At 43.0% G+C, this 234,811-nt stretch overlaps 4 protein-coding genes and 1 long non-coding RNA gene across 10 annotated transcripts in view; 3 read left to right on the top strand and 2 right to left on the bottom strand.

Moving 5' to 3' along the window:
- Window positions 1–40,920: 40,920 nt before the first annotated feature.
- Window positions 40,921–63,323, top strand: TSEN2 (tRNA splicing endonuclease subunit 2). 4 transcript variants are annotated; one of them, XM_045023127.1, is made up of 12 exons: window positions 40,921–40,973; window positions 43,324–43,547; window positions 44,634–44,715; window positions 44,854–44,890; window positions 55,959–56,508; window positions 56,759–56,836; window positions 57,431–57,481; window positions 58,269–58,407; window positions 59,552–59,588; window positions 60,905–61,016; window positions 61,749–61,838; window positions 63,036–63,323. In XM_045023127.1, the coding sequence occupies exons 2-12, from the start codon at window positions 43,359–43,361 to the stop codon at window positions 63,093–63,095; spliced, it is 1,425 nt and encodes a 474-aa protein (XP_044879062.1). In that variant the 5' UTR covers window positions 40,921–40,973; window positions 43,324–43,358; the 3' UTR covers window positions 63,096–63,323. The 4 variants fall into 4 exon arrangements, with proteins under 4 accessions (XP_044879062.1, XP_044879063.1, XP_044879061.1 ...); XM_045023128.1 differs by lacking the exon at window positions 40,921–40,973 and adding an exon at window positions 41,841–41,951; XM_045023126.1 differs by lacking the exon at window positions 40,921–40,973 and adding an exon at window positions 41,998–42,135.
- A 2,286-nt stretch (window positions 63,324–65,609) lies between these two features.
- MKRN2OS (MKRN2 opposite strand) lies at window positions 65,610–88,326 on the bottom strand. The gene is made up of 4 exons (XM_045023132.1): window positions 86,638–88,326; window positions 74,700–74,749; window positions 73,088–73,250; window positions 65,610–66,533 (listed from the first exon to the last, which is right to left on the bottom strand). Exons 1-4 carry the CDS (start codon window positions 86,853–86,855, stop codon window positions 66,290–66,292), a joined length of 675 nt encoding a protein of 224 aa, XP_044879067.1. The 5' UTR covers window positions 86,856–88,326; the 3' UTR covers window positions 65,610–66,289.
- A 512-nt stretch (window positions 88,327–88,838) lies between these two features.
- MKRN2 (makorin ring finger protein 2) lies at window positions 88,839–111,740 on the top strand. Of its 2 annotated transcripts, none has more exons than XM_045023131.1 (8): window positions 88,839–88,973; window positions 90,777–90,905; window positions 94,873–95,051; window positions 97,145–97,452; window positions 100,036–100,250; window positions 102,798–102,908; window positions 109,950–110,094; window positions 111,198–111,740. In XM_045023131.1, exons 2-8 carry the CDS (start codon window positions 90,784–90,786, stop codon window positions 111,336–111,338), a joined length of 1,221 nt encoding a protein of 406 aa, XP_044879066.1. In that variant the 5' UTR covers window positions 88,839–88,973; window positions 90,777–90,783; the 3' UTR covers window positions 111,339–111,740. The 2 variants fall into 2 exon arrangements, with proteins under 2 accessions (XP_044879066.1, XP_044879065.1); XM_045023130.1 differs by lacking the exon at window positions 88,839–88,973 and adding an exon at window positions 89,250–89,460.
- A 5,140-nt stretch (window positions 111,741–116,880) lies between these two features.
- On the bottom strand, window positions 116,881–225,263 carry RAF1 (Raf-1 proto-oncogene, serine/threonine kinase). Of its 2 annotated transcripts, XM_045023306.1 has the most exons (18): window positions 225,151–225,244; window positions 189,115–189,167; window positions 187,521–187,753; window positions 183,642–183,754; window positions 181,655–181,757; window positions 179,254–179,411; window positions 177,513–177,611; window positions 175,698–175,851; window positions 171,738–171,765; window positions 171,513–171,640; window positions 162,464–162,581; window positions 140,444–140,528; window positions 139,156–139,332; window positions 136,916–136,962; window positions 134,024–134,142; window positions 124,573–124,704; window positions 122,388–122,522; window positions 116,881–118,021 (listed from the first exon to the last, which is right to left on the bottom strand). In XM_045023306.1, exons 3-18 carry the CDS (start codon window positions 187,725–187,727, stop codon window positions 117,881–117,883), a joined length of 1,944 nt encoding a protein of 647 aa, XP_044879241.1. In that variant the 5' UTR covers window positions 187,728–187,753; window positions 189,115–189,167; window positions 225,151–225,244; the 3' UTR covers window positions 116,881–117,880. The 2 variants fall into 2 exon arrangements, with proteins under 2 accessions (XP_044879241.1, XP_044879242.1); XM_045023307.1 differs by lacking the exon at window positions 189,115–189,167 and having other exon boundaries at window positions 225,151–225,263.
- Window positions 225,264–229,879: 4,616 nt separating this feature from the next.
- LOC123373770 overlaps window positions 229,880–234,811 on the top strand; it is an 18,604-nt gene continuing 13,672 nt past the window's right edge. Inside the window, exon 1 of the long non-coding RNA XR_006580854.1 lies at window positions 229,880–231,066. This is a non-coding gene — a long non-coding RNA (uncharacterized LOC123373770). The remainder of the gene's footprint in view (window positions 231,067–234,811) is intronic.

The raw sequence follows: 234,811 nt of genomic DNA, 5'->3' as shown, positions 1-234,811 counted from the left end.
TAAAGGCTTGTGTAATCTCACTCTGGAAAAGTTATTCATCGCAAAGTTGTCTGGCCACTTTATAATCCTTCATAAGGTTCCTCCTGGGCCCCCAGAATTAGAAATATATTGCAATTACCACATTCAAGGCAGAAGTCTGGTGTCTGCTATCACTTATCCCAAAGTAAGTCTGGAATAATTCCATTTAGGGCAATTGTCTGACACTAATGTAAAACCAGTGTGGGTGAGACCAGATCAGACACAGAAAATGGATGATCTAAACAAGATGGAAGGCCCTATGAGGGTGTCACAGGGAGGCTGGCCTTTTAAAGGCACACAACCAACTCTCTTCCCTGAGTGTGGAAAATGAAGGAGCTCATGTGACTGGTTGATCCAGTGACACAGTCAGGCCTCCTGGCTAGATAAGGATGAGGCCTGGGGACAGACTTCAGGCAGGGAGGCCTGGGAGTAGGAATGAGAGAGGCAGAGGCAGTCACTAGCGGAGAAAAGACTCCAGCTAGGTTTGGGCTGGGAGTGGCCTGCCATTGCAGGAAGGGCTCCAAACAGGAAGGCTGAAGAGTGGCTTGGCAATGAGTGGGGAAGGATGAATATATAAACCTTAATATAAGAACTTTTTATTTGGATTTTGAGAAGTCTATTTTGGAACTGTGTATGATGATAGACCAGCCCAATAGGAGTGTTATTGGCTATGAGAAAGCTTGGTAAAATTATTGAGAAGCCCTGTGAAAAGGGAAACTTAGGCAGGGATGTTGCAGGGCCATTCCACAAGGAGGTGCTGTGGAGGTGCCCACCCAGGTAAAGAGGCAACATCAGCATAGCTGGCACAGCAACACTTAAGAAGAGAGTCTTGCTGGTGCCCAGTAGTAAGAATTTTTTATTCAGAATAAATAGTTCCCCGTTCTTCCCCGGCACAAGATGCTCTCTGCAGGAGCTGTGGAGCCAGCTCTATAAGCATCATTCTGTATGTAGGAATCCCCAGGACAGATGCATTCTGCAGCAGGCAGGGAACACATGAGGGTGGCTGTTGGAGTGACCCAACCAATCCTGTGCCCCAACAATTCTGCACTGTTACAGTGACCTATGGGCTATTGTAAGAGTAATGAGTTAGGATAGGCTGTGCCGCAACTAATTTAGAAGCCAGCAATTTCTGCCTATGGAAGTGCAGGCTCCTCCCCTTTGTCCCTGTGCTAGTGCAGGGATGACTTTGGCCCAGTATGAACGAATGGTTCACCTTCGTATGAAGTTCTCTGCTTTAGATGGGATACCAGACTTGATAGACAACATGGTTCCAAATCAAGCCTGCAACTCTAGCAACCCCTGTGCACTGGATTCAGAGCCAAACTTCATGATCGAGTCCCTGTTACCATAATGGATTGAACCAAAAGCTAGTACCATGACTTAAAAAACACATATCCAGGGTAGCATGATTTAAAGAGACACACATTTAGCTTACATATTAAGCTATTACAAAACCTTTGAGCAGCTGTCACATACTGGAGCAGGTCTGCTTAGAAAAAGTAAAAACCCCTCTGAAAGACACTCAGACAAAGTTAGATTTGCTGTTCATTTTCCCTCGCATAGGAAATTGGAAAACACTCTCCCCCCCTGCAGCCCATATATTTTCAGAGACAAAGGAAAAAGAGCTTCAGAATAGATCAAATGCAGGAAGGCAGGAATTAACAGGACTTCAGAATGGACAGGAAAGGAGAACAGTGTCCCAGAATCAGTGCTTGAGTCACCCTACCCAAAAGCAGCTCCCCTGGTTCAGAGGATGGGGAAGAGCTTTTTAATCTTTCCTTAAAAGTAAACAAAACACATAGATAAAGAGGTGAAGAAGCTTTAAATAAGATTTCCAGGGCACCCACCTTCCACACATTTATTGCTGTTCTGAGCATAAACAGCTGAATAATGGTAACAGCTCATCCCTAATTTGTCTTATAGTGCGGCTTTGCCGCGGTTCGTCCCTCAGTGGGGCTGTGGGGTATCCCACCGCCTCGCTCTAGTTCGCCGGCCATCGACTCTGCGGTCGTGGGGAATAACACACACTCGATTAGGGGCTCAGGCCCTTGGAGCGGGGCTGAGCCAATAGTCAAATGGCGGCTCAGGCCCTAGGTCAGAGCGGGGCAGCCAGCAAACAGTCCGAGACTCAGGCCCTTAGGCAGGGACGGAGTCAGTAGTTCAAATAGCAGCCCAGGCCCTGGATCAGGGCGGGGCAACAAGCAAACAGTCAGAGACTCAGGCCCTTAGGCAGGGGCTGAGTCAGCAGTTCAATAGCAGCCCAGGCCCTAGGTCAGGGCGGGGCAGCAAGCAAATAGTCAAGGACTCAGGCCTTTAAGCAGGGACTGAGTCAATAGTTCAATCGCAGGAGGTCCTAGCCTCTCCAGGCCAGGAGGAAGGGGGAGTCTGCCACCCAAAGACTCGCTGCTGTCAGTGGGGATCCTGGCCATAACACACTGACGTAGGTTCAGGCAGTGCTGCAGCCAGACTGGTGCCGGCTGCCCCCGGGCTACTTCCACACTCCCCCTTGTAGGGTACCTGGGTCGTGCTAGCGTCCTCGGCTGTCTCGAACACCATCGGTTCCTCGGGGTACGCAGCGAAGGGCAGGCTCGGCTCCTCCTCGGGGTAGCTGGCACGGGGCAGGCTCGGCTCCTCCTCAGGGTAGCTGGCACGGGGCAGGCTCGGCTCCTCCTCGGGGTAGCTGGCACGGGGCAGGCTCGGCCAGTCCTCCCCGGGGTAGTGAGCGAGGGGTAGTCGTGGCCAGTCCTCCTTGGGGTAGCGAGCAAGGGGTAGGCTTGGCTGGCCGGGTGCGTGCTCAGGCCGGCTGCGGCCTGCTGCTGTCTCCCAAGAGGGAGCTCGGTCGCAGACGTCTGGTCTCTGCAGCGGCTGGTCCTCCACTGAGCTCTGCAGGTGAGCTTTTATACTTCCGGGTCTGCGCTGTGACCTCTGAGGGGCAGGCACAGGACCCAGTGGCTCTGCCCACGTTGGTGTTAGGGGAGGCTCATCCCTCAGCAGAGCTGTGGGGTCTCCCACCGCCTCGCTACAGTCTAAAGAGAGGAAAGGTTATCCAGTGGCTAGGGCAGGGGTGGGCAAACTTTTTGGGGTGAGGGCCACATCTGGGTGAGGAAATTGTATGCAGGGCCGGGGCAGGGCGGGTGGAGTGCAGGATGTGGAGGAAGGGGCTCAGGACAAGGGATTGGGGCAGAGAAGGGGTGCAGAGTGTAAGAGGGGGCTCAGGGAAGGGGGTTGGGGTACAGGAGGGGTGCAGAGTGCAGGATGGGGCTCAGGGCAGGGAGTTGGGGTGCACGGGGTGCAGGGTGCAGCAGGGAGCTCAGGGCAGGTGGTTGGAAAGCACAGGAGTGCAGAAAGGGGCTCAGGGCAGGGAGTTGGGTGCAGGAGGGGTGCGAGGTACAGGCAGAGGGCTTAGGGCAGGAAGTTGGGGGGGCGGGGGGCAGGAGGGGTTTGAGCTCCAGCCCGGTGCCGCTTACCTAAAGTGGCTCCGGGGTGGCAGTGGCGCACACCAGGGCCAGGGCAGGCTCCCTGCATGCCTGCCCTGTCCCCACACCACTCCAGGAAGTGCTGCGGCCCCTGGGGGGGGGGGGCAGAGGGCTCTGCATGCGCACATGGAGCCCTTTGCCTCCCGGCCCGGGGGCTGCTTCTGAGAGCAGCGCCGGGCCCGCAGCACCACCAGGGGTAATCCCGCGGGCCGGATCCAAAGCCCTGAAGGGCTGGATCCGACCTGCGGGCCATAGTTTGCCCATCCCTGGGCTAGGGCATGGGCGGCGCATAGCATAGGCTGGGGAAGGCTGTGCCTCCCCAAACAGCCCCACGTGGCTCTGCCCATGTTCCACCCCAAGGCCCCACCTTGCTTGCCGCTAGTCACCCCAGCCCAGGCAGGCTGCCTCCTCTTCTGGGAAACCTGCTGGGAGGGGCTGTGGCTAGGGCAGCCGGCCTGTGGCCAGGACTTGACGGCCTGTGGCCAGGACTTGGGCTGCTGCTGTGGGGCCCCTGATGCTGGGGCCATGCCACCCAGCGCTCCGGGATTGGGGGCCACATGGGAGGCCTGGGGCAATAGAGAGCTGGGAGCCACAGGGGGGTGGGGTGCTCTGGGCTTTGGCAGGGGAAGAGGAGGGAAACGGGCTCAGGTGGAAGGGCCAGGCCGAGGACTAGCCTCCCCATGCCACTGGTTCATTCACCGCCCATGGGCTAGGGGGTCAGGAGACCTGAGTTTAAATCCCTGTTCTGCCACAGACTTCCTCTGTGACTTTGGGCAAGTCACTTTGTCTCTCTGTAGCTCAGTTCCCATCTGCTAAATGGGTATAAATGAACACCAATTTTTGTAAAACATTTACTCTGCATGAAAGGTGCTATATAAGTTCAAAGCATTGCTATTTTATGCTACCATAACAAACCTTCATCATTGACTAGTACTTACGACTTATCTCACAGGAAGGTTGTGTGGATAAATCCATTAAAGAAACTGAGTCACTCGGTTACAATGATAATGAGGCAATATAAGTACCTTAGATAGGCAGGTAAAATAAAAGATATATACACTCTTCCCATACACACTCACTGTATACACAGATAGATTGTATATTTCAACATCAGTACTAAAAGTGACGTTTAGTTAGCTTAGTCATATAGGGCCTGATCCAAAACCCCCTGAAGTCCATGGAAAAAATTCAACACTTTGGATCAAACCTGAAATTTTAAGGTTGACATTTTTGTGTATTGTATGTGAAATGAGTTAAGAGTTCCCCAGTTTTAGATCTAGCTCTGAAGTCCTTATTTAGAGAAAAAAGGCCCTGATGTGGCATTAAATAAAAAATCAGAATTGGACCCTCAATCTTCTGTAGATGTTTCCTTATTGCAAAACCCACTATGCAGTTTACTACACGTTAACACTTCTGGCTGTCAGGAAAAGTCCAGTAATTGAACAGTAGGGTTGTGCAGATCAGTATTACTTGGAAGAGCTGTGTGTGTGAAAGCTTTCCCAGCACTACTCACTCTGTGCTCAGTTCTGCCGCCCCATGTTGAGAGAAGTGCTTTTCTCCATGAGTAAGCCCACTGAAATCAATGAGGACTCCTTGTGGAATAAGGCACTGCTCAGTATGCAGGTGACTGAATCAGGAGCACTATGAACAATGGAGTGAGTCTCATTTTCTTGACCAATACCACTCACCCCTAAGTATTTTTTTTTAAAGAAACAGTTCCCAGGTTAGTCTTCTTGTGCATAATGTGGAATAAGTTTGGAGTGAAAATCTAGACTCCTGTTTTAGCAGAAGCATTATTTGATTTTCATGGTTGATTCTCTTGCATTCATGTGTAACAATGCCAAAACTACATTAGTGGCCAAAATCCTAATCCGGTTTTTACTCATGTAAAAGGCCTCATGGCAGGCAGTGGAACTACTCGCAGACAGCCACATTCTGCCATCCTAACTCACAGTGAGTAGTACCCAAAATGAGCAGGATTTAGCCTTAAGAGTAAGTTATTTTGTGCAACTGGTGCCAAATAGCCCAGACCCTTTGCAATAATAATCATCATCACGACAAGTATGAGACAATTTTCTTTATAAATCAGAAAACATTTTAAAAAGCTAATATTTGTGCAAAATCCAAACACAGCGCTATCAGAGCCACTGCAAAGTAGTCAGCCGCAACACATGAGTTCCATAATTAGACGAATGTGAAAACTCTTCCACCACTGGGTTGGGCTGATTCCTGCCCAGGTTTCACTGACTGACAGGCTTCTTACCCCCTCAGGGAGCAGCCACTCAACCTCCACATACAGGAAGCTGAAGCTGTGTTACAGGGTATAGCTCAAAGTAAAGGAGAAGAGAGGCAGCTCCCCTAGAGCAGTGGCTAGATTGTTTTTGTTGTAAGGGATGTGTTTGTCTGTCTGGTGTCCCCATATCAACTGTAATTATCTGATGCCAGAAAGGAGTAGCTAAATAAGGTGCCAGCTCCTGGTGCAAACTGGAGGACAGCTGGTTCCTGCTACTGCATCCCAGTTTCTTTTTCATTGTCCCCCAGTTCCTGCATCCTGCCTGCACCCTGGCTGGGTGTTTCTGTCTTGCTCGTAGTCATGATAATTTGGTGGGCAGCCAAAAAGCTGAGGATACAAGTTATAATAGCATTTCCTTCCCCCAGAAGCCTTTGTGGCAGGGGAAGGGAGCAGAACAGACCTAGATGTTCCTGCCCTCTGGTGCTATCCTGAGGTCAGTGGGGATCACAGGACTTTTGTGGGATAAGGGACAAAAGGCCCAAAAGCTATGATTTGGAAGAAACTAAGTGGTAACTTCATGGGACTTCCTAGCCCCTATAAAGGTTTCTCTCACTACGAGTGTGAGCAGATGGCCAACATTTTCAAAGACGGGTAACTACATTTAGGCTCATAAGTCCATATTTAGAAAACTAAATGGGAGGGCTGATTTTCAGAAGGTCTGAGCATCCAGCAGCTCCCACTGACTTGATACAGATCGGCTCCTAAATCTATATTTAGGTGCCTATCTTTAGTTTTTGAAAATCTTGTGCAATCTGTGTCTGAGATAGCATTGTGACGGCAGTGTGTCTAGGAGACACTTTGAACAAATATTCTCCTCTATGTTCTAAACAAGCCTTAAATAAATAAGTAGAGGACAGAGCTATTACCCAATCTGTACAAAAAAGAAATTCCTAAGTACCCTACAGATTTTTGGAAAACAATCTTGCACACACTTTTTTTTTCCAGAAAAATTACAACAACAACAAAATGAATAAGTCCCAAGTTACAGATCAGACAGAGTTTCTTAAGAGGGTTTTAGTGCTTGTTATTACACAAATGCAATTCCCACTGCCAAGAGTAATCTAATGTATTCTTGGCATGCTCAGTAAGTCTTAAATCATGCTACACTAGGTACATTCTGCTTGAAGTACAGAAGAAGCAAATTTCACTTTAAGATCTGAATGTTAAAGGTTTTCTTACACACCGTGAGTCTACTCCCAGTCATTTGATAAAGAAGGCCTCTCTTGAGCTGAACAGGTTTTTGCCTGTACAGGAACTGCAAGAGTGGCCATAGTGTCTGTTGTATAATTGGTATCTTCTGATTTTCTTAGAAACTGCCCACCTGCATTTTGGTACAGTTGCTGTAATTTTACATGACTAATTGCCCAACAGATTAAGACTCCAACATGTTTTATGGGACATATTAATCTCTCTTTCAAATGTGGTTTCAATGATAAAATCTCAAACTTTTAATTGCCCTTTTATAAAAGGAAACAGGCACTGGCCTCTTTCCAGTCTCTCCCTTGTCGGAACCATGGCTTTATGACTACATTGATGATCCAGTCAATAATGAAGGTTTGTTTTATGAGGTAGCAATGCTTTGCATGCATATAACACCTTGCATGCAAGGACCTCACTTTCAACAGTCGGTATCAGTTATAACCATTTTACAGATAGGGAAACTGAGCCCGAGAGATATTAAGAAACCTGCATAAAATCACAGTCAGTGGCATAGTAAAAATCCAGTTCTTTTGTCTTCTAGTCCCCTGTTCTAACCCTAAGACCATGCCACAGCATTACCACCCTACGAATCATTTATTTTGGCCATCGGATCAATGGAACTTCGGTACAGCCTGTTGCTTTAAAAAATGAAATTCTACTATATGGCAAAAATCCGTGGTTAACAACAACAACAAAAATCCACAGATGTGTCCTCTGACCACTTCAGTGCTGCCTAATGTACTAAGTACAGGGGGCAAAACACACCTTCGGTACTTCCTTATATAGCAGGTACTTTTCTACTGAACACTAGCACTTTGCTTTGCTGCAACTAATGAAGCAGAATGACTAAAGCAGAATGCAGCAATGAAATGGGTAATGTCTTTCAATAATCGTATTTTTATAGTAGTGCTTACAGGGCATTGTACTGGTTACATCCCACCTGAGCCCTATTTTGAGGGTTGATGGCAGGGCTTAAACTCTCATAGAGTATTTCCCGGCAGCCCCCGACACCCTCCCCCAACATGCTATGAAAACTCCAGGGAGGGGGGCTCCACTCTGGACAGCTCCTGCTGAATTTAAGCTCTGCTTGATGGGGTGCATAGCCCTTGCACTGAACCTGTGCACTAAGGTGACTTGCACTGTTTTTGACTAAAAAGGCTGAACAGACAAAGCTTTACAGTGGAATCTTGAGCAGTTATGTCCGAGTACGGCACACATTCAAAGGAGGCATTCTCCAAAGATTCGGGTGTATCTTTTCCTCCCTGACAGCCATTAATGGGAATTACTTATGTGTGCTGAGGAGAGATGATGGCCCTTACTGAATGGGTTTATACCTTTAGCGCAGCATACAGGTTATATAGATGAGTATGATCCATATATATAAATCAGTGGAGTTTGCAGATATGTCTCCAGTATGTCTGTTTGAACTTGCTTCCCCAGTTGTGTATGCAAGGTCACTGAGTTTCCCTGACTCAGAAAGTAGCAAAGTATGTTTTTCATTGGGTTAGTGATCCAACTGTTTCCCTAAAGTCTTTCTTCAATAAAGATCAGAGAACCCCTCTGCAGGGTATTACCTGATCTTGGGCCAAATCCTGATCCTAGCAGCACCAACTGCACTGAGCTCTCAGTAACTATGTGGCCATGGATACAACTGTGGACTTTGAGAGAGACCCCTGAGGTGGCCGTAGGGCATCTGTGCAGCTGCCATAGTTGTGCTCCTGCCCCATATGACCATCACACATGGCGATCATGCTCTTTGGGATGCTGTCACAAATCTCTGATGTCTCAGTAAATTGAGGGTAGAGGGAAAGGGTTGCCTTGTTCCCTTTCCCCTGTGCAGCTCCAGGATTCCTGTTTTCAGGAAAACCCTCTTTCCCCACCATTTGCATTCCAGGCTGACAGTAAAGCAGGGCTAGGATCTGGGTCCTTGTACTGATACTGTTGTACTCCTCTGCTGGTGACATCTTAGGCAAGTCTATTTCAACTCTGGCTGGCAATGCATATTCCAAATCCAGGGAATACGTCAGAGACTGCAGTGCTCCTTTGAAAGACATTTTGAAACCAGACAATTGTATAAGTCTGTCTCTCCCACTCCAATAGGCTCTGACACTAACCAGTCTCTAGTGCATACAGAGTCTGCTGTTCCCAAGAAGTACTGGGGAGCGAGGACGCAATGTTCTCCAGTTTCTGAAAATGCTGGAGGAAATTATAACAAGTCCTCAAAAGCCACAGATTGTTTTTATAACATTATTTGCCTCCTACAAAAGTAATAGATATTAGAGAGAATGTTGTTTTTTATATTTCAGGAATTAAGGGTTAAAATGAATACTGAAAGTTTAACGATTGCAGAAAGAATAGCACTGGATGATTGTAAAGTAACAAGACAGCTTGCTTATCCGTGAATATTTAAGTGATCTTAGAAAGAGGAATGCCCACATTAGAGCAGTAAGTCATGGCATTTTTAGATAGTCTCCCTTGGCTTGTGATGGACTGTTAGATTGGCCACTTTGCCCTGTTCACACTAGGCCCTACCAGTCTTTTTTTTTTTTTAAATGGATGAGTTGGCAAGAATATGCATGTACGTAACCTAAGCTAACATATTGTTGCTATTTGTCCACCACTACTGATTAGACCCCATATAGAGGCAGGCAGGGGTTACATGTATCTATGTTTCCCCAGTAATGTATCTAAATCTAAGCAAGGGTCCCACTGTAGGTAGAAAATAATATTAAATAGATACAAAAGCCTTGGCATATCTGGTGCCATTTCTTTCCCCTCCTCTCTACTTCTCCTAGCTTCTTCTGTTTTCCTTTTCACCTGTTGCATGTACAAGGTTTCTTAAAAAAACAAAGAACAAAAAACAGGCCCTAAGTGTTTTATATTCTGCAGTGAAAAAAAGAGGCAACCCAAACTAGATGCCTCTTTTGAAAACTGAAAATCTGGCCTTAAAAAATTCTGTCTCAAGTTCCCCAGAGATATTGCAGGATTTTCTCCTCCCAGTAATGGTTGGGTATCCTCTGTATCCTACCCCTCACTGGCTTGAGAATCTTCCCCAACCTCAAGGCCCAGCCCAAGATCTGTGATAATTTCACAGGGCTAAAGACATAAATCATTGACTGTTCATAGTGACATTGACACAAAGTGTTTCTGAAGAGTTTGGAGGTTTGCCTTAATGGGCAATAGGAATGTATGCTCAGTTCTGCAAAATGCTGAACACCTCCTGGCAAGTGTCAAGTGCCATCAAGTTGCATTGAAGTCACTTGGTGTTAGAAAGCATATGGCATATTTCAGAAAATACTCGATCATAGGATCAGGCTCTGAGAGACAATCTTAGGTTGATAGTTCATAGAAGTCTATGGAAATCATCAGAGAAAAATTCAACTCATGTTTTTAATGCACATATGATCTGATGAGATTTTTATGTTGTATTTAGATCATGAGTCAAGTGCTGCATTCAAAGTCCGGATGCCTATTGGAAGTGAATCTGAAATTCTTTGGTCTGGGACTCTGCAAGATCAGGTTTTCTTCTGAGATTTCCAGTACTTCCTGGCTCCAGCAAAGTTAGAAATACATAAGAACAGACTTTCCAATAGTATCTTGATACTACCGCAAAGGCAAGCAAAGAAAAGGAAAAAAGCAAAACTCTTCTTAAGATTAAATTCAGATTTGAAAGTAGGTCCAGCATTTGCCATTCCAGAACACAGATCTGTGGTCCATCTAGTCTGGGAACCTGTCTCTCAAAGTACCACGTGCTTTATTGCCATTGTTCCCAAACTGGGTGCCTCCAAGAGCTGGCTGGTCACATGGTGCTGGCTCACCTCCTTGTTTCCAGCTGATAGCTATATTTTAAAATTAAATATAACACCACGTTAAATACTTTCCTAATATTTCTTTTCCATATAAGCAACTGTTGTGGTTGTTCTAGGGATAATATGCAATCAGGGCTGGAAGAAGAAGAGGTGATTGCAAATCATGAGTCGGTAAGGAGGTGATTGGTATGATTGAGAATGATAGGGTGTGTGTCCACAAAGCAGTATCTCTGTTAAGGTGTGGGCCACATTATTAAAAAGTTTGGGAAATCCTGCTTGAGCAGAAGGCACAAAACACTCTCAGTACACTCACCCAATTGTGCAACCAAGATGTATCTCAGAAGGCCTGATCCCATCATGTAATCAGCTGCAACCCTGATGCATGACGACTGGTAGCCTTTGTAATTTTATCCTAGTTAAAGTAACTAAAAGTGCTATACTTATTCTTATAATTTAATTAGTTAATTACTGTAAAGTACCTTGGAAAGGCAAAGTGATATTTTATATGTGGTAGGTGTTAATATCAAAAGACTGTTTAAAAAAACATACTAAGCGGTTTTCCTCACCAATGTACTGCAACGATGAGAGCCACAAGTGACTTATGTTTCATTAAAGTGTTTCCTTTTATCTAGTTTAAATGTGTTGGCGTTTTTCCCAGTTAACTGGCAATAACATTTTCAGACCTGGGACTGCTCCTGAAGCCTGCAAAACCCAACTTTTGAGCCAACACACTAACTGCATGTTTAACTGCCCATTTGGATGTGAAAGTCACTGATTTTCTCAGGGTATGTCTACACTATGGGATTATTCTGAATTTACATAAACCGGTTTAGCAAAACAGATTGTATAAAATCGAGTGCGCACGGCCATACTAAACACATTAAATCGGTGGTGTGCGTCCACGGTCCGAGGCTAGCGTCGATTTCTGGAGCGTTGCACTGTGGGTAGCTATTCCGTAGCTATCCCATAGTTCCCGCAGCCTCCCCCGCCCCTTGGAATTTCCGGGTTGAGATCCCAGTGCCTGATGGGGCAAAAATCATTGTCGCGGGTGGTTCTGGGTAAATGTCGTCAGTCACTCCTTCCTCTGGGAAAGCAACGGCAGACAAGCATTTCGTGCCTTTTTTCCCTGGATTGCCCTGGCAGATGCCATAGCATGGCAATCATAAAGCCTGTTTTGCCTTTTGTGACTGTCACCGTATGTGTACTAGATGCCGCTCACAGAGGCGATTCAGCAGCGCTACACAGCAGCATGCTTTTGCATGACAGCAGAGATGGTTACCAGCCATACTGTACCATCTACCATACCATAAATTGGTAATAAGATGATCATGGTTACCAGTCCTTTTGCACTGCACCATTTGCTGCTGTCATAAGTGCCCCTGGCTGAGATCAGCCAGGGGTGCAAAAGCCAAAATTGGGAATGACTCCCTGAGTCAATCCCTCCTTTTTGATATCTAAAAATAGAATCAGTCCTGCCTAGAATATGGGCAAGTGTACTAGAGAACCACTGTATCAGAGAACCAGAGAGCACAGCTGCTCTGTGTCAGATCCCGCAGAAATTATGAGCTGTATGCTATTCACAGGGGGTGCTCCTGCAACAACCCCACCTGTTGATTCCGTTCTTCCCCCAGTCTTCCTGGGCTACCGTAGCATTGTCCCCCCACTTGTGTGATGAAGTAATAAAGAATGCAGGAATAAGACACAGTGACTTGTTAGTGAGAAATGAGTGGAAGGCAGCCTCCAGCTGCTATGATAGTCCAGACAGGACATTAAGCAGTGTGGAGGAGAGGAGCCCAGCATCCCGCTGCTAGTCCAGGGGCAACTGAATCTTTTCTTTACACATGAAGGGTGGGGGCTGATGGAGCTCAGCCCCCTGTTGCTATGATGAGGACGGTTACCAGCCATACTGCACCATCTACCAGGAAAAATTAGGGCCAGGCGCCCTTGATCGACCTCACGAATGCTAGTCGGCATGGTTACCAGTCCTTTTGCACTGCCCCATGTGCCAATAGGCTGATGATGACAATGGATATCAGTCTTATTGCACCATCAGCCACCCATGGCAGGGGGGGGGAGCAAGGATGTTGGTGTTGAGTGCTGCAGCATCATGTCTATCTGCAGCATTCATTAAAGATAGGGTGACATGTAAAAGAGTCAAGAGAGGATTGTTTTCCCTTTCACTTCTGGGGGTGGATGGGGGGGTGCGTAAATTGCCGAGCTATGCCCTGACCCACCGCGGACATTGTGTTTGACCCTAGAAGCATTTGGAGCTCAGCCAAGAATGCAAATGCTTTTCGGAGACTGCAAGAACTGTGGGATAGCTTGAGTCCTCCAGTCCATGAGTGTCCATTTGATTCTTTGGCTTTCCGTTACGCTTGTCACGCAGCAGTGTGCTGAGTCCCTGCTATGGCGTCTATCTGGAGATTTTTTTTAAATGATTTTGAATTTCGTCTTCTGTAACGGAGCGCTGATAGAACAGATTTGCCTGCCCTTACAGCAATCACATCCGCATGGTCCATGCTGGAGCTCTTTCTTTATTTTGATTTTTAACTGCCTCGCCACACGTGCTGATCGGAGCTCCACGCTGGGCAAACAGGAAATATTCAAAAGTTCGCGGGGCTTTTCCTGTCTACCTGGCCACTGCATCCGAGTTCAGATTGCTGTCCAGAGCGGTCAGTGGTGCACTGTGGGATACCACCCGGAGGCCAATACCGTCGATCTGTGGCCACACTAACCCTAATCCGATATGGTAATACCGATACTAGCGCTACTCCTCTCGTTAGGGAGGAGTACAGAAACCGGTTTAAAGAGCCTTTTATATCGATATAAAGGGCCTCTTAGTGTGGACGGGTGTGGCGTTAAATCGGTTTTACGCTCCTTAAACCGGTTTAAACACGTAGTGAGAGAGGCTTTGCAGGTGCAAGGGTGCACTCACATTTTTGCAGCAGAATCTGTTGGCCTCCGGTTTGAACGTTTAGCCCCAAATATCCCCTTTTTCTTGTATTATAGGTCAGGGGAAATAGGACCATCCAAATGCTCTCTTCTACAGGATTAATTGTTTTATGTACTACTTTCCAGCTTTCTCCTTATTTCCCCTTCACTCTTTTATTTCCAAATTGAAAGAGTTAACATCCTTTTGATCTCTCTTTACATGGAAGCCTCTGACCGCTATACCTCTAATCACTTCCAGTGCCTTCTTCAACCTTTTCTATTTCTGCTCTGTCTTTCTATATTTTTAGAAGTTGAACACAAATATTAATTTTGGACATCAGATTATATACATCCTCACCTTGAATCCTGTGTTTTACCAGATTTTCTGCCTCTCTTTCATGTCTGTTACAGTTACAGAGCATGTGACTAAAACATAAAATGGATTCATTTAGCAGAGGCTAAAGACTTGAACCTGCTGCTCAACTATAGGTTTTCTTTGATTGTTAGACAAAGGGCCTGATGAAATTCAACCCTTCATAAGAAAAGAGAGAAAACAGTAGTAAAAGAAAAAAAATCAATGTTCTGAATATGTGCAATTTGAAATCTCACCATGAAGCAAATCAAGGAGGTGTGTGATTGTCTGTTTTTCAGTTGAGTCAAATTATTTCCCTCCACACTATGCTAGTACAAACATATATGAATAGCCTATGGCTGATGTTAGTCACCTATCTAATAGTCAGTCCCATGCGATCACTCTCAGAAAATAGTGATGTTTCATTAATGGTCCCACATTGCCCCGGGGTCTGTCATGGAATTTACTAAGACTACACACCATTTGCCAAACAGTAATAGAAAAAAGCAGAAAGAAATAAAATATGATGTTAATTTCCTGCCATAGACTAACCTTTTAATATACCCAAAGCAAAGAAGGATTATAAACAACATTTTAATCTGTTCTGTCACTTGATTGATGAACTGTTTAAATAATTTTCACTAAATGTATTTAAAACATATTTTTCCCTGCTGCAATGTGTTCTTGAATGTCTTCTCTGGGAACTTATGTTCGAAGAGCTTTGCAAAGCATGAGTGCTGTAGCTGAGTTAGCAAAATTCCTTGGCTTGCTTGTGTAGGATTGGGCATATAGACAAAATACTGGAGTGACAAACAGTAAGCACAATAGCACTGTTTGAGTTCCTGCCAAATTGATACCCGTATTTCGCCGCAAGATGATAATGAAATTATGGACTTATCAGCAAGAGAACTTTGCACCTCACATGCTGTACTAGTGCCTGATTATTACTCCAGCTGCCGCTGAGGAGTATAGAATTGGGTAAATGTGTAACTCTGGCTGCATCAAACCAGGCAATTTGGCACTACATTGAAGAAGCTGGACATAAGGATTCAGAAACTGATTAACTGAGTGAATGCAGCATTGAAATAAATAGTAAGGAATTAGCAGAATGGCCTCTTCTGTGCTTCTGACTGCATGACACCGGTATATATTTAACTAAGGTCAGCAATGGTCCAGTGTCTAACCTAGGGTAGGCCATATAGCAGTGTGAGGAGTAGGCTTTACACAGCAATAATATACAAAAGTGATGGCAGTTTCCAAATGGTGGAATATAAACTCCCATCCATTATGTGCAAGATTATGCCACCTGCACTCGTGTTGAGTAGTATCTTGCTCCATGAATAGTTCTATTGAAAGCAATGAGACTACTTGCAGAGTAAGGTACTGCCCAGAAGTTATGTTTACGTGTGGGTATTTTCCCACTGGTTAATTAACCTGAGGTAGTTATTCCCTCTATAAAGGCTAGTCTGGACACACCCCAAGTATTTGTTCCAGACTACACATATTTGTTGTTTCTTCCCACTGTCTTGAAATCAGATTATCATCCACAGCATGTCTAATGCATTGAACCTCCACCCTTAACTTTTTAGCTTCATGCAGCAATTCCAAGTCTTACATGTGGCTCTTGCAGGCACCCCATTTGATCTGTCTGGTCTGAGACATGGGAACAGGGGTGCTGGAACTAGGGATGCTGGGAGCACTCCCTAACTTGAAGTGATTTCCATCATGTACAGGGTTTACTGTTTTGTTCAGTGGCTTTCAGCACCCCATGTATAAATGCCACTGCATAGCAAAGACAGAACTATTCACAGATCTGCTCCCCAGTCTACCTGATACTAGAGCTAAGCAAAAGTCATAGTGAACATTTTTTTTCATCAACATGTGGCTGTTTTTAGAGCCAGGAAAATGGAGGTGAAATAGAAGCAATTTTACGAAAATGCAATGTTACCTTTTTATTTGCCATTGGAACTTTTTTACTCTTAGCAGGATGGAACATCTTGTGACAAATTTTCACATTCCTCTCTTGAATTTTGAGCCAAGTTCTCTGGTTGTGATTGGTCACAAGTCAAATGGTATTTGTTCTTTATCTCATGGGGTATGTCTACATTGGAATTAAACATTCACGGCTGGCCTGTGTCAGCTGACTCAGACTCACAGGGCTTGGGCTGTGGGGCTATAAAACTGCAGTGTAAATGTCTTGGATCGGGGTGGAGCCTGACCTCTGGGACCCTCCCCCCAGCAATGTTTTTTTAGAGGGAGTGGCTGCATTGTGTGTTCTGTCTCTAAACCAGTCATAGGGGGGAAAGCAGTCAGAGGCAGTAGTAGGGAGTGGTTTTGTGCTGTTCCTTGCTGCAGTGGGTGAAGGGAATGGGTGGATGGGAATATTTTTCACATCTCCTTTCCCCACACATCAATCATCCAGGATGTCAGTGGGGGCAGTGGTCCTGCTTGTTTTCAGGTAGCAACCAATTAAGGCAACAGCTGTACTGACACCAGAGGAGGGGATAGCATGCTACTAGTGTGAACAGTGGAGGGTCAATGTGCCAGCCACCAGTGAGAGTTAAGAGGAGCTGCACAGATAATCTAGGAGAGCCAGATCTGTGAAAAGACAGGGTTGCAGTTGCCATCTTTTCATTTCTGAGCTCTTTATATGGTGGATTAAAAAATATAGTATGAATGGAGATATGGGCACAAAATGTTGCTGAGTGAGTGCTCATTGGGTTGATCCAGCACTATATCAAATTGTTTTGTGGCTGCACCAGATCATGAAATGCCTTTCCAGCTATCAAAGGCTGAGTACGATTGGTCAAAGGCTCTTGCCACCTGTCACAGGGTGTACAGATCCCATGCTGTCCCATCTGCTAATGGGTTAAAGGGAGATGAGCTACCTCCTTATCTGGGGCTGATTGGTGACCCTGCAACAACTGGGGAGATTAAAAAAAAAGGGAGTGATGGCTTCCAGAGAGTCTGAGGAGCCACTGTGGACAGGAGCCTTCAGCAATGAACTAGTGGAAAGCTGCCCAGGTTCTGCCTCTACCTCCGGAATAAGAGGCTCAACGAGCATGAGTCTGGTAAACAGCCTACAAGAGAGGCATGGTAGGATGCAGCCCAGGGAAGCAGTAAGGGATTGGAAGAAACTTGTTCCAACTGTTTCCCACAGGATCCTTGGACTGGAACCCGGAGGAGTGGGTGGGTCTGGGTTCCCTTACCAATCCTAGCAGAGGGGTTATGAAAGCCTGAAGAATAAAGGGATCTGAACTGCAAGAAGTTCCTTTGTTAGGGTTTCTGGCCTCCTGACTCACCAGACTCTTTTCTGCCCTGAAGTGGGAAAAGACTATTAACAATCCAGCTGGAGTCACAGCAAGGAACTACTAGCCATTGGACTAAATAGTGACTACCCTAACAAAGGGGAAACTGAGGCAGACTGTCCCTAAACCCCAATCAACCACAACCGGGTGCCAGTGTCTGAAAATAACCCTAAACAGTTGCTGCTTTTCCTTATGCAGCAATGTCCCCACTCATCTGATGCCTCTCATATAATTCCTGACACATTGGAACCAGCAGCCTTTCCCATACCTGCTTCTCAGTCAGACCAGAGATTTCAGGGACCTCCTCAGCCTTGTACTTAGGTGTGCTCAGCTGCACTCATCAGTATGCTCAGCACAATCTCTCGCTGCAGGTGGGGAACTGGCAGTGGTGAGCTGGAGCCGGTTCCCACCGGTTCACGCGAACCGGTTGTTAAATTTTGAAGCAGTTTTAGAACCGGTTGTTAACTCACTTCCCTGCGAGGGAGTGCTGAGGCTTTGATGGGCTCCAGCCGGGAAGTGATGTAATTCCTCCTCTGGCCGCCGGGAGCGCTGCGCTGCGGGAGCCATGTGGTCCGCTGCCTGGCCCTGGGCACGGGCCCTGTTGCTGCTGCTGCTCCCCCAACCCCTGGCCCTGGGGCTCCCGCTGCTGCCTGGTGGGTCCCCAGCTGCTCTGCTGGGCCTGGGCTGCGTCCTGCTGCTCGGGCTGCTCCCAGATGCTCTCCCCATGAGTACCCGCCACCCTGCCCACAGCCAGCCCCTGCTGCACCCCCTGCCCTGCCCGCAGGCAGCCCCTGTCTCCAGCCAGCCCCGCACCCCCTGCCCGCAGCCAGCTCCTGCCACACCCCATGCCCTGCCCACACCAGCCCCGCACCCCTTGCCCGCAGCCAGGCCCTGCTGCACCCCCCTGGCTGAAGCCAGCCCCACACGCCCTGCCCTGCCCGCAGCCAGCTCCTGCCACACCCTCTGCCCTGCCTGCAGCCAGCCCCACACCCCTGCCCTGTCTCCAGCCAGCCCCTGCCCTGTCTCCAGCCAATCCCTGCCACATCCCCTGCCCTGTCTCCAGCCAACCCCTGCAGCATGCCCTGCCCTGTCTCCAGCCAACCCCTGCCGCACCCCCCTGCGGCCCTGCCTGAAGCCAGCCAGCCCCACACACCCCTGCCCTGCCTGCAGCCAGCCCCTACCTCCAGTCAGCCCCCAGCCCTGCCTCCAGCCTGCCCCACAGCCCCCGTCTCCAGCCAACCCCGCACCCCCTTGCCTCCAGCCAACCTCGCACCCTCCTGTCTCCAGCCAGCTCCACACCCCCTGCCCTGCCTGCAGCCAGACCCGCACCCCCTGCCTCCAGCTAGCCCTGCCCCATGCCCCTGTCTGCAGCTGACCCCACATCCACTGGTGCCCTGCAGTTCCCAGGGCAGTAACCCTGCACACCTGCTTCAATGAGGGGGGCAGGGAGCAGCTGGGACCCACACATGTGCACACACCCCCAGGGAGTGGCGGGGACCCACACATGTGAAACAGAGCTCATTTCTAGTTCAGGCCCATCTTTTTAAAAAAGAACTTTAGGTAGGGTTAACGTACATCTGTATTTTCCCAGACATGTCAGGCTTTTTGGTTCTTAAATCGCCGTCTGGGATTTAAAAATTCCTCCTGGGAAAATACGGATGTATGGTAACCCTATTGGTACAAAAAATACATATTGTGGCACAGCCCTTAAATCAGAACTTTTTATAGGGAACCGGTTGTTAAGATTTTGGCAGCTCATCACTGGGAACTGGGATATATTTTCAGGCTGGGTGTCTGGGAAACTGCTGTGCAATTCCCATTAAAATATGCAGGAATTGTATTCCTTATTCCCTGTGCCCTATACAGAAAGTAAAATCTTCTACACAGTGACGAATATTCTGGGTATCTGACAAATGGGCTTTATTACAGACTCTGAATGTATGACTTAAAGTCAGGGGATATTAAGTAACCTCCTGCATTTTTATTTATTTATTCTTAAATGGCACCCCTACAAGTTTTAATAGGTGTGTTCAACAGGCTGTGTCATGGGTTTCTTGTGGCACATTTCTCTTCAGATACTTTCTGAAAAGAATGGCTGGATTTCTGGCATATTAGGGTTCTTAAATCGCCGGTATCTGACAAATAAAACTTTTGTTTTATTTATTTTTTCCTTTTTAATATGTACAAAGAGAATTTTTTGTTAGTGAAAGGAGACAAATTAACATCTCTGGAGACTGAAGACTGTTTATAGGTAGGGCCCTACCAAATTCATGGCCGTGAAAAATGTGGATTTCCTGGATCGTGAAATCTGGTCTCCCCCATGAAATCTGGCTATTCTAGGGAGGTCGAGGTGTTGCCACCCTTACTTCTATGCTGCCTTCAGAGCTGAGTGGCCAGACAGTGGCAGCTGCTGGCCGGGTGCCCAGCTCTGAATGCAGTGCTGCCACCAGCAGCAGCGCAGAAGTAAGGGTGGCAATACCCGACCTCCCTATAATAGCCTTGCAACGCCCCCACAACCTCCCTTTGGAGTGGGACCCCCCCACGGTTACAACGCTATGAAATTTCAGATTTAAATAGCTGAAACTGTGAAATTTAAGATTTTTTAAATCCTCTGATCATGAAATTTACCAAAATGAACCATGAATTTGGTAGGGCCTGATATATAGGATGTATCAGCCTGGGCAGCAAGACTGCAAGTTTCCATCCAGAAAGTCACCAATGGCCCCTAACCCTAATGTGGGCAGCCCACCTCTAGAGGTGTGCAATAATTTAGTGCCTGTATCTACTCAGTCCTCAGTCACTCTACTGGGCTCATAAATATGGATGCTACTAATTCCACTTGGATCAGGAATCTTTCCGTTAGGTGCAGGACTGAGACCAACTCATTCCACATAGGCCACTGAACAGTGTGAGAAACCTCCTGCCGCACTTCAGTGCCTTTGTGCTACTTAATAACCTTTGTCAATATATATTGACGTTTACTGCAAAGTGGAATGCAAAATATTTTTCAGGGCCACGTAACAGTCATATACTATAAAAGCAGGAAGAATGCCTGATTGATGATGCAGTGTTCCATAGTGTTAATGCTAGAGTGTTTTCCATTGTTAAGATTTAAATTATTCTTGGATTATTGTAATTTAATACTGTCTTATTTATTGGGTGAAATTCAGCCTTGGTATAAATGGACATGACTCCAGTTGACTTCAGTAGGCCCATCTGACTTTGATGGGAATTGTGTCCCTTTATACTAGGGCTGAACTGGGTCCCTTGTCATTAAGTATACTAGAAGTTATGGGTGGAGGTAGTGATTAGCACATGAGCTGGCGCTAACTAAACGGCAATTTTATATTATGCAGATAATTTTTCTGGAAAATTTTAAACTTTCACAAGAGGAGAAATGGAATAATTTACTTGTTTGCACAATCAGCTGTTTGTACTCAATTGTCTATGCTGCCAAATAAAGTAACTTGAACCCAACCCAAGATATGTGGCAATGTGTGCAGATGGCAGAATATGAATTTCATTCAAAATAAGTGAGCGAACAAAATGGCATCTCTCTCTCCTTTACATTTCACTGAGAGGTTAAACTCAATCACACTTTCATAGGGAGGCTGTAACTTCCACATTTATACACATACACAGGAGTCACTGACCTCAACCCCAGACAGGGCTATATCCTGTTGTAATATGACCCATGTCATGTAGCTGGGACCCAGAAATAAAGACAGAAAACAAAAGTTTGTGTGTGCATGTGGCTTGTAGGGGAACATTCCTTGTGCTCCCCTCTCTCATTTCTGTCAATGCCATCGTTTAGTCTTAACTAAGATGGAGAATCTGTACTGATGCAAAAGCAAATAAAAATGGGAGGTGCGGGGGGAGGGGCACATCCCTGGAAAACTTTGAAATACCCAATGCCATTTTAGAAGACTAAAATGTTTCAAAAACAGATTTTGCATTAAAATATGCATTGTGCATTTATAGCTCTCTACCAAGAGAGGGAGAAGAAAATGGAGCAGGGTGGGTCTCTTTTTTTCCTGTCTCCCTTGGGAGGAGAGGGGAAGCTGTATTGAGGGACAGATTCATATGTAGAGAAAGGGAGGTGGACTGGCTACTCCTGGTTGGAATGCTTCTCCCATCAGCTGCTACAGCTCTGTCTATGGGCAGGATGGCTGGAAGCCCCAGATTTGCCTGAGAATCTCCACAACCAGGCTCAAGAAGCTTCATCTTCAGAGTCCTCTTCCATGTGAATCTTGCCTGGGGGGAACAGGGCCGCCCAGAGGGAGGGGCAAAGGGGGCAATTTGCCCCGGGCCCCGGACTCCGCAGGGGCCCCCAAGAGAACAGCGGAGGCTCCCGCCTCCGCCCCTCTCCTGGAGCCTCAGCGCTTGATGTCTCCGGCAGAGCCCCTGAGCCCCGCCCTGCTCAGAGCCGTGTGGTGAGGGGGCGGGGCTGGGAGCTCCGCTCCCTCCGCTCGGCGGGGAGCTCCCAGCCCCACCCCCTCTCCACGCGGCTCTGAGCGGGACGGAGCTCAGGCCCCGCCGGCCACACGCTGCGGCTGGTCCGGCGAGGCGCTGAGACTCCGGGCGAGGAGGGAGCCGGGGGTAAGAGGCTGGGGCCGGGGCCGGGGCCGGGGCCGGGGGGAAGCGGGACCCGCCACCGAAGCGCAGCCCGGTCTTCGGCGGCGGGGGGCCCCTTCCCTTCCGGGACCCGCCACCAAAGTGCCCCGAAGACCCGCGGCGGGGACACCCCCCCCGCCGCGCTTTGGCGGTAATTCGGCGGCGGGGGGTCCCCGCCGCGGGTCTTCGGGGCACTTCGGCGGCGGGTCCCGGAATGGAAGGGACCCCCGCCGCCGAAGACCCCGGGCCCCCGGAATCCTCTTGGCGGCCCTGGGGGGGAATACTCTGTGGATGCAGTGCTCCCCCAGGCCAAGTAGATGAAGTAGAAGGTTTGTGACAGTGCTGTCACTTTACTTTAACCCCTGGTTTCCAAGATATGTAGGTCGTTAATGACAGGAAAAGAAGCCCCCAAATACTTTAACATCTTTGTATTACAGTTACATTATTCCCACAATAATTAGACTGCTATTTAACTTACACACACACTCACTCACATGATGTAGGATTAATTTAGCTGCAAAAATATGAAGCCTGTCCACATTCCCACCCACCCTCAGCCCACAAACCCCAGTGGCAATTAAAATATGCAGATTTTACTGATTATTTCCCTGAGGTCAGGGGAAAGCTGGAGACAGATGTTTCAGACCATCTTGCTGCTAAGAATGCTGCTGCCCTCTTAGACTCTGACAAAATAAAATATCATCCAAGGGCCAAGTCGGTTTTGCTATGTTTTGAAACTCAATGTTGAGGCAACATGACCCTGCAGTACTGCAATAGGGCTGAATTTGAAAAAGTCAACAGAAGTTTAACCTCATCTCAGGGCCAGACAAACCAGACTATGCTCAGTGGTTAGTAGATGAGTGAGGGTAACTCCAAACCTGTTTGGGATAAATTTGCCCTGTGTGTTCCACTTATTGCATTCCAGATTATGGGGAGTGAAATATGATTATCAGATGGACCAGACAAAGATGTCACTTCCTGATGACTCAGCTGAATGAACCACACCGTTTATAGGATGGCGATGTTACGTTTTGGAGATATAACTTGGACTAATGCACTCAAATTAAGAAAAGGAAAGTGTAGGCTAAATATTAAGGAAAACTAAGTGACCAAGGACCATGACTAAGAAACAGTATCCCAAGGGAAGTTCCATTTCTTGGGACTTTTAAAGTGAGATGAAGCAAAACACTAGAAAATGTATTGTAGGGAACAATCCTGCATGGACCAGATGCTCTAACAGCTCTTTTCCACGTCCCTCTTCTATGAGTAATGAATCAGTGTTAGGGGGAACTGTGCTGCTAACTCTTGGTTTAGGTGTAAAACAAAGACTGGCCTCTGTTGTTCACTGAAAGAAATCCTGGCATTTTGCATAAGAATAGGGGTATTAACCTATTGCCTTGGCCAATTTCAACGTATGTAATTATATTCTGCTTACTTCAATGTTCTTTCCAATTAGTGAAGCTATGCTTCCTTCCCCCTGGAAAACTTGTTGTGTACTGTTGGCAGTATGGATTGCCTACTGCAAAAAGTCGCCTATGTTGATTGCAGTTAAATAGTGGGTTACCGATCCCACTGACTTCCATGGAATTGCACGGGTGTAACTGGGAGCAGAATATGGACTGATTGTTGCATCACCAAAATACTGTATATCATAGTAATGCATAAATTACATTGTATCCTTTTGTTCAATGGCATTAGGCAGATAGCAGTAATGTATCTTTAAAGACAGCTAGCTAGTACTTGGTCATCTCCTTTTTGTTTTGGCTATAGAGTGATAAGATACAGAAGTCTGTTGTTTTACTTATGAAATATGTCTACATCTGTTACCTCCTCTCTTTCATGAGACATCCAATGCTGAAAATGCTAAGCCTTGTACAAATGAAAGATAAATTATACCCGTCAAGAACTTCCTGCAAATCACATTCAGCATCTTGAATGTTAGGTGTCCTGTTGTTCAAGTAGCTAGTTATTTTATATCTTAGCTGGCAGGGTATGTACATTTAAATTATTTAACATTGATGCGAGGTGACAAAGACTAAACAGTTGAGCTTTCCTTGAATTGCTGATATGCAGAATAAACACTGGGGAGATTATTTACATGGATATTTTGGCAGGAGTCTAAATTACAATGATTAACTCTGGATTCCTCCTGAACCTGAAATTAATCTTAAAAAACATGACATACGTGTATGCAACAGTAACAATGTTGCACCTGGTTTGTGAGTGTCAGTCTAAGTCTGTTTTATACTTTATAGTAGCTTCCATTACAGATACTTAAGGGGGGTTACTCTGTACATCAGTTTAAAGGCTGCATTCATTTAAGAGTGGGTAGCAGAGGAGCAGGGCTTGGGCTGCTGGATCTGTAACTGCAATCCAATGGCTAGCCCACTTCGCAGGCAGTAATGCAACAGTGGCTAAAGATCATGTCAACAGCCTGGGGGTGAAGATTTCCTTCCCGTGGACCTAGTATATATCTCAAACACACAGCCTGTCAGTGGCTACTCGAGCTGGTGCTAGAATAAGAATTAGCTCCTTAAGAGTGAGTTCAAACTCACTAAAATCCTGGTCCCACCTCAGCATACATAATATTTGATCATTTCAGTACCTGTGTGTATTGGGAGGGAAGAATAATGGGCTTTGTAATAACATAGTGTAATTCTTACACCTTCCTCTGAAGCATCTGGCATTGACCACTATTGAAGATAGGATACTGGATTAGACGGACCTCAGATCCAATCCACTTGGGCAATTCCTATGTTCCTTTTGCATATTAGTGGATATTTATACTTAAATAAGTCATACATTAACTATAATTTACAGTTTTTATGTGTGAAGATTTTGATTAACAGAAGATATACTTCTTTCATCTTTTCGCTTGGTCTCATCTGGCTCAATATCAGTTCAGCTTTTAAGATCAGAAATGCTGGCAGATGGAAGGCACACGCATGGAATTAGTTTTGAATGAACACCTCACATATTTCAGTTGCTGTGATGATTAGCCAGATGTGTAAACAAGTAAAGGTCAGTAGCCTCTCTTGTGCTGATGTGCACTAGCAGATGTATTTGTATTCTTTAAAAACAAAACAAAACAAAAAACAAACAAAAACAAAACCATGGCTCCTGTCTTAGCATGTGTCACAAAGTGAGCAATCTGTAAGGCCCATGTACTGGACATCAGTTACTAATGCTGTACTGGATTTATGGAGGTGAGTGAACAGTTAAAGTCTGTTCTTACAAACAGTTCTCCCTAATTCAACATTTCCTGGCTCTTTTCAGTTTATTGTAACCTGAATATTGAAAAGTCTGGGGCTGGGGATTGTTTTATTTCCTTGTGAGTATGTGTTAGGAAACAAAAGAAAAATAATCTTTCATGCACATTTCTAAAAGGCAGATCATTTACCAAAACGACCACACCAGTTCTTTCTCAAGTGAACACATAATTTGGAAATATTTTCAAAAGCCTGTTGTTTACCTGAGAGATCAGAATATCCCATATGAAGTAAAATGAGTCTTATGAAGCTATTAAAATGTGCATAATATATATTTAATGGGCTGGAAAAGTGCATTTGCATTTCAACAGATGCTGTTCTTCTTATGAATCCATATTTTTCCTATTATTCCACAATTGTCCTCAAAACTCATATTAGGAAATAATGATCCTTCAGTAACTGTGCTTTTCCTATAGAGCTTCCAAAGCACTTTGCAAAGGTGGATAAATAACATTTTCCACATCTGTAAAATGGGGATAGTGAGGCACAAAATTGCAGTTACTTAGCCAAGGTTATACACTGAGTGAGTGGGAGAGCACAAAGAGAATTTATATGTTTTTATTCCTAGTCCAGCACCCTGTCTGTTAGATTATGGTGCCTATAAATAATAAACTGGAAAGGTGTCAAGCATGTGGCATCCTTGAGAAAGTCCATGGGGGAAAGTGTGTTGACCTTGCATAACAGCCAGTTGCTGTTTTACTTATTCCAAGCATCCAAATCCAACCACAAATCATTTTTTTAAAAATATACAACTTTGGCTCAAGAGAATCATGCACCCACTGCAAGAATTGATGCAATCTGTCTGAAATCTTGCAAAGGGTTGTGTTAATAGTTTGTAATCCCAGGACTTCCCATTAATACACATTACTGACATCGGTTATCATGTGATAACCATGCCATTATTATGTGTTGTAACAGCTCATTTCCCAAACTCTAAGGTCTGCCAATCGGTACCAGGTTATTTAAGGTCATGCTACCAACCCATACATTAACACACAGGAATGCTCCCTTCTTTTGGACAATATTTTATTTTAGTCCCACCTGATTTATATCTGGCCATTTCAAATTAGCTGCTGATTGCTAAATAGCTGAATCATAGTTTTATGAATTCATTTTAATACTTCAGTCACAGAACAATACTACAGCTTTCAGAGTGCACTTTTATTAGCTGATCATACACAGAGGGCATAACCCTGTTTCTAGCAGCTCCTGAAAGCTGTTTCCCATATTAACCCTTTCTTGGGTGTCACATACAATCAGTAACACTGGACTTTATGTTATTTAAGAATCCATGCTTAACATGTGCACATTCAATAGATAAAGCAACATCAGTTAGAAATTTAGTGAAGAAATAGTCTGAAACTCCTAACGGACTGAATAATATATTGAACAGCAACATTTCCAACTATTTGGAATGGCTCATTAGGTGATCTTTTCTATGCTCTCATCTTTGTAAGGGGAAGCCACATTCCAGCTTTTCCTAAATAATAATTATAACATTCATTTATAAGCAAGAACTTGCTTTTGTCTTGATAATAGCATTTAATCAATTTTAATAGCATCTGAATGCCACTGTGCATTCTACTTCTATTATTCATCTTTTTTATCTTTAAGCAAAAACCTAGGCAGTGCATGTTGTATAATTTCCTGTATTCAGCAGACATCCCAACTTCTGAAGGGCATGATTTAAAACTGCATGGACATCTCTTCCTTCTGCCTGCATGGGACTTTATAGAAAATAAAGAATTAAATTCTTTAACTGTCTGCATATTTTTTAATGTTTGCAATTACAATAGGTGCCTATTGTTTAAATATATTGAGCTAACTCTTCCTCTCAGTTACCTCAGTGCAACACCATTATACTCAGTGGGGCTGTATTATTACCAGAGGATTGAATTTGATCTAATGATCACAGAGACTTGGCCAGACTCTCAGCTGATGTATATCAGCCATCACTAGCGCTATGGCAAAATATAGTAGCTGAGGATCTGGCCTTTTGAATTTAAATGGAATTTTTCTAAGAGTATTTATATTAGCTAAACCAAGGTTCTTCAGCTCTTCCTGTACGTGTGTGCTCTAGTTTAAACCCAAGAACAAACCAGGGCCACCTGGGGGGGAGGCAAGTGGGGCAATTTGCCCTAGGCCCCACAGGGGCCCCCATGAGTTTTTGGGGGCCCTGGAGCGGGGTCCTTCACTCACTCTGGGGGCCCTGGAAAACTCTCACGGGGCCCAGGCCCCCGGGCACTTCTTCCGTTCTGGGTCTTTGGCGGCAGGGGGTCCTTCCGCTCCGGGACCCGCCACCAAAGTGCTGGATCTTTGGTGGGAATTAAGCAGCAAGGGGTCCTTCCGCCCCAGGACCCACCGCCGAAGTGCTGGGTCTTTGGCGGGAATTCGGCAGCAGGGGCCTGCCGCCACCGAAGACCCCAGGCCCCCTGAATCCTCTGGGCGGCCCTGGAACAAACTGTTACTTAGAAATGCATTTCACTAAGCTTTACAGCTTACCATCATGAAAATAGTGAGCACATGGTATGAAGTTGTTCTTGGTGGCATAGATAGCATTTTAATGGACATTAACCATGTTGAGAGCCAGAGTGTAATAGTTTACTATTTAATAATAAAGGAAAATACAGAAGGAATACTGTACAGGAACTCTTTGATGCAAGAATATTGATGTGCATAAGTTCAAGTGTATCTTAACATTTTTATTCTTCTTACATCAGGTTGTATAAGATGCATTTACACCAAACCTTCGTGCCTCACGGTTTGTTTTGTAGCCATCAAACTATTTTCACTTAAAAGCCTGCAGGAAGGATGCAAACAATGATCCTCCAAAATGTGCACAGATTTTTTATATACTTTCAATCAACTCTGAAAAGTAACAATGCAAAAAAAGGGAAAAAAAGCATTCTGAGGCTCCATGTTTATTGTCTCTGAGTGATTGTCATAATGAGGGCCCAACTCTGCAAACATTTATGCAGATGCATAACCTTAGTCACATATTTAGTAAGAATGAGTTGGGTGGGACTTCTTGTAAGAAGTGCATTAGTATTTGCAGGATCAGTGCCTAAAAATGCTCCATTTACAATAATAATAATAATTAAAAAAATTCTAATTGGCATCCCAGCAGATTCAATCTGTGTTCTGAATACCAAGGTAGGATCTTTCCATCTTACACATTATCACAAGTACTAAAGGTTCTGGAGGCCAAATTAATTCCTTAAGTACACCCACACAACACCATTATCTTTAGGATATGCCTTCAATGACCCTGTGAAAACCTGTTGCTTTCAGTGGGTTTGTGCAGATGTAGCTAATTGGAACTTAGTAAACAACTCTGTTTGTTGCACAGAATGGAATGGAATCTGTACATGTGTTGGCTCTACAGGGAGAGCAGGAGTGAAAGGTAATAAACATTCTGACTACCATCGTAGATATGACTCTGAATATTCACAAGGGAGAGAATCTGTTGGGTAAGAAGGTGCCACTTTTGCACCACCATTTTCCAGAGTACAGCTGTGGCTTAAGATCTATAGATCTGGACTAAAAATAATACGTCATGGGATCAGCCAGGGATCTCCAGGTACTTCTCAAAAAGTAATTTAGCCTCCCAACATTCCTGTGAGATGGCCAGTGTGATAGACGTGTAGCTGCTCTGTAGTAATTTATGAATAGTGTGTGTTGTCCTGGTTATTGGGAATGTTCACTGCATGAATATGTGGGTTTAGTACTAGAGGGTTTGTCAGGAAAAATGAGCAAGAAGGAAAATAATGACTCAAAATACGCCACCCCTCAGTAAAAACTATGGGGGCGATACAAGTCAGTGCTAGACAAGAAAAGACATGGAAATGCAAGAAGATCAAAAGGACTATTGCAGTTTACAAAATGACTCTCTCAAGAGAGCAAGAGATAATTGTTAAACGTGTTCAGAGAAAACCTGACTGACACAGACCCCCTCTGGGATGTCTAAAGAAGATAATCCTGCCTAGGTTATTATCAGGGAATGGTAGGCCTTAGGTAAGAGAGACATGCCTGTAGGTTATTTGTTGTTTTAAAAACCTTTTCCTCTTATGCTTTGCTCCTACTGTGAGAATAAAAAATACTTTGATTTTAAGAAAGGTGTCTGCTCTCTATATACACCACTGATCACAGACTCCCACAGACACAGAACCGCAGGGGCCAAACCCAATTGTTCCTGCTGGGTAAACACAGTTGACACAAGGGTACTGTCTAAGGGTGGGAGAGCTGCAGAATTCCACTCTGGGAGAGGTAAAGCACAAAGCCTGTCAGCTGAGGGGGTCCATTCAAAGAGATCGGGAAGGCGAGAGAAGTGCAGCTAGGCCTGTGACTGTGACAGACAGCTATTATTAGGCTCATTTACAAATGAGTAAACTAAGGCATAAAGAAATTAATCGATTTCTCCCCTCCGCCCTCCTCCAAAAGGTTCTGAGCAAGTAAGTGGCAGTCAGGATTAACATGCAGAAGTCCTGACTTTCAGTCCCCTGTTCTAACCAATATTATTCCTCCAGTAACTGCAACTCAACTCCTAACCACTGTAATTAAAATCATATACTGACATTTGGGCTTTGAGTTAAGAATTTAAAAAATAAAATGTTTAGTTCTATTTGAAGCGCTTAATCAGTAAACAAGAGCTCCCTTAAATCCTCAGTGTATTTAGCCCTCCCTCCTTCTTTGGAGCTGCCTTTTCCTTTAAGCCTCAGTAAATTGTTTCCCAGCATATAAAACAGAAAGAGTTTTACAATAGCATATACTAATGTTTACTGTTGCGTATCATGCATATAAAAATGGTTTTAATGTGTAACCATTTAATTCCTTTTGGCAAGATAAATTTGTGGTGATAGAGATATTTTGTAAATAATATACTTATTCAGCACTTGAGTCAGAACAGATTATAAAAGAAAATGGCATGTGAAGTAAACTTGTTTGTGCTGTACGGTAAGGTGCGCTGAGTGTAAATAGATTTTTTTTATTCTGAATTTAAAGGTGAATTCAAAGACTTTTTACTTGAGTTCAGTGTTCTGTGTTTCTTCCACAGTAGCAAATGACAACTGCATGTCCTGCATGTCATTAGGTGTTTGTGAGGTCCTTAGGTGTTACATGGGGGAAATGAGTAAGTGATTTCAACTTTTGTTTTAATTATTTTATAAATTGCATGGATTTGTCATATAAATCTACAATTATATCCTGTTAGTTTGGGATCTCCTACAGTTTCTACAATATACCTTTACCTTTAAATAAATTGATTACTATCATGTTATTATGTATTTGCAGTACTTAATGCCCAAAGACTTAAGAAGGATTGAGGCTCCATTACACATTTGAAAACATGGTCCCTTCCCTGACAAGCATATAATCTAAACTAAAGCCATGTTTATGTTAGGCATGCTTTACATATATACTATTACTGGCAAAGCACTCCTAGTGTGGATGTAGTTACACTGACAAAGCTGTGCTTTGTAGCAGGATAGCAAAATGACTCCACAATGACTGAAACTGTCAAAAGCACAATTTTACTGATATAACTGTCTCGGGGTTTCTCTCAGCTTGGTTATGTCAGTCAGGGATCGTCCCACATAGCTACGCCAACAGGAGTCTATAGTGTAGACTAGCCTGATGCAACAAACGGGTGGTATCCTCATTCACCCCTTCCAATTGTTTTGTAACAGTGGGAGGAATGCATTTTAGCTATATAACAATAAGCATATTTCAAGTCAGAAGAAGTTTTTAAAAAATAAACCAGAAATTAGTTATATCAGTAATCGTTGCTGGTCATCAACCCAGCCATTCTCAATTGTCAATTTATCACAAGAATCCTGCTAGAAGTGAGTTTTGGGGAGAGATTTGAAGAAACAAGGGGTAGGAGCCCTATTTATTCATTTGGGGAGGGTGTTCCATGCATAAAGGGTGGCATGGAAAAGAGAACAAAGATGCTTGTGGGAGACATGGGCAAGCGGATGATGGAGGCCAGCACTGCTGGTGGAATAGAAGGCAATGCAATAGGATCTAGATTTTGGTAAATAAAGGGTGGGCTAAATTGTGGAGGGCCTTAATTTTAAGGACAAGAAATTTGTATCTGATCAGTGGAGAAGGAGAAGCAGGGTGATATGGTCATTACAATGGGTCAGGAAAACAATCTTACCAGCTGCGTTTTGATTGGACCTGAGGATGACAAGATGGGTGTCAGGAAGGCCACAGGAGGGCTTGTAGTGGTGAAGACTGGAGATGACAAAGGTGTGATGTCCTTGCATGATTGTGATCCACTAACTGTAATGGAAACCCTCATATATAAGAGTAGAGTTTTGCTCTAGGGTCGCAATTATGTCCTGAAAGCCACATGCACAAGCAACTGAAAGTGGAATAAATGTGCTGTGGAGACTTTTGTTCTACCAGGATATTATCATCCCCTACACAGTTAATCAGGTGGGGCAGGGTAGGGGGGGGAAAGAGAGACAGACATTAGATTACATGTAAATCTGTCCATGCTATCCAAAATAGGCATGATTTGACAGGAAGTTTTATCCCACTGTTCCAGTTATTCTAATACACTTATCAGAAACAAGTATATCTGGAGCAAATTTAGCAAGTGTAAGTGTTCCAGAATTTTCCGCTCTAAACAACATATCCATGAGCCTCCTCAGAGGCATATTTATCAGAAAGCTACATAATTCTATGTGATTTTTTACAAACCTTTCAGCTAAGCTCCAGATGCGTAAACCAGCACCTCGAAACATTTTGTAGATTTGAGAGCAGATTTGTGGGACTTGGTGTGTATGAACCAATGAATGGAGTACATTGATTCACAGATGTAGTTTTTCCATCTGTGACATGGTGATCTTCATTTAAGAAGCAATCCAAGCTGTGAATGTTTCAGAATAAAACAGAATAGAAATCATTTATACAAAATATGTTAGATATTGAAAAAAATGATTGAATCTATTTTAGATCAGTAAATTATACAGTTAGGGCTGGGTGATTTTTGTTGTTTCTTGCTATTATCAGTAAAAGGGTGGTATGGGTAGCAAGCATTATGCACTATACACATATGTATAATTAGATGTGGCAGAATTTGATTTTTTTTATAACCTCAACAGCTAATATTCATGTTAATTTTAACTATTTTTTTTTGTTTTTACTGATTTTTTTCAATGTTCGTAGTTGAGGGAAATTATGAGGGATCAGATACTTGGGGGGTCGGACAATAACTATTTAACGACAGTAGACAGAGACAGAGATCCAAAAAATTAAAACTTTATAACTTAAAACACAAATTGTCAACATCACTGTCAAAATATACAAAGTAAATATCCTTAAATCAAATTATAATAAGTTCTTAAGTAGCATTTTTCTTACTTTGCCTATCTGTAAATTTGGACTATTATTGTCAGTTTGTGTGTATATGGTGAAATCGACATTAAGAACATAAGAACATAAGAACAGCCGTACCGGGTCAGACCAAAGGTCCATCTAGCCCAGTATCTGTCAACCGACAGTGGCCAATGCCAGGTGCCCCAGAGGGAGTGAACCTAACAGGCAATGATCAAGTGATCTCTCTCCTGCCATCCATCTTCATCCTCTGACAAACAGAGGCTAGGGACACCATTCCTTACCCATCCTGGCTAATAGCCATTTATGGACTTAATCACCATGAATTTATCCAGTTCTCTTTTAAACACAGTTATAGTCCTAGCCTTCACAACCTCCTCAGGTAAGGAGTTCCACAAGTTGACTGTGCGCTGCACGAAGAAGAACTTCCTTTTATTTGTTTTAAACCTGCTGCCTATTAATTTCATATGGTGACCCCTAGTTCTTGTATTATGGGAATAAGTAAATAACTTTTCCTTATCCACTTTCTCCACATCACTCATGATTTTATATACCTCTATCAGATCCCCCCTTAGCCTTCTCTTTTCCAAGCTGAAGAGTCCTAGCCTCTTTAATCTTTCCTCGTATGGGACCCTCTCCAAACCCCTAATCATTTTAGTTGCCCTTTTCTGAACCTTTTCTAGTGCCAGTATATCTTTTTTGAGGTGAGGAGACCACATCTGTACACAGTATTCGAGATGTGGGCGTACCATGGATTTATATAAGGGCAATAATATATTCTCAGTCTTATTCTCTATCCCCTTTTTAATGATTCCTAACATCCTGTTTGCTTTTTTGACCGCCTCTGCACACTGCGTGGACATCTTCAGAGAACTATCCACGATGACTCCAAGATCTTTTTCCTGACTCGTTGTAGCTAAATTAGCCCCCATCATATTGTATGTTTAATTGGGGTTATTTTTTCCAATGTGCATTACTTTACATTTATCCACATTAAATTTCATTTGCCATTTTGTTGCCCAATCACTTAGTTTTGTGAGATCTTTTTGAAGTTCTTCACAGTCTGCTTTGGTCTTAACTATCTTGAGCAGTTTAGTATCATCTGCAAACTTTGCCACCTCACTGTTTACCCCTTTCTCCAGATCATTTATGAATAAATTGAATAGGATTGGTCCTAGGACTGACCCTTGGGGAACACCACTGGTTACCCCTCTCCATTCTGAGAATTTACCATTAATTCCTACCCATTGGTCCCTGTCTTTTAATCAGTTCTCAGTCCATGAAAAGACCTTCCCTTTTATCCCATGACAGCTTAATTTACGTAACAGCCTTTGGTGAGGGACCTTGTCAAAGGCTTTCTGGAAATCTAAGTACACTATGTCCACTGGATTCCCCTTGTCCACATGTTTGTTGACCCCTTCAAAGAACTCTAATAGATTAGTAAGACATGATTTCCCTTTACAGAAACCATGTTGACTATTGCTCAACAGTTTATGTTTTTCTATGTGTCTGACTATTTTATTCTTAACTATTGTTTCGACTAATTTGCCTGGTACCGACGTTAGACTTATCAATAAAAATCTAGTTCTTCCAAGCCTATGTATAATCTTGCAGGGACATGCTAATTCTTGTAGGGACATTCTGTTTATATTCACTTTGAACATTTGTATTTACTCTAATACAGATCTGAAAGACAGTACAAATAACCAGCAGTCACGTGGCTGTTAATCAGATTCTTCCTTTGTGACATGACATCTAATCAGATCATTAATCAGCACAGTAGATTTCATAACACAGTGTATTGCAGTGACTGGACTGTCAGCATTCAAATACAGCTACACACACTGTTTGACTGAATGCCTCTGTTTTAAATGTATGCAGGAAGGGTCTGAGCAAGAGAACTGTAGCTTGGTGTAATTTAATCCTGTGTGAGAATGAGCTTGCAAAAACACAATCTCAGAATAACACAGCCTTCAGGAATGCAGCAGCATTTACCAGACAGGTGCACTGAGGTATGCCAGTCTTGGAAAGGGTTAACAGTTTGGAAAGCTATCATTTTCAAATTGAAATACATCCTCTGAGATTTGGAGCACCTCTGAATGACTGTGCTGCTTAAAAAAGGCCTTGGACTATAGATTTACAAATTCCCCCTAAGTCCTATCTCTATTACCTTCTTTGGATTCCAGTGCAAGGGTCTCTTCCATGGCTTCAGAAAGGAGGAGGGGCAGGATTTGCCCCATAGTTCAGATATAAACCTACTTTTATGAGTTTTTTTTTTAAACAAAGAGCACAAAATCTAAACATTCTAAAGTCTTGTCTGGACTACAGTTACAACTACGTTAGGAAACCCAGTTACCTCCTATTTGTGTCCTAATCATGTTAAAACAAGATCAAAGCATGTTATAACCATATTAAGAGAATCAGGCTACTTATCATGACTTGGTCTGGCCTTCAGTGGCAAAACCATCCCATTTTTTAAACATGGTTAGGACAAAACCATGCTGTAACTTGATCCTCTAACATGGCTGTCATTGTACAGAGACAAGGCCTAAATGGATGTAAGTACTACTGAGACAAGATGAGTGAGGTCATATCATTTATTGAACCAACTTCTGGTGGTAAGAGAGACATGCTTTCAAGCTTACACGGAGCTCTTCTTCAGACCTGAAGTTGGTCCAATAAAAGATATTACCTCACCTACCCTGCCTCACTAATATACTGGGACCGACATGGCTACCACAACACTGTATATAACAATGTAATGGATTGCTGTAAGAAGTGTAAAGCTCTTTGAAAGCCACTTGCCTTCCCTCCCTGCTCCCCTAGAGGACTCTAGTGCAGCTGGCCACAACAGCTAGAAGAAGACCATGTGTATAGAGACACAGAATCAGAAAGAAGCCCACCAGCCCCAAGCTTTACTTCTCTGCTTTTGTGACATTCAGCTCAGTCGTAAAAACACACCAAGCCTAGTCCTGTGGATCCACCAATGGGCACTCCCCAGGCATGAGCAACATCTAACTATCTGCTGAGTAGAGCTGAGCCACCAGGGGAGGGAAATGCCCAGCAGGTAAGGGTGGGGACAAAAAAGGATTTAAAAATGAAAAATCTTAGTTTAAAAAAAGACCAGAGAGGTAATGAAATCATTGGAGAGAAAGTAGCAATGATGAAGAAGCAGGAGTGGGTAGGAGGCCCAGCCACCAATCCGTTATAAGGGTACTTCCACTGGTTTATGAGAGGCAATTGTTTGCCTTTGTCTGCTCATAAATTTATTTAACATAAAGAATATTTCCTAGTATAGGCCATGGTGTATGGGTTTTTTTCTGATAAAATTAAATTTTGAAAAAAACAAGAGGAATCTTAAGCTGCTGACATGTAAAACTCAACAAAGGAGCTGCAAACCTTTTCCTGTTATTAAATAAACGGAAAGTAAATATTACAAATTGGACATATTTCATAAAAGGATGTTTTTTTAAGGGAATATACTTTTGGCAGCAAATTAATTTCTTTGCTTTATTTCAGTTTAAAAAATGTGATGATTTAGGGATTTATCCTGATCTGGTTATTATTCTGTCCTTTAGAAAGTTAAGGTGCATGATCCCAGAGCAATATTTAGGATAAATCTTAAATCCACACATATTTCAGAATATATGGACCCTGATTCAGGAGTCCCATTGAAGTCAACAGAATTATTCATGTGCTTAAAGTTTAAGTGCCTTGCTGAATCAGGCCATGATGAGGTTATGTGGGGTAACATCCACTTGTCATTTTGTATGGTGAAAACACACAGACAAGCTTTATGATTTTAAAAAAGTCCTCATTCTGACCCTCTATTATAAACCAGGCAAAAGGTAAGGGGGCAATTCAACCCTGGAGTAAGTGAGTACAACTTCAGTGGGAGTTATAGCCACTATGCCAGGGCTGAATTTGGTCCCAGCAGCTCAGTCTTACAATGCTCAGGTGCATATCATCCTCTGACACCTATTTTACCTTTACATTTAATAAAACGGCAAATGCCAAGCAAACCAGAAGGGGAACAGTAATTGAAAATGAAGTTTTCAGTTCTAGGTCAAGCCTATGAATGCAGCCCAGGATGGATTATAATCTGAAATCATTACTACACTTCAAATCTTTGGAATTGGCCAGTATTCAAAGTAAATTGGTGGCCTCAGTCAAGTTCTGAGGTTTCCCTGTGATGGGGTATACTAGCCCCGCATTGGTGAGGCAAGGGTTAAAGAGCTGCTGTGGACCCAAGAGGCCATGCCCCCTCGCCTCTGCTGGGCATGCTTGCAGTGGAGGGAGAATTTAAAAGGGAAGGACTCCACTCAGTCTGGACTGACTGAGGAGAGCAGTCATATGCAGCTGCCTCCTGCCGGGAAGTCGCCAGGACCAAGGCTCATAGCCAAGGTGCTGGAAGCCTGTTGAGTGAGAGCTAAGGGTGACAACTCACTGTGGCCAGCAGAAGAAACTGGAGATGGATCAGAGGGGAACACAGGAGGGACCCCAAGTCCAACCAAGGTTGACATTGGAGGGACTGGAACAAAGATAGGAAGTAACCCAGGGAGTGCGCTCGAGGGTATCAGGCCCTGAGACCTGTGCAAGGGTTACTGTTTCGAAGAGCCCTGGGTTGAAACCCAGTGGAGTAAGGTGGACCCAGTTTCCCTTACCCCCCTTCACCAGTATGCGACACGACCCCCAAACTATAGCCACTAGGCCAAGCGGCCTTTGGACTCTTGCAGTGGGCAGCATTACCTGAAGCATAGCTACTGAGCAAGGCATCCTCTGGACTCTCAACACGAGGCCATACTACCCTGAACTGTAACTGCCAGGGAAATTGACCCTTGGACTCTTGCCATTAGGCAGTACTGCCAGCCTGGAGAACACAGCCAACCCCCAACAGTCCCAATCACAAAAACATCACCACAGAGGACATTGATTGGTATCCAGGTTAGCAGTATCACCAGATAGGCCTAGGACTTAATGGGAGTATTACTAACTTGTCAAATCCTGATCTATGATGAGGCAAATCAGCAGTTTTGGAGAAACTTTGCTGCCAGAAAGGTCACATTAGATGATCACAATGGTCCCTTCTGGCCTTGAAATCTATTAATCTATGCCTGTTCTGCAGATAAATAGAAGATCTGTCACCTTTCATGAGCTCTAAATACATTATTTTGGCAGGAGACAGGAACATGCTTTAAAAGGGAGTGTAAATGTTGTAATTTTCACTCCCCTTAAGGCCCCTTTTCACTGCTAGAACAATGAAAAGGGGCCTCAGTGGAAATGAGAATCAGACCCAGAAACTTGTGCATGCAGGCCCAATTTTAGAATTGTGAGTGCAAAAGCATGTGTGCTCAATTACCATGATTACGTGCATGCTAGTATAATTGTTCTTCCCATTACCAATCAAACAGTCAAATGACCAGCCAAATGTTACACACCAATATTAGAAGCTAGCTGCGATGACTGAAGTATGTGCTTAACCATTGTGCATGACAATTCTAAAAATGTGTGCCAGAGTTGTGGAAATGGGCTCATTAAAATGAATGCAAACAGAACTATATTTGGAAAAATTAAAGGCCAAACTGAAGCCATTTTGTAAATTGAGCACCAAAACTATAATTTCCGATTTCCCACTATTTTTTTCTTGCTGTTTAATACTGTATGTGTGCCACCTGATGGAGAATCATAAGAAGTGTGTATATAATCAGTGAGTTAGTATTCGGCAGTAGCTCTCAACCTTTCCAGACTACTGTATTCAGGAGTCTGATTTGTCTTGCGTACCCCTAAGTTTCACCTCACTTAAAGTACTTGCTTACAAAATCAAACATAAAAATACAGAAGTGTCATAGCACACACTTACTGAAAAATTGCTTACTTTCTTATTTTTACCATATAATTGTAAAATAAATCCATTGGAATATAAATATTGTACTTACATTTCAGTGTATAATATATAGAGCAGTATAAACAAGTCATTGTCTATATGAAATTTTAGTTTGTATTGACTTTGGTAGTGCTTTTTATGCAGCTTGTAGTAAAACTAGGCAAATATCTAGATGAGTTGATGTACCCCCGAAAGACCTCTGCGTACCTCCCAGGGGTATGCGTACCCCTAGTTGAGAACCACTGATATTAGGTACTTGAAGAGTCTGTCAGTCGAAAAGTTTCATTTTATGATGCCAAATTTATAAATATAATAAAAATGGAGTGATTTTTTTGGCTGTGTCGAATCATGTGCAGTTTTACACCAAATGTCTGACAAACCCATTTGTGAAAAAACAACCCAGTAAGCTGAAAAATTTTGTTTACTTTTGTCAATAGACTATAGTTCTACATGCTCTGCAGGAGACTGCTGTGTTCTTTTAAGGTGTTACAGCTGAAATTTGCTGAAATGTGGACATCTAGTGGATGCAACTAATTATTACAAGCTCCCTTGTAGGAGAGAGGATAAAAAAATTAAATGGAAATGTATGGGTTGCCTTGCTGGTGACCTGGATTTGTTTGATGGTCCTGGTCTCCTACTCACTGGACCAGCAGCAAATTGGATGATTGAAGGCAACACATCCCATTTGGGGGACTAATGAAGAAGAAACACTAAATGATCTACAAAGGGATGAGTTTACTCCTCTGTCAAAAAGAGAGTGGATCTGACACTGGGCCTCTAGTGCAGGCCATCCTCTGCGGTGGCAAGTGCCCTCAACTCCTTTTGATGTAAAAGGCCTTGAAGTCATTTAGAAACTTGTGGGATTGTGCCTTAAGTGTGTTTGAATGAGGAGAAGGGGAATGGGAACTCAGTGCTCTAACCGGGATACTGGTGAAAATTAAATCTTACACATTTGTATAATGTATAAGGCTATGTAATGTATAATGGCTAGTATATAGGGTGAAAACATAATTGTGTATGCATCATAATGGTTATGTTAATATGAGGTGCCAATGAGAGTTCTGCCTGTAGATGGGAGGCAGTGAATGATCCTTAAGAGTTCCTCACCTATGTGCTTGCAATATCTGGGAACACAAGGCTATTGCCAAGTCTGAAATAAATTCTGTAATTACACATTCATTTTTGATGCACCCTATTCTAATACTATTCACCTCACGTTCCTTCATTTTTGAGGACTCCAGGATTTCTCATATTGTGGGATTTCTCACAAGGTTGACACTTGGCCGATATATGACTGGCTTCTCTCCTTGTTTTTTTCTTTTTTTTTTTTTCTCTTGTGAAAACCAGTTGAAGCTAAGCAGCAGCCAACTTTGATTTATGTCTTTAATAAACTAAATTCAGATACCACATATTAATAAAAGTTAAAAGTATTCCCTAGATGTTATTTAAAGTTTCCAAAAACAGTCCCATATCTCAGTCAAAGTTAATGTAACCAGAATTTCCATGGGAATTTCTGTCAGTTCAGGGTAGTTGGAACTGGCTAATGTAAATAACCACAACCCAGCCTCCACCCACTGACTATATTGCCTGATAATAGAGGCCTAGTTTTTATTTTGGAAAGGTGTGTTAAAGAAATATGACGTTTTGGTGTGGACTAGAGCTAGTATTTGATAAGAGAACTTTATGAGATGAGTTTGTAGAAGCTAGAGACGAAACTAAACTTCAATTTGTTATTAAACTAAATGTTGTGGAATCTTAGAAGTTTTTCTTTTGTATGCAATCCAAAATGAACTAAAAGCTCTACTGGAATACATTGTTAGCGTATAATGTTATGACTCACATCCTTGAGAAAAAGGAAATGCTACATGTGCAAATAGTTTTACAGAAGTTTATACCAGACTGAGTTTCTATTCCTTCTAATAAGCCCTAAGAATGTGAAATAGTTACCCAAGGGTATATGCTTCTCCTGGTTTAAAGGTAACTTGTAGCAGAGTTGCAAGTGGGAATTCTGAAGCCAATGCTTATTTTCATATTACTGCAGATATGCCAAACCCACAAAAAAAAACAAAACCAAACCGCAGAAATTGGGCTTGTTTTGGGCTTAATTGGCTTGTGAGTTGCTTGTTGACCAGTTTTGGGGTTGTAGCTTGTTGGGCTTGTAACTTGTTGCTTCTTTTTTTTCCATTGGCTCCCGGCAAGGGCGGGCAAGCAGGGGCAAGGGGTGGGGGAGTCAGGGGTGCACAGCGGGCCCACCAGTCCCAGACTGCACGGCAGGATGATCTAGTCACAGAGTGTTTGGGTTCTTAGGGATTGGCTTGTTTTGGCCTCATTTTGAAATGGGATTAGCTTGATTGTTGGCTTATTGCAAAAGTCTGGGTGCTTATTTACCATGTGAAAGTTGGCAACTGTATATTGCTACCCAGAATGCTGTAGTTCACAGATGAGGCTATTGGGTGAGATTGGAAAATGAACTAAAAGGTTTGACAGGTTTCAGAGTAGCAGCCGTGTTAGTCTGTATCCGCAAAAAAAAAAAACAACAAAAAAAAAACAGGAGTACTTGTGGCACCTTAAAGACTAACAAATTTATTTTAGCATGACATGCTAAAAAGGTTTGACATGTTTCTGGGAACAATTGCTTTCTATGTACTGTGGAAGAAATGAGCAAAGTATTTTTTGGTTTTAGCCTATCTGATAAGTGAATCAGTGTTCATAGTAGCTTAACTGAACTCTGTGCAGAAGGGTATGTAAAAGTGGGTCTCCACAGAAAGAAATGGTTGTATAGCAAATGTAACTGGGTGAGATCTTTGTTTGGTTTTATCCTCAAGTTATTTCTCTGAAAAAAGCAACTGGTCAATAAATGCTGTTCCAGCTCTTTACCCAGGCCGGCTTGTGCCAGCGCCGTAGGTGTTATTGCAACAGCGCTGATCATCACGCGGGCAGGAGGCTAGGAGCGGCGCTACCCTACCCTGCCGCCTCGCCTTTCCTACGCCAACGCGGGTCTGGCGGGGCTCCAGGCCCAGGCCCAGCCCCGCGCGCGCGGGGTGACCGCCAGGGGGCACCCCCCGCTCACAGCCAGGCTCTGTGGGAGCGGGGCAGGGCGGCGCAGAAGGGGGGCGAGGGATGTGGGGGTCCCACCATAGCCCCCCCCACGCCGTGAGATGGGGTGATAAGGCCCCTGCCCCTGAACTATGGGGCGGACCGACGAAGACTCCCCCTCACTTTGCAGCGCGCGGCCCGCTCGGCGCCGCCCATTTGTAATGTGGGGACGGTCCATCGGCCTGCCCTTCAGCGTCCCAAAGCCAGCCATGTGCGCATGCGCAGAAGCTAGCGCTAACTACTTCCAGGCTCGGCCCCCCCCCGCTCCCCAGCGGAAGTGCGCGCGAGAAGAAGCCGAGGCTTGAGAGAGGCTTGGGCTTAAGCCTAAGAGGTCGCGTGGCTCCCTCGCGCCGCTAGCCGGTTTGTTTTGCGACGCCGTCGCTGTTTTACGGCCCCGTGGTTGCTATGGTAACGGAAGGGCGCCTAGTCTGGAAGAACTGGCTGTTGTGGAGTCTGGGGCCCTCACTGGGCAGCCCGTGACCCGGCTCAGCCTCAGCCACCGGCATAGGGGCGCCGGCGAGAGTCGCCCCGCGCCTCAGAGTAGGTGCGTGGCCTGTACGCATGGCAGAACATCACGCCTCGGGCCTGCCTTGGTCGCGCCCCGCTCGGGGGGGGGGGGGAGCCCCCGCCCCCGCCCCCGCCCCTCCCCTCCGCTGTGCCCCGCTCCGTGGAGAGGAGAGCCCTGCCAGGGCCTCCTGACTGGACAGGGCCTGGCTGTCCCCTCTGCCCTCGTTATTTGCGTGCTGCCGTAAGCATACCCTGTGATAGGTGGGGAAAGGCAATGCCTGATTCCCACAGCCCGGCGCAGGGTGTTGCTGCTTACAGCTGTGCAAAGATGTTAACAGTCTGGTGGGAGTGGAGCAGTCTGACCTGGTTGTGATTTTTACATCCACTTTGCCCAGGCCTAAGTTATACGGGGTGCCCAACAGTAGAGAATAAGTCAGCGTGTGTTACAAATGTTAGCTAGCTGGTTATTTGGTTTACTGGTCTCCCACAGGACAAATACAGCACTCTTAAAAATGTTTGGCTATTCCTTCCCATCTTTTCGTTCATGTGTGCTATATTGTTGATGGGTTTGTGGCAGTAGGCATATTTTAATAATAATAGTCAACATAGAAATGCTCTCCCTTTTACCTTCTCTACACTATTGAGATATAGACAACAGCCTCTGATTTGCCACCAATGACGCTGTTGATTGCCCATTTTGTTAAATTGTTGAAGAGTACTATAGTGCTATTTCCTACACCACTACTTATGCATGGAAGGAGCTTCCAGTAAAAACAAAAATCTACAAAACACCACATTGTTCTTTTTTAAAGCTCTTTAAAATCCTTCCACCCTGTCATGATGCCTACAGAACAGTTAACAATAGTTAGGCAGTATGCTGGGATTGGTTCTTATTGTAACTGTCTTACTGTTACTTTGTGCTACCCTGTCTGTCGTATCCATCTGTTGTCTCTCCTCTTAGATTGTAAACTTTTTTAGACAGGGACTGTTTCTTTGCTATATGTTTGTACAATGCATAGCATCAAATGCCTTTAGATGCAATACAAAAAATGAGAATAACTTGTTAAAGAAATATTTCTTGGTGTATAGTCTAGTGATTAGAGAATGGGAGTTGGGAGACCTGGGTTTTATTGGTGATTTGCAATGCTGGGAATGATGTCCAAGTATGTAAAATAAACCAGCTTCTAAAATATTAAAAATGTCTTTTTCTGCTCTTTGTCTTTAGCTTATCATTGTTTAGGGAAAGGTTACTATTGGAAAATGGTAGAAGCAGTTTTCCATGCCCCAAGAAGGAAAAGAAGAGTGTTTGAGTCATATGATTCTCCATTCCCTATTCCTGCCTCACAGGAAGACATCTGTGGAAAGTATTTCAAGATATACCAGGCTGAAATTATTAACAACAATGTAATTGTGAGGAACCCCAAAGATATAGAACAGCTGTACAGCAAGGTAACATTCCATGTTTGAATTCTCTATGTTCAATGCATGCTATTTGTGGTATCGCTAACCTCTGTAAACAACATTCTCTAGCATAATTTGATCTGTGTTACATATGAAATTTATAAGCATTTTATTCCTAACATGAAAAAAATATATATTTTAGAGTAAAATGGTAATACAGCATCAGAAGTCATAAAACTAGCAATAAAGATAATTCTTTATTCCTAATGCCCAATGATAAGGTCAGTAATAAGGCAATAGAATAATAAGGTCAATAGGATTTATAGTAATTAGTACTGTATTTTACTGAATATCATGCAAGTACTTGCCTGTTCTTGGAACCTCACTTAATCATCAGTATAAAAATAATATATTCTAAAAATTATTAATAGTGCCTTGATTTAAAAAAAATGAAGTTTTATGCTTATGCAATTGTTTAGGATTAATAAAGAAAACATTTTTTAATCTCTAAACTCTATATGTCTAATGTTGGATTAATTGTTAGATGTTAAGTAACAAACCTTAGATCAGTCAGGAAACTTAAGCTGGTGCAGAATGCAATGGCCTGGCCATTAAGTGGCCGCACATGTCACTGGTACTCCGTGATATGCTGTGAATACCTTTTGGTTTCTGAATTGAATTTAAGGTGCTGGGTTTGATTCATAAAGCCACAAATAATTTGGTACCTCACTACTTGAAAGATCGCCTCTATCCTTGTGTCATACTACCACAGATGAAATTGGCAGTGGCACTTAAGCTGACTACCTCTCAATTTAAAAGAGAGAGGGCTGTTGATAGTACATTCTCTGTGAAGAGACCCTAAGCTTTGCAACAGACTTTCACTCCTGTTCTAAAATAGCCCATATCTATTCACCTTCGCAGCATTCTGCAAGAAATTTATTTACGTGGACTACTGCAGAGGTGGTTCTTTGAGAAAATTCACGTTTTGGGGTGGGTGAGTTTGGTGTTCGGTGGTTGATTTAATTGTGGTTTTGTAATTTTATGATAGGGGCATCTAGATCTTTGGATAGGTATTCCTTTTTATTTTTTGTATCAATAATTCTGATCAACTTTTTTTTTCCCCTGCACCTGCAGGGCTATTTTGGAAAAGGTATTCTTTCGAGAAGCAGACCAGAATACAATATTTCAGACCCTTTATTGGTTGCTAAGTGGCAAGGTAAATCATACTACTTTCCACTCTCTTGACAGTTTAGTAATATCCACTTGGTTTGTCCTAATTATTAATTGCAGATACATGCATGTAGATCATTGCATTGCAAAACACTTGTAAATAACATTTTCTCTTTTAATGCAGATGCCAAGATAAACATGCCCATACTCTCATCAAAAAAGTAAGTGCAACTTTCTTACTGTATCCTAAGTTAGTAAAGAAACAGTTCATTTGGCTTCATGTTTTAGCCCAATGGTTCCCAAACTGGCTTGTAAAAAGGCCGATTCACATAGTTTTGTTTCTCTTCCTTGTTTCCAGTTCCTAAATCCCAAAGACAGATAAAATATTAGATAACATTCCTAGCATTGTTTTTTCCATGTAAGCTTTGGGAGCTTTGCTTGAGTAAGCAGTGCGAATTAGAGCCAAGAGTGTATTCACTATAATATGAGCAAACGAGTCATGATTGTATGAACATAGAAGGAAACCTTTATACTTCTGCAACAAAAAAGGGGGTTATTCTGGGGCAGGCTGTTTTTAATAGTTTTCCTATTTGCTTACTAGGTTCATTCAGAATGGGCAGAAATAGTCTTTAACGCTTAAATACAATTTTAATGTTTTACATAAAATTTTAATCTGACAGAGTGTGATCTTTTTCCTGAGTTTGCCTGCATGATGACTTCAGATTTAGCACTTTTGTTTTATTATGCAGAAAATAAGTTAGGGAATTGGTGGGGGTTTTTTGTTTTTAATTCAACCAACTAGTTTAAGAAACAACCAGTGAGGGGCGTAAATTAGTTGCTGTATTATTTTTCATACCCATAGGATTACAAAATGTAGTCTTTTATGATTACCAGTTCAAGTTAAACACATGCCAAATGGTTCTTTCATCCCCCCTCCCCCAATAATCAGATGTATGCTACTGCAGAAATACATATTACCAATATTAATTTTATTTTGTGATAGTGCAATTAACCACTTCAGATTTCAGTAGGCATCGTGACAGCCCCATTATTGCAGGGTATACAGCATGCTTCATAGCATTTTATTCAGATGAATAAAATGCTATGTACTGTAAGTGCTATTGTATGGTAATCAAGTACAGTACAATAAAAGTTTGTCTATTTTATTTGGTGATGAAAGATATGGAACCAGAGCCATCCCTTGGGTAGGGCGAATCGGGGCGGCCGCTCTGGGCCCCGCGTTTGGGCGGTGCAATTAGCCGGCGTGGTCAGTCCCGGAAGAGATGAATTTGTCACCTCCACCTGAGCCCCACACACGCACACTTGCTCCAGGCCCTGCACTTTGGGGCGCCCTGCAGGCCAGTGCGACTGGCTGGCGCAGTCGATCCCGGAAGGGAGGAATCCATCACTTTCACCCTGGGCCCCGCTCCCCTCTAGGGACAGCCCTGTATGGAACCACCTTCTATAATATGACAGTAACATTATATATGCTGATCAAAATTTTTAATAGTTTAAAACCAGTCTGTAGTAAATAGCGTTGGATGATTCATGGCTTTCCTTTTGAAGAAATTTTGAAGGGAAGGATTTGAATTTGAATGTTCATCTGCATAACTTGTTTTGATTTTAACTGTTCTTATAATGCTTTTGTTTCCTACTTAATTGCCATCTCTAAATTTCAGTTGGGGAAGTAAAGTATTTTACTACTACTACTACTTGCACTGTTAGTTTTAAAACTATGTAGCTGACTGTAATGGTCTTTATAACAGTAGTTTGGGACTTTTGTCTTAAATTAGGTATCAAAATAATTTCCTATAGAAATAACATTTGTCAGTTTAAAAATTTCACTTCTCTCTGAAAATTCTATGCCTACTGTTACAAGTAACAACTAGAATTATGATAATTGAAAAAGATTTAGAATTGATTTTTAACACTTTTTATACTTATTTCCCCTATATAGTCAATCCGTTTCTTCCTGCTTGTGTGCATCTCTTACACAGCAAGAGAGAGAAAAAGTGTTAAAAATAAGAAACTGTGATTGCATAGTCACATAATTGGCAGAGAGACACATTCTCATGTTGATAAATGCAAAGAAATGTACATTGGAAAACATAATCCCAACTATACATATAAAATGATGGGGTCTAAATTAGCTGTTACCACTCAAGAAAGAGATCTTGGAGTCATTGTGGATAGTTCTCTGAAAACATCCACTCAATGTGCAGCGGCAGTCAAAAAAGCGAACAGAATGTTGGGAATCATTAAGAAAGGGATAAATAATAAGACAGAAGATATCATATTGCCTCTATATAAATCCATGGTACACCCACATCTTGAATACTGCATGCAGATGTGGTCGTCCCACCTCAAAAAAGATATTTTGGAAAAGGTTCAGAAAGGGCAACAAAAATGATTAATGGTATGGAATGGCTTCCATATGAGGAGAGAGTAATAAGATTGGGACTTTTCAACATGGAAAAGAAACAATGAAGGCGGCCAGGGGGGTGGGGTGGATATGATAGAGGTCTATAAAATATGACTAGTGTGGAGAAAGTAAATAAGGGAGTGTTATTTACTCCTTCTCATTACACAATAACTAGGGGTCACCAAATGAAATTCATAGGTAGCAGGCTTAATACAAACAAAAGGAAGTATTTCTTCACACAATGCACAGTCAACCTGTGGAGCTCTTTGCCAGAGGATGTTGTGAAGGCCAAGACTATAACAAGGTCCAAAAAAAACCTAGATAAATTAATAGAGGATAGGTCTATCAATGGCTATTAGCCAGGATGGGCAGGGATGGTGTCCCTAGTCTCTGTTTGCCAGAAGCTGGGAATGAGCGACAGAGAATGGATCACTTGATTACCTGTTCATTCCCTCTTGGGTACCTGGCATTGGCCACTGTCAGAAGACAGGATACTGGGCTAGATGGACCTTTAGTCTGACCCTGTATGGCCGTTCTTATGCAGTGCCTGAAATGATTTCAAACTATTAAAAAAAACCCTAGATTTCAAGTTGATGTCCTTTTAGTTTAGGTTTATCTTAAAGATTAGTAAGCATTTTTTTTAATATTATAGTCCCGTATTCACTTTTGTACCCTAGACCTTCAATTTTTACTTGCGCTGGTATATCTGACCAAGATATTTTCAAATTTCAAATAGTTGTCTTTAACTAATGTTTGGCCTCAGAGGATCATATGGCCTGGCTGGCGTGTTAAAAGGAAAAAAGAAGCAGAAATCCCACTCCTGTGGCTGCCAAATAGCTGGAGTTGGAGTTCTCCCTACAGCTAACTTTTCTTTGTTATTGGAGGATTTCATGGTTGATTTGGAAATGTGTACTGGAACCCTTTTCCCAGTCATTATTTGAAGAATTGAGGTGACTTCTATCTGAAGTGTCTTAGTTTTTCACAAAAACAACCGTTCTAAACAGTCTAAATAAAAATCATGTATCCTTTCATCAATTTTTTTCTTCCTTGTTATCTGTGATGTCATAATCCTACCAGTTTTCCATTTGCAATAGTGTCTTCCATGATAGACAAAACCTGAGTATCTAATGTAAGGGTACGTCTACACTACGGGACTATTCCGAATTTGCATAAACCGGTTTTGTAAAACAGATTTTATAAAATCGATTGCGCGCGGCCACACTAAACACATTAAATCGGTGGTGTGCGTCCATGGTCCGAGGCTAGCGTCGATTTCTGGAGCGTTGCACTGTGGGTAGCTATCCCGTAGCTATCCCATAGTTCCCGCAGCCTCCCCCGCCCCTTGGCATTTCCGGGTTGAGATCCCAGTGCCTGATGGGGCAAAAATCATTGTCGCGGGTGGTTCTGGGTACAGCCTCACCCCTCCCTCCCTGAGCAGCAGACAACCGTTTCGCGCCTTTTTTTATGCTTGGTGAACTGTGCAGACGCCATAGCACAGCAAGCATGGACCCTGCTCAGCTCCATACCGCAATCGTGAATGTTTTAAACACCTCGCGCACTCTAGTGCAGTCTATGGTGAACCAGGACCTTCAATCCGAGGCGAGGAGGAGGCGGATACGGCAGCGTGGCGATGACAGTGATGAGGACGTAGACACAGAATTCTCTCAAACCGCGGGCCCCTGCGCTTTGGAGATCCTGATGGTAATGGGGCAGATTCTATCCATTGAACGCCGATTTTGGGCCCAGGAAACAAGCACTGACTGGTGGGACCGCATTGTGTTGCAGGTGTGGGACGATTCCCAGTGGCTGCGAAACTTTCGCATGCGTAAGGGCACTTTCATGGAACTTTGTGACTTGCTTGCCCCTGCCCTGAAACGCCGTAATACCAAGATGAGAGCAGCCCTCACAGTAGAGAAGCGAGTGGCGATAGCCCTGTGGAAGCTTGCAACGCCAGACAGCTACCGGTCAGTCGGGAATCAATTTGGAGTTGGAAAATCTACTGTGGGGGCTGCTGTGATGCAAGTAGCCAAAGCAATCACTAAGCTGCTGCTACGAAAGGTTGTGACTCTGGGAAACGTGCAGGCCATAGTGGATGGCTTTGCTGCAATGGGATTCCCTAACTGTGGGGGGGCGATAGATGGAACCCATATCCCTATCTTGGCACCGCAGCGCCAGGGCACCCAGTACGTAAACCGCAAGGGGTACTTTTCAATGGTGCTGCAAGCACTGGTAGATCACAAGGGACGTTTCACAAACATCCACGTGGGATGGCCAGGGAGGGTTCATGACGCTCGCGTCTTCAGAAGCACTACTCTGTTTAAACGGCTGCAGCAAGGGAATTACTTCCCAGACCAGAAAATAACAGTTGGGGATGTTGAAATGCCTGTCGTTATCCTGGGGGACCCAGCCTACCCCTTGATGCCATGGCTCATGAAGCCATACACAGGCAGCCTGGACAGTGGTCAGGATCTGTTCAATTACAGGCTGAGCAAGTGCAGAATGGTGGTGGAATGTGCATTTGGCCGTTTAAAGGCGCGCTGGCGGACATTACTCACTCGCTCAGACCTCAGCCAAACCAATGTCCCCTATGTTATTACTGCTTGCTGTATTCTCCACAATCTCTGTGAGAGTAAGGGGGAGACCTTTATGGCGTGGTGGGAGGCTGAGGCAAATCACCTGGCCGCTGATTACGCGCAGCCAGACACCAGGGAGATTAGAAGAGCACACCAGGAAGCGGTGCGCATCAGAGAAGCTTTGAAAACGAGCTTCATCAATGGCCAGGGTACAGTGTGACTGCTGTGTTTGTTGATGAACACCCAACCCCCTTGATTGACTCAGTCCCTGTAAGCAACTCCCCCACCCCCTTCAAGTACAGCTTACTTATGCAAATAAAGTCACTCTCATTTAAAAAGCATGCATTCTTTATTGATTCCTTATAAAAAGAGGGAGAGAAGTAAGGGTGTGGTTTGGGAGGAGGATAGGAGGGATGGAGAAGGCCATTTAAAAAAAAAAATTCACAGTAACGACAGCCTTCTGGTTGGGCTGTCCACGGGGGTGGAGTGGGCGGGTGCACGGAGCCTCCCCCCACGCGTTCTTACACGTCTGGGTGAGGAGGATGTGGAACAAGGTGAGGGTTGAGGGTGGTTATACAGGGGCTGCAGCGGCACTCTGTGATCATGCTGCCTTTCCTGAAGCTCCACAAGACGCCGGAGCATGTCAGTTTGATCACGCAGCAGCCCCAGAGTTGCATCCCGCCACCGCTGATCTTCCTGCCGCCACCGCTGATTTTCCTGCCGGTCTTCCTGCCGCCACCTCTCATCTCGGTTGTCCCTCCTGTCCTCACGTTCATCCCTCCTGTCCTCACGTTCACTGGCCTCTTTCCTGTAATTTGAAACCACGTCCTTCCACTCATTCAGATGAGCTCTTTCATTGCGTGTAACTTCCATAATATCCGAGAACATCTCATCTCGCGTCTTCTTTTTCCTCCGCCTTATCTGTGCTAGCCTTTGGGATGGAGGAGGGATGGTTGAAAAATTTGCAGCTGCATGAGGGAGATAAATATTTAGAAAGATACATTTTACAGAACAATGATTATACTCTTTCACAGTGAAAAGAAGTATTCACCTAGCACATGTGATTTCCCTACAAGGTCGCATTTTTAATCTTAATAGTGAGTGCCTGCAGCTCTGGAGTTACAGATCTCACAGACACAGGTCCAGGCATCAGAATTCAGCTTGCATGCGGCCATGGTAAGCCACTGTCTTTCTGCTTCTGTAGTGATGTACCCCTCCCCCCCAACGCATGGCTAATACCACGCTAGCTCCCTGCTAATCAACAACCTTCCCCCCCCCCCACCCACTGCGTGTCTGGGACCTTGGGGAAGATCGCCGGTGACCAAACACAGAAAAGATCATAGGCATTTCACTCCTCCCCTCCCCCCGCTTCGCTACGTGCAGGAAAGTTTTTTTTTAAGCTGATGCAGTCCACGAACCCAGTAGAAAAATGGCCACCCCCCTTACTTAAATTCCTGATTTTTAACCAGGTTATCCTGAACGATATCACTTTGCTGAGGATAACAGAACAAGATAAAGAACGGATGCTTCTTGAATGCCAGCAGTCACCGGGACCATACGCTGCTATGCTTTGCCACGCAATGATACCTGATTACTTGCTACATGCATGGCGTGGTAAAGTGTCCTACCACGGTGGGCGGAACAAGGCTGCCTTGCCCAGAAACCTTCTGCAAAGGCTTCTGGAGTACCTACAGGAGCGCTTCATCGAGATGTCCCTGGAGGATTTCCTCTCAATCCCTGGACATGTTAACAAACTTTTCTAAGTAACTATACTGTCTGCGAATGCATCCCAAGTCCTCAGGGCAAATCAATCATTAAAAAAGGCTTGCTTAAAAAACAATGTTTGCTATTTGCAAAGGTACACTCACCAGAGCTCCCTTCCATGGCGTCATTGTCTGGGATAGTGGCTTGTGAGGGCTGGGAGGACGGTAATTCCGTCAGGGTGATAAAAAGCTCCTGGATGCTGGGGCTCACGGAGTGCTGTGTGCTCTCTGCTATGTCTTCCTCCTCTTCTTCATCTTCATCTTCCCCGTCTGCATAATCCTCAGCCATGGCAGAGATTACAACCCCCACCTCGGAATCCACCATCAGGGGTGGGGTACTTGTGGCGCAGCCCCCTAAAATTGCATGCAGCTCAGCATAGAAGCGGCATGTTTTTCGACCTGCCCCGGACCTTCCGTTTGCTTCTTTGGTTTTCTGGTAGCCTTGTCTGAGCTCCTTAACTTTCACTCTGCACTGCACTGAGTCCCGGCTGTGGCCTTTATCCGTCATAGCCTTAGAAATTCTTTCAAATACTTTTTCATTTCGTCTTTTGGAACGCAGTTCTGTTAGCACTGAATCCTCTCCCCAGATAGCGATCAGATCCAGTACCTCCCGTGCAGTCCATGCTGGGGCTCTTTTACGATTCTCAGGAGACTGCATTGTTAACTGTGCTGATGAGCTGTGCGTGGTCACCTGTGCTGATGAGATGAGATCTCCACGCTGGGGAAGCAGGAAATGAATTTCAAAAGTTCGCGGGGCTTTTCCTGTCTACCTGGCCAGTGCATCCGAGTTCAGAATGCTGTCCAGAGTGGTCACTGGTGCACTGTGGGATAGCTCCCGGAGGCCAATGCCGTCGATCAGCGTCCACACTAACCCTAATCCGATATTTTAATACCGATACTAGCGTTACTCCTCTCGTTAGGGAGGAGTACAGAAACCGGTTTAAAGAGCCATTAAAATCGATATATGGTGCCTCCTAGTGTGGACGGTTGTGGCGTTAAATCGGTTTTACGCTCCTAAAACCGGTTTAAATGCGTAGTGTAGACCAGGCTTAAGAAAGAAAGCAGAATTTTTTTATTTTGGGAGGCTTGGGGGTGGAACAGCAAGGATTTCAGATCTTCTTTATACATCATAAAGGAGCAAAGAGAACATGTCCAGTTTTTTTGCCATTTGCACTTTAAGGCTTGCTATTTAGTAGACCTTCTTAAAGTACCTTCAAATTACCAAATACCTATAATTTTAGAGTTTGAAGACTGAAATATGTCACAGTCTTAGGAGATATAAATGTATAGAGTTAAAAACATTTCCTAAATGAGTTAAATATCTTGCTGATCTTCCTTGTGTTCCGATCTCCTATTTTAGAACTGCAAAAAGAAATAAAACAAACATTTATTTTTTAATTTGGAAAGACCTTTCCAGATCTTTATCATATTACTGTTTGACAGCCTGTTCAAATCACATTTACAAGACCGCTCTTCTTCAACCATAAACTATTTACAATAGTATCACTTAGTTTACTTTAGAATGACCTTTCCAAGGGCATTTCTGAATAAGTTGGGCCTAAATATATCCAAGGCACAGCACCCTCAGATACTGATGCATTGATTTGAAACTGTAATTCTGCAAAGATTTGTTTGTAGCTGAGAACTAGTTCGGGACATATTTTGGCATTGGTCTTCAGTGTTCTATTGCCAGCTGTTTAAATCAGCATCCTTAAATTCTACTTTTAGCTACCAGTATAACATATGATGAATGTGAACACTGTTTATATAAAGTCTTCACTGCAGTAGTTGGTAATCATATAGGGCCTGATCCTGAAGTCCCTTCACAGGCAATACTTCCTTTAAGATTTGGTTGAGAATTTTACTGCAGAATTGGGCCTTTAAGCTTTATAGTGTGCTTAGCTTTCATATAGCAGCCATTAGGAAGTGTCTTCTCTTCAGACTTCATTTGTTCCAGATTCTCTGCTGATGTAAATCAGCTTGGCTCCATTAAAGTAAGTTGATCTCCACTGCTTTACACCAGCTGAGGATTTGTCTCTAAATCTCATGCCAAAGTCAGCCTGTTTCATTAGCCTTCAGTGGATTTAAACCCACTTATACTTGAGCTGAAACACTGTTAAGTCTTTTCCTTTAAATACATTCAGAATTTAAGATTTAAAAGGTGAATTAGTCCAGTATAATTTTTTTGTAGGCTTCATGTTTAGATAAGTTTGTGTTGTTCAGCTGCTTGTTAAGAAGTGCCATCTGTTTTTCACTCAATCCTCACTATAACATTCTCTTTGGGATCCCAGCATGTAGCTACAAGTAAATATGTAATTATTTTTAAAATATATAGAAAGCTTAATGTTATGGTGATCTTGAGTTGTGTTTATTTTCTACAGTATCACAGCACTATAGAATACCAAAGAGTCTTATAAATTGGTTACTCTCCATTTTAACTAGTGTGTTGGATCAGTTTAAAAAACATCCCTTAGTTGATATATAAAACATACTTCCATAATTCATTTTTAATTTTAAAATATTAACATTCATTTCTATATTGTATTGTTGGTTTTAATTAGAGCTGTCGATTAATTGCAGTTAACTCATGTGATTAAAAAAATCACGATTAATTGCACTGTTAAACAATAGAATACCAATTGAAATTTATTAAACATTTTGGATGTTTTTCTACATTTTCAAATATATTGATTTCTGTTACAACGCAGAATACCAGGTGTACAGTGCTCACTTTATATTATTTTTATTACAAATATTTGCACTGTAAAATGATAAACAAAAGATAGTATTTTTCAGTTCACCTTATACAAATACTGAAGTGCAATCTCTTTATCGTGAAAGTGTAACTTACAAATGTAGACTTTTTTTTGGTTACATAACTGCATTCAAAAACAAAACAATGTAAAACTTTAGAGCCTATAAGTCCACTCAGTCCTCCTTGTTCAGCCAGTTGTTAAGACAAACAAGTTTGTTTACATATATGGGTAATACTGCTGCCTCCTTATTATTTACAACAGGGGTAGGCAACCTATGGCAAGCGTGCCAAAGGCGGCATGCAAGCTGATTTTCAGTGGCACTCACGTTGCCCAGGTCCTGGCCACCGGTTTGGGGGAGCTCTGCATTTTAATTTAATTTTAAATGAAGCTTCTTAAACATTTTTTAAAAATCTTATTTACTTTACATACAACAATAGTTTAGTTACATATTATAGACTTATAGAAAGAGACCTTCTAAAAATGTTTAAATGTATTACTGGCACGCGAAACCTTAAATTAGAGTGAATAAATGAAAACTCGGCACACCACTTCTGAAAGGTTGCCAACCCCTGATTTACAATGTCACCTGAAAGTGAAAACAGGCATTTGCATGGCACTTTTGTTGCCGGCGTTGCAAGGTATATTAGTGCTAGATATGCTAAACATTCGTATGTCCCTTCATGCTTCAGCCACCATTCCAGAGGACAAGTGTCCATGCTGATGGTTTCTGCAGAGCGGACCGACACATGTTCATTTTCGTCATCTGAGTCAGATGCCACCAGCAGAAGGTTGATTTTCTTTGTTGGTGATTCGGGTCTGTAGTTTGGAGTGTTGCTCTTTTAAGACTTCTGAAAGGATGCTCCACACCAAGTCCCTCTCAGATTTTGGGCAGCACTTCAGATTCTTAAACCTTGGGTCCAGTGTTGTAGCTATTTTTAGAAATCTTACATTGGTACCTTCTTTGCATTTTGTCAAATCGGCTGTGAAAGTGTTCTTAAAACAAACATGTGCTAGGTCATCATCCAAGACAGCTAGAACGTGAAATATATGGCAGAATGTGGGTAAAACAGAACAGGAGACATACAATTCTCCCCCAAGGAGTTCAGTCACAAATTTAATTAACACGTAATTTTTTAACGAGCATCATCAGCATGGAAGCGTGTCCCTTGGAATGGTGGCTGAGGCATGAAGGGGCATACAAAAATTTAGCATATCTGGCACGAAAATACCTTGCAACACCGGCTACAAAACTGCCATGCGAACGTGTCATGTGTCAACTTTCAGGTGACGTAAATAATAAGGAGGCAGCATTATCTCCTGCAAATTGTAACCAAACTTATTTGTCTGAGCGATTGGCTGAACAAGAAGTAGGACTGAGTGGACTTGTAGGCGCTAAGGTTTTACATTGTTTTATTTTTTAATGCAGTTATTTTTTACAAATGTAGCATTATGTAAAGTTCAACTTTCATGATAAAGAGATTGCACTACAGTACTTGTATGAGGTGATTTGAAAAATACTATTGGTTTTTACAGTGCATATTTATTTTATTAAGTGAGCACTGTACACTTGGTATTCTGTGTTGTAATTGAAATCAATGTATTTGAAAACGTAGAAAACATCCACAAATATTTAAATGGTATTCTATTATTAAGAGCAATTAATTTTTTAATCATGTGATTAATTGTTTTAATTGCTTGACAGCCCTAGTTTTAACATATTAGTTGAACAATACTCTGTCCTAGAATCTTCCACTTCTTGTTTTTCCATTATCCAGGTACCAGTGTCATCTAGAATGGGCTAAAAGCCTTATGCAAGAACAGGGACTTGATGACTGCTCCGTTAACAAAATTATTGAAAATTATACTAAGCCATTTGATCTGCCTTTTATGAAAGGGGAAGGAGAAGTTGCACAAAATGATGACTCTTACTGCAGAATGGCTGCAGAAATGGAAAACGTAGAAGACGGAATGAAACTTTCAAGAGATTCTGCCATAAATAATGGAGATTCAGCAGCACCGAATGTTAAATGTCATAACATAAGTACAGACTGCAAGAAAGCTTGTTTGGAAGGTGATTCAGCTTACGATGATCCATTAGCCAACTATGGCTCTGAGGAACTGTATCCATTGGACACTAAAACTATAGTTAAAGTACATTGCCAAAAACACGATGATTTTATTGTGCACTGTGGCTGCAAAGCCGAAGACTATAGCAACCAAGTATTTCATAACTTGGCCAAAGGGAAAGAATATGCTTATGAGTATGTATTGGTGCAGGAAGAAGAAAGCAAATTGTGTCATGAAGCAGCAAATGATAAATCAAATGTAAGCCAAGCAAGTTGTCTTTTTCAGGGGTAACTTATTTTATTTTACTAAATATAGTCAGTGTGTTCTTTTCACAATTCAGTATTGTTGTTGATTTAAATGTTCATCTGTATAGTAAATAAATCACTAATGTTTAATGAAAAGTTAAGGTGGAATCTAAGATGTTTGAAAAATGTCATTTGAATGCAACACATTTCCTTTTTCTTTGGTTGCTTCTTTATAATTTTATTTTTATACTTTTATCTTTTAGTTAATCAAAAGGGAAAAATTGGTATGTAGAAGAAATCCATTTAGGATTTTTGAATATTTGCAACTCAGTCTGGAGGAGGTATGTTTAAATATTGTGAAACTTCTTTTTCTTCTAACATCAGAACAAAGCACTAATCTATGCAATAAATACCTCTTTCTTAAAGAGTGATTTTATTTTGGATTAAAAAAAAAAGTTTTGCACTGTTTTTGGTAAATTTACTAATAATTTTAATGATCTGTAGATTACATGGACATAGTGAAAGACATTCAAGGGACCAGTCCTGCAGATTTTATGCATATGAATAATTCCGTTTATCTCAGAGTGGCTAGTCACATGAGTAAGGACTACAGGAACAGACCTATAATTTTCACATACAATCCTGTATCCCGTCTTTCTTCCAAAAATATCTATACACACTGCTTTAATTAGAATACAGGGTCTACATATGCTGTATGACATATGTGAGTAAAATTCCGATAATGCTGGTTTATCTTTAAAGTCACAATGACATACTTCAGAGGTGATTCTCTGGGAATGTCTCTTTCGGTGGCTTTCAAACTTTTCTTATGCGATAATTCTAGAGTTTGTTGTAACAACAACATGTAAATTTTATACAGGTCTCCATGTGATACAGACAGAATATTTTAACTTACTCTTTTTTTACGTTTTTAGGCATTTTTCTTGGTCTATGCTCTAGGATGTTTGAGTATTTATTATAATGAGGTAAGATGTTACATTTAGTTATCTGTAACTTTTACTCTGAAAGATGCAAAATACTATTGACTTGGATATAGATCACTGTCTCAAACTTCCAACTACTATGACAGAATCACAAACTGCTAATCTCAAAGGCAGCAACTACCAACTAGAGGGATTTGGAAATTTTCTCTTTAGTTGTCTATTTGTATAGATATAAGAATATTGTCCATAAACCTTGTGCAATGCTTTTTATTTAGCAACAAAATACAGATAAACAGGTACCTTCTGTGGAAGAAAGTTTGTGTGTGGAGTTGGTGGGAGAAATACAAGAGAAAAGAGGTAGGGGTGTGAGAGTGAGAGAAGAAGTATGTATAGGAATGTCCCTCCCTTTCATGAAAAAGTTTGCAGTTTGAATTGTAACCACTGTCTTTCATAACAAACAATAGCTTTTATTTTTCTTTACATATATCATCAGTGTAGGGTTCTCACTCTTGAGTCCTGAGCTACCAACATGCAACCTAGCAGAATTCTGCTAGCTCAAAGTTTTTTTTTTTTTGTTTGTTTTTGTTTTTTGTTTTTGGTATTGATTGGTAAACTCCTATTGAAGCAGACTTCTGTTGCAGACAATGGACTTCAATAGTGCTAGCGTCTCAAGTGTAGTCTTTTTGCAATGGGATTATGATGTTTGGTACTTGAATAGAATATTCTACTAAAGATACTGTTTTATGTGCAACATTTCCTGGGTATTTCCCTGTAAGTAAGAGCAGCAGGTTAGTGTAATAATACTAATGTATTTGGTTATGATTTTTAGGAACCTTTAACTATTTTGAAGCTATGGGAAGTTTTTAGTGAAGTGCAACCTAATTTTAGAACTACATACATGGCGTATCACTACTTCCGAAGTAAGGGATGGGTCCCCAAAGTAGGACTGAAGTATGGAACCGATCTCTGTGAGTAGTTTCCTTTAAAAAATGGAATAGCTTTTAACTAAATCTTTAATAGCCAATGCACCACTTAAACTTGACAATGGGGCTGTAAAAGCAGAGCAGATCTCCATAGCTCCTGTGTGGAAGATGACTCAATGCTGCTTAGGCTATAGGCTAGCAGATAAGGTATTAATACAGGCAGAGGCTATGATCTGCACCTGTGCAGATTCATTGGTACCAAAACAGGCTGTAAGTGACTTTGGAGACCTGTAGCTTTGGCCTATAGGCTTGATATTAGCTGTGAAACTGCACTGGAATTCCCCTCATGAGCCAGTCCACCCACTCTGCAGAGAAGCCCAAGTGGAATTAATGAGTGTTTTGGAGTAGTAAGCTTTCTCTGTTTTCACAGCCTGATCCAATTCCTGTTGAATTCTATGGAAATCTTTCCACCAACAGTGGGAGTTGGATTGGAGCATATACTGAAGTTGTAATTCAAATCACTTATTTTTGTTTTGTTATGCTTTCTTCCCAAATGGACATATTCAGTAGTGTCCATACTTCCATAGTAAATAGCTTAAGAATTGTTAAGTAATAATTTCTTGATTACAGTTTTGTAGTTTGAAATGAGTGATAGTATAATTTATCCTCTAATAGAAAATTGTTAAATGATGGCAAACCATGAAGAAAAGCATGTCTGTATAAACTAACAGAATGCTTCTTTTCATTCAGATGAAACTACTATAAGACTCTTAAGGAATGTTTTTGTGTGTGCACTGGGAGTTAACACACAATCCTTATGGTATAGAAGTTGTACCTGAATGCAATTTCTTCACTGTCCACTAAAATACCAACATTTCACCTATTATAATGGTTATCGGTTGCCTGACATCTACATGAGTTTATTTGAGCTTTGTTCTTCGGTGGTTTGCTTTCTGGTCTGAATTTTGTTTCCTATCCACTTTATACAGCACTGGCTTTTGACATGTGCCATGAAATTAAATAGGATCAGCTGAAGCTGGTTGAAAGGGTTCAGCCTCACTCCTCTGATTCTGCAATAGCTTGTTTATGTAATGGGTATGATAGTTATTTAAGGGTTCTGATCTCTGATACTGAGATCCAAAATTGGGAATTCATGATTCTCTGACTAATACAGTATTTCTTTTTGCAGTGCTATATCGAAAGGGTCCCCCCTTTTACCATGCAAGGTTTGGCGTTCACTTTATATTCTGAATATAAAACACTTACTCTGCATTTGACTAGTGTGATTTAACTTCTATTTTTGTTTCAAATGAATGAATACAATTTTCTCTCTTTTCTCCCCACCCCCTTTTTACTGGGATATATTTATCCTAATTAAAAGTATGATTTTCCTGCCTTGTATCTTCTACACCTAAAACAAATTTTTCTAACCAGGAAGGTTAAGCATGCATGATAAGCAAATATTTTGAATCAACATGTCATTTTACTAGAAGCACAAAACAAGAAGTTTGAGAGTGAGTTCATATACAGATATTTAAGAATATAATTGAAGACTACAGAATGCCTCCCTAGGCATCTCTAGATGTCGTATGTGCTGATTGGAATCAGAAAAATGATCTGATTTTCGTAACAGTGTATCTTTTTTATTATGGATGATTTAGGTAATGTTGAGGATAACCTAGGAAAAAAGCCCATAACTCATTATAAGTGATCTCCATTCCTCTGCCAATCAATTTGCATGCCTAATTAGTTATGGGGAGTGAATTAAAGATGGACACATTCAAGAAAACACTGTTGAAAGAAGAGAACCAGGATGGTGGGGTGAGGTGAGGTAGGAGCAGTGGGGAGAGGAACCATCATTCACTGCATCCACCATTTACCTCCTCCCTTGAATGCTTAATTTGTAATGAAAGAGGTAACGGGATTCGAGCTAGGGCCAGCTCCAGGCCCCAGCACGCCAAGCGCGTCCTTGGGGTGGCATGCCGTGGGGGGGGCGCTCCGCTGGTCGGTGGGAGGGTGGCAGGCGGCTCCGGTGGACCTCCCACAGGCGTGCCTGCGGAGGGTCCGCTGGTCCCGCGGCTCCGGTGGACCCCCCGCAGGCATGTCTGCAGGAGGTCCACCGGAGCCGTGGGACTGGCGACCGCCAGAGCGCCCCCCGCGGAGTGCCACCGAGCTTGGGGCGGCGAAATTGCTAGAGCCGCCCCTGATTCGAGCAATTAGGTGCCAGGGCTCAAGCAATTTTTTTACTTTCATAACTGACATGGCAAGCCCAGAGGTGCCAGTGCTATGAACTGCCAAGCCTAGAGGTACCAGACTCAGCCCTGGCAAGGCCTGGCACAAATTAAGTATTGCATCCACCACTTCCTCTTTGTCTAGTAGAAACAGATGCAGGTCTTATGGCTTGTCTGCAGCCTACAGGTTTGTTGTTTGGCTATGACAGTCACAATAGCCAAATATTCTCAGGCTGAAGTTTTTAAATTACAGGATTTTTAAGTGACCATAATTTTCTCTTTGTAATCTATTCTTTGGGTTTATTTTCCAGTTACTCAGTCATTGCTGAACTGGTTAATGACAACTTTGTAGGGTTACTGCGCAGACCGCTCAACTGGATGTCTTTGTCTGGCTTGAACAGAACAACAATGAATGTTTCTAAGGTAACAACATAAGATACTGATTCTGCATCTAGAAATAGTTTTAACTGGTAAATGTAATAGTTTAGCTTGGAGATGTTTTGAGGAAAAGCAACACTGGACTTGGATCAGAGTTTGGGTTCTGAGCATGATTGCTTCATATTTAGGCTGGGGGGCACCACACACTAGTAGTGTTTGAATACATCCTTTCCTGGCCAGTATTTGTAGCAGTGTTGATAGGTTCTAAGGGATCCACATCCAGGTCTCCTTGGTTGGAGTGGGAGGGTCACATCTGTGCAGGCTCTTTGAAAGTTATTGGGGGAAATAAAGGGGTGCAGAATGGGGAAGTCCTGGAGTGACATTCCTTTCTAACTCAGCACTCCAAACTTCCTTCCACCTCATCTCACCTACCCAAATAGGAAAGTATTTTGGATGTGCAAACTTCTAAAAGGTTACCAGTACTATATGACCTGTCTATATAGATAATTCTACTATGCCAGTTACCAGGGTATCCAGGTGTCACATGAGTGGTAATGTCTGACTCAAGGCAGATACACAAATGGATGTGTTCTCTCCTCAGTTTGTATAATGCTTGTTAATGGGAACTTGTATATACCTCTTAATTTGCCGAAGAGATGAGATCAGTTGTTCAAACTAAAAACCTGAGATTCTAATTTAAAACCTGTTTCAAAAAATCAGTTGAAGCTTGTACATTTGTCTCACATAAAGAATATTTGTGTATTTATTTGTCAACAGGAACTTATGTTATGCTATTTGATTAGACCGTGTGATATGACTGAGAAAGAAATGTCATCACCAGACTGTCTAAAAAGAATTAAAGTTCAAGTAAGTTGTGCTCCGAATTATTTCTTCATCTTTGCTAGCTGAGCAATCCTTTGGGCTTGGCTATACTGGAGAGTTGCAGCGCTGGTGGAGGCTTTACAGTGCTGCAACTTAGTAACTGTCCACACCTGCAAGGCACATCCAGTGCTGCAACTCCCTGGCTGCAGCGCTGGCTGTACACCTGGTCTGCTTGGGGTATAATGAGTGCAGCGCTGGTGATGACGAGCAGCGCTGCAAGTGTGGCCACGCACCAGTGCTGTTATCGGCCTCCAGGGTATTAGGACATATCCCAGAATGCTTTTAACTAAATTACTCTCTTTGTTTTGTTGTGAACTCGGGGCTCCGGGAGCTGCTTATCTAAAAAACAAACACAGCTCTTGTTTGCTGTGATCAATCTGTAACTGACTGTGAACAATCAATTGAGATAACCCACTGCCTTGCTGTGAATGAGGCAGGCAGGGGGGATGAGTGTTTGCTTGAGGAGAGAAATGGGGGAGAAGAGGGGAAAAAGGGAGTCCGTTGGAGCAGCTGCTTATCTGGTCTGCAGGCTATTTGCAGTTAAGAGTAAATGAGGGGTCGAGGAAATTTTCAGATTTTGCAAGGCAGGAAGCCTGACACACAGTGTTGGCTCCAAAAATCCACTCTCTCCCCCCCCACTCCCTGTCACACTCCACCCCACCCCCCTCTTTTGAAAAGCATGTTGCTGCCACTTGAACGCTGGGATAGCTGCCCATAATGCACCACTCCCAACAGCGCTGCAAATGTGGCCACACTGCAGCGCTGGTAGCTGTCAGTGTGGCCACACACCAGCGCTTTCCCTACACAGCTGTACGAACACAGCTGTAACTCCCAGCGCTGCACATCTGCAAGTGTAGCCAAGCCCTTTGAGGCAGTTGAAGACTCCAGATCCCTAGCATAGCAGCACACTTTAATTTTTGCTTTCTCTCTGGCATGTTTCAAATTCTGGAGAGCACAAGACCGTAATGTTGAGCATCCTAGATTCTGTTGCACCCCAGAGTTGGTAGAAATTCATTGAAGGGCAGGCCTGGCACAGAGATAGCTGGTCCCAAAGTTAATCCTTTTAAATGTAGGTTGGAGGCATCAAGAATTGCTGCTACCGAGTTATGACTGGCATGACAGGAGGGAGTGGGGGAAGCTTTTTATTTTTTGCTCTTGTAATAGTCCATGTTTCTATTTCAGGAACTGATTGTAAATCGTTGGGTCTCTTCCCGAGAGCGCAGTGAACAAGATGAACTATAATAAGATGGACTAAGAAATCCAGTGTTAAAGAAGCAAATATTATAAACAAATTTAGGTTGAGAAAAGTCTAATCTTTACATGGCAGAGCTGTGCCATATTCCTGTTTAAAATTGTACAGAACATGGAGTATGCTGTGTACTATCAGAGAAAGTTGTACTGAAAAAACATAATGGATAACTGTATTTGTCCATGTGAAAAAAAATTAAAGAAATCTCTTCCCAGTCGAACTTCTAAACATATTGCTATCAAAACTAACTGCACTGCATTGTCTGCTAACAGTATAATATGTAACAAATCCACACACACTTAGGACTTCACACTGGTCACTAGACTGCATGCTATGGCCATTTGGTGCCTCACAGCCACTACATAAACTCTATCTTCCTGCTCCGAAAGCACAAGCCTTTGCTGATTGAACACAGTGTTACCAGGGACAGGAAGGATTGCCCCCTAGTTAAGGCACTAGTTTAAGATTTGGGAGACCAGGATTCAGGCCCCAGACTTCCTGTGTGATCTTAAGCATGTCATGTAGTCTCACTGTGCACAGGGCTGGCTCCAGCTTTTTTGCCGCCCCAAGCAGCGAGGGGGGAAAAAAAAGAGAAAAAAGAAAAACCCGATTGAGCGGCCGCCGAAGACGAAGAGAGGGAGTGAAGGACCCGCCGCTGAATTGCCGCCGAAGACCTGGCCATGCCGCCCCAATAACGGATGGAGTGCTACCCCTTTCTATTGGCCGCCCAGGCACCTGCTTCCTTCGCTGGTGCCTGGAGCTGGCCCTGACTGTGCCTCAGTAAAATGGGGATAACACTTTCCTACTCCACAGGGGTGTTGTGGGGATAACTACAGTGAAGACTGAGATACTTGGATACCATTGTAATAGGGCAGCCACCTTGCATAGCAAGCCATTCTGATTACACACAATAGAGGGAAGGGGAGAGATATTATACCCAAGTTCATTGGTGTGGTTGGTAATCTAAAAATCTAGTTTAACTTTGACTTAGCTTGAAATTTCTCAAAGCACAGCTAAAATTCAGATTATTGCTGTATTTAGCATAGCTAAAACAATACTGGGCAGCTTGCTACTTGTATGCTTGTCACTGTGATTTGGCATTAAAAATATTCCATAATATAAAATGTTATCAAGGTAAGTTATCACCACAAGTGTCCCCTTTGGTAGCACTGCAGGTGTCATTAGTCATAGAAGATAACCTGGTTAGCCAATTAAACTGGTTTTAGTGGATGTTGCTTTATACACTGTGACCTATTGTTTTCTACACTGTTTCCACTCAGCACAAGCAGAGGGGCTCCCTCATTTTTTGGCCAGTTCTACCCTGACCTCTGCAGAAGCAAGAGTTGCTCTAAACTCTGCCAGCTGGTAATGGTCCTCAAGGAATTATCTGCCAGCAGGGGATAGTCAACACATTGCAATCCAGCTGTATCCTGTTTCAGCAATGCAGCAATATAAAGCACCATTTCATTGTAGATTACACTGTGTGTAAAATTGGGGAAAAAAAGGGGGAAATATTCTAATTTTTGTGTTTTTCCCTCTTTAGCATCTGTACTGTAATTGGAAATGTTGTGTCTGGATAATTGCCTCTCTTGGAGCTGAATGTCAAGGTATTTATAGAAAGTAGATATCAAGGTATTTATTTTCAAAGAGCAGACCATACTTAATATTTTCAATGCGATTGCACCAAATTATTTACTTTAGAAGTACATAACCAGAGAGACTAAAACTTGCCCTATATTTATTTTCATTCACAAAGTGCATGCCGATTGGTAAAAGCACAGAAGGTCCTTGTTCTGAGCCAATCAGAAATTCACCCTTAATCAGAAACACATCTCAAGGCCCCTGCACTATTTAAATTCCATCTGAACTCTCAAAATAGGGATTGAGTAGTACAGTGGGTTTGTGCTTACCCTCTGAACAGGAGTGAATTTCACCCTAATGAGAACTTCTCTTGCAGTGTTATGATTTTTCATTTTTGGAGTGCTTGATGTTAAATACAATTTTAAAATATAGCAAACAATGGCAGAAGGCATTTTATGGCATTAAGAAATAAATGGAAATGTGTGGTGTAAGAAGTTAAAGAATGCTCTTGGTTTTTATACTTACTATAACATTTAAGCAAAGGTATAAATTAGAGGTGGGATAAAATTAAGAACCATTTATTAGAACTCTGGAGAAAACAGAACTTGGATTCATGCTAACTCTGGCTGAACTTTTGCAAAAATTACTAGGAGAAATAGGACCTGACTCTGCTCTGTTACACTGATGTCTATCTGGATTAACTCCAGTGAAGTTATTCAGGGTTTAGAACAGTGAAAACTAGCAGAAGTTGGCCCATAACAGGTCTGTTTCTGCAATCATGCTCTATTTGTAAAACTGCTGTTCAGTCTTTTCAAATCCTTTAATTTCTTGTTGGGGGACATTCTGACATACTTGCAGATACTTTACTGGAAAATAGCCCTTCTAGAGAGAGAGAGAGAGAGAGAGGAGTATAGTTTTACTCAAGCTATTTATTTTTGCAACGGTAGTAAAAATATGGAGGTACAATGTAGCATTTATTATGATAGTACTATAGTTCTACAAGGAACTGAAGGAACAGTGCCACTTGCTGGTAAAGTTAAAACTTATTCAAATGCCTGACATAAGGTACAAAGTGAATATTGCAAGTGAGGAAGATAGTGCATGTGACCAGTAATTGCAGTGCTTTCTTAATTCAAGTAGTGTTTTAGTGGAGAATAGTGAACAAGTGTCACCGTTGGTTTTGTTTGTTTTTTTTTGTCACAAACTTCGTTTTTCTGACCCTGGTCAAAAGGTTATCTACATTTGTTATTTTAATTTAGAACACTTACGTTGTCTACTACAAAACATGACTGCACTCATACAACTTTTAGTATGATATAGCAAACAGGAATGCATATAATTTCCCATGTGATAGTGCTCAAGAAAGTTAGCTAGTTGCAGACTGCAAAATTTTAAAACTCCCAGAAAACTCTCATACAAGTCTTTTCTTTCTTGTGTCATGTTAATGTCTCGTAAGAAATATATGTGTGTCTCAGACACATCAGAGTTCTACTGTTAGTTTTCAAATATTGCAGGAAGGCATGTCCAGTATATAGAAGGAGAACTGAAGCTTGGACCCAAAGATTTCCTATTTAGGGATTTGTTTTCACTGCATTGCATGTGTGTTTTAATGTAACAATTTGTCCTCTTCGGAATTGTTCTGTTCTTGATCAGGGCTGTCACCAATGTAGAAGTAATTTTCGGCTATCTCCCGGTAGACAGTGATATACTTGGAAGCTTTCCTTGTCTGTGGTATCACAAATCTTTCTGTGAATTTACTTTTACTCATTGGCTGCTTACCTTGTGCAGTCAAAACACAGTTAATAAATGCCAGTGCATAAGTATAACAATTGTGGTAGTGTTCATCATACCTGTGAAACAGATAACCAGGTTAATGAGACAAACTAGTTCTTTAAATAGTATGTGTAAATTGGAGATATTTTATTGGCTGAGATAAAGAACCATACACCTTCCAAAAATGCTAAAATTCTCTTAATGCTAGAACTTAAATGCACCTGTAATAATGATTGTCCCTCTGATGCTCTCAGATGCTGGAAAATTGTGGGCATAAAAAAAAAAAGTACAGATTCTAAGCACTAGCACAGCGTTTCTCAGATGTGGCCACCAGGCTTTTCGTGCAGCCACATCCTCCTTGGTTTGGGGGGGAGGGGCTCCCCCCAGGACTGCCAGTAGGGGTTGGGCCCTGTCCCCCTCTGGAGCCACAAATGCTGGAGGGTCAGGCAGGCAGTGGGGCTCAGGCTTCAGACTTGGGGTGGTGGGTGGCAGGCTCATTCCCCTGGCCACAGGCTTTGAGCCCTGGCCCCACGCCCACCCTCCCCCACCCCACGCCCAGCCCACTGCCTCCTCTGGCTCTGGGCTATGGCCGTGCAGCAGTGGGCTCTGACCCCCAGCCACGCGATCCAGCCCCAGCCGTGCAGCATTGACTGCTGGCCCCAAGCTCACCCCCCCCAAACACACACACATTGCCCCTGGCCCCCACTTCATCCTCTGGCCCCAGTGCACAGCTGCTGGGCTCCAGTCCCCAGACTCTTGCTCCCGTCACCCCTGGCCCTGAGCTGCCTCCCTACCCACCTCTCCATCCAGGGCTTAATTTGTCCCCCAGCTTGCCAAGGCTGAGTAAGTCTGTTGTGAAAAGTGATATTTGTGTGTTTGTTACTATCACTTTTCACTGCCTCCCTGCTAGCTAGCAAGTCTGCTGCTGTGAAAAGTGATAAAATACAAATTTCGCTTTTCACAGAAACAGACTTGCTAGCTAGCAAGTCTTAAAAAAAACAAGTAAACAAAAAAGCAAAAGAAACAACAACAAAAAGGGACAAGAACGTGCAAAGCACATTATTTGTGTCTATTCTGTTTAGGTCTAGTAAAGAACAAAGAAAACTGTACATTATTTTTATTATTGAGTCTGTGAAAAAACCTACATAAATAAATAAATTACAATTATTTGGACATGTATATGTGCATAGATTTGTTTTTCCTAAAGTTAATTAAGTATTTTAGGAAAAATTATCAGAGCGGCCCCAAGCAATAGTTGGTGACCGCACTCAAAGGCCATCAAAGATTTTCTTATGAGAACCCCTGCTCTAGCATATGCAATAACAAATTCCAGTGTTTAAAATAAAAAGATAGATAGCTTTTACCAAGTTAGTCGTCCCCTTGTTAATTGCTGTACTATGATCCTGTCCAGAAAGCTGTCACTTGCAGCAGTGATGTGAATTGTGCCACAACATACATCTTTCACTGTGGTATTTCTTTGGAAGCACAGTTTAAACCAATTAAATGCTATTATTAATGTTGATCTAGGGGCATATACTCTGCCTGGCAAACTCCCGTTGACAATAATAAATTGCAGATGTATCACAAGGGCAGAAATGCCTTTAAGTACCTAATTGAAATGGCGTTAAGAACATTTTAAAGACAAATTAACATTTTTTTATATGTTCTTTTCCCCATTTTAACAAGAATATTGTTCTTCAAGTTGGACTGTCATATGGAACCACGTAAGCCAAAAGTAGGCTGCAATTATCTGTCTTTTCAATTATGTGTCTTGGTAATGTTTCTCAACCTCTCCTATAAGTTAATATGTATCCTAAGAATTTTTACAGCAATACTAGTTAACTTGAATATATCTTATTTCTTCCTCCTCCTGCACAGCCCTTGTCTTCTTACTGCCCCTTCTCGCTCTCTCCCACCCTTACTACTGCACTGCCCTTCTGTAAACCCCTGCACAGACCTACTGCTCTGTCCCCTACCTGATTCTATGCCCTTTCCATAACCACCTCCCATTCCTACAGAAATCTTGCTTCTCCTAGTCCTTTGACCCTCCCGCTCTTGCCTTCTGTATAGCTGTCACTTCTGTTCCATATATTATATACTGTATATCTCCTGGCAAGGGGACCTATGAATGCACAAGACTTGCTTGTTACTCCTGGGCATTTACAACATTCTTTTGCAACATCCAGTCTTCTGCAGACTTGTAGCATGGAGGACTGAGCCTAGTTCAAAGTATCCTGCTATTTCTCTTCAAAGCTCTTTTGCTTTGGTGCACTATGTATTTATAGTGACCTCTGACTTCTGGTTTGCTAAGCATGCTATTGCCTGAATATACTTGCTTCACCATAGCTTATTGTTTTAGTTAAGTAATTATAAGCAGATATGCTGCACTGCACAACAGCTGGGAAACCCCAGTGCAATTTTCTAACTAGTCCTAGTCCAAATCTAAAATGTTTGAATGCCTAAAATTAGTCTGCTTGTGCCCAACCCAGCAAAGCACATGCTTAAGTGTTTTTGCTGAAACAAGGTCATAATGGGGGCATAGCATTGTAACAGAAAATAGATTCCCTTGCTGTTTTAGTGAAGATAACTTAGGGGATTTTAGTTTGCCATTGTATTTCTAACAAATGACCCTTTATCACATTCATCACTATCAAACATGTTCAGGGCCATCCTTAGGATTTATGGGGCCCTATGCCTGGCAGCAGCCCGGCTCGCATGTGTATTTTAGATCAGGGTGGTCTTTTGAAGGATTTATTTAAAACTATGGGCTTGGCTACACTTACAAATTTGCAGCGCTGCAGCAGGGTGTGAAAACACACCCTCTCCAGCGCTGCAAATTGCGGCGCTGCAAAGCGCCAGTGTGGTCAAAGCCCCAGCGCTGGGAGCGCTGTCCGTTATTCCCCACAGGGAGGTGGAGTACGGACAGTGCTGGGAGAGCTTTCTCCCAGCGCTGGTGCTTTGACTACACTTAGCGCTTCAAAGCGCTGCCGCGGCAGCGCTTTGAAGTGCTAAGTGTAGCCACAGCCTATATGTCTGAAGATCCAAGCCTTTAAGGCTAAAGATGAATACTCAGAATGCGCATCTAAAAATCTATGCAAGGATTTTTTTTAAGAGATGTGATTTTATAATCTTCAGCAACTCACTAATGAAATATTTTTAAAGTAAATTTTAAACTAAGGTCCTGTAGTCTAACATGTTCTGAGTAAATATTACAGTAATGCACAACTGTGTGTCAGTAAATTCAGATACTGAATACCTGGAGGTTGGCAAATAGCTGTTAAAGGGCTTCATTACCACTTGAATGGCTCTTTAACAGCTTCAATGTTATGTTAATAGGTCTGGAAGGCTTTTTCACTTTTAAGTACTAGATCCCCGCTGGAGGAAGACTCACAAGGCTGCAGCAGCCAGCTGTGGTGGGAGCCTGCGGGAAGGGTCAGAACATGGATGGGAAGAGGCGGAAGCGTGGACACTAAAGCCTTGGCTACACTGGCGCTGCAAGTTTCTCGCTCAGGGGTGTGGAAAAAAAACACCCCCCTGAGCGCTGCAAGATACAGCGCTGTAAAGCGCCAGTGTAAACAGTGCCGCAGCGCTGGAAGTGCGGCTCCCAGCGCTGCAAGCTAATCCCCAAGGGGAGGTGGAGTACCTGCAGCGACTCTCCCAGTGCTGGTGCTGTGGCCACACTCACACTTCAAAGCGCTCCCGCGGCAGCGCTTTGAAGTTTCGAGTGTAGCCAAGCCCTAAGACTCTTCCAATAAAAATCAAGGTATAGTTCAGTGTGTCCCCCGCAGATAACTGAATTTAAATTAAGAGAGAGAATTAGGTATTTTATAGCCTCCTCTACATTCCTAGGCAATAAACAAAGTGTGTGGGCTCCCTTACAACACGTGAGTCTTTTCCCACAAATGTTTTATAACCTTTAATTTAGAAGCAAAGCTGAGACAACATGGCTTATTTTAAAAATTGAGTTCAGATGGTGATTTATTCTTTTCCTACGGAGCTGCTCCCAGTGAAATCACAAATATTCCTTGGATACATTTTTACTCTTCACTTGCTGCCTCTACTTACTTTCCACAGATCAAGTAATGATCCCAGTAGAGACCACTCCTGGGATCTGTGTATCTGATTTGTAACTTGGAAGCATGACTGATTTCCTTTCAGGTCTTGGGAAAGGACATATTAAATCAGATTTTTCATGCTGAAGCCCAAGATCATTCACATAGTTGGTGTCTTAACACATTATAGTCATAGATGTGTTAAGACACCAACTGTTTGAGTGAATTAAATTCTGTTTGAGTGAATTAAATTCTCAGGATATAAAATTATAATGGCTAAAAATCACACACTGTCTTTAGAATCATATGGAAAGTAATGAGAGAGAAACCAAACCCGTAAATGCATATTATCTGTCTCAGACAAAACCAGTGGCTTACAGTTACTGCAGCAGGGGGAGCACAAAATCTGGATCAGCAGAAAATACATTTAGTCATCACAGGACTAGTCTGTATAACAAAAAGGTAGAATGTAACTTCTATAGCTACTTTCAAAGGTTATGCAGATTTTAGAATGATTTAAAATTAAGGTCTTTACTTTGTTATAGTTATTTCAAGAAAAACTTGCTTGCATCCGAAGAAGTGGGTATTCACCCACGAAAGCTCATGCTGCAAAACTTCTGTTAGTCTATAAGGTGCCACAGGATTCTTTGCTGCTTCAAGAAAAACATTTGTCAGCAAGTGAATTAATTTGCTTCAGCTCCATTTCAAGACTTTGCTTATGTGCCTGCCAGTCATTTGGAAGCAAATTAAAGAACTGGAATTAGAACTAGTTGGCCCAATGCTTGCTTGAGGCTCAAAATGCAGTAATAAAACAAGTTCACTACAAAACTTAACTTCATGACCAATTTTTTAACATTTGTTTTTGAATCTGCATAGTTTTGGTTAGTGATCTGAAACATCTGTATAAAATTTCTATCTATTGTATTAGAATATCTAGAAAGCTCAATAAGCCACTATTTAGATTGGGTGTACATGGACAGTGACTGCAGGCATACTTAGGACTAGTAGGTCACTTACTTTTGTGAGTAAGCTGTCTGAATTAAATATTCTTGCTATCAAAAAGGCTTGTAGAAAAAAGTGTAAATACCTACCCCTCTCTCCACCATCATTTTGTTTGACATCAAATTACTTTTAAGAAGAAACACTTATGGGTGGGAATTTTAAAAAGTGCCAGAGTAATTGGAAGTCAATGGGACTCACTTTCTGAAGTCACTTAGGGTATATCTTCACTACTGGCCGGATCGGCGGGCAGCGATTGATCCAGCGGGGATCGATTTATCGCATCTAGTCTAGATGCGATAAATTGATCCCTGAGCGCTCTCCCATCGACTCCTGTACCCCAGCTCGGCGAGAGGCGCAGGCAGAGTCGATAGGGGAGCGCAGCAGTCGACTCACTGTAGTGAAGACACTGTGGTAAGTAGATCTAAGTACGTCGACTTCAGCTATGTTATTCATGTAGCTGAAGTTGCATAACTTAGATCGATTTCTCCTCCCTGCCCCCCAGTGTAGACCAGGCCTTAGTTGCTTTTGAAAATTTAACTTGAAATCAAATCCTTTTGATTTGAGCCAAAAAGACAAGGAAGACTCAAAAACAAATGTTTAAATACACCACTACATCAGCCAAACATACAGTGGTTAAAATTGAGCTTGGTTTGACAAAGTACCAAGTGCCCTCCCATTGACTTCAGCATTTCACGCTATTAGGCCCAAATAGGATATTTAGTAAATTCACTTTTTAAAATGAACATTTAGAGCATTAGCCTTCTCCTTTGAAGCAGTAAGTTTGTTGTTTGCCCGTATACCTGGTGAGGTGACATGCATGTTCCAGCCTGACCACATCACTGATAATGCTGTTGTCAGCCATAAGCCTCAATGGAAGTTAAAAAGAGAATGAAGCATTCTATGCTGAACATGATGGTTTTGTTCAAAGTCTGCTGACATCTTTCACTAGTTAATTAGCAAAAGAACAACATTGCAAACTAGCTGGAACTGCTGGAGATAAGCCTGATAGTATATTTTTTCTATTTCTGACTATTGACATGAAGTACATCATCTGGAAGTACAATGTGGATGAAAGCCTGAGCCCACTGAAGTCAATAGCAAAACTCCCAGACTTCAGTAAAGTCAGGATTTCACCCTGTAGATCAAAAGGTAGCTAGAAGGTTGAATCCCATAACCAGTGATTCTTTGACTACTGAACTGGGAAAAGTCGGTGATTCTCTTTCCACAACCAACCATACATTCTTCAGGAGCCATGACTTGGTGATAAGAATGTTATCAGTAGTGCACAAATTCATATTGCTAAAGAATTGACCTTAAAATGCTCTAGAGGTTCTGCATTCCATCAGGGTTGTCTGTTACTTCAATAATTACCTCAAAATACCCTTTTCTGTTAACAAAGGTGTCGATTTTCAAGTGGTGGTTTTGTAGGAAGGGGTAATTCAGACTGGCTCCTGTATGACTGGGTAAATCAATCTCAGCTGTGAGCCACAAGTTCAGCAGAATCCAAAGCTGAATATCCCAGTTCATCATCCTTTAATAATTACTATTCTAGTACATCTATCTGCTAAACCACATACCTGTGAAAAAACCAGGCCTCTCCAGTAGAGAATTCTTCTAGGTATTTATCCCATTGTTGAAGCAGTCCGTACATGTCTGGCTGCACTAGTGGGATACTAATGCATTGCTCCCACCCAAGTTCAACTCTATGAATGCCTGTTTCATTGTAATTATACACCAACTCTGAAAACATAAGCAGCAGATTGTCAGCAAGGGAGGAGAATCAGAAATAAAAGTCCTGTTATAAGATGAGACAGCTAGTTACAACAATATTGCTTTCCCTAATGGCATTATTCATGACAGTACAGTAATTACTACAGCCTGCAGATCACTTGTTTTCCCCCTAAAACATCAAATTATGACATGTCTAATCTTGATCATGAAATAGTTCTTTTTATACTGTAATTTCACTTTGCATTGGTTAAAAAGTAAGTGGAAAGATAAATTTGACCTAAAACTTAGATTTTGAAAAATAACCTTTCGCAAAACCTAAACAACAAAGGTTTTCTTTAAACTCCAGATGAAACAGATTTTCTTTGAAAATAAATAATTGTTCCTCTGCCATGTTTGCAACCCTAATATGGCAGCATGGTGCTAGTACATTAGAACCTGAAAATGAAATAATCCAGAAAGACTATAAATTAAAGTAAAACGAACATCTATTTTCATTGTCCAAGATGAGAAAAAATGCAAAAAGTAAACAGCACTGACACTGATAAATTAGATTTTTATAATTCTATAATTTTAATAATCAGAGGATTATTATAGCATGTAGGCAACGACTTCTTTTAAAAAATATTTTTAATCTGACAGTTGTCCCCTTAAGATTAGTATGAGCAGCAAAGAATCCTGTGGCACCTTATGAGCTTTCGTGGGTGAATGCCCACTTCTTCGGATGCAAGACTTGCATCCGAAGAAGTGGGCATTCACCCACGAAAGCTCATGCTGCAAAACGTCTGTTAGTCTATAAGGTGCCACAGGATTCTTTGCTGCTTCTACAGAACCAGACTAACACGGCTACCCCTCTGATACTTAAGATTAGTATGTGCTTAAAAATCAGCAAAAACAGTTCAGCATACTTAATCTCATTAAAAGTCCATAGTACAGTGGGCTGCCTACTTGTTAGTTCTTTGTGCTAGAGATGGACAAACTGGGGCTGTGCTTGGTTTTGAATGTGGGTTCCATTTTTGTCCATACTGCCAAAATGTGTGGGGTCTGGGGAGGATAATGATAAATGGTTCTGTTTTGGGGTCGTCTCTGCTCTGTACTGCAATGTCAAGACAGAATCCTGGATTCAAATTCTCAGTCTTGGTGAAATCCTAATGCCATTAAAGTCAATGGTAAAACTTCCATTAACTTCAGTAGGGCCAGGATTTCATTGCAGGTCTCTTGTAGTAAAGGGGAGGATGTTTTTTAACACCAAGCTTCATGTGTCACTACAGCAATTCAGAATTGACGACTGGCCATTCAGCCCTCAGCCAGTAAGACTTCTTTAGCCCCAAATGTTGGGTCCAGGCAGGTAGAGAGGAGTAAAGCCAAATATTAAATATACAGTAGTAAGGTACTGGAGATACATTAGAGATACACAACATTTTTAAAAAGAAGATAAATTAATTGCAATGCCTGTATTACCATTAGTGTTGGATATTCCGACATGGAGATCAGAGCTTCCATCATACTCTCTGAAAGAAAAATAAGAATGGTTTCATGACTGAAAATGTTATTTCTTGTAGGTATTGCTTGGCTTTAGATCTGGTACGCAAACATTTCTACCACTTTCCCCTTCTGGCCTATTAAAAATAACCTGAAAAGGCTTTTCTCTTTTGGTATTTTGGATTCCCAACTAATAACAGGATGTGGACAAACACATGGAAATGAACAAACACCACCATGAAAAACTTAGACAAATGTTTTCATTCCCAGAAAAGGTTTAGGTTTTGTACAAAGGTTTTATTTTATTTGAATAAGTTCACTCATCTCTGATTAGGACAAAACAGGAAGGACTGGATTTAAATAAGTCATTTAAATCACCAATTTTAATCATGACTTAAATCAACAAGCAGGAAGCTTTTATGTAATCAATTTTAATCTTGTTTTGCATCTGTACTCTTTTTAGCTATTTTCCTAACGAAAGGTTGATTCTTGTTGGCTGGTGTAATTCAATACAGCAGAATCTCAGAGTTACAAAATGACTGGTTAGCCACACACCTGGAAGTATGCAATCAGGCAACAAAGACCAAACAAAAAAGCATGTATTGTGTTAAACAAACTACTTTTTAAAAAGGGGAAAGTTTTTAAAAAAGATTTGACAAAGGTAAGGAAACTGTTTCTGTGCTTTTCATTTAAATTAAGATGGTTAAAACAGCATTTTTCTTTTGAATAGTAAAGTTTCAAAGCTGTATTAAGTCAATGTTCCGTTGTAAACTTTTGAAAGAACAACCATAATATTTTGTTCAGTTACAAACAATTTATTAAACAAAGGAAGTATATTTGTAGTTAGTGAACTGAACTGATAGCTTCTGGCCACCATGCCTTTTAAGATTTTAGAACTAGTAGGTGAGTGGCAGATACTACCAGTTTGGTTGACAATGTACCCTCCCTACGCACATGCACGTCATTTGAAAGCTTAATATGTCTACTTTAAGATGAGGTATGTTGTGGAGTGGTCAAGTGATGCTATTATCATAGATTTGGGATAAACAATGGCATCAACATGTTTAAATGACATCTTCAAAATATTTGCAATTTTTTGTTAGTTTCATGACTATGTATTATTTCAAGTCATAAAATTGGATTTTTTGGTGACCTCAAAGCATCACAATTTAAAGGGTAAAACAAAATATAATAAATTTGCACAGGTATCCTTGAAATGTAATAGTGCAGGAGACATTTCTAATCAACATCATTATTATCATCTTATTCATCATTGTGATCTCTGTTAAGTGTGCATGGGTTACCACAGTCTATTGCCTGGGCATGTACAAAGTTCTGTGCAGGGAAGATTGTTCTGACTACAGACAGTTGATTTTTCTCAAGTATTTTTTCATGGCTCGTTGGTTCAGAGTGTGGTCTAAGTTTTTCTAATACTGCACACTGCATAAGAGACTTGGATTGTCCATGGAGAGTAAGTGACTTTTCTTTCCCATGCTTCAGTAATATTTTTTGTGATGCTTCACTATCTACATACTGTTGTTGAAATACCACTCTAGCCATTGAATGGAAGGTATTCTTCCCATCAGTTATCTCTATGATGTCTATATTATCATCTCCTTCACGAATGAGATTTCCACCAGCATGAAGTGATACAATTCAATTTAGAATGCACACACCTGCCTGTAGTCAGTTTTTGCAGAACTAGTAATTGATGCAGAATCCATTAAGGTGTAGTATGTCAATTAAATTGTGAGACCCAAATTCATAGTCTAGCTATGCAGCAAGACTTACGAGTAAGGCTGCATTTTAGTCACAGGTATTTTTAGTAAAAGTCATGGACAGGTCAGAGCAGTAAACAAAAATTCACGGCCCGTGACCTGTCCATGACATGTACTATATACCCCTGACTAAATCTTGGGTGCTCCGGGGCAGAGGGTGCTGCAGGTGCTCAGGTGGGGAGGGCAGGCAGCAGTGCATAGCCTGGGACCCCCTCAGCTGCTAGGGAGCGAGGGGTTGGCAGGTTCCCTACCTGACTCTGCGTGACTCCTCAGAAGCAGCGAAATATCCCTCAGCTCCTAGGCAGAAGCATGGCCAGGGAGGCTCTGCGTACTGTCCCCACCCTGAGTGCCAGCTCTGTAGTTCCCATTGGCTGGGAACCATGGCCAATAGGAACTGTGGGGGCGGCGCTTGCGGGCGGAGGCAGTGCACAGAGCTGGCTGGCCACATCTTTGCCTAGAACGGAGCCAAGGGACATGTTGCTGCTTCCTGGGAGCCCCCCCAAGGTAAGTGCCACCCAGAACCCGTGCCCCAAGCCCTTGCCCCAACACTGGTGGCCTGAGACTGCCCCAGCAGTGGCCGATGTGGCTGGCCCATGGGCTGACCGAGCTGCTCAGGCGGCCCCCAGTCAACCACACCGGCTGTTGCAGAAGTCACAGAGGTCTTGGAAAAAAATCACAGAATCCGAGACTTCTGTGACAGACTCGCACTCTTACTTATGAGCTGTGGTGTGATAATTTTGGAACTGTGAAATACTATGCATTCCGCAATTGAGAGGCACCTTCTTTGAATGTCTTCTGAAGGAAGATAGAATGAGTATCTAGCAACCAAAGGACAAACTCCTGCACCAATGGGGCACAAAAGTAGCTGATCACTGTAAACTACAATTACCTGGCTTTAAGTAATATTCTGAGGCTTTCATTTTCGCTATTTCAGACCAAAGGATTTGTCAAGGTTTCCTCCCCAACTCTGAACTTTAGGGTACAGATGTGGGGACCTGCATGGACCCTTCTAAGCTTAATTCCTAGCTTAGATCTGGTAACACTGCCAACAGCCAGAAATTCAGTGTCTGTCCCCCCCCCCCCCAACCTTCCCCTCCCTGGGGCTGCCTTGAGGGACTTCACCAATTTTCTGGTGAACACAGATCCAAACCCCTTGGATCTTAAAACAAGGAGAAATTAACCATTCCCCCTCCTGTCCCCCCACCAATTCCTGGTGAGTCCAGATCCAATCCCCTTGGATCTTAAGGAAAATCAATCAGGTTCTTCTTTGAGTGATTGCTCCTATGCATTCCAGTTAGGTGTGCACGCTGTGCGTGCACGGCTCTTCGGAAGATTTTTACCCTAGCAACTCCAGCGGGCTGGCTGGGCGCCCCCTGGAGTGGCGCTGCTATAGCACAGGATATATACCCCAGCCGGCCCGTCCGCTCCTCAGTTCCTTCTTTCCGCCCGTGACGGCCGTTGGAACAGTGGAGCACAGCTCAGCTGACCTCCACTTCCCTAGCTACTCGTAGTTTTTCTCTCGTTCTGTTTCTAGTTGTAGTTAACTCTGTTTGTTTGTAGAATAGTATAGTGTATTTATTTTACAGGGGTTGGGGTTTATCCCCTTCCCCTCACCCGGGGCCGGGTCCGATGCCCGGTCCACAGGGTTTTCTAATGCTCGGCCGGCCACAAGCCGCTGCCGACAAGAGATCTTCTCCTAAGTGCCTCGAGGGATCTTACCTCACAGATAAGTGCCGCATTTGTGAGGCCCTTAATCAGTGAACAAAGGGGAGCGGGGCTTTCGTTTTAAACAGCTCCTGAGGGAGGCAGCTCTTGCTCCTCCGCTCTCGGCGCCGAGTGCTAGTTAGTTTTCACGGCGCGCTCCCGAGCGCTATGCTCCGCAGCCGAGCGCTATGCTCCGTCAGATCGCCCGGCACCGATGTCTACCGCGGCACCGACAATGCCCGCACCATTAACTCCAGCCAGGCAAAAGCCGTCGAGTCCGGTGCTGGAACACTCCCCGGTACGGACCGTGGTCGAGCTCACTATGAAGCTGCATCCGGGGTGCCAGCTATGGTTGAGCTCACTATTCCCTCCACGCCGGAGACAGTGTCCACGGCGAGGGGGCTGATTGCAACGACAGCATCTACGCTGCCTCAACCCCCGGCACCGCCGGTGGGGGTTACATAGTCGATGGGCAAGCCTGCCTTGATCAGACTACCCTACCTCGGCACCGCACAGCGGCACCGTTCAGAGTCGCGGTTCCGCAGATGTTCTCGGTCCCGTCACCGATCTAGTTCTCGGCACCGTTCTCCCTGTTGGTACCAGTAGTGCTCGCGGCACCGGTCAGCATCCCGTTTGCCGGTCCGGGACACTCAGCTCCGATCAAGCCGCAGGCACCGCCCTCGGTCGACCGCCCGGCACAGCTTCGGTGGCAGGTCCCGTTCTCGGTACCGGTCTGTCTACCGGTACCGATCCCCGGTGCCGCATCGAGCGACGTCAGTTACAGATGGAGACTCTACCAAGAGCTTTCAGCTCCTCCAGGGCCATCCAGCCACGCATCAGTGTCGTCCCGTGCGGACACTTCATATGCGTAGCACTCTGTTTTCCGATGTGCCCTCCAGAGTCTTCCAGGAGACCTATCAGGGGTCATTCTGGACGCCGTGGGTGTACTACCACGCCAGAGGCGTACCGGTGATCCCATCTCACTCCGTTCCCTCTGAGCTCTGGGTGCCAGAGGTGACAATTAGTCGTCACCGTCCGACCGGTACAGAGCAACCCCCGGTTCGGCACCGGGCTCCCAGATCCCACCAGATCAGGAGGTCGTCCAGGAGCTCGAGCCCACACAGGACCCACTTGTCCCGGGCCTTTCTTCTTCCTCCTCCCCAGATGAGGCGGGGGCAGGAACATACCCCTCCGGCCCTCCTCTAATCGAAATGCGACCAGCCCCTAAATCCAAAGAGGCTGGGCGTGTGGTCTTACTGGGCCGTAAGATGTACCCGGAGGGGGCCCTGCAACTTCGTGTAGCGAACCAACAAGCCCTGCTTATCCGCTACTGTGGGTGGCGGTGGGCAAATTTACAGAGTCGGTTCTTCGGAACTCCCGTCAAGAGTTCGATGCCCTCCTGCAGCAAAGGACGGAGCTGGAGAGAGCTTCCCTCCAGGCCTCGTTGGACGCAGCTGACTCCGCTGCCATGACTCTGGGCTCGGGTGTTGCCACGCGGCGCGTTTCAGGACTCCAGTTATCGAGCCTTCCCTCGCAGCTGCGGCACGCTATACAGATCTTGCCTTTCAGTGGCACAGGCCTGTTCTCTGACAACACTGGCCCTAGGCTGCAGAACCTAAAGGGCAGCAGGGTCACTTTGCTCTCTCTCTCTCTCTCTCTCTCTCTCTGCATGCACACGCCGGTAATTCAGCGCCGACGCTTCCGTCCCCAACCTCCGCTCTTACCCTGCGCCTTGACAAGGTCAGGACATGGCCAGCGGGCGTGGCTTACACAGTCGTGGCCATCAATCCGCACCCCAAAGGAGCCAGAATTAGGGTCCTTCTGACCACCAATGGGGCAAAAGCCTACCCATCCTCGCCCCTCCTAAGGACCCCTCTCACGAGTGATTCCTCTGGCAAGAGGTGCGGACGCTCCTCCTCATCGGAGCTATACAGGAGGTACCTAAGGGCGAAACCTATTCCCCTAAGCGAAGGGAGGTCTCAGACCTATCCTAGGCCTGCAGGAACTCAACAAGTCACGATGCAGATAAGTTCCGCATGGTACCCAGGGGGACCGTCATCCCATCCTTCGATCCCGGAGACTGGTATGCCGCCCTCGATATGAAGGGCGTGTGTTTTTCACGTTGCCATTTCTCTTCCACACAGAAGGTACCCTCGGTTTGGGGCCTACCATCGTTATTCCCAGTATACAGCCCTCCCGGTTGGCCTCTATACAGCCCAGGGGTATTCAAGGTGCATGGCTGTAATCGCCGCCTTTCTTCGCCACCGTCTGATGCACGTTCTCCGTGTCTAGACGAGTGGCTCATTCGAAGAACCCCCGGGCCCAAAGTACCAGTCATGTGGGCATCGACACGAACCTTTTCCTGTGTCTAGGCCTGATGATCAATAGTAAAATCCACTCTGATTCCCATATAGGGAAGGGAATTCATTGGGGCCGTCCTGGACTCCAGACTCGCCAGAGCCTGCTTTCCTCAGCCTTGGTTTCAGGTGAGGGTAACAATTGTACAAGGTCTACGGACCTTCCCGCCAACTTGGGCTCGCTCTTGCCTCGGTTTCCTGAGTCACATGGCTGTCTACACGTTTGCAACTATACATACCAGGCTTTGCCTCTGTTCACTTCAATCGTGGCTCACCTGGGGGTGCCACCCGGGCAGAGATGGCATACTCGTGGTCGTCTCGTTTCCCCCGAGCAGCCTAGGCTCCCTCGACCGGGAGTCGGCGTCCTCCCCGGTGTATCCGGGGATGCTGTTTCATTCACCCCTCGGGGTCCCTCGTGACTGACAGCCCATCTCTTGGCTGGGTGCGCACCTGGTGTAGTTTCGCACTCACGGCCTTCGGTCAGCGCAAGAGCTGGCCTTACACATCAATGTCCGAGAGCTGAGAGCAGTCTGCCTTGTGTACCAGGCGATTCAGCTGGCGGATCGTCTCAGCAGATCCTTTCTGTCTCACAAGTGGTGGTTTCCTCCCGTCTTTATCTATTCCGTTTTCCAGAAGTGGGTCTTCCCCCGCATAGCCCTCCTCGCTTTCGCGAGAACGGAAAGAGGGAGAGAAATTCTCCTCGTTCCAAGGCCTCTCCCCAGGCTCGGTCTTGGAGGATTTTCCTGAGGCCATGGATCAGCCATCTGCCGTACGCTGTCCACTGTCCCCGCTGGTTCACAAGGTCCTGCTCAAACTCCGCAGGGACAGAGCGCCCCTGATCGTGATCGCTCCAGTGTAGCCTGGGCAGCACTAGCACACCATGTTGCTACACCTGTCGGTAGCAACCCTCTTGGCACAGACCCCATGACGCGGGATCACGGCAACCTTCACCACCCGGTCTTGTAATCCCTGCACCTCACAGCAGGACTCCTGCGTGGCTAAACCGATCCGAGTTACGTTGTTCGGCCTCGGTTCTACAGGATTCTCCGGGGTGGTAGAAAATCTTTCACTTGGTTAAAGTATCTGGCCAAGTGGAAGCGTTTCTCCTGCTGCTCCGAAACGCGCAATGTTTCTCCCGCCGAGATCCCGCTCCATTCCATCTGGTTCCTCAGGGCTTGGAGCGTTTATACACCCCCCCCGCCCAAGTGGGGCCCCGCCATAAACCTGGCTCTTCAATCTGGTTCTACCCAGTTTTATGACTGCCCTATTCGAGCCAAGGTCAACATGCTCATTGTTATACCTGTCCTGCAAGACAGTTTTCCTGTAGCCTTTCCTGCGGCCAGACGAGTCTCCGAGCTTCAGACTCTCACAATAGGCCCAAGGTATACTGTGTTCCTCAAGGACAAGGGCAGTTATTACCACGTCCGACCTGCCTCCCCAAGGAGGTGTCGGCCTTTTATATCCACCAGGATATCTTCCTTCCGGTCTTATTTCCGAAGCCACTCTCTGTGCAAGGAGAGCAACGGTTGCCCTCCTTCGACATCTGCAGGGCATCCGCAATCTATATCTAGCGGACTGAGCCCTCTCGTTACGCCCCCCAAAACCTTCATCGTACCGGCATACCGGACGAAGGGCATACCTGTCTCCTCCTAGAGGATTTCATCTTCAGTGACGTTGTGCATCTGCACCTCTTCTGTTTCGGCCCATGTGCCATAGAGCCACCTTGCTGCACATTCCGCCAGGGCTCACGCTTCTCAGCTGCCTTCCTGGCTCGCATTCCCTTTCGGGGGATGTGTTGTACACCTACCTGGTCCTCGGTCCACACCTTTGCCTCATTGGTCCGGGAGTCCAGAGCTGTTGCAGCCTCTGGCTTAGCGGTTGCGTTCTGCAACATCTAACTCCGACCTCACCGCCTACGTAAGGCTTGGGAATCACCTAACTGGAATGCATAGGAGCAATCACTCGAAGAAGAAAAGACGGTTACTCACCGTAGTAACTGTTCTTCGAAATGTGTTGCTCCTATCCATTCCAGACCCGCCCTCCTTCCCCACTGTCGGAGTAGCCGGCAAGAAGGAACTGAGGAGCAGACGGGCCGGCTGGGGTATATATCCTGCGCTATAGCGGCGCCACTCCAGGGGGCGCCCAGCCGGCCCGCCGGAGTTGCTAGGGTAAAAATCTTCCGAAGAGCCGTGCACGCGCGGCGCGCACACCTAACTGGAATGGATAGGAGCAACACATCTCGAAGAACAACAGTTACTACGGTGAGTAACCGTCTTTTCTTAAAAAAAAAAAAAACTTTAAAGAAGAAAGGTAAAAATCATCTCTGTAAAATCAGGATGGAAAATACTTTACAGGGTACTTAGATTTATATAGCCTAGAGAAAACCCCTCTAGCCTTAGGTTCAAAGTTACAGCAAATACAGGTAAAATCCTCTCAGCAAAAAGGAACATTTACAGGTTGAGAAAACAAACATAAGTCTAACACGCCTTGCGTGTGCTACTTACAAGTTTGAAACATGAGAGACTGATTCAGAAAGATTTGGAGAGCCTGGATTGACATCTGGTCCCTCTTAGTCCCAAGAGCGAACAACCCCCAAAACAAAGAGCACAAAACAAAGACTTCCCTCCACCAAGATTTGAAAGTATCTTGTCCCCTTATTGGTCCTCTGGTCAGGTGTCAGCCAGGTTTACTGAGCTTTTTAACCCTTTACAGGTAAGAGACATTAACTCGTAACTATCTGTTTATGACAGGATTGAAGTGGCATTATTCAAAATTTGTTAATTTGAAAGCTGTTCATCAAGCCCACTAGGAAGAAGATCCATAAAACAATTGGATGATTTAAGTTCCTGCTTCAGATTACTAGCAACTTGAATAGTGTCAGCTAATATTACTGCATTGCCTAGAACAATGGTTGATTTGCTTTTTCCATGCTTTGCATGGACTGAAATTGCAGAACCACAGTGTGTTTTCTAATCTGGCATGTAATTTGCTACTGGAATAGCTTGCAGTTTCTACATCTGAGGGAAGTAGAGCTTGATAGCTAGGACAGGAGAAGAGCCTTCTTGTTGTACATAGACAATGATCTTATCTCTTCAATCAGCTGATAAAATGAAAAATCATAAGGGGACTGTATTGTTGCAGAGAAACTAGATGGTTTTGCTTTAAGATTCATTTTACTCACATAGGAAGAAAGGCAGGTAGAGTGATAAACCGCATCTTAGAAATCAAGTCTTCCACAGATATTCTGTGCAAACATGTCATCATTTGCTCTTTGAAATGCTGACTTCCTTAGATTAGTTGCTTTCTCAAATATTTCTATTTTATGAAGTTGCTTGTCTTTTCTGTGTGTTTTTTCTCAAGTGAACAATACAACAGGACTAATCACTTGAGGATTTTTTTTTCTCTGGTGGCTATAGAAACAGGTTGAACATGATGTTCTCTGATCAGATTCAGAGCTTTCTTTTCTAGATTCAATAGAACTCTGACATGCCAAATTCCACTTGCTTATGTATTTCTGAAAGCAACCCCTGTGATAGATTTTGGTGGCCTATCATCTAAACTAGAAGACTTATACAGTAGTCTTCAGTACAGTTCATCTCCCCTGGATTCTGCTGCCAGCATCACAGAATACTGTCCAACACTGGTGGCTTTTGACAGTCTTTTTCTCTTTGATGGATGCTTTAAGGGGTTTGTATTCTCCGTGTCTTCATGTATTATAACTTCCTTGTAGAGGTAAAATTCCCAAAGAATATTGCCGGCATTACCACCACCACCAATTTTGCATTTTGTACAAGTATACAGACTTACGTTACAGTAGATCTGTTAGTATCAAAATTGCCATTTTTGTTTACTGAACATTTTGATTGATTGAATCACAGTAGGAAGCTGCATATTGTCATCTAACACTAATACTTAAGTGTCACTGAATTAAAAAGCTAGTTTATAGAATATTTCAAAGGTTAGTACTGCATACATAGGCAGTTGCATATTAAAACAGTATCAGGCAGACTAACAGCTACATTGTAAGTACAAAAGCTAACAAATGAAGAAGCATTATATTAGGAACTCATATTTATATCTATCCACTATGTATAGTATAAACTATGGGCACACAATCTACTCCAACTGTGCACAACCTTCATTGTGAGACTAATCTGGTCAGCAAATTTCAACTGAAAATATAGAAAACTATTGTAATAATTTGTAAGCTACTTTGACAAGAATATGCAATGTGAAAACATTTCATATAAGTATACTGAAAATATTGATGATCACCATTTTTGCCACATGCTAAACAGCTGCTTCATTTAAAAAAAAATTGCCCATGCAAAACCAATAAAAATCTTGTAATGCATTTTTGTTTGGTAGCTTTGACCAATAACATTAAGGTATTGAAATTAACTTGCACAGTAAAAACTACAGTCAGTCACATTGCAGTGTTCCTGGAACAGTACAAAAATTGCTATAATTTTTTATCTTGTTTCATCTCGCCTATGGACGTATGGCACCCCTTGCCAACTCCAAATCATACCTCATCTAAACAAGTAACATAAGCTTTCAAATTATATATGATGTGGGTGCGTGTAAGGTGGATACACTAAACTCCCAAGATATGGCTCTTTTTCGAGAATTGCTGCGTACCCATGAAAGCTTATGCCCAAATAAATCTGTTAATCTTTAAGATGCCACCGGACTCCTTGTTGTTTTTGCATGCCTATAGTAGATCTCATCCTTTCTCACCTTGGTTTTATTCATAGAGTGGAGAGGAAATTTTTTTTTCAACTCCCAGTTGGTTTTTCAACTTTGAGTGATCTAGTCCAGTGGTGGACAACCTGCGGCCCACATGCAGCCTATCAGGGTAATCTGATTGCAGGTCACAAGACATTTTGCTGACGTTGACCGTTCACAGGCATGGCCCCCTGCAGCTCCCATTGGCCAGGGCCATGCCTGCGGATAGTCAACATAAAGCCTCTCATGGCCTGCAATCAGATTACCCTGATGGGCCGCAGGTGGCCTGCGGGTTGCCCACCAGAGATCTAGCCAGTGCAAGGAACTAGTTGAATAAACTGGAATGAAGAAAACATTTTATCTGCAGAAGAGGCAACCGCTGTCAAAAGCTGGTATTGCACTTCAGTAAACTGGTCCCAGGTACTTAGCCAGTGACTTCCACCAGTTCTGTGCTTTGACTTTCTTTAAAGCTTTGGCAGAAAACATGTAATGCCTGGTGTGTTTTTTTTATTATTTAATTTGAATTATTTTAATAGATTGTAGCATGTTTAGGCCTTAAAGGCTGTCATAATTTCAAGGAAGTTTATCTTTAAAAGAAAAATGTATTTAAATGAAAAACCCAGCAACAAGGGAGGGATGAGCAGAACAATAACCCCAGAATCATAGTGTACATCTCACACTGCAGAGCTTTGGCACGCTCAGAGATGAAAAATCAAGGCCCAGATTGCCTCTTTCTGACACTAAAACTGACAGAAGGAGGTTCTGGGAGAGGAACTTCATTCAGTTTGATTTAATTGAAAACTCATTCTTTAAAAATAGTAAACACTGGCATCTTTCCCTCTAAGGGAGAAAACTGGTATACATGTATAACTCATTGTTTTACATATACAGAATCTTTCAACATCATCTTTAATTCTAGTGTCTGAATAAAACGTCATGTAATTTTATATAAGATTTTAAATTAGAACTCCCCTATGTAATCAATAATACAATATGGTCCAAGCAATCTTAAAAAACCAAAACAGCCATGTTCCTGTGTATATACATACACCGGTGTTCAGTTTGATACATATTAGAAAAATTACCATGAAAGAGACAAATCCTGAGGATTTTACTCAATTTCTACTCAGGCAAAACTCTCATTGAATTAACTGGGAGTTTCCCTGATCCTGCAAGGCCTTAATCAGGTAGGTTTTGCACACCTGAGTAGTTCCAATGGCATTGGTGGAACTCTTTACTTGTTGGATCAGGTCACTGGAAGCAGTAAATACATTTAATGTAAGCAAATGCTATAAGCAAACATTTAGAAACACTTCATTTAGCAATGGTAACAAAACAAAATATCCATACCTAAGAAATGTTCCTGTAGTAGGTTTAAGTAAAAATGAACATTTCTGCCTATGCCCGTTGACAAATGGGCTAGGAATGCTGACAGGTGCATCTTCCAGTCTCCTGTAGTTTAGACTCTGCCCACAAACAGGGCACAGCTTGGGCACGTAGGAACAAAATATGTCCTTCTTACAATGGCTGAATTTGATTAAGCCTTTCTCTGAGTCCAAGGACTGCATTGTTTCAGCCAACTACTTGTGCAAATAGAGGGAAGCTTTCTCAAACTACCTTATTTTGCAGCCTATCACAGTCTCACCCAGAGCCCAGGTGGATCACTGGATTAGGAATGGATGTTATTCAGTGATGTCATTCAGAATGACAGCCCACTTAACCACTCACTGTTAGGATAACTAGTAACTGGAGACATAATGTTTGGACAACCTCTTAAAGAGCTAGTGTTCACTTTAATATTATGCTACATTAAGAATTGGGTTGAGAGTTTTTTCAGTGAGATGATATACACAGTTTTGCTTTGGCTCAGTTCTTGATCATCCCCTCTAGCTCTGTGTATCTGTAGGTTTTACAATTAGCAGCTTAGAATACAAAGTACATATCCCACACAATGCTCTTCAACAGCGAAAAAAATACAGGCTCATGTGTTGCTTACAGGTATTAAAGCTGAATTGTGTTTGCATCATTTCCTCTCTGTAGATTCTAAAAAAATGTGTTTTTCTTAGTTCTGAGAATGGTACTGTTATCTCTATCTGTGCTGCTTTTCTAGTAATAAGTCATACCTGTTTTCTCTATTTTAGCTCTGAATTCTGTGTATGTATATGTAGTAATCTTCACTATCATATGATTTATAAATTACAGGGTCAAACTTAACCCTGGTGTGACTCCACTCTCTCAAGTTACCGGTAGTAATTAACCCTTGCTCTGGGTTTCTCAATGCAGTCATTATCTTCTTCCTTTTGACTTCTGGGTTGTGAGCTCTTCTAGGCAGGTACTGTATTCATTCTGTGCCTTGTGTACAGCTAATTTCCACGTTGCTTTATGAATAAATACCAGTAATAGCTGTTTCCTCACAATATGTAACAGAACTAATTCCAGTGACTGCTTTGTTTTCTACATAAGAACTTAATAAACAAGCTCTTTGATCACTCTGTTGCTCCTCCATGAACTTGCTGTAACACCTTTTACCAATATCCAAAGCTTGACAGAGTTAAGCCATCTTTAGACAGAATTCTTTATTTCTAAATTCCAGACCATTGCTTTAGGGTTTGTTTTTTTTATTATTATTCCTTGCACTGGATATTTCTTCACTACTGTAAAAATTGCAGGATGAAGCCTGGCCTGAATTCTGTCCTGAGTGACACCCATACAGCTCCTTTTAAATTACAGTCACTAAACAAAATAAGGAGAATGAAATCTGGGGCATAGGTAGTGAGGACAGAATTTACACATTTGTGTCCCTGAGGATAACCTGCAAAAGCAAATTATACTGAGTTTGCCTTTTTTACTTTTTCCATAATGGAGTAAAAAAAGCCTGAACTGGGAGGGTTTTGTTATGGTTTTTCTTTTTTTAACCCTACTTGCTTTTTATATTAATAAATCAGGTCCTGTTTAGCCTGAAAGTCTCCACCATGATAGAGAACCATTGAAATGGCAACATCACAAAATTTTGATAAACCAAAGTTGAGCAACTTGGAAAGCGTAGGATTTTTTGTCAGTAAGTTTTAAACTCCTGGTTTGTGCTATTTCCTCATGAACTCCAATGACCAGTGAATGGTTTGGATAACGAAAGCCTTTGTTAAAGACCCACCTCCCCCACCTAGGGTTGCCAAATTTTCAGGATTGTCCAGGAGTCCTAGAATTAAAAATTGACCCAATGAAACTTCCAGGAATACATCCAACCAAAACTGGTAACCCCAAGGTGTGTGGTGCTCACAGAACATCATTGAGGTACCCACAGGGCCAGAACTTCCATTTAGGCGACCTAGGCGATCGCCTAGGGCACCAGGATTTGGGGGGGGGGAGCATTTTGCCGCCCTCAGCAGCAATGCGGGGGGGGGGGGTCCTTCTGCGCTCGGGGTCTTCGGCGGTAATTCTGTGGTGGAGCCTTCACTCGCTCTGGGACCCGCCGCCGAAGTGCCCCGAAGACCGGGAGCGCGGAAGGATCCCCGCCTAGGGCGCCAAAACCCTGGCGCCGCTCCTGGGTATCCAGAAATTAATCCCCCAGTAACCTGGGGGGGGGGGGGGGGGACTCAGGCTGGACACTGCTGATACCTCAAACAGGAAACCTTCCCCCCGGCCTCACTGTGCCTGCCACGGAGACCCGAGGGCACCACCTGAACCAGGTACCTTTGACCCTGCTACTCCTGCCTAGGCACTGAACCGTGCCCCCTTGCCTAGGGCGCAGGTGGAGCGTTCTGCATCCAGCCATGTCAAGGGAGGGGGAGCGCTCTGCTCTCCTCTCCACTGGCCTCTCTATGGTACCCTGGATTCATGGTCTTGGGGATGGTTTCCTCATCCTGACGTCTGTGGTCTGAGCCGAGGACGCCCCACACTGTGTTTATAGCTGAGGAGGGAAACGCTCTGGCTCCCTGCATCTCTATGGTTCACGGAAGCGACGCTCCGCCCCGCATGGCTCAGTGCGCTGTGAATAGGTTCCCAGTGGGCGTTAGTTCCCTCAGAAGGAGTCCGGGGGGGGGGGGAGTCCCTGCGGCTCCGCCCCTCGCCCGGGGCTCAGCGGAACCAACCAAGAGCGAGCGGCGCGGGGGGAGCGCGGCTGCCGGCGGGGCGGCCGGGGAGCGGAGACATGAGCACCAAGGAGGTGACCTGCAGGTGAGAGTGGGGGCGACGCAGGGTCCCGGCATTGTCCTCGACCCCCGCCCCGCTCTCGGGATTGGCTCTCTGCCCCGCGGCTCTGGATGCGGGGCCCACTGAGCCTACGGGCCAGGAGTGCGGCGGGGCCGCAGCTAGAGACGGCTCCGGGGCGGCCCGGGCTGGGGCCGCAGCGGCTGGAAATGGCGCCCAAGCGTTGCCGTTGGTCTGACCGGCCGCGCGGCGCCAGGCCCGGAGCCCCGGGACGGCCCGTCCCTGGCGAGTCGCGCTGCCCGGCGCGCGGGGCCGTACGGGGCTGCCTGGAAACGGCCGTTTGTCGGCCCGGGCCCCTCAGCCTTAGCCGAGCCGGCCGGACAAGCGGGCCCGGGCGCGTGTCCCCGCTGCTTCGCGGCGCGAGCTGGCCGGGTTGCCGCTGGCGCGGCGTGGAGCGGGGCTCACTCCAGCGCCCCAGCCCCGAGCGGCCGAGGGAGGGGACTGGCGCCCAGGGGGCGGGTTGTTCGCAGTCCCGATCCGACGCTTGTACTCGGGTCCTGTCATTTTGCCGGGCTGTCTAAGCGCAGGACCGTGATACAAGCTGCACATTACGAGTTATTTTGTATGGGGCTAATGCTTACGGGGTTGGGGTTTGTTTTCCCCCTAATGCCAACGATTTGTCTCTTCCTCTGGAATGAGCAGAGCGGTGCTTTTTTGTTTTGGTTTCAGTTCCCAACGTATTGTGCCTTTTGCATCTGGTCATCTCCTGAGCAACTGCAGAAGAACTGAGTTAATTAAAACAAATTGTTAGAGGGACCAGTGTTTGCCTTGTGTCGTTATTGTCAATTTACTATAATACTGCTTGCTGATTTAAAAACGTGCATGGGGATGAAGTGTTGAAAGTAACACTATGTAATAGTTTATCTTGTATTTCTGCGCTGTTTAATTATGAGCTATGTAGTTCTAATTACTGCTACCGTTTAAAAGAAAACAAATGCAAAAAGGAAATATTTGGTTTCAGTGACCAAAAGTCTATGTATTTCAGCTGCACCTATTTAAAAGTATTTAGTGATTTACCAACAGGAGCTTTTATGAAGGTGTTAACCAGAAGCGTTGCATAATGTGATTAAAGTGGCTAATTTAAGTTTCCAGCTGGAGTTAGGAGTATAGAGAACTGCTTTTCCCGATGTGTAATCCTTTATCTGGGATTTTTCTTATAATGGAGAACAAAGGGCAGGATTGAGAGAGAAATGCTCTTCAAAACCTTTCTCTAGAAAATAAGTGTTTGTCCTAGTTTACAGTATGTAACAGATCTCTGTGGCTGTAACCATTTATCCCTTCAGGTATTATATGCAAGGGGTGTGTCGTGAAGGAAGCAGGTGTTTGTTTTCACATGACTTAACTACAAGCAAACCGTCTACTGTCTGCAGATACTACCAGAAAGGACAGTGTGCCTATGGAGCTCGCTGCAGGTAAAAATTGCCACTCTTCTAGTATAGTGTATGTTCCCCACAACTAGAAAAGATGCAGATAATAGGTTTGTACACTTTAGGAAATAAAGGAACAACAGCAACAAAGATGCATTGGATGCATTTACAAAAAAGAGTAAGATAATGAAAGGCTTGTAAAACCAACATGAAAGGCAAACATTGCACTCCTGATGGATAAGTTGGGTAACTCAGCAGTTTCCTGGTTTTGTATCATTGTGCTCTGCATGAACCTTAATGATCCTATGGCTTTTTGTCCTTGAGGTTTGTGGTGGTTTTTTTTTTTTTAAGACAGCAAGTTCCTTTTAGTTAGGAGACCATGCCATCTCATGTCTGTAGTGTTGAATACTATGGTGGCTTGGTCTTAATTTGGGTCCTTGACTGCTACTGTAATACAAATAATAAATTGTGGAGTTATGCCTAACTGTTGTTTGTTCAGATGCTGTGGGGAAAAAGGGGACCGAGTTAAGGTTGCTGTGGAACTTTTATGTTGAACTTCTTGATTTGTGTGATAGAAATTTTAATGTTTTTAATACGAAGTTTAGGCCTTAACCTCTTGTAAAATAGGGATAATCTGACCTCACCAGGCTGATTGCTTTGAGTTCCTTAAATAAGTGGTGCTATAGAAATTAAAATATTGTCTTGTCAGATATCAGTACTGTTCATGCACCATTAATCAGTAGGAACCTTTCCAGCTTGATCCATCCTACATCTGACCACTTTGAATTTAGCTTAGATTTCTCAATTAGTATTAATGTTAGAAATTTTAGTGTGTTTTCTTTATAAAGTATTTTTATTAGTTTTTGTTCACTCACGTTGGTGGGGTGTGCAGATACTATGGTGGACCCAAAGGGGAAGTGGGTAGGATTTAAGAGGTGTGCATCTTGTCCTGCCGTATTCCCCACTTTGGACGCCTATATGTGATGCCGGGGGGAAGGTCGACCACCTTCACAGCACTCGTTTTGCAGTACCTTCACCCCAATAGCTTGCAAAGCGCATCAGCTCCAAGCCTTACTGCTTCAGGATGCACTAGCAGATAAACCCTCCAGTTCTATAGCCACTGGCTCTATGAGTACTGAGAGGCCTGTGCCAGCTCTCAACTCTAAGGGAATAAAAAGTGTATCCTGCTGAAAGTACTGTCCTTTGCTCCTGAAGTGAAGGCAAAACCTTTGATACTGAAGGATCCTAAGCCATCAAATCCAAGTTCTAGACACAATGAAATCCTGTGGGTGTTGGCCTTTGTTAGCAGAGTCAGTGCTAGTGGGAGCACACTTTTGCATCTGCAGAAGAGTATGGCGCTAAATATGGCTCCTGTTAGCAGAGCCCAGCATCGTTCTGTGTATCGTTGGGAGACATCTCCGAGCAATGCAAAAACACTCTTGGAACCTAGGCTTAAGGTTTGGTTTACAGCAGGAAGAACCTTCCTTCAAGAGGAACGATTCTGAAAATTCAATCTCCTCTGTTCAGACCTTAAGAGAACTCTAGCCAGACAGTAATGCTGTTTCTCAGACAGATGGAACTCAGGGCCTCAGCTATGTGTAACTCCTTGTGCTTGACTCACAGTAAGAATTCTGTAGAAGCAGCAAAGAATCCTGTGGCACCTTATAGACTAACAGACGTTTTGCAGCATGAGCTTTCGTGCATCCGAAGAAGTGGGTATTCACCCACGAAAGCTCATGCTGCAAAACGTCTGTTAGTCTATAAGGTGCCACAGGATTCTTTGCTGCTTCTACAGAACCAGACTAACACGGCTACCCCTCTGAGTAAGAACTCTGCAGCATTGGCTAGCAAAGTACTATCTGCCAAGTTCAGACATCATGTTTAGCAGATCTTAAGGTGGCCATCCTGCAGCAAAAAAACTTTAGGACCAGACTTCTAAGAGAAACTGCTGAGCTTCAGTTCATTTGCAAATTTGACACCATCAGTTTAGGATTAAACAAAGACTGTGAATGGCTTGCCAACTACAGAACCAGTTTCTCCTCCCTTGGTTTTCACACCTCAACTGCTAGAACAGGGCCTCATCCTCCCCGATTGATCTAACCTCGTTATCTCTAGCTTGCTTCTTGCTTGCTTATATTTACCTGCCCCTGGAAATTTCCACTCTTGCATCCGAAGAAGTGGGCATTCACCCACGAAAGCTCATGCTGCAAAACGTCTGTTAGTCTATAAGGTGCCACAGGATTCTTTGCTGCTTTTACAGAACCAGACTAACACGGCTACCTCTCTGATACATGTTTTGTAATTGACCTTCCCAGAGTAAATGTTCCTGCCCTCTTATGGTGGACAAACAGAACAGTTAGTTATAATAAATCTAATTTAAATTTGATTACAAAAGTTCGGTTTAGAAAACTATAACTGATCACACAAGTCAGGGTCAGAAGGCTAGAAAGAGAGAGAGAGAGAGATGGCTTCTCACCACTCTGTGAAGCTTGAATCAATCAGGGTTCCCAGGTGGTGGTGGTAGCTGAGGGTCCGGAGTGCTGGAGACGGGCAGAGCCCCAGCATGACCAGTCAGGAGAAGATGAAGTCCCAATGGAACTGATGCAGATTTTGGATCCAGGCATCAGAGCACTTACTTGAGCATGGGTAGGTGTTTTTGTAGGGAAAGAACAATGGTTCAAGGGAGAACACTAGATTTGTTTGTGGGTAAACTGATGGCTCAAGGGAGTATACCAAGTTATTCTGTTCAGGCTAGCCAATAGGAACAGATTATTCTTAGCTATAGGTGGTGGTCCTTCCAGGGAGCTCACAATGCAATCAGGCAGCTTCAGTATTTTGGATACCAATAAAGGATTTATTACTAGAATTGGTCTGATAACTACTGAGCTGGGTGTGTGCAAGTGTGTTCATTAACAGCTGGAGCAGAGATTTCCCCATCATACAGTGCTTTCCTGCATTTCTGGTCGCGCAGTTCTTGCCTTGGAATCTCTGTTCTCCATTCTGTATGCTAATGGAGATGCCTCCCTGTCCCATCTTTGATGCAGCTGAGGTGAGGGGAGTTTCCTTAATCCTGTCACCCTTGTCCGATGGTTTTAGGTGTGTTTTCCACTGCCTTTTCATTGTTTTTTGTAAGTCTTTCTTCTTATCGGCTTTGGTTCAAGCAGAGGCTGGCGTGGGGGTGTCTTTCGTGAGTCAAACTGGGTACTGCACCCTGGTTCCCCAAGAACACAGAGCTGATTTGAACATGCTGTTATCTATAGACTAAAATTCCCATTGATTTCAGTGGGAGCAGAGTTAGGCCAATGTTGAGTGCTTTTGAAAAATTTGTGTGTGTGTGTTTTTCTATGTATACACACATGCATACACCATATTTGTATGTGTGAATAAGAGCACAGAGTGTTGCTGCTGCTGTCCGTTAGCAAACAGGAGCGATCACAAACTGGCAGTGCGCACAATATTTTGATGTTACCACATCTGAATAAACGTCAGCAAACATTTTTTTGTAATGGAATAGTAGTATTAAATTGAACACACACGCTTTAAGAATATTGTCCTTTCAGCATTGTTTTGCAACTTTGGAGAAATCATTTAAATCTACATTTTCAAAAGCGTCTGACATGGGGTTCCTCAGTCTTTCCATGCCCAATATGAAAGATGTATGACTTGATTTTCAAAGCTGCTGGGTAGCTAAAATCCAGCAGGTTGTCCAAAATGTAGGCCTTAACGTCTGTGTAAAATGGGGATCCCATCTCGCAAGGCTGTTATAAGGCTTAATGTTTGTAAAGTGCTTTGAGATCCTTGAAATGTTCTGTAGAAATCCAAAGTAGTATCATCATCCATGTTGTATCTGAACAGATCATGATCCATAAGCTAATATATTGAATAAACAGGCTCATTAATGGAAATCAAGAGTTTGCCACATTATCTGTTAGCTACCTGGAATAACAGTGATTGTGCATTGAACTAGATCTTCGTTTTTGTGGCACTTTATTATGTTGTTTTCTCTTTTTAGATATGATCACACCAGACCATCTGGGTCTGGTGGTGCAGTGGGTACTGTGCCACCCAGCCGTTCTTCACCATCGTTCAACAGCCCTAACCCTCTGCCAGAGCATAACATGCCTGTAATCAAGAGCAAAACACATGAGCCCGGAAAACGCAAAAAGAGAACATTAGTGCTTAGGGATAGAGGTGAGTAGGAGTTAATGTCAGTCTCTTCACTGTTCCTGGCTTGATGACTTTTAGCAATAGTTCTGTTGCTTTCCATTCTTTGCTTTTCATCACTTTCATTTCAGTGATGGCTATAAAGGGTGTGTTTGCATTTGTAACATGCATAGGGCATAATCCTACAAACATTGCATAGAATCACAGAATATCAGGGCTGGAAGGGACCTCAGGAGATCTAGTCCAACCCCATGCTCAAAGCAGGACCAATTCCCAACTAAATCATCCCAGTCAGGACTTTGTCAAGCATGACCGTAAAAACCTCTAAGGAAGGAGATTCCACCACCTCCCCAGGTAACCCATTCCAGTGTCTCACCACCCTCCTAATGAAAAAGCTTTTTCTAATATCAAACCTAAACCTCCCCCACTGCAACTTGAGACCAGTACTCTTTGTTCTGTCATCTGCTATCACTGAGAACAGTCTGGATCCATCCTCTTTGGAACCCCCTTTCATGTAGTTGAAAGCAGCTATCAAATCCCCCCCTCATTCTTCTGCAGACTAAACAATCCCAGTTCCCTCAGCCTCTCCTCATAAGTCATGTGCTCCAGCCCCCTAATCATTTTTGTTGCCCTCCGCTGGACTCTTTCCAATTTTTCTACATCCTTCTTGTAATGGGGCTCAAAACTGGACACAGTACTCCAGATGAGGCCTCACCAATGTCCAATAGAGGGGAATGATCACGTCCGTCGATCTGCTGGCAGTACCCCTACTTATACAGCCCAAAATGCTGTTAGCCTTCTTCGCAACAAGGGCACGCTGTCAACTCATATCCAGCTTCTCATCCACTGTAACCCCTAGGTCCTTTTCTGCAGAACTGCTGCCTAGCCATTTGGTCCCTAGTTTGTAGCAGTGCATGGGATTCTTCCATCGTAAGTGCAGGACTCTGCACTTGTCCTTGTTGAACCTCATCAGATTTCTTTTGCCCCAATCCTCTAATTTGTCTAGGTCCCTCTGTATCCTATCCCTACCCTCCAGCGTATCTACCACTCCTCCCAGGTTAGTGTCATCTGCAAACTTGCTGAGGGTGCAGTCCACGCCATCCTCCAGATCATTAAAGCATGTTAGTAACTTTACTCATGTGAACAGTCAACTTTTGCCCCACACATTCCCCTGATGACCTTCCTATGCCCCTCAGGCACCAGCATTAAGGGAGCCTTTCCATTGCTGATGCCCCAGCACAGAGGGACTGAGCTCCCACTTGCCCCAGACCTCCTTTACTACACATATACCCAGCCTGGTCTCACCAACTCCCCTGCCCCACTGACCTCTCCCTCTGTGCATCCCCATTCACAATCCTCTGAGATTGCAGGGCTGAATCCTCCTCGTCACAGCCCTGCAGAACCCCATATTTCCTTTGCTGCCCAGTCTTCCTACCCAGGGTCTCTGTGCTAAGGCCACCTGGATGCTCAGGAAAGCTGGATAGCAGTGTCAGAGAACAGAAATAGTAACTAGACCATAATCTCTGTTTTTCTTTTCACTGTAAACTGTTTTATTTCTGTATGAGGGGCATAGCTTTGTGTTTAAATTGAAGAAGTGGACGGTGTCGGAGATGATGTGGGAATGAATGTGTGTGGGAAGTTGTTGGGGGTTTCTGATTGCTGATCTTGTATCTAGAGGAGCCTGACAATTGGGAAATTTCAGGTTCTCCTAGATAACAAAAGGCTCATTGGCAGGGGAAACAGATGACAGTATCAGAATTAAAACCCCTGCCAAACTCTGCCTCCCAAAAAATAGAATATGCAGTTAGCCAATGAAGGGACCATGTGTTAATTGTGGTGAGTGAATTCAATCACTTAGAACATGTTTAAAGTTCTATTTCACGTTTTTTAATTGCAAATCTGTGCCGTTTGAAGATATGCTGTCCCTGGTATCTTCAAGCTTTACAGTGGGTAGTTTAAGGCTGTAAAGCTGGATAATTTGGAGATGGAAGCTGCTAAATATGATATCAGCAGGTGAAAGGGTTTAACTATTAACAAGGAAACTATCATTCAAGAGGTAGCAGCTGTTTTTATGCTCCTGTGGTCTTTCATGGTACATACTATGCTTTTTCTTTTTTAAGATTTATGTGGTTTGAGTGAAGAACAGGTGAGACACAGTGCCGTGAGTGACCCAGTGTGTTGTAGTGACAAAAATGATAATCTGGAAGTGAAGCCCCATTCATATTTAGAAGCTATTTGCAGTGGGCTCGAAGATGATTCAGTGGCTGGAAGTTCCTATGCTGATGGACAGCAGCTATGTCCCTATGCAGCAGCTGGTGAATGCCAGTTTGGTGACCGGTGTCTTTACCTCCATGGAGATGTGTGTGAAATCTGTGAATTGCAAGTACTTCATCCCTTTGACCCAGAGCAGAGGAAGGCTCATGAGAAGGTAAAGATTAATGTAAATTAAACTTGAGTCTAAAACATGCTATAAATATGTTTGTTCTAAAGCCCACAAACGCTTGTGTGTTACTGGCTAACTTTAGTGCTTTAAAGAGCATTTGTGTATATACTTATTTAATTTAGATCTAAAATAATTAAGAGACCTATTGAAGGCTCTAGACACCCGAACATGTCGTTCATACAACAAAATACCAGCTGCATTAAAATAATCATCCAACAGGAATTCAGCCAGCCATCTATAGACACTCCTTTTCACCTTTTTCATCATTCTGGGAAGAATCCTCTTGGCTCTCTCCAAAAACCCTCTCAAACAGATGGCTTTTGCAGCATGCCTAAAAGGTCACCAGGTTCTCTAAACTCTACTTGTACTCCTTCTTCCAGACCACACTGACCTGAGACAACCAACTCATTTCACATAGTCCGCTGTGGTGCAGTCAGATGGTAACTTCCAGTCACCGCTGATATTCGCGGTAATTTGAGGTCAGGAAAGTTGCTGCATCCCACTGCTACTCTCCTGAGCCATCCAATCCAAATTTGGATAGGATTTTAGGCTCAGTTCACTTCAGTTATATTGAGCTCTCTGTAACCTTTGTCATCCAAATCTATTAATCAGAGGCAAGTCAGCTGCTTATAGTACAGTTGGTTCTCTTGCACATACTGTAGCTTCGTTAGTAAAAGCTGTTCTTTCTTTAAAAAAAAAAAAAATCATCACTGCGCCACTGTGGCCTTTTGGTTTTATAATTGTATTCTCCAACTAGCAGCGGGAATTTTTGCTGTGCCAAGTTTAAATACAGTTGTATTATAGGTAGAGCTGGTAGCACTGCATATAGCTAAGAATGCTTAACACTTTTCATTATAAGCCCCTGTTTTCAGCAGCTTTTAACTTTGCCTAACTGTTTGGCTGAAATTTTCCATATTGGGTATCTCCCTCAAGCTTAGTTTTTTAGGAAAATTTCAGCAAAAACGATTCAGCTGTTTCAGAGAATGAAATCGGGAAAATATATTAAAAATTCTTATAACTGTTTTGCTGAGACTCTCTCTAGGGGCTCCGTGCTTTGAGCAAGGGCTTGGAATTTGGCAGGGAGATTGCCTTTCTTAAGGATGTGGTTTTGTTGTTCCTGCAGGGGGTGGGGGAAGGGTAAATTTGTTCAAGTTATAAGTCTTTGGAAAAAAAAATCTCATGTTGCACACGCTCAGTAAGGAATTGTTAAGTTAGGCAGCTGAACTCTTCAAATAAGATTCCTTCTATATTGAGTATGCTCCAGTCTGGGGGTGGGGGTGGGAGCAGTCATTTGCCCATCAATTACTGTGTACTTCTATGGCATGGGGCACTGGAAATGAGAGCCAAAGACAAACACTTATCTCCTCAATGTTCCCTCTACTGGCATTGAGGCAGCATAGTGCGGGAACAGCGTGATTAGAATGCAGAGTTGACAAGAGCTGGATCTGGGCCAGGGAGATGGAGGGAGACAAGAATTGGCTGGGTAAGGGGGTTGGGACTGGAATGAGGAGCCAGAGTGGGGAGACTGTCCATCCACAGGCTTCTTTTTTCAGAAGAGTTCAGGTTTCAGGGGGCAGAAGGGTTTGTAACCACCAGAATACAGTTCCCTTCAGAATCTGGAATGGAACCTGAGATTCCTGAGTCTCAATATTCCTCTGTCGTCAACAAATACCTGTAAAATCCACTGGCAAAGCGTCCCTCATCTCCCTTTAGTACTGGCTCACATAAAGGATGACAGCCCTACTGCTATTATCATTTATTCTGTTACTCAAATGGCTGAGGTCTGTGCAATGGTTCCAGCCTGGCTGATGGCCTATGGGGCGGGGGACAATATGATGCCACATGTTGGAATTTCTATAATTTGTTTGATTTTTAAAAAAAAAAAATCACCTAGGAAATTGCATCCAAAAAATTAACAGAATGTTACGGTTGTAAAGACAAGCACTCAAAATTTACAAAATGCCTGGGAAAAGTAATTCCACCTTGCTTCACAGGAATATTTGTGAGAATAAATCAGTGTTCGTGAAGCACTCAGATATCATAGTGATGAACATTATAGGAAAACACCGTGGAAAAAATGAATAATTCTATATTCAGAAGAGGTTTAAATAGTGTGCAGTAAATAAGGCCTGGGGCCACACAGTGAACAAGCATAAAATAATATTGAAAGCTGCTCATTTAGTAAGCACCATAATTCTGTGCATTGAATAAGGCCTGTGTCCTGTGGGAAAAAACAGATTGTGATCATGTAATTAAAGGCTGTATCCTAATGCATACTCAAGGGGTGTGAATTAAGGTTGCACAGCAATCTAAATTCTGGTGTTTTTTAACTTTTGTGGGCTGGAATTTGCAACCTTAGTGCTCTTTTAATGTATTTTTGGGGATGTTTTATAAAACAAAAGGCATGAACTACTTTCTTTAGAGTTAGATGTACTAGTACTATGTTTTTTTCTTTATATATGCCTTTCATAGATATTTGTTTGTGTTTTACAAGGTAGAAGCATTGCCATATTTGCACAGAGACCCAAAGTAACTCTTTGCTTCTTTCCTTTCTGTTTTATGACCTAGATGTGCATGGCAGCATTTGAACATGAGATGGAGAAGGCCTTTGCCTTTCAGGCAAGTCAGGACAAAGTATGCAGTATCTGCATGGAAGTGGTGTATGAGAAACCATCGGCCTCGGAGAGAAGGTTCGGAATCCTTTCCAACTGCAATCACACCTACTGTTTGTCCTGCATCCGGCAGTGGAGGTGTGCCAAACAGTTTGAGAATATAATCATAAAGTAAGTGTATGTTAACTCTGTGCAAGAGCTCAACCAGTTGGACTTGCATCCACCCAGATCACACTGTCTATTATAGTTTGTGTCATTCAAGTGTTCTCTTCTATAGCACTGTCGAGTCAAAAAGTATCTCTTTCATATCAAACTATGTTCACAAAGAGAAATTCTATGGGCCTAAAATGCTAATGTGTCCAATACTGAGATTGTCATGAAAATCCTGACTCCACATGCCAAAGAGGTAGAGTATCTTAGGCCTGGTATACACTACCACGGTAAGTGGACCTAAATTACGCTACTCCAGCTTTGTGAATAACATAACTGGAGTTGACGGGAGACGCTCCCCCATTGACTTATCTTACTCTTCTCATTCTGGTGGAATACTGGAGTCAACCGGACAGGGCTCTGCCGTCCATTTAGCAGGTCTTCACCAGAACCGCTAAATCAACCCCCGCAGCATCGATCACAGCAGCCTTGATCGCCGGTAAATGTAGACATGGCCTTAGTTAAGAATTGAAAACTGCTGTCGCCTTGTTTGTACACATTCAGTTACTGGATTGCGCATAAATGCTAGCTATTGTCATGCTCACTCTGAATGTTCATTTGGATATTCCATTGATCAGGCATTTATTTATTATCTGGCCCATGCCTTTGTTGTATCTGCTGTTTTAGCTCCTATATAAATGCATTAAAGCTTGATTCTCTTTAGAACAGAAATACAGGAAATTTTAAGAATCCAACTGATATCACAAAAGAGGAAATTTGCTTTTTCCCCCGGAACTCCTTAGAAAGCTACAGATGTTTCAGGGAAAACTTTTTGAAAAATATTTTCCATTCTTACAGTGTATTTCCTATAGCCTTCACAATGAGTTTGCTACAGTGAAATCCAGCATACTGCAAGCTGCTTGTAGTAATGCTCCCAATGGGCATTCACCGAGAAGCTTGGTCTGTGACAAGAAATGAGGCTGTTGCTGCCAAATGGTTTTTACAGTAGTCCCCCTGAGCCAATATTGGCAAATGTTTTCAACATTTTTTAGAAAGTACCGTATATATTTGATCATAAGCTGGTTCGTTTATAAGCTGACTCTCCCCCCTTCCCACCCCCCCGATGGATAAGTAAAAATGGAAAAATTTTATAAGCTGACCTTATAATTCAGGGATCAGCAAACTTCGGCTCTCAGGCCATCAGGATAAGCCACTGGGGGGGCTGAGATAGGTTTGCCTCTGTGCCTGCAGTCGCTTGAGGTAAACAAACTAAGTAAACAAAGTGTCCCAGTGGGACAGCTGCTTACCCTGGTGGGCTGGGACAGCAACTGGTGGGGAAATTTTTGGAGGGGGGAGAAGCTGGGAGTCAAGGGAGTAACCTCTGTGACCACCCCCCACATGACCCCACCCCATTCCTTCCCGCCTTATCTGGGGAGGGCGTCTCTGACCTGGCTGCAGCCTGCTCCAGCAGGCCAGACCAGGTGGCACGGCTGCAGCCTGCCAGCCCTGGAGCTGCAGCTGCTTTGGAGGCTGGGGGGAGAGCAGCGTGGCCAGAAGCGGAGAGACTCTGGCCCTGCCTCTTCCCTTCTGTATCTGCTGGCTGTACTGCCTCTCCTTGCTCCTTCTGTTGGGCTGTGTCCCACCTCTCCCTCTCTATACCTGTTCATAAGCTGATCCTCTTCTCTGGTGCTCCCATTTTTTACTAAAAAAATTTGGCTTATGAATGAGTATATACGGTAGATCTGAAACTCTTAAACCACTTGTGTCCTCATCAGCCTTCTGAAAAGATATTTGGAAAAGGGAATGAAATCTTAAAAGAAGTTCTGGCTGAAAGACTGGATGGTTCATTGGGCTGGTAATGGGACATAAAAGCCTTTTGCCAGCCTGTTGGTAGACACTAGAAATTATCTGATGGCTGTTGGGTGTTCCCTGTGAAATCACTTGGGTTCTTGATCTGGTTCTAATGAGAGTGTCCATCTCACAAGACCACTAGTTAAACTGGCCTGCTTATTGCAATCGTAGTAGACAGGTCAAGTATCGATCTTCTCCTTTGCCTTATTTGGCTGCTGTAGTTCTACAGAACAAGGATTGAGGTACCTGAATTGTGTCTAATGTGAGCTTAGATCTCAAGGAAAAAATCATTGTCTACACTGATCAGGAAAAGCATGCTAACTATTCAAACATTGATTTAACTGTAGTTTCGACCAAATCTGATTGGGTTGATTGGTTTACTTCAGTTGAAACTTTAATTATAAAAACTTGTAAGTACAGTATACACCAGGGATGGGCAAACTACAGCCCATGTCCAGCCCGTCAGACCTTTTACTCCTGCTCCATGCATGCCATGGCTCCGTGCAGCTCCTGGAAGCAGCAGCATGTTCTTCCTCCCCCTCCTACACGGGGAAAAAAGTTTGCCCACCCCTGGTATACACTGTAATCAGCTATGATACACTTTGATGCTTCAACATGAAAGATCCAATTCCCCTTTCTCCACTTGCTGTTTGTGGCTAGTTGTTGAGAAATATCAAGGTGTATGTACATTTATTTTCTTTTCATTACCCATTTAAGATCCTGCCCGCAGTGCCGAGTGACATCAGAATTTGTAATTCCTAGTGTATACTGGGTAGAAGACCAGAACAAGAAAAATAAGCTAATTGAGGCATTTAAGCAGGGAATGGGGTAAGTTCACTAGCCATAATTATTTTTTGTTTTTCTTAAATAAACTGAAAAGGTTGTAGATCAAGGTATTCAGTAGCCTCTTTTTAAAATATTTTCTTTAATACCATACAAAACATACCTTTTGGAATGTAATGTGTGTGTACACACAATATATTAATATCCAGTGACTTCAGTGGTAGTTGAAGGAACTGGTATCTAACTCTGGTCTTCCCCTGAATAACATGAGTTTAATTTTCATTTCAGCTAGGCTAATGGCCTCTGAAAATATCCCTCATGATTAAATTAGAAATTCCCCAAGCTCCAGGTGGAATGTTAGTAATTCTACTTTTCAAAATTGGCTGAGGGTATTTTCGTTCACTTCCTAAAACTACAATTAGTAATGTCTGCTGACTTTTATTATTCAGCTATAACTACCTGGATTATCATACTCTTGTATCGTTGAGGGGGAAAAATCAAAGTTGTCACTAAACAGACTTTTATGATCCTTGTTTCTTTTTCTCCATTTTCTTATCTGTAAAACTTCACCGGGTTGTTGAGGGATTTGTTGTTATTGTAATGCCATCTTGAACAATTAGACTTGACTGGTGGTCAGAAAACTGGAGGTATGCAGTAAAGGATGGTGCTATATCAACCTAGCAAAACTCTGCTTGCTCACTTGCCTGGGATAAATGAGTTACTTTACCCTCTCATCAAAAAAAGAATCATTACTACTTTCATTATCATTGATTGCCATTAAATAAAGGGTGAGGAAATGCATCTTTGCATTGGGCTAGTAAATTTTCGACCCATTTTGGAATGCTAAAGGCTGAGTGATGATATACTACCTGAAGTGCATTCATCCCCTGGAGACACACTGTTTGCGGGGTGCTTGTTCTGGAATGTTCCATAAAAAACCTGGGTGTTTACTTGGCATTGTCAACAAGTGTGACACATACATTTCCAGAGCACCATCGTGTTAGTACCTGGATGCTCCTTGTTCAATTTGCCTAGCATGGGGGAGCATCACCTTTCACAAGGAAGGCAGCTTAGAGAAGGGGTGGTGATGGCACTTGTTTAAGGGTTGCTTGCGTTCTTTCAGGAAAATATTAACTATCTCTGTTAGTAGTAGCCCAGGAGATCCCTTCTTCTAGCTTTGATATAACAAGAGGGCAGATGTCCAGGTTAGAAGTGGTAGTGTTGGCTTGATCTCATGAGTCTTGTTTTTATAGAAGACATGTCTTTGCTCATAGGGTGGTCTCCTGATTTTGGATGGTGTTTCACTGTAGATGTAGGCAGAGTTAAGCTATTAGGGTGACACTAACAGTGCCTTTTTATTCATTTAATTTAAACACTTTTTAAAGTGTAAGTTAAATTTAGAATTTTCTGTCAATTTGTTTAAAATATGCTGTTTATTTTTTTCCTGCAGTTCTGTAGGTTTAACTTTAAGATCAGCCCTAACTTAATTTTGTAGGTTTTGCCAGATTCCTGTGATACCCTATCTACTCTGCATTTAATAAATGCATGGGTTTTCATCAGGACATCTATAATGCCATAAATCTGGGTCATAATAGGACCGACTTTCTAAGATATGCCTGATGCAGCAGTTGTGATGCCAACCTGGGAATGCCATGTTCACTGGTCCATAACTCTTCAGGATCAGAAGTTCTGCCTGAATCCATGAGGTTCTTGTGCCAGTAAAGAGACCACAAGAATGTCTTGAAATTCATCTAATTCAAAAAATCCAGCCATCATGGACCCTGAAAGAATCAAAGGCTAACTAGTGCTTGCCACAGCCAACAGGTGAAAACATATTTAGTTTTTTATTTGATTTTTAGATAACCATTAGCTTTTCTTAAAAGGAAAACTTCAAGTAGTACCAACACCTAATTTAAAAAAAAAACTACACCGCTCCAAAACATATTTTTGATTTGCCTCCATAAAATTCTGTCCTGATTATAAAATAACATGTGCAACTTAATGATAGTAGCTTCAATATTAAGCATGGAATGAGAAAAGTCTCTCCATAAATGAATACTGGACTATTACTTCTTTGAAATGCTTTAATATATTTTTTTTCTATTTCACCACTTTTGTCGTTCATTTGCCATTTGTCTTTTATTGAGCCTGGACAAACATGAAACTACGGGATATCATTTCCTGACTTTCACTAGCATAATCTGTAATATTTGGGTTGCAAGTGTTACAGATCTGAGTGTTGGTTTTGCAGAATCTAAATTTTGGACCTAGTCGTGTAAGTGTAAAATTTTAAAAGCTATTTCATGTTAAAGGTACAAATAGTGAGTGACAGGCAAGACAGTGACATGGCATGTATTTATTACTTAAGTAAATCTTCATACCTGTTTCTGTTCATTACTTCCAGCAGGGGTTTCTGTAGAAAGTTGAGCATACAACTTGATGATGATGCAATACAAGTGGAAAAGTAAGATTGGTAGATCATATTTGATTTAGATGTTAGTCTGTCATGGAGTCTTTTGCAGAGCTGATCATGTAAAAAGTAGCCTATTTTTAATTTTTTTCTCTATCTTGTTTTTTGTAAGAACACATTGCCCATATGACAGACATGAGTTTTCCATTTTAACATTAATAACTGCATAAATATCAGTGGCATTATGATCAGAATCCAAAGCATGGTATGGTGATTTAAGTGCTAGAATAGTTTTTAACCACACTTTTTCTGTACAAAATCACCTTTAGGCTAAGACTAGTGGGAGAAATTTCAGCCTAAACAGTGAATTTTTCAGTTAGTAAGGACTGTGCCTTGTAGTAAGTGTTTGCCGAATTGGGCCTTAAGGTTTTAACTAACTAGCTTTCTATTAGAAGACCCAGTGTAAAATTTTCAAAAGCAGTTTGTCTCATTAAAAGTAAATAGGACTTAAACAACTTTGCAAATTTTATCCCAATTCTAGGGAATTCTTAATTTCTGGGCTTTCAAATGTGTGAACACTACAGTGTTTGGTAGAAATTGCATCAAGACACTACCCCAAAAAAGAAAAGTAAGAACATATCTTGGAAGACTTAATCCAAGGTTGAAGAAGTGTAGTGCCTGGCAGTATCAATATATGATTAAGGCTTTTTAACACACGGTTAGATGGGTACTTCTCTCAGACAATTGGAAGTTTATGCTGTAAATAACTTCAATATCAGTTTTCTCTAGATTAGCAACGAGGTTTTGAATTTCACCATGTCCTCTTTTTCAAGGAATTAACTCTACCTCTATATTATCTGTAAATCAAACATATCTTTTTAAAAGTGTTTTTGCTTAAACATTATCAGTTTACACAGGTAAACTTTACTGATGTATTTTACATTATTAAAACCTAAGTTATTTATACTGAATATATCCATTTCTTAGCCAAGGAACTCAGCTGGCAATAGATAAGCTCCAAAAGATTCATTCTTCATTAAAAGTTGTCTAGTTAAAAAAAACAACCAAACAAAAAAACAAACAGTTGTAGAACAAAAGAAAGCAGCAAGTCCTGGAAAATGAACAGCAGAAAGTAAAGACCAGTTATTTTCTACTGTAAAGCCAAATACACTAGGTATGTTTATTACCTCTGCTTGTTTTTGTTTTGTAAGCCTGACAACAGCTTGTTTAAAAATAGTATCACTGAGCTTGCTTGTTCAGCTGGTCCTCATCCAGTATATTTACAGTTAGATCATAAAGAATTGAGTTACACCATAACTGAATATTTGTTTTGTAAAACTGCTAAATTATTTTCTCTCATGGTTTTCCTTTTCTGATTTCCTTTAATAGAATGCTTGTTTGTGAAGAGCAGGATCTTCAACAAAGTACTCAGTTGACTCCAATTTAAAACCATTGCAGATTATATGTCAAAAGAGCCTGCTCCTCATTAAATTGTTCAGCTGGCTCCACCTGAATCAGCTGAGCAATAGAGCTGATGAAAATTTTTCTACTGACAAGTTTTATTTATTTTTTATATTTCTTAATTTAAGCTACTTTTTGCTTTAAAAAATGTGCGGGAGAGGGAGGACACTTAATGATGGTGGCTTTTCAACCAGTTCTACTATTCAGCTGATTCAGGTGTAGAGCTCCTCAGTGTGCTGAAGTCTAATACAATCCTTGCTCATCATAAAAGGAGTTTGTGCTTTGTTTATTGATCCATCTTTGAAAAACAAACACACACAAATTAGTACATGAACAGTGCACTGTATATTACATGTATAAAGTAACCTTAACAAAACCTAAAAAGCAGGGAAATGAATAGTTAAGGCTAACAATATGTACTCGTTATACCACCCCCAACCTTTTAGGTAGTTTCACAGAACTGTCCAGAAGGGACAATAAGAAGGGTGTGTCTGTTTGTGGTACTGAGTGGGTTGAAAGTGGGAACGGGGATGCTGGAAGATTGACATCAGTGGTGGGGCAGAATTAATGTTGTGGTTTTGCTAGTGGTGAAGTTTGTCTCTGGGTGTTGGAGAGAGGGCATGTATTTTTGGTTGTCATAACTTTTGTCTCCTTGGATTTTAGATTTATTATACAGTAGATCAACCGTGATTGATACATTAATATGTTTAAGTTTTTGAAGTAGGCAGGTGATGTATTTTCTTTGCTCATCATCATTATAGAAAAGCAAGCCCTGAAGCATGGTATTGAAAATGGTTGGTGGATGTCTGTTCAGTAACTTGCATTGTCTGTCATTTCCACTGATGTCAAGTATCAGAGGGGTAGCCGTGTTAGTTTGGATCTGTAAAAACAGCAGAGAGTCCTGTGGCACCTTATAGACTAACAGACGTATTGGAGCATGAGCTTTCGTGGGTGAATACCCACTTCGTCAGATGCATCTGACGAAGTAGGTATTCACCCACGAAAGCTCATGCTCCAATACGTCTGTTAGTCTATAAGGTGCCACAGGACTCTTTGCTGCATTTCCACTGATGTTTATAGTCAGAGACCAAAACTAAATTAAGAAAAGAACTGTGCAGTGAGATGTTTCTAAACTTGCACTCCTACTAATTTAGGAGAATATTTTTTCCATCTGTGCCCTGAAGGTTTGAGGGAATGTTCCCTTAAGTACTTTCATGCTCTGAAGAACACAGCCTGCACTCTTGCACAATGCTTGTGGTGGTGGTATCAAAAAATGTGATTCCCTGGAGCAGTGTGGAATGGTGATCTTCATTCAAATCTGAGAGGAAGCAACAAATTAAAACTGGGGAGAGCTATTCCCTTGGCTTTTCTCTCTAACTCTAAAATATTAAAAGAAATCTGTTTGTCTAACTGGAAATCTGAAATTGTCTTTGTGGAGAAAAGCCCCTCTCCTTTATAAGGCCACCTACATGTGTGAATGCAAGTAAAGGTGAGACAAATATAGTCAACACTCTAATACTAGTTCATGAAGGCTAATACATTTGTTTGTCTATGAACTAACAGTGAATCAATGGTTTGTTAAAAATCATTATCTAGTATTCAGTTAAATGTTACACTAACAAAATATCAGCTGTACGGTTCTGTGACCTTCACTGTAGAACTTTGTTTGCTCCAGAGAATGCCAAGTTTTTGCTGTTTACAGCAGAGCTTTGGAGCGGCGCGTGGAGCAGCTCCAGAGCAGTGGAGCTCCAAAGGCCTGGTTTACATACATAGAGAGAAAATACACACAATGTAACACACCCTGCCAGGATGTGGTGTTCTGTCCCATGTAGCAGCACCAAGACCACTTAGAGAGAAAAAATGAGTCTGCTCTACAGCCTTAGCTAAGAGCCAGTTGGCTTTTAGCTCATGCTGCAGAGGCTCATGCACTAAGCTCCAGAGGTCCCTGGTTCAATCCTGCCTCTCCTGACAACCAGGTCCGGTTGGTGTTACATGTACACTCCATCAGGGTCTGTGCTATTAATATTACAGGAGCTGGAACATGCAGCTGCTGACTAATAACTAACAACCAGCTCAGTACTTTTTGGCTTGCTTTGTGTAGTTTTACTGTAGGGTGTATTGCTTATTTGTGTGGAAAAGTGAAAGGTGACACTTCCCCCAAACATTTCTTGGGTTGTACAAGTACAAAGGGGAAAAACAATTTGGCAATAATCTGTCTGACCTATGAGTGTATATAGCCATTGGTGTTTGAAAAAACACAAATTTAATTGCTGCATAAAGGAGAAATGCATGTTTGAGTAAAATTTACACTTGCTTTCATTCATTTTTACTTAATGTAAGTCTGTAGGGAAATATGTTCCTGTTACTGATTTATAAATGACATAACTTTAGTTAAAATCATTAGACTTGAAGTACATAAAAGGACATGTAGTTTTTCAGATATCCTTTATAATTTGGCTAAAGTACATTAAGACAAAAAGTGGCTCTCATCAGTTTATTATCTAATCTGTTACTGGGAAATGTAATATTTTATACAGCAAAGCAGGTATCTTAAGTGACAAACACAGATGAAGGATTATTCTGGCTGCAATGTTAAAGTGCATGTTTTATCTGTTTAGGAACTGAATCAGTCTCACCAGAAAAGTTAAGTGCCTCTTCCCCCCATATGTATAAATAATAACACAACTATTGTTTTCAGCAGGCAAATCCTTTTGTTTTCATTTAATACTGAAGGTTAAATAGTGTTTTGGATTCCTTTCTCCCCCCAAGGTACTCACTGAATGTGATAACTACTAAGGTTTCTATCATTGTAGTTTTGAAGGAGTAAACTTGACTTCCCCTGAGCTTTCTCGTTCAGCTGTTGCTGTGGTCATTGCAGTGTCATGACTTGGCTTCACCTCCTAGAACAAGAGGTGTGTTGTTTTTTTTTCCCGGTTGCTTTATGATAAAGATTAGTGTGTTTAAATGTAGGTTAGCAGGGACTGATATCGGTACAGAGTATCTTTTAAAAAATCCTTTCCGATACTGCATTGACTGTAGTGTCTGGTTCTGGAAGTATTGAGCTGATCCTGCTTGACTGGGAGAAGAGTCATCTGATACAGGGCCTTTTTGAGGAGGTGATAATAGCCATGGAAAAGCTTCTCAGTTCATTCTCCTGTCTCCAAGAAGCAGCTTTCATTTTTACCCTCGTCTAATGGAACTAGTTACTCTTTCAGGAAAAAGGCCTGCAAATACTTTGAACAAGGAAAGGGAACCTGCCCATTTGGAGGAAAATGCCTTTACCTCCATGCTTACCCTGATGGTACACGAGCTGAACCTGAGAAACCACGAAAACAGCTCAGCTCAGAGGGGACTGTGCGGGTAAGCAGACATTTAACCATTCATTTACTTGAAAGCCCCACTTGAATATAAGCTGCCATTTTATAGAAGGGCATGATTTCTCTCTAGGCTGAGGCAAATTTTGGAAAAGAACTTTGCTCTAAAAACACCTTTTAGGCCAAGATTTTCAAAATTAACTGACTTGAATTTTGGGTGCCCGACTTGACACTGATTGTGAATTTGCTTGAAAACTGGAATGAGTTTTTTACATTTTAACATTTTTCAAGACCTCTATGGGAGAACACTCTGTCCCATAGTACTCAAAACCTCATCTTTTTGCAAATTCCTGATCATGTAGCTGTTGCCCACATATCCCATTGTCTTTGATGGGAGTTACACATGGGGAAATATTGTAGGATCAGTGCCCTCATTTATGCTGCAAAAATATTCTTAAATTCATCTGTTTTAACTCCTCTAGCACATAAGAGCTATTTGTAAGGAGAAGTTAAGACCAGCTCAGTGGGCCATGACTCAGCACTATTATCCTTGCATGGCTGTATCTCCAAAGAATTGTAGAAAATGTTCTGAGGGGGCAGTCTAGGCTTACTGTCTAAGCTCGTGCTTTACGATTGTTAAACAGGCCCACTAACTTCAGCTGTGCCTGCATATAGCCCTTCCAGATCACTAAAATAAAATATTAGCTGAAATTTTAGAGCACAGCTCCAGCTCCAACTTGACAGTGGTAGAAATTGTCCTGATTGCCAAAATTTGACATTGTATGTCGGAAAACATTGCTGGTGTTACACCTCCCCTTCCCAAGCTGTTGGTGTTTTTGCTCACATACAGAGCAGGCTTCACCATGAGCACTAGTTAATGGTAATAGTAAGAAGCTATGCCTAAATTTAAAAAAAGGGTTGGGGAAGTGTTTGAGTATGTCTTCCCCTGTCAAGTTTGATTATCAACATCAGAAAAAAAGGGGAAGTAAAAATGCTTTTCATTTCACCTATATTCTTGTTTTAATACACTAAAGTAGATAGTTTTGACCTGAGTGCTTTGGGAAAAGCTGTACACTGGTATAAGTGCAGATATCTAATGCATTCTCCAAAATAAAGAAAGATGAAGTAATTATTATTCTGTTTTTACAGTTCTTCAATTCTGTTCGGCTCTGGGATTTTATTGAAGACAGAGAAAGTAGGACTATACCCAATGCTGAAGATGAAGTGACTGAGCTTGGAGAACTTTTCATGCACCTCTCAGGAGCAGATCAAGAGTCTGCCACTCAATAAAGGGAACTAAGGAACAAATGTTCTGTTTTCTTCTGTACTAATCCAACTGTTTACTTAAAGGAGGTTTTAGTTTTTACAGCAAGCAGTACAAAGTAATATAGCTTACTGGTCAGGTCCTTGAACTTTTATATAATCTGTATACAAACAATACAGAAGGATATTAAATAAAAGAAACTAACATGTGTATGGGGAAAGGGAGCTTTGGGGGTGATTTTGTGCATACCTCTTCAAAAAAGTTTGGCAACTGGCTGTTTCTAATGCCTAGTTCTTTAATATTCTGGGCTTTATACAGCAAACACTTAGAAGACATTATCTCTCTCTTTCACAAAACAGGAGTGGGTCTAGGAAGCTGTACTCCCACCTACCTTGTCTCTCTGAAAGTAAAAGGCTGCATGGTAAAATGCACCAGTAGTTTGACTTTTTATCTGTTCTAGCTATACTACTTGCTTTTCATAGATTAAACCTAGTTACAAGTGAATCTATAATCCCATTGTAAAAGTACATCACAGTAGGAAGACAGACTTGTACCTTTGCCCAAGACATTGTTGCAAATGCCCTAGTCCTAAAAACTTAACTCAGGGCTTGGTTTGACAGCTAATCCAAGAGAAAGCACTTCAACCAGCCTTGTTCCCACCACCATTTCTTGAATCAGTCCATGGATGTACTTGCTGCACATAAACAAGTTGAGCTGACAGAATTGCAGTACATGGTTGCAGGTGTGGCTATACCTGCTTTGTAGTAGAAATCCTGCATTTTGCACAATATCCAATTTGGACAGCAAACTGTACTAATTGAATAAAGAACCATAGCAATAAATTAGGCAAAATAGAATAAACAGGGTAATCTTTATTTTGACATTGATTCAATGCAAGTAGTGAAGTGAAAAGAGTGTTTGAATATATGTAGCAGTATTGCAGTTTTCAAACTGAAGATATATGCAAGAATGATCAACATTTTGATTAGTCATATTTTCTGACTCTAGAATGAATTAGCAGCAAAGAGTCCTGGGGCACCTTATAGACAAACAGACATATTGGAGCATGAGCTTTCATGGGTGAATACTCATTTCGCCGGATGCATCCGACGAAGTGGGTATTCACCCACGAAAGCTCATGCTCCAATATGTCTGTTCGTTTATAAGGTGCCACAGGACTCTTTGCTGCTTTTACAGATCCAGACTAACACGGCTACCCCCCTGATACTAGAATGAAGTAGACTGCTCTATAATCCACTAGAACATGTTGCCTAAGCCACCACAATTGCCATGATCAGTGGCAATTTAACTATGTACTGGATTTCAATTACAAAAACAAACTAAATTTCTCTTAAAATTAAATACAGTAATTTACATGCATCCCTTTGTCAGACTTGAGATGAAAGTTACACATCTTACAATGTCTCCAAGAAACTAGACGCTAAAGAGGTCACTATAATGGTCTGAATAACCTCTGCATGGTTGCAATGGATCCCTTAAGCCCCTACTACTGCATTTATTACCTGAGCCTTCTCAGATCATAGTCTTGCTCATACAGCAGAACCTCAGACTTACGAACTGAAGTCAACCACACTCCTCATTTAGATCTGGAAGTCCACAATCAGGCAACAGCAGCAACCAAAAAAAGCAGCTATGGTACAGTATTGTTACATATAAACTACTACAAAAAAATGACAAAAGATTTGACATGGTATGGAAACTTTCTGTGCTTGTTTCATTTAAATTAAGATGGTTAAGAGCAGCAGTTTTCTTCTGCATAGTAAAATGTCAATGTTTGCTTGTAAACTTTTGAAAGAACCACTTCCAAGGTGTTTGTAACTCCGAGGTTCTACTCTCGTTCTAATGTTGGCATATGTAGCTTTCACTTTTAAGTTCTACATGCTCTATCCAGAAGGCACTTCCATGCTTTTTTCCCTTTCTGGCCTCTGCTCCAAGTTAAAAGAGAGAAGCCATTTAGAGAATCTGTCAGTGCTTCTGGGCATGTGTACACATATGCACCTATTTCAGATTGATGGAGAAGGTAATTATTTTCCGGTAGTGGGTGGTATAAGTTACTTTCCCTGACTTTGTGCAAGTTGTGCTAGCTTATTCCTGCAGATAATTTAAGTGTACTAACTTACAAAATTGATTAGGTGAACTTCACCCAAGTGACCATGTCTGGCTGAAAGTTTAGATTAAATGGACAGAGTAAACAATGAAATGCCAGCACTACAGCCCAGAGGCTCTCAGCCTTTCCAGACTACTTTACCCCTTCTAGAAGTCTGTCTTACATACCCCACGTTTCCCATAATTGAACTATTTGCTTACAAAATCAGATATAAAAGTGTCAACACTATTACTGAAAAATTGCTTACGTTCTCATTTTTACCATATAATTATAAAATAAATCAATGGGAATATAAATATTGTACTTTCAGTGTATAGGATAGAGCAGTATACATACGTCATATGAATTTTTAGTTAGCTGTGCTGACGTCACTAGTTCATTTTATGTAGCCTGTTGTAAAACTTGGCTAATATCTAGATAAGATGATGTACTCCTTGAAAGACGCATGTAGGGTGACCATTTTTCTTAAAGTAAAAAGAGGACAGGCAGGGGGTGACCTCCTGAGCCCCACTGAGGGGGTCAGCTCTGAAGGCAGTGCTGCCCACCAGCATCTAATTTCTCTGGGACAAATGCCCGGTTTTGGTGAAAAAGTAGGGATAGCCAGGACAGCTGAAAAAGGGGACTATCCAGACCAAAACAGGATGTGTGGTCACCCTACCTCTGCATACCCCCAGGGGTACGCATTCTCCTCGTTGAGAACCAGTTCTATAACTAATATCTTCAGTATAAGTAGTTTTTCAAACAGAGCTTCGTGTACAAAGAAGGAGCAAGTAAAGTGGCACAGGGAACAGGTGGAGACAGATAGTTAATGACTTGAAGAGAAAGCTTACACTTACTCCCCTCAGAGGCAGTATCCCACATCCAATTTGGGATTGCATACTTAGAACAAGCCTGAAGAAAATTTACATGGCCTTCATTAGGCACCATTTTTACACAAAAGAATAGGGAAGTTTCAACTATCTGTTCCACAACTAGAGAACGTGCAGTGCTGTCCTTTATTTGTAGCTCAGGATACTAAACTTTCACTGGAAAAAGTTGTAATTTAACTATGTCTGGATAGTAAGATCACAATTACTATGAAACTTTTCCTGTGCCCGGCTCCTCCAAGTATTTTTGACCCACATTTCTACTTATTTTAATGCCTAGAGGCCCCCATTAGGATCAGGTCTATTCAACTAAAGTAAAATGGCAGTCCCTGTCCCTCCAGAAATTACAATCTAAACAGAAAAATAGCAGGAGTAACAAACAATGGGAAAGAGAATGAAGGAAACAGCAACAAGAATGTATGCCAGCATAGACAAGCTACATTCAGCAAGATAGTCAGGCTTGTACTGTAAGATTAACAATGTAACCAAGAGTCCCATGCCAATCATCTATAGACCTTTGAACATTCACTTTTTCTATACAAACAACTGTCCCACTACCTTTCTGTGACTTCGTTTCAGCATTCTGCTGCATGTTAAGTTTTGGAATGGATATCTGCATTATTTCCAGTACTGAAGAGTAGCTCCTTCCATAAAAAACCATATCATAGGTAACCAAACTGCAGCACTGTCCTGCTTTTGTTTGCTTTAATTTTGAAATCCTTTAAGCAGGACAATTCCTTATTTATCTTTGTCAGCAAGGCAGCAGGCGATGCCATACGCTGTAGTATTTATTAAACAAGACAACTATGGCTAAATTTTCAATGTCATCTAGGGAACTTTGATGCCCAATTTCCATTAAAATTAGCACCCAAGTGCCCTTTAGAACATATCATACATTTTGTAGGGGCTAGATGGAACCATGGCTTGGAGTACTAGCCTTTCACTCCTGGAGTAAAATGTTTATTACAATCAAAGTTACACACCCCTTAATCTTAGGGTAAAGATTTAAAATTTTATTAAGTTACGAGTGAATCTGTTAGTTGGTTTGGAACTTAAATTATTCCTTCTTGAAACCCAAAGCATGTTGTATTTTTCTAATCTTCTTAGAATTTTTTTCTTATAAAACATATTTAAGGACTGGTAGCTGTAGAACAGAACAAAATAGTTCATACTTTGTTAGCAACAATGTGTTGTGGATTAGGGTGATGCTTAAGACGTCAGAATGATCGAGCTGAATTTAACCAAACATTTGAACATTAAGGGTAATTTCACTTCACTGCTCGTTTAGTCTTTGTAATGCTGAAATTTTGTAATGGTTATACAAAACTACTTCAGCCTTATTGTTAAGCTAAGGCTTTTTTGTGTGGGAACAACATTTATTCTAGTAACAAGAACCTTGCTGATCTGCAGGGAGTAAAAATTAAAAAAAAGTGTACATCAGAATTTTGACAGCTCCTTTGCTTTGTGTTTCAGTAATTCTTCTCTCCCCTCTCATGAAGGCTTTAGAGTAAATCAGCTGATGGAATAAGGTGAGGGCAGTAGTCTGGTGCTGGCAAACAATTTGAAAAACTGAGTAGAGAGGTTTGCATAATTCACAGCAGAATAACTACCATTTAGCAAATTATTCCCACTTCAGCTAACAAAGTGTCAGGCTAGGGAATTCTAGATGGTACAGCAGAACCTCAGAGTTATGAACACCAGAGTTATGAACTGACCGGTCAACCACACACCTATTTTGGAACCGGGAAGTATACAATCAGGCAGCAGCAGACACACAAACACAAATACAGTACCGTGTTTAACGTAAACTACTAAAAAAAATAAAGGAAAGCAGCATTCTGTATGTTCAGTTGTAAACTTTTGAAAGAACAACCGTAATGTTTCGTTCAGAGTTAAGAACAATCTCCATTCCCAAGCTGTTCATAACTCTGAGGTTCTGCTATATGCCAAAGATAAAGTAGTTGCTGGTTTCAGATTTATGCAATCATTAGCATACAGGGAATTGCATAACTGCTTATCCCTCTTAACTGGAAGAGACAGTACATTTCAGGGTAACTGAAAATTAAGTTAGGGAAAAAACAGGAGCATAATGTACTACTATAGCAGCCAAGGCCCAAAATGGTACACATGGTCCCTACAACTAGTGTCTATTCTTCCCTAATCAAAACACTTAAAATACATTACATCCATTCCTAATATGTGCATGTGTAAGCACTGCTATAGTTGCCTAGGGATATTATGCATATAGGAGAAATGGTCAACATATTAAATGTTTGGGAACCTCTGGATTACCACAATGTTCTGTAAAGTGACACTGGACAACAAGCTCAGAATTGCTAACTTCTTATTATAAATCATTCACATACATATTAAAGTACATGCAAAGTGTTTGAAAACTTGTGCGTCCCACCTATTGTGGTCAATATAGTGAAGAGTATTTGTGATCATTTAGAATTTCCAGAGATAATTTAAGACACTGATGTCTAAATGGGCACACGATCACAGAACTACATGCATCTAGACATCTTAGAATTGTAAGCTATTGCACTGAAGAATGACACTGAAGCTTAAACCTAAATTTAATTTATTTTATTAAAATAAGATAATCAGAGGAACCTTGGTTTACAATAAAGGCATTTTCTTGGGAGCAATAAAAACAAAATTAAAACCCAAATCAGAAAGAAAAACTGTATACACTCAGTTTCCTCTTTTATAGTGCATCTCTCGGAAGACAGCTTCAAATGGGTTGAAGTTGCTGCGTGTTTTGCAGAAATATACTGATAATGTTACTTAGCCTTTCCTCATCCAAAAAAGCCTGTCATTCCGCACTTGATACCTCATTGGGCTGTAAGAAACAAGTCAATAGTACCAAAAAAGCTTCTTAAGTTACTGGAGAGGACCATAGCAAGATTGTGCTAGCTTCCTTCTCTGAGCAGTACTATTCAGAATATATTCCACTCCTCTGCAGAAGTTTTTCTTCTATGTGCAAAACTATTTTTGTGTTGACTTAGCAATTCATAACAACAGATTTCATCTGCTTCATGAGTACTCTTTGCAGAAGCTGATCGCCAGAATTCTTCCTCTTTCATCAGTCTTGTTTGTAGATGGCCATTTTAGTCAAAATCCCCCAACTTTACAGTGGCACATGGCATGGGACATCCAAAGAACAGTACCAATCTGCAATATTTCTTTCCTCAAATGCTGAACCAGCCTTGCTATAAAAATACCAATTTATTAAACAGAATCAGACACAAAACTGCCAAAGAAAATGTCCATCTTTTCTGTTTATGGGAAAATAAGGCTCAAGTGCATCTATTAAAAAAATAGTAATAGATTTTCTTGATTACAGTCTCAGTTAACTCTATCCCAATAAAAGAAATGGTAGAAAAAGGCAATGTGGAGAAATGTCCCTGTAGGATTAAAACTGTAGAAATCCTTAGCAGCTTGTTCTGAAAACTGGGAGACAGAATCCTGCTGGCATTGCAATCCTGTAGACTGAGGCATTAAAAGCACAACTGCTATGACTGTTTTTCTTTCTCATTACTGGTTAGAGCAAGGGAGAGAGCGTGCAATCCTAAAAAACAGGTAGTCTTGTGGATGTTAATGTGCATGAATTGATGTCCTCTGTGTGGGCTGCACGATGCAGAGAAGGTTCAGAAGCGCTACGGTTGATTTTGGGTAAAGAATGCTGCAGCAATTCAATGGAAGACAGTATCTGGAAAAAAAAATGAACACCAAAAGGAAACTTATTTCAAGAAGGTTTGTCAGAAACAACCTGCCTGAAAATCTATTTTTAATCCCAAACCTCAGTTTATTATGGGATGAGAGTGTCCTTCAAGATCAGTAATTTGTTTTCATTGGAACACTAGTTAGAATTGTCAAGTTATAGTAACCTGCCATTTGAGTAGTCAAAGCATAGCATATCAGGCTGAAAGGGCTATGCTACATAGGTTTTCATTGCTATTATAAACCTTTAACTGCAGAGTGGTGGGATTCCTTCCTTTAGTTTTTCTACGTGATGATCAGCAAGTTAAGAATATAAAACCTGCCACATTGGATCAGACCTTGGTCCATCTTGCCCAGTATCCTGTCTCTGACAGTGGCACATACCAGAGCTTCAGGGGGCATGTACAGAACAGTGCAATTATGGAGTCATTCATCTGTCTTCCACTCCAGGCTTCTGGCAGTCAGAGGTTTAGGGTCACCACAAGCATGGTGTTGCAGCATCCCCAACAATTTGGCTAATAGCTATTGATGGACCTATCGTCCATGAATTTATCTAGATCTTTTTTGAAACCAGTTATACTTTTGACTATTACAACATCCCATGGCAAGCAGCTCCACAGGTTAGTTGTGTGAAGAGTACTTCCTCTTGTTTGTATTAAACCTGCTGCCTATTAATTTCATCCGGTGACCCCTGTTATTTTTTTTATTGTGTGAAAGGATTAACACTTCTCCCACACCTTTCGTGATTAGATGTCTCTTTTCTAAGATGAAGAGCCCTATTTTTTTTCCCATCTCTCATATGGAAGCCGCTCCATACCCCTGATCATCTTTGTTCCCCTTCTCTGAACCTTTTCCAATTCCACTATATCTTTTTTGAAATGCAGCAATCAGAATCGGACATAGTATTCAAGGTGTGGGTACACCATGGATTTATATAATGGCATATTTTCTGTCTTGTTTTCTATCCTTTTCCTAGCATACTGTTAGCCATTTTAACAACTGCAACACATGGAGCAGAAGTTTTCAGAGAACAATCCACAGTGACCCCAAGATCTCTTTCCTGGGTGGTAACAGCTAATTTAGAACCAATTGCATTTGTATAGTTCAGTTTATTTTTTCCAATGTGCATTATTTCCACTTATCTACATTGAATTTCATCTGCTATTTTGTTGCAATTTTGTGAGATCCCTTTGTAACTCTTCGCAGTCAGCTTTGGACTTAACTATCTCAAATAATTGTGTAGCATCTGCAAACTTTGCCACTTCTCAGATCATTAATGAATATGCTGGATAGCACAGGTCCCAATACAGATTCTGCAGTTCACCTCTTTCCACTGTGAAAACTAACCATTTATTCCTACCCTTTGTTTCCTATTTTACAAACAGTTACTGATCCAGGAGAGGACCTTCCTTCTTATCCCCTGGCTATTAGCTTCCTTAAAAGATGTTGGTGAGAGACTTTGTCAATGAATTTTAGAAAGTCCAAGTACACTGTATCAACTGGGTCACCTTTTCCACATGCTTGTTGACTCCCTTGAATTCTAGTAGATTGGTGAGGCATGACTTATCTTTACAAAAGCTGTGCTGACTCTTCCCCAACAAACCATGTTTATCTATGTGTCTGATAATTCTGTTTTTTATTAATTTCTTCCAATTTTCCAGGTAAAGTTAGGATCACCAGCCTGTAAAAGCCAGAATCTCTTCTAAGCCCTTTTTAAAAATAAGCACTACATTAGCTACCCTCCAGTCATCTGGTACAAAGGCTGATGATAAATTACATACCACAGTTAGTAGTTCTGCAGTTTTATATTTGAATTCCTTCAGAACTCTTGGGTGAATAACTAACTGATCCTTGTGACTTGTTACACTTTAGCTTATCAATTTGTTCTAAAAAGTCTTCTACTGACATCAATTTGGGACAATACCTCAGTCTGTCACCCAAAAAGAATAGCTCTGATGTAGGTATCTGCCCCACATCCTTTTTAGTGAAGAACAACGCCAATGATTCACTTAATTTCACTGCAATGGCACTGTCTTCCTTGAGTGCTTTAACACCTTTATCATCAAATGGCCTCCACTGTCTGTTTGGCAGACTTCCAGCTTCTGATGTACTTTAAAAAAAACAAACCAACGTTCGTTTTTGCATCTTAGCAAGTTGCTTTTCAAATTCTTTCCTGGCCTACCTTATTATACAGTAGCTCCTCACTTAAAGTCGTACCAGTTAACGTTGTTTTGTTGCTGATCAATTAGGGAACATGCTCGTTTAAAGTTGTGCAATGCTCCCTTCTATCATCATTTGGCAGCCATCTGCTTTGTCCACTACTTGCAGAAAGAGCAACCCGTTGGAGCTAGCTGGTGGGGGCTTGTAACCAGGGTGGACCGGCAGCCCCCCTACCAGCTCCCCGCTCCCCTAAGTTCCCTGTGCTGCAGCCACCCAGCAGGCTATCAATCGGCAGTTCAGCTGTCCCTTCCCCCACTGCCATGTCCTGCTCCTGCCCTCTGCCTTAGAGCTGCTCCCAGAGACTCCTGTTTGCTGTGTGGGGGTGGGGGGCTGCCCTAATGTCAGGGTGTCCCCCTCCCCCCTACACCCCACTTACTCCTCCACATAGAGCAGGGAGGGGACACAGACGGAGAGAGACAGAGGCAGCAGCTGCTGTCTCAACTTCCTGATCCAGTTAAAAAGACAATGCACTTAAGAATAGGTCAGCTTACTTAAAGGGGCAGTGTGCATCTCTCTCTCTCTCCCACACACAAGGTGTGTGTCTGTCTTTGTCTGCTATGCTGTCTCCCCTCCCTCCTGTTCCTGCTGCCTTGTTTGTGAGGCTACATTAACAACGTGTTAACCCTTGAAGGCTTAGCCGAGTGCTAGTTCATCATTTAGCAGCAAGGCATTCCCTGGGAAATATCCCACCCTTTTACGTCACCACCTCAACCAAGCTTCACAATCATCATAGCTGTGAACAGTATTAAATTGTTTGTTTAAAACGTATACTGTGTGTATCTATATAATATATAGTTTTTTGTCGGGGGGGGAATTCCCTGGAACCTAACCTCCCCCATTTACATTAATTCTTACAGGGAAATTGGATTCGCTTAACATCATTTCGCTTAAAGTCGCATTTTTCAGGAACATAACTACAACGTTAAGTGAGGAGTTACTGTACTTGTACATTTTACTTGCTAGAGTTTGTGGTCCTATTTTCTTTATTACCTTTTGGACTTCCAAATTTTAAAGGATGTCTTTTTGCCTTTAACAGCCTCCATTACTCTGTTCTTTGGTGATCCTACTTTTTTTTTTTTTTTTTTTTATGTTGTTTTTAAGCAGTCTCTATGCTGCTTGCAAGCATTTTACCTTTGTGACATCTAACTAGTTTTTCAAAGTTAAATGTTATTGTGGTGGGGTTGCCTTTTTTGGGGGGAGGGTGTGTGTGTGTGTAATTTCCCACCTACAAGGATGCTAAATTTAATATTATAGTCACTATTACCAAGCAGTTCACCCATAGTCACCTCTTGGACCAGATTTTGTGTTCCATTTAGAACTATATCAAGAATTGCCTCTCCCCTTGTGGGTTCCAAGACTAGCTGCTCAATCAGCAGCCATTTATAGTCTCTCTAAATTTTGTCTCTGAAAAGGGAGATGGTGGGGAGAATTGTATGCTCTGCCCATAGTTTTAGAATTTAAGAATCAGAATTAAAATAAAACTTTTTTGTTGAGGATATTTAATCAGAAACATGGATATTTTTATAAAATCCCACCCAGGCCAAAACAAAAAATCCAGTGGCTAAGGGAAAGCATGTAACTTATGAACCCTTCTGTTGGGAAGCTGAGGGAAGACATCTTTGTCAAAATACTAAAAAATGACCTCATGAAACTACCCAGAGCAGGTTTATTTTGGAGTGATACTGAAGAAAAAAACATGTAGATTTAAATACGGATAAGGCAAACTGGCAAAGTTAATGCAAACAAATACATTCAAATGTGAATAAACCAGTCATCTAGAAGTAAACAGTTTTAATGCTGCCCAACTAAGTATCTATATCAGTGTATGTAAAATGAGGTTTTTTTTAATGACATTTGCAAAATTTAAGTGCAGTTTAGGTTATTAATTGTCAAGTGCATACGGAAGCAGGCTCATGCAGGGCATGGGTCTCAAAAATATATACCAAGAATAGGATACAAGTAGCACTTCTGTGCTATCCCTCAGTTTTCAGTGGATTTATCTTCCATTTTCACTACAGAACTTCATATTCTTAATAATATTATTTCTACAGAGTCTTTTTGTGAAACAGAGAATATGCAATGGATATTTCTAGGACTTGTTTAAAAATCAAACTGAATACAAAACAGACTCCTACCTGTGGAAATAGAGGTCTTTCCTCCTTAACTTTCTTCACACAATCTGCTACAAGCCTCTTCATAGCTTTGGGACAGTTCTTGTACAATTTACTGAGGTCTGGAGATGCATAACCTCGACCAACCATAAAAATGATCTAAACAAGGAGGCACAAACAGGTAATCTGAACACCATTGGTGTGAATTATTTCACTGCCCTTTAATACAGTCTTTAATGTGGAAGTACTGAAGGCAGGCTGGTGGTCCTACTGTAGTCAAATGTTTGTCAAAATTAATCAACAATTGTGGTCCTGCTTTTCCAATGGATGAGATGGCCAGTCTAACATCTAAGTGACACTGCATAGTTAGTTCAGAATTTCTTCATGTATTAATTTTTATATAATTTATAATAGCAACAAGACCAGAGTCGAGAGTATTTCCTGACACAACTTGCTGGAGTTGAAGGCTTCAAGTGACAAAGAACCCTAAATCCAGCCAGAAAGTGTCCAATTTATGTGATTGCTCATTAATCTACCAATACATTTTGATTGATCAACACAAAACAGTATTTTTATGTTTAACTAAAAACTCCTTGTCAGACCACATATCCATTTAGAGGGAACTATAAAGCAGAAGGCGGCCTCTTAAAATATTTAATTGTGAAGGAATTTTTTTTTTCTGAAGATAACCTTCAGTTTTCTTAGACTGTGAGCTAAAATGCAAAACAGTGTCTGCAGGTTGTGTTTCTTCCTGATTAGCAGAATATTGACTCGGATTTAGCAACACTGTTACTCAGGCTTTAATGAACCTTACCAATGTGATCAAGGTGGCTAACAGACATCTAGTGATATCTTGGCCCAGGTTAAGCTATTATAACAACTCAGGATTTGGTTTGTACATATAGCTTAATAAAAATATTGCAACAACTGTATCACAATTAAATATAACTCAAAACTGCTAAAGTTCCCAAAGAGGAAACTAACTGCCTAACATTAAATAAAGTTGCTGAAATGAGAGTGCTCCTACAGTACATGGGGAAACGTTCCATCTATTTCAGAAATAAATATTGTATTTATTTGAATGGTAACAAGACAACCACATTAATACTACTGATAGGCCAATGTTTTACAACAGGGATGGATGTTCAAAGCTTCCACATAATTCAAGTATAATGGCATACTAAGAATTTAATGGGATTGTCTAATTTGATGTTCAAAGTAGTTACAGTTTAAGAGCAACAAATGTGGCCTTGCTGTGGTTTGGAGTATGGACTATAAGTTATTCTAGATCTTTTTAGTCAACAGTTTAACTAGTTTTCTTCCATTACTCAAGCTTCAAAAAGACAACTCAGATCAAAAGACACTACAGAAAGTTGTCCTATGAGTTCAAGTCCATACCGTGCCAGTACAGACCACCAGGGGAAACAAATTCATTAATTAATACAATACTTGAAATTGGCAAAACATTCAGGAAGAGAGAATTTTTTTTTACTAATTTGTTTTCAATTCAGTAAATTTCAGGATAATTATCACAATTTCTAGATATTAATGTGCTACCTTCCTGGTAGAAAATCTAGACCACTGCAATTAATAAAATTATTTTCTTTATAAACAGGCTCAAACTAGAACTTCATTAGGCCAAAAGGCCCATAATTGAAATTAGAGGAGTTCTCACTTCTCTGCAAAGATTCAACAGCAGTATGATAATTCACTACAGAGCTCTGCTGCAACTTTACTACTCTAATAAAATATAATACTGATCACTCCAATAAATCCACGGAGCACTTTAAAAGTTCTAGTATATCAAGAAGTATACTGTCCAGGGTATAGATCAGGGATTGGCAACCTTTCACACGCAGCCCATCAGGGAAATCCGCTGGTGGGCTGAGACAGTTTGTTTACCTGCAGCGTCTGCAGGTTCGGCCGATCGCAGCTTCCACTGGCCGCGGTTCGCCATTCCAGGCCAATGGGGGCTGCGGGAAGCGGCGGCCAGCACGACCCTCGGATGTGGCTAGCTGTGCATTGACACTGCTGGTATTAATTTAAGATGATTTACCACATTATTATAGTCTACATAAACTATATCCCAGGGGAAATCCTAATACAAGTTATAAACATAAGATGTAAACACTTGTTGCACACATTCAGTAAACAGATTGCATATTCCCCAGAAATACAATGCATTATACCAGAGTTGAATGTTTCTCACCTGATCTCTGTTGTTAATATGGGAGTATGGCAGTTCTCCTGTCATCAGTTCATATAATACTATTCCATAGGAGTAGACATCTGATTGAAAACTAAATGGGTTATTATCCTGCATCCGGATCACCTCTGGTGCCTTTAAAAAAAAATTAACAGCTACATTAACTGGAAGAAAACAATATTAGCATAAGACACAGGATAAGTTAACTTTCTACTCTAGTAAAGGAATTTTAAAAATAGCTATTGGCTATTGGTAACTATGCAATTTACTCCACAGTGGATCAAACCCACTACACTGGACGGTAACTAACAGAGAAGCAACATTCACATTTATCAGTTTACCACTAGGTAAAATACTTACTATTCTTACTCTAGTATACTGTTGTATGTGGAAAGTGGCAAAATTAAGCATAACTACTGGCTCACTTCCATCACTGTCAATTTATAAACTAAAATAACCAGTAAGACAGAAGGAGCAATCTGCTTTGCTGAAAAGAACAGCAGCCTGTACATGATTTCAGTAAATCTACACAGGTCCTGATGTCCAGACAGACAAACAAAAACCAAAAAAAAAATCTCTGCAGAATTTCTCACTTTGCCACAAACGTATGTATTTTCACATATCATTGGCATATATGCACATATATTGATCAGGTTTGCAGAACATAATGCAGACGTGAGGACATTTTACTAATCTTTTAAAGCTACTGAGAAGGTGGAGTGAAAGATGGGAGTTTTTCCTAACAGTGGACATGAACTAAAATAATACACCCACATTCCCTGTGGAAGCCAAACACATCTTTGTACTTAACCTATTTCCTTGCTTTTCTTTTCGTTTTTTCATATAAACACCAAATGTTATATTTTAAGGAAGTTTTTTGTGTCTTAATCACTCATTTAAAAACTAATAGAATTAGCGCTTGTGTTGTGATTCATAGGTACCATTCTTTGGCCTGTGTACTTGTTCTTAAAAGAGGTTGGAAGAAAGAAGAACCATGTACCAGCCTCCAAGACTTGGGGGAAAAAGGCAGAAAATCCATTAGTTCCAAGCCTGATGGAGGAGTGGATTCCCATGATAGAAACTGTCTTTTTGTTTTAGCACCCTGATGCCAGAGACCACAGGACACTGTATTTAAAAGGAACATTATCAATTGAATTTTTTTAAATTGACTCATTTCAAGTTTGACAGCACCTACCCCCTAAATAAGATATACAGAAGAGTGTGATGGGGAAGCTTTTAAATTCTGTTTCAAAAAACTTCCAAGGTTTTTCTGCTTTCCTAAATGTTCTGCTTTCCACATTTCCCAAAAATGTGCAAAGTTAACAAAGAAAAGAAATGTTCCTCTCCCAGCACCACCAATCTCTTTCAGGTATAAGCATTTAATATGTTATTTGTAATAAATGTAGGCATATAAGTTTCAGAAATGTGATTCTCAACTTGATTGACTAATCAAAGCTCCAATTCTTTTTTCATGACGACAAATACCATCAGTATGTGGCTTCTCTATGACTACATGCATTCCTAGTCACAAATCAGCAGTTGATATAATCAGCAGACTTTTATTCCCTAATAGAATTTATACTGCAAATATTTAACAATGCAGAAATGTATGTAAAGAATGTAAAGTTAGGGTTGAAAAAACACAGATGGTATGCTAGAGCCACTGCAAAACACAAATAAAATAAACTTGTGCTCTGACAAATGCAGCCAGAAACTAATGAAAAGAAACATGGTTGAATGATTCTGCTCTCATAAACCCAGACATAAGCCACTAAAATAGCTTTCCTTGATCAATTTCCTCAGAAACCTTCTACCAAACAACTTTTTTTTTGGTCTGGGGGAGGGGTAGGGAGCCAAACAGGTTGTTGCTGGGATTGAGCCTGCCAGCCAAAGTAGACAAGCATGCTAAAAATACCAATGTGGATATTGCAGCTGAAGCAGAGACTCAGGCTAGCCACCCAAACTCAGAGCCATGGGGTCATGTGGGCCTGAGAGAGCCCAAGCAGTCACCCGATCCACAATATCCACACAGCTATTTTTTGCATTAAATGTATTACAGAATTCATCAGTGGAATTAAGAAAGTTGGAGCTTTTCACACTTGAAGAGGAGGGGGAAGCTATTTGGAATTGAAGTATTGACACAATGATATATGTTTCCACCTCACTGTCATTTTTTTACATTTCTAAGTTACCTGTTGAAATGAATGGGGCACTTGAAAATTCTCAGTGCTATTGTTTCAGGTGGGCTGCAGACTTGTGGTGGTTTATACTCCATTCACGTTTTCCCGATTTTTTTCGCAATCATGAGGACTAGAAACGTGGATGTTTTTGTTTTAAAATTTTTAAAAAAAATCTTGGATTCTGTGGCAGAACTTTTTAGCAAATATGAATTCTGCAGTTGCAGAATAAGCAGACCCCTAACGATAACATTAGACACACATAACAACAGTGGTTCTCAAACTTTTGTACTGGTGACTCCTTTCACATAGAAAGCCTCTGAGTGCGACCCCTCCTTATAAATTAACAACACTTTTTATATATTTAACACCATTATAAATGCTGGAGGCAAAGCAGGGTTTGGGGTGGAGGCTGACAGCTCGTGACCCCCTGAGGGGTCCCGACCCCCAGGTTTGAGAATTGCTGCATAACAGGGACCGATTCCAAAGTTCCACAGCAGTGTGTAACAGTGGCAAAATAGGAATTACTGTTCAGAAAAAACTGTCACGTCACTGACATGCACGAGGATATCAGCTACTACAAAGGGCCAATACTGTAGGAACAGATATAAACAATGATATTCCTCAAAGTAAGGGCAGGTCTCACCTAATCTACACCAAAGATGAATATGCCCCCCTAAAAATGTTGGTATAACCAAAAAACCCCACAGGAATACTGATATTTCATGAGTCTTGACAACAGAGACAGTCAAAGTGCAAGCCACAACTGCCCTCAAGCTTTATTATAAGGTGTGACTAGTGGAGGCTACCAAACCCAGTATACAATGCTCCATCTTGATGAAATCAGCCCTCTACTCTGTGGAAAACATTCCATCATCAGGTTTGCTAACAATACTATGAAGGCCTTGGCTACACTTGAGAGTTACAGCGCTGTTAGTGGCTTTATAGTGCTGTAACTCACTCCCTGTCCACACTGGCAAGGCACATACAGCGCTGTATCTCCCTGGCTACAGCGCTGCTTGTACTCCACCTCCACGAGAGGAATAAAGAGTATAGTGCTGCTCCTGCAGCGCTGGAGTGCCAGTGCAAACAGGGAATAATCTTAGTACGCCGTAACTGACCTCCGGAAGCTTCCCATAATCCTTTTAAGTAAAGATTACTCTGTTTTGTTGTGATGCCTCTCTATTTTGTTGTGAACTCTGGGCTCCCGAAGCTGCTTATCAAAAAAACAAACACAGCTAGTGTTTGCTGTGAATGAGCAGAGGCAGGCAGGGGGCTCTCTTTGGAATGCCCACAGCTAGTGTTTGCTTGAAGAGAGAGGAAGAGTGGGGGCTTGAGGAGAGAAGCAGCACGGCGCGCGGGAGGGAGGGAGCGGGGGTCCGTTTCAGGGAGGCTGCTTATCTGGTCTGTTTGCTTTCAGTGAGTGAGAGAGGGGTGGGGGAGGGGGGTGGAACTTGCAAGGCAGCTGCTGACAGAGTGTCGGCTCCAAAAATCCACTCTCTCCCCCACGCTCCCTGTCACACTCCACCCCACCCCCCTCTTTTGAAAAACAAGTTGCAGGCACTTGAACGCTGGGATAGCTGCCCATAATGCACCGCTCCCAATGTCGCTCCAGATGCTGCAAATGTGGCTACAACAGTGCTCTGGCAGCTGTCAGTGTGGACAGACTGCAGCGCTTTCCCTACTCAGCTGTACGAAGACAGGTTTAACTCCCAGCGCTGTACAGCTGCAAGTGTAGCCATACCCGAAGTTATTCATTAGTGAATAAATCCAGAAAGTCATAAATTTACATATACCTATGTTTAATTCTAGAAGTTCTTTAAAGGAGTATCTGAAGGCTAATATACTTTAGTATTAAAAGCTGTATGCTCTAAGAGTAGCACCATCTTTATCTGTATAACTTGCTTTCTCAACAGAGCCTGACAAATCCACTTGCCAACAGTTAGTTCAGGGGTTGGCAAACTACAGCCCATGGTCAGATACAGCCCGCCAGCCGTTTTAATCCGACCCTCGAGTGTCCGCTGGGGAGTGGAGTCTGGGGCTTGCCCTGCTCTGGTGTTCCAGCTGGGAAGCAGGGTCACGGACCATGCCACACTGCTCCCAGAAGCAGCGGCATGGCGCCCCCTCCAGCTCATATGCGTAGGGGCAGCCAGGGGCCACCACTCTGCATGCTGCCCCACCCCAAGCACCGCCCCTGCAGCTCCCATTGAAACCGCAGCCAATGGGAGCTGCAGTGGCGGTGCCTGCAGACAGGGCAGCATGTAGAGCTGCTGGAACACACCTTGCGTAGGAGCCAGAGAAGGGACATGCCACTGCTTCCAGGAGCCGCTTGAGGTAAGCGCTGCCCAGAGTCTGCAGCCCTGAGCCTCTCCCTGCACCTCAACCCCCGATCCCACTCCTACCCTCTGAACCCCTTGATCCCAGCCCAGAGCACCCTCCTGCACCCCAAACCCCTCATCCCCAGTCCCACCCCTCCAGATGGAGCCCTCACTCTGCCAACCCCCAGCCCGGAGCCCCCTCCTGCATCCCGAACTCCTCATTTCTGGCCCCACCCCAGAGCCCGCACCCCCTGACACACCCCAAACCCTATTTTGTGAGCATTCATGGCCTGCCATACAATTTCTATTTCCAGATGTGGCCATCAGGCCAGAAAGTTTGCCCACCCCTGAGCTAGTTGCTAATAAGGACTTATCAGAAATTGCTGAATAACCTAAGCTTTCATGTTTCTATCCCTCATGGTTACGAAGATAATGTTCCAAGTGTGAACCAAATCCATCAATATAGTGCTGTCTTCCTGAATCTGTAAACAGCCTAAAATAAGAACTAGGAACTGCCCAAATCTTGGCCCCACTTCATAAAGTCTGAGAAGCCAGACTCATCCTTGTGAATTCCTCTACAGTTGCAGAGAATTTTTTTTTTCAAAATCAAGTGTTCCTTCTACATTATTTCAGTTTCTAAGTGTGGGTTATTTGGAATATATAGGCAGAAACTGAAGCATTTAGTCTTTTGCCACTCAAATCACAGGCAAGTATTTTCTTTCCTTTCAGAGTAAATGAACAAAGTGTGCTAATTAAAACAGAAAATTGTAGTTATGACAGCAACAATAAAATCTCAGTAAAGGCCTTGTTCCCACTTCCACTGCTATCAACAGGAGCAGGATCGAACCCTAAATCAGGCCCTTTATGCATAACGGAAACCTTTTCAGCTCCTGCAAGAGAGTTGCAAGTAATGATTCCTGGCTGAGAATTTGTCAGACTATAACTTACCGATTCTGACATAAAATCATCAGAATAGATATCTGAATTTAATCTAAGTCCTATAGGAAAGTTTAGAAAATTTACTTTGTTGGTGTTATGTAAAGTCTAAGCCAAATTGAAAGGAAAATTTCAGACAACAGTCTTAAAGTTTCACTTTTGCCAGTGTTAGAAATTCAGTTTTACGTCTTTCCTTCGTAAAGTGAAATCTAGCAAAATAAATCGCACTGGAACAACATGTCAAATACGTCAAATCAAACAGAGTTCCTAAGAGCACTAAATATAATAACTGCAGTGGTCCTTTAATCATAAATGTCCATTATCAGGTAAAAAGGAATTTGAAAAACACACAACAAAGTTTCTTACCTGACACCTCAGAGTATTAATTTGAAACATTTTAAAAGAGTATTTCACTTTCATCATTTATATTCTTTTTGTTTGTTTGTTTTTTAAACCTTCACTCAGTTTTCACAATGAAAAAAGATTGGTCAGTATCATTTTCCAGATTATGTTCTAAAACAATGCTGAAAGATTCACACTGCATGGGCATAATTTAACTCAAAGATTATTTATTGAATTTTAAATATTTTAATTAACATATTTTAACAGTCCCGAATTTTAGTATTAGACTACCTGCAAGTGTTACTTTAAACGTATGCTCTTGGTGTTAATATGGGCTGGCAGTCTTCATTGTTACTCTATATTTGTGTTCTGAGAAAAACCAGGAAATGTTTGTTAAGAATACAAGGATGCTTGGCTAAGATTTGTTTATGGAAGATAAGTATACAAATAATCTAAAACAAAAGCCAACAGGAAATTGTACCAAAAATTCAATGCTTCATAAAAGCTTTACTCCTCCTTTCTTTTGTGTAATATTTGTATTTCCTAAAACTAATTTAAACCTATCGATTTAAAAAATTGAAATGTTTATGAGAAAACAGGTATCAGCTGAACGCCAGATGCTAAAGAAAACTTCATATAATCCTTGCTCTTTTATCATTAAAGTTAAAACTCTAATTGCCAAAAATTGTCAATCCTAAATGTTCAGCCATATTCTATTGGTTTTCTATAGTGCTCATCATTGTAGTACCCAATTATTTAGGGCTCTTTAGTCAAGTTTTTGATGCTACAAAAATATGTATTTAGCATTAAAATTAATATAGGGCATGATAATCCTGGACATGAATTTAAAAAAAAAAAAAAAGACAGAAAAGGAGTTAATTAACTGTCAAAACATTATAGCCTAGTAAGAGTTCAGCTTTGCAAGGAACGTTGAAATATAGCAACCCATAAAGTATTGGACTATAATCTCAGAGAAGGTAAAACTGTGCTATCTTGAAGTCGTGATGTAGCTGAAAATCCTCATTCAAAATGAACAATCATAGCACATGAGCTTTCCAATGTCAGAGCAATAACTGTCTAGTAAAATTAATTTATATTTTATTTGTAAATTTGATACCAATACAGCACTCTACTTATTAAAAACTACTTAAAGAAAGGGAGAACTCTCTATCTTCACAATCTTACAGTTTTGGTTGACTGAAATACACAAGATATACCAAGAACATACAAAAACCTAAACTGTACAGTTGAATACAAAATCCAGAGCACATGTTTTCTAAGTTTAAGGAAGTGTGAAACTATGCAATCACTAGACTGTAAAGGGCCCAACTCTGCAAAGCGTTACTCAGATGATCAGTCCTTAAACAAGTATCGCCACTGAATTAATGTAGAGAATATTTTTTCATGAGTAAGGACTGCTTGAATGAGTAGGGGGATTGCAAGATCAGGGCCAAAAGGCAGCTGACGCTTTTCATGGCTAAACTGCAGTTATCTGAATTCACATTCATTTTGTTTGTTACATATGGATTGCATGATTATATAGTATGCAGTTTTAAAGTAGTCTATGTCCAGCTGCCTGATATTGCATGTTCTGCCATTAGCCAAGAACAAAGTTATGTAACACTTAAGTAAACTTACATCCATCTTCAACAGGAGTCCAATTTTTCCAGCCCATTGCAAGCAGTGAACATGCCGCAAGCATTATGCCAAAGTGGTAACAAAATCCTATGCTCAAATAACATTTAGCAGCTGATGCAAGCCACAAAAGCAAGGGTGGGGATATGATGACTTGTTGCATTATGCCTAGGTAAAGAAGGGGACCATCGGTGTGTGGGGTGAAATTTCTATGAACAACAGGGTGTGAAAAGGATAGAGAGGAAGCCTTAATTTCTGTTCCTTACTTGTAAGTTTCAAATTTAATACTTCTTAGTCTGTATTTCCTTAGAACTGGCATTTAATGGTAGAGAAACACTTTATAAGGTATTGTTACTCTTGCTTGTATAAAAGAAAAATTTCTTTTATATTCTATTCTATTCTATTCTATATCCCAGTTTTACAGACAGGACTCTTAATAGAAGCATGAGATTCCTAAATAGTGTTAACTATACCCTCTTCTGTCAATATATGCTACAAGTGTCCTCTTATATATCAGCTATTGACACCAGGGTAGTTTTGGTCCATAGAGCTAACAGGAATTGCAATTCCTTTTTAAAAAAAATATCATTTATTGGTTTCAGTTTGTTAGAAAGCAGTATATACAAGTAGCAAACATTGGAAACGGTAAGAAAATGGCTAGAGCCATGAATCAGAATTAACTGAACTGATCAATATAACTGAACATAGGAACTGTGTAAATAGGTAATTTCATATTTGAGATAGAATATTTAGATAAAAAGCAATTCACTTTACTATTATTTCTATTTCTCTCTTGCTATTATTCAAGATGTGTACATTAATAAGCACGCACCCTCTCTCACTTCACTCTGTTTGATCCAGTAATGAAATCACCACCATGTGTTGGGGGCAATATCATATCCTTTACACAGCACCTTACAACTTCTTTGCAAAATCAAATGGGGGAAACTAAAACAGATGTATTAGCAAAATGCATTTAAGTAGTAAATAGAGCATCAAAGGAGGACACATGTGACTATTTCCCCCACAGTGAGACCCACTTTCAAAGGTACAGTAAGTTATACATGTGTTACTCCCTCCAAGTGATTCAGGAAAAAAATATTTCCAATTTAATAAAAAGTAAAAACAAATATACTTCACAGATGCTGAGTCGGGAAACAAAAAAATTCTCATGCCCTGCCAAGTCTACTATATTGAATGTATGCAGCAGGGATATACATTACAAGAATATGCAAGTATGTATATTAGCAACAGGGATTGCCCATGAGTAGCTTTATAAAAAGAATTATCTATATAGTAGCACAGGGTATTCCTTACGAGTTGACTGAAAGGTAAAGACACTCATTTGCTCTAAGTCACCTAGAATGATATTTTTAAAATAGTGCCAACAAAATCCCTACATGGGCTTTACAGAAACACAATAAAATACTAATCCAGCAACACTCGACATTTTAAAAAATCCCATCACACCAGGGAACAAAAATTAATAATTTTAATAATCAGCATATTTTCTAAAAATTAGATTAATTAACTTTTGTGTTATATGGCAATGGCTGAAGCTTACTGGAGCCTGATGTGCCAGAATGGATTATTTAAAATATATATATTTATTTTGAAGCACAATACAAGCAAAATGCCAAACAAGTTATAAAGAATTCTGACACTTTCAAACCTTTAGGTAAAGCAAATATTTTGCTGTCCTATCAAAACCATCTTTAAAAAATGACACTTGCAGAACTGACAGCAGCATTACTTTATGCTGGTAAACCACTCTCAGAAGTGAGCACCAAAAACAAGGAAACACGTGACACCCACATCTCCATGGATTAGGAGATCAAGTACCCAAAGAAACTTACATACTTTGGACCAACAAAGTACCTTTGATTAGGCAATTAATTAATTAACCAAAGCAAAATATAATTAATAAGAATTTTAATATTGCTTTGTCAAAACAGTTTGAACCACAGTATTCTCCCATTAAGAAAACAATTTGAATTTGCACACAAATGAGGCAGAATTTAAAAAATCATCAAGTATTTTTCTTACCATCCAGAGGATTGAACCAGACGGCTGCTCCACCTGCTGAGATCCACTCCATCTGGATTTTACTGTTGCCAGACCAAAATCTCCTATTTTCACTGTGAGGCCTTCATGAAGAAATATATCTAAAAGGTTGTTAAGGAACTTCTGAAGAAAATTTGTGTAAATCAGACTGGATTTTCTATCACCTTTACAAAATGGTTTATTTTTTTCTCATATACCAGTCAGTGTGCAAAGAGTTTTGCTCAGTTTCTGTATTTGATCTGATTCACTTCATGCATGACCTCAATAGGTGGTAGTTAAAAACATTTTCCTAGTTTTGAGATAAATATAATCCCAAATCACTCCCCTTTCATTTTATTCATATTTATTACACCTACACTAACATAGGAAAATGCAAATATTTTAGCAGAGAGGCTGGAATAACTATGAGACAGCTCAGTATTATTTTTTAGTGTACTAGCTACTCCTGGGGGAATTCTGTGCCAAAAAATTAAAATTTCTGTGGACAATATTTTCAAATTCTGAAAAATTCTGCATATTTTATTTGTCAAAATAACACTATATAATCGCACCTGTTTCAATTATTTTTGGTCATTTATTTCAGCAAGTATGTCTGTAACAATACAGACAACAAAAAAGATTCAGGAAATGTTTTTTGACAAATAGATTCCTTACTACTCATATTAATACAGAACTTGGAGTAATAATTCATTTAAACTACAATACAGAACCATATTTCCCACACCCCTCAGGAGCAGTGCAAAGGCTTGGGGGAGTCAGGGGTAACAGAGGAGCTATGGGAGAGGGAAGTAATTGCTGAGAACGAGCCTGAGTGTGAACTTGGAGGGTTGTTGGGTTTGGGTGGGAAAAGTATGGAACAGGTGGTTGTTGGGGTTTTTTTTGGGGGGGTGGGGGCAGGGAGGGATTGTTAGGGAGCTTCCCCCATGCAGACCATGACTGACCCCTAGTCTCTCCCGTTCAGTCAGACATCTGCCCCGTCCACGTGTCCCTCCACCCCCACTCAGACACGCACTCCCCCCATCCCCATGTGTCCTTGCACCCCCTTGTCCACGTGTCCCTTCACCCCCAGACACTCCCTCCCCCATCCCCATGTGTCTCTGTGCTTCCGCTCAGCCACCCCCATCCCTATGTGGCCCTGTACTCCCTCCCCCATCACCATGTGACCCTGCACCTCCACTCCCATTCAGCCCGCCTCAGTCTGTCCTCCCCCAGTAGCCCTTATGAGCTCGTCTGACCACCCAGCAGCCCCATGCACACTGTCTCCCCATAGCCTGTCTCCTGACCTAGCCCGATAGGCTCTACGAAGAAGGCAGGCTCTCTCTCTTCCCCAGCTGGCTGGGAGCAGCTGCTCTGCTCTAGTGCCACAGCACCTTCTGGTGTGCAAAAGGTGAAATTGCAGCAACTTTCCAGTAGAAGCTTTTTTCTGTGCAAAAAAATGTGTGGCTCATTAATTATGCACACACAGTGGCACAGAATTCCCCCTGGAGTAACTAGGCTTTCACTTCTACCATAGCTAAGTTTAGATCATAACTCTCACAACAGTTTTTGTCTGTATCTGCGTATATACCTAAGTAGATGAATAAAGCTCACCGTTTATCACAGAATTCAAAATAAGTGGAAGCATTTATCACTGGAAACAGAAACCAAATTAAATGTATCTATCTGGTGCTCATTGTTGGGGGTGTGCACCAAGAGGCTTAATTTAGGAATGTCACTCAATTGGGAGCTCTACAGTTTGTAGCATGGGATATAAGCCTTATACAGTATACCCCCATCATTATCAGCTCCAATATGTCCTTTAGTAGTGGTATTGTTCCAGAAGGAAAAAAACACTTCAAAATCTAATTCAATAATTAATTGAAAAAATCTAATATTCTGAAAGATTCTATAGATGTGTCAAAGAGATATTCCTTACTCTTCTTATGCTATCTAGTGAACTTGAGGGGAAAAGCAGACAAATAAGTTAATGATATAAAAGATAGTTGTGATTATAAATGTATCAACAGCAATTTTACACTTAAAATGATTAGTCTTTCATCCTCACTGAAAACATGAACACTCATTTGTTTACTGAACAACTGAAGTTATTTTTGTAGAAATTCTGCCCCTTAAGAAAACAGTCCCCCTCCACACATTCTGCTGAGGCATGTTTCAGTTTGTTATTTTGCCAATTTCAATCAACATTCTGCTTGGTAGTTTCAAAGCCAGAGACTTGCTTAAAGTTCATAAACCAGAGACTTGCCATATATTCAGTTCATAAACTGAGCTCCTAGAATAGACTTTTTTAAAATTACCTACACATAAGCCTCACATATCAAGAAAATAAAAGTGACATGCAAAAGGAAAGTGCAGAATCTTTATTCAGTATGAATTATTCAATAGGTATGCTGCTAGGAACATATTAGTCAAGTTCATTATACATTTTCCCTTCCCAATTTTAGAATCAAGAAGATTTTTGGCTCAGTTTCCACCAAAAGTTTTCATCTTTTTTGTGTTTTTGGTCATCTAATCCCATATGAAAGTAATCAAAAGAAGAGTCTAATTTCTGTCCTAAATAATCTTTTGAAGCTAGGGATATATTGGAAGTCAGTCAATTAGATTAAAATAGGTCAGGTTTGCATCCCAAGATTGCATATGAACACAGGTAAGAAAGAGTAAGTGTATAAATATATATTCCATACATCTTTACCTTGCTGGGGAAGGACTTCCTTTTGATCACTAAAGAGACCAATTTTGTTTTGTTTTTAAATTGTTGTAATTTTAACTAGGATGTTTCAACTTCACAAAAAGACCTTCACAGTATTTATATTTAGTCATCAGTCTGATACCAATTTAAATAGTTAAAGGAAATTTGACTAATTAGAGAAAGGATACTATTTGATTTCATGTCTCTGTGGATGATATTCTTTGCATGTAAATAGCTGTGAAAAGAAAAAAAATGTTTTTAAAAATATATCTATTATTTATTTATTCATACATATTAATTTGGCAAACCAAAATTAGTCTAAATAAATTTTTTTTTACAAAAGCTACCTGAATAAATTATAAAATTTTACCACTAAGTGTTTTAGGGCCACAGTTCAACTTGTTCTAAGCTTAAAACTTGGTGCTAACTGCCCTTTGGCTTGATAGTGTGTATTTAATTTTACCAGTCCACAAGACTAAAAAGAGAAAATAACCATCATTTCTCTAGGTCCTTCATAAAGCTATTTTTATGCTTATGCTCCATTTGCTGTTTATGTATCAACATTTGCCTTCAATAATGAGAAAATACTATAAGAACTGTGTCATTCCTTTCCACATGAATTGGTCAGTATCTTTTCTTTTAGAACAGCCATAGAAAGGAATGCAACTCACCACTAATGTAAAATTATCTTTACCTAATATTGCATTCCATTAACCTACATCAACCCAAAATTACACTAGTGAGGTTGAAATCAGCTTAAAATTGTCTGCCAGTAAACTAAAGGTTAAACTATATCTTCTAGCTTTTTCTCTGGGAAGCAAAACAAACATTTTCAGAAGGTTTGTAATTAGCAATGTGTGCAATATTTGAACTGCCCCCATCTCTGAAAGGCTGTATGACAGTGTTATCTTGTGTCTCAGATTTAAGAGCAAGAAAGAAAAGATTATCTAAATCTCACGTAGCATTGTCAAGAATTTTTAGACTTAGTAGTCTTCCTGCAATCCATGCTGACAGATAATTATAAAGGCATACTGGCACCACTGTAAATATATAAGAAACTGCAGGGCTTTTCTATATTATTTTAGTTGCTTACAATTTGGTTTTAAAATTTATTCTGAGCCAAAATTTACAAGTATATGCCTAGCAAAAACTGAAAATATACTTCACTTTGTTTTTAAAATCAAATTAACTTGTTAATTTTTATTACATAAAGGATTACTAGTTTAAGGTACTTTTCTATATATATAGAAAAATGGATTTGATTTTCGATAGAACCCACACAGGGAGACTAGGACTGGCTGGGTAAGCATACTGGGATGAGAAACATGAGAAGTGTGGACTGGTTAGGCAAACAGAATGGACTGGGGTGGGGCAGAGACAGGACAGCCACAGGCTTGAGGGGATGGGGTAGAAGAGTCTCTGACTACTAGAAACAATTTCATTTGGTGTCAGAAAATATCTGTGAAACCCCATGGCAAAGGCTATGCTCCACCTCCTCTTGTGCTGGTGCACATAGAGAAGAACCTATTACTGCTACTAGTTACTCCATTAGCTCAAGTGGCAGAGGTCTGAGTGGTAGATCTAAAAGTTCTACCACTGCTGAGAATATGCACGCGTATCAATATAATGCCACATGGTGGACTTTATTTTTTCAGTTCACTTTTTTAAAAGCCTTGGAAATTACAAAAAAAAACCCTACATTAGAAAAATACTAAATTTGCAGAATCGGGCACTCAAACATTAGGAAATGCCAGAATTAAGATTTCCCATGCAACCTTAATTCAATCATCTTGTGCATATGCATTAGGATACTGTCTTTGATTACATGATCACATACTATTTTTCTCCAATTTTGTGTATAATAAAAAATGTACATTTTAAAATGATATGACCAGAAGGATTTTTAATTGTATTTTTAAGAAGCTCTGAAACATTAAAATTTTAGAAATGTTATTCAGACTTTCAGTCCCCAGTCAACATTATCTTCCCTAATAATTTGTATACAGTAGAGCCTCAGAGTTACAAACTGACCAGTCAACCACACCCCCTTCATTTGGAATTGGAAGTACACAATCAAGCAGCAGTGACCCAAAAAAAGAGCAAATACAGTACAGTATTGTGTTAAACGTAAATTACTCAAAAAAATAAAGGGAAAGCGGCATTTTTCTTCTACATAGTAAAGTTTCAAATCTGTATTAAGTCAATGTTCAGCTGAAAACTTTTGAAAGAACCACCATAATGTTTTGTTCAGAGTTACGAACAACCTCCATTCCCGAACTGTTCGTAACTCTGAGGTTCTACTGTAACTCTTTGAAGGTTTGGTACCATGTTAATAGATATTATACATTAGGACAATGTTTCTTGTATGTATTAGTTGCTCCTGAAGAAGATCGGCAGACCAGAATAGACAATTTCTAATCCTACTCACTCCATTCCTTGTGCTGTCTGTCGGGCAATATCAATGAGCTGGAACATTTGGAACTTGGTCTCTTGTACATGCAGGTGCTTATACAGACTGCTCCCTTCGCACCACTGCGTAACAATAGCCAGATTGTCTTTAGTCATGTAGCCCATGAACAGCAAAATATTAACATGTCGGGTCTTCCTAATGGAAGAAGTGGAAAGGAAAAGAACAAACATCTTCTTTTAAACATTTGTAAAGTTCCCTGAAATGTATTCTTGCCTAAGGAGACATCCAAGTATTTAGATCTAGAGTTTACAAAATTATTTGAGGAGCATGTGGATGCATGTGTGCAAGATGTTATTTTTAGAAAACAACATATCACAGTTACCTCTGAAAAACAGGAAAGTTAGCAGGCATGTTTTTTTTTTTTTAAAAGAACAACCAATTATTAACTTTAAAATGTTTCTTCTTAGTTTCAAGATTATTTCAGAGTCCAAGTAAAGACAGATTAATATAATACTTAAGTATAACATGGCAGAATCAAAATACTACAGCTTCCATAAAGGCAAATTATCCCTCTCTTCTATGTTAAAGTACTTTGGAAAAGTTAACTGAAATGTATCAAAAGGTCCAGCTGCAGTTTGCAGATGACATTAAATTGTCCTGGTTCACAGAAAAGACTATGGAGACATGAAAAAATGACAGATTTAAATACAGTGGAGCATTATGCAGCATGACGACAGAAATTTAACTTGTGTAGTGTAAAATAATTAAATGAAGGCAAAAAAAGCTATTCTCATACACATAAAATAGCTCTTAATTACTGGACAGTGCATAGGCAGTAATTAAAGCAAAGAGGTTTCCTGAGTTGACTAGGGAATGGATTTTAAAAGTACAGAAAATACTACGATGTTATAATAAAAAGGCACACCTTAATCTCAAATATTCTGTCCAGTATCCATCACCTTACCTAAAAGTGATGAGATTCAAGAGTTCCAGAGAATGGCAACAAAATTATGGCAAGGGATTACAAATGTTAATACTATTTAGCTTAGAAAAAAGAATTCAATGGATAATGAATGAGGTATTAAAAATTATAAAGGTCTCAAAACTGATCAGTACTTCTATTATCCTGCACCATGTGATACGGTGGCACTTTGAAAGACAGTAAATTTACAGTCCATAGCAGGTAACACTGTACCACTTACTATACAGAAAATTCAGTCAACCTGTGATATTCACTTTTGGAAGGGTCAAAAATGCATTAAAATTAGTAAATGCAAAATTATGCAAATCCATGTTATCAGCTCACCTTAATACAGCCACTTCATTTCTGAAGGCCTGAAACTGTTCTGGGGTTGGATTTACAACCTTTAATATCTTCACTGCTACATCTCCTGCAAATACATTTAACATAAAGGTTACCAACAACACTGTTACAGTCTTTTAGAGGAGCATTATCACCTCTACACTTAAAAATTCTGAAATTTCTGCACAATACATCTTTGGTAATTTGTACACCGGGAGGTCCACAAACAAAACAGACTTTTGTATTTTCATACAATTCATTTGGTGGAGATGGTATCATGTAACCCCAAATAAAAGATCAATCATTTTTCTAACTACTTGAAAAGGGTTTTTCATTATTAAATGGCTAGTAACTGGCTGATGGGACCACATGTGTGATATTAAACAAAGGCCACTCTGCAACATACAGAAATCTGAAGGTATAAACCTCTTAGTTATTAACCTAGGGGGAAACAATTAAGTTGTTTTTCTAAATAAAAGCTATTTGGGGAGAAATGCATCCTCAGCACTTTGTTTCAAGCACTGTATCCACTGTATTCAACAGATTTCCATCAGGAACCCAAATTCTCATTTCTCTTCCCTCTTCCCATTTTTAGTACAGAAAAATTATCTATTAAATTAATAGAATTAGACTTTCATTCCCTCAAAATTAATGTCTAGAGAACAGCAGAATAAACCATGATTTTAATGTTTGAATTACAGTTAGTGGCAAAGGAAGCGTAATAGTGCATCAATTCTTTAACCATTTGATACAGCATATTGCAAAGTATCACTTGAAAAGTGAATTCAAATTAACTTGAATGTGAGCATCTGCTTTGGATTCTGCACCTGCTGCAGGAATATAAACAAAGACCAAAGTTAAGCAGCAATTTAGTTTATGTATGGGAGGACTGGTATCCAGTGTCAGCTCTTTATAATTATATTACAAAGAGGGAGAGGAATATGATTTAACAAAGTACAACAATAATGGTATGAAGCTGAGCAAATGAATGTAAGGAGAAAATTTTAAAACAGGGACCATCAGTCCCTCCAGGGAAGTAGTGAAAGTTACACTCATTTAACATTAGACTGGACATTGCACTTTAGAATATGGCTGGAGGGAATAATCTTGTATTGGCAGGGCCTCATGAGGGTGAGAATGGTTGTATTCTCCTTGCCAAACAGAACTGCAGGGAAGCTGGCTGGACTAATCTGTACATAAGTAAACCTAAGGACCTGCTTGATGATAGGCCTGTTTATAGCATCTCACACAATTTTAACTTTACTCCTGTTTAACATTGCCAAACCACCTACATTAAACAAAGCCCTAACATGCACAGGCTTATCTGCAATTATAATGGCAAATTAATGATTTTTCCAAGATGGTCTTTCTTGCCTTTAGAAAAAGATTGATCTCCAAAAGTTCTGACGGGTTCTTTGAGGAAAAGTCCCTTTTAGCTACCCAGCAGGTGTTCCATACATAGAAATGGATATTAATAGTATTTTTCATGTTTTGTATGTTATTTTAAATCATCATCATTTGTATTATTGTAATGACCAGAGGCCCCACCCGGGATTGGGGCTCTATTCTGCAAAGTGCTATACAAACATATATGAAGAGTCTCGCTGGTTTGAGGAGCCTTCAATCTAGAAAGAAAGAAAGAAAGGGATACAACCATGGGTGGCTGGTGACCCAGCTGTTGGGGGAGGCTAGCCCCCAGATCCTCCCCTTGTACCCAAGGCCCTGCCTCCCTCCCCATCTGCCCCCAGGTGCTCTGGCCAGCAGCGCTCCCAACCTGCTGCTCAGGGCAGCCAGGCAACAGTGTTCCCGGCCCCAGTGCTCCTGGCAGCCAGCACCGGTGCTCCGGGGAGCACGGCCCCAGCCGCCCTGACTCCTCACTATAGGAGGCAGGCCAGCCAGCCAGCCCCCAAGGCAGATCACTCTGGGAACCACAGGAGGGGGCCTGGGTTGGGAGCAGAGCATGGGCAGGGCAACGCAGGGCTGTTTGGGAAGGCACAGCCTATCCCTGCCTACGATACCCGCCACCCATGGATATAACACAAGAAAAGTAATTCATGTGTTGGCTGAACAACTTCTCTACTTAACTCATGTATTTTTTTAATTAGCTACAGTACCGCAGCAATATCTACCAATATCTTCCTACCACAGCTTTTTTGTAAAGAATCCCAATGGAGGCTTTTGGAGCCTCCAACTAACCCCCTTTTTCCTCTGCCCTCCTCTCTCTCTCTCACACACACACACCTAAAAACAGGGCATCCATTATTCTATCACTAACAGTTGCAGTTCAGATCTATAACATGGCTTCACAATGGAGCCCTTTTATCATAACATTTATCCACTCTTGCTCCTAAATCTATTCCTATTTCTGTGGGGAAAATGCCACCTTTAATATAGATATAAAAGTAGAAAAAAGGGGGTGGAAGAGAAAAGTGATAAAGGAGGAAGGAAAATAGGTGACAGAAGATTTTACCACTATGTATTTAGTCAAACATGGAAGCTTTCAAGATGTTGCTTTCTCCCTCCTGATGTTCTCCTCAAGTACACCTCTACCCCGATATAACGCGGTCCTTGGGAGACAAAAAATCTCACTGTGTTATAGGTGAGACCACGTTATATCGAACTTGCTTTGCCCCCCCCATTCCTTGTTCCCTGACTGCCCCCTCCAGAGACCCCTGTTTCTAATCACCCCCAGGACCCCGCCCCCTATCCAACCCCCCTGCTCCCTGTCCCCTGACTGCTCTGACCACTACCTATGCCCCCCCGCCCCCGACAGGCACTCACCGGCAGCGGTGGGAAGCGGAGCAACGTGGCCCCAGCCCACTCCACTCCGCCACCTCCCAGATGCGGCGCTCCACTTCCCGCCGCCAGTGAGTGCGGGGAGGTTGGGGAAAGGATGCCCCCGGTACTCACCTGCGGCAGGAAGCGGAGCGCCGCGTCTGGGAGCTGGAGGAGTAGAGTGGGCTAGGGCTGGGCTGCTCTGCTTCCTGCTGCTGCTGAGTGCAAGGAAAGGACACCCTTCTGCACTCACCTGCGGCAGGAAGTAGAGCGATGTGGCCCCAGCCCCAGCCGTGTCGCTGGAGGAGAGGGGGAGGGGGAAGAGGTCCCACACTCACCCACGGCAGGAAGCAGAGCGCCGCATGCTAGGGCCGGGCTGCTCTGCTTCCGCCGCTGCCGGTGAGTGGGGGGGGGGATCCCTTCCCCCAAGCCTTCTCCCCAGGGTGAGGGAAGCGGAGAAGGCTGCTCCCGGCCCCCCGCTAATCCCCTAGGCCACTCTGGGATTGCGGGGCACCCAAAATTCCCCCCCTCCAGCTCCTGCCTCCTAGACCCTGGGGGGGGGGGAGCCCCTGACCCTCGGCCCACCCTTAACACGCTGCTCAGAGCAGCGTATCAGCTTTACCATGTTGTATGCAAACCCGTGTTATATCAGGTCACATTATATCAGGTAGAGGTGTAGTTATGGTAGACTTGATTCCTTACTTTGGTAGCTACTAAATACAAATGACTTGCATCACTTCTAAAAGAATTGCTGAATTTCTAAACTAACAGAATCCATATTCTGACTTTTGCACTCACCTCTCAGAAGTCAGCAAGGGAAAATAAGAGAATCAAAGTTAAATTTATTCTCAAAGTAAACAAAAAATCTGCAGAGAAATCTACAATACTTACCCAAAAAATGGACCAATATGATGGAAAAATTCTCTCTAAATAGTGATGAATTTGTAAATGGAAAGGGGAGGGAACAAAACCAGGAAGTTCGCTAAGTGAGAGATGGAACTGTTAAGTGGTCACGAACGAGTGGCTGTTGTGTGTGCATACACATTACTTTATTTTTGACAGTTTAAACTTGATGTGGTGTTTTACAGTACCTATAAAGCATATGCTGGAATTTACCAACTTCACTACTCCTGGGGAAATTCTGTGGACTGTGCGACCGCAGGAACTGCCCTTCCCCACCCACAGAATTCCTGTGCTTCCTTGCAGAAAATGAAAGGGAAGCTGCGCCTGCAGGAGGATGTGGGGGAGGAGACGACCAGGGGCACAGTTTGGGGGGGGACTGCCTCCCCAAACAGAGGTAAGACATAAGAGGACACATGGGGTTATGTGCCACTGCCCTCCACACCCACCCCTGCTCACTTCTGCAAGCGCAGAGCTGCCCAGCTGAAGGAGGCTGCATTTTGGTTCTGCTGACTCTGCAGCTGAATGCTGCCTCCTGGGTCCTAATGCCAGTCATGCTCCCCTTCTTTGTATGGGCGCCTTCTTGTTTTTTGTGCAACAGTGAGTGCCTGTGTAGGGCTGGGTAAGGAGGGGAGGAAATAAGGGGGGGGTGAGGAGCTATGGGGAAGAGGCAGTGGAGAAGGAAGAGGGGGTGGAATAGGGAAGCGGGAGGGGAATGTGGGAGTGAGGCATAGGTGCTGGAACTATGGTCTATCTAAATGTTGGGCCTAAACTAGATCTCACCCCCTCTCCTGTCCCTCTGGCTTGAAGTGGTGTGATGTTATCTGACTAAAATATGACCATATAGATAACTGTTGCAACCACTGTTACATATTTGCAACAAACCTTGTACAAAATGTGGCATGTAAGATATCTATGAAAAGGTTATGATTTGCTGGTTATGATTATGCTATCTGTATGCACATATTTTTGTATTTGAAGTTATAAGAATTAGCTCTATACCTGGATTTCAAATGTTTGCTCCTGGGGTAACGTCCACAAGGTATTTAGCCTGCACATCTTGGAGGGACTATTCAAATTAAGTGGCTCATCAAGAAACACTTAACTGACAATGGACCATGGGAGAAACCCATATACACTGAATGGACTGTCCTGTAAACCTTCTGTCTGGGGTATAGGTCAGGGGTCGGCAGCCTTTCAGAAGTGGTGTGCCGAGTCTTCATTTATTCACTCTAATTTAAGGTTTCGCATGCCAGTAATACATTTTAATGTTTTTAGAAGGTCTCTTTCTATAAGTCTATAATATATAACTAAACTATTGTTGAATAAAGTAAAAAAGGTTTTTAAAATGTTTAAGAAGCTTCATTTAAAATTAAATTAAAATGCAGAGCCCCCTGGACCGGTGGCCAGGACCCAGGCAGTGTGAGTGCCACTGAAAATCAGCTCGTGTGCCAACTTTGGCATGCGTGCCATAGGTTGCCTACCCCTGGTATAGGTAATGATTTCCTGCTGTGACAATGTAAATTATGCATGGACATATAACTTGCCCATGTGACTCCAAACACCATCTCATTACTGTAATTTTCCACAGTAAGAAAAATGGGATTCCCTCCACAGGGCAGAAGATATAAAAGGCCCTGGAAACACCTCAATTTTGCCTCTATCCTGCTCCAGCCTCATTCCTGCTCAAGCCTCTGGACTATGAACTTCTACTAATGGGAACATTCTAACCAATGGACTTGGAAGCAACCAGAGACTTATCAAGCCAGCAGTTTATTCCATCACTGCTACAAGCCTAAACCAAGAACTTTGCAATTACTGTATGTATTTGATTCCTTTAACCAATTTTAGCTCTCACCTTTCTTTTTATGAATAAACCTTTAGATTTTAGATACTAAAGAACTGGCAATCAGCGTGATTGTTGGGTAAGATCTAAGTTATAGAATCATAGAAGATTAGGGTTGGAAGAGACCTCATGAGGTCATCTAGTCCAACCCCCTGCTCAAAGGAGGACCAACACCAACTAAATCATCCCAGCCAGGGCTCTGTCAAACTGGGCCTTAAAAACCTCTAAGGATGGAGATTCCACCATCGCCCTAGATAACCCATTCCAGTGCTTCACTACCCTCCTAGTGAAATAGTGTTTCCTAATATCCAACCTAGACCTCCCACACTGCAACTTGAGACCATTGCTTCTTGTTCTGTCATCTGCCACCACTGAGAACAGACAAGCTCCATCCTCTTTGGAACCCCCCTTCAGGTAGTTGAAGATTGCTATCAAATCCCCCCTCACTCTTCTCTTCTGCAGACTAAACAAGCCCAATTCCCTCAGCCTCTTCTTGCAAGTCATGTGCCGCAGCCCCCTGATCATTTTCGTTGTCCTCCACTGGACTCTCTCCAATTTGTGCACATCCCCTCTGTAGTGGGGGGACCAAAACTGGACGCAATACTCCAGATGTGGCCTCACCAGTGCTGAATAGAGGGGAATAATCACTTCCCTCGATCTGCTGGCAATGCTCCTACTAATGTAGCCCAATATGCTATTAGCCTTCTTGGCAACAAGGGCACACTGCTGGTTAGGTCAAATTTAGCCGTGTTAGGTCGATTTAAAAATGAATGCGTCCACACAACCAACCCTGTTCCGTCGACCTAAAGGGCTCTTAAAATCGACTTCTATACTCCTTCCCAGCGAGGGGAGTAGCGCTAAAATCAACTTTGCTGGGTCGAATTTGGGGTAGTGGGGACACAAATCGACGGTATTGGCCTCTAGGAGCTATCCCACAGTGCTCCATTGTGACCGCTCTGGACAGCACTTTGAACTCCGATGCACTAGCCAGGTATACAGGAAAAGCCCCGGGAACTTTTGAATTTCATTTCCTGTTTGGTCAGCATGGCGAACTCAGCAGCACAGTTGTGACCCAGAATCGTAGCACATAGAATGTTTCTACGCTCCCCCTATCATCTCCATCCCTGAGGTTATCGCAGATTAGAAGGCAAAAAAATGCACTCGCCATGACATGTTTTCCGAGCTTATGCAGTCCTCCCACACTGATAGGGCACAGCTTAATGCATGGAGGCATTCAGTGGCAGAGGCCAGGAAAGAATTAAGTGAGCGTGAAGAATGGAGGCAGGACACAATGCTGAGGCTAATGGGGGAGCAAACGGACATGATGAAGCGTCTGTTGGGGAAGCAAATGGACATGATGAAGCGTCTGTTGGGGCTGCAGGAAAGCCAACAAGAGCACAGATCCCTGCTGCATCCACTGTATAACTGCCTATTCTCCTCCCCATGTTCCATAGCCTCCTCACTCAGATGCCCAGGAATGTGGGGGTGGAAGAGAGGTTGCTCCAGGCACCCAGCCACTCTAATCCAGAGGATGGCCCAAGCAACAGAAGGCTGTCATTCAAACAGTTTGATTTTTAGTGTGGCTACAATAAGCAATGTGGCCTTGTCCTTCCCTCTGCCCCCATCCCAGCCGGGCTACCTTGTCTGTTCGTTCTCTTTTTTTTTTTTAAATTAATAAAGAAAGAATGCATGGTTTCAAAACAACAGTTACTTTATTTAAAGGGGGGAGGGTGGCTGGCTTACAGGGAATGAAAATCAACAAAGGGGGCGGGTTTACATCAAGGAGAAACACACAGCTGTCACACAGAAGCCTGGCCAATCATTAAACTGGTTTTCAAAGCCTCTCTGATGCGCAGTGCGCCTTGCTGTGCTCTTCTAATCGCCCTGGGGTCTGGCTGCTCAAAATCTGACACCAGGCAATTTGCCTCAACCTCCCACCTTGTCATAAACGTCTCACCCTTACTCTCACAGATATTATGGAGCACACAGCAAGCAGCAATAACAATGGGAATGTTGGTTGCGCTGAGGTCTGACCAACAGCACCAGTGAGCTTTTAAATGTCCAAAGGCACATTCTACCACCATTCTGCACTTGCTCAGCCTATAGTTGAACTGCTCCTTACTACTGTCCAGGCTTCATGAATGGATCCCCCGAGCTCGTCGCTGGGGAGCAAGAGAGCAGAGCTGCATGGGAAGTGATGGAGCCATACACCATGCCCTGGAGGTTGCTAGGAGCTGGGCAAAGAAGATGTTCCCAGAACCCCCAGCCAAGCTACATGTCCGACGAGGACAGTTACCAGTCCTACTGCACCGTCTGCTGCCAGCAGCACCCAGGAGGACCAGTATGGATCCCCTGAGCTCGTCACTGGGGAGCAGGAGAGCAGAGTTGCAGCAGAAACGGTGGATGATGAGGGTTAGCAGTCCTACTGCACCATCTGCTGTGAAGGCAAGGAGCTGCTGCAGGTGCTTCTGTGTCAAATACTTGGAGGTCCGGGTAGGGCAAGGAACCTCGGCCAAGGCAAAAGAGTAAGACCCCTGGAGCCATTATATGCATCAACCACAGAAGTGCTATGGGGTGTTACAGTGCCGACTGGACTGGAATGTACGGCTGCAAGACTTCTTCACCAGCGACAAAGGACAGGAATATGATGCACCTAAAATCTAAAAAGGCCCGCACATTTCTCAGAGTCACTACCCTTGATAACAGAACCTCAATGATTGCATTGGCTACTTGGATCACAGCAGCCCCCACAGCAGACTTGCCCACAACAGCAGCGGTGACAGTAAGCTGAGCAGGCTCCATGCTTGCAGTGATATGGCATCTGCACAGGTAACCCAGGAAAAAATAAGCAAAATGATTGTCTGCCATTGCTTTCATGGAGGGATGGGCGACTGCCGACATGTACCCAAAACCACCCGCGACAAAAGTCCATGAATCTATGAATGTTTTTGCCCCATCAGGCATTGGGAGCTTAACCCAGAATTCCAATGGGCAGCGGAGACTGCAGGAACTGTGGGATAGCTACCCACAGTGCACCACTCCGTAAGTCGATGCTAGCCACAGTAGTGAGGACACGCTCTGCCGACTTAATGCGCTTAGTGTGGACATTCGCAATCGACTGTATAAAATCGATTTCTAAAAACCGACGTCTATAAAACTGACCTAATTTTGTAGTGTAAACATACTCTCACTTTGTTGCTGGTTTGGTGTATCTTATGGAAGAATAACCACCAGTTTGGGGTCGTGTTTGCCCTATTTCTCAGCCGTTTGTCTTGAATTTGGCACTCTCAGTTATGACCCACTGAAGCACAGTTACAAGTGGTTTTCATTATATACAGGGTTTACAGTTTGGTTCAATGGCTCTCAGCACCCCCACTATATAAATTGTTCCAGCATCCCTGGAGGGGAGGAGAGGGGAGGGGAGGCATGGGGGGGACGGGGAGAAAGAGATGGGGGAAGAAAAGGGGATAAGGGAATCATGGAGGCAAGCAGGAGCCCAGCATGCAGCATCCCTTCAGCAGCAGCTAGGGCTCCCCCATTAAGCAAGCCCATTGAACTCTCACCCTGACAAGCTCTACCCCCTACACCTGGGCCCCCACGAGCCCCTCAACCCCAGACCTCTACCCCACTGAGCCCCACCCAGCTTCCCCAGGACCCCCACTCCATCAAGCCCCACTCCCCCAGCACTCAGACCCGCTCCCACGCTCCCCAGACCTTCCCACTAAGCCCCATCTCCCCACACCCAGACCCCCCCTGCTAACCTGCAACCACATTCATCTGGATCCCCTGCAGACTTCCATTGCCTCTGCACCCAGAACCCCCCCAAAAAGCCTCTGTGCATCGATCTCCCACTGAGCTGCTCGCACCCAGACTACCCCACACAGAAACCTCTCCCTGCCCACACCTGCCCCCCCCCCCATACTAAGCCCATCCATATTGGGATCCTGCTGGACTGTGCCTGTCCACCCACACCTGGTGCACAGAATCCATAGGTTGGGATGGAGTGTGCATCTCTTGTTCTGCAACAGGAGGTAAGGAGTGACTGGAAGAGTCATAAGTGGACATAATGCCAGCTGTTGCAAGTAAGGGTACCATGTCTGTCTGGACCATGTGGGAGCAATCAGTATGTTTGCTTTTTCTCTTTTCACTTTCAACAGGATTTTCAGTAATAGAAGGAATGGGGGAAAGGCATAAAGAAGGCCCTTGTCCCATGGGAGGAGGAGAGTATCTCTTAGAGTGTTATCCAATCCCCACTCTGGAGCAATATTGTGGACATTTCTTGTTCCATTAAGTAGCGAACAGGTCTATTACCAATGTCCCCAGTTGTCAAAATATGTCAAAGAGTAGCACCAAATCTCTCTCTCATTCGTGGTCGGTGTGGGAATTTGTGGCTGAGACTGTCCACCGTCGTGTTGTGTACTCCTGGTAGGTAGGCTGCTCATATTAAGATATTGTGGGAGAAATATCAGTTCCATAGTTTTAATGCCTCTATGCCCAGGGAATGAGACCTGGTGCCTCCCTGTCAGTTTATGTAACACATGCAGGCCATATAGTCCATCATGACTCATTTATGTGTCTTTGATCAGCGGAAGGAAGTGAGCACATGCGTTTCTGATCGCTCTGAGTTTGAGCAGGTTGATGTGGAGGCGTGCCTCTGCTGGAGACCATTTGCCCTGTATTGTGCAACCACTGATATGCAAACCCCATCCTAAGAGGAATGCATCGGTGGGCAGGAGTAGAGATGGGGAAGACTGAACAAATGGGATTCCCATACAGACATTTACTGGGTCCTTCTATCAGTCTGTGGATTGCTTGACTCTGGTGGGCATAGACAGAAGTTTGCTTATGTTGTCTGTTTGGTCTGTAAACTGAACCAAACCATGCTTGGAGACATCTCGTGTAGTCTGGCATGAACAATAACTAATGTGCCCATGGCCGTGTGCCCCAAGAGCTGGAGGCAATGTCTGGCCGAAATCTGGGGACTGGATGGTGCTGTCAGTTCACGGTCCTCCCATCGGGTCTTTGGGCAGTCCAACTTGTTCTGTCACCTCAGAACCATGCATGCCCTGGGTACCAGTTTCAGGCGGCTTCAGAGCCATTGGTACCAATGATATTGATGGAACCAGGGATTGTTTTTGGCTTGACTGGGGCTTGCTATGGGGACTCACAGACCTTCTTTTAGTGGTCTTGTGTGACTGTCTCATCTCTCTGGGCTCATCTCCCTTCGAAGTAGAAGGCTGTGGTGAGAGTTCCCGCCAGGACTCTGGCTGTTGAAGGGCCAACTCCATGAGGAGTTTGAGCCTTACTGCTCTGTCTTTCCTGGACCTGGGCTTCAGTTGTTGGCACAAGCCACACTTCTGTGGAATGTGCTCCCCTCCTCCCCCAACTGAGGAACTTTTTGAAGTTCCCCTGCCCATAGGCGCCAACTTTCTCCGGCGCCAGTGGGTGCCTGCGCCCCCCCGCCCCTGGCCCGCCCCCACCCTTTCCCCGCCCACATTCCAACCCCATCCCCGAAGTCCCCGCCCTAACTCTGCCCCCTCCCTGCCCCTATTGTATCCCTTCCCCAAATCCCTGCCCTGGCCCCACCTCTTCCCCCAGAGTGCCACGTTCCCCCTCCTCCCTCCACCTTCCCTGCAAATTAGCTGTTTCATGGCGCAAGCGCTGGGAGGGAGGGAGGGAGGGGGGAGAAGCAAGAAGCGTGCTCGCAGAGGGGGCAGAGGCAAGCTGGAGTGGGGGGATGGGGCGGGGAGCTGCCGGTTGGTGCTGAGCACCCACCAATTGTTTTTCTGTGGGTGCTCCAGCCCCGGAGCACCCAAGGAATTGATGCCTATGCCCCTGCCACCAGGGTTGGCAGGAAGCAAACCTTTCTTCTTCATTTTTTTAGGCACAGCCCAATAAAATGTAAACAAAGTAAAGAAAAAAGCTTCAAGGGAAGCTAAAATTAGCAAATCTAAAGGGAGTTAATGATCTGCAAACAGCTCTAGCTCCATCTCTAGCCAGAGCGGTTGAGAGGAACTGAAGAGGGTTGCCTGCACATGCTGGCTAGCCTCATGGCAGGCGAGGAGAAGCGCATGTACAGGCAGAATGGACTGCTACTGAAGTTTGATCAGCAGCGCAGGGACAGAGACAGACAGACAGACACACACTCCCCTACAGTGGCGCACCCATAGGCACACTACTCGAAGAAGGGAAAATTAATCAGGGGCACCAAAACAAAGTAAACAACTGGCAATTACTTATATGATCCTCACATTAAAAAAAAAAAATACAGAATTCTTCAACGCCTTTCTCTCCTTCCCTTCTCATTTACTAGAATGTCATCCTAGCCTTCATCCACTTTGGTTTAATCATCACATAATTTTAAATTACATGCTTTTAAAAACTACCAAGATCCTCCCTGCTTGTCAGTATTAGACAAAAGGGACCTACCAGAAAACCTTTATGAAGGTTTACAGGAGTTTTTAGCTTACAGGAGTCTTTTTTTTTAGGATATACTTTAAAAATTACAGTTGACATGTATTCTGATATGTGGCATATGAACTGAATAAATGATGGGTACCAACTGTTTCATCTATAGCAAACTATGTCAAAGAAAGCATGAGGCATATGAAAACTGGTAATTCAAAGACCGATATTAACCCATAATTTAATTAAAACGGTTACTCACCTTCTCGTAACCATTAAGAGATGTGTTGTTCATGTTGATTCCAATCAGGTGTGTGCACGCGCCGTGTGCATGGTCATCGGAAAGTTTTCCCTTAGCAGCTCCCGTTGGGTCGGCTGTGGAGCCCCCTGGAGTGGTGCCTTCATGGTGCTCAATACATGACTCTGCCAACCCAACTCCCCTTCAGTTCCTTCTTGCCAGCTACTCCAACAGATGGGAACCTCGGTGCGTATTAAAATGGACATGAAAACTACACCTCGAAGAACAGTTACGAGAAGATGAGTAACCGTTTTTCTTCAAGTGCTTCTTCACGTCAATTCCAATCAGGTGACTCTCAAGCTGTACCCCGGAGGTCAGGTCTGAGCTCAGGAATCGCTGATTGGAGCATGACCCTGCTGATTGCTGCATCATCTCTGGCATGTTGGGTGATAGCATAGTGAGAGGTTAACGTATGCACCGATGACCAAGTTGCTGACTTGCAGATCTCTTGTATCGGGACCTGGGCCAGGAATGCAGTTGACGAGGCTTGTGCCCTTGTGGAATGTGCAGTAAGAGTTGGGACTGGGAGCTTGGCTAACTCGTAACATGTGCTAATCCAGGATGGGATCCAGGAAGATATTCTTTGAGATGAGACCGGGAGTCCTTTCATCTGGTCTGCTACCACCACAAAACAGTTGACTTGACTTCCCAAATGGTTTCATGCGCTTGATGTAGAATGCTAGCACTCTCCGAACATTCTGTAAGTGCAGCCTCTGCTCTTGGGTACTGGTATGCAGCTTAGGATAGAAGATGGGCAGAAAAATGTCTTGACCAGTGTGGAATAGTGACACTACTTTGGGAAGAAAGGCTGGGTGAGGCCTGAGCTGCACCTTGTCCTTGTGAAAGACTGCGTAGGGTGGGCCAGATGTCAGAGCCTTCAATTCGGACGCCTTCCTGGCTGATCTGATGGCTACCAGGATGGACACCTTCCACGACAAATAGAGCAGGGAGCAAGTCTCCAGCAGTTCAAAAGGGGCCCCCATGAGACTGGAGAGGACTAGATTAAGGTCCCATGCGGGAACCGGTTACCTAATCTGTGGCTATAGGCATTGCAAGCCCTTGAGGAAATGTCCTACCATGGGGTCAGCAAACACAGAGCGTCCAAACGCTCCTGGGTGGAAGGCTGAGATAGCAGCAAGGTACATCCTGATGGATGACGCTGCTAGGCCCTGCTGTTTGAGATGCAGAAGGTACTCCAGGATGAGTGGTATAGACGTCTGGAGTGGAGGTGTGTGTTGCTGGGCACACCAGTAAGTCAATCTCTTCCACTTGGCTAGATAAGTAGCTCTGGTGGATGGTTAACCATGAAGATTCCAGGCTGTGAAGTGGAAGGATTGGAGGGGGCCATGGTCCTGAATGATCAGATTCGTGCTATCACTCTGCCCCTTCGGGGTTTCCATTGAGAGCTCCAGAAGCGTGGTGTACCAGTGTTGACAGGGCCATGCTGGGACCAGCAGAATCACCTCCACTTTGTCCTTGCGGATCTTGAGCAGCACCTTGTGTACAAGTGGGACCAGTGGGAAGGCATACGTGAAACAGTCTCCTCAGGGTAGCAGAAAACACATCCGTGATTGAACCCGGGCTGTGTTTCTGGAAGGAGCAGAATATTAGGCACTTCTTGTTGCTCCGGATGGCGAATAGGTTGACCTGGCGAAATCCCCACCTTTGGAAGATGGGTGGAAGAACATCTGGACGGACAGAGCATTCGTGGTTGCAGAATGATCTACTGAGGTGATCCACTAGCTCGTTCTGCGCTCCTGGGAGATAGCCCACTCCATTCACCTGGAGGTATCCTATGTAGAACTCCCATAGTTGGAGGGCTTCTCGACATAGAGGGGTGGAACAGGCTCCTCCCTGTTTGTTGATGTAAAACATAGCCGTGGTGGTGTCCATCGTCACTGCCATGCTCTGGCCTTGCAGCCGGGACTGGAAAGTTTGGCATGCCAGTTGCACTGCTCTGAGCTCTCTGATATTGATATGAAGGGAGAGCTTGTCCTGCGACCACAGGCCCTGTGTTTGGAGATCTCCCAAATGTGCCTCCCGACCCAGATGTGACGCATCCATTACTAGGGACAAGGAGGGCGGTTGGCTGTTCAAGGGGACACATTTGCACACCATCTGGGGGTTGAGCCACCAATGCAGGGACTCAAGTATGTGTTGTGGCACCATCACTACTGAGTCCGGCCTGTCGCACCCCGGGTGGTATATCTGGGCAAGCCATGCTTGGAGGGGTCTGAGCCTCATTCTGGCATGCCTGAATACGTATGTGCAGGCCGCCATGTGTCAAGGAGACTCAGGCATCCCCTTGCAATAGTGGTCGGGTACCGCCTGAGGCTTTGAATAATGTGTCATGGCCTGGAAAAGGGTCTCTGATGAATTCTATTCTTTGGGTCAGAGATAAGGTTGACTTCTTCATGTTGAGGAGTCCCCACAATCTCTCAAAGGTGGACCTGACCAATCGTACGTGAGACGCTACCTGCTCCATGGTACAGCCCCTGAGCAGCCAGTCATCTAGGTATGGATATAGCTGCACTTGCCTCCTCCGGAAGAAGGCTGCTACGACCGACATTCACTTGGTGAATACTCAGGGGGCTGTCGACAAACTGAAAGGGAGGATCATGAACTGATAGTATCTCTGGTTGACCACAAACCAGAGAAAACATCTCTGCACAGGTCGAATGGCTATGTGAAAGTATGTGTCTTTCATGTCGAGGGCGGCGAACCAGTCTCCATGATCCAGGGAAGGGATAATAGTGCTCAGGGATACCATGCGGAACTTCAACTTCACCACGAGCTGGTTGAGTCCTCGCAGGTCTAAAATGGGTCTGAGGAACCACCCCCCCACACACACACTTTGCCTTGGGGATTAGGAAATAACGGGAATAGAAACCCTTTCCCCACAGCTCCTGAGGAACCTCCTCCACTGCCCCTATGGCGAGGAGTGATTGCACCTCCTGGATAAGGAGTTGCTCGTGAGAAGGATGGCGCACCCTCGGATATAAGCATTGTTGTTGTGGTTGGGGCTTAAACTGCTTGTGTTGGGTTGCCGGCGTATGCATTCCCAATGAGTTCATGGTCGCCCTGGAGTTTTTCAAGCTGTGCAGCTTGGAGTCTGTCTGCTCCTAGAAGAGCCCTGCGCCCTCAAAGGGAAGGTCCTGCAGGGTTTGCTGTACTTCCAGGGGTACCCCAGATGCTTGAAGCCATGATGTTCTCCTCATAGCTATGCCTGAGGAGAGGATGCGGGCGGCCAAATCCGCCAAATCTAGGGATGCCTGTAGAGAGGTCCGTGTTACTGCCTTCCCTTCCTCTATGATGGCAGAGAATTCAGCCTTAGAGACTGCAGGGATCAGCTCTTTGAACTTCAACATGGAGGTCCATGAATTGAAGTTATACCTATTGAGGATAGCCTGCTGGTTAGCTATCCTCAGCTGGAGGCCCTCGTGGCACAAACCTTTCTATTGAATAGGTCAATCCTTTTTGCCTCCTTAGACTTGGGGGCTGGTCCTTGCTGTCCCTGATGCTCTCCCTCTTGTTAGCCACCGACACGATCAGAGAGCATGGCTGCGGGTGTGAGAATAAGCATTCACAGCCCTTGGAAGGGACAAAGTATTTACGCTCCACACCCCCGGCGATCTGTGGAATCAAGACTGGGGTCTGGCACAGGGTCTTTATGTTGTTTTGAACAGTCTTGATCAAAGGAAGACCTACCCACGATGGACCTTCGGGAGTGAGAATATCCACCATGGGGTCCTCGGCCTCGACCACCTCCTCTGCTTGTAACCTCAAGTAGCAGGCAATCTGCCTAAGGAGGTCCTGGTGTGCCCTGTGGTCAATCGGAGGAGGGCCAGAAGCTGACGCCTGTGCCACAGCTTCATCGGGGAAGAGGATGAGGTGGCCAGAGGGGGTACCGGGTCCTCCTGCCCCTCCGGCTACCTGACCTCCTCTTGGTTAGTGCACGCCCCCGCGGTGGTTACAGCCTACGATGCTGTAGCCGAACTCTGCAGCTGGTTCTGTGCTGGAGTGGCATCTGCCTCGACCAGAGTCTGAAGGGACGGTTGGGACAGAGTGGTCTCGGATCCCCGAGGCGTAGGCCTGTCCCTGAGAGAGTGGGGTGGCCAGTGTTCTGAGGCTACCAATCTTAACCCCCTTGAAAAGGTACCCTGGGCCTGATGGTAAGCCCAAGGGGTCCAAAAGGGCCACTGCGCCGGGGGCTACCACAGGTACCAGCATGGCCTTGGTGCCGGGAAGGGGGAGTGTCACGTCGTTGGAGGTGCTGTCGTGGGGCTCGGTGCCGGGGAGCAGTGCCGCAGTGAAGACGACCAAGAGCGGTGCCAGGTATGATGTTAAGCCGGGGACTGCAAGCGCTGCATGATAGCTGGCTTGCCTCTAGACGGTACTGGTCTTATCAGCACTGGAGGCTTGACCCGAGAACCTGGGGCTGTGCAGCCATCATCTCGATGAAGTCTCTGGCGGCTTCAAAAGTGTCCAGGGTGGAGAGTGGCTCTAACACCTCCACTTGGCACTGCCCTGCTGGAGAGTCGCTACATTCCAGATTCAACGGTCCCCTCTGAGGCACTGAAGTCAACGGCACCGACTTGTGCGGACTTGGCACTGGGTCTTTTCTGGGGAGCACCTGTGCATCCCCTGATGGGCCCATGGGTCTCGGGGCTGGTGAGCACCTCTTTCGGCCTTCTTGTGTCTCTTGTGTGGCACTGGGGAAGTCGAGTGGTACTGGGCCGCTATCCCTGGATGCGATGCCAGAAAGCACTGGTGCAAAGGGTCTCCATACAGATGCGCCCAGTGCCAAATCCTGGACATCTGCAGTCAGTTGTGGGTGTAGAGAGGATTCCGGTTGCTTAGGCAGAAATCACGCTCCTTTTTGGTTCTTGGCCGAAAAGCCCTGCAGATTTTGCACCTGTCTGTTTGGTGCGCTTCCCCCAGACACTTTAAACAAAAGTCAGGGTGGGTCACTGATGGACTTAAAGCCTTGGGCTTATGGCATGCCCTGGAGCCTGAGGGGGGTTAGGGATTGGGGAGAGACCCTGCTCCCAACCTACTATCTATACTAAATTAACTACAACACTAACTAGAAACACTAATGACTAACAGAAGAACGCTAAGGGAGCACTTGCTGAGCAAGTGAGCACTGTTCCAACGGCCGTCATGAACGGTAAGAAGGAACTGAAGGGGAGTTGGATTGGCAGGGTCATATATTGAGTGCCGTGAAGGCGCCACTCTAGGGGCTCCACAGCTGACCCAACAGGAGCTGCTAAGGGAAATTTTCCGACAACCGTGCACATGATGTGAACAAGCACTCAAAGAAGAACTAAAACATTCTAAATTTTCCCCAATTTTTAAGCAAGCTTAAAAAATACCAGGGGATTCACTGAGACTAGACTGCAGTTATCTTCCAATTTTAGTCACTGCAGACATCTCTTTAATTTCTGTTTGCCATTAATTTGGAATCTGATTCAGAAAACATACTGATGGTAGAATGTGCTATCCTATTTTCTTTGTCAGATTCCTTGTAACTTCAGTAAGTGCCGTATACTTCTCCCATTACACTCCCTAGAAACCTTCAGCTGAGAGCTATTTTCATATTTTTAGTATGCAGTTTATTCTGTAACTTACAGATGTATATTGTTCTCCTAAACACCAAAATTCTACACTGTACACAACAGGCTATTAAGTGACTGGATCCTGCTGTAACTGCGGTTGATGTATGTTATGAAGCCAGAAGTTTAACAATACTGAGCTGAAATTCTTTTATTTAAAAAGGATTTATGGAGGGTTATCATCAGATATAACACAACCAGGCAGAGATGCAGTAACCAGTGATTACAAAGCCAAACAAATTAAAATTATTCTCAATATGACTTTTTAGAATATGGAATTGATCCATCAGTTAATAGACATTTCCCATTTGTATTTTATAAAAACATGCCTTAACTTTTTGCAACAGGCACCTTGTCTTTTAAAGTCTAATAGCACCAATAGCTGGTGTGGCATCCACTAGTGAAGGCAAACATTGACCTTAAGGCAGGTTTCTCCGCAGAAAAATATTTAACAGGAGCAAGCACTTTTGTGTAACATACTCAAGATCAGGGGTGGCGAACCTGTGGCTCCAGAGCCGCATGCGGCTCTTCAGAGGTTAATATGCAGCTCCTTGCATAGGCGCTGACTCCGAGGCTCCAAGATACTAACTTTCCAATGTGCTGTGAGGTGCTCACCGCTCAACCCCCTGCTCTGCTCCAGGTCCTGCCATCACTCTACCCCTTCACCCAAGACCCCTGCTCCTTCCCCCGAGCCTGCCATGCCCTTGCTCCTTCCCCCTCCCCACCAGAGCCTCCTGCGCACTGCAAAACAGCTGACTGCAGCAGGCAGGAGGTGTGGGGAGGGAGTGGAGGCGCTGATTGGTGGGGCTGCCAGTGGGCGGGAGGCGCTCAGGACTGCCGGGGGGTAACGGATGGGGGGCTGCTGACATACTACTGTGGCTCTTTGGCAATGTTAATTGGTAAATCTGGCTCCTTCTCAGGCTCAGGTTGGCCACCCCTGCTCTAGATAGGTCACCTTTCCACCTCCCACCAACCTCAAAGAGCCATCTAAATCTAGAACTGATCATTTTTTGTCAAAATGCCTTTATCGGGGCCAAGGAGGAAATGTGATAGTCTATGATACGCAGGTTTCCAATTCACTTTAAGCTACCTGTGCTCTCTTTCTTCCTTTTAAAGCTAGAGGCATGTTAGCAGGACACTACAGGATCCAAATGGACTCTGACAGTCTGTAACAGAAGTGGTGCTAATATAAAAACTAATACTTAAACCTTTCATCAGAACATTCTGGAAAATACAGGATATTCATCCAGTTAAGCATGCATTCCTCATTGTAAGACTACCTTAAGAGAACTATAATACACCTCTACCCCACTAAAACACTGTCCTCAGGAGCCAAAAAAATCTTACCGCGTTATATCGAACTTGCTTTGATCTGCCGGAGTGCGCAGCCCCACCCCCCTGGAGTGGTGCATTACCGCATTATATCTGAATTTGTGTTATATCGGGTCGCGTTATATCGGGATAGAGGTGTAAAACATTGCAAATGCTCGTATATACTTGAAATCCATAGATATTTTCACCTTTTTCCTTGAAGGAAAAGCAAGAAGAGTTAAGTAAGCCTAGGACATTTTTTCAGAGAATCTCACAACATAGCCCTTAGTCCATTGGTCAGTAAGCCTCTTATTACAGATCTAGTCAAGTTACCCCAGTTGGACACTCAGATTGCTGGGCCCTGGGTGCTTTAAGCCTCCAGAATCTCAACACAGTCCAGGCACCATCCTGGCTTGGAGTCTCTAAGAACACTCTCAAGATGCAGATCCTCTGTTATAGCACCATCTTCCGAGAGTCTGTACCGTAACTTAAACACATGCTCTGCCAGAACTTGAGCTGTGTGGGCACTCTTGATTTACAATTTACCTCTTTAGGACCATGCAAAGTTAAAGCCAGCAGAGAGACAGAATCTCATGCCAGGTCTATCTAACACACCATTGTTCTTTCCTTAACAGCATAAGATAACACAAATCTAGAGGGAATACAAATTTCTCCTACTTCAGTTTCCTCACCACTCTGGAGAGTTTTTTAGGCTTGGACAGTCATTTGGGGTGCCCAGGATACTTCCCCAGCAGCTCTCAACTTTTCTTCTGAAGCATGGAGTCTTTCAGCTCAGCTAGTTTTCTCTGAGCGTGGCTAAACAGGGCAACCCTGCTACGAAAGCATGCCTCTCTTTTCCCCTTGCCTGTCCAAAGCTTATAGTTCCAGTCTCAGTGAGGCTCTCAAATGTAGATGTCCTCCTACCCTTCCCCACCAGTTCCTTTGTTCTGTTGCTAATTTTTCTTCCTCACTCTCCACTTCACCAGATGCCTACAGACAAGTTGGAGTATCTTCTCCCAGCTCCAGCTAATCTCCATACTATGCCAACAGTTCAGAGTACAGATATTTAAGTTTATCGACTCTCCATAGTCCTTTGTCTGGTACGTGGATGCTTCAGCCCATGTCAGCAAGTGGTGGATTCCACAGCCAAATAGAGGCACTGCCTGATGCAGCAATTTTATAAACAACTTCATTAGTATCAACCAGAATTCATAAATTGTACAGATTCCCCAAATCATCACACTCCTATTCTTGAACAAATCAGCAACGCTTATGGTGCCTCTAGCTTGGTCTGGAAACGCTATTTAGGTTACAGCAATCTGCCCATTTTGTCTCCCTTTATTTGGCTCCTGCTTGGAAGCTTTTAGTGCAATGATTATGCTATCAAAACAATTTGACATAGAGAGGCCCGTGTTGCTGTTTCCTCAAACCTATACAGAAATAGATTCAAAGGAAAATGACCCATCTCAATGATTTAAGATCACAATATTTAACTGCATTAAAAAGGATGTGTGCCAAAATATGCTCTCCCAGAAAGCTGTTTAACAAAGTCAGTGACACACCCCAAATCAGACCTAAGTCAAGTAAACAAGGCTGATTTTGATTTCACTGACAAACATCAGTTAGAACCAAACTGGATCCTACGTAGTGACTTCTGTTGTATCTCACTAGATTTAACTTTTACTTATATATAACTGAAGAGAAAAAAGTAATTTTGTTACTATTTAGTATAGTTGAAAAGATCTATTAAAAATAGGGCAGATTTTCTCATGCAGCTAGCACAAGTGAGAGACCCTATTAGTTGATGAGCATAAAAATAACCATTTATTGTTATATAATTGACTGCATGTACAACTTTACCTATATTGTGCACACAACATATATATTTAAAGGTGTAATCACAAAACCAAACTTCCTGAAAATCTGGTCCATGAAGTAACTCAGTAAAGGGCATATGTCAGGTAAAAAACAAAAGCAAAAAAGATTCTTCATAAAATTTTACATTAAAGGACATTTTAAACATTGACTCTCTCCAGTTATAATGGTTTGATTCTATATTTCACTTGAATTGGACAATGAAAATTAATCAGTTTAATTATTTATAACCTATACAGTTTAACTGCCCAGTCCTCATTTATGATGATGCAACATTTGAGCTGTAAAATATACAGGGAATATTTTTCCTTGAAAATATTTTTAAATCTAATTTTTCTTTTAACTATGGAAAAATTGTGATTGATCTTAGGCTTTTTTTTTTTTTTTTTTTTTAAACACAAACCCTACATTTGAGATCTAAATTGACTTGGCAATTACAAGTACTGTAGCTATTTTTATATATCATATAGTAAAACTCATGTAAACAGATGTTTTCCCATCCATATCCAAATTCCATTGCAAATGTTATACATGCTTGTTTCCTTTCTCTGAGATCACCAAGATGACTAAGATAATGAATTTTCACCAACTGAATTTTAATTAAGACTAGTGTCTTTAGCATCAGGATATGGAATTTCTTCATCCAAACTCCATTACTAGCAACTAAATATCCTTTTCAGGAAAAAAGCTATTGTGTCGCATATTAGATAAGGCAAGTCTGTTCTAGCATATCGAACACACAATGGAGTTGTGAGATTTGGATTCTATTCCCAGTTCTGACATGGACTTGCTACATGACCACGGAAAAGTCATGACTTTGCTGTGCCTCAGTTTCACCAGTTACTAAACAAGAAAATTAATGTTTGGTGCACATCTACGGACCAAAAGTACTAAACGTGCAGAGTGTTATTACAGAGTTTCTCTTTGTCTGGATAGCTGCCATTTTACAGTATCAACATTTAAAAAACAAAACACAAAACTAAGTTTTTAGTACTTACCATGCCATTTGCCTTTGTAAACCGTTCCAAAAGAACCTGACCCTATTCTGGTCGAGAGCATAACTTCACTTGCTTCTATTTCCCAATAATAACTTGAATCTCTCTGTCCACGAGGCCTCTGGAACACAAATACATATTTAAGGCACAAGCATGTCAACCATTTGGACAGCTCTCTTAAGTGTTAACATGGCTAGCTGCCTGGACAATATGTTTCAAGGATTGCACCTAAAAATATACTCAACTTAAAAAGATGAATTGCAGAACTGCAACACTCTGGGTGATCTTTGACTAAATGCAAAGATAATTGCCAATGTGTTATCTTGTATTCTAACACATACCAGTTCGTTCATCCATTTTCTTTCCAGACCCATTTCAGGATTCAATGTTCCTCTTACAGCAGCTGATAACCTCAAAACCCAAAACAGGTAGACATTTACCTGGAGGATTTTGGCTGCTTACGTTATCAACTGTTCCAAGGGAAAAGCAGAATTGTGATATTAGATCTTCAAAGACAATTGAGTAAAGAATTTTTTTTTAATTAATGAAATGTAATGTAATGTTTACAGACCCTATCAACTTCTTAAAAATTAAAGGAGCAGCTACTGATTAAAAATACTCCTGAATAAAAGGTAAATATTTATTAAATGCATTTCAAAAGGCACCCATTGCTAGGGCCCTACCAAATTCATGGTCCATTTTGGTCAATTTCACGGTCACAGGATTTTAAAAATCAAATGTAATGATTTCAGATATTTAAATCTGAATTTTCACAGTGTTGTAACTGATGGGGTCCTGACCCAACTCTGAAGGCAGAAGCGCAGCAGAAAGGGTGGCATGGTATAGTATTGTATTGCCTTTAGATCTGGGCACTTGGCCAGCAGCTGCCTTCTCCAGCCACCCAACTCTGAAGGCAGCGCAGAAGTAAGAGTGGCAATACCACGACCCCCCTACAGTAACCTTGCGACTCCCCCACCCCCACAACCCTCTTTTGGGTAGGAAGCCCCATTTTGAGAAATGCTGGTCTCCCCATGCAATCTGTATAATATAGGGTAAAAGTACACAAAAGACCAGATTTCACGGTCCGTGATGCATTTTTCATTACTGTGAATTTGGTACAGCCCTACCCATTGCCCATGGTAACTGACAAGATACTAGGGTGGCATTTTTAGAAGCCCTTAAGTGACTTAGGAGCACAAGTTCCATTTCAATGGGACTTAGATGCTTTGGACAATGAGTCATGTATGTGCATACCATCCACTGGTCAATATTTTTCTGAAGCTATTGACAAAAATACATATCTAGTTATCTTCTTTATTGCAATCTGTTCCTGTTCACATGAAATATGTAACTGGACAGTTTGAAATTGGAACACTATTTTTTTTTTTAAAGATATTTAAGGTACTGACAGTGTCTCCAGCAACTGTTAAGGAAAAGTACCCAATGACCACAAACAGCACAAGTAGAACAGCATTGATTAGGAAGTTTGGGGAAGTGTACAAAATACATACATCTAGATAAGACCTTCATTGCAGTATCTGAGTACCTCACAAGCATCAATTAATCCTCAGAAACACGAAGGTATGAAAGAGGACCACCAAGGGACTTGTCCATGGTTACAAAGGAAATCTGTGGCAGAGCCAGGAACTGAACCCAGACCTCCCAAGTCCCAGACCAGGACCTAAAACTACAAGATCACTCTACCTCCTAATTCAAAATAATTCAAATTGCCCTTTCATGTTAAGATAACAGCTCTATGGTGAATCACCTTTCACACCAGACTGACATCCCTTACATTTAAAAGGATGCTACAAAGTGATTTAATCCTCATACTTCATGTATCTTAAAATGTATATCATAATGAAAAATGCATTCCTGATTCCAAATCTTTTTTTCCCTAAAACTGAACACAGCAGCTCTGAGTTGTTAACACGAACACTACACTTGGTGCATAATTTAAAGTAATACGTTTGCACCATGACCATCATGTAAGCGCACAGCTTAGTTTATGAGCAAGACTTACATTAAAGCAGGATACATATGTTACTAGTAAATACTCTCTTACAGAGCCAAATGAAAGGGCAAGAGAACTCCCCAAGAGCAGTGCATGAGATCATTCTTGACACCCGACTGACATAAGTTTAACTGACAAAAGCACCAGCGTGGACAGCACTAGGTTGGCGGGAGATGCTCTCCCTCCAACATAGCTACTGCTGCTCATTGAGAATAGTTGAATTATGCTGGCAGGAGAGCGCTCTCCCATTGGTATAGAGCGACTACAAAGGAGACCTCATAGCAGCACAGTTGCAGCAGTAAGTGCCGTTCTAAGGTCTGTAGTGTAGACGTAGCCTAAGAGTTACAGGGATTTATTTCAGTTAGGAAATCTTAGGTACAATCTGAGGCCTAAACTACTAGACCAAGATTTTAAAAGAACACTTGCATTTTGTTAAATTCAATTTTCATAAAAAATTTCATTTAACCACTTACTAAATTGAACAGACACTGTCAACATCATTTTTCAATGAAAGCCATGGCAGTGAGTTTTAAATGAAGACAAACAACAACAATCTTAAAAATCTTGTATCTTTCAAAAAATATATGGACCTTTAGAAAAACTCAGATGATGATGCTTGAATCAGTACTACAAACATTTTAACGTGGGATGTGAAATTGAAGTTACACACAGTGATTTGTTATGGGAATTTAAAGTACAAGGTGATCTCATTTCAACACAAACTAAATAGAACATTCCCAACAGTTTATCACCAGTTATGTCCTTCAAAAACTGGAATTTTGTCCCAAGGTCCCTTTTTGGGTATGTCTATACTACCTGCTGGATCGGCAGGCAGTGATCGATCCAGCGGGGGGTCAATTTATCGCGTCTAGTCTAGATGCGATAATCGACCCCCCGAGCACTCTCCCATCGACTCCTGTACTCCACCGCCGCGAGAGGCGCAGGTGGAGTCAACGAAGGAGCGGCAGCAGTCAACTCACTGCAGTGACGACACCGCGGTGAGTAGGTCTAAGTATGTCGACTTCAGCTATGTTATTCATGTAGCTGAAGTTGCGTAACTTAGATCGATCTCCCTCCTATACCCCCCTGTGTAGACCAGGCCTTTTTCTCCTTCAGAATTAGTCTGAAAAAGACAGTTACCTTTTCTGTAACTGGTGTTCTTCAAGATGTGTTGCTCATGTCTATTCCACAGTAGGTGTGTGTGCCCACCACATGCACTGGTGCTGGAAGTTTTCCCCCTAGCAGTACCTGTAGGGGAGTGCTCCAGCGACCCCTGGAGTGGCGCATCCATGAAGCAGTATAAAGGGCGCTGCGCACTCCCCCCACCCTCAGTTCCTTCTTGTCCAGACAACTCCGACAGAGGGGAAGGAGGGCGGGATGTGGAATAGACATGAGCAACATCTCGAAGAACACCAGTTATGGAAAAGGTAACTGTCTTTTCTTCTTCGAGTGATTGCTCATGTGTATTCCACAGTAGGTGATTCCAAGCTATATCTGTTGGAGGTGGGTAGGAGTTCACAAATTCTCAGGACGGAGAACAGCCATTTGGGAGACAGTCGCATAATGCGAGGTGAAAGTGTGAACTGAAGACCACGTAGCAGCCCTACAAATGTCCTGGATGAGGACATGGGCCAAAAAGGCAGCCGAGGCCTGCGCCCGAGTCGAGTGTGCCTTCACAATTGGTGATGGAGGGATTCCCGCCAGGCCATAACACATACGGATGCATGAGGTGATCCAGTTGGAGAGGCGCTGAGTGGAGATTGCCCGACCTTTCATGTGCTCAGCCAAGGTGATGAACAGTTGCAAGGACTTTCTGAATGGCTTAGTCCACTTCAGGTAGAAAGCCAGAGGCCGTCTCACATCCAGTGTGTGTGGAGGCAGAGCTCCTTACTGAACGCATGGGGCTTGAGGCAGAGGACTGGCAGAAAAATGTCCTGACCCATATGATAGGCGGAAGCCACCTTCGGGAGGAACGAAGGGTGTGGGTGGAGCTGAACCTTATTAAATACCGTGTACGGGGGCTCGGAGGTCAGGGTCCTGAGTTCCGAAACCCGCCTAGCTGACATGATCGCAACCAGGAAAGCCACCTTCCATGAGAGGTGTGACCAGGAGCACATGGCTAGCAGCTCAAATGGAGGCTCCATGAGACAGGCCAACACCAGGTTTAGGTCCCACTGCGGGACAGAAGCCTAACATATGGGAAGAGACAATCCAACCCCTTAAGGAATCGGCCAGTCATAGCATGGGAGAATACCATGTGGCCCTGCACCAGCGGATGGAAGGCCAATATGGCTGCCAAGAGCACCTTGACTGATGAGGGTGCCAGGCCCTGGGCTTTAAGGTGAAGGAGGCAGTCCAGAATAAACTGGATCGGGGCGGCCACCGGGGAAATGCCCTGCTCGTCCACCCATCTGGAGAACCGAGACCACTTTGCCAAGTAGGCTCGGCGCATAGAGGGGCACCTGCTTTCTAGGAGGATGTGCTGAACCCTTTCCGAGCATGTCCTTTCCTCCCTACCTAACCATTGAGCAGCCACACCATGAGGTGGAGTGCTACTAGGTTGGGGTGGAGGGGGCCCTGGTCCTGGGAGAGCAGGTCCGGGCGGGACGGCAACGGCCACGGCAGGCGACCATCAGGCCCGTGAGGGTTCCGTACCAATGCTGCCTGGGCCATGCCAGGGCAATCAGAAGGACCCGGGCCTTGTCCGACTATCTTTTCCAGGACCTTGCCAATCAGCGGGAATGGGAGAAAGGCATAGAGAAACTGGCTTGACCAGAACAGGAGGAAGGCATCGGAGATAGCGCCCCAATACAGAGAGGGACCGGGATATCCTACAGGAAACCAATTAATTGCCAAAATTAGGCTATTAACGGTAAATATGCCCAATGGCCTGTGATGGGACACTAGATAGGGTGGGATCTGAGCTACAGAGAATTCTTTCGTGGGTGTCTGGCTGGTGATTCTTGCCCACATGTTCAGGGTTTAGCTGATTGCCATATTTGGGGTCAGGAAGGAATTTTCCTCCAGGACAGATGGTCAGAGGCCCTGGGGGTTTTTTGCCTTCCTCTACAGCGTGGGGAACAGGTCACTTGCTGAAGGATTCTCTGCACCTTGAAGTCTTTAAACCACAAGTTGAGGACTTCAATAGCTCAGACATAGGTCAGGGGTTTGTTACAGGAGTGGGTGGGTGAGATTCTGTGGCCTGCGTTATGCAGGAGGTCAGACTAGAAGATCATAATGGTCCCTTCTGGCCTTAAAGTCTATGAGTCCCAGACCCCACCCCACCCCCCGGAGCAGAACCGGGAACAGTGACAGTTCTGCCGAGTCACAAACAGGTCCACCTGAGGAGTTCCCCACACTTGGAAAAGTCTGTGCACTACCTCTTGGTGGAGAGACCACTCGTTCTGAGAGGAGAAGTCCCTGCTCAAATGGTCTGCCCTCTCGTTCTGGGTTCCCGGCAGATGGAAAGCCTGTAGGCAGATGTCGTGGGCTATACACAAGTCCCACAGCCCGAGGGCTTCGCGGCAGAGGGCAGAGGATCGGGCCCCGCCTTGCTGTTGATATAGAACATTGAGGCCGTGTTGTCCATGAGGACACTGACCACCCGGCACTCCAGGTGCGAGCATAAGGCCATGCACACCAGCCCCTGACCTCCTTGCCGTTTATGTTGAGTGTCAGATCCCGAGCCGACCACAGACCTTGGGTCTGAACGTTCTCCACATGTCGGACACTAGTTCCAGTGACAGGGCCCTGCCCCTGAACAGGGCCCCTTGAGCATTTTTTCAGGGAGGACCACCACTGTAGGGAGGTGATCACTGGCTTGGGCACCGTGAGGACTTTGTCCATCTTTTCCCTGGCCTGGGAGAACTCAGAGGCCAATCAGGGCTGGAGGGGCCTCATCCTAAGTCTGGCATGACGGACCACATACGTGCACGCTGACACGTGACCCAAGAGCTGGAGGCACACTCTAGCTGTTGTCACCAGAAACCTCGTGACCGTGTCGATGAGCCCCTTCAGAGTCTCTAATCTATCTGGTGGGAGGGAGGCTTTGGCCGACGAGGCATCCAGAACCGCCCCGATAAACTCTATGCGTTGCACTGGGACTAACCTGGACTTGTTGTTTACCAACAAGCCCAAAGTGGTGCACATGGACAGAAGGAGCGCCACATGATCCCGCACCTGTGACCAGGAGCTGCCCTTGATGAACCAGTCATCCAGATAGGGGAAGATCTGGACCCCCCGGCACCTGAGGTAGGCTGCCACCACCAACATACATTTCGTGAATACCCTGAGGGCAGTGGAAAGGCCAAACGGGAAGTCTGTAAATTGGTAGTGTTCCTGCCCCATCATGAAACTGAGGAAGCGTCTGTACCCCTCGAATATATGAAAGTGGAATTACGCCTCCTGCAGATCGAGGGCGGCATACCAGTCCCCAGGATCCAGGAAGGAGATGATGGAGGCCAGGGAGACCATGCGTAACTTGAGTTTCACTATGTATTGGTTCAGGCATCACAGGTCCAAGATTGGCCTGAGCCCCCCTTTGGCTTCGGGATAAGGAAATAGTGGAAGTAGTACCCCTTGCCTTTGAACTCCCCTGGAGTCTGGAGAGTCATGCGAGTGTCTTTCAGGTCATGCAGCTTTGTAGCCATTTGTTCCGCAAACAGAGCTTTGCCGTCAAATGGGAGGTCCTGCAGGGAGGTCTGCGCCTCGCTGGACAGCCCAGAGAGCAGGAGCCATGACACCCTTCTCATGGACACCGTGGAGGCCATGGACCGTGTGGCCGTGTCTGCTGCATCCGAAGCTGCCTGCAGGGTTGCCATGGCAGTCGCTGTGCCCTCTTCCACCAGCGCTTTGAACTCCTTCCTGTCGCGCTTCTGGAGAGAGTCCTCAAACTTGGGCAGGGAGCCCCACAGATTGAACTCATACCGGCCCAGGAGAGCCTGGTGGTTCGCCACCCATACCTGAAAGCTCGAGGATGAATACATTTTTCTTCCAAGTGAGTCCAGCCTCCTTGAACTTTTATTTTTCAGAGTAGGGGCTGGCTAGCCCTGCCATTCCCTGTGGTTGACCGACTCGACCACCAGGGAGTTAGGAGCAGTGTGGGTGTATAAGCATTCATGGCCCTTGGCGGGTACAAATTACTTCCATTCCGCTCTCTTAGAGATCGGAGCCAATGAGGCCGAGGTTTGCCACAGGGCATCTGAAATTTTCGCTACCCCTTTGTGGAGAGGCAAGGCCACCCTGCCCAGTGCCAAGGAACACAATACATTCAACAAGGAGTCTGAGGGCTCCTCCATCTCCTCTGCTTGAAGGTGGAGGCTTGATGCCACCCTTTTTAAGGAGTCCTTGGTGGGCTCTAAAGTCCTCCTGTGGGATGGAGGGACCGTAATCACCGCATCCGGGGAGGGTTAGGAGGCTGGCACGGTACTTTGTGTGTCCACTGGGACCGGAGGCTCCACCACCTGGTCGGTCACTGGGCATGGTGCCGAGGATGTACGTCCCACCGACTCCTTCCTTAGAGGTCTGGAAAGGGAGGCCGATGGTCCTTCTGAGGCTCTGGCCACCAAGCGAGCCCCCACCAGGGGCTGCGTCAGCCTGGCTGGCCCATCGATAGAATACGAAGGGAGGCCGGGCTGACATACGACCTGCCACTGTCCCTGGACCTGGAGGAGTGGCGGCGCCAAGAGCGATGCCAACCATGAGACTGCGATCCCAACGTGTAGGACCGGTACCGTCAGTAACAGCTGCTCTGTGATTGGCTCTGGCGGGTGTACCCGCAATGGTGAGATGCTGGCGATCGACACCTGGGGCTGTGGAGGTGGTGCCGTGGCGGGGTCTTGGAGCGGGACACGGAACGGGAACGACATCAACGTTCGTGCCGTGACCAGCTGCGATAGCCCCTCCAAGATGAAGACCTTTGGCATCATCTGCCTCAGTCCTGTCAGTGTTCGCTCATCGAAGTGGAGCGGTGCTGAGAGTCTTGGTCAGATGGAACCCAACCAGATAGCCTGATCTGATGGGTGTCGAGGGCAATCCACGTGGACGTTGCCCTGAACAGTCACTGGGCAGCAAACAGTGTCAGGAACGTTCCCTCGACCAAGAGCGGTACCGAACCAGGGGTGACAGTGGAGATCCAAGCACCAACTTGCCTCTGGAGCACGGGGCCGACATCGACACTGCTCCTGGTACTGGCATGGACATAACATCCCAGGCCGCCTGCAGAGCCTCTGGCGTGGAGGGCATCTGGACATCCAGGGAGACCTGCTCTGAATGGGCCGGGCTACTCCGCTCGACTTGAGTTGGAGGCCTAGAGGCCTGTGGGGATCGAGGACTGCCCAACATGGGTCTAGTCTCTGTCCTGGGTTTACTCCGGTGTCGCGGTGAAGGAGGCCTCTTTCTAGCCCTCTTGGCATGCTCCGTGGATGAGGAGTGGTGCCAACTAGTCAATGGTGCCAAAGGGTCGCCACACACCAACACCGTGTTGCCCAGTGCCGACTTGGAGCGGCGCGCCGGAGCCAGGGTCAGCGCCGACTCCATCAGAATAGCCCAGAGCCTAATGTCCCTTTCTCTCTTGGTCCGAAGCTTAAATGACGTGCAAATCTTGCAGCCATCGCTGAGATGGGTTTCCCCCAAACAGCATAGACAGTCCGCGTGCGGATCACTCAGTGGCAAGACTTAAAACCCAGGGCACGGGGCATGCCCTAGCCCGGGGGATCTAGCTAAACTAAACAACTAACTAGCTACAGGTACCATAAACTGAATGAACAAACAGTTTTGGGAACAAGCTACAGCAAAGCTGGAGCAGAGCAGTTCCGAAGCACCTTCACTGACTGCAAGAAGGAACTGAGGGTGGGGGGAGAGCACAGCGCCCCTTATACCGTGCCATGGAGGCACCACTCCAGGGGTTGCTAGGGCGCTCCCCTACAGGTACTGCTAGGGGAAAAACTTCTGGCACCAGTGCACGTGGCAAGCACACACACCTACTGTGGAATACGCATGAGCAATCACTTGAAGAACAACAAATACTATAGTACTTACAATTTTGTTTTTTTCTTGTGTGTTGGATCCAGGAGCTCTCTCTCTTTGGGCTGGCACTGGGGTTTTGGGTTGAGACCAGCCAGTTGGGCTTATATTGTTGGGACTTCCAGACAGAGCTGATGGTGAAGCTTAATACACAAAAGCAAAACAGGAAATTATGAACAAGAGAAAATAAATGTAGAGTAAAAGAAAGAATTCTAACTATTTTATGTACGGAAACCTTACCTGACTCACTGTGGCTTCGAATTGCATCCTAAAACGGGAGAGAAAATAAATTAAAAAAAAAAAATCAACATTTCAGTAAGATGTCAGACACAAGGTGTGGAGGGAGGAAAGGGGTCTGGAAATCAGATATCAGAAAAAGTAGATCACCCTTGAAATGGTGCTAAAGAGCTTTGATTCAGGGCACAAGATTACTGACCAGTATCTTCCAAAAGAGAATGGTTTAGATATTTTAGAAGTCACAAGAATCCAGCTGTTACTTGCTGAAAACATCTAGTTTGCCCCCTTTTCAACCTGGCTCTAATCATGAGCTTTCATAGTTAATTTACATGATTTTCATGGGGAAGTTAAACTATATTGCTATCCAATCGCTCCTGCTGAATAAGAACCTCCTTGTCAAAGAAAATACTTAACATGTTTTTTATATTCCCAGCCATTGTACTGTCTTGTGAAACTGTTATGCACCCCTGAATTTCAGATAGGTACATAATTCCTACCGTGGTCTACTACCTACAGTGAGTGCATTCAGAAAATCACTATTTTGGTTCTGCATTGAGAGAGATTCCTTCTTTATATAACAGGGAATATTGTTAGAATGTGAACAAACTTTAAAACCAGTAGACACTTTGGAAGTACATAAACCCACTGTACCATGTGATACTGCAAAAGATTGAGATTTGCACTCTAATACCAAAGTAAATAAGTTCTCACAAGATTTACAGCGCTGACCAAAATACAACTCTATAAATGGGCTAAAAATAGGTTGTTAGGCCAACTCTGGTGCAGTGTTTCTCCTCATGCCACACAAACTTTACAGCACTTAATTCTATAGTCATGCACAGGGTCAGTTCTGGCAGAAGCAACTTTTACAACTTGTTCTTTCTAATAAACCATATCCCAAAGTAAGTATAGGAATGGCAAAATGGCTAAGTACTATACAAAGCAAGAACATGCACCTCAGAAATGTCAAATATTTTTAAAAAGAGTCAAAAAATAGAAGTCAATTCAAATCTTCCAACCAACTATCCACAGATGACATTTAGATTTCATGGCAGGGCAGAACCACCTATAAGTACCCTACACGAAGGTTTATGAATGATCCATACTAATTCTATTAAGATAAGCAACACATTTTTAAAGAGTTGTCCTAATTATAATTCCTAAAGATTCATTCAGAAAGGGATGCTGTCATGGCTAGTAACAAACTTTGATCTATGACCTGTGTTTTGAATCAAAACATTCACACAGCTGCCCAGGAGTGTAATTTCAGTCAAATGAGTTGAAAAACTCAGCTACTTTAAAGAAAGCCATTTTAAAAGAAGTTATATTTTTAGATTTACATATAAATCCACCTGACTTCTAAGGAAAAAAGCACTTCTTCTGCACTTCAATACTTTTATTTTATCTCAGTTTGGGCTAAAGGGAAAATATTAACCTCTGCTGAATCTTTTTAGTTAAGGAAATAATATAGGTGCTCTTTTAGGTAATTATATATATTATCCACCAGTACTATAATTTGTCATTTACACCTAATCTTTATGTGAAGTACACGTAGTGTAAGGTGGCTCACTTGTCAGGATTATCTGGGTACACCTGACAATCATTTCTCTGCCACTGCAGCGGCTTTGGGTACAGGTTCAGCTCAGTCCTTCCTATTCTCTGGCTGTGGCACCTAATAGTCTAGTCTCCTGTGGGCTGCAATACTTTGATCTAATTATGGTTGTTGGACTTTGTATGTGGGTACTAGGTGGTGGTGGTGGTCTGTGATATACAGGAGGTCAGACTAGATGGTCTGGCGGTACCTTCTATCCTCAAGCAATGTGACTCTATGAGCACACTATTTATTTAATCTTGGTTTCTACTTGGCTATATCATCTTGGTGTGGCCATGCTATAATTCACCAAAACAATTCCCAGAGAAAAGGCCAGACAGTACATTAAAAGGACGTGTTTGAGACAAGATTTTATTTTAAACATAGTGGGGCCAATGCTTCTTTAGTGTAGACCTACTAAAGTGAATGGGTTAACACAAAGGATGAATTTCACTGTCTCTAGAATTATCAACTTAACCCTGACTGAAACTATTCTGTCCAGGTATCACCTCCAACTACCGTACTCACATATTAGAACTGAACCAAAACAGACATGCCACACCAACATCTTTATTAAACCAATTTTAGATTAATAATTTCACTTTGCCATTACTGTGGTTTACAGTCTTACAAATGCTGTTAATTGCAAGAAAGTAAAGGCATGAAGAAAAATACCTACTCTTCCCCTCAAACAAAATCGTCTGCACCAGGAACTGGGAGAAGCATTCAAGCTGTTGTTCTAATACAAAGCAATGAGAAATAAAGAAAAGAACAGAGGAAGTAGTAAAAAATAATAGTTTTCAGTTCTAAGATGAATGAATAAAAACAAACGATCAGGAACTCGAGGAAAGAAAAAGCAGCTTTATTCATTAGCTTTGTGCAGGTTCTATTTTTCTCTCTAGTAAGTATAGTTTTAAACTACAGTGAGAATATTAATGTCCACATTTTTGAAAACTACTTTATTAAAAGCCAGTCTTTTCCATTCAACACTGTGTGAAACCCCTTCCAGAGATTATGTAAAAAGCTATTTGTTTCTGGAAGACTGCACATTTACATTACTTCATTCACAATCCTTTTAAGATATTAAAAAGGTGAAAAGGGAGAAAGAGTGGCATCTCATCATTACATCATATGAAACACAAAGATGATATTGTATCCGTCAAAGCCCTGTGTACTACACAATTATTAGGAAATGCAGATGGTTATATAATTAATTTGCCTATTTGTAAAACTACCCTGTGAGTAATTTTTGTGACATAAATACGGTCAGCAATGGAGCTTGGTGAAGAGGGAATGAGACAGTGGACAAGGAAAACAAAACCAAAAGAAGGAAAGGTACTTCCCCTATAAAGCCCACCTTAAACATAGCTTCTGCTCCAAAACGAGCTTAGAAGCTCTGACATACAGGCATCTTTCCCCAGCTATAGAGTCCAAAGGTGCTCAGAAGAGAAGCTCCCTCATGAGCCCTTTTGGAGGTGTGCCAGAGAGGAACTAAAGGCAGCAAGCCTGTGTATTTTACAGCTCTGCAGCTAGGGATGTGTCCTGAGAAGTTCCAAAAACTATTAGAATAAAGGCTCTGGTTGGTAGAAGTTGTGCAGGTCATGCTCCTCTTCCTGCAAGCCTTACCATGTAATTCTAGGGTCCTTAATACTAAGGCCTGGTCTACACCGAGTGGTGGTGGGGGGAGGGAACGACGATTTAAGTTATGCAAGTCGACGTACTTAGATCGACTTACCGTGGTGTCTCCCCTGTAGACTCTGCCTGAGCCTCTTGCTGAGCTGGAGTACAGGAGTCGAGGGGAGAGCACTCGGGGATCGATTTATCGCATCTAGACTAGACACAATAAATTAATCCCCGCTGGATCGAACGCTGCCCGCCGATCCAGCAGGTAGTGAAGACATACCCTAAGTATAGGCCTAATGGGCTGCATAGCACAAGAGGCATTGCTTTTAATATTCATTCTTTGCAACTGGCATGCAGATATGCACCACCATCTGACTGATTTATCAATTTGCATGTGAGTTTATGTTTTTTAAATGGACCAACAGTAAGCAGCTGTGCAGCAAATCTGGTCATGCTCTTGTGCAGTAAGAGTGATCTGTTAAACTTCTTAACATTAGGCTCCACCAATTCTTTGTAAAGCAGCACAAAAGCTGTTAAAAACTTTAGCAAAGGTGAGAGGCTGCAAGCATGAAAGATAAGATACTTAAAACTCTAGGCAGACATTGGTCACCCTGCGCTTTCACCACTTACCAAACTAAGGGAAGATGTTAAGCAGAAAACAGCAACAACATGAACAATTAAAATACTGGTTAAATAACCAGTAGTAGTTTTAGATGAGCTCTACACAATTTTTTTATTCAGCATATTACCTCAATTATCCTGTTGTCTACAGGCATGGTAGTGCTGACCATATGGACATTTGGGGTGGATGTAGATCTCTGTCTTTGGGAAAGGGAGCCCTCAGAGGAAGGATGTGATGTGTTGAACGTGAAGGCATGAGGCGTAGAATATCTGTGCTGGGAACTAACATGAGGAGAGGGAGAAAAATCACAGTTCATTTTCTATACTAGTTGTAAATTACCGCATAGTACATCTTGCCTAAAAACAAAAACACACAGACTCCAGGAAGGATTAGTACTATTTGCTGACTACGCTATTTAGCCAGCTGGATTTTGCCCAGTTTAATTTAGGAACAAAATCAAAGAGTTTTAAGCAAGGTTTTAACAGTTGGTAATACCTGCTTGGCACATTCAGCAGCAATCTGTGGTATTTTTGCCATTATTTAATTTGTTACTCCTCATCTCAACTCCTGCCAACTCATATTTAATCAGTTGTTAAAATACTAGCTCAGTTAGAATTAATTCAGATCTGTGAAATTTAAGCAAGACCCTTCTTTCAAGCCTAGTCAATTTTTAGGAGTTTAAAAAATAGTTTTAATTTGCTGTGAGAATTATAGTTTGGGAAGGGGAAATAGATTGCTGGGACTGTTCAACTGTTCACACAGAACAGCTTACAAGGAAGTCATGGATCTTAATACCAGCTAAAAGGAGCCCAATACAGTTCTATAGAAATCAAACAACAGTGGTTAAACAAAGAATGTAATTTCTCTAACATATGGCCAATACTGGATTACAGCTGAAGCAAAGAATTACCAATCAGGACTAAAGGCCAACCAAATCCTGTTTACTTTAATCGCATGAATAGCCAGACGGAAGTAACTGTAACTATTCACAAAAGATGACAAGGATTCACCCCTAATTCATTTGCTATTACCTGGGTTGCAAGTGGGATAGGAGGTCAAGACAAAGATCAAAGGGATAAGAAGGAATGAGTTACCACTGCAGATCCCCCAAAAGAAAATGTTTCAAGTTAACATGCTGGGATCACAGAAATGGGCTTGCACTACTCTTGAGCAGACAGTCTTGTCAGGAGGAAGCTGAGGGGCATACACCTCTGGCCTGGTCTAACCTCATCAGTCTCTAATACCGCAGGGAAAGGGACCCAAATGTGAAGTAAGGGTCAGAAGACATGCTGCATGGATGGAGAATATGCATTTAGCATCTAAATCCACACACATTTCAATTTTCAGAATTTCAAGGGTGGTATATTTTCTTTAACCTATTATGCACTGTTTCCTTTTAAAACTCCTCTATTTAGGTTAAACAGTAAGAATATAGTAGTAGTAGTATCATCATCAAAACTGATGGTATTTTAAAAACTTCTATATATGACTCATGCAAAACAAACTAATCATCCGTTTTCACACATGTACTACATGACTGGTTGTGCTCTAATGGGGCTACTGGCACAATACTGTCTGAAGGAACCTATATTCTACAGCATATTACTTTTTGATACTGATATTTTTAAAGACACAGTAGTATCAAAAATATTTAAAAAACAAAAAAACCCCACACTTTTAATGATCTGATTTAAAACTTCAAGACTAAAAATTCAAAGCTGGCAATCCCAGGTGCAAGTGTCTCTTAATTCTAGGAACTGTAGAAAAGGGGGATATTACACATCTTATTTACAATTTCTATATGCAAACAGATATTAGCATTTCAGCCTTAAAACCAAAGTGATGATGTTTTAGCGTATTCTGTCCATTACCAGTATTACATGATCATTGCATTTTATTAAAACTATACTTACCAAAACAAAAAGTAGTGGAAATAGCTTACCTAACAGGCATCCGGGAGACAGACTCACGCATCCGTCGCATTGTCAAGGGAGGTAGTGCAGGGACACCACTGTCACTGATATTTGAATTAGGAAACAATCTAAAATATCAACAAAAAGAATTACAAGTAAGTACTACATTACATCCTGATCAATGCTACAGAAAAAGGTATGATTTTAGGTTTCTGTTTTTGCATTATGGTTGACTGCTACCATGCAAAATATTATATTTATCCATATTTATACAAAGTTTGTTTTCCTGCTCTGTCTTTAAACTTATGGTGTGCTCCATGACGAATAAACTCCTATATGTCCTTACAGACCTAATGATTTTTTCAAAGTGTTACTTCTAAATTAAACTTTAGGTATTAGCCTTTCCTGGCATGACATTCAACACCAAACTGCTAGTGCAAAGGAGCTAATGGAATCCTACAGTTTATCCTACACTCTTTGGGCTGCTCTACATTTGAAAGTGTGTACCTACGCAACTAAATTTAGTTAAACTAATACAAACTACTAATGTAGATGTACTTGAACCATTTTATTCATTTAAATAGGTTTAATTCCATCTGCACTAGGATTCTGTAGCAGTATAATTAAATTTATTTTAAGTTGATTTAGTTACACTGGTGCAGCTTCCTAATATGAACCAAGGATAAAATTTTCAGAAACCTCTTAACGACTTAGGCCAAATCTACACTTACAAGTTTACAGCAGCACAGCTGTACACGCTGTAAGAGTGCTCAAGTAACTGCGTTATGCCAAGGGGAGAGAGCTCTCCTGTCGACACCATAAAACCAGCTCAATGAGCGGTGGTAGCTATGCAGGCAGGAGAGTGTCTCCCATCAACATAGCACAGTGCACATGAGTGCTTATGCTGGCAAAACTTATGTCGTTGGGGGTGGGGGGGAGGGGAAGAGGGAGACACACAGGCCTGGTCTACACTAAGGGGGGGGGGGGTCAAACTAGGGTACGCAAGTTTGGGTATGCTATTCGCGTAGCTGAACTCGAAGTACCCTAGTTCGACTGACTTACCCGTCCAGACGCGGCGGGGTCGGACGCGGTGGGGTCGAACTCCGCGGCTCCAAGGTCGACTCCGCCACCGCCGTTCGCAGTGGTGGAGTTCCGGAGTCGACCGGAGCACGTGGGGAGTTCGAACTATCGCGTCTTGATTCGAACTCCGAGAAGTCGAACTCACCGCGTCGACCTGGACGGTGAGTATAGACCTACCCACACCCACCCACCCCTGGGTGAGAAAAGTTTTGCTGACGTAAGGACTACAGTATACATGGCCTTAGAAGCCTAAATTTCATTGAGTTTCAAAAGGACTATGAGATCTGGGGTAAAATTTTCAAAAGCCCCATAGTACCAATAGTACTCTATGTCAAAAGGGTTGTTTTTTTTTCCTTAGACAAAAATGAGTTGTACAAGGAACTCTTGCATACTTCCATGTTGAATGAACTTTGAGGTGACACTAAAGAAATTAGCTGGACATTTGCCATGTCTTTGTCTGCTTGTCCCAGAATATTGTTTTATAAAAAGAGCCTAATATACTTCATGGCAATAGTCTTGCTGTATAAACTGGCTGGGAGCAGATAGTGATGGTTATTTCATCATGTCAATACACAAATCTTTTTACATATTACATTGCTCAAACAAACCATAACACTCACTGATATTGAGACGGAGTCTGAGATTCTTTAGTCACAGAGACTGTTAGTATTAGTAATTAAAAGCTCTTACAAGAGTTGCCTGATATTGCTCCAGTCCACACACATAGTTGGGACTTTAGTGCTGCAGTGTTCATGGAATTTGTAGCCACACGTCTGACACCGGAACCCATTTAGCAGGAACTTCTGGCATATGTCACAGAAGGCAAGCTTTAGAAATGTCTTCCGAGCCTAGAACACAAGATAAATGATTAAAATGTGTACACACACACACACACACACACATACACCTCCCCCATTATGGTAACTGCTCTTTCAAGTGGCTCAGATGAATACCTAAGGATCTGGCAAAAATGAACTATAAAATCATGAATGAAAACTTACTATAAAACTGCTCCAAACCAAATACTGAACTTAACACTACACTTGAGAAAGTTTGTGGATTTGTGCTGTTACAATTATGGATATTTTGTAGACATTTGGTGAGCTCTTTACCTAGCTATTTAATACTGAAATTTAAGTGTATCCTTGAAAGATTCAGAGCACCACCTTGTTGCCAATAAGGTGCTTGGGAGTTTTGACACTGACTTCAATTAAGAGTCTAAATCTTCCTTCATGTAAAGCACCAATCACATCACCTTGGACTTTTTTTTTTTTTTAATAGTTATAGAATTGTGTGTATATAAGTATATAAGCTATGCACAAAAGAATGACATTTAGTAGTTATATTCCTTATGGCAAATTTCTTTTTAGGTGAACTCTGGTGGTTTTTAAGCATCTTGACATCTCTTTTACCAAGACTTTTGGGAAGCAAGACATACAACAGTCCTTTCCCCCATGATGTACAATAAAGGCAGGATCCAAATCTGGGTCCCTGCCCACTCTGGAGTAAAAGATTTTGCACTTTCTGTTCTGTCTGGTCACAAACAAGTCCACTTGTGGCCTACCCCAAACAGAACAATGGATCAAATAAATGGTGCATTCTTGTGTCAATCACCTTTCTAACTGACATAATCTGCTAAAGAATGTTAGTCCTGCCTGACGTATCAGAAGGGTTTCAGTCTTTATTCAATATCCCTATGGAAAAATCAAATCTTGACAGAGAGGATTGAAATGAAGTTGCCCATCAGTTTAGATAATGCATGGTCACATTGTGAAAATTTTTTGCCATATTCCATCTTGATAGAAGGAAGAAAGACCTTGAGAGCTAACCTTATTGCTCTCCCCTCCCACACAATTAAACGTAGCCTGGCTTTCTTTTGCTTCTAAGTACCACAGACTTAGAGTTGACATAGATCAGAACTCCAACCCTGTTTGGATATATCTGTTGTCCTATCTCTACTGAGTAGAGTATTGACTGGATCCCAAGCAAAGGAATCCCACAGCATGTTGTTGGGAAGAAACTATAATCAAAGAGTCTCTCACCTCCTGAGAGAACAAAATTCTGTCAAATTGTGAACATAGCCTCATATACAGCCTGGCAAAGAGATGTCATGAATTTGCAGGACATCAACATGCTTAACACCCTGAAAAAAACAACAAGTCTCTATAACAGTCTCTAAGTGGGTTTCATCATTGATTTTTTTGACCAAAGGACCCACACGCTCCTAAAGCAAGTCATTTTCAGAACCTGAACCACCCCTGAGAAGGCCATATCCTTAGAAGCCAATCATGCACATATTGATACACAGGATAAACCCAGGTGATGAAGACAGTCAGTCACCAGATACAGGCATTTCATTAATTTGTTTAGGACTATAGCTAGCCCAAAAAGCAACACCTTATTCTAGTAACAATCATTGTCCAGCTGATACCTTCAAAACAAGTGAACATGCGGGCCAAAGAAACGATTAATACTTTCTCTTTGCATAAGTGGTGCGCATTTTACTGAACATGTAAGAGAAATTATTCAATTTTCTGAACTAAAGACTAAGGTGAAGACATCCATTCTGTTTTGGGATTAGAAAATACTGTCAACTGGAGTGTAAAGAAAACTCTGCTTAACAACCTGACAGAGGATCAGAATTTTATTTCATTACTACTATTGTAAATGAAAAAAAGGTGTTGCCACATGTTCTAGGCCAGGTCTGAAAAATCACTGAGATCAGGGGACTAACACCTGTAAATAATCTGGGGTGGTTGTTGTCATTCTTTTTTTATTAATTAACATACACCTCTACTTCGATATAACGCGACCCAATATAACATGAATTTGGATATAATGCGGTAAAGCAGTGCTCCAGGAGGGTGGGGCTGCGCGCTCCAGCAGATCAAATCAAGTTCGATATAACGCGGTTTCACCTATAACATGGTAAGATTTTTTGGCTCCCAAGGACAGCGTTATATCGGGGTAGAGATGTATTTTATTGGGAGAGATGATATTGTAGCATCAAGATCTAAAGTTGCTTCCCATGTTTAGAAAGTCAACTGAACCAGCATCCTGCATTCAAAATACAGAATAAAACTAAACTTACAAAGTTGTGTGTTGTAAGTGGAACATGATCAAGGAAATCTACTTGCAGTTCCTCTCCGATCAAGGAGGCAGCATCTGTATTCCAATCCAAGCGTGCTTTTTTGCTAAAAAGGAAAAAAAAAATTGAGAAGTGAGAATAAACAGGTCTATTCAATACTGTAAATTGTAATACATGCTCCTGTAACATGAAAACAAATACCATTCATTCTAAGAGGTTGGTTGTATTTCAGTAGGTTTTTTTTTTTAAACAAAAAAAACAGAATTGTAAATGATTTCCAATTTTTCAGCAATAGCAGTTTAAAATACCCTACATGGGTTGTCATATATTTTGATTGTTTTTATAAGATATAAGGCATCCAGATGCTATGGTGATGGGCACCATAGAAATATCTTTATAAACAAATGTACCAAAGTATAAACGGCAAATTTAGTGGTATAGAAACCATATTATGTGCTTTAGCTCCAAAGTTACTTGAGACCTCAATGCAGACTCAGTTACACAGAAATGAATACCCACAAATGACTGTCTCATGATTGTGGCTTCAAAAAGCACTGAGCCCAAGTCTTCCGAGGTGTGAAGTTAATACATTAACTCAAACGAGATACCTTCACTCTCTCAGCTTGTAAAATAATCATTTGATATTTAATAGCAGCACCTCCCCGGCCCTACAAAACGCAAAGGAATTCCTGAGATGAGACTTAAATCCATAACATTTTAAAATTTTCAGAGGAATTTATAACATTAAAATTGAATATAAGGATCCTTATTTGGGGGAGTCAAGCACATGCTGAAGTGAGCTATCTTCAAATGCAGGAAGAAAACATTGTGTGTTCAAATTTGAACACAATCTAGCTAGATTAGAGTGATATAAAAGAAGTCTGTAAAAAGCAGCTAACTCGGGTTTTTCCTTCTTCAGTTTTGAGACAGAAGTGCAGGCATTTTTTATGGTGTATATAAAATCCTTTGCATTATTCCTGAGGGAATCCTGCACCAAAAAATTAAAAATTCTGTGCCAAAAAATAAAAATTCTGCACACATTTTAAAATTCTGCAAAATTTTGCAAATTTTATTGACAATAAAAAATGTGGAGGTTCCAGCATGGCAGTGCGGAGCACAGGCCACTGGCTGCATGGAGGTGAGAGATCACCCTGAACCCTACCCCCCGGACATGGACTTGGTGGTGAGGCTGCACCCATCCCTGACACTGCACAAAGGCTGGCCTTGCCCCTCTGCACCAGGCACACCAGGTGTGGGTAGACAGGCTGAGCCTGGCAGGATATAATGTGGAGGGGTGAGAGGGTTCTGTGTGGGGAAATCTGGGTGTGGATAAATCACTGGGTGGTTCGGGTGGGGGGGGATCTGAATGCACAAGAGCTTGTTGGGGGTTCCTAGAGTGAGGGGAGGTTTCTGGGGGTGGGTCTGACCCAGCCCTGGCTGCTCCTTGCAGGGAAGAGGAAGTCCCGTCCTTCCCTGCCCGCAGCCCAGCTGGGACTAGCAGCTGAACCTGACACAGGGTAGGAGCCATCGGTTGGAGTCTCCCCAGGGCCTCACCCCACCCCTGCGGTGATTTACCTCTCCACCGGCTGCTCCAGGCGCGCAAAACAACGTGCCCACACTGCTGGGGAGGGCACATAACCGCTCGAGGCTTCCCTTTGCTTCCCCATCAGAAAGTCATTTTTCTGCAGGGAAGCGAAGAAATCTGCACATACACAGTTGCGTAGAAATCCCCCAGGAGTATGAGCATTTAAATAAAACTAACATTTAATTTCTTACATCATTTCAGCATGCTTAAAGAGTGGCTTTTTGAATAAGAAATTTGAGAAAAGCAAAGAAAGCATGAAGAGAGTCTTCACAGCCACGTTAGACTTCTAAAGAAATTAGCAAAAAGGGGGGAAGAAACCGCAGTTGCTGCTAGTTTAAAACCAGGATTTGAAAAATCCAACAGGATGTTAAAATTGTTTCTCTGATTTAGTACACAGCTTCTTACCCTTTTTGTTCATTAAAAAGTCGAAAAACTGCACAGCATTCTGGCTGCAGACCTCTGACTTTGAGCGCCTTCATAAGACAATCATGTAGGGTCATCCCATTCCGCACATTTACCTGTGGACAAGAACCAATTTTAATTTAAAACTCTAATGAGGACATAAAAAGGTTTAAAATACCATTTTTCTGATCTTCATATTCTACAAAAGACTAGACACATCACATTCTACACATCACTACAGTAAAACTAGACTTAGTAGCACTTTTATTAATAGGAGTTTGAAATTTGAAAAAAAGTGTGCCTAACATGCCACACTGATGACATGTACAAGCATTTCTAGGAGCAATGCTAAAACAGGTTAATACAAGATTATTTCCTTCAGAATTTAACTGAACAGGTCCATCCAAAAATCCATCCAATATAGCTTTCCCTAGAAAACAAATGAGCCTTACATCATGCCTTTAATGTAAACACATCTGGAACTCTCAGTTCAATGTGTGAAAGAGTAGTGAACTCAATCATCCTAATCCAGAAACTGAGAGTACCTCATCTGATTTGAGGTGGTGTGACAATGGAGACACAAAGGCAATCTCTTAAGTAGCCAGATCCCAAACCATACATATAGGGCTATATAAGATCAAACACTACACAGAATGGCACTCAAAAGCAAATCAGCAGCCAATGCCAATAGCTGATATTGCTGCTTTCTCATTGGCTGCAACTTCAGAATGGTCTTCTAATGCATTGCCAAATCTCGATATGATAAAGGCACGGGTAACTGTGGCTAGGTCTCCCTTCAAGCTGAAAAGCTGTAAGTCTGATCAGATGTACATATCAGTGCTTTTTGGCCATCAATGCTACCTCATGATCCAAAGGCATCTCCAGTTGTGAACCTCCTTAACAAATGGTATATTCACCCTCATTTAAAAGGGGCAGACCTGCCTTTGCTATCCTCCCTAAATGTTTAAGAACAAACTACTATGCTTAGTAGAAATTATGGTTGCAGCATATGGTGACTATTCAACTTCTGGGCTTCTGTGAGGATTTAAAATTCAAGATAAAGAAAAGTTATCCTTCCATACAAAAGTTTCATTTTAATAGTTATTTTGATTTCTATGAAGGTCAGCAGAAAGTAAGAAGAAGTTAAGCCACTGTTTGCTTCATTTGTTTGCCTTGATATTAAAGGAAGTGAAATGTAAGGTTGGATGTTTGAATCTACATGTCCATGAGCGCACTGGACAAGTTTGTGATGTCTTATGCTCAACTGGATGGCATTTCTCTGGATGTAACTTTTTAATGCTGCATCCCTACCATTTGATCTACAATAGGCTCAGGAATTATGCCTGTATGACCCTTTGGCTCAACATGCCACTTGATCTTGACCAAAAGAGAAGCCAAAATGAAAGCAGATGATACAGGTTTTATGTGGCATTCTCAGTTTGTCAGTATTTTCTAATCAGTTTTGGAAAGAGGAATTTTGGTGATTGCGACAATCACTTTATTGTAACGGTTTGCTATATTTACTGTGGCTAGTTTGTTTTTCATACCATCAAATATTGTTCTGAATATTCCTTTCTCATAATAAAAGACTGCCTTAGATTTAAGAAAAAAATTCTGCTTGCTTAACATAAGAAATATCAGATATATTTCTTTTTCCCTAGGAAACACTGGTAGTAGTTGGGCTTGGAATGTGATGTTTTAACCGGAGGTTGAAATTTGAGCTACAGCTCTCTCAGCCTAAGTCTCAACCTTTCCTCCTGTTCAAGTTTCTGCCTCCAGCTATGATGTCACATTCCAGGTCCTCCACAGGAAAAGCAGTAAGTCAGGACCAGATATTCCTAATGTAGAAGCAGAAAAAAAGCTTTTCAGAAAATGTTTGAGGCACTTATATAGACCAAAGGATCCATTCCACTCCAAAAACAAACAAACAAACAAACAAAAACCCCAACTTGCATTACAGTTCACTTTTGAAGGTTTGTCTACAAAAGTTAACTTGTGGTATGCAACAATTGACGTGCTGGGCCTTAAATGTTTTGACTCATGGCATACTGTGCTAACAGGCCAGACAGGCATATTTTCTGTCACACCCACAATAACATATAAACTTGAGTAAGAAAATTTTGTTGCAGTTTACTGTTTTTATGCTGGACAGAATGTTTTATACTTGACACATATGCAGACAGAAATGATAGCACTGAGTGGGTGGGTGGCATTATGTTGAGGGAAGGGAAAAACATGAACTAGGATTTCAAGCAATGTTATTGAGTTTTAGCATATTATTGGAATGCTCAGCTTGAAACAAAGACCAAGAGATGTTTAAGTTCAATCTATCTTCAATATATTTCATTGTGGGGATCCATGCTGAAGCAACCTGTGACAAAAATCATCACATATTTGAGTTTATATAGGCTAGGATAGTTCTGCAACAGAACTGTAAATTAGGTTAGCCCACTACTGAAATATCTTGCTATTAAATATTTGAATGTAATCAACACCTATATATTGTAGAACATTGCACCAGAATATAATGATACTATTTTTAAAATATAGCCTTTATGTTTAAAGGACTAACAATGACTTTCCTAGACATGGACCAACCTTCCAGTTTTGTTTTGTTTTTTAAACATTTCTGTTGCCACATATACATTAACAATAGTAAAAGTCTATAATATCTCATAGGATGCTTCAGCTCTGCACCCTTCTTTTGGCAGCGTGTAGCGTACGTACATGCAGTCCCCCTACAGCAGGTAAAAATAGCAGTATAGACTGTGAGGCAAGTAAACTACAGATACACCTGAAGTAGACTCAAGCACACACCCTACATCAGAGGTGGGCAAACTACAGCCCATGGGCTACATCCAGCCCATGGGACCGTCCTGCCCGGCCCTTGAGCTCCCAGCCGGAGAGGCTAGCCCCCGGCCCCTCCCCCACAGCTGCGCCACCACACAGGCAGCGCTCTGGGCAGCAGGGCTGCATGCTCCTGCAGGGCAGCGCGGCAGGCTGCGGCCAAGCTGCCAGGCATGCTGCTCTGAGCTACATGGTAAGGGGGCTGGGGCCAGGGGGTTGGATAAGGGGCAGGAGGTTCTGGGGAGCAGTCAGGGGACAAGGAGCAGGGGGGGGTTGGATGGGTCAGTGGTTCTGGGGGGTATGATCAGGGGACCGGGGGGGGAGGGGGGTTGGATAGGCGCGGGAGTCCCAAGGGGCCTATCAGGGGACAGGGTTGTGGATAGGGCTCGGGGCAGTCAGGGAACAGGAAGCAGGGAGGTTGGATAGGGGGTGGGGACCCAGGGGAGCGGTTAGGGTCGGGGGGTATCGGGAGGGGACGGTCAGGGGACAAGGAGTGGGGGGGGGTTGGATGGGTCGGGAGGTTCTGAGGGGGGTAGTCAGGGGGCAGGAAGTGGGAGAGGGCGGGGGGCAGGCTGTTTGGGGAGGCAGTTTGCCCACCCCTGCCCTACATGGATCTCTAGTCGCCCAAGCCATCCCTCCCAGTCTACGTTGTTATTTTTAGCCATGTAGCATCCCACGGCCTCCCTGCTTCTGAAGCTCTTCCCCACTGCAGGAAAAGACTCTGGCAGCAGGGAAAGGCTCCAGCAGCTCCCTGCTACTACAGCCATTCCTTGCCACAGGGTAAGGCTCTGGCAGAGGTGAAGCTTTTCCCTGCTACCTCCCCTCAGCCAGAGCTTTTCCTCTGGAGAGAGAAAGGCAGCTACTGAAGCTTTCCCTGCTGCCTCCCCTCTGCCAGCACCTTTCACTGACATGTGTAGCTACATACTGCAGTGTGGATGTAGTATGCTTTTGACTGCAGTGTGTAGCTACACTTCCACTACACAGCATTGCCAGTAGAGAGTAATGTAGACGTACATGAGGCTTGCGTAGACTTACCACGGTGCGTTGCTTGTTAGGCAAGAAAACCCGAATGGTATTACTAGTCTTAGACATATCTGAGAGCTTGCCATCATCAGAAGCTCGGCGTTGAGAGCCAAAAGGCTGAACAATAGTAGGTGAAATACAGTTTGATCCATCAAAGACAGAATCCTTGAATCCAAAACCATTACTGATGGTCTTCCAAGCTCCTTGAATGTGCTCCATTGACACAGCCTAAGGAACAGTAAAATCTGAAATGAAGTACAGACAAAAGAATTACAACATTCTCAGAGCCAAATCTGTAAGCAAATACAGTAAAGACCAAACAATATAATAAATAATAATACCACCTTATGCTTTTATACAGTATTTTTCATCAGTAGATCTCAAGTGCTTTACAACCATGGTATCATGCCCTAGTCATTTTGTAAAATTATACAAACAACATTTAAGCAGAATGCCATTGTCAGTGTTTTATTACGACAAATTCATAAAAATGTATTTACAGCAAACCCAGCTAAGTTTAGATGCGTGCACACATTCCTGTGAACCTCGAAAGCAGCACATTCAGTGCATACTTACATTTCTGATGGGATTTTTCCCTCCCAAATTGAAGTATACTTTCGTCACTCATGGCTAAGTACACACTAAGTTTGAAACTAAAAGGTCTGAGTTAAAGTATAAATATATTTGAAGTGTGAAGTCTTTTTTCTGTTCATTTTTTTTTAAATCATTAGCAAGCTTTCCAAAAACTGAGAACAAACAAAATTAAGCATGTATTCCCCCCCACCAAGAAGGTGAGCATAGGGCTTTACAATTAAACAATGCAAGCTAACCAAGTTACAGTAAGAGAGATTATTGCCAAATAAAACTGACAATCTTAATATTCTTTATACACAAAACTATGTTAAAACATTAAGACTGAAAAGTCAAGCACCCAAGAGCTAGGAAGTATTAGAATTAAGGCTATCTGTGCAACCTTAATTCAGCCCTCTTGTACATATGCATTATGACAGTCTTCAATTATATGATCACATTTTTCCCTCCAAAGGATTCTTGTCTCATTCAGTACATAAAATGGACAGTTTTCACTTCATGAGCAGCTATTCATTCAATAATTTGAATTATCTTCACAGTTCAATGTGTGGCCCTAAAACTTATTTACTGCAAATTATTTAAACCCTGTTCCGAAGGCAGAATTATTTAATTTTCTCATGGGTTTTACGATGGTACTCATCACTATTAATGAGTACTCAGCATTATTTAAGTTCAAAGCACACTTCCCCTCATTGACGTCAGTTGCAGCTGTGAGTGCTCAGCCCTTCTACAAATCAGACTCCAGGATCTCAAGTAAGGTATCCAGAAATTGAAGAATGCATAATTACAGACCATGTGTGAAAAATTTGGTTTAAGTGACTTGCTTAGCATCACATTGGAACTCTGTGGCAGAGAATAGGATATAATCTAGTTCTCCATGGCAGCATTTAACTGCCTGCATGAGACCATCCTCTCACTTTAAGCAATTTCATGCTCATTCACTACCACATCTTCCAAACTTCCGCAACTAATGAAGCAGGAGGCCTAGAGACAATAGCCTCCATCACTATACTACCTTGATTCATCCCCAGAGCAGGTCCATCCTGTGCAGTGACTTAGGCCAGGGTCCTGTGGAAAAAACAGTATGTGATCACGTAAAGACCATATCATAATACACATATAGAAAGGGGATGAATTAAAGTTACATAAGCAACTATAATTCTGACATTTCCTAACTTCTGTGTGCTCAACTTTGCAACCTTAATAGTGTTCTGTTAATGGGGTTGGGTAGGGAGGGGGTGGAGGAGAAGAGGTTGTGTGCGCAATTTCCCAGACTTTTCAAGAGAAAACTGGGGGGGGGGGGGGGGATTCAATCACATGGCATCACATTGACACTTATATGGGTTATCAACCAGGACTGGAAACTTTAGATGCACTGGATAGACCTCTGCCACTTGAGTTAAAAGAATAAGTGACAGCTGTAATAGGTTTTCATCCTCTATGTGGACCAGCACTAGAGGGGGATAAGACACTTTGCTAGTGGGTTTCACAGGTATTTACTGACAGCAGAGGAATGATGAAACTCAGAAATCTGGGATTCCATTTCAGGCTCTGGAGGAGAGGTTCTCTAGAGGTCAGATACTCTTCTGCCTGTTGACACCAAGCCGTATCACTTCCAATCGTCCCAGTCCAATTCCTATCTCTTCCCCACCCCTGCCTCCTAGTCCCAGTCTCTTCTCAGGCTTCTCCTCACTGTCCCAAACTCCTTGTCCAGCCAGTCTCATTCCCCCCATCCCAGATCCTCATTCATTCTCTCATTCCCCTCTTGGGTTCCAGCTGCCCCCAGCTCTGTTCCCCCACACCCACCTCCTTGTCTCAGGGCTTGTCTACACTTACCAAGGGATCTACAAGCAACGATTGATGCATCGGTGGTCAATTTAGCTTGTCTAGAGAAGACCCACTAAATCAACCTCAAATCGCTCTCCCGTTGACTCCTGTACTCCACCGGATCGAGAAGAGTAGGGGGAGTCAATGGAAGAGCGTCTCCTGTCGACATCACGTAGTGTGGACCCCATAGTAAGTAGGTCTAAGCTACGTCGGTCTGAGTTACGCTATTCATGTAACTTAAATTGCATAGCTTAGATTGAATTTCCCCTGTAGTGTAGACAAGGCCTCAGTATCCCCCCTCCCCGGCTGCTTGACCCAGGTCTCATTGCCAAGTTTTTCCCTGGCTCCATGTCTTTTATCACCTCCCAGCCCCATTCCCCAACACACTGGTTTTCAATCCCAGTCTCCTTATCCAGCCAGTCCCAGACTTTCTCCTCCAACCAAGCTCTTTGTCTGATCTGTGTTTCCCACTCCCGCACCAGCTCCTAGTCCCAATTTTCTTGCCCAACCAGGCCACCCCCCTCTGGCTCTCAAACCCAGTCTCCTTATCCAACCAGCAGTTTCCCCCCTGCCCCTGCTCTAGCTAGCACTTATAGTTTTGCTCTAGTCCCAGTCTCACCAGGATCCTTGTCTCAATCTACTCCCCTTCTTCCTCGGTCTCCTTTTATCCCCTCGGGTTTCAAGTCAGACAACTTCCTCCTCTGTGCTCCGAGATGCCAGCAGAGTGGTAATCAGAGTAGAGGAAAGACAGGTTCTCTGGTCTCAGTTCCAGTACCCAGCTCTAGCCCAGGTCACAGCTACTGGAAGCTGCAACTACAGGAAAAGTTCAGCTTTGCCCCCTTAGCCCTAGGAACAGAGCATGCTCAGTCACTTTGTTAGGACAGCGCATGTAGAGTTTGGTCAGTACTAAGAGATAATGAAGCATGCCCCAGAAAGATAGAATCTTTACAGATTTTAGCCACTAAATTTTAAGTATTTACTGAGCACGTGCAAAGTACAATTTTTCAGTCATATAATTTAGCCAAATTTGGGTGGATTTGCACAGTAATTACAAGAGACATATCCCTGACTCAAAGGCCACTCGCTACCAAATTTTAAATCCCTACTTTATGTGGGTGCTAGAACTTCTCAAAGAAAAGGTCACCAGAATTACTTTTTAAAAAACGCCCTGAAACATTTTTCTCTAGCCGTTTTTGGAAACTGAACTATTTTGGTTGACACTTTCCAAAATAATTCAGCCTGAGACAACCAGCATAGAAAATATCAGCCCAAATGGCTAAAGTTCAGCAACGTTTTTAGCAACTGAAAAGGGGTCCTACAATAGGAAGAGTCGGGTAACCTTAACAACAAACAGCACTACGAGCCCTGCCTGTAATCAATGACAGGAGCAAAAGTAACCTTTGGGAAAAAAAAAATCAAGGAATCATTTGTACCTAGCACACATCTTAATAGCTGCGATAAAATCAGATTCAAATCATGATTAAATACACAAGCAGCTTGTGAAATTCTAGTTTAAGTTTACCCACAGAATATTTGCCTACGATCAAATGTTTTAGCTGTGGTATCTATAGCAGTGAGCACACCCCAATATATAAATGCTGAAGTTGCAACCATTTTACATCCTCTCACTTTGAATTGAGTGCTCTCTTGCCAGTCCTCAGCAACCAACTCAAAAATTAATACTGCTCAAAAAGAATCAAGAGGGAGGGAGTTAGGTCAGGTTACCATTTTACATTTTCAAGGGAGTACAGCAACAGAAGAGATGTGCCAGTGAGTCAATTCTATAGAAAACCAATATGCAATAAGTCAATTTGGACAGTTTACTGCATTATAATTATTTTTTCTTGGCCTACTCTCTACGTTGTCTTTTTAATAAAGAGATATAAAATCATTTTTCTCCAGTTTAAATTTATGCCTCAGACTCTCTGAAGCCTCTTTCCTAATATTATTGGATATCTCTGTTATGGGCTGCAGCCATATAACATTAGTCTGAAAGATGGTCAGATTTCATAAACTAAGCAGAGTCAGTACTTGGACAAAAAAGCAAAGGAAATCCCAGGAAATACCAGTGGTGCTGGCGATTCCATACTGCAGATGGCAGTCTTTCTTCTGAGTCACTACTGAATCACTCCACTAGGCAAGGCGCTGAGGTACCATGCTGTGAGACATGCCATCCTCCAGATTACAATCCTCAATAAAGGCAAATTTATTTTCAGCTATAGTTTATTTTATTTTTTCTATTTAGAAGAAAAGGGACGTCAGCCTAGACAAATTCCAACTTGGGTACCTAGAGGGTCGCACACTTTGTTGCTTCTGTAGCCTGAACTCACTGCCTGCACTAGGGGCACCTTTATTTCGCCCCATCTCCACAAGCTGTGTGTGCCAGCCACCCCTCCCATCTCCTCCTATTTCAGGTACTCCCTGCAACCCCTCCTCCCTCATGGCACTGGCTGTACCTGCCCCATTCCTGCCTTCCACCTCATGCCAGTGGCTCGTGTGTACCCTATTTCATCCTTTCTCCGCAATGCCAGAGTCCCCCATTCTCCCCACCCATAACAGAGGTGGTGTGCACTCCCATTCGCACATACCCCCCTTTCACCTCATGCCAGCAGTCCATTCATTTTTACTAATGTTCCACAGAAAATTATGGCTAGAATGTGTGTGCGCTCATGTACGAGATCAAAAGGGAATGGAATGGGACACCAACATTTATCGCCCTCTTTCGCAAGTCTACAGCTCTAGTTTGATGCATAAGAGCAGCACTTGGTAATCTAAAGAATAAAAAAATAAAGAGAACATTTTACGTAACTATAGCTTGGCTACTAGCAGTTTATTTAGATTTAAACACATTACAAAGGTTTTCACCCTTCACACATTCCTGTTTTAATGATGATTTGTAGAGTACAAAATGAGAATGTGTGCTGATTGAATTCTCTATCAAATATCAGCACTAAACTGGTTCTATTGTAACATTAAGCAATCCTCTCCTTCAAACTGTGCCAAAAGCAATAGAGTATCCCAGATGTTGTAGTATCAAAGGGTTGAAAAATTTTCAAAAGTATCTAAGTAAGGAGCTCAAATCCCACTGAAAGTTAATGGGACTAAGGCACTTATGAAAATTTACCTAGCATGCATAAATGAGACACGTCTTGTATTTGGCTCCAACTTAGGAGAATCAAACAGGAAAGGAGACTAATGCAGCAAGTAAATTACAACAGCTTTTATAGTTAGAGTGGCTGTCTAACTTAAACTGATAAACTGCTTAGCCAATCCGGATCAAGATCAATCATTTACTTGCCTCCCCACCCCCCAAGGGCAGATGTCAGGGAGCATACATCCTCTACACTTATTTCCCGTAAAATCTCAACTTGATGTTGTACTTGTTTTCCTTAGCACTGAAATATCAACTAATAGTTTTCCCCAACCTTGCCAAACTTCAGGACAACAAATTTGTTAAGATCAGGTAGACTCTACATTAACCTATCACAGTTAAAAATGCAACTGATACATAAGAGTCCCACCAAGTTACACACAAAAATGTAGAACGAAGACAAATCGATGGGTGCTATAATTTCCTGTTATTTCTAATCAATTTAAGAAGCATTCATAAAAGCCTTTGATTCTGATATGCAAAATATACACGCTACTGAACATGAATATTAAAAGACTTGGTATTACTATGCTGGTTTTACAATGCCTTCCAGCTATGTATTGTCTTTAAAGAGAAATGCTGCAAACATTATTTTGACTTTCTAGAATTATATCACTGGGCACATGATGTCACATCCTTAGGTTGTACATAGGGCTTTAACAATTTACCAGGCATCAATAACAAGAGGCCTATAAGAAAGATTTTTGAGGGGAGAGCTTCTACCATCGGTGAGATCCAGGAGCGCAGAAAGCTAGACACTTGCCAACTTCCAGCTGCTGGGAAGAAGAAGGTGCTCTCCATGCTCTTTGTAGCACCACAGATGTGATTAAATCCCAGTCATTTCCAACCCCCACCTGTACAGAAAGAGTGCTCTCCTCACCTCACCCCAAAAGCCTCCTTCAGTTGAAGGAAGTAGTACCTGCTACTCACCTTCCCCTGTTCTCTTATATGCTGCTGGGGTGGTCGAGATTCTTAACTAGTCTACCCTCTCTCTCCCCCCCACCTCTACTTTTCAATCCTCTTCCAGACTTCCCTGGGAGGCAGCAAAGTGACAATAACATGATTCCGGTCAGTTTCACTGATGCCCCAAAAATTCTGAGGGAGCAACACAACTGCCCAGAATCATGTGAGCTTCGCACTGCTGCATTTGACTTTTACTGAAATAGTTAAGCTGTTTTTGAGCACAATTATTAAAAAAAAATCAGTTTTTCCAAAAAATAAAAAAATCTTGTAACCGCTCTTTGAACACTTGTAACAGCTTGATGGAAGTTGATGCAAACACATAATGATAATGAGGAGTCCTTAGTTCGTAGGTGTTCCTTTCACAAGTCTCGTGAAAACTTGATTTGTTGTGGCTGAATTATAAAAGGGTTTTTAAATGTATTTAGTGTATGAATACAAGATTAAACCATTAAAACTAATACGCTCCCAAAGTTCCTTCATCTGACACTGCATGTATTTGTAAACAGACACAGTGGAATCTCAATCAAAAAGAGGTCATCTCAGGATTCTACAGGATATACACAAGTATAGTCAAAGTGGAACAATATTTCAGTTATAATCAGTTGGGCACTGAATTGTGCTATGGATGTGCATTTAAAAAAAAAAAAAAAGGAATGCCAAAGGAGGCCTTTCTTCCACATGATAGAGAAAGGGGGAAATCTAATCTGACAAGGGCTCCCGCCTCATTTACTGCATATGTGCAATACACAGCACTGTACTCATGTCTAGTGACTAGCAGCATACAGTAAAATGTGTTTTTTCATTTTTCTTTTTTTAAAAGTAGGAAAATCTATACAAAAGAACTGCATTAAAGACATTCAAATTGCAAACTGACCCCATCAACAGTCAGGAAGTGACAAAAATTAAAGTTGCATGTGCAATCTTAACCCTGCTACCTTATATGCATATACATTCTCCTTATATAGTATATGTATGAAATACAATAAACTATATTAAAAGAATATTTGTTGCAAAATCAGGCACAGATAAGTCAGGAAATGCCACATTCACGGTTACCTTTGCCAAGTTATATCTGCCCCACTGCATGTCTATCCTGTGCACTGAATGAGGCAAGGTCCTGTAGAAAAAATAGAATGCAAGCATGCAACTAAAGACTGTATCATATAATGCATATGCACAAGGAGAAAGAATTAAGTTTCCACTGACAAACATAAATCTGGCATTTCCCAACTTTGAAGTGCTTTGACTTTGCAATCTAAATACCATTCTTTTAATGTATCAACTGAATTTGCAAGGCCTAACACTTAACTTAATGGTATTTCTCTGTTTGGATGTAACAACTTCTGAATGCCACATCCATTCAATTCCAAGAGTTCAGGGACTGTTCTAGGTGTCAATGGGCAAAACCTACTGATTTTGGTGGAAATGGGAAAAACCAAAAAAGGAAAATGGAGGACACGTGGAATTCCCTGGCAATACACCTGATCTTAGTTCTGCCAATTCTCACAATACCGTTTTAAAATGTTGACACCCTGAAATAGAAAGAAAATAAAGAATGGTGGTTTTGAAGGGAGATGGTGATGCACACAGAACCACTAACATAGCAAGGAGAATGAAGGAGGCACACAGAACCCATGGCACACAGATGGAATGGGGGAACCTGGCATGGAGTAGAAAGGAGAAATTGGGGGCATAAGAAATTGTCTGGTGAGGGCAATGCACTCAGCCTAGAGAAGCAATGAAGCATGTGACCCTATATTTTATCTGAATGTAATTTCCTAGATAGGTTGGGGGGGGGGGGTTTAAGAAAAAAGGTACAAACAAATACTATTATGTGCAACTAGAAAAACCTCTAACCGAAGATAGCCTTCTACTTGTGCCAGCTAATATAATTAATCCTTTAGCTCATGTGGTGGCTATCTCATAGTGAAGACTGGGGGAGGGGGGGCAAGGAAAGGGTAGCCAAGCTTTGTCCACCTCTTTTCCCCTTCTCCACCAGGAGGTGGGGTTTTGGGTTTGGGAGGCAAGAATGAGGAGAAATGGGCCATGTACTGTGACTGGGGGATGGGACAAGCTTACTTTCTTCTCTCCCCACACCTCCTGAAATCTCTTTTCAGCTGCTCCAGCCGCTCACAGGTATTCCTTTGTGCAGCGCGTGTGGCGGTGGTGGTACCAATCTAAGAATTAAAATGTTCCTTTTTTTATTATTATTTTTAGGCATGCTACCAAAATTTTTGAGGAATATAAAAGAGACAGGAAAAGGCAATTTTTTAAACTTGTATCTTGCCAAAAGCTGAACAAAATTTCATGGGACAAAGAAAAAGCACTTCCCCAGCCCAAGGGCATTCCTCCTGCCAAATATGAAAAGCCTACTGCGTACCAAGGAATAGTGAGAGGCTGTCAAGTAAAGATCATGAGAATCCATAAAGATCGCAAGAATCTTATAATAGAAAGTGTTAGGCAGTGTAAATATGGGGATTGCAACCAGCTTCCCCTATAATACGAGTCTTCAATTACATGTTCACCTACATTTTTCCTCAAAACCCTTGCCTTTGGACCCTTAGAACATTGGACAATAAAGCAAGGTTATGGAGTGCATTTGTTGAGGGGTCCAAAGCACCCCTCTTATGCACTGCACTAATTGGCTAGTGTATCATGCATAAGCCTGGGATTCACTGTAAAAGTTTTAAGGCCTGTAGCAAATGAAGCAGGATTCTGCTGGAAAAGAATAAATACCTTTGTGACTAACGCACTGGACTAGGAACCTAGCAATATGGGTTCTATTCCTGCCTCCGCTGCAGACTTCTCATGTGACCTTGGGCAACTCATTTAGACCCTGATTCAGCAAAGCACTTAGCACATACTTAACTTTAAGCACTGGTATATTTCCACTGAATTTGAGGAGATTACTCATATGCTTGAAGTTAAGCACATTCTTAATAGTTTTACTGAATTCTGGAATCTTAACCTGTGCCTCAGTGCCACATCTGTAAAATGGTAGTAATAAGGTCCTTCCTGGTCCTATGGGGATGTTCTGGGAATAAATTAATCAAGATATCATACTACAGTTATGACAGCCATAGAAAAAAAAAATCTAGAAAAAAATCTGTGACAGAATCAGAGCCACTGTGTAGTCATTTAAGAATACTGTATGTTGATCTGGGTATTAGGATGTTAACAGTATGAATATGTTGGTTTAATCTAATCAGAGACTGTAAGGAAAAACAAGCAGGAAGGAAAAACAAAGTCTCAAGATATTCCACTTCTCCACAAACACTTGAGAGTTAAGAGAAAATGTCAGGACAGAAAAAGGTCCTCACACACTGAAGATCAAAAGTTGTGGCAGGTTAAAAAAGGAACACTTTCTCAAGAGAGGGGAAGTTGTTTGGGGGAACCAGAGGAAGACTGCTGGGGATGTCTGAAGAAGTTAAGGGCTTGGCTACACTTACAAATTTGCAGCGCTGCAGCAGGGTGTGAAAACACACCCTCTGCAGCGCTGCAAATTGCGGCGCTACAAAGCGCCAGTGTAGTCAAAGCCCCAGCGCTGGGAGCCGCGCTCCCAGCGCTGTCCGTTATTCCCCACAGGGAGGTGGAGTACGGACAGCGCTGGGAGAGCTCTCTCCCAGCGCTGGCGCTTTGACTACACTTAGCGCTTCAAAGCGCTGCCGCGGCAGCGCTTTGAAATGCAAGTGTAGCCAAAGCCTAAGACTGTCTAGGTTACTATCAGGTGGTGATAAACCTTTAGGTAAGACACACATCCATGTACTCCAGTGGTTTTCAACTTTTCATTTGCGGACCCCTAAAAATGTTCAAATGGAGGTGCAGACCTCTTTAGAAATTCAGTCTGTAGTGTGCATCCCATACCATACAAGTCTTGGGCTATGTCTACACTAGCACTTTTGTCGGCAAAAGTTTTGTCGGTCAGGGGTGTGAAAAAAAACCCACACCCTTGACTGAAGCACGTTTCACTGACAAAAGCGCCAGTGTAGTCAGCACTATGTCAGTGGGAGACATGCTCCCACCGACATAGCTACCACTGCTCTTTGTGGGTGGTTTAATTATGCTGGTGGGAAAGCTCTATCCCATCAGAATAGAGCGGCTACACAGGAGACCATATAGCAGCGCAGCTGCAGTAGTACAGCTCTGTTGCTGTAAAGTCTGTAATGTAGACATAGCCTTAGACCAGAGATGGGCAAACTACGGCCCGTGGGACCATCCTGCCCGGCCCCCGAGCTCCTGGCCCAGGAGGCTATTCCCCCTCCCCCACAGCCTCAGCTCGCCCGCTCTGCTGCCGGCGTAATGCTCTGGGCAGCGGGGCTGTGAGTTCCTGGGGCAGAGCAGCTGTAGAGCCCAGCCTGACCCGGTCTCTGTGCTGCGTGGTGGCAGCGTGGCCCAGCTCCAGCCGGGAAGCACGGCTGTAGCGTCGCCAGCCACCAGTGCTCCAAGCAGCACGGTAAGGAGGCAGGAAGCAGGGAGGGGTGGATAGAGGGCAGGGGAGTTTGGGGTGGCGGTCAGGGGGCGGGGAAGTGGATGGTGGTTGGGGTGGAAATGGGGTTGAATGGGGGCAGGGGTCCCGGGGGGCAGTCAGGAAGGAGGGGGGGTTGGATGGGGCGGCAAGGGGCAGGAGTTTCAGGGGTAGTCAGGGAATGGGGAAAAGGGATGGTTGGATGGGGCAGGGGTCCCGGCGGGGGCTGTCAGATATGAGAGGAGGGGTTGGATGGGGTGGCGGGAGTCTAGGGGCAGTCAGGGGACAGGGAGTGGGGGTGTGTGGATGGGGCAGGAGTCCGGAGGGGGGGCAGATAGGAGGTGGGGGCCAGGCCACAACCTCCTCCCCTAACCAGCCCTTCATACAATTTACGAAACCCGATGCAGCCCTTAGGCCAAAAAGTTTGCCCGCCCCTGCTTTAGACTGAAAACTGATGGAACAGAATTCAACTATAAATGTTGCACATGCCTGGCACAGCATTTGATGCAGTGTGAAAAAGGCATTAAACTGTGAGCTTTTATGGTAATGACAAGACTTCCAGGTTTTGACCAGTAGGTGGGGATATTCACATACTTTTGCTTGATCAGAACAACTGAATGCCTTTTGGGGATCTGACACTTGATTTTCATAGTCACCCTTTTCTGACCCAAGTAGACATAGTATGCGGACCTCCAGGGGTACATGGACCACAGAATGAAAACCACTGGTGTAGACTGTTTTAAATTCCTTTTTTCCCCTCTTATGCTCTGTACCTACTAAAATAAAAAATTCTTTAGTTTTAAGAAGGCTGTTTTATCACAGTGTACCAGTGGTTACAGGCTCCTTAAGGGAAGAACCGCAGGGGTCCAAACACAGTTGGACTGGCTGGGTAAGCACAGCTGATACAGAGTACTGTAGCTCAGGGCCCGGACAGAGTGGGAGAAGTGCAGAATTCCATCCTGTGATAGGAAAGGCATGACGCTTTAGACCTGAAGGGGTGCCTTCAAAGACCAGAAAGGGGACAGAGGTACTGCTAGCCCAGTAACCATCTGAAAAGTAGTTTCCTTATTTAGTGAAGGAGCTGGATGGGGTGCAATAAATGAAATATGGGGCCAAATGATTAGAATAGGCAGTTGTCACTCCTCAAGCACTTTTCAAACTGCACATTGAATAAGGCCAGGGTTCTGAGGAAAAATAGTAGGTGATCATAACAGACACAAGGTGACAGTTATAATTGCACAAGCAGCTTTAGTTTTATTATTTCATGACGTGAGTGTTTTTGTTTGCAACCTTAATGTTCTTTTAACGTAGTAGTTTCATATGGATATTATGTTGTGTTCTAACTTGAAAAAACAAAGAATGTTTTTAATTAGCTTAAACAGCCTAAGGAGCCTACTGTCCCCTTCAGGTACACACATACCTGACTTCCATTATCACTAATAGGAATTACAGAAGCATCAAAAGAACTTTCTGTGACTATACATTCTTATTTCTCAACCATAACAATATTCGTTGTTCTTGCTCTGGGCATTGTCATTGTGCAACAGAGAATTCCATGGTCTCAGGTATTGATAAAGGTGACCTACAAAAAATGTATTCCCCCTTTCCCCCTCCCACTTATCTTCTTGTTTTTACCTTAGAAAAACCAGGAAAGTAAAAAGTCTGCTCTTTCTATGGTTGGATTTGTAACATTAAAAAAGCATAAAACTGACCAAACCTTTATACATTGCAAATGTGGCAAAACTGGTGTACAAAACCCCTCTCCTTCATTATTCTTTGCAAGCTGCCTTTAAATTAACACTGACTCCTGAAGCAGTTCTCCTATAGCTTTGAATGAAGAGAGTTTCAGTGGCAGATTGAAACGAGTAATCTGAAAACCACTTTCTGATTCCAAAAGGCTTCAAACTGCACACAGACAGAAGAAATCCCCCACAAGTCAGACAAGAGAAAAGAGGAGCTTTCTAATTATTGGACTGCTGAAAAATATTCCACATGACGCTGTCATATGTAACAGGTATAATAGGCCACTTTGAATATAGTAGCGCTGAGACTATCATATATACTCGATCATAAGCCGGTTCGTTTATAAGCCGACCCCAAGATGGATAAGTAAAAATGGAAAAGTTTTATGATCCATTCATAAGCCGACCCTATAATTCAGGGGTCAGCAAACTCTGGCTCCCAGGCTTATCAGGATAAGCCACTGGCGGGCCAAGATATTTTATTTACCTCGAGCGCCCACAGGCACGGAGGTAAACCTAAGTAAACAAAGTGTCCTGGTGGGCCAGCTGCTTACCCTGGAGGGCCGGGACAGCAACTGGTGGGGAAATTTTTTGGGGGGGCGGGGGGAGCTGGGGTCAGAGGAGTAACCCCTGTGACCACCCCCCACATGACCCCATCCCTAGCCCAGGACCCCCACACTCTCCCCATCCCATCCCTTCCCACCTTATCTGAGGAGGGCCAGGGGAGGATGTCTCTGGCCTGGCTGGAGCTGCTCCAGCAAGCTGGGCTGTGCAGCCGCAGCATGCTCCAGCGGACTGGGCGGCACGGCCGCAGCGGGCCGGGAAACATGGCCACAGCCTGCTCTGGGGGGTAGGGCCGAGCGGTACGGCTTCAGCCTGCCAGCCACGGAGCTGCAGCTGTTTTGGAGGCTGGGGGGGGGAGCGCAGCGTGGCCAGAAGCGGAGACACTCTGGCCCCACCTCTTCCCTTCTGGCTCTGCTGCCTCTCCTTTCTCCCTCTGTTGGGGAGAGGGGCTGTGTCCCACCTCTCCCTCTCTATACCCGTTCATAAGTCGATCCCCTTCTCTGGTGCTTCCCTTTTTTAGTAAAAAAAAAATTCGGCTTATGATTGAGTATATACGGTAATAAATGTTTAACTATTTCACAGTATCTGGAATACAGTTATTTCTCTTACCATACCAAAATAAAAAAATCTGCACTATATCATTTGCATTCCAGGGTGCTGTAATGTGCACCTATGTCTTTTATTGTTAGTATAATCATTCTTTTAAGTCACAATTTCTAGGCTTAGAGCAGTATGTACATACTGATATCTGAAGCCTTTGTTGGAAAATCTCTATGCCAGGTCCAATTACACAGTATCATTAAACATTAACTTGATAGTCTTATATTGTGAATGTACTGAAGAATTTCAGAGGGTGAAAATTATATATACATTTTAAAACATGGTTTAGAACAGGGTTTTCAACCTTTTTCCTTCTGAGGCCCCCACCAACATGCTGTAAAAACTCCACAGCCCACCTGTACCACAATAACTGGTTTTCTGCATATAAAAGTCAAGGCTGGCATTAGCGGGTAGCAAGCAAGGCAATTGCCTGGGACCCACACCACATGGGCCCCGGTGAAGCTACATTGCTCAGACTTCAGCTTCAGCCCCAGGCAGTGGGACTCAGGCCCCAGGCTTCAGTCCCGTGTAATGGGGCTTCGTCTTTCTGCCCCAGGCCCCAGCAAGTTTAACACTGGCCCTGCTTGGTGTCCCCCCTGAAACCTGCTCGTGGCCCTCCAGTGGGCCCTGGACCCTTGGTAGAGAACTACTGGTTTAGAATAAACTCCTACCATCTTGAAAATGAAATTAGGTAACTTAGTAAATGGTTTATTCTGTCACATATTCATTTTGTTATTTTAGTGTTGCTGTTAGGCTATGACTTCACTGCACTTTTGTCTGCAGGGGCATGGAATATCCACACACACACCCCGACCAACGAAAAGCACCAGTATTGACAGCTTTTTGTTGGCGGGAGATGCTCTCCCGCCAACAAAACTACCGTTGCTTGTTGGGGGTGGTTTTATTTTTCTGGCAGGAGAGCTCTATCCTGCTGGCAAAGAGTAGCTTCACGGGAGTCCTTACAGCTGTGCCGCTGTAAAGTATGCAGGTAGACAGACTCAGTATCAATTCTGATCCAACCTCTACCAAAAAAAATTAAACATTCACATTGAAAACAGATCAATTTAAATTTTGGCCCAAATAATCTATCCTTCTGTTTCAGGGGAGACAAATCTTAAAATCACATAAGGCAAGCAATTATTTACAGTAGACTCTCAGAGTTACGAACTCACCAGTCAACCACATACCTCACTTGGAACCGAAAGTACGCAGACAGTAACAGAGACACAAAAAAAGAAAATACAATACAGTACTATGTTAAATGTAAATTACTAAAAAAATAAAGGGAAAAGGTTTTTTAAAAAGATTTGACAAGATAAGGAAACTGTTTCTGTGCTTGTTTCATTTAAATTAAGATGGTTAAAAGCAGCATTTTTCTTCTCCATAGTAAAATTTCAAAACTGAATTAATGTTCAGTTATAAACTTTCGAAAGAACAATCATGTTTTTTTCACAGTTACAAACATTTCAGAGTTAGGAACAACCTCCATTCCTGAGGTGTTTGTAACTCTGAGGTTCTACTGTAGAATACTTTTTTGCCCCAGCTAGTATCTCTAAGTATTTCAACTTTGTTGAAACTAAATGGATTTTTTCCAAGGTCCATACACATTCATTCCAGCGAAAAGATCTTTGATAGGTTTCAGTCAGAAGCGCGTTTATTTTACAGCAATTATTTTGGGAGAGAGAGGTTTATACCTATGCCATCACAAAAAGCTGTCCCTCAGTTTACACTCATTCCTGCATCAGTAGATTTCCTTTCTCCTCCAAATGGCAGCTGATTTTATATTTTGCAAATATTTCAGCATTATCCTGAATTAAATATCATTTAAGTGCCCTTCTCATAGATTGTATTGCCAGTTTATGTTTTCATATATATTGCTGTACTCTCTACTTATTAATTGCTCCCCTACATTGTTTATTTATATTTAATTATTTTTAATATTTAAAAAAAATAAGCTCTTCATGTACACAAATTATCGTTGACTGTGTGCATATTACTGGAAGTGAATACTAACAATATCAAAACTTATCTTTGGGCTCTCAAAAACTATGATTCCAAGCTAGAGTTTGGTATAGTCTGCAGGCAATTATAGAAGATTTTCCTAACATGGCAAAGAAACCTCAATCAAGGGACAACTGTATCTCATATTTTATTACTTTGTTTATACCATTCTTTCTTCCCTCCCATCCTAGCCCAGAATTATACCTTTCAAACAGAGTTGATATTGGGACTCATGTTTAAAAAAAATTAGGTGCATAAATACGGTCTTGATTTTTGCTTATGCCATAGTTATCAGGATTGCAAAGTCAACTCTAATTGTGCAAAAATCATCATCTTAGCTATCTGCACACTGAAACTGAAAGCACAAAAGAAGCATGTATTTTGCATGCCTAATTTATTAGTTTCTAGATCGTGGAAAATATTATTTATTGAGCAGCCCTGAAACTCCCACTCCAAAGTCAGATATGGAGAGTGTCGAATCCGACCACATGCAGACTCTAATCATGTTTATTACAGCAGGACAAACTAGGAATAGGGCCCCACTATGCTAGCCACTGTACAGAGTAGCACACGGTCCTTGCCTTTAAGAGTTTACAATCAAAATTGACAAGACAGACTGGGGGGGGGGGAAAAAGGACTATAAGTGGAGTTGGTAACTATTATTAAGGTTGCCCAAAACTTCCCATTATAAGACCTTGATTTAAGTTCCTTATAACTTTGCCAAACATTAACCAATTTGGGATACCTAGGACCTGATTTTTCAAAGTACTCAGCGTTTATGTAGTACTTCATATGTTCAAAGCACAATTTCCATTGACTTCAGTTGCTGCTGGAGTGATCAACATTTCTGCAGGTCTGACCACAGAGTCTCAAGATGGGCACCCAGAAAGTGAGGGACACACAATTGTGAGAAGTCTGGTTTAAGTAACTTGCCTAGCATCGCACAGGAATTCTGTGGCAGAAGCAGGGAACAAATCCAGTTCTCCAGGAAAGCATTTATCGGCCTTAATTCTGAGACAGTCCTCCTCCAATCCCCACTTCAGTCTTACACACTTCCCAACTTTTCTAATAAACGAGGCAAGGACCCTACAGACAACAACCTTCTTCAGTACACAACCCTGATTTCCCCAGAGCGTAGTGGAAAAAATAGTACTTTGTCATGGCTGTATCATAATGCACAAACACAGGGGGGCTGAATTAAGGCAACCTTAATACTGGCATTTCCTAACTTTTGAGTGCTTTACTTTGCAAACTTAATATTTTAATGTAACTTGTGTGTGTAATATAATACACAACTAGGGTGACCAGACAGCAAGTGTGAAAAATCAGGACAGGGGGTGGAGGGTAATAGGAGCCTATATAAGAAAAAGACCCAAAAATCGGGACTGTCCCTATAAAATCAGGACATCTGGTTACCCTATACACAACCAAAGTAAACCATGTGATGGCAACAAATGTTATATCAGTTCCAAGATTTTTTTTTCGGGGGGTGGGGGGAGAGGGAACAGTAGGTTTAGTTAGGAGGGGATAAAGTGGCAAGAAATGTGAAGGTAGGAAAGGGGAGCAAGATGAGGGTAAGGACAGATATGGAGTAAAGCTGAGTTGAAGAGACTGTGAAGGAGAGTTGGACAAACTGTTGAACAGCACAAGGCACAAAGTCCAGTCAAAACTGTAGAAAGTTCTCTGAACGTCTGATGGTCTTCCCTTTGGCTGCTTCTACAGCTGCTCCCTGTACAGTTCTGGGTCTGAGCGTACGCTGGGATTGGTGTGGCCACCATTTTATTCCATTCCCGCTCTTCCCCCCCCCCCCCCCCCCCCCCCCCCAACCCCCAGAATCCTTGCTTTGGCTGTTTCTGCAGCTGCACCTTCTGGCTGGAATCTCTAGCTGATTCCTCTCTGCAGCCTCTGCATGTTAATAGAAACTGTCTTTTAGCCCCACCTCTACAGCACACTCCCTTGCTTAACACACTTTTTTCTTCTTGGAACAGGATGCAGTTGTGAGGCTGTTACCATATTACTGCTAAGAAACAACAAATCTGATCGAACATGAAAACATTATGCGGTGTGGTATGCTCAGTTCAGATAAGAAATAATTTACAATACAGTCGGGGAGGGGGTGTTATTTTTTGTATTTTTAACCAATAAACCAGAATTAACCACATAATGTTTAAAATTGAAGACTTAAACACAGCCTCAGACCCAATATTTCTGAATCCCTGAAAAAAAAAAAAGTACCAAGTTCAAGATTACAGGTATAACAAAATGAACAAAAATCTAGCATACAGCATACTTTATGCAACTTTCAAGAACTGTGTTAGTAAGCTATTCAATACTAAAGAGAAAAGCTTTGAAACAAGATTCAGGGGAAGTTTTACACTCCATGCCCTACTGTACCCATGTCAACTAGTTTGCAAAGTTCACATAGTTGTAAAATCAATTGCTGTCAAAGTCCAAGATGCAATACCAAAATTCAGGTGTCCTTACGGCTCTCCCTACCACCTCTTGCCATACACTATTTTAAACTGTCAAGTATCAAAGGGGTAGCCGTGTTAGTCTGGATCTGTAAAAGCAGCAAAGAATCCTGTGGCACCTTACAGACTAACAGATGTTTTGGAGCATGAGCTTTCGTGGGTGAATACCCACTTTGTCGGATGCATGTAGTGGAAATTTCCAGGGGCAGGTATATATATGCAAGCAAGAAGCACTACATGCATCCGACAAAGTGGGTATTCACCCACGAAAGCTCATGCTCCAAAATGTCTGTTAGTCTATAAGGCGCCACAGGATTCTTTGCTATTTTAAACTGCAATTTTGTAAGCATTTAGCAGGGAAGCAAGTGCAGTCAGCTATAGTACTTCACCCACATTAAGAAAAAATGTTCAGCCAGCAAACACTGAATTCTTATGATTTAGGATTTTTTGCTTTGGGGAGGGATGGCTTTGAAACCCCTCCCCCATCACAATGCAACAAGAAATGAAGTGGTTGAGACTTGTGTTCCCTCCAAAGCTTAGTGCTAACTCCAGCATTAGGAAAAAATCAATGTAGAGAAGAAAAAATGAAGCACTCTCCCTCCTCTAAATATTATGAGAAAGCCATCCATTTCTGCAGAATTAAAACTTTAATTTAAACAAATTAATAAACTACCTTTATAGATGTATTGATAACTTCCAAAAAGTAACCCACACAGAAAGCTGTACTACTGGGTTATGAGTCTGCAGACAGACTAAGTGCCTCTGTTAATGCTTACTGCTTTGCCAAGCAGCAGCAGAATGAAAGCCAGTGAAGACTTCAGTGGGTTTCACTACTGCTTTTCAGAACCCTGGAGGACAATGGTGAAACTCTCATGGAAAGAATCATGTTGATTTCACTTTGCTGCTGCTTGAGAAACCTCAAAGCAGCAGTAGTCTGGCACTGGAGTTACTCATGGGAAAGGAGAAACCAAACTAAGTGAGCAATAGATTCATTAGAACAGGGGTTCTCAAACTGGGGGTCAGGACCCCTCAGGGGATCGCGAGGTTATTACACGGGGGGAGTCGCAAATTGTCAACCTCCACCCCAAACCCCACTTTGCCTCCAGCATTTATAATGGCGTTAAATATATAAAAAAGTGTTTTTAATGTATGGGGGGGGGTCACACTCAGAGACTTGCTATGTGAAAGGGGTCACCAGTAAAAAGGTTTGAGAGCCACTGCATTAGAACAAGTAACCATGACTCTTATAGTAGCTAGAACTCTGGGAGAAGAGTAGCATAACACAGACAACCCTTCCACACAGACCCTAGCTGAACAGCCAGCAGGCTCTGGAGTTACAGGAAGGAAGATAAGGAAACCCTTCCAGCAGCCAAGGCTAGGGAAAGCATGAAAATTACAGACAGCTGCTAGCCAGAAGACAGAACCATAAGCAGGGCCCAGACCAGGAATGGGCAAACTACGGCCTGGGGGCTGCATCTGGCCCTTCAGACATTTTAATCCAGCCTTTGAGCTCCTGCTGGGGAGCGGTCCAGGGCTTGCCCCCACTCCGGTACTCCAGCTGGGAAGCAGTGTCAAGGGCTTGCTTTACTCAGCACGGCTCCCGCAAGCGACAGCATGTCCCCCTTCCAGCTCCCACGTGTAGGGGCAGCAAGGGGGCCCTGTACGCTGCCCCTGCCCCAAGTGCCACCCCCGCAGCTCCCATTGGACAGGAACCACAGTGCCTGAGGATGGGGCAGCGCACAGAGCACCTGGCCATGCCTCCGTGTAGGAGGCGGAGGGGGGACATGCCGCTGCATGAAGTAAGCCTGCACCCCTGGATCCCGCTATGCCCCAACCTCCTGCCCCAGCCCTGATCTCCCTCCTGCCCTCCAAACCCCTTGGTCCCAGCCCAGAGCACCCTCCTGCATCCCCAACTCCTCATGCCCAGTCCCACCCCATAGCCCTCCCTCCAAGTGGGAGCCCTCACCTTCACCTGTACCTCAACCCCCAATTTCTTGAGCATTCATGGCCCACCATACAATTTACATACCCAGATGTGGCCCTTGGGCCAGAAAGTTTGCCCACCCCGGCCTAAACAGAACCCTTATAATAATCCCAGAACCAGCACTCTTCCCTTCCCAGCAACTGAAGTTGAGGGAAAAGACTGTTTCTCATCAAAAGCTTGGTGGAACCACAGGTCCTTGCTGGTGCACCAAAGCACATCTCCTCCCATTCTATACCTAACTCTGGCTAGGATATTCACTCCTATATTTAACAGGTGTCCTATAATTTTTTCTAGCCCTTCCCAAAAGATATATATATAAAAGCAGACATTAAAAATCAGTAAAAGTGCAACCTCTCTCAGTATTGCTTCCATATTTTCCAGAATATACACTTACATTTACAATTTTAGGACTGTAAAACTGTTGTGGTCTTTTCTGATCTTCACTCAACAAAATTATTTTAAGGTCCATCATACCTGAATTGTGCCACACCCAAGGCTGAACACCTGCCCCCTCAATTGTGCTGCTGGTAGAAAACAGAGCAGCTGGTGGAAAAAAAACAATAAAACCTGAATGAAGTGGCATAACTTTAAAAAGAAAGATTCCTTGAAGGCATAGTAGCAGCATAATGGGCTGAAGAACTGATTAAGGCAAAGGTGGGCAAACTATGGCCTGTAGGCAAAATCTGGCCCGCCAGTCATTTTAATCCTGTAGCCTGCACCCCTGAGCCTCTCCCTGTGCCCCAACCCCCTGATCCTTCTCTTGCCCTCTGAACCCCTCCATCCCAGCCCAGAGCACCCTCCTGCACCCCAAACCCTTCATCCCCAACCCCACTCCAGAGCCCGCACCTCCAGCCGGAGCCCTCATTCCCCTCCCCTCCGGCACACCTTTCCCCCACCCCAGCCTGGAGCTCCCTGAGCACCCTCCTGCACCCTGAACTCATTTCTGGCCCCACCCCAGAGCCCGCACACCCAACCAGAGCCCTCACCTCCTCCCGCACCCAACCCCAATTTTGTGAGCATTCATGGCCCGCCATACAATTTCTATTCCCAGATGTGGCCCTTGGGCCAGTAAGTTTGCCCACCCCTGGATTAAGGGCTGGTCTACACTAGAGAACTAGGTTGACCTAGCTATATTGCTTGAGAGATGTAGCTAAGCCGACCTAAGCTTCAGCATAGACAGTATAGGGTTGAAGGACGAATTCTTCTGTCAAACTAGCTACCACCTCTTGGAGAGGTGGATTTACTACAGTGACTGAAGAACTCCTTCCATCACGGTAGAATCTATGCTATAGAATTACAGCTTCAGTGATGCAGCTGTGCTACTGTAGCATTTCTAGTGTAGACATTCCCTAAGATACTGATTCAGAGTAAATACATTTAAAAAACAAAGGGATTGAGCTATAATCCAGTCCTGCATTTCTATGATTTGTTCATATTTCTGAACCAGAATACATTAACAATTATCAACTGAATTACAATATTATAAGCAAAAAGAAAGCCGCCTGATGGATAAAGGTCAAAATTAACACTTACACACCTAAAGTTAAGTGTGCAGTCTTCAGTAACTATTATCACTGTCTAATGAAAACAAATGCCTTACTGAAGATGGATATTGTTTGTGTATTTACACCAGTTCTAATTGTTTTGCCCAAATAGGGAACATCCCAAGATTTTTTTAAAAAGTGAGTTTCTCAAATATGCTCAGTTTTTAGATTCATACAGTTCATTTGAACAAAACTCATGCACTATAATTATATTTAAAACATTTTCTATACCAAAGCCTTTAGTCTCATCTGTCAACATTCATAGTTTAAAAATAAATTTAAAAAGTATGTGTTATATCTTGCATAATAAGAAAATAAACACTGAAGTAGTAAGTGTTCAACGCTTTTCTGTACCCCTCTATACCATCACCATCCATTTTTAACTTTTACACTGAAGAAACAAAAAATGTATCATCAAAAAAAGACCACAGACTTAAACTAAACAACCAAAGATGCTGATGGATAATTTGGTGATCTTTATGCCTCAGAGACAGCAACTGGTTTGGTTTTGTTAAACCCTCATGCCTCCTAGAAAAATCTTACATTTAAACAGATTTTGTTTCAAAGTGTTCATCTTCTATGTTTTCCTCTTTTGTACCAACATGTTTGATTAAAAACCATGTGTGACTTTATCAGTTGGCTAACCAGGTGGAAGGGACCAGTTATGGGAAAAAGTTATATTTAAATCTTTGTACAACAGTAAAAAAAAAAAAAAAAAAAAAAAAAGAGAAGGGAAAAGGCATTTTACAAATCTCAAATTTCATATTAACTATACATAATGAGAGCTTCCAGACTTCTTGATCACCAGACTAAACACTCCTTGGCGAGGGAGTGTGAAATTATTAGCTGTTCAGACTAAACATTTACCTTTTACAAGCCAGAAAACAAATAGACAGGATATTCTAGATGCAAAGTAATTTCAAGGTAACAAAAATAATTTCCCTAGAATTATCCAGTTTAAAGCTCTCACATGGTACATTATGGCCACTCAAATCAAGTGTACCAGGCTCAGGACATGGCAGATTAACTCATTGTGGGAGTCTATACAGATGGTAAGAGGTTTCGTCAGTCCTTCATCACAAACAAAATCAGCACTGAGAGGATGGTGAGCCTGGCACACAGCAAATTCCCAATTACAGCTCCTCTAGCAGCAATACAGCCAGCAAAGGAGAGGGTCTCTCTGGCCAGGGCGGGGAGTGGAATTACTCTCTCCCTACCCTGTGCATACAGGTAGATAAAGTGTGTATGTAAGACGCGGGAGATAATTTTCCTGCTCTGCTCACAGTGATGAGGCCTCAGCTGTAGTACAGTGTCCAATTCTGGATGCCACACTTTAGGAAATATGTGGACAAATTGGATACCATCCAGAAGAGAGAGAAAAAATGACAAAAGGTTTTAAAAAAAACCCCACACACATGGCCGATGAGGAAAAGTTAAAAAAAATGGACATGGTTAGTATTGAAAAAAAGACTAAAGGGGATGGGATAACAGTCTTCAAGTACGTTAAGGGCTGTTATAAAGAGTACAGTGATCAATTGTTCTCCATTTCCACTGAAGGTAAAATAAGAAATAATGGGCTTAATCTGCAGCAAGAGAGATTTAGGGCTTGGCTACACTTACAAATTTGCAGCGCTGCAGCAGGGTGTGAAAACACACCCTCTCCAGCGCTGCAAATTGCGGCGCTGCAAAGCGCCAGTGTGGTCAAAGCCCCAGCGCTGGGAGCGCGGCTCCCAGCGCTGTACGTTATTCCCCACAGGGAGGTGGAGTACGGACAGCGCTGGGAGAGCTTTCTCCCAGCACTGGCGCTTTGACTACACTTAGCGCTTCAAAGCGCTGCCGCGGCAGCGCTTTGAAGTGTAAGTGTAGCCAAAGCCTTAGATTGGATCGTAGGAAACCATTTCTAACTAAAAAGGGCAGTTAAACGCTGGAATAGGCTTCAAGGGAGGTTTTGGAATCCCCATCATTGGAGGTTTTTAAGAAGAGGTTGGATAAATATCCATCAGATGGTCTAGGTTTACACGGTCCTGCCTCAATGCAGGGGGCTAGACTTGCTGATCTCTCAAGCTCTTGTCTAGCCCTATGATCTCATAGAGAAGAGCAGCAGGCTGGATTTTTGCATTTTTATACTTTTACTGATGGGAAGAGATTTGATTTTTGATGTTCATTACTTCTTTAACTTTATTTCCAGGGTGGTTGGTGGTTTTCCTCTTTCCTTCTGTGTTTTTTGTTCTCTTTTAACATGTTTACATTATGCATAAAAAGGTTAAATTCCATTACATTTCTAAGAGCTGTTTGGGAAAGGATTTTTATTTACCAAAAATAGAAACAATTTTCAGACTTTTCAACGGAGAAGAATTTAGACACAATACACAAACTCCATTTAACAAAGATCAAGAAGGAGCATAAGATGGCACTGACACACTAAATGAATTGCAAAGGAAAAATTGGGCTTATTACTCTCTTGCTTCTTTATGATGTATAAAGATGGTGAAAGGGGTTCCCTCCAAATTCTTTCAAGAGGTTTTTTCCCCCCTCCTGCTTGGTTTTCTTTTTCTTTTCTTTTTTAAAGTTACAAATTCAGGTCCTATCTCACCTGGAACACTAAGATGACTCGAACTAGAGAAGTGTCCACATCACAAAGAGAGTGAAAATTAAGCTATGAAGGTCGTAGTGGTCACACTATTCAAAACATCGTTTTTCATTTTTGCTAGCTCTATTTAACTGCAATAACTATATTTTCACCATTGTCCATCCAAGTAAGAGGCAAAAGTTAACAATACACCTGTTCCAAACCATCCACAAGGGCAAAACCCAGGGATGGCCAGAATTTATTTCCTCATATTTCTAAGAGTTTGTCTACACTTAAAAGTTTTGCTGCCTTAACTATGCTGGCATTATTAAAGTGGTAAAAACACCACTATTCTGGATGTTCTTACATCAGTATAAAAGTGCTTCTACAAATAGAACTTATTCAGATTTGGGAACCAAAAGAAGCTATATCAATATAAAGCATTTTATATCAGTATAGCTATCTATACTAGGGCTTGTCGCTGAATAACTTGGGGGGGGGATAAGAACTCCCCTTACCAACATATAGCTGTGCTGGTAAAATTAAGTGTAGGCAAGACCTAAGGTAAAAGCAAATAACTTTCTTTTTACAGGGATCTTTCAGGCCACTTTAATTAAAAAAAAAGTGTGGGGGGGCAACAGAAAATGGTGCAAATCCACTTTTTAATTATTCCTCCGCAGGTCTCCTTTACCACCACCCAAGATGGTTGTTTTTTGGTTTTTTGTTTTTTTTTTAAACTAAGTTTGGTGAGCTTCAGGAAGCAATGCAAGACTTCCATTTATCCAGGCCTTAATTAGCTGAGAAGAGCCCACTGCAGTATAATATATTGCTTTAACTTCATAAGAACAAAAATGTTATCACTTTTAAAAACAACCAGGTGTTAAGAGATAGAGATGTTTCTAAAACATAAAATAAAGCTCATATGAGTAAATATTTCATAGAAATAAGATTCGTCAATGTTTATAGCCCTTTCACACTAAAAAAAGCCAGAAATCTATTTGTTCGAAGTTGATGTTTGTGTTCTTGAAACTACAACTCAGTCAAATGGGACTGTTTGTTCACACAGCATGCCAATAATACAAAAATAAAATATAGCACCACATCTTTTATTATCTTACAAAAATAGGGAGCAAATAAAAAATAGTTAGGATACAATACAGCCAAAGAAAAGCCTTACTACTATGATACTTACAAATCACTAGACACTATAGTATATTTTTATGTCTACATATCAACACAAAATAGGATGCAATGAACCAACTCACTCACAATTAACTATTTTCCTGAGTCAAAGTAGAAAGAACAAGAGAGTTTTCACATTCTTCTACATTAATTGCTTTTAAAATACATCTGGGCATGGGTCAAGATATGTTTCTACAACCTAGGCGGAACCTAATACATGATAATACTCTAGAGTTTTATTAGCTCCAAACTGTTTGGACAGCTCTATAACTACTTTTATTCTTCTTATTTTACAGCTTACCATGCCAGACAGGTGAACAAAGCAGCCTACATAAAATGGTAAACAAGTACTTGATTCAATTAGAAGCTCCAGATCCTATATGTGAAAAAGTTGTTTGCTATTCTGTCAATCATTTGTTAAATATATCCTCTCAAGTATCCAGAAAGTATGTTCTAGAGGGTGTTGTCAAAGAATTCCACCTCTATTTGGCAAGCCAGATGCCCACACCATCTCATGCACACATTTTCCTGAACTATAAAGATTTTTTTTATAGGGATGCTTATACAATGGCTCCAAATTCCATGAACCTAACTGCGAACTCCACTTCAAAAGAGGTCTTCCTCATAATAGACTTCTTGGTCCACAGGAAGAGCAATGTCCACTTATAAAATGCTGATGCAACCAGGATTTATGGCAAGTCTGGAAAACCAAATTATGAGTTCATGAGGCTTACCATTATTTGAGACAGACCTATACTTGTGCAGAAAGATAGATGCTATCAAGAGAAAGAGAACATGTAAATAAGAGACAAAACTAACCTTCTGCACTATCATGTGCACAAAGCAAAATATTGTACAAGATTGATTAAAAACTATGTTTACATTGCACTTCACCAAAACTGTGTATTTCTTACAAAACACAAATCTGCACAACTATAGCTATCATATCAGACGTCAGGCATTTCTGAAAAGCCACGAGCCACACTTTATTCAGTAGCTAAAGAGTGCGTGCATAGCAAATGACACTGAAGAGATGCCCTTCCTACAGGAAAGTGACCCAGGACTCACATGGAATAGAAAAGGAATCTATACCTTTAATCTTTAGTAAAGTGACTGGAGTCCTATGGAATGAAACCCTGAGGTACAACACCTGGTGAATATAAACAAAAAGCAGAGGTATTCAAAAACAAAACTGACAGCTGTATAATACACCACACTGAAACCATTACTTGGATATTACAAGTATTACCTTAATATAGGAGTTAATTTTATTTCCTCCTACACTATCATGGCAAGTGTTCAGGGCCTAAGCCAGGAGTTCTCAAACTGGGGGTCGGGACCCCTCAGGGGGCCACGAGGTTATTACATGGGGGGGTCATGAGCTGTCAGCCCCCACCCCAAACCCCGCTTTGTCTCCAGCATTTATAATGGTGTTAAATATATTTTTTAAAAAAGTGTTTTTAATGTATGAGGGGGGGGGGTCCACACTCAGAGGCTTGCTGTGTGAAAGGGGTCACCAGTACAAAAGTCTGAGAATCCCTGACCTAAGCCTTAGGGAAGGAGTTGTCAGTCATTTTAGGCAACATTTCAGCGGAAAGACGGTGAATTTATAAGGCTAGATTGGTCTCCACATATCACACAATGAATTGTAATACTGTCCCCAATTCAGCATGATGCTTAAACCCTTAATTAATCTCACTTTTACTCAAAGTATCATGATTAAATCTCACTGAAGTCAAGTCAAGCACTTGCTAATCTTATGCTTTGCTGATTAGCAATAGGATTACTCCTTTTTAAAGTTCCTACAATTAAGCACCTTGCTGAATTGGGGCTGTTGTTGCCAAGCACTGGTTCAAGAAAATGCAGTACCAAACGTAGAACTTTGAGGGCATAAAAGTAGTTATAATACTTAAACCTGCTCTTGAAGAGAAAAAATTTCTAGGAAACCAGACGGGTCTTAATAATTAAGACATGAGGCTCAGATTGGGCAAAGGAAGAACCGTAAACCAAGCATCAACCAGAAAAGCTGTAAGTTCTCATCAGTGCTGCCGGAAAACTAAAAGGAGTGAAAATAAATTTTGGCCCCAGAATCCCCATCCTGGACTAGCATACACTTCCTAAAATAATCCAACACTGACTGAGGGCTAATCTACACTGGCAGCGCTTTAACGTGGCTCGTGTGAGCATGGCAGAGTGCTGGGAAAGATCTTCCAGTACGCTAAAAAAAGCCACCTCCACAAGGGGCATGGCTCACAGCACTGGTGCACTGTCTATACTGGCACTTTACAGTGCTGAAACTTGCTGCGCTCAGGGGGGTGTTTTGCACACCCCTGAGCGAGAAAGTTGCAGCGCTGTAAATTGTCAGTGTAGACAAGACCTGAGTTAGAGGGTAAAAATCCCATGGAAGACCAGGAAGTAGAAGAGAAACAGAATTCCAAAGATAGGACTTTGTAATCCCAGGATGTTTCTAGCCAAAGATGGAGCTCCCTTTTATCACCTGAACAGCTGAAAACTGCAGGACACTACTCTGAAGCAGCAAACTCCAGACAACACACACAATTAGAAAAATTATTTATTGTTTTTCAAGTCAGAAAGTCTGCTTATTTTGAAAGCAGGTTAAAACCGAACTGACCTATTTACCTGCCAGTTTTGACATGTACATTTTTCCAATTTCATACCGCACACACTTTGCTACAAACAAGCATTTCAGGAGGCTGGCTGTATGCATGTTTTACAATGAAAACATAAATGTAGACCAAAAAAGCCAGCCTGTTCTTGGTTTGCAATGGGAACAAACAGATGCATACAGACACAAGCCATTTGTTTAATCACATCAACAACTTTGTAAATTAAAGCAACATTGCATATTAATTTGAGAAAAATTAACATTTTGTTCTTAATTTTGTCTGTACCAACTAAAGAGAAATAAAGACCATTTTAATAAAAACCTCTTGTAATGTTCTTGTTTAAAAATCAACTCAGTACGTTCATTATAAAAGCAAAATAGAGTACTGGTTTCCTTCTATAAGTTCATCACTTTGCATTTAAAAAAATTTATTTAAACTTATTTGATTTTTTACCTGATATTGTAACTTTGAAAATTCTGCTTACCTTAAATATACATTTCTAAAGTCCAAAAATAGCATGCCCAACAGTCTGCAATCAGTAAAGTTTTAAATCAGAATACCTGCCAACACTATTAGAAAGAAGCACATCTATTCAAAATAAAGGCATATTATATTTAATAAATTCAAAAACCACAGCAGTGCAGTGTTGTAGTTCAGATTACATAATCATGAAAGTTAGAAAAATCAAAGTTATGGTTACATGGCAATAACTTGTGAATATATATATATATAGTATTTTCTATTAGCCTACTACTTTTGCAACACTACAATGGTAACAGAAGTAGCATTTTCGTTATATGCTCCAGTTTTCACTATTATCAGTCTTCTGAAGTGTTTCATCTCTGGCAGGACTTGAAAAATCTACTCACAGTGTGGAACGTTTTCCCTAGTGAATGAAGAATCTTAGGATATAGATTTTGCAGAATATAAACTTTTTTTTAATTGATTTAAATTTCAGGTTAACAGTTTCAGACACTATATGCCCATTCCTGTGTCACGAGGCCAATTGTTGTTTTACAATCATATTGCCTCCTTTAAAAAATGTTTCTCCCTAGATGCTCCGGGAGAAAACTAACACACACGGGAAATTCAACATACAAGGGAATCTCTAAAACTGACTATTGATAAGCTTCTGTCAAATGCAAAGTACACAAACAAAATAAATGGAGAAAAGTATTTCTTTCAGCTGTAGTGGTCATTTTATTTGTGACAATATAAACTATGTTCTGACATATGTGATTTTAGGTTGGCAGCATCTGGTAAACAATCTCATAAGTAATTCCAGTTACTGTCCTGTAGTTTAAAATCATAAGGGCAGATCTTACTGGAATAGGTAAAAATAGCACTAATGAACATGCCAAAGGGAAATCTTTCCACTATATGGCCACTGCTTAGATTGCAACATAAGCTGGCTCTCTTTTCATAACTTAACTGCCTATGCATGTGCTACACACTAAACTTAAAGCTTGAGACTAGAAAAGTAAGACTGGAAAGTAATTCACCTTCAGTTAAATTTAAATCTACTACATTACTGCGCCCTGTATACTTTTTTTCCAGCAAAGCATTATTGTCTATCTGCGAGTTCTGCACTGACATCCCTATCGTTTCATAAAATTATACGAGTCTAAAACCTTATATTTTGTCATTTGAGATAAACAAACCATAAAACAAGAGGGTCAAAATGCTCTGCTTATGTAGGAGAAGCTCACTCTACACACACAGGAGTCCCTTGTATTCCTCCATTCCCTCCTTTTCTATTTCAGGGACTCCCTGCAATCCCCACTACATCCCTCTGCTTTATGCGCTCACCCCCATTCTCTATTCCCTCTCCCAACATTATTTCTTTTCTTTCTGCCTGGGAAGTAAGTCATTCATGGTGTTAACATTTTAAACCCTGTTGGAACCATGGGCAGGACTGAGAAATGATGGGGTGAGGTATTATAGTGGAAAGTGTTAATAGCTGATCTATAGACAAGAGTGGTTGAAGCTGCTAGGTCTCCCATTTCCTCCTCCTGGTTTTCTGATTTTCATCAAAATGAGTAAGGTTCTGCCCCAATACGTAAACCGTTCCCTGAAATTTTGGAATTCACTGGATGTAGCAATGTTCCAAATGTATCACATGACAAACAAATGCCATCACGTTGAGTGTAGGGCCTCAGCCACTATTAAAGCTTCTTTTCATCTTTCTTGGATAAACAAACAATGCAAAAACATTTAACTCTGATTAAGACTGATGACTAACACTGTTTTTTTAAATATTTATTATTTGTATTCCAATAGCACGCACAATGAACCAAGCCTGTCCAATCATACAGAAAGATATTCTCTGCTCTAAAGAGGTTTACACTAAGCTTTTCTGAGGGAAGGGAGGGTCGAGGGGGGAGAAGAGGTTTTGGCATGTTTGTCATCCTCTGTCTAACTTTACAGATTTGGTTTAAAAGAACATTGCAATGTACCAAAAGATATTCTAACCACTAAAATCACAATCAAGAGATAGTAATTTAACTATATAAAATACGATGATGAACTGAAAAAGCAAAGGTTAAAAGTAGATTACAACTGAGAAAACTCAGATTCCATCAGAATCCACTGAAAGGTCAATTTCAAAGTTGTCTTACGGTAAATATTTTACAACTTTGAAGTTAATTTTATGGTTTTAGAATTGTGAATAGAAACTGGTTTTCAACCTAACATCAGGCCCACATCCTCTGTTACAAATGAGGTCAATTTTCAGTAAAAAAGTGACCAACAGATTAAAAAAAATCAAATTCTTATCATTAATACATTTTTCAATTTGTGGCCAGTTTACATGCAACATAGTGAAAATACAGTCTCCTTCCATTCCACACCAATCTTTCCTGCATTTGTTACATTACCCTGTGAAACTAGCCCACCTGTGCTACTGAACATAACATTTATTCAGCTATGGTGAGCTGAAGAGGACTACTTATTCCTCATTATGCCACAAAGGAAGTGGCACACAAACAGCACAGGCAAGTTTCTCCTTATGCTACCATAGTGCTCTACAAACTAGGCAGCAGGGAAAAGAAGAAGAATTTTACAAGAAAACAGACTTTGGTACATCACTCCTCAGTCCAATGGGCAGTAAGTGGCTGCATTATGAAGGAACTCATCCCAGGAGAGGAACAGGACAGAGAATGGAAGGAGGTATGAAGTGAAGTATATCTTATGTTTTCTCTAGCAATCCTCTCAAGCAGACTGAAAGGACCATACTAAACACTGCAGAGAGAACCACGTCCAGTTCTTCAGCAATGAAGTATCCATAATCCAAGATCTTTGAGGTAAGAAGACTAAAATAAGAAAGTGGTGCATTACAGAAATGCCCTAAATTAAAAGAGAGATTCAAAAAGGGGAAGGAAAAGATTAGTAGAATAAAGGACATAAGAATTTAGAAAAATAGGCAGATTAATAATTGGATATGGAACTTTAAACTTATAAATACCTAGTTGGCCATGGAGACTGAACTATGTTCTCAACCCCAGAGATAGTACAGATTGGGGCAAGGCATTTTGCAAGTTAATAGAAGCTTCTGTACATGATACTATTTTCTACATAAATCAAGGACTTTTCCAGACTTCTACTGATGTCAAACAGACCAGCAACTTTCACAAACAATTAGTGAGTTGACGGGGAAGATTACAACTAAAAAACAACCAGGGGAGGACAGAGAGAAACCCATTTAAATAATACAAAAAATATTTGCGGAGACTAGAAAGACTCAAAACTTTAAAACAGCCATTTTATTAGATAAAATTGCAAGTGCCAAACCTCTAATATGCCAATTGATATTAAAATATTTTCAAGTACATATAATTTCTTCGTGTAAGTAATATCTGACTTTGCTAAGCTAAACAAAATCCATACAGTTTTCTTTTAACTCCTCAGATCCTTAATTCTCTATTTCATGACACACTTGCATTGGCAGGCCAGACTGGTAAACAGATGTACACAGCCAACTAAAAAATCCAGATGTCCACAGTGAGTGGGAAGTTTGTTCTGACGAGCAGGAGGCCCTATATCAATTTCTGCACAATCTAAGCTTTCATTTTTACAAAGTTTCTAAAACCTTCAGTTGCAAAGATAACCTTTCAAACACAAACTGAATCAGAACCAGGCAGTTTTGCCTTCTTAAGCCTAAAGGCAACAAGTGTGCCTCAACTGTTGCTCACCAATTTGTCAAGTAAGACCTCAATGAACTTAAGACTCATGTCACTGTTGCTATTCAGAATCCTATGGGCATCAGAGAAACTTAAGAATCATGTCATCTGAGCTACTGTTGTTGCTTGGGAAACTCTGGACAGCAGTATCAGCAGACACAAGATGTATTCACAGGAGACATGGACCAAAAAAATTACTAATTAAAAACTATTCTTCCTTCCCTTGCAGCAGTGAGGAGCCTGGGCTGATGGAACAGTACAGCAGCACTGGATATCTACTTCCCTAGTAGCAGCCAAGACGCCGGGGGGTAGGAGTAAGCTCCATCTCCCTTCCGGAAACTACAGAGAGAAAGGCAAAAAGTCCTTAAGATATGTATTACCAAATGCTGATATGAAGGAGACCCCCATACCAGAGCCTAGAGACAGCAGCTTAGTAGAAATCTTAGTATCCTCTCATTCCCATGTAGCTGGCCTCTCATCAGAGCATTGCTCTCCTCCTGGACCCTGTTGGTTCCCTCCTTTCATACCTACCACAAGCTAGTAATTATCTGGCATGCTTTACAAGCAATTAATACAAACAGTCCTTCCACCACCTCAGCAAGCCACTGTCTGGTTTACCCATAAGATTTAAACAGAGCAAGGAGCAGTGATCAGAAAATAAAAGCCACAATACCCTTCCTCTCTGAGGAGTGAGAAAAGGGTTTAGCAGTAGGAGTGCACCACAGAATGGAGTTCCCATTCTCCCCAAGTCAGCCAGGAAGTAGGATAAGAAAAGAGGGGACCTCCTCACTCCTTGAAGCAAGGCAATGCCTGTGTATTTCTTTCTTGCTAAGTCTCTAGCTTTGCATCTCCATTGGGCAATATTCTCAACATTCCCTAAACAATTATTTTCAAAATTCTAGCTTGCTCTCCATTAAAGAGCATTAAGAAAAGCAATTCTGAGCCCCGATTATCTTAAAAGTCTAAAATTCTGAGCCATCTTTAATTAATATGGTTAACCCTTCACCACACCCAGCTACAAGTCAGTGAAGCAACCTCCTTCAGTTTGTGATCTAAAAATATACTTATAAGATGTCCCAACTGTTCTTAAGTGATACTATGTATATCAACTGGAATGCAATACAAATTAACACCCTTTTGTGAGTAATTTACAAAAGAACAGAAACATTTTGAGTCAAACCAATAACAAAGATGCAATGCAACACCCAATTTGGAATCTGAATTGGAACAATCTAATACAACAATAAAAAGAGGAGAAGCTAGGCAGCAGTGAAGTACATAACTGAAATATGCAGATAGCAGGCCTCATGTAGTATAGCCAGTGAAACGATTCAACAGAAGTGTAAAATGGAATAAAAATTGCAGAACAGAAAGTTCAGGCTAAATATAGAATGGTCTCCAGATACAAACCTAAATCTTATTTCCCCAAGAGTGGAAAGGAAACAAACCAGTATTGCCATATATATTAGTACATTACATGAAAGGCCTATTGCCTAAGCTGTTTTGTCTAAAGTTAAAACACATCAGCTTTGACTGGTCTGAATGTATGCTCTGCTCCATTTATTTCAGTAGGCAGGATATCTGTTTTTGGAGCAGGCACTAGAGAAGAATGGCAAAACTTAGACACACCTGCAACTGTAAACAAAGTGAGATGGATATGTTTTGTATTGCTCATGAGAGAGTCTAGACAATTTTTGTATTGCAATCCTAGTTTTGAAAAGCTAAATTTTCCACACCACAAACAGTCAATCAACATTGACTATATCCCATGAAATCAAATGTCCACTGATTAAAATCTATGTACCCATGGTTGTTACATTTCTTAGCTTTGAACTCTACTGAGAGATCATGGCTATACCCAATCAAAAATTCTCACAGAGGGCAGGTTACACTTAAAAAGCTACAGCAACTTTAATGAAGACACTACTAAGCCGATGGCAGAGCTTCTCCAGGAGGCATAATTAATCCACCTCCATGAGAGGCAGTAGCTATGTCGATGGGTATAGTGCTGTCTACACTGGGGGGAGGGGTGTGAATATAATCTTGTCACTCAGGGGTGTGGATTTTTCATACCCAAGTGACATAGTTATACCGATGTAAGTTTGTAGCATAGACTGGGTCTGACAGTATTTCATTTTATTAGACTAATGTAACCACAGTAGGGTTTTAATACACACAAAAAAGGCATGTTCCATTTAACTATAAAATGTTAGCATCCAGAATTCCAACAAAATCACCTTTGCATGAAATAGATGACATTTATAGTATAAACACAATATTCACGTGACTCAATAAGTAAACACACAGCCGATGCTTTCCAAAATAAAATAGTTATTTACAAAAAAAAATCCTATGCAAATAGCAAGGGCCAGTAATCCACTGAGAATTAACTGTTCACAAAATTTTGTCTGTCTAAATTCCGCCTTTTCTTTTAGCAGTACTAGAGCAAATACATAACTGAATGCATACCAAGATTATTCACTTATTCAACTATGCAAGACATACCATACCAACTGTAAATTATCTCAAACCTGTGAAAGCAGCTAATTCATACCCATTCCTAAAAAGAGTCTAGTTAATTTTATAAAGACTGAAAAGGTAGCATTTTTGCCTCACTGAACTCTGTTGTTATATTTGATCAGTGACATGAATTATCAGCTCAGGATTCTAGTCAGTCTTCTGAGAGAACTTTTCCTATATACGTATTCAACATCTCATATTTCTGCTTTAGAAGAGTTTTCTTACAACAAACACATGTCACAAAATATAAGAGTTTTTTTTTTAATCCCATATCCATAAGTACCTCACTTTGACCCTGTCATTACAAACAGTATGTATCAAGTTGATATGACTGGACTGGAAACAGTAGCACATTTCTCCCTGATACTGAAATAGGGCAAACATTAAAGTAAGGTAACTTACTGCTGTTGTGAAATAAAATACACTTCTACCACAATATAACACTGTCCTCGGGAGCCAAAAAATCTTACCACGTTATAGGTGAAACCACGTTATGTCGAACTTGCTTTGATCCGCCGGAGTGCGCAGCCCTGCCCCCCCCCCCCCCCAAAGCACTGCTTTAGCGCGTTATACCGGGTTAGAGGCATATCTAGTCTTGGAGATATTAAGTATGTACATAAACTGCATGATGAGTGTGCTTCAAATTTAATAATCCATTACAGGCAATCTTTGCAGATCTATGTTACCACCACAATTTTGCCAGGTTTGTATTATTAAAGAAATTACACTCATGAAACAGGTTAAAGATCTTATGTGTATCAACACAATTTAGTGACCACAAGTAATCTAAGAGTTTGTCTACAGAGAGACATTAACTACTAAAACTAAATCAAGACCACATTAATTCTGAATGAGAGCATCTACACAAGGTTTTAACTAATCTTCTTTAAATTCACAATTCTAGCTAATTTGGATTAATTTTCTTGAATGTCCCTATGTAAACTCACCACAAGCATACTTCATCTTGTACACAACAAACAGACCCATTCATTAGTCAATGTTTGTAGGCCACTATCTATATATTAGCTATTTACAAGCTTTTCAAGACAGATGATCATTTTTAATCCTCTTTTCAAGTATTTTCCATCCACCACAGCTGGCCTCAGTTTCTGTAGAGCCCCAGGCAAGTAAGATGTGCAAGGGCCCACTTAGTTTCCTCCTCTTCTTTACATGCATAAGACAATCTCCAACTGCTTCTTACAGGCCTGGAACAAATCCCCAGCTTGACAATCCCACTTCAATTGGTTCTGAGGCCCCAGAGCCTCTGACCAACTCCTTTCATTTATGGATGCCATTCCAAGGCTATTAGGGTAGAAGGCAACATCAGACATGTAAATTTCAGAATCTGTGCCAAAAGACATGACAACTATACAAGAAGATGCTATTTAGAGGAAGATCATTTGTATACCTACCAGAACCTTAGCTAAATGGGCTCTATCATGAGGTACTGCTCCAGAGAAAGGCCTTGTCTACATGGCAAAGTTGCCCCAGTTTAACAAAAGTCATAATTTTAAACATATTTAGTTACATCGCTAAAAAAAAAAAATCCCTGCAAAGACACACTCCTTGCAGTTTACAAAAGGTGTATTTAATTTGAGCTTAACTCAACTGAGAACTGGTTTAAGCTAAACCAAAGTATGTAGCATCAAAACTGAAATACCAATGTCCAAACAGTGGTTTGCACTGTGTTTAAAAACGGATTCATTTAACCATATGAGAGATACATACACTTTCTATTCTCAGTGCAGCAGATCAAGGTGACTGTAAGATTTAGTGGGCTACTGCTGTACATCACTAGATACCTGACACAAGAGTCCCCAGTTCTATGCAGTACTAGTATAGCTCCAAGTAGATCGTTTAAGTACAGATAAATACAGAACAGCATATCACACTTTATCAGGGTAGCATTTCAGGTGTCCCGCCAGACCTAGTAAACAGTGCGGGAGGAATTTAAAAAAAACCCATGGAGGAGAAGGAGGAGGAGGAACAAACTAAAATAGGAAGGGCTGTACAAACTCATCAGCTACATGGCACGCCCCACACTGCTCAGCCACTTGGCTAACGTCACCCCCGACAAGACCCTTGCTACAGCCCCGCTCTCCAGCGTCTCTCCCTGCCGGAGGGAAAACTCCCCCTATTCCCAGTCATCTCTGGGGGGCTCCCATTGACACCGCCAGACGAAAGAGGCCGTCCGGGACTGGCCACCCCGCCCGCCCCGCAGCGCCTACGGACGGAGGAGCCCCCTTCCCCCTCCCTGGCACCTTCCTCGGAGCTGGGTCCAGGCCACTGCACAGCCTGTTCTGCTCCCGGAGCGCCCCGCTCAGGGCTCAGGCCGGGCAGGGACCCAGCTACCAACGGCTCCAGCCGGGGTCCCCTCACCCTGAAGGGACACCGGGCTGCCCCCGTCCGGTCCCGTCCCCACTCCTGGCGCAGGGGAGCCCAGGGCCCTCCGCCTATGTCGGGGGAAGAGGGGGTCTCCTCGCTGACACCCGCTCTCCAGCGGGGCGGCGGCGTCTCCTCCCCGGGCGGGTCAGCGTCCCCGGGGTTCAGCGACGGGGCAGAGAACCGCTGAGTCCGCTCCGGGGAAGGGGAGCGCGGCCGGGGGAAGGGGACCCCCGTTACTCCGCCCCCCTCAGTGACCTTGGCCCCCGCACTGCCCGTACCTCCTCTACGCAGGCTCCGCCGCTCCCCCGGACTCGCTCCTCACTCGGCGCCGTTCGTTCCGTTCCCCATCTAAAATGGCGGCCTCACCCTCCGCGAGACATTTCTCGCGAGCCCATCGATCGGGCCGGCGCTCGGCTCCTCCTCCCCCCACCGCCAGCCCAGACCGCCGAGCCGTCGATGAGACCCACCTTCTGCCCCGCCCCCTGTGCGACCCAAGCCGCCATTTGAGAGTAGGGGAAGCCGGAGCGGGTGGAAGACCCCGGCTCTACGTGGATAGTGCGGGGGAGCTGGTCTGACAACGGCCCCTGCCTGCCCCTTTTCTGTGACAATCAGTGCGACTTGCCCCACCTTCACTGCGCCGCCTGGGGGCCGGGGCTCGCCCTTCTCCTCCAGGAGCGGCTGCAGCAGGATCCGAATCCCTTTACTCACAGCAGGCTGCCTTGACTCGCTTCTTTCTGCTCCCTTCGCCTTAGAAACCGGGGAGCAGGGCCCCCCGCTGCTTGCAGGGAGGAGAGGCGAGCTCGGGTGGCCTGCCGGAGCTCTGCTGAGCTCGCTGCTCTTCCCCTGGGGGCAGGGCCGTGGGGGAAGTAGCCTGGCAGTGGGGTGTCACCCCCGCACCCGCCCCAGCAGTTGCAGTTTTGGATGTAGCTGGCGCTGCTTCTGTCAGCGTGAGAGCCTAGGGGCTTGGCTACACTTACAAGTTGCAGCGCTGGGAGTTACAGCGCTGGTCATGCAGCTGTGGAAGGGCCAGCGCTGGAGTGTGGCCACACTGACAGCTACCAGCGCTGCAGTGTGGCCACACTTGCAGCACTTTCCAGCGCTGTATTGAGAGGTGCATTGTGGGCAGCTATCCCACAGAGCACCTCGTCCCGTTTTGGCGCCGTTTTGGCGCTGAGTATTGTGGGAAGGGGAAGGAAGTGTGCGGGTCATTCCGCTTCCTGTTTGCCAGCGCCCCGTGGTGCATCGCTTCACATCCCAGCATTCACTCTTTCCAGCAGCGTTTGGCGCCATTGTGAGTGTCTTTCTGTTACTCTCTGTGTGAATCGCGATTTCTGTGGCAAATGGAGCCCGATCTGCTGAGGACTCTGCTGATGAGTGTCACCAGCACAACACGTTTGGCAGTCCAGCTATTCCTTCAGCTCCAAAGTGACAGTGAGGATTCCGACGATGATATCAATATGGATTTGCCTGCCGCGTGTGACACTAAAGTGCTTGCGGCATTTACGGAAATGCTCAGCACCGTTGAACGCCGCTTTTGGGCTCGGGAAACAAGCACTGAGTGGTGGGATCACATCGTCATGGAAGTCTGGGATGACGAGCAGTGGCTGCAGAACTTTCGTATGAGAAAAGCCACTTTCATGGGACTGTGTGCTGAGCTCGCCCCCACTCTGCGGCGCAAGGACACAAGATTGAGAGCTGCCCTGACGGTGGAAAAGCGAGTGGCTATTGCAATCTGGAAGCTGGCAACTCCAGACAGCTACCGGTCGGTCGGGAACCAGTTTGGTGTGGGAAAGTCGACCGTGGGAATCGTTTTGATGCAAGTTTGCAAGGCAATTAATCGCATCCTGCTAAGAAAGACCGTGACTCTGGGGAGCGTGCAGGACATTGTGGATGGCTTTGCACACATGGGTTTCCCTAACTGTGGAGGGGCGATAGATGGGACGCATATTCCTATTCTGGCCCCCCCCCACCTGGCATCAGAGTACGTTAATCGGAAGGGGTATTTCTCTATGGTTCTCCAGGCGCTTGTGGATCACCGCGGGCGTTTCATTGACATTTACACAGGCTGGCCTGGAAAGGTGCATGATGCACGCATCTTTCGGAACAGTGGCCTGTTCAGGAAGATGCAGGCAGGGACTTTTTTCCCAGACAGGAAGATCACAGTAGGGGATGTCGAAATGCCCACTGTGATCCTTGGAGACCCCGCGTACCCGTTACTGCCTTGGCTCATGAAACCCTATACAGGGAAGCTTGACAGGAGCAAGGACCGGTTCAACTACAGGCTGAGCCGGTGCAGAATGACTGTGGAGTGTGCTTTTGGGCGTTTAAAAGCCCGCTGGCGTTGCTTGTATGGGAAGCTAGACTTGGGGGAAAGCAGCATCCCCGCGGTTATATGCGCTTGCTGTACCCTCCATAATATTTGTGAAGGGAAGGGTGAAACATTCAGTGAGGCATGGACCACCGAGGTTCAAGTCCTGGAGGCTGAATATGCACAGCCAGAGAGCAGGGCTAATAGAGAGGCCCAGCACAGGGCTACAAGGATTAGGGATGCCTTGAGGGAAGAATTTGAGGCTGAAAGCCAACAATAATGTTTGCTGCCTTGCATGGGAGTGAATTGCACTGCTTACACTGTTATTCTATTATCCATAATAATAATATGATTTGTAGTGCCTCTTTCTTTACTGGGCTAAGGTATCTTTCACTATCTGCTATAATAAAGACTGTTTTCAAAGCCAAGAATTGTTTTATTGAAAAGAAAAAAACTTCCTTGACAGACAGACAGACACACAACATTTCATGAACACAAGAGGGCAGGGGTGTGGGTTGGTGAACTGTACAGTCACAAGTTTGCATATGCCCTGTCTGGATTGCTGTTTAATGAATCCTGCACTTCAGGGTTCATATACTCTGCATGGTGATGGGGGTTGAATGCAGAGGGTAAGGGTGGTGGTAGGTATCAGGGCTGGTTGGGGAACATACAGGTGTTGGAGGCAGCTGGTGGTGGTAAGAACCTGGATGCTGGGGAAAGGTGGTTTGAGCTGACATTGGGGCACAAGGCACAAAGGACGGGGCGGGTGGGGGAGTAGCACGGTAGTGCTCTGCTTGCATGGCAACGAGTGACTCTATAGACTCCGCTTGGCGCTCCAGGATGCTTAGCAGCCGCTCCGTGGTTTTCCTCTTGGCCACTGCATTTCTCTTGCGTGTCCTGCTTTCTTTCTCTCGCCAATCCTTCAAGTCCTTACTCTCTCGAGCAGACTGATTAAGAACAGTTTTCAGCATGTCTTCTTTGCTCTTTCGGGGATTTTTTCTCAAATTTTGAAGCCTCTGTGATGTTGAACATCTGGGCAGTCCAGTAGTCAAGGTCACTGTAGAAACAGAAATGACAACATTTAACACGGGCAGCATTGTATCCACTATCTCCAGACATGAATTGTTACACTGAGGGAGTGAGTTCTTATTTAAGCATTCTTTTACCCACACGCATAACACTACAGAAGCCACGACATGGTGAGTGAGCAGTGCTTATATGGGGAGAAGTGGGGCTTGGGTGTAAGAGGGGAGCTGGTTGCTTCGGGTAATCTGGAGTGCTAGAGGGGTTGAGTGAAATGCAGATGCAGGGGTGATCTTATCTCCCTATCTCTTCACTAAAGAGTCTCCCAACATTTTTCACAGGACTTAATCCTGGAAGATGTTTCCCTACTGCGAGTCACTAGGGAACAGCGGGGGGCTCTTTTAGAGCAATGTGGATTCCGCCCGGGACCCTATGCGGCTTGCCTGTGTTCAGAAATGGTCCCCCCACCACTGGCAGAAGAGTGGCGCGGACGCGTCACCGTCACTGGGACAAGGGACACAGTGGCTCTGCCTATAAACCTGCGCAGGCATATTGCCCACGCTCTGGATGAAGCTTTTGCTGAGATAACTGAGGCAGATTACCGCGACGTGATAGACCACATCAACGGGCTATTCCACATCTAGAGGCTGGCATGCATGCATCCATAACCCCCCCTCCTCTCCAGAAACATTTCACCCAGAAAATAAAAGCCGCTTACCGGTAACACGCTCCTCTGCTTGTCCTTCTGCAACTGCTGGCTGCTGCGATTGGGTGCTTTCCTCCTGGCTTGAGAAGAGCTCCTGGCTGCATGCCTCCAGGGAATCTGCGGTTTCTTCCCCCATGCCAGGAGCTTCACTCGCGGTTTCCTCCCCCCCCCACGCCTCCGCCTCCGCCGCCTCCTCCGCCTCCTCCTCCTGTCCCCCAGCCTGCTCAGAAGTGTCCATCGTTATCCTGGGATTGGCAGTGGGGTCACCCCCAAGTATCTCATCCATCTCCCTGTAAAAACGGCAGGTCGTGGGAGCAGCTCCGGATCGTCGATTCCCCTCTCGGGCTTTGTAATAGGCACTCCGCAGCTCTTTAATTTTCACCCTGCATTGTACTGCGTCCCGATCATGGCCCCGATCCAGCATGGCCCTTGATATCTGCTCAAAGATATCGTAATTCCTACGGCCGGAGCGCAGCTGTGCCTGAACAGATGCCTCACCCCAAACACTGATGAGGTCCTGCAATTCACCAGTGCTCCATGCTGGGGCTCGTTTGCCGCGTGGAGGCATGGTCACCTGTAACTGATTAAAACTGATTGCACTCCACACCTGGCTGCAGCAAACAGGAAGGAGATTTTTAAATTTCCCGGGGCATTTACAGGGCGGGTCACCTGAGCCAAGAGCAGTAGAGTGCAAACTGATGTGCAGAGTGGCTGAACAGGAATTCTGGGATACCTCCTTATTCCCTGGAGGACAGGTAAAGCGCTGGTGAGTGTCCACACCTGCTGGGCAGCGCTGGATCACCAGCGCTGCACTCCTTATACCCCTGCCGGGATGGGTTTTCAGCCAGCGCTGCAACCAGGGAGTTGCAGCGCTGGTTGTGCCCTGCAAGTGTGGACGGGGTGTTGTTGCAGCGCTGGAAAGCCTCCACCAGCGCTGCAACTTGTAAGTGTAGCCAAGCCCTAGGTTCTAGCAAGTTTGGGCGCTGCACGTTCCCTTGCGGTGACCTATTTGTGGATGTGTCTGTGCTCAAATTTGTCTCCAGCCCCTGTAGCTGCAATATGCAGGAAAACCACCTCAACATTGTAGAGGCATCATCGACCTTAGACTGAGGAGGACGCAGAGCATGTGTAGCCACTGCAGGACCTGTGTTTACCCTCCCAGTCTTCCAGGAGCTGTCCCACACTGCTCCATTCCCTGTTACACGAACTGTGCTAGTCACATTTTTAAACTCCACTGCTCAAGGCTCACCAACCAGAAAGCACCCTTCTGCCTTTACAACCTTCCTTGTGTTTTTGAAATGCCTTTTCCTGATTGCCCACCTTGGCGAGCATACCTAGTATGCTTACCAGGACAGGGGCCTGGCTCTGAGCCCCTGGAAGGGGCAGAGCTGGGGGGTCAGCCTCCACCAGCTAGCCCTACTGCACTGCCTGTGGCTCCAGCCACTGCTGCGGGAGCCCTGGGCCCTTTTAAATCACCAGGCCCCAGAGTAGCTGCCCCTTTTGTCCCCTCCTCTCAGCAGCCCTCCCAGGAGTGTCCTTAAAACACTGCCGCAGCAGCGCTTTAGCATTGGCTATGTACAGACCTGTACCGGTGGCCACTTATTACTGGTACACCGTATTGGCCCACTTTCACCTCTGCTAGCTGCTCACCTTTGTTGTGTGCAACCACCCAGCTGACCATGGCAGCGCCGTGCACTAGTTATGCTCCTGCCTGAATCAAACAGGAACTAGTGGTTCTGTGCATTCACAGCTACAGGCCACCTGTAGAAATGTGAACATTTTACACATGAGCAGATTACACAGGCAAAGAGGTATGACAGGAATCAGGAGCAGTGCAGTGTGAAAGCAAAGGCCATACATCAGGGAAACCACAAGGTGAGGGAGCACAACAGTAGATCTGGGTGCTTCACCATAGACTTTCTGTTTCTGCAAGGAACTACGTGCCATGCTTTGCGGAGACCCCCACCAGCATGCTCCAGACCACTGTGGATACCTGAAGGACCATGAAACAAAGACCTCTGCTTTGAACAGCAGGAAGGAGGGAGATGTGGTGGAGGATTCCAGTCATGGAAGCCAGGAGCTATTTGAGACTGCTACAGTCTAGCCAGTGTCACCAGTCAAATGTGGATGAGCCTGATGAAGGGGAAGGGAACTTGGGTAAGTATGTCTATTCATTTTTCATTACAATGTTTAAATTTAAAGATGGCACCCATCCCATCCCCAAGTTAACAAGATGAAAGATAGTGCCGCTGTTTTACTCTTATGAGAAGAAGTAGAGACACAACAAACAGAGGTAAAGTTGGCAACTGCTTTTCTTTAAAATAAAATAAAAAATAAAATAATTGGAGATATACCTATCTCCTAGAACTGGAAGGGACCTTGAAAGGTCATGAAGTTCAGCCCCCTGCCTTCACTAGCAGGACCAAGTACTGATTTTTGCCCCAGATCCCTAAGAGACCCCCTCAAGGATTGAACTCACAACCCCCTGGGTTTAGCAGGCCAATGCTCAAACCACTGAGCTATCCCTCCCCCCTTCTTTCCCCTATTGGGGGTAGGCTGCAGAGGGGCCATGCAAGCAGTTTGTTTATGTACATTGGGATATCTGTTTTATCCTCCTAGAGATTTCAGTTCAATTTTCATGGAGATTCTCTGCAATCCTCTCCCAATGTTTTCTAAGGATAGCTGCCTTATTTCTTCCTCCATGGTAGGATACTTTTCCATGCCACTCTGTGATGAGTTTAGCTGGCACTATTGCAGTAAACAGACTCATGGTATATGGGCCCCAGTGGCATCAGGAAACCAGTAGCAGGTGTGTTCTCTGTGCCTTTGACACACTCAGGAGTGAGATCAGCTAAAATCACCACCGCCTGTGGAAATAGTGCCAACATTCACTGCCATTGCCCTAGACCCATAGGAACCAAAGTTTTATAGCCTCATGTAACAGAAAATCCCTCCTCCCCACCCCAATCCATGGTAGGCTGTACATGGTTGGGGCTGGAAAGCAGTGCTGTGCCCAAGGCACTCTGAAGCTAAAGTGTCAATCAGCATTTCTTATTCAAAGTATTTATGGGAATCAGGGGCGGCTCTAGGTATTTTGCTGCCCCAAGCATGGCAGGCAGGCTGCCTTCGGCGGCTTGCCTGCGGGAGGTCCCCGGTCCCACGGATTCGGCGGCTTGCTTGCGGGAGATCCGCCGAAGCCGTGGGACCAGCGGACCCTCTGCAGGCATGCCGCCGAAGGCAACCTGCCCTTGCGGCGACCGGCAGAGCATCCCTCATGGCTTGCCGCCCCAGGCACGCGCTTGGCGTGCTGGTGCCTGGAGCCGCCCCTGATGGGAATAAGGGAAGCGAGTTTTGAAACATTTTCCCTTTCCATTGTGACTGTAAATCCAATGGCACATCTGGCATGGCAGCCTTGAAGGGTGCCCCTCCTTGCCTGTAGAACACTTGACCCTGAGGAGGAGAAGAAAGAAGAGGATGAGGGAAGCAGAATCTTACAGAACATGTCAAGCCAGTGCTGCATTGGACTGTGAACAAACAGCTTAGAGGGCCAATATAACCAAGAGCATAGAGAAAGAGAAGAAGAAAGAGGGCCCAGGAGTCCCAACAGGATAAGGAGAGGAAAATGCCACCAAGACATAAAGGACCTTCTTGGGCAGCAATCTTAAATGCTACAGACCTTCATTGACCTCTGTAGATCCAAAAATCCCAGACTCTCCACTCTCTGTAGTCCTTGGAGGACTCCATGTTTGCCATTCACTATATCCCCCAACATATCACATGTCACATTACTACCCCTACCACTGCATGCCAGGAAAAAGCAAGGAAAACCACTGTTTCACATACGACAACTGTGGTTCACACAGGTAAGTTTATGTGTCGCAATAATAGGCTACATGTGTGCATACAAATGGATATAAGCATTTATTTCCTTTCTAATTTTAAATTTTCATCCCGTTACATTGAAAATTTTGTATATGTTGCCTTTAGATTTTATTGTGCACATTGTATTTCTGCACTCCTCTCCACCCCCACACTCAATAAAATTCTAGTTTTTGGAGAATCATATTATCTTTATTAGTTCACAACAAATTTTGCAGAATGCATAGTGGTTGTCAGAACAAACAATACTTGTAAGTGCACAATAAAAAACCACATAATTCAGAGCTTTAGGAAGACACACAGTCATATTTATAAATGTATATCAAGCACTACACAGTTCTTAGTAGCACCCAAAGCTGCAGGTTCAGACAATTCCACCACAGAACAATACTGTCTCTGACTATTAAATTGCTCTTTCAAAGCCTCTGTCAATTACATAGCTCTATGTTGGGCTCTTGTAATAACCCTTGTGTCTGGCTATTCAAACTCAGCAGACAGCAGCACCACATCTTCCCTTCACCCTGGCAGTAGCTTTTCCCCTTGTCCCTCAGAGATATTATTAAGGATACAATTTGGTCACAGCGGTCACAGATTCCATGAGTAACAGATCTCCATGTCTTCTTCAGCTTCAGCCCCAGGCAGCAGAGCTCAGGCTTTGGCTTCAGCTCTACCATAACCATACCCTGATTTTGTAAATTTTTCCCCATGATTGTTCTGTGAAATTTGCTTAATTTTACTTTAGCAAAATCATATTCATCAACATTATGCAGGACAACAAGCAGCTATAACCATTGGGATATTTTTCTTACTGAGATCCATTCTAGTGAATAAACACTGCCAGTGTCCCTTCAATCCACCAAAAGCATATTGTCATTCTGCACTTGCTGAGCCAGTAGTTGAATCTTTCCTTGGTGCTGTTAAGGTGGCCAGTGTACAGCTTCATGAGCCAGGAGAACAATGGGAGTCTGGGTCACACAGAATCACTATTGGCATTTCGATATTGCCAATGGTAATCCACAAGTCAGTAAAAAACATCCCTGCTTGCAACTTTCTGGACATTCCCGAGTTCTCAAAAATGCAAACGTCATTCCCCTTCCTTGACTAGCCCCCATTGATATTGATGGCACATCCCCCCTGTGATCCACCAATGCTTGCATAACCATAGAAAAGTAGCCTTTTCTGTTGGTTTACTCTGTAGCAAAGTGGGCTGCTGCCAAATATAAGGATATGCATGCCTATCCAGTCTGTTGCCCCACTGCAGTTCGGGAACCCCATTTTTGAAAATCCATCCATTATTTGCATGTTGCTGAGGGTCACAGGCCTGCATTAGCAGGAGATGGTTAATGGCCCTACATGCTTGTATGACGATGGCTGCCACCATAGTTGAGGATTTTCCAACTCCAAAATGATTTCCCACTGACTGGAAGCTTTCAGTACAGGATTGCTACCAGAGTGCGATCACTTCTTGCTTCTGCATTGTTAATGGAGGTCTCATTCTGGTGTCTATATGCTGGCAGATTGGGACACACTTGGCACACAGATCTAAAAATGTGGCCTTTTGCATCCAAAAGTCTTGCAACCACTGCTCATCATCTCAAACCTTCATTATGATGTGATCCCACCAGTCAGTGCTCATTTCTCGGCCCCAGAAGCAGCACTCCTGTGAATGCCACCAACAACCTTGAATTGTTTTTCTCTGTTCCTCAGCAAACTGCGAAGAAATCTACATGTTCCCCATTGTTGCAGTACTTCCTGTGGGTCTGTAAATACAGGAGAATCATGCATCCTGTATTTGCAATATTCATGAGAATAGCGCAGAACTCTGCAGGCTCCATGCTTCTGTCAGAAATGAAAGACAATGAAAAGTGCTATGGAGGTTTGTGGGATTTTTTTAAAGGCATGAAAATTGTGGGATTTGGATGGCATTATGGGATGGATAAATTTGCATGCTAGGAACTTTACCCGAAGCTCCAGACATCCCTGGGCAAATCCTTTCTATCCCACAACATGTTGTGAAAAATTC

The sequence above is a fragment of the Mauremys mutica genome, chromosome 7, assembly GCF_020497125.1.
Source record: "Mauremys mutica isolate MM-2020 ecotype Southern chromosome 7, ASM2049712v1, whole genome shotgun sequence".
Classification (NCBI taxonomy): Eukaryota; Metazoa; Chordata; order Testudines; family Geoemydidae; genus Mauremys; species Mauremys mutica.
The sequence above is the reverse complement of the archived record's forward strand: the minus strand, read 5'-3'. Positions and strand labels throughout refer to the sequence as shown.

Excerpts from the sequence above, each read along its gene's own strand:
- TSEN2 (XM_045023127.1), top strand. The coding sequence starts at position 43,359 with ATGGTAGAAGCAGTTTTCCATGCCCCAAGAAGGAAAAGAAGAGTGTTT. Across the intron at positions 44,716-44,853 it reads ATTGGTTGCTAAGTGGCAAG|ATGCCAAGATAAACATGCCC; the intron begins GTAAATCATACT and ends CTTTTAATGCAG. Across the intron at positions 61,017-61,748 it reads CAACAATGAATGTTTCTAAG|GAACTTATGTTATGCTATTT; the intron begins GTAACAACATAA and ends ATTTGTCAACAG.
- MKRN2OS (XM_045023132.1), bottom strand. The coding sequence starts at position 86,855 with ATGCAGTCCTTGGACTCAGAGAAAGGCTTAATCAAATTCAGCCATTGT. Across the intron at positions 73,251-74,699 it reads CGGAATATCCAACACTAATG|AGTTGGTGTATAATTACAAT; the intron begins GTAATACAGGCA and ends TTATGTTTTCAG. Across the intron at positions 66,534-73,087 it reads GAGGCCTGGTTTTTTCACAG|GTATGATGAACACTACCACA; the intron begins GTATGTGGTTTA and ends TCTGTTTCACAG.
- MKRN2 (XM_045023130.1), top strand. The coding sequence starts at position 89,435 with ATGAGCACCAAGGAGGTGACCTGCAG. Across the intron at positions 95,052-97,144 it reads ATTAGTGCTTAGGGATAGAG|ATTTATGTGGTTTGAGTGAA; the intron begins GTGAGTAGGAGT and ends TTCTTTTTTAAG. Across the intron at positions 100,251-102,797 it reads TTTGAGAATATAATCATAAA|ATCCTGCCCGCAGTGCCGAG; the intron begins GTAAGTGTATGT and ends TACCCATTTAAG.
- RAF1 (XM_045023307.1), bottom strand. The coding sequence starts at position 187,727 with ATGGAGCACATTCAAGGAGCTTGGAAGACCATCAGTAATGGTTTTGGA. Across the intron at positions 134,143-136,915 it reads CAGAGACATGAAATCAAATA|ATATATTTCTTCATGAAGGC; the intron begins GTATCCTTTCTC and ends ACAACCTTTTAG. Across the intron at positions 124,705-134,023 it reads CTGGTTCAATCCTCTGGATG|GCACCAGAGGTGATCCGGAT; the intron begins GTAAGAAAAATA and ends TTTTTTTTAAAG.